Source organism: Diabrotica undecimpunctata, chromosome 3 (assembly GCF_040954645.1).
Source record: "Diabrotica undecimpunctata isolate CICGRU chromosome 3, icDiaUnde3, whole genome shotgun sequence".
In the NCBI taxonomy this organism is placed as follows: Eukaryota; Metazoa; Arthropoda; class Insecta; order Coleoptera; family Chrysomelidae; genus Diabrotica; species Diabrotica undecimpunctata.
This window is the reverse complement of record NC_092805.1, coordinates 79211020-79499377: the sequence shown is the minus strand read 5'-3', so window position 1 is coordinate 79499377 and position 288358 is coordinate 79211020. Positions and strand designations below refer to the sequence as shown.

General features: G+C 32.2%; 2 protein-coding genes across 5 annotated transcripts; both read right to left on the bottom strand.

Moving 5' to 3' along the window:
* Positions 1-29424: 29424 nt before the first annotated feature.
* Positions 29425-126044, bottom strand: LOC140435662 (lysosomal acid phosphatase-like). Of its 2 annotated transcripts, none has more exons than XM_072524383.1 (5): positions 125912-126044; positions 45750-45848; positions 42525-42806; positions 30449-30653; positions 29425-29953 (listed from the first exon to the last, which is right to left on the bottom strand). In XM_072524383.1, exons 1-5 carry the CDS (start codon positions 125912-125914, stop codon positions 29511-29513), a joined length of 1032 nt encoding a protein of 343 aa, XP_072380484.1. In that variant the 5' UTR covers positions 125915-126044; the 3' UTR covers positions 29425-29510. The 2 variants fall into 2 exon arrangements, with proteins under 2 accessions (XP_072380484.1, XP_072380483.1); XM_072524382.1 differs by lacking the exon at positions 125912-126044 and adding an exon at positions 117962-118325.
* Positions 126045-134752: 8708 nt separating this feature from the next.
* On the bottom strand, positions 134753-259541 carry LOC140436944 (prostatic acid phosphatase-like). 3 transcript variants are annotated; one of them, XM_072526124.1, is made up of 5 exons: positions 259279-259541; positions 213063-213161; positions 200948-201213; positions 149378-149520; positions 134753-135405 (listed from the first exon to the last, which is right to left on the bottom strand). In XM_072526124.1, exons 1-5 carry the CDS (start codon positions 259399-259401, stop codon positions 134999-135001), a joined length of 1038 nt encoding a protein of 345 aa, XP_072382225.1. In that variant the 5' UTR covers positions 259402-259541; the 3' UTR covers positions 134753-134998. The 3 variants fall into 3 exon arrangements, with proteins under 3 accessions (XP_072382225.1, XP_072382226.1, XP_072382224.1); XM_072526123.1 differs by having other exon boundaries at positions 134776-135405; positions 149378-149610; XM_072526125.1 differs by lacking the exon at positions 213063-213161 and having other exon boundaries at positions 134757-135405; positions 149378-149610.
* Positions 259542-288358: the final 28817 nt, after the last annotated feature.

Genomic DNA, 288358 nt, shown 5'->3' with positions numbered 1-288358 from the left:
GTATATCTTTTCTTTCAGAGCCTTCCCCGAGCCTTTATCCTATAGGCAATTTCTCGATTCTACTACTCTTCCTAGCATTTCTCCAAGCCATTCTACGTCTCCAACCATTCCGCCCCCTCCCAACCCCATATACTCTGTTTTCGGTTTTCGACCAGCTAATTAAGTACTTCCTCTTTAATAACCCTTCTCCAATACTCCAACTTCTCCTCCAACATTTTTTTGTTCTCCTCTACTAGTAGGATATCATCAGCAAAAAACATGGTCAAAGGAGTCCCTTTCCTTACTTTCTCTGTCAGTACATCCATAACAAGATTAAACAGGTAAGGACTCAGTGAAGATCCTTAATACAAACCAACCGTCACTGGAAAACTTTCGGTCAATCCAAGAGCAGTTCTTACTTTGGTGTACGCTCCCTTATATATATATATATATATATATATATATATATATATATATATATATATATATATATATATATATATATATATATATATATATATATATATATCCTTCACAAGCCATAAGAACGATGTTCAAACTACTTAAGACTATTTCTTTCTAGCCCATCAGTTAACGTGTTTGTAGCATTTAATCTCTTTCTAATGTCGTCGTTTTTTTGTTTGTTAATGTTTTGTTTCTGTCGCGCGTTAATATTCTGGCACTCCTTTGAATCTAACTTTCTCTTTGCTTCAGCATATAAGGTCCACATTTCACTACCTTTAGTCCTAATCTTTTTTCTCTTATATTTTGGTCACATCATATTAGATTACGACGTCGAATTACTTTCTTTCTCTGTTCTATTCGCTGTCTATTTTCCTCTTACCCTAGCCGTTTGTGGTCAAAATTGCTATATACATTTAAATAATTTGATTTGTATAGTGTTATTATCTTCACGTCATTGTCAATGAAAAACTCAACATTAGCCTTAGAAGTAAATACTAAATAATCTGTTTTTGTTAACTTATATTGTGTCCCCTTAAAACCCGTAGAGTTAAAGAAATGAAAAACAGTGCGTGTGAAAGCACAGCATAATGCCGCTTAATGAAGACCATAGAAAGTGTATGTGTGTAATATCCGTAAGTATTATATCCTCTATATAAATGGTAAAGAATGGAATTATAGTTTACAAGACTACCTTTTAATAATTTAAGTTGGAAAGAAACTGCAATTAGTCTATCTGAAGAGAGTATTGTAATCAGAATATTTTTTAAAATTTTTAAAATTTTAAAAATAATAAACATTTGAAAGAAACTCTGAAACTCATTCCAGATTTACACAAGGAAATCATGTAATTTTAATAAGGAATTAAATTTGTAATAAATATATGACCATTACTAATCAAATGTAATCATTGCCGACAAAGGCAGATTTGTTTTTGGATGCTAATTATCTAATCTATAACGTTTCAAAAACATTTTATAAAATTCTCTGCTATGTGATATATTCAACAAGATATACCAATAAAAAAGAAAAAAATAAGTAAACAGTTCAAAACTGCAATGTATAAAATAATTATTCGATTATTTTTTTCGTATAGTATGATGAAATTCAAAGATGACTATACAATTTCTATTATATAATTAATTGAGATAACAAACTTTTAAGATTTAAAAACTACTTTCTTGTGGCATGTTTAATTTAAATATTATTCATATACGAGATTAAGCCACAATTATTGATTGAAATAAAAATTACATTTTTAACTAACTAATGTTTGACGTCTCGATTTCCACTCCGAAAATCGTTTTCAAAAAAGATTATTTTAAAAATTCTGCGAAAATGTATAATCAAGTTCTTATATCTTTTTAAAATTGATCGATTGACCTACTTGGCCTCAATCTTAAAAGCAAGAGCATACTTTTGATTAAAAAGAATCTGACAAAACAAGAATATCAGCAATATATATATATATATATATATATATATATATATATATATATATATATATATATATATATATATATATATACATGTCCAAAAGTTTGGAACACATACAAATAATATATCTACGCCTATGGTGGTTTTAAAACTGTTGTTGATTATCATTCTAGATCGTTTTTAAATGAAAATGATAAAAAATTTGAATCGTTTTTGTATAATTTTGGTCACATTCAACTGATTAGCGTATTTACAGTTTATTTCAGTCTTTGTTTAAATTTTAATTAAGCCGTTTAAAATGCCTAGAAACGTGATATCTCATTCTGACAGATCTAGAGTAATTGCTTTGTTACAACAGGGCTTTAGTCAAAGTTATATTGCGAATATTGTTGATGTTACTCAAAGTGCTGTATCGAAAATAAAAAAAAAAATAAAAAATCCAAGATACAAATGACGTCAAGGATCGTCCCAGAAGTGGTAGATGTCGATGTACAACAGCAGCACAAGACCGGTAAAATTGATAACTCATAGAAATCGTCTGAAATCTACAATTGGTATATCCACAGGAATTTCTAAGCTTCAAGGACTGAATACTTCACGGCAAACAATAACAAGCATACTAAATGTTGTAAATTTGTTTCGTAGAAGACCGCTACATATTCCTAAATTAACCTACCAATACAAAATAGTAAGGTTGCAATGAGCTAGAGAAATGGAGCATCACGGTCCTAACTGGAATAACGTGATGTCCTCTGATGAGTAAAAAATTGGCTTGGTATCTGATTCGCGAAGAACACTGGTTTGAAGGGCCCCAGGACAACAAGCCCGCCTAGAAACAGCCCAACTGCGTGTCCCATTTGAAGGTGGCAGTATTATGGTTTGGGGTGGTATTATGCGTGTGTAGTACGCCACTGCTGGTTCTGGAGAGAAGAGTCACTGGTGCTGTGTACATAGAGGAAGTTTTAAATCCTGTCGTCCGTCTATTCCGTGAGGCAGTAGGTAATGAATTTTTGTTTATGCATGACAACGCACCTCTTCATCGAACAGCAGCAGTACAAAATTTTCTGGAAGAAGAAGGAATATCCACATTACAGTGGCTCTCAAGTTCCCCTGACATGAACGTTATTGAACATGCTTGGGACATTTTCAAAACACGCATCAAGAAGCGAAACAATCGCCCTATTACATTTCGAGATTCTTTTCTATACTAATTTATTTTTAAATGTATGTTGTGCATTGTAAGTTTTTCGGTCCAAGAGAATAAATAATTTTTTTTACATATCTTTTACCTGGTTTTGACATTTATTTAGTATTGTCGAGAATTGAAACAAAATGATGTTTAACTGTTCACAAGGGTTTATATATAAAAATCAATAAATGATAAAATATTCCAATATTCCAAACTTTTGGACATATATATATATATATATATATATATATATAAATATATATATATATATATATATATATATATATATATATATATATATATATATATATATATATATATATATATATTGTTATGATTCAGTTTATCAATCAAAGATAGAATAAAAATTTGATTTTGTTATAGAACGCGGGCACATAAATTTCCAACGCTCTGTACATCGATTTGTAAATATTTGTTATAAGTAGTTTTAAGCATTGGGTTTATTCATAATGAGTTTTACCCTGAAGGACTGAAAAACATTAGTAAATACTTTAAAGTGAATAGACAATTGCTTCTCGGTATTTGTAGATATATTATTTTAAAAGCCTTTGTTTTTGTTCTCGCTGGGAAGGCCAAAAGCCGCCAGGTACCTAGTTATTATATTTAGAAAGTAAGTCACAAAAAAAACCGTTATTTTTTCAAAGAAAGTTGTTTACAAGCGATGCTTGGGTTTTTCTGATATCAATTAAGAGGTGGAATATAGAAATTTTCTGATTGGTTAGCGAGTTTCGAATGGGAAAAGAGAGGGAATGTTTTGAAAGTTTGAAGTAAAAAAGATGTATTATGTGATGGTCACCGGAGAAAAGCAGTTGCAGTTTTGTGTAGTCAATTTGGAAGCAAGTGCCAGTAGTTTAATAATTAGAAGTGATTGGCTGAAAGGTGGAACAAGAGATAGATCCAAGCTGAGAAGTCGAATACCTCCTGGATTCTATAAAGCCCAAGTGAAAGATTGTTAGTATATGAAAGAGAGGAGAGAATTTTGGAGTTTGATGAACAAGTACTGGTAAAAGAGGCCTGCTCGTGTTTTTGGAGAAAGAGTTTGCTGGTATGCTGACAGGTGAACACTTAGAACGGAGAAGGCGTTGATTGGTAGACTAACATAATTAACAAGGGGGAGCTGTTCTGGTCGAAAGAAGACATCGTCGTGTGTGATTTAAAAGTTCAGTCAATAATTTTTATGACATAATTTTTTTCAATGTTTCAAATAAAAGACTCTATACTATCGGAAGAACAAAAATTATCGCTATTTAAGATACCATCAAGTTTATTTTTTTTTACTTCAAAGGATAATTATAAATATTGCGTAATTAATTTAAAAGGTTTCTTTTTATAATATTTAGAATTGTTTGTACAAAAACGTATGAACAAAAATTGCAATATTTAAAAATTTTCATATTATTTCTTTTGATAATAAAAGATATTTGTATTTGTATATCTATGTTATTTCTATTTATTTCCTTTCCTTATTTTATCCCGAGAAGGAACGATTAAGAGATACTTGAAGCCACGAGAAAATATAAGTATAACCTAAGCTGATTTATTATTTTTATAAAATGGCACCCTGAGATTGTTTTTTATATGATTCGCGACACTTAGATAATTAATTAAATAATTAATTAAAGTAATTAAATAAATAAAGAGTTAAATAAAAAGCAAGAAAAGGCAGATCATAATAATATATATATATATATATATATATATATATATATATATATATATATATATATATATATATATATATATATATATGTATATATATATATATATATATATATATATATATATATATGTATATATATATATATATATATATATATATATATATATATATATATATATATGTATATAATTATGATCTGCCTTTTATATATATAAGAAAAAGAAAATCTGTCTATTGTACACGTATAATTTGTCATTTTGTAATACGTTAAAGTAGTTTTTTAAAAAATATTGGTTTCTTGCATTTAAAATGTAAAATACCTATTTGTCTGTCTATTGTTAAAATAGGTATTGGTTTTACCTAGTACAAAGTTGTCTTTGTTAACATATTTGTAATCTAATCGTTAAAATTAATGTAATTATTTATTGGCCCTAAAGTGCATTTAAGAACAATTTGTGTTTGAACGTAAGATTAACGAAAAAGGTTGTTTGAAAGAAGTCGGGAATTTAGAGTTCCGAGAAAATGTTAAAGTACTTATGACTGGAAACTTTGAAGACTTTGAAATGAAAAAAGAGGCATAGCTATTTTGACCAATGAAAAGAAAGGAAAGTTATTGATGGAAGGGGGTATTAAGCCAAGAGAGTTTTTGGAATGAAATAAAACGACAGTGAGTGTAGAGACAGTGTGCAGAGATGATTCTCGATAGCTGAAAGGAGCAGTTTGTGTTTAAGAAAAAAAAGTAAAAAAGTATCGATCTTCGTTAACCATAAGACATCCGTAAAAGTAACAAGTACAAAGTAATATTTTTTGAAAAGTTAAAATTAAATTCAGTGATAAGTGTTGATAGCAGTTGTTAAATACTTACATGCTAGTATCCGACATCGTAAATAAAAATTGTTCCAAGGTATTCAAATGTACCTCTATATTTCTTTCTAAAAATATTCTCCGTTGCGAGTACTTCTGTTTCATCGACGCATAAAGACACCAGTGTATTTTGATAGGAACTTTTACATAAACAAATTCGTCATATTTTAAAATTAATTCTAGTAACCATAATGTATTATTGTATCTATTCTGGGTAACTTTCTCTTTTAAAATAACTTGCGGTTTTTTTATATGCTTTTTTATATTAAATTACTTACGCTTTTCATAAATTGTTTGTTTTTTTTGCAATTTATGCTGTCATTAAAATTTGTCTTTATTTCTTTGGTAGAAACATTTTTTTTAATATACGGTTATATTTTATTTTTGAATTTTATTTATCCATGAGCATCCTCATCCTGAGTATTGGTTTTGCATTTATGTGATTGAAAGACGTAAAACCCTGAGATTATTTACCAATTTGAGCTAGGATAAAACAATTTTTGTTTCATTAATTATTAACAATTCAAAAAAAATATAAGTATAATTTTTATAAACAAATGCATATAGAAAGAAGTAGAAACAAAACAATAAGTTTTGTAGGTAGTAAGATTATCATCGATAAAGAATGGCCAAATTAAATGTTTATTTATTATTCCAGCCCAAAAGTTTAATTTTTGTGGAATTATCTATTAATTTACTATTACATCGGCTTTTATTTTGTCCAGTTATTGTGTAAGCAATTTAAAAGCATCTGGGGCGTACGTTCGATGTGCAGATCCGTAAACAGTTATTCCTTTGTCGTTTGCTAGGTCGTCGTAAATTAAACAGTCCGGTTGTCCTTTTTTTGTTTTCATTGGAATAAGTTTTTTTTTAAGGGAATAACTCATTAACCTTTTGCTTAACTTCCTAATCTTGGAAGTATCATTTTCTCTTGGCTTGTTTGTCCTGACTTTGGTTTCGACGGGGGTTGGTTACAACAATATTCCACAGAGTTGCTCAGGTTACCGGGATTCACTACGTGAACGTGAAAGTCTGAATTGAGTATGAAAAACTAGTGACACTAATAGGATCTGTCAGCGCCATCTATCCACAATTAAAAAAAAATGTTTAAAATATTAGTTATTTATTTTTTATGAGAAATCCAAATCTGCAATAAAAAAATTTAGTTTTCAATTTAAGATTTCAAAGACAACATAAGTTTCAAAACGGTATTAGTTGTGTGGATCCGGAGGCACGTCCTTGGCCCTACACTGTGGCCTTGGCTGTATTTGGGAGGGTAATACCTAACATCATCCTCCTCAAATCCAAAAGGAAGAGGAGCGAGAAGAAGAGGAAGAAGGAGGAGGGAGGTTGTACTTGCAAAAAATTCAGGGCATCCAGAGAGAAAATGCGAGAAGTGTGGAGAGACCCAGATCAATTGCAATGTGTAGACTGGGAAGGAATGAAAGATGTAGTGCAGGGACGAACTCGTTATTTATTATCCAACCTGCGAAGATGGCTGAAATGTGGACATCGGCACCCGGATTAAAATTTGACGCAGGTGTTCATAGGTCATGGATGTTTCCGCAAATATCGACACCGGTTTAAAAAATCAAATAACAATAAATATCTGTATTGCAGGGACGACGAGGATATTGTGTTACATACAATGTTGGTGTGGGGCATATGGGCAAGAGAGCAAAGTGTGTCAGAGAGAATGCTTGGGTTTAGGTGCGAATCGGTAAGAGGTATGATGGAAATTACAATTGCTAATGAGAGATGGTGGACAACAATTCAAAAATTTGTGAAAACGGTGTTGTCCACGAAGGAGCTAAAGGAGAGAGAGAGTTAGCTCAGGTGCTAGATGTGATTGCGGAACAGGAATAAATGAGTGGAATTGGATGTAAGGTTTGGTCAAAAGAAGTGTGTTCATATGAAGAGGTGTGCGGGTGTTAATCGAGATCAGTGTATGTGGGATAGCTAATCGCATCCCTGCCTCTATTGGGGCAGACGCAATGGCGGAGATTGATGGGAGGTGATGTAAAACACAAGAATCGGTGCAGACTATAACTTGATCATAGCGGTTATTGTAGTGATGGCCTCACTGAAAGTAAGGGATAAATTTTAGTTGGCTCTGGCTGCATGGGAGCTATGGAGAGCAGGAAGGTTCACTTTAAGGCCAAGCTGCCGACCATGATTATTGTGATGTAGCTTTTTAGGAACCCAGCACTACCAGGATGTTTACTCTAGTGTCTGATCGCATATTTGCTACCTAGTGACTAAAAAAAGTATTAAAAGATAAACACGAATTTATAAGTTACTAATTTAGCTCTATATATAAAAATTTCGTGGCACGAAGATTGTACAAGCTAACATTCAACAACCACTGAGCCGATTGTAATACAATTGTGTGAAAGAGTGTGTTGGTTCAACTTAAAAGATATTTAATTATTTTATCTCAATGAATGACCCTTAGTGTTTGTAATTGTAAATTCAAAATCTTTTATACGACTTCACCTCTACAGTTTTAGTTCATTTGATCCGTTTGTTAAACGTCATTTTATGATATTTTGTAACTACATATAAAATATCATAAAATGCCGTTTAATAAACGTCATTTTATTTTTTTTATAACTATTTATAATAAATCGAGGACGATTCAATCGATTTGGCTTATTTTGGATTTGAAATATTTATTTTAAGTCCTAGGAAATATTATAGGTGAGAAAATATGATGAAATTATAAATAACGAGAGTAGTAGAAGCAACGGTTTTATTTTCTTATATAAACAGTTACATTATACCCTTATACAAAGTGTTTTAGACGACCATACCTCTACTACAGCGGTAGTCCATTTAAACATTAAGTGACATTTAACACATACTTCATGTCTATTTACTTTTTTCGTTTCAATTAAACTTAGTAAATATGATGAAATTGTAAGATAAATAGTAGACACAGTTTTATTTTCCCATATAAACAGTTATATATACTGATCTATCGAGAGTAAAAGGTTTTTATTTTTGACAGAATTATTTATGTTTAAAGTTAAAAATAATTTTAAAATGTTTGATGTTGTTTATTTACAATAAAAAAAAAACTATTTTTTAACATTTTCGCTTGGATACAGTTAAAAATTAAAGTTTGTGCTATAATTTAATATTAAAATTGAATATTAAAAGTATTAAAATCTACTGAGATGATAATTTATTTACAGTCGTTGAGTTGCGCCAAATGTAGGCGACCTACAGTTATTTAAAAGAAGACTGAGAAATCATTTTACTTAGTATTTCTCTTCCGTAACCAATAAATAGTAATTTTATTCGTTAATATCTTAAATTCAAAGTAATGATTCGAAATGAATTTTATTATTTATTGAAAAACAAGCAACACTGTTTTGTGATTTTATTATTTTTGTTCATTTGATCAATACAATATAGTTAAATGTAAATGAAAAGATTTTTATTGGCGGTAATTAGTCTTACTATACACAAAACAAATGGTGATGCCCAAAAGCCATTTTGTAAATAGTAATCTTTCTATTTATAAATACAAATCTATACACGATTATACAATTTTAAAAATATAAACATTAAACCTTTCATTTATTATTTCACGCTGTTTTATTTTGCGTGTGTTAGTAGTGAATAATTTTAGTTTACAAACACTTCCTGTCTGTCAAAATGTAACTAGCTTTACAAATAAAAAAAATTGCTTAATTTACAAGAGTTAGACTGGGATTAGTGAACCGAGTATACATAATATTTTGATTTTATTATCATTTTGCCGTTTGTTACTACTTAATATATTATTAATAAGTGTACGCAAATTTAAATTAAACTTTTTGTATTATTTACACTGTTACTTCAATTTAATTTTAGTGGTAATTTTTAGGATATATTTGTTATCATAAAATTCTATAAAATATTAGATATATTCTATAAAATATAGAATGAAATTAAAAAACCGGCGGGTTTTACTTAGTTTATTTTTACATTTATCTTGATTTTATTCAAATATTTTTTAAGTTATTTTACACCAGTGCAAAATCTATTGCTAGCAGATTTACCAATAATATCTAAGGTGTAAGCATTTTACACCAGTACAAAATCTATTGCTAGCAGATTTACCAATAATATCTAAAACAGGCAAAATCTTGATTACTGCTTCGTCGATAGAATATGATTTACAGAGGTAGCTACATTTACACGCCGTGGGGTTTTTAATTTAAGAAACAATCATTTCTGGAACACTGAAAATTCCCATGTTAAGAGAAAAAGGCATTTCCAACATGAATTTCAAATAGACGTATGATGTGAAAACATTGGTTATCATTTGTTAGGGGCATGCGAGTTACTTTGTAATTTTAATGGTGAGATCTATTTACTTTTTTATTTTTTACAAAAAGATTTTATTGATTTGTTAGAATCACTGAGATGGTGTACACTCATATTATACGAGGGCAGTAATAACATACTTAAATAACAACTTTCCTGAACGCTGGATTGTTGTATTTTCATTGTCATTTTCCTTGGCCACCACATATCCCAAAATTGAATACGCTCGATTTTGGTGTACCGGGTGATCCAATAAGCCGATCTCTCGGCTATATATCAGAAACTATTCATGTTATAACTTAGGAGAAAAAATTACTTTGTAAAAGTGGTCAATAGAAATCGCTGGAAATAACTTTCAAGTTTCTGGGTTAACGCTAGGGGGCGTAACCTGTGAAGAAAACTTTGAAAACCAGTTGTTTGTGAAATATGCCCAATTATACCAAGTGTTAAATAAGTAAACTAGAAAGAGACCTAAATTCCGCACAAAGTTGTTCAAGTACTTTTTTTATTTTTTCAAATAAAGGGTGGGGGAGAGGGGTTTTCGCTAATAGACACACCGTGCATGTCAAAAGAATTTTCAACTCGCGCATTCTTGGATCATATTCAAAAGTATTTAAGAGCATTAAAAAATCTTGGTGAACCCATCGACTCGTGGAATTCGTTTCTCGTCATTTTATTCAAAGACAAATTCACCAATAGTCTTCGCGAACGATGGGAGGATAGTACTAACGATTCGCGTAATCCAACAATGAAACGAATGATGTCGTTTTTAAATAAAAAAGCTCAACTCGAAAACACGCGATCTCAGCAAGCTACTATCAAAAATCCTTCAGCAAATAAATCAAAATCGTCGAACATGACTCTGCATTCGCGAAATCATCAAACGTATACTGCAAGTACTTCACAAAATAGTTGTATTTTTTGTGAAGGTGAGCATTATGTAAGTTTCTGCCGTGAATTCACATCGTTATCGCCTGTTGAACGTTACGAAGTTGCTAAAAAAGGTGGATGGTGTATTAATTGCTTACGCAAAAATCATCGCGTCTTACAATGCACCGCTTCCAACTGTCGCATTTGTCATCAAAAACACAATAGTTTGTTACATTTCGATAAACCAAAAAAGCTCCAACAATAGAAATACAAACACGGATACACCTAGTACTAGCGTAAACTTGCACGCTTATGTATCCACGGAAGTACTATTAGCTACCGCAGTTTTAGATATCGTAAAACGGTCGCGGAAAAGCCAAAACTTGTCGAGTGTTTTTGGACGCTGGTTCTCAAGCACATTTTATTACCGAATCCGTGGCTCAATTTTTGAATCTAGATCAAAAACCCGTTAATATCACAGTTTCCGGGGTAGCTGATTTATCGACTAAAATAACAAATTCTGCTTATGCTACAATCAAACTTTGAATTCTTGATTTTACCACAAACCAGCAAAATAATGCCGTCGATTCAAATAAATCCTACTCAACTCGAAATACCAAAAAATATAATGATAGCTGATCCTGAATTTTGCAAACCTGCAAAAGTAGCTAGATGCTCTTTTAAGAGTCAAATTATTTTACAAACTGCTCAGTGTATTGGATTTTGGATTTTATCTTTTTCATCACACGGCATTAAAACAAGATAATCTCACAACTAAAACTCACGTAGTTTTTGACCGCTCGGCAAAAACGTCAACGGGAATATCGCTCAATGATACCTTTATGGTCGGTCCCAACTGATGACGTAGTTTATCAAAAAATTTTATTTTGGAAAAATCCACAAGAGCCAATCAAAACGTACATTCTTAATACTGTCACGTACGGTATTGCTCAAGCATCATATTTATCAACTCGGGTTTTTAAGCAATTAGCTCCAGATGAGAGTTTTGCGCATCCTCTCGCAGCTATCGCATTAAACAGAGACTTTTACGTCGATGATCTTCTCACTGGTGCAAACCCTCGCGCAGAAGCGTCTGCTTTGCGAGAAGATCTTATCGCATTGTTAAAAAAAGGCGGTTTTCTTCTTCGAAAATGAGTACCAAATGATTTAATAGTTGATCAAAATAAACACGATGAGAGTACTCACATGTATCTAGATACTGATGCCACCATAAAGGCATTAGGAATTCAATGGAATTCTCGCGAAAATACTCAATGTTATAAGTCGGACATTTCAAGTATCGCAACTGTAACGAAACGCTCTATTTTGTCGCATATCGCAAAATTGTTTGATCCGCTGGGATTGTGGGCCCAGTTATCGTATACACAAAAATAATTATGCAAATGCGCTGGAAATCGGGAGTAACCTGGGATGAATCACTTCCGCTCGAAATTCATGATTTATTATGGTCATTTCAGGCTCAATTAAAACTTATCGAACATTTAAATTTTTCTCGTTGTATTACAATACCAAATCCCGTCGATATCCAAATTCATGGATTTTGCGATGCCAGCGAAAAAGCTTACGCTTACGGCGCTTGTCTTTATTGTCGTTCTGTTGATGCTAAGGGAAATAATTTTGTGCGATTGATTTGTGCAAAATCTCGCGTGGTCCCCCTCAGCTCAATATCGTTACCGCAATTGGAGTCATGTGGCGCTTTACTTCTAGCTCGGCTCTATGCAACGCTTTAGCATTCTCTTTTACTGTAACTCAGCGGTACTTACTTTTGGTCGGACTCGACAATCACTCTTCACTGGATAAATACCCATCCGTATCTTCTCCGCAGATTTGTCGCCAACCGGGTTGCGGAAATACAAAGATTAACTAGTCGGTGTCATTGGCAGCACGTTTCCTCGTTAGACAACCCGGCAGATTTTTTACCGCGCGGACAACTTCCCTCCGAATTTTTAGAAAATAGTATTTGGCAAATCGGTCCGTCTTGGTTATCGCGAACCCAGTCTTCACGGCCGAGTGTTGGATTCAATCGAAATTCCCGAATTAAAAATGGTAAGGCCCCAATCAATAAAGTGTATGCCGGTTTTGTTGAATAATAATAATATTTTAGAAAAATACAACTCGATGCATAAATTAATTCGCGTGATTGCCTATGTTCGTCGATTTATTTTCAACGCAAAGTTGAAGGAAAAAGATAAGCGCAATTTAAACGAGCTAAATGCTCAAGAGTTGGTCGATTCGCAATCTTTAATAATTAAGATGACGCAATTCTCGGAACTTTCAAAAGAAAATAATTCTTTAAAAAACAAGGATTTCGTTATTGGTAAAGGTAAATTGGTGCCTTTGAATCCATTCCTAGATAACAACAGAATCTTAAGGGTTGGTGGCAGACTTAATCGATACTCGTTATCTGAGTGTCAAAAACATCCAATCTTTCTGCCAGCTAATCATTACATTACTCGATTAATTATACGTGAAACACACGTAAAATTAAAATATGCTGGTCCCCAAACGACCTTATACTCCGTGCGCCAAATTTATTGGCCTTTAGACGGACGTAATGTAACTCGAAAAATTTTACATCGATGCATCGTTTCCGCGTAAAACCTCGTCCGGCTAATCATACAATGGGTATCCTTCTCAAATACCGAGTAACTCCTTCTCGACATTTTCTTAAAACTGGTGTCGATTATTGCGGTCCTTTGTTTATCAAGAGGAAAAAGTTCCGCAATCGTAGACGATTAAAGGTATACGTCGCAGTGTATGTATGCATGTCTACACGAGCAGTTCATTTAGAACTAGTAAGCGACTTAACCACCGAAGCATTTTTAGCTAGCTTTCGCCGTTTTTGTGCTAGACGAGGAAAATGTGCAGAAGTATATTCGGATAATGCTACCAATTTCGTGGGAGCAAGTCGCGAGCTGTATGAATTATTTAACTCGTCAAAATCCCATTAGAAAATATTCGGATGTTGAAAGGTTTACTTGGCATTTTATACCGTTAAAATCTCCCGACTTTGGAGGAATTTGGAAAGCCGCGGTTAAGTCCTTTAAGAATCATTTAATTCGCACTGTAGGTGATACTTTGTTAACATATGAACAATTAGAAACCTATCTTATCGGAATAGAAGCCATATTAAATTCTCGTCCTATTTCTCCTATGTCGTCTAACCCAAATGACCTTCTTCCCCTTACCCCCGAACATTTTTTAAATGGTGGTCCGATGACAAGCTATCGCGAGATTGACTTTTTGGATATGTCAGCCAACAAATTATCAGCTTGGCAGCACGGCAAGCAGTTGACGCAGCACTTGTGAAAACTATGGTATAAGGAATATCTTCATCAATTGATCAGCAGCAATATTGTTAATGCTACTGATAATGGTATAGTAGTCGACGCTTTGGTATTAATTCTTGAGGACAATTTGCCACCGTTAAAATGGGCAGTTGACGCATCACGTTGGTGCACCCTGGGAAGGACGGCGTTGCCAGAGTAGCAACTTTGAAAACCAAAACTGGAGAGTACAGACGCTGCGTAAAGAAGTTGTGTCTACTTCCGATCAGCTAGATTATCGACGTCAACCGACAACTTCATTTTGAACTTCAGTAGTTCAAGGCGGGCGACATGTTCCATCTCATTATAATTTACTTCATGTTGTTTGTCGATTTTACTTTATTATTTTAGATTGATATTGGTAATTCTTAAAGTTTGGGTAAATTAGCTTCCAGAAATATATTAAAAGATTAAAATGTTTATCAGTTTTACATATTTCTGGGAAAAATTTATAGATAATAATACCTGTCTTTAGAAATTAGGTAGTTTTAACATTTGCAGTTAGTCGAATTTAATATATACTTGCTTTCCCAAGATACAATTTTATAGTTTTTAGAAACGACCTCCCCTCCACTAGGGGCTTCTGTTAGACGTTTGTCATGTATTTTTAAGAGTATCATTCGAAACTCAGTTCTGTACACACGCTTAGCTTAGTCAATAAAATTTCTATCAAAATTGTCGTCGTATATTATTTTAATTTGATAAAATAGTATTTTATAGCAAATATATCTCAGGTTAAACTAATCGTGAGCCGAACAGAATGAATAACTAAGTGAGCTGCTGCTAAATGTAAAACCAGATATCGTTTAAAAAGGTTTCGAAACTGATTTCTGGTAGCATATTTACCTTAAATATTATGTTACATGGAACTAAACCACAAAAAGACTTTTTAGAACTCTTTTTCAAAAAATTTAAAAAAAATATGATTACGGAAGAGTGATTATGCAAGAAGCATAATTTTTATATTTTGCTTATTTATTCAAAAAACAGCGATTTTGCATATTTTTGGGAAAACTGTCGTATAGTGCATATTTTGCACACAAATATACATAAAGGTTTAAGCCAAATTACCGAACAATCGTTTGATAATTTCGTAGAATTGTACTTTTTATTAATATTACTTTATTACCTGGAGATTTCCCAACTAGTTGGCCATCACGCCTCATCTGCCACATCTTTAGTTCCTTGTTTTCTGTTTGAATTAAACCTTACAATAAATTAAATTTGTACAATGATAGAGTATACTGCGCAGTTTGCAAGAAAATAATGTATTGGAATCATCTTTTATTCGATGAACTGATGGGATAAAACAAATCACAAAAAAATTAACTGTTTATCTGTTATTAGCTATTAACTATTTATCCTACATCGGAACACTTAAGAACGGGGAAAAAGTTAAAAGTGATTGGCTTACACTATAACCAGCAACTTATTGTACTGTTACGTTTGTTCATATTTTTTCTAAGCAAACAACGTTAAATGACAAAAGGGACGAATGATTGGAAAAATATACATAAAAACTTGCGAGAGCATGAAAACCACAGTAACCACATAAATAAATTTTATTTTTCATAACAAGATCTAAAATTACCGGACCCATTGACACCACACTGAAAAAACAAATGATAAATGAAAAAATATTGGACGAAAGTATTTAAACGTGTAGTAGCGACAATCAAATTTATTTCAATAAATTTTGGTGGAACACATTAAAGAATATGCAAACTGCGGACCCGGTACTATAAACTACACACATGTCCAAAAGTTTAGAATATGTAAAAATAATATATCTAAGCCTATGGTGGTTTTAAAACTGTTGTTGATATTCATTTTAGAGCGTTTTTAAATAAAAATGATAAAAAATTTAAATCGTTTTTGTATCTTTTTGGTCACATTCAAGTAATTTACACACCGTACTGGCTTAAGAGAGCCAGTTGGTCTGTGTCGTTTTAACTGACAAGAACCACGTGTTCGTGCCAGGAAGTCGAGCAAGGAAGCATGTTGCTCTTTAAGTATAAACATTTACAACCATTGTCATCGACCTAGGGTCGCATTATAATTTAAATTTCAATATATAAACCATATATTGATGTCTACACTGCAATTTTAGTGTTAGCTACAAGTACCAAAAGAAGGCACTGAGGATGATCTGAGCTAGATCGAAAACGTTATGTACCTATAAATTTTGGACGACACTTTTAACAAGTTTTAATTAAATGTTTTTATACCAAAATACAAATTTTGAGGTTTTTTACTTCTGTATAAGTTTTTTAACTATGGTATACAGACAACTACTGGGATTTTCCCGTTAATTGTCAATTTATAAATCGACAGAGTGAAATATTTGCGCATGAGTAGAAACAGTGGCTAGATTTGGTGACCAGGATATTATTTCATAAAGTAATAACTTACCGTCCACTGTAACAAATAATCAACAAAATTCGAATATGTTGATTGATCACTTTACAAAGTGGAGGGCGGGCCGGACAGTTCACTTTAGTTGACAGCACAAAATTCTTCCTTTTGATGGGCCAGACGCAAGTAATACACTGTAAAAGATAAAAGTTAGCCAACTCTTCCGTTGGTTTCGCTAACGTTCCGTCACGCGTTTACGTTCATTTATAAATAAGGTCCATTTGCTTAGCTCGGGCATATTTTGACAGATTCATAGTCGGAAACCTACAATACAAAACTTCCTACCTCTCAGTATTAATAGCTTAAAAATACTTACTATTTCAGACTTACTTATTTTACTTATAGGTAGTATAGTTTTATTGTTCTAATATTTTTGTTTAATTCTTTGTTAGTTCTATTTTGAATTTTATTATTATGGATACTTAAAGTTTTCCACTTGTTTCATCAGCTAATGCGTTGGTAAGTTTTTCTTAAATAAATATGATAAATGATAAATGTTCTTTAAAAGTTAATATTTTTAGATGAGTAAGGATGCTGTTAAAATACAAGGTAATTAAACTGCACAAAGGTTTATTCAAAATATCTACCATCTTTTTTTAATTATTTACCGAATGAAAGTTAATAACAAAAATATTTCAGTTAACATCCAGTTCAATTTGACATAGCGTCAAAAATCAAATTCGCTTAGAGTAAGTTTCTATTACATATAAAAAAAATATATTTTAAAAAAGAGTTAGGCTAATTAATTTAGTTTATATCGTTTAGTTGCGCCAAATGCAGGCAACCTTTAGTTGCGCCAAATGTAGGCAACCAACTTAAAGATTTTGGTAGCATGTAGCTTGGATTGGATTTGCTGATCCAAAACAATCGGAAAGATTAGTGTGGTTTGACCTTCGAAAGAGCTTAAACCAACATTCAAATGAAGCCATCGGTTAAAATTAAATGAACTAATGATCTTACAGTTTTACTTGTATTTTTTTGTTTCGTTTCTCTCGTTTAGTTTTTAATCTTTAATGTTAAGTTATCGTAAAGTTTTTATAACATCTATAAAAAAAAACCCTACAAATTGTTTTTGTAAGTATGAACCCTGTTGGTTTGTTTACTTATATTCTAAAATCTTTTTTATTTGTAGTGAACTGATGATGCTTTTAAAAATAAAAGCGAAACGTATTCGAATAAATCAATAAAATAGTTGAGTTGACGACTTTTATTTGCCAATTATTGACCGATAAAACCTCTGCTATTCAAACATTGAATATATTCCATATATATATATATATATATATATATATATATATATATATATATATATATATATATATATATATATATATATATTCCATATATATATATATATATATATATATATATATATATATATATATATATATAGGTATATATACATATATATATATATATATATATATATATATATATATATATATATATATATATATATATATATATTTTCAAATTATTTTCCGACCGTACTGTTTTTAATATTGATTTATAGTATCAGCAATTGGTCTGTAGGAAATAAAACTCTATTTATACTGTCTCAATATTTCGTCACGATTTTGTGACTTCTTCAGGAGAAAACTGTAAATTTATTAGAACAATTAATTATTATATGTAAACAAAATGAATATTTCAATACTTACAACTATAAGAATAAAAATTTAAACTTTTTTAACATCTAAATAAATGACATTTTTGTTTGATTTTTATTTAGGAGTTATGGTAACCGCAACATTTTATAGAGTGAATTCCCATTGTACAATTTTTAGTGAATAAGTTAAAATAAACAATTATTATGACAGTATTATCCATATTATAAAGTGGAAAGATGGAATTAATAGTAGAAAATTGAGAAAGAATCAGGAACATGGTAAATTGATCTCTAAACTGTAATTGATGGTATGTAGTCATTTATTGTAATACCGATATTTAGGAATGGAATAAAATTATAGGTACAGTTACTAGAAAATTACTAAGTTTGTTTTTAAAGGTTAAGATCTATCATATTATATATTGTTTAATATGTTGCAGTAGATATTACTTAAATGATTGGTGTCTGTCTTATAATTGATAGATTCAGGAGTTTTATTAATGTGTGCCATTTCAAGGTAAAGCTAATTTTTATAATTATCAACTTGTTCCAAGATTTTTACATTATTAAAGTCAAAGTTATCTCCTGTCTTCAAGTGGTGGTCCACTAAGGCACAAGAGTTTTTTCGTATGTTACAGTCACTTTTGTGTTGAGTGACACGTTGTTTAAGTCACTGTTGACTTTGACCAATATAACAACTTTGACATTGACTGCAATTTATTATGTAAATGATATTACTCATTAATGAATTTGGAGTTTTAACTTTTATTTTTGAGAATAACCTTGAATTTAGAAGTGGATTGTATTTAATTAATTTAATGTTCGGAAATGATTTGAAAAGTGGGACAATTTGGTCTGTTAAATTTTTTTGAAAGGTATTTTTTTATATGAAACTGGTTGTGGATTATTTATTAAAGCTCTATTGTAAAAGTTAGTGTTATAAATAAGTTTTTTTAATATATGTTTTGGGTAGCCATTGTTTAAAAACATTTCAAAAAGTTCTTTAAATTGACGTCTAGGAAACTCCGATCACAGATTGTCGTTACACGATTTTTCATAGATACAATTGTGTTAAATTTTTGATTTCCAGGATGATTAGAATAATAATTTATAAATCTGCTGGATGCAGTTTTTTTTTGATACCAATCTAATATGATTTTGTTGTCATTAGTTCTTATGACTTTGGTATCTAAAAAAGGTATACTATTTTTATTTTCATATTCGACAGTGAATTGAATATTTTGATGGAATGAATTAAAGATCATTTGTACTGTCTGAATATGGTTGAATGGGACACTGCATATTATGTCATCAACAAATTTATAAATAAATGCTAGTGAAAACGGCAATTTTGAGATTGCAAGGTCTAATAAATGGTCTAGGATAATTGTTGCTAAAATAGGGCTAATAGGACTGCCCATTGGTGTTCCAAATATTTGTTTATAGCATTTATCACAAAAACAAAAATATGTGCTGTCAAATAAGAATGTTATTAATGACAGGAAGTCGTTACTTGATAATGATGTGAATTGTTCTATTTTAGACCATTTTTCTTGTATGATTTCAATGATTAACTTTATTGGGATGTTAGTAAACAATGACACTACATCTAATGATATCAAAACATAGTTATCTGGTAGCTGAATCCCATTTACAGCATTGACAAAAGAAAATGTATCTTTTGTATTGAAACTTGGCTCATTTTCAAATGTCTGTGTAAGTATATTTCCTAATAATTTGGATAGGTTGTAAGTTGTGGAGTTTATAGTACTTACAATTGGACGTAATGGTATATTCGCTTTATGTATTTTTGGTAGGCCATATAATTTGGGTATGTCAGAATTGTAAATTTTTAGTTCTTTAGCTTGTTGTTCTGTAAGCTTATTTTCGTTCTTTGAAGTTTTTATTAATTTATTATATGTAGTTTGGATGGAGGTAGTCGGATCATTGCTAATTTGATTGTATGTTGTATTATCTTGTAGAAGAGTATCTACTTTTTGAATATAGTCTAATTTGTCCATTGCGACGGTACATCCTCCTTTGTCTGCTGGTATAATGTATAAGTCAGGATGATCCTTAAGAAATTTTTTTGTTTTATAAAATGTTGTTTTAAGATGAGAGAATTTTAAGGTGTTAGGATTTTGAATAACATTCGTTGTTATATTGGTTACCTTTGCTCTTAGTAAATCTTTAGATGTGCTGGGTATATCTTCGATAATGTTCTCGATGTCAGCTAAAAAATGTTGTATATTTATATCATTGTTATTACATGATCATAAAATACATAAAATCAAACAAAAATGTCATTTATTTAGATATGTTAAATAAATTTAAATTTTTATTCTTATAGTTGTAAATATTGAAATATTCATTTTGTTTACATATAATAATTATTTATTCTAATAAATTTACAGTTTTCTCCTGAAGAAGTCACAAAATCCTGACGAAATATTGAGACAGAACAAATAGAGTTTTATTTCCTACAGACCGATTGCTGATACTATAAATCAATATATATATATATATATATATATATATATATATATATATATATATATATATATATATATATATATATATATATATATATATATATATATATATATTGTAACGTTATAAACGTCACATCTCTTAATTTATATTTTAATAATTATTTCATTTTAATTTCTTTATTAATTTATTAATTTCTTTATCTTCAGTTTAATTTTTACTATTTTTTTGTTTATAAAAATAGTTGGCGCCCCTGTTTTTCTCTTCTTCCTCTGTCTTTATTTTCTCTCTTTCTGTCCCATAGAATAAATATTTGCCCTCTCACTTTTGTTCAGCAGACTATTCTGTTCTGTGTTGACTGACAAGCTAGTTTCATGATATCTATACCAACATTCTATGACATCTGTGCTAACTTCATTCAGTCTCCCACTTTCTGTCAAAACAACTTTTCTGTAGTGGGATTATTTTTTGCCTCTTTTTGAAATTTATAAAAGAAGGCAAAAATTATTATAAGACTTATTTTTATGGTCTACAACTTCTCTTGGGGTAAGTACTTTCATTGTGATATTTATTCTATAATCCTGACCGCATTTCCAATGTAACCTTACTTTCTTTCGAAAGCACATTTTTTTTTCTGATATATGCATTAGGACTCTTTAACAGAATTTAACTAAGTAGTAACATTCATATTTCATTTTATCCTTGCAATACGCTATTTGTTTAAGTGTAATTTTGTAAGATGGCAAGGAAGTTAAACCTTTCTTTTTGATGTGTTTCTAATGCATGTTGTTTCTTATCCTTTTAGTTTATTGGACATATCAAAACCTTATTGGTTTACTGGACAGTTTATTTTTATTGGACATTTCATTGGATTTATTGAATTTATTGGTTTATTGGACACCAAAACTTAGTCAGGACATACAGCCACGTGTGACTGCAGCTCTCCAGAAGCCACAACTTCTAATTGGAGGATCCAACAGCTAGAACACACAAGCCGCCCATCGAAGCAATAAGTAACACTTATAACTGTTAAGCTTTGGCAGGGTTAATTATTGTTTTTTTTTATTGATTTAAATAAATATGATTGGTTAAAATTTGTCTTATTTGCTATCAACTGAGAACTCAGGTTCAGTCTCTAGTTTAAGACAAGACGAACTCACCCTTGAGATACTGAGCTAGGCCAAGTATAGACGATAAGCTCCCATGGTTGATTGAGGTATTATTTTCACAATAGTACTTCAATTCTCTTTGGTAGTCTTATCGTTACAATATATATATATATATATATATATATATATATATATATATATATATATATATATATATATATATATATATATATATATATATATATATATATATATATATATATGTATATATTTATATATATATATATATATATATATATATATATATATATATATATATATATATATATATTATGATATGTAAAATCAAGAAAAATATTGGTTTGTTTAAAAATATTTCAAAGTTCAAAAACATTAAAATAATTCAGATAAGTAGGATAATATCCAACAAACATTTCGGAGAAGGAAAGTTATTAAATCCTTGGATTTCCTGTACTAAACAAAGTGTAAGCTTTGCATTTATTTCTTTGTTATACTTGAGTGACCCGCATAAGTTTAAGTGAAAGCCACAGACAATTGAACGGGGTTTTTTCAAAATACATTAATGCAGTGATTAAAGACAATAAAAGGGATTATAGAAAGTGGTTTTTGTTAGTTTTTAAGAATTATAGAAAAATATTATTTGTAAATAAGTTTTAGGAAATTTATAAGTATAGGTAAAAATTTGTTTGTTATCGAAATGAAAAAATGGGGGAATTGTGACGAGTTGTGATTGGCGGAGATTGAAAAAGGCGGGATGAAGTATGTAGGAAAAAGTTTAGCGAGATTGAGCAGAGAGAAGAGGGCGGCAGTTGGTTTCCAAGTCTGTAAGAGGAACAGTGATTGTTCTCTGGTCGGTTCCTGAAATGTAGCAAGCAGTAGTGTTGAATGTTAGTGAGTTTTTGTGGAGTTAGTGTATCTGACAGAAGCTGAAGCAGCAAAATATTGTAAGTCATATTTTCCTACTTATATTTCAAGAGTCACTGTTCAGGCCAACGAGAGATTCAGTTTATCGTAAAGAGAAGATATTCCAAGAGTCATTTTTCACTCGGGCTAACGAGAGATTCAGTTTATCGAGAGGAGAAAGGCTATCATAATTTGAATGATTTGTGCTTTTGAAGGAGATCATTAAGGACGATATACTTGCAACAATCTGTGTAAGATTGCTGATTACATAGGGAGCGGTTGAGAGGAGATAATATAGTCTACAAGGAATAAGGATTTGGACCACTCATCATCAGAGAGAGATATTTTGTTTTCTGCAGTTTTTTCTTTTATTGATAACACAATTTTTACACTTAATTTAGAAAGGATATAAATATTTTGATTAGGAGAGTTAGAATAGTTCGGAATTTTGAGATTTCAATTAATATTGTTTGTACCATAAATTTTGATTGTTCACGTACGGAGAACAAAATTTTGAGAATCCTTATATGAGATTTGTTTATTGAAAACCTTTGAGTGTGAATTATTTCATTATTTTTATTTCAATATATAGTGTTAGATCATATGTGTTTTTTATTATTCCGGTATTCTCTGGACCTTACCTTTCACATGTAATAGCATAGATATTGAAGCACGAATTTAACCCTGAGATAAAAGAATTAAAAATTGTGATAGAGTCATAATCATATCATTTAAATAATTTTAATTAATCAAAAAAATTAATTAGCTAATTATTGCTTGGCGCACCAAGACTTTAAATATCACAATAACTGGCTTCCAAAACGTGGGGCTTGAAAATATCGCAGCTTTACATTTGAAGGGAGGGAAAGAGATCTGGAATAAGTACAGGTGATCCAGAGATAAAAACATATAACATTGAGGGAATTTGAAAGTATTTTGACAATTTTTCCAGAGAATATAAATTTGATTTATTGATTGATCGTAGTTAGTGGATATTTACTGCTATTGAATTATTTGATTTTATTTTCTTTACCAATCGTACATTTGATATTTATTTTGAATTATTTGAATTTTACTGATTGCATATTTGATATTTGTCGTGAAAATTTAATACATTTGGGAAGAAATATTGTCGTGTTCTGAAACATATAGAGTGTTGTAAAATTTCACATTTGGCGGGGACAAAAACAGTAACGAAAAGAAACAACATGTCGACCACAAAGAGTCAAAGCAAAATGCAAGAAAGGAAGGAGGATAACAGAGAAGAGGAAACAATTGTTGAAGAAGGATCGGATAATGAAGGAAATGTTACAATAGTTGAGGAAAAAAAAAATTATCAGGAATAGAGAAATTATTAGCAATGATGCAAATACAGACACAAACAATGAATGAAACATCACTAAAAATGGATAGAAATCAACAAGAAACAAAACAAACAATGGCAGAAACAAAACAAACAATGGAAGAAAACCAACGGGAAACAAGGCAAGCAATAGAACTAAATAACAGAAATATAGAGCAGCGTCTGGAAAACTATGAACAGGAAATTAAAGGATGTGTTGAGGGGATAAAGAAAGAACTGATACAACAGATAGAAGAAATAACCATAAAGAATGCAAAACAAGATACAGAGATTAAAGATATCCAAAATACAATGAAGGAGATACAAAATTGCCAGAGAAAGGAACTAGAGATGCAGAGAGAAGAAATAGAAACTAAAATGAAGGATATTAAGACTATCCAGAAAAAGGAATTAGAAAAATTAGAAACAAAATTTGAAAACGTTTTACAAGAAGACATGCGAGAAATAGAAAGAAAAATGGAGAAAATCAAAAAGGAACAAAATTCAGGGAAAAGAAGGGAAATGGTCATCCATGGAACAAGCGAGGCGAAAATACAATTTGGCGGGGATATTCGGAAAACACACCCAGTACCGTTTGTTAAAAATTTGAAAACCAAATTACAACATATTAGATATTTTGACGATTGCAAAGAAACAATTAGAAACCATTTGAAAGAAGGAGCAGCGTTATGGTATGAAAGCAAGGAAGATGAGTTTGAAAATTGGACAGATTTTGAAAATAAATTTCTCAACTATTTCTGGGGGAAAAATAAACAGAGAGAAATCAACCAAGAGCTACAGAATGGAAAATATCACGAAAAAATGGGAATATCTGAAGAAAGATATGCTTTGCAGATATATAACAATTCAAAATATCTAGAATACAAATATTCTACCGAACAGCTGGTAGAAATGATCAGCAGACATTTTGAGGAAACGTTGGAAGATCACGTGATTTTGAGAAACTATCAAGATATTGATAGTTTGTGCCAATTCCTTCAATTAAAAGAAGCGAAAAGAAAAGAAATGAGAAATAGAAGACAACATGACCAATATAATGGAGCGGAAAGAAGGTATTCATCAAATTATGACCAGAGAAACCGACATCCCAGATCAACAAACGAATATAGGCCGAGAAATTACAATAATTACAATAGACAACAAAATTACGATAACAGGAATGACACACAACAGAGAACATATGAAAATCACAACAGGAATAGAGATGCACAAAATCCTCCGAATAGGAATACTAACGAACAAAGGGACGATAGAAATAACCAGAGCTTCCAACAACAAAATAGAAGGGAGATGAATCATGTAGCAATAGGAAACGACAGACAAATTTCTAATTCTAATCTAATATTTTTAGATGCATTTATAAAACATAAAGCGATTAAAATTGTGATTGATTCTGGATCGGAGATATCGCTAATCAATAAAAAACTAGTAAAAGAATTAAATTTGGACAGATTTGTGTATAAGATTCCTAGGGTTGATTTAGTGGGTGCAAACAATAAAAATTTGACGACAGTAAACGAAGGCTTGGGAGTACAGATAAGAGTGGGAAACAAATTCCATATTATGAAATGTGTGGTGATTGAAGATTTAAATCATGATATGATAGCGGGAATTGATGAATTGGAAATAGGAAAACAAATTCTGGAAGGATCAATGCACAGGAAAAACGCAAAGAAATCGATATGACTGTAGAGGATAAACCGAAAATACAAGAACAAGATCTAACAGAAAAGAAAAAGAGAAGGAAGAAAAAGAAGAAGAGTTCGAAAAGAAAGCAGGAAAATAAGATGGAGACCAGAGAAAAACAGGAAATAGAAGGTACAGAAGAATTGTTGGCAACCGACGATAAAACAGAATGGAAGCAGGAAGAAAAAGAAGGTATCATCAGAGAAATGAAAGGAATAGAAACATGGTGCTCGGAATACCAAAGGGAATTAGAGGATAAAAATAAAACAGAAGAAAAAATGGCACTGATGGACGAGAATCCAGAATTTTGTGAAGAAGTATTATGGACAGTGAACACATGTGAACAAAAGGTGGATGAAAGAAAAATAAATTGTAGAAAAAACATGGAGAAGGAAATAGAGAAGATTTTAGGAAACCATGGAGATTTTGTTAATAAAGTAAATCAAGTGGTTAAAAATTATGAACTTTCTTCTAAGGGAAAATACTTGGAAAAATTTAAAACGAAAATATATCCAATCCCGTATAAAGACAGGCAATATACGGGGTATTTTAACATTCACGACATTTGTCAGTATCATAAGTAGATTTTAATAACATAGTGAAATAATTTGATCCTAGAAAACTTTTGTCATTTTTAAAATTTAACAAAGAGTTTTCGGCAGATCAAATGGCGGGGATTTGTTATGATATGTAAAATCAAGAAAAATATTGGTTTGTTTAAAAATATTTCAAAGTTCAAAAACATTAAAATAATTCAGATAAGTAGGATAATATCCAACAAACATTTCGGAGAAGGAAAGTTATTAAATCCTTGGATTTCCTGTACTAAACAAAGTGTAAGCTTTGCATTTATTTCTTTGTTATACTTGAGTGACCCGCATAAGTTTAAGTGAAAGCCACAGACAATTGAACGGGGTTTTTTCAAAATACATTAATGCAGTGATTAAAGACAATAGAAGGGATTATAGAAAGTGGTTTTTGTTAGTTTTTAAGAATTATAGAAAAATATTATTTGTAAATAAGTTTTAGGAAATTTATAAGTATAGGTAAAAATTTGTTTGTTATCGAAATGAAAAAATGGGGGAATTGTGACGAGTTGTGATTGGCGGAGATTGAAAAAGGCGGGATGAAGTATGTAGGAAAAAGTTTAGCGAGATAGAGCAGAGAGAAGAGGGCGGCAGTTGGTTTCCAAGTCTGTAAGAGGAACAGTGATTGTTCTCTGGTCGGTTCCTGAAATGTAGCAAGCAGTAGTGTTGAATGTTAGTGAGTTTTTGTGGAGTTAGTGTATCTGACAGAAGCTGAAGCAGCAAAATATTGTAAGTCATATTTCTCTACTTATATTCCAAGAATCACTGTTCAGGCCAACGAGAGATTCAGTTTATCGTAAAGAGAAGATATTCCAAGAGTCATTTTTCACTCGGGCCAACGAGAGATTCAGTTTATCGAGAGGAGAAAGGCTATCATAATTTGAATGATTTGTGCTTTTGAAGGAGATCTTTAAGGACGATATACTTGCAACAATCTGTGTAAGATTGCTGATTACATAGGGAGCGGTTGAGAGGAGATAATATAGTCTACAAGGAACAAGGATTTGGACCACTCATCATCAGAGAGAGATATTTTGTTTTCTGCAGTTTTTTCTTTTATTGATAACACAATTTTTACACTTAATTTAGAAAGGATATAAATATTTTGATTAGGAGAGTTAGAATAGTTCGGAATTTTGAGATTTCAATTAATATTGTTTGTACCATAAATTTTGATTGTTCACGTACGGAGAACAAAATTTTGAGAATCCTTATATGAGATTTGTTTATTGAAAACCTTTGAGTGTGAATTATTTCATTATTTTTATTTCAATATATAGTGTTAGATCATATGTGTTTTTTATTATTCCGGTATTCTCTGGACCTTACCTTTCACATGTAATAGCATAGATATTGAAGCACGAATTTAACCCTGAGATAAAAGAATTAAAAATTGTGATAGAGTCATAATCATATCATTTAAATAATTTTAATTAATCAAAAAAATTAATTAGCTAATTATTGCTTGGCGCACCAAGACTTTAAATATCTCAATAATATATATATATATATATATATATATATATATATATATATATATATATATATATATATATATATATATATATATATATATATATATATGTATATATATATATATGTATATATATACATATATATATATATATATATATATATATATATATATATATATATATATATATGTATATATATATATACAGGGTGTCTTGGAAAACAGTGCATTCCTTAATGATATGGGCTGATTGCAGCATTTAAAGTCTTATATTATTTTTTTATAAAGTTAACAGTTTTCCAAAAAAATTATTAATTTTTATTAATTTTAATCCATTTGATTATTGTTCACAAAAAAGCAAATTAAGCCGGCAACGTTGCGTTCCTTGTTATTCTTCGTTAATTACTGTAAATCAGTTATCATGAAACATCGATCTTTAGGTATAATGTGTATTGATACTGATAAGAGTGATACTGAGAGAAAAAGCATATTTGTTTTTATTAAATATTTAATAATTAAGATTTGAATACTGTTTTTACTTACATGAAAAATTATTATTACAATAAATGTTTGAAGTGGCCACCATTTGCACAGATACGTGCATTTTTTCTACGAATCCAATTATTCTAATATGTATTATAAGTATGTAAATTATGTCGGATTATTTCAGCAGCATCAAAAATTCGTTGCCGCAATTGAGCTTCTGTTTTAATTTCATCCTGGTTGTCGTATACTAATGATTTTAGATGTCCCCAAAAATAAAAGTCCATATAATTGCATTCTGGCTGGGTGGCCATAGAACGTGTCCATTTCTACCGATCCAACGACGAGGATAAGTGATGTCGAGAAAATTTTTAATATGTCTCGTAAAATGTGCTGGAGCTCTGTCATGAAGAAACCACATTTAAGAGCGTATTTGTAATGGAACGTCTTCAAGAAGTATCGGTAGAACATGCTGTAAAAAATTTAAATTTTAGATTTCTCCATTCAATCTTCTAGGAAGTTCGTACGGTCCAATCAGATGATTACCAATAATTCCAGCCCATAAATTTATACTAAATCGTTTTTAAAAATTTGTCCTACGTATAGCATACGAGTTTTCATCAGTCTACAGGTGACAATTGTGAAAATTATACACACCATTTTTCGTAAAACAAGCTTCATCTGCACACAACACTTTGCATGGAAATTCGGGTTTTCTGGCGATTTTGTTTGGAAACCATCTACAAAATCTTCGAGGTAAGTTGCCTTGGTGTAAATCGTACACTCGTTTTTTAAATGGATTAAAATTAATATATATATATATATATATATATATATATATATATATATATATATATATATATATTTAACGGTTGAATTTATAAAACAATGTTATAAGACTTTTTAAATACTGCCCTCAGAACATAACTTTAAGGAACGCACTATTTTCCGGGACACCCTGTATATATGTATATATGCATATAATACATTATATATATATATATATATATATATATATATATACATATAATGTTCCGAAAGATTTCCGCGGTTAGTACAATTAAACCTAGAGATAAGATTAATACTATTAATAGTATGAATCTTAGCTCTAGGTTTAAAAATAAAAAATTACTCAAAATTAAATAAATAATTTATTGTCAAGCTAAAGAGTAAATAGTTGTAAAATTGCATATTTAAAGCTTTTGTTGTTTAGGTCAATCGGTTTCAAGCTAAACACTCTTTGTGCCATAGTTGTTTAGTTATAGTCACATCAGCCAAGCTCTTTTTAGCTTGCTCTAAATTACAGTTATAATCACATTTTAAAATCTTCACCGGACTCAGCTCAGATTTGGTTTTAAACAAAACATTCAAATAATGAACACCGTCCTTCCTTTTCTTTAATTCCCACAACACAGTATCAGCGTACTCAATATGTTTCATGTTGTATGCTCCTATAGTGTTCAAAATGGCGCTAAGAGTACTCTCATGAGCCATTACAAGTACGAATTTTGATTTCTGATTTAGAGCTGTTGGATCACTTCCGATTCCGACATTCAGCGATGTTGGATCGACGAACTTGTTGAAAAAATTGAACAAGTAGTCGTAGAAAGTTCCTATTTTGAGTCTTGCCAGAGGTACTGTGTGAGTTTGGATTTCGTATACAATAGCTGCAAAAGAAAATAAAATAAAAATTAAATTTTGTTAATATAAAACAAGGTAAATAAAAAAAGTTGTTCGCATTATTATCTATAGCACGTCCATCGGATATTATGCAAATCTATGACAATATCCACGATTTATACTTTATATTCTACTTACATAATCTAAAAAGAAGAAACTACGTCATTCGTTTCTATGTAACAGAATTTATAAAAAAATACAGCAATATGACAAAGGACAATGACTGATTCACATGGTAAGAATTTTGAGTTTTTTATCAACAGTGACACCGAGTTTTTAGTGTGTTTACTCGTATATCTTAATTTTTAATCCATGTCGAACCTTCAAATTATAAATTTTTTAAAACTGAGTTATTATAACGACTAACTATTACCTTAATGTTTAATTTATTGGGCTAAACTTAACCATAAAGGCTTATGTCTAAATAACCAATATCTATTATGCTCTGTGAAAACTCAAAGACAAACAAAGATATAACTTACCCGAAAGATGTTTAGTTATATTATGATCCATAGCTTTACTCCAGTCTGGAACGAAGGTTAAGTCATGCTCCTCATACGTAAAAAGGAGATCCATAAGTTCGTCCACCATTTCTATAGAAACTTTTGGCCATCCAGTTTTGTTGGCAATGTACTGCAAAATTTCGGAATGTTTTTCTTCGTAAATAGGAAAAACAGTTTGCTTTACCTAAAAGAAAATATTTATGATTTTAAAGTTTCAGACTTCCTCAGCACTGTAATTTGCTTAATGCAATATAAAAAATCGTAAATGGATTACAATACCTATACCTTCTACCAATAGAAGAAAAATAAAGAAAAAAAAACCTTCTGATGGGTATCGTCATACGCAGAATAGACGGAAATGCAAAAACTGATATTTAACATCAAGGAGTACATCGTAAAAGAGCATTCTTTTTTCAACTAAATACCCAGAGATGATCACAAAAATTCCATCAAGAAATAAGTTCCTTCTTTATGACAAATACCATAAAAAAAGTAAATGTCTCAGTTATGACACAACACCCGCAGTAAACATTCTGCTGAAATGCGAGTGTTACACAAAGCAGAGGTAGGCGAATCAACTTAAAGAAGGTACTTACCTCAGATATAATCAAAATAATAAATTACCCAAGATATTTCATGAATAATATTGTTAATTTCAATTACTAAACAACTACAGGTTAAAAATTTCTCCTTTTGTAATAATCTGTTTTAAAAACGATTTTCCAATTGGAAATCAAAACGTCAAAAAACAAAAGTAAAATGTAATTTTTATTACAATCAATTGTGGTTTAATCCCATATAAATACAATATTTAACATGCTGCAAGAAAACGGTTTCAGAACCACTTTACATAACTGGAATGCTGCTCATAAATATAAAGAGTTATACTATGATAAAGAAAAGACTAGAAAATAAATTGGAATTTTATCAGCCCATAGAACAGGCGGGTTTTAGAAAAGGCTATGGAACAAACGATCATCTACTGGTAATAAAAAATCTTATAGAAAAATGCGCTGAATATAATAAACCACTAGCTTTAATATTTGTCGACTATGAAAACGCATTCGACACCGTAAATCAACAAAAAATGTTGGAAGCCTAGACAGAATGCCGAATTAACTATCGGTATATAAATATAATTAAACACATATACCAAAACGCAACAGCCAGTGTTAGAGTGGGTGATCGTCAAACCTAGAAATTCCCGATACAACGTGGAGTACGCCAGGGGGACACCATATCGCCGAAACTGTTCACTACGCTTTTGGAATATATATGTAAAAGGGCAAAACCAGATGATATTGTACTAATAGCTGATAGGATAGATGAGGCCAAAGAACTTTTAAATCAGCTCTACCTTTCCATGCTAGAACGGGGATTGAAAATAAATATATCTAAAACCCAGATGATGACAAATCTTGTAGTCAGCGAAGATATATGCGTAGGAACAAGATCCATAGACCAGATAATGGCCTATAAATACCTAGTTCATGAGATTCGCATAGGAAAGGATAACCAATGGTACAGAGACATGGAGACTAACAGAAAGCAATAAAAGAAAACTCGAAGCAACAGAAATGGATGTATTTAGACGATCACTTCGAATATCTAGAGCAGACAGAATTAGAAACGATGAAATAAGAAATCGGATGGGGGTAGATGGATCACTGGCAACAGACATAGAAAGGAAACAACTTATATGGTATGGCCATGTTCAAAGAATGCCAGAAACAAGACTACCAAAAATCGCCATGAAATGGATACCACCAAATCGTAAGAAACGAGGAAGACCAAAAAGAACATGGAAGGAGGGAATAACAAAGGCAATGAGCTCCCGAGACCTGACCGAAGAACAATGGAATGATAGAAATTCGTGGAAATTAGGCATCGGACAACGACGCAAGACGTTTTGAAACCGATATATATATATATATATATATATATATATATATATATATATATATATATATATATATATATATATATATAAAGATAACCAAAACGTTGAGCTTCTCCGACGTATAAGACTGACTTGGGCAGCCTTCGGCAAGCTGAACCATATTTTCAAATCGTCTGATATACCAATATGCCTTAAAAGAAAAACGTTTAATCAGTGTGTTTTGCCAGTGTTAACTTACGGTGCGGAAACGTTGACCATGACAAGGAGAACAGTTCAAAAGATCCGTGTGTGTCAAAGTGCTATGTTGGGCGTTTCACTACGAGACAAGATCCCAAATCGCCAGCTACGACAAAGAACAGGAGTGGCTGATGCAGTAGAGAGAGTAGCAACACTGAAATGGAACTGGGCAGGTCACGTGGCTCGAATGACAGATAATAGATGGACCAAGCGAATACTGGAATGAAGACCAAGAGATGATGCCTACCGAAGCAGAGGTCGTCCACCAACACGTTGGACTGACGATCTAAAACGTTGTCAGAGGAATTGGATGCAAGAGGCGCAAGATCGAAATAGATAGAAAATTATGAGGGAGATCTATGTCCAGCAGTGGATAAGCGAAGATTGAATGATGATGATGATGACTATGATAAAATAATTATTCTGTTAGAGGTATATGGGTAGATTGTATGCAAAGTCTTTTGCTTTCATTTATTCCATTACAGAAAACTTTGATTTGCAACAATTACCAATTAATGTGTTTAATATTCATGATATAAAAACTGAAAAATCATTCTTGTAAGTATATCCTAAGGGTAGCGGGTAAATACTCTTTTACGTTTTTGGTAGAAAATAGATCTACTTTAGGGATGCGACCCTGCCCAAGTGAGCCATAATTATCTCCCAATCTCCTGACACCTAGGAGAAATTATGTCCTATACCCATTCTCCTATCTAATTACCAAAGTTTCTCTTTGCATATTTTACTCCAATGTCCGGCAGCGGCATCATCAGTACCAAGATCGAGCGTAAATAAAATGATCCTGGATGGGTCTAATATTGGATACAACAAGTTTTAAATTAACCGAACGATTACAGGTATAAGTAATCCCCACTTGTTGGTCAACAGCTATGGGTGAAAGAACCGGTACGTGGTAGGGCACTTCATTGGCCTGGAGCTGAGAAATTAACTCCGAAGGCAGTTGAGCTAAATTAGTCAACGGCGTTGAAATCTGAAACCACATTAAAGATGCGCATGGATATCCTTAGTAAAAATCATCATGGGGTCGATAATTTACTTAATGATCAGGAAGCTCGTAATCCAAGATCCGGCAGGGGATGACAATCAGATTTAGACACAGGGCCTTCCAGGTCGTCATCAAGGTAAATCCATGTCAAACAAATAAGAATAACTCTATAGCCTTGAACATTGAAACATGGAACGTGAGAAGTTTATACCAATCTGGCAAACTAGATAAAGTGTGTCGAAAATGTACAGAATGAAGATTAACTTTCTGGGACTTTGCGATATACAATGGCCTGAATCAGGAAAATGTAACATTAAAAATGGAATAATGTATTATTCCGGTAACAACAACTCCAATTACAGGCAGGGGGTTGGCGTTATAACAATTCTCAAAAAGCTGTTTTTTGCTTTAAACGCTAGAGTGGACCAAGGAAAGGTGGAGCGATATGGACTCGGGAACAGGAATGAACGTGGCGATCGGCTGAGTTTATTTCTGTATTAATGAGGAATTCATAATTGGAAATACCTTGTTCAAACTTCTTAAACGTAGATTGTACTCATGGAGGTCGCCAGCTGACAATAACAACAAAATAGTCAGAAATAAAACCGGTTGTTTTGTCGATAAGAGTGAAAATAAAGAATGTAAAGCATCCTAGTTCCACGAAAATCATAGATACAAGGCGGCTTAAACAAGACAACACATATGCGGAAACGAAACTTAAACTAAACGAAAACTTAAGGAAAGTAAGGACAATGCAGAAATTCAAACTATTAACCAAAAATGGGAAAAAATTCAACATGTCCTTGTGTCAGTTGGAAAAGAAACCCTCAAACCTCTTGGGGAAAAAACAAAACTTTGGATGACAGTAGAAATTCTTGAACTTATGGAACAATAAAGAAAACATAAAACAAAAGACCTAAATAAATACAAAGAAACTCAAAAAAAATATCAGAAAGAAAATTCGAGAGAAAAAAGAGAGGTGGCTTTCCGGCAGATGCAAGGAAATAGAAGATCTGGATTAAAAGAATGATAGCTTTAATTTACACAAAAAAAATCAAAGAAGTGACAGGTTCCAGAAAGAGCACAAGAACAAATATCCTTAAAAATGATAAAGGATATATTATTACGGATTTAAAGGAAAGATTGTGTCCTTCATATTATGTCACTGGACCAATTAGATTCAAAAGCTATTTAATGATGAAAGAGAAGAACTATCATTAGAAACCACCGACGATACCGGACCAAGAATATTACGGGAAGAAGTCATCTATGCAATAAAAAAAAAACAAAAGATGGCAAAGCTACCGGACCAGATGATGTGCCCATCGAATTATTAAAACTCATTGATGAATATGTTATTAATGTAATGGTTAAACTCTTTAATCTAATATATCAGACTGCCACAATCCCCAGACAATAGCTGCAATCGACCTTTGTGGCAATACACAAAAAGTCAAGTGCAATGTCCTGCTTAGATCACAGAACAATAGCTTTAATGAGTCACACACTTAAAACATTTTTAAAAATAATACACAGCAGAATTGTTAAAACTCTTGAATATGAAATTAGTGACACATAATTTGGCTTTAGAAATGGTATGGGCACAAGAGATGCTTTATTCGGCTTGAATGTGCTAGACCAGAGATGCATGGACATGAATCAGGACATATACTTGGAGTTTTTGGAGATGTTCTGGAGATTTTGAAAAGGCATTTGATAGGGTTCAATATAAAAAGCTTGTAGAAATATTAAAAACAAAAATATTGACAGTCGTGATATGAAAATTATATCTAATATATGTTGGAATTAACTGTCAAGGTAATAGTTGACAACCAGAACACCCGAGATAACAAACTACAGAGATCAGTCCGCCAGGGTTGCGTGCTGTCACCATTACTCTTCAATGTGTACAGTGAAACGGTATTTAAAGAAGTGCTCTTAGATTCAATAGAAGGTATATCTATCAATGGAGAAGTTTTGAATACCTTACGCTTAGCAGACGATACAGTAATAATGACAGATAACAACAATGATTTACAGAACGTGATGAAACGACGTAATAAATGCTATCATGAATACGGACTAAGGACGAATTTGAAAAAAAAAAACTAAAAGCATGATTATGACTAAATTAGCAGATCCAGCAGAACATCCAATTGAATGTTAGGGATACTGTAATAAATTGAGAGTGTAGATATCTATAAATGCTTAAAAACATGGATAACATCAAATGTAGACACAACCAAAGAAATTAAGACACGTATTGAAATAGCACGTGCATCATTCATTAAACTTAAAAGGTTTCTTTGTTGTCAGGATATAAAGTTCAGTATGACGTTTTCACTACTCTTCTTTATATGGCTTGGAAGCACGGACATTAAAACAAGCGCATCTAAATAAGTTGGCCACCTTTGAATTTTGGTATTACAAAAGAATCCTACGAATATCATGGACTTAAAGAATGTAAAACTATATGACTATCAAAATGAGATAATGTTGACTATCACAAGAAGAAAACTTGAGTACTTGGGCCATGTTATGAGAGGGCAAATATACTCATTGTTGCAGATTATTATGCCAGGTAAAATTCTAAAAAAGCGAAATGTGAAAAGACGAAGAATGTCATGGCTTAAGAAGTTGAGATAATGGTTTGACTGCAGTAGTGCAGAACTATTTAGAGCGGCAGTCAACAGAGTCCGCACAGTCATGATGATTTCCAAACTTCGATAGAAGATGGAAGTTAAGGAAGAAGAAGTATATCCTGAAGGGATAGTAAGGAAATGTCACAGTCATGATGATTTCCAAACTTCGATAGAAGATGGAAGTTAAGGAAGAAGAAGTATATCCTCAAGGGATAGTAAGGAAATGTTCTAATGAAGTATCTTCCATTATTGTTGATTTTATTATGGAAGAGAAAGTTCTAACTGCACAGCTAAAATACCTCATACTTTCATGCACGTATGTCTATGTCAAAACAAAAATCACACACCAGGAAGAATGTGTTCTGTTTTTGTTTAACTTAATAGTATTTAAACCGTGGTACAGTATTTTCATGTTCATGAACATTCATATATGCCACGTGATCTTGATTTTATAGTTCTTACCCGTTCATTAAAAAAATTTGATCAAAGGCTATAGCGTTATAAGATAGTAAAATCTGCAACTATGCTTAGGGTTAGGCAATTAAAAGTGCATATTTTGAAACCCCTTTAGCAAAAATTGTAGCTCCCTAGGTGGCCCCTGGGGTCCCCTATCGCAAAAAATGTGGTTTAAAAAAATGCTTAAAATATCACAAACCCTCTGTTTTTATATTTTTTCTCATGTTTTGAGCACATAACCTTAAGTAAATATACGGCTAAATCAGTTTATCATAAAAAATTTCTTAATCTTACGTCTGTCTTCCGATTTATCAGTTGTAAGTATCATTTTTATGTAACTTTTTTCATATTTATTAATTAAGTTAAGGTTATTGAAAATTACCTTAAAAGTATATTTTAAATAATATTTTTAAAATTAAATAAAGTAATTTTATTATTTTTTTGATTAAATTTAAAAAGTTTCACTCAAAATAACAAACAATTATTATAAACTGTTTTGAGAATTTTGTTATTAGTATTATTGAAAATATTCAAAGACTCCTTACATTTTAGACTCATGTTTATTTGACTCACCTATCGATTTACCTCATGCTTTTCCAGCCCTATCATCACTACTGTATTTAACTTTCATAGGTTATGTCGACACGACTATACACAGTTTATCATCCCATCGTACATAACATAAATTGGCACACTACCATAGCATGTTACATAAATTAATAGAAATTCCCATGTCAAAAAATAACTTCGTGGTAGAATTGAATAAATATGTATTCAGGAAGTCTACAGTATTTACTACCTTCCCTCGCTCAACCGTTTCCATCTCTCTCTGTTGTCCCATTCTCCATCGTTTAGGCCTGTCTTACTCATGGCGTCGTCTACTTCGTTCCTCCAGGATTTTCGGGGTCGTCCTCTTTTCCTCCTTCTTATGGGGCTCCATTCGGTTATTCTCTTTATCCATCTGCTGTCGCTAGTTCTTCTTACATGTCCATACCACTTTAGTTTTTTTTGTTATATAAGAATTAAATATCATTAGGCAAATAGCAGTAAACAATGAATACAACGAACAATCAATAAACTAGGGCGACACTTTCCTATTCGAATCAAATAATATAATTCCTATCAATAATATTAAAATAGAAAATACGAGATTTATAATATTTATATCTACAGTTAAGTGGTCGAGGGCTAATGCTAACTGGGAGCAATTCAGGCTTACCATAGAGGAAGCGTTCACTTTAAGGCCAGTTATTAATAATACTAACGAGATGATTTTATTCTGATTAAATTATATTGCAAACAAATCTTGCAAACCAATTAAACAGTCAACTAAACCTGTAAAAGTTTCTCCGTGGTGGGATGAGGAGTAAAATTATTTTAAAAAGTATAAATCTTTTCTAACTCTTTTAAATTTAAATGAATATAAAAGAAACAACGCCATGTTTAAAAGTACTTTTCGCTTAAAAGCTAAATCTAGCTGGATACAGTATTGCTCTTCTTTTAATAGGCAAACTCCTTCATCAGACATTTGGAAAAGGGTAAATAAAATTCAGTCTCAGAAAAAAATTACCATTAATGATGAATCAGCAGTTAAACAACTTTTATCTAAAGTTGCTTCTGACTCTGTTCATCTGCCAAAAAATATACTAGATAACCATATCGATGTCCACTTTTTACTAGCTCCTATTACTCGGAGGGAACCTACAGCAAACATTAAAATTTCAAAAAATACATCTCCAGGTATGGACGGTACAAACTACCTCATATTAACAAATCTTCCGGAAATTGCTATAGACTATCTATGTAAGATATTTAACAACAACATTTAAGCAATGTCTGGTCATTTTAATACCTAAAATAAACGATCGCATTTCTTTAAAACCTATTTCTCTGATGCCATGTCTACTAAAAACACTTGAAAGGCATATTCCCGGTAGCTCAGTTAGGCTTTCGGAGAAATAAAGGAACCATCGACTGTTTGTCACAATTAACTACTGATATCTAATTGTCCTACTCAAATAATAATTATTTAGCAGCACTTTTTCTAGATATTTCGGGAGCATGTGATAATGTTATTTTAAACTTACTTTTCGAGAAATTAATACATATACGAGTCCCAACTAGATATGCACAGGTATTGGTTAATAGAAAAGTATTCATTTAGTGCAATAATAAATTGATTGGTCCAAGGTTAGTTTATCAAAGTTTGCCGCAGGGATCTCTGCTTAGCTCTCTCTTGTTTAATCTATATACTATGGCTTTACATGGTATGGGTATTAACTGTAATATTTTACAATATGCCGATGATTTCTGTTTTTACACTTCTAAAAATTCTTATCAGGAATGTATTGATTCAATAAAACGAATTTTGTACAGTGGTTGGAACTTACTTCGAATAAATTAGCTATGGTGTTTTTACCCGTCATTGCTTACCAAATATATTCAGTATTAAAATAATAATCTAAGTATACCTGTCCAAAAGCACTATACTTATCTCGGCGTCACACTTGATACTAAATTAACATGGGAAGAACATATTAACATATTAATAACTGTTGCGAAAAAAGCCTAAATGTTTTAAAGTTAGTTAACCGTCACCAATGGGGCGCTGGCTGATCCTATTATTAATCTAATGTTTTATAAGGCATATACCAGGTCAATTCTTAACTATAGTTGCTTTTTATATGAGTCTGCTACAAATACTAGACTTAAAAAATTATACTGAATTAATTAAAATTAAATACTAAAAATCTATTAGCCGAGTGTATGGAACCTCCATTACATTTAAGACGTCTTTTTTTAGCTAAAAAGTTTATCCTTAAATGTCCTGGTAATGTGGTAATAACCAAACCTACCTATAGCAAAAAATATCCGACATATTATCTGTGTCTAACTTAGTTGACAAATGGTGGCATAACAAAAATTCTCCAACTTTAGCTATAGCATTTTCTAATCTTTCATCCTATTTAGAAACCCTAGCTGAAACTAATTTCTTCCAATCTAATTTCAATATTGTGTATTCTCAAACCAAAGTTTATTTTCTTACTTTTGATGATAAAAACGCCATTCAACTTTAAAAATAACTTGACAAATTTGATAAGCCTATATATGGCGTTTATGGGATTTTAACAGATTGGTCAAAATTTATTTTGGGAGTTGATTGTGCGGTATATATCAAAAACAATCAAGCACACATTATGTTTAAATTAAACCAACAATGTTCCATTTATTCCGCAGAACCTTTTGCAATATATCAAGCTCTGAAATGGACTATTGAGAAAAAAATGTCTGATCAACAAATAGTAATCCTGTCGGATTCAAAATCTGCGTTGTCTGATTTGGATAATTCGCATAAGCATTTATACAAAAGTAGTATCACTGTCAAAATTTTAGAAAATCAACTAAAGCAACTTAAAAGAAATAATTCAGTCTCTTTCATTTGGTTAAAGGGACTTGCTGGTATCTCAGGTAACACCAAAGCAGATTATTTTGTTAAAAAAGCGGCTTCAAAATGATTAGAAATTAGTTGGCTTAATAGAAGTGACTTAGTCTCGCTGCGTAAACAAGAGTTAAAAGAAAACTGGGAAATTGAACGGAATGCTTTCTGTAACATAAGTAACGACCCTTATACAAACATTCACCCTGTTTTACCTGTTGCACCTTTTGCTGCAAGAAGTCATCCGAATAGAAGAGTATATTCAATGTTTGTTAGATGACTTATTAATCATGCGGCTATAAACGCCTATCTTCATAGATTTAATTTAAGTGAAACAGAACTTTGCGATTGTAATGGTAACACTGACGATATCAATCATTGGATGTTTGGGTACATATATAATGATGTATCTTAAGTATCTATTGGAAAATTCGATAACAGAACAAATACTTCTTCCTCAGTGTCAATCATCTACTTTATATATCTCTCGTCATAATATTAGGCTCAATCAAATTTTTTGGGAATACCTCAAAAGGACTAAAAGAAAAAATTAGAATGGAATGTGTAATGTGAATGTATAAATCTAGCTTTGTTCCCTTTGTCGATCCTTATTTTATATATTTACCTCCTAGTCGTTGCCTGTTTTGTGTTATAATAAAGTCGCTATGAAAGGCACCTTAGCGTGAAAAGTATTCCTATATTATGTAATCCCTTGTTGGTTTTAAATATTCACTTTAAGTTGGTTAGGGCCTTGAATGTAAAGAACGAAAGTATGGTTTCCTGTCAATCTACTAATTCTTGTGACACTAATGTTTACAATATATTTTTAATTTACCTCTAGGTGAAGTACTATTTTGTTAACAGATGCAATAACTTGCCAAATTTGATAAGCCTATATGGCTTTTATGAGATGTTCACAGATGGGTGAAAATTTATTTTGGGAGTTTTTTTTTGCGGTAATATCCAAAACAATCAAGCACACATTATATTTAAATTAAACCAACCATTCCGTTCCATTTATTCCGCAGAACCTTTTGCAATATATCAAGCTCTGAAATGGACTATTGAGAAAAAATGTCTGATCAACAAATAGTAATCCTGTCGGATTCAAAATCTGCGTTGCCTGATTTGGATAATTCGCATAAGCATTTATACAAAAACAATATTATCGTTAAAATTTTAAAAAATCAACTAAAGCTACTTAAAAGAAATAATTCAGTCTCCTTCATTTGGTTAAATCATTGGTTTATCATTGGTAAATCATGGTTCATCATTTACAAATTCAAGTAGTCAAATACATTATCATGGCTTAATAGATCAAGTTATCCAAAGCCTTTAATTAATAAAAAAAAATCAAAAAAAACAAACAATAAATAAAATTTTAAATAAAAAACTACATAAGAAAGCTCTGAAAAAAGTATTTTCACCAACAGAGAAAAACCCAGTACCTTTTGCTTGATTACATATACATATATACATATAACAAATACATAAAAAAGAAAGAAATAACACCAGCTATCAGAACAAACAAACAACTGAAGAGAAAATATTAAGAAAAACAAGAGCCAAAAGAAAAAGCACTTACATAGTAGTGTATACAAACTTAAATGGTGGCGACTGCTCAAAAACTTACATCGGTTAAACTGGTAGCACTTTTAACAAACATATAGCAGAATACAAAAGGGCTTTAAATAATAGAAAAACATAAGGCCTATCTATATATTTTTAAAAGGCCTATCTATCTAAGCCAAGCTATCTTTGGAATCTATAGAAAGTAACAAATTATAAAAAACAGACAATTCTGAATAACCAACTTGACACAAACATTTCTACCCTCCTCAATTTATTCAGTTGAAGACCATAAAGTGTAAACGTATACCAAAAATAGATCACTTGATAAAGGCACTCTGCCGAAATTGCAGTAGTGGTAATAAATTATAATAAATATTGTAAAAGTATTGGAAACAAAAGTTTTCAGTGTTTTATTGTTAGATATTTAATGTGATTTATGTTGCTTTCGTTGAGCTACTTCCAAAAGATAGTTTTGAAATATGATTTTTATGTACACATTGAATAAAGTGTGGTGAAAATATGCATTCTTCGAACTTTTTATGTATATTTATTGCTCTTTTTGTACCCCTTTAACTCTAACTTGCTGGTCTTAGAAAGTTTGGTCTTAAATCTCTAATTATTATGGTTAATAAAGTCTTATGTTTTTTTTTTCATAAATCAAAGAGCCAGTCTATTACTAAAAATTTATCAAATATTTAAACAAAAAAAAAGAGGTTACAATGGAATTCTGTCGCTAAAATAAAATTTATATTTAAATAAAAAAAGAAATAGTTCACCGAAATATGCAGTAACTTCTTGTGACTCACCTTTTGTAACATCGAAAAAAACTTTGGACATCCTAAATTCTCGATGAGCGAGAGAAAAGGTGCTATATGGACCGGTATAGGTTGCCAAGAAATATGCTCGTTCCACAGTTGGTAGCCTTTAGGTGGATATAAACCAGCTAAGTTTGCATATGCAGACATTAAAGTTCGATCAATGTCAGTAGACCAAGCGTATATTTCTTTGGAATGATAGAATTCGCTGAGGAAGGAGCTGTAACGATGGCGAAGCCACTGACCTAACTTGTAGTGGCGATCAATACCTTTCTGAAACATAAAAACGTATTAATAAAATTAAATACAGATTTTTTTATAGCCATTAGTATTATCAATTATTTATTTTAATTGGACAGTGATCATTCAGTAGTAATTATTGTAGCACTCAGAATCGAAAAAGATTGAAAGATGATCTAAATACAAATATTATGTTCATTGTACCTAAATTGGTACAATGCTAAATTGGAATTTTTGAAATAGAGCACAAAGCATCTATCTACCGATCTACTTTTCTAATTAGCCAAGAACATTCCGATTTAGATATATGCATCTCTCTCTATCATTGTCTAACTTCGGCCAAATTCATCCACCTCGATCCCGAATATTATCCTACATCATCAGACCATCGTACTTATGGTAACCTTCTCAGTTGTTAGTAATTTGATGGTCTGCAATATATAATAAGTGTGTTCTATTGGTCATCCTTCTGCCTCGGGATATGTTCAGAAAATTTTTGGTTTATGTTTTTGCTAAGCAGACTACAATTAGAAATAGACATACTAGGATTAATACCAGAAGCTTAATTTGCTTTCAGAGCAGAACACTCCAGCAAACTACAAGTACTTAGTCTAACAGAATACATAATAGCTGAATTCATCATTAGATAATACAGAGCAGCAGCCTTCCTAGATGTGAGCAAAGCCTTTGACAGAGTAAAGGGCAGACTACAATTAGAAACAGATAGGCTAGAATTAATACCAGAAGCTTAATTTTGTTTCAGAGCAGAACAATCTAGCGAACTACAAGTACTTAGTCTAACAGAATAAATAACAGCTGAATTCAGCGATAGACAATACACAGCAGATTTCTTAGATGTAAGCAAAGCCTTCGACAAAGTATAGCTTAAAAGATTGACGTATATAATGTGAGACTTTGGATACAGTGGTGTGACGAGGACCATCTCCCCGTATTTCGGCAACCTGAGGTTTAGAGTTCACTTAGAACAAGTCATGTCTGTGCTCGGTGCCCTGTACACAATATATACGGCCGATGTATCAAGAATAACAGGGAGAATGCTTAGTCTTTATGCAGATGATATAGCGATTGCCGCAAAGCCACAGAAGAGTATCCAACGGAAAATAGCTATCCAGAGAAGAAACAAGCCGTTATCGTTAAAAAAAGAGATAACTCAAAAGAACAGCTTAAGGGAAGAAAAATATACCAATCCAGTTAAAAAGAGAAGCGAAATACCCAGAAATCACATGGACCATTGACTAAAGTTTAAACCACATGCAGAACATCGATGCCATTTCGTTAAAATTGAGAACTTTGGCAGGGGGACCCCTTGTCACCGTTGCTGTTTAATTTTACTTTAAAATATGGAATAAGTAAAATATAGTCTGAGCTGACAGGAGGATTTGCTGATCAAGGATCAAAACTGTTGCTGGCCTTTGTTGATGATATAATTGCAGTTGATGATATGTTGATGATATAGACGCAATCACGCATTCTACAAGAGACGGGAGAGAGGTGTTTTCAGAGCTCGAGGAGGAAACAGGTAGTCTGGGTCTCCGAATAAATGAAGAAAAGACGAAATAGGCGAATAGACGAAAAAAAGCAAGAGTTAGGCAGAACATCAGTATTAATGAGCACAACTTCGAAGTAATAAAGGAGTTTAAATACCTGGGGCGATAATTACAGCGGACAACCACATAGAAAAAGAGGTCTCAGCAAGGATAGCTGCAGGAAATAGAGCATTATACTCTCTTTCAATATTATTAAAATCGAAGCTGCTAGAAAGAAAATCTAAATTAACACTGTACAAGTCGATTATTCGCTCAATTATTACATATAGCAGTAAAACATTGACTCTCAACCGGTAGGAAATCAATAAGCTTCTAGTATTTGAAAGAAAGATTCAATATTTGTCCCTCAAAGAAATGAATTCACAGGGGATTGGAGAAGGCACCGCAATGCTGAATTGGTGACTCTGTATGAAACTAAAAAAATAGTTAGACATATAAAAGCAAACCGAATAAGATGGGCTGGTCACTTGGTACGATCAGAGGATGAAATATTGTTAAAGACAGTGTTTTTTGAAAGAACAGATGGTAGAGGATCAGTAGGCCGACCGAGAAAAAGATGAAAGCCGATTTATCTAGAATTGGGGTACAACAATGGTAAATAGAAGCGGAAGATCATAGAGGATGGAGGGCGATAATGGATGCGGCGAAGACTCACCCCGAGTTGCTAAGAAGAAAGTGTTGTGAAGAAAAAAAAAAGAAGAAGAAGTAATTGCAACAGTCAAAAAAAAAACAACAATTTCCAAGGCTTTAATAAGAGGTCTCACAGGTAGAAGAAGCCAACTTTGCATGTAAACAAAACTATGACTGATAAACAGTATTATTTTACCTACAATTCGCATACGCATCTCTTACATGGAGTCACATAAGTGAAAGCCACAAAAAAAAAAGATACAAGAAGCACACATCAACTACCACAGAGAAGCTGCAAATTTGCCCAGGTACGTCGCTGAACGACTCCTGTTCAGAGAACTAAAATAAATAAAGGTACTAGACACGATGGAAACAAAGTAAAAATAAAATTCGCTGAGCTAGAAGACAATGCAAGTCCGATACTACGAGAGGTATTAAGGTATCATGTGTACCATCGATGGAAGCATAGAAGACCAAAATAGCAAAAATACTGGCATAAATATAAAAAAGTCCAAAAAATCGTAGCTTTATTAACAGAAGTGAATCCGGCATTTTGGCAATGGTTATCGTATCTATTAAAAGATATTTTTGTTTCCTAAAATATTATAAAGTCATTTTGATACTTCATCTCACTTCATTTGTTCCGATTATCAGCATTTTTTTGTGCATATTTTTTTAAATATTTTGTTTTTCGATGACAAGGACTAAAATTCTTTATTATGGAGTATTTCGTGGAAAAAGTAATTTATGTTTTTATAAACAGTAATATAATTATTACCTTTGTAATTTGTCCAAATCCCATAGGCCAATAGGTCAGGTTATAATACCTATCTGTAGGAAACGAAGTAAATGGTGCTCTATCTCCATGTCTAGATACCTAAAAGTGTAAACTATAAAGTTAAATATAAGTAAATATTTAAAATTTAGATTAAGGTACTACTTGACTAATACTGATAACCTATAACCGAAGAAACGCAATGTGTAAACTACAATCCACATTGGGTTAAAATAGCGTTCACAACAAAATTTATCTTGACTTTTACTAGCTTTAGGTTGTTTTTAAACCGAGAGGTAGACTCGTCCTTTACGAAAAATAGAGTATGTACTAAATTAAAACAAAGTAAGAATTTCAAATTGAATAAAATACAACAAATGCTTAACAACAAAAGTAATAATCAATATTATTCTAATTAATAATAAAGTAAAGTTCTTGTATATGTAGTCTATACTGGAGTATTTCCGTAATCAGGGGATTCTTATCTCTATTATTACTCTCTTAGATCCACAGGTAATAATGAATATACTAAAATTTTGGGAACCTTTTGTGACCTCACGCATTTACGTGTTCTCGGGTCTAGAAAAGATCAGAAATTTATGCCACATATGTAGCATATGTGGCGCCCTCTATCAGCTACATTGAAGTATGTACCAGAAAAAATGATACTGAAAACATTTGCCAACGATACTGCATTCCTAGCCTCACATGCTGACCCTATTTATGCCTCGCATCTCCTTCAAGAGTATCTAAACAGAATAAAAGATTTGTTGGAATGAAAAATTAAAGTCAACGAAGCAAAATCGATTTGTTATGTTACATTTACAACACGAAGAGGAACATGCCGACGATACTACAATTCTAGCTTTACATGCTGACCCTATTTATGCTTCCTATCTTATTCAAGCGTATCTAAACATAGAACAAGATTTGATCTTGGAATGGAAAATCAACGGAAATGGTATGGGATGGAATGGAAAGGATATGTTAACGAAGGAAAATCTATTAATGTTACATTTACAACACAAAGAGGAACGTGCCCCTCTGTAACTTTAAATAATTATCAATTACCTTCAGTCAATAAGGTTAAATATCTTGGTATTTATTTGGACAATAGTCTTACATGAAAGAAACATATTTGGATTAAGAGAAAGCAACTAGGTCGCCAATTAAGAAATATGTATTATTGAATGGGTCGTTCATCAAGGTTATCCCTGGATAACAAATTGCTGCTCTATAAGGTAATATTTACGCCCATCTGAACATATGGGTTGGAAATATGGGGAACAACCAGCCACTCCAACATCGAAATCATTCAAAGCTTTCAATCAAAAATCTCGAATGTGCTGTGGTACATCAACAACAAAATTAGTCACTGTGACCTTAAAATAGATATGGTACAGGAAGTCATTAAAAAGCGCAGCACTGCATACGTTACTAATCTGGAATATCATGAAAACCAGTTTGCACATAACCTTTTTGGCAATTCCCAGAAATAACGTGTCTTAAAGTGATTCAAACAACTGGACTTACCATTTGGAGTAAACTTGTAAACTAAGTATTTAGTAGTTATAACATGTATATCTATTTCCTATATAACTTATAATAATTGTACTTTGATTTTACGTGTGGGTAAAATCCATCTTGTCTTTAGTCAATGTCATTACTTTTGTTTATTGTTGACACTCAATAGATTGCAAATACTTCTGTATTAAATCAAAATTAAATGCAAAAAAATATATCTGTATTATATATACATATATATATATATATATATATATATATATATATATATATATATATATATATATATATATATATATATATATATATATATATATATGTATATTTTGCGTTTTGTAGTCAAATACTGGCTAAGTAAAACTCTTTAAGGTTTGTTAAGCTTTCGAGTTCATTTAACTCTTTCTCAAAACATACTAAAAATTAAAACAAAAAATTAGACAATGAAGTTGTTGCTTCTTCAACAGGCTCAACCTTGTGATGATTGTACTATAAAATTAGCAGAATTACTTAACATTTAACATTACTTGAATTTAACCGAGGAAGTGTCTATGTTTATGCAAACCTTCATTGCAAATTTTGACAAGATATGTAAAAATGTTTCCTTTGCACTTATTAAACAAGCAACAGAGTTTATGTTACTAAGACACTTCCTCTGTCAAACTAACCTAAAATGAATATAACAAATAGAAGAGACATGGAAACCATAGAAATAAGTTATGACTGAAAGAAAAAAAATCAAATAATGTATTGTCAAATGTTAAGTAATTCTGCTATAATATAGTACAATCCTCACAAGAATAAGCCTGTTGAAGTACAACAACTTCATTGCCTAATGTAGATTTTTGTTATAATTTTTAGTCTAGTTTTATTATAAAGCCCTTTCGAAGAATATATATGTATATATATATATATATATATATATATATATATATATATATATAAATAATATGAATCTAGTTTTTCTTTGGTTTAGGTTTAATAAATTATATTACATGTGGAACTAGATTTCATTTTCCATAGAAATCAACGTTTCGGCAACCCTTGCCTTTGTCAAGATTCTAAAATGTACAAGATTAAGAACAAACAGTTATTGTAAAATATGTATATATATATATATATATATATATATATATATATATATATATATATATATATATATATATATATATATATATATATATCTACGGCATAAAGTGGACTCCGCCCATGTTAAAATTCAGGTTCAAGTGAGCTCCGTGGTCAACTGGACACCGATATACGGAGCTCACTTGACCATTCCATAATATTGGCTCTGTCGATTCGTCAACATGTATAGTTTCATAATTTTTAAAAATTTTGTGGAGCCCTTAAGTACCCCTGTATCATGAATGTATATTGCATAGTTCACGTGTATATCTTATAGGGGTCGTTCAGATCTTTTTCACTGTATATTGGAACCATAGGTATATCGGTTTAAGTAAGCTCTGATAGTTTGGCAACTCTGCCATTAAGCTGTATACTTCTCGCGTATAGTCTGAACGGTTGATATGGACTCCTTATTTTTGTTATCGTTCATACGCATTACAGTGTGTAACAGATATGTATACTATTAACTACCTGTTTTTGGTAGGTACGTGCTTTTCTAAAAATAGCTTTATAGATACAAAAGGATTTCGTTACCAAATTGGATTTTTTTCATATGCGGAAATTTCCTAATGTATTTTGTTTTTTTTTATTTCTTCCAATGTTTTATGATATCTTGTATACAGATTTTTATTATTTTATTTCTGGTTTTATCTGTGTACTACATATAATTCTGGATAGAAGGTTATCTCAAAATAAATATTTATTTGCTTAAATAGATATTTTTGTGTAAAAATGGATAGTAGTGCACAAAAAAGGGAAGAATGCTTAATTTATCTAACAAGAATTATACCACTTCACCCATATTAGATACTTCTGAATGTTTTATCTCCTATTTAGGGGTAATATGTAGTCAATATAAGTGAAGCTAGTGTTAAATTTGCAATGATCTTTATAAGTAATAGCTTACTGACTGTACTTTACATGTTGAGTTTAAATAAATAAACCTTGTCCCTTCAGAAAAGAGCGATTTGAATGGCAAAGTCAACGAAGAAAGTGTAATGAATCTTTTATCACCCCAGATTCACACAGGTTAACCGCTGTTTGCAGGCAAGAGTCTTCCTGGCAGATTTAAGGAAGATAACTACCATAAGGAAGTTCCTTTTGAGGGTTCAGATGGTGAGAAGCAGCTTATTTTTTTTTGTATATCTTGCAGATGTGTTGATCTAGCCAGTTTTTCCTCGATTCTAGTCATAAAATGGGTTGTTATTCGTGGAGTGAATGTTACGAATCTAGACTTTGTTTCTTTTGTTCTCTAGCTACTTATCTTCGGATATTAGGTGGATTGATAACTACGATATTGTAGAGCTTATGTATGGATGAGAGTCTTAATATCCGCTTAATTTGGCTGACTAATTTATAGCTAAATCTACGTGTCAAGTATGTATTGATGTCACCCATACAAGCTAGGTATATTTGGCAGCAGAAGCATAGAGTTTAAGCGTCTACGTTTTAAGAGAGTAAGGATGTGCTTCCCGTTTTTAGCTGACAAGTTCGCGGAGAATACTATTTTTCTGGTTCTAGTTTGCCATTTAGTTTTAAACAAAGTTCTGTAAATTACAAAGTGTGTTTAATGATTTCATGACACTATTGGTTCAGGTATATGTTCAAATTTGTGAAAGCGTCTCTGTTAGGGACATTGAAGGAGCACACCTGACTTTTTCCAGGGTTTGGCTTAAAATTAATTTATAATCTATTTTTATTGTGTTTAAGATATAATTTAGATCTTTCTCCACTTCAGCAACAAAAGTTTGTGGTTCTGCAACAATAGATGTATCGTCTACATAATAAAAGTCCTAGTATTTACTGGAATGGGTTGTGTAAATGTTATACAGTGTAGGTGCCATTACGGTACCCCAAAGGAGACCGTTCTTCTACGTTTTCAATCTTCATCTTTTCTTACCATTGAGTGATACGAAAAATCTTCTGTTGTTCTATTACCTAAGGGGATATCACATAGATTTTGGAGAAATGTCCTTTAATTTAAGGTGTCGTAAGCAGAATTCAGATTGACAAATACCACTCCTCATGTCTGATATTTTTTATATCCGTCTTCGTTGTGTTGGGCAAGATTTAGTATGTGTGACGAACATGATCTACCCTGTCATATATAGCCACTTTTATCTTTAAATTTAAGTTTTCCTTCTATTATCGGTTTATATTAAGGATCATATGCAGAAGTATTGTGTATAGGTGAAAAAATAAATAGATATATTGGCCGATAGCTTTTGTGGTCGTTGGGGTTTTTGTCAGGTTTAAGCAAGGCAACAACTTTGTCTTTACTTTGCTTGTCTACAGACTTTGGATATTAGCCACTGTTATATTTTTTTGTCCAAATTTTATAATTAGTTTTGTGTTTAGATCCTCAGTCAGGAGCCGTAATATTGTTCATAATATACGTGGATAGTGGATACAAACTCAACATCGTTGAAAGGTTTCCTCAGCTGACTGATTTTGTCCTCTCTTATTTTAAGTTTTTCTTTGCTTCTTTGCCGGCATTTATTATGTTTATTTCGTTATTTTCAGCGATTAGCTTAATAACAAATACCCTAGGTTTGGCCCACTATTTGCTTCCTGCAGTAGAAATACGTCACATTTGTGTTAAGCGTATATGTCTGATAAGCTTAAGTAAAGTAGAGTGTGTGTATCTGTAGATATGTCCTTACTATTTATAGACATAAGTAGAATAGTTGGTCCTAAAAAGGACCGATTTGACAAACATCATATTGAACGGGTGATTGAAGAATTAACCGATTAAATAATTATTCATTATCCAGAGTAAGAGTACGCTCGATTGCGGTGGTCTTATTGTAACTTCAAATTTCGTGAAGGCTTTTACTTTGAACTCCATAAAAATTTAAATTTTGCATACTGTTACTTATAGACGATATTTCGAGTCAGATTTGTTTAGTAATAACTGTACTTATATAGTCTCTTTGTGAAAAGTAAATGAGCTTGTAATATCGGTTTACAACTCATATATGGATAATAAGGAAATAAACAGGTTAAAATGTGACAACAAATTGCTATATAACAGTACGAGACAATATTCATATGCTGTGGCAAAATCATCATATTTGGATTTCATATTTCAATTATCATATTTACATTGATATTTATGTGGCAATCAGCTGTAAAAGTCATTGCCTTTTTTCTGTCATATCATATTTTAGCATATCATATTTTGAGTGAAATTGATCCTAAATTCGTCTAATAATATTAAGTTTTTAAAACAGCTGTGTTTTTATGCTCATTCGGTTACCTTTTGTAAACCAGTCTGTGTAAATATAAGGGATTTATATAATCTTTTCATTTCGTAATCTTGTCGTTTCATAATTATAGTTCTCTTGCTTTTATTTTCTATATTTTCTATATAAAGATCATCGTCATCGTATAGTCAGAACGCAACAAGATTCTATTGCCTTTTTGAAAATACAGCCACGTAAATGGCGTTTTTAAAATTTATGTCAATATTTCTGAAGTGCCTTTTCTATGATAATTTTTTTAAGCCTAGTTCGTTTGATTATATGTAATTGATTTGATAGTCCACAACAGATAAGTATTGATTGTAGGTAGGATAGCAGGTGTTGATAAATATGATGGGTCGGTAGATAGTCTCATTATTCCTAAATCTGACCATATGTTACCTCCCCTTTCATTTGTGGAAGTCCTAAGGACATTTTTTCTCTTGGGGCATCCTCCCAATTTAACTTGGAAATGCAGTTATTATAGTCTTTGGATAAAGCCAGCGCAACTTTAGCATTGAGATTTAGTTTCTTGTACGACGTTGCTATCTTTATATATGTGTTTGATCTTGGAATTAGTTCTGTTCGGTATTGGTTAGTACTCGGACCTCTGTAAGTCGGAAAATACCTCGGATGGCTTTTCTAGCAATCCTGGTCTAATTAATACGTTCTCGTCACGTCTCCACATATTAGCACTGGTTTGCTCACTATTTTATATACCCTAATTTTATGGATTCGAATTAGACTTCTGGATTTAAAAGAGGGTTATATATACATATACATCAGTTAGCTACCTGAATATTTCCTTTTATTTCTTATGTAACAACGTTACCTACGATATCTAAGACGCTGCAATCTTTCAAAATTATATGGCTTTATTGTTCCGTTATGCCCTAATCTAGATCCTCTCTTTTGTATGTTAAAGAACATTTATTTGATTTTCTCATTAGTGACTATTAGACCGCTTTTTTTGCTGCTACTAGCATTATTTTATAGCATTTTATTATTTAATTTATGGATTAAATCCGGATAGCAAATAGATATTCTTTACTTTCTCAGATATTCTAACATACAAAATCCTATTAAATTGTCAAAACCTTCCTTGCATATTCTATTCACTTATGAGGAGCAGCAGCAATATCAGTACCATAATAATGCGTATAGTTCTGGACTGGCTAATTGTTGGATAATGAGAAGCATGAGTGTAGCAGTTTTAATGTTTTCGGGACTGCTACCTGGTATCGGGGAGCAGAATTATCATTACCGAGTTATATACCGAGAATATAGGAATTATTGCCTGAACTTTATTATTATTGAATAACAATATATTCCCTAGTAAAATAATCATGAATTTACAGTAAGAAAAATTTTTGAACGTTGGTTATGAAAACATCATGTACATACCACCGGGTTCACTATGTCGATATCCAGCAAAATCCCTGTAATAATGATACGGGAAACCAAAGATGAAAATATGCTCCAAGAAACTCTGTGTTATAAAACAGTCGAATAAAATACAGATTCTCAATTCAAATAGTCAAAAAATTAATGAACAGCTTACTTAAATAGAAATAACGCCTATTTAAGAAGAACTCCATTAACGGCCCAAGGGACAAAGCACTCCTAGCATATGCTAATGATATATATCTCATAACTCTAATAAGAAACTCTCCCGTCCAAAAACTTCAATAAAGTGAAGACAGCACGAAAAATGTTTCACTTAAAATCAACGAAATGAAAACCAAATACAAGCGAATCAACAAAAGAGACCAATTCACGGCAGTGGGACTGCCGGTAGAAGTTATACTTCTATACACGCGTTCGCCGTTACAAATTTATATGGGAGTCAATCTGCACAATCATTACATATTTAATGCTATAGGTAAGAGAGAGCAGAAAGAGAAAAATAATTGGGTATATAGGTATATGGTGCATCGTTTGCTGTATATAAACATTTGACCTGTAATAGGAGTATAGTAAATGAAGGATTGTATTAATATTTTAATGAAAATATATATTTTTATTTTCATATATGTATAAAAGGAGTTGAATGCAAAAAAATTTTTTTACGCATACTCTGCAGTAAAATGCATTGTTTATTTTGTTGTTAATATAAAAATTACAATACAATACACTGCAACATAATTCAATATAATAATACAATACAAATTAAAATGCAATATTCATAAGTATTTAAAACTGCCAATATACATAACTTACTTTACGAAGATAAAAATAAAAAACCAACAACTCGGATTATGTTGTAAATTTTCATTTAATTTTAAAATTTAGCATTTTTGCGTATATTACATATATTTAATAACATTAACGTGAGGTTTTTAAATATTTCAAAAATAAAAAAGGAAATTCATATTGGGATTCGAACTCACGTACACCAGCGTATGAACCAAACACCTAAAAGATTTGCCAATTAGACATGATACTAACGGATTTCAAAATTGACAGTTGTCTGTCATACAGTGATTATTTTGAAATGCAAAAGCCTAAAATAATTATGAACATTTAATAAATAATACAAAACATATCACATAAATAATAATATTAATATATATTATATTATATAAGTATATAACATTATATAATATAATATAATATATTTATAATATTAAATATATATACAAAAGGAACATTTTTATTCCCGAGGTAGGAAGAGAGAGAAAATATATCTTATATCTCTCTCTTACTCATTATCTTACATATGTAATGGTTTCACAGATTCACTCCCGTGCAAATTTCCAACGCCGACCGTGCCTATAGAAATATAACTTCAATAATGCCACTAAAGAATCACAGAGCATAATTCAAACTTTAGACCTATTTTAATACATGGATGCAAACCATGGACAAAATAGAAAAGAACTACGAATATATGAAAGAAAAATAATAAAAAAAATGTTTTAACCTCATTATCATATCGCTTACCAATCCGTATAGAATAAGAACATATACTGAATGAAGAAAGCTCTTATACCGATATTGTTCAGGAAAATAAATCGCTTAAGGTAGATCGGACACATGCATAGACGTCAAGATGTCAAACTTGTAAAACTGGTATGGAAGGAAGTTAGCACAAAAGAATGCCACTTGGGCGTCTCAGTATGCAATGGAGAGAAAACTTCCAATCATATCTCAAAAAATTAACATTTCGTTTGATTACAGATTCGTGGAAAATCGATTAACTTGGAGAAAAGTTAGCGAAGACTCACCCAATGTTATAGCGCTACGTAACAATGATGATAAAGAGAAAGGAGAAACAGTGACAAAAAGCAACAAAAATGGACTAATGGAGCAAAGCTGCTTCAAAATCTTGATTGGAAGGGATTGAAATGAAAGTATAAGAAATACAATGGATGAGGGGGATTCACTTATGAGGGGCAGAAGCAATATCAGTACTATAATAAGGCGTATAGTCCTGGACTGGCTAATCGTTGGATAATAGGAAACATGAGTGTAGCAGTTTTAATGTTTTCTTGACTGCTACCTGGGATCGGGGAGCAGAGATATCAGTACCAAGTTAAGGCATATAGGAATTGTTGCTTGAACTTTAATATTATTAAATAGCACTATATTTCCTAGTAAAATCGTCATGACTTTACAGTAAGACAAATATTCGAACGTTGGTTATGGAAACGTTAAGGACATACCATCGAGTTCCCTATGTCGATATCCCGAAAAATCTTTGTAATAATGATAACCGAACCAAAAAAACAGAGATTAAAATAGGCGCCAAGAAACTGTGTTATAAAACAGTCGAATAAATACAGATTCTCGATTTAAATATTCAAAAAATTTATGAACAGCTTACTAAAATAGAAATAACGCATATTTAAGATGCAATCCATTAATGGACCAAGGTACAAAGCACTCCTAGCATATGCTAATGATATTGATTTCATAAGAAACTCTCTCCCGTCCGCAAACGACATTAACAAAGTGAAGAGAGTACGAAAAATGTTTCACTTAAAATCAACAAAATGAAAACCAAATACAAGCGAATCAAAAGAAGAGAGCAATTCAATACATCTAGATAAAATAATAAAGTCAACAACTTCAATTTCGAAAGTATGGAATACTTTAAATATCTTAGATCAATAATCACGATTAATAATAATGTCACTAAAGAAATACAGAGCATAATTCTTCTAAAAATTTTTAACCTCATTATTATATCACTACAAATCCGTATAGAATAAGAACATATACTGAATAAAGAAAGCTCTTATAACGATATTGTTCAGGAAAATAAATCGCTTAAGGTAGATCGGACACATGCATAGACGCCAAGATGTCAAACTTGTAAAACTGGTATGGAAGAAACTTAGTACAGAAGAATGCCACTTGGGTGTCTCAGTATACAATGGGGAGAAAACATCCAATCATATCTTAGAAAATTAACATTTCATTGAAGATTCGTGGAAAATCGATCAACTTGGAAAAAAGTTGTAGTTAGCGAAGACCCACTCAGTGTTGTAGCGCTACGTAATGATGACAATAAAGAAAAAAAAAGAAACAGTGACAAAAAGCAACAAAAATGGACTAATGGAGTACAGCTGCTTCAAAATCTTGATAAGAAATACAATAGATGATTGATGGATTCGAGAAACTTGAGACTTGAGAAAGGCACTCTGCCGAAACAGCTGTAGTGATAAGATACAATTAATTTGGTGAAAGTTTTAAAAACAAAGTTTTTAGTATTGTGTTGTTAAATAAAATGGAATTAACATACGACATTATATACGCTATAATAACTAGACAACTTGTATGATACGGACATATAAGGAGAAAGTTTCATGAAACAATAAACTACCCAATATTCGTTATGAGTGAAATCGATATGAATAAAGAAAATGAGGAAAACTATAGCAAAAAGGTAAAAAAAAGTAGTAATTAAAAAATGAGAGAGGTACCTTGTGGACAACATGTGCTTAATTAGGAACGAATTGAGATAAATAATCAAGACGACAAAGAACATTTTAAATTGATAAATCTATACGATTTTTAACAATGCATATTTATAGGTCATTTTCAGAGCCAACGTGCTAATTGTATGTAAAATGAAACTTTTTAAGGTTTTTAATGCTTGTAATGAAAGATAAAACCGTATGAAACATGACCGTGAAATTTATATACCAATCTATAAATCTCTTTTAAAAGAATACTGACACCTATACATTATCACAATACTACATATCATAATACTAAGAAGTCTGTTATTTTAATCTAAGAATAGGCTTTATAATTTACGAGAGATTTAATTTAATGCATTTAAAATTTTCCAGGATCAGGTATTGTAATAAGAAACAAAATTTCACTACAAGGCTTCAAATCGTGTTAAATTTGACTTTAGATATTCTTTTTGAGATTTAAAGATTTTGTCTTTCTTCCCAAGACTTTTCTTCCCTCTACTCTTCCTTGCATGATGACGCGTAGAAGAGAGTATTTATCGTTTGGAATTATGTGGCCCAGATACGATGTCCAGATAGACAATTCGTTTGAGACTTTTACAGTCCAAGGAATTTTAAGAATACGCCTATATAGCCACATTTCGAATGCCTTTAATTTGTTTACAGATTTGGCTTTCAGGGTCCAAGCTTCTACCCCATAGAGCAGTTGCAACCATACATAACATTCGACGATCTCAATCTAATAACCATACTCAATTTCTTATTTGTAAACATTGACTTTTATCTGTTTAGTTTAGTCCTATCTTTTTGCTTTATCTGTTAATGATTTATATAAGAATTTGTAAATCATCTATATTTTCTGTCATAATTGGGCTTTAGTATGCAAATTTTTTGTTATTAATGATGCTCACTCCATTCCTTACTTCTTTCCCATAGTGTCTCCTAAAATAGTAGTTGGGAGTACACATTAAATAATTGTGGTGACATTTCACATCACAACAAACATCTCTGGCTGACTCCTTTTTGAATTTCTGCTTGATTTGTCTCATCTTTCACCCGCATGACCGCTGTTTGATTTTAGTAGATTTTTTATTAAATTAATATCTTGGTATCTAGGTTTATGTGTTTTAATGCATGTATGGGCTTACCAGGTTGAACTGTGTCAAATACTTTTGAAAATCTATATTAGATAAGAATACGCTTTCATTATAATCTCTTCATTTTTGTAATAGTACCACCATTGCGCACAATTCCTCTTTTGTTCCCAATCCACCTCTAAATCCAAACTATGTGTTGTCCAATTGTTCTTCACATTTTTTATTGACAGACGATTTAATGTTGTTATTAACCGGATGACATTTATGACTTTTATTAAATTTTGATAATCGTTACAAATCAAGTCTTTTAGTGACATATTATTCTTTTAATTTTTACTTCTCATTTAATGTCTATATTTTGTTAGTTATTTTTAGAGTAAATATATGATGACTAAAAACGAATTGATCAAGAGTAGTGAATCGATGCCAAGAGTCGCTATTCTATGAAGCTACCCTTCACGACGCCATCTTGTGGCGCTAGTTCCGTGACGCTCACCTCAGCATTTTACTGTAGAGAGAAAAAGTCATACAATGCCAGTATAGAAGCTTTGTTTTAAAAATATGCCATAAGGAAAGATATAAAAGTATTCTTGTCATTATATTATATTGCATACTGTATTATTAACAAAATTTTTCATAATACATTCTGATATACGCTTTCTCTTGCCGCTAACGAACAGAAGTTTTTATTAACTTTTCGGTAATATACTTATGTAGGTATTTATATTTTTAACTTCTTACCATAATGCTAGAGTACAAAAGTAGTTATACTCTACTGTATTTTTTTCGTGGGGGTTCTATTTTTTAACTGTGTGATGAATTCTTGTATTTCAGTTCATACGATTTGCGTTAATTAATTTAATGATATTTCTGGAGTTACAAGTGTATACTCAGTTTCTGTTGTTCCGTTTATTTATCTGAGATATGTTATTCATTCTTCTCTAGGGATGTACTTAATCTCAATCAATTCTTTGATTTGGTTTTTGACCTCTTTCACATCTGTTTCAAACCCTCCGGCGTACTTTTAGGTCTTCATTTTATATAAGCATTTTTTTTCTTAGCATTTTACTTTTACCTCTTTATAAAAGTGTGTCTATTTTTCTTTCTCAAAGAGCCTCTTTTATTTTTGTTTTTATGTTGGTATTATAATTTTTCAAATTAATTCGACATTATTTCCAATTAATTCTTTTGTTTCAGTTATTGCTCTAACCTAATTTGACATTTTTTTTCCTTCAAATCATCAAATTTTCATAAATTGTTTATATTTCGTTGTAGTAAAATTCATATTTTCCGATAAGCCTAACATATACAGCAGCGGTGTCATGAAACCGAAATAATCCAGTTCTGCATAACGTTTTTGCTGATCGATTTACAAATAAATTTTCAAACACATCAAATTGATCATCCTTTTTACTTTCGTATACGCTCATACTTATCCAAATTAAATTTTCAATTTCCAAAAACTTATGATACCTCCTCAATCCGCAACCCTGCGCCACGGACAATATCTATTCCGGCTATCGACATCAGTCTAACAAACCTATCTCAGTTAGTTTCAAATTGTCGTCAATTACAACCATCTTTTCGGCTGAATTATTCGCAATTCTAAAAAGACAACCCCTTCTACTTCTTATTAAAAAAGAACTTAAAAACATTTCAAATAAGAACATCCAAGTTCATTTTTTATGGGTGCCTTCTCATGTCAGAATTGAAGGTAACGAAGTTGTAGACAAACTAGCTAAAAACGCACCAACTAACCTGATGTCCGAAGAAAGTAACATAATGGTACAAAACGATTTAAAACCATACTTAAAACAAAAAATAATTCAAAAATGGCAACAAACTTGGAACAACACTCCATTAAGGCTATACGAAGTTAACAAACATCCATATCTTTGGAAACCAAAAGTAAAAGACAGAAGAGAGCATGTGATCGTGTCGTCTCCGGTGTAATTAATAAACGTATGAAAAGTCGATAGCATCTTGGTGCAAGTTTCCATGTTTATTAATGTCTCAAACTATTGCGCAATATGTTGCAATATTGCGTAGTTAGCCGGTACGCCCTTATTGTGGCATTGTCTTGAAAAAGACAATGCCTTTATGGTTTATTTACTTTTGTAGAAATAAAACACAGGTTTTCTAAGAAGAAAAAAACTCAGCTTCAGAGTCTTAGAAAATTCGCAGAGCCCTTCGAGCAAAGTGCTCTAGGGAGCTACCCTAGACGGGTAAAACCATACTGACTTGAGATCCGAAAATGTCCCATATTTAAAGATAAATTAACTTTTATATGAAACTTTTTCATTTCTCAACCAATTAAATTTAATTATAAGTTCCAGAAGGAAGGGCGATGCACATCGAGGTGCGTGATTGGTGGCACCTGATGACACCCGTCTCCATATCGGCCAGACACGACTTACTCATGGCTATTTACTACAGCGCAAAAATAAACCAGTTTGTGAAGTGTGCCACCATGTTCTAACGGTAAAACATTTTTTAATACAGTGTCCTAAATATAACAGTGAACGACTCAAATATAGCATACCCAACTGCCCTAGAAGAAAATACAGATACCCAAAGAATAATTTCTTATCTTAAAGACTGTCAACTTCTTCATAAGATTTAAAACATACATTGTAATACACATTCATATTATTATTATTAATTGTAAACTAATATATATACACTATTTGTATCAAGTGTAACATTAAATACGCTAATGCCTCTGCGTGGTAGATGCGTTTAAAAAAAAAGGTATTTTTATTTGATTATAGATTATATTAGATTTATATTAGATTAGATATTCAGTTTTGTGGAAGCGCCTGTCTTAGACAAATTAAAGGAGCGCTCCTAAGATTTTTCGGGGTTTGGCTTAAAATTAATTCGTAGTTTATTTTTATTATATTTAAGGCATCATTTAGATTTTTTTTCACTTCAGCAACAAAAGTTTTGGTTGTGCAATGTATCGTCTACATGAAAGTCCTAGTATCTACTGGTATCGGTTAATCATTTGTGTAAATGTAATACAGTGTAGGTGCCATTACGCTACCCCAAGCGAGACCATTCATCTGCGTTCTTCATCTTACCATTGAATGATACGAAAAATTTTCTGTTCTGTAGATATACGCGAATAAAACACGTGATGTTTTTATCTAAGGCGATGTCATACAGTTTTGGAGAAATGTCCTCTAATTTAATATGTCGTAAGTGGCATTTAGATTGACAAATACCACCCCTGATACCCGATATCTTTTGTACCCGTTGTTGCTTTTTGCAAAAACGGGTACGTTATTAAGTACGTTAATAAGTATTACGAATAAAAATAAATAAGCAAAAAGAATATAAGTGATCTATATTTAAACCAAATGACAAAAAAAAGAATATTATATATACATTTACTTCTAAATTAAATATTAAATTTTGATATGCCTGACAGTGAAAGATACAAAAACACAATTATTTAAAGTTGAAATAATGATAGCTTGTACAATCACAAAGCATTTAAAACAATAAGACCGAACATATTATATGTAATTGTAATAGATATGTTGCCGAGAATCAAGTTACACTAAGGTACCGAAATATTTCTTCTTTTAGTATCTGCCATAAGTGTATCTATGTGTTTATGTGTATCTAAAATATAGTATATAGGATATTGAATTCCCTACATTTAAAAATCGAAATACTGAAATTAGACAGTAAAAAATTGGAATTTTAAGAATGATTTATAAATTGTTATAATTCAAATTTTACTACTTCATGAAACAAATATTTTATTCGTCATAAACTGTAGCAATCGAAACATCGGAACGTACATTTATAATATAATAAATGTTTCAGTGCCAATGCATTAAAAAACATACTAGTACATAAAAATGGACCCTTGCCTTTTCAAAGTTTATAATAGACACTAATTTAAGTTTATCTATAATTAAAGCAAGTAATATAAATTACCACCATAAAATATTTAACTACAATAACCAAGTACGTATTTGTGAAATTTCTCGATGACTAAATTAATTGATATTTAAATAAATTTGAAGATCCAAAACGTACCTGCTGTAAAATTTAAAAATCTACGACTAATCAAATTATTGGCAACATCGGAGGAGTTTAGTTGGGTACGCAAAGAAACGTACACGGATCCCAAAAGTGTTTTAACCTATTACGGAGTCCACTTAATCCGACGTGTTGGTCGGAGTCCACATAAAGCGCTACCCAGATAATAATATACACGGTGTATATTCGCCTGGAGTTAGTATAATACCGTTTTAGAACGGAGCTTACATTAACCGCTAGATGTATATATATATATATATATATATATATATATATATATATATATATATATATATATAATATATATATATATATAATATATATATATATATATATATATATATATATATATATATAATATATATATATATATAGATCTAGCGGTTAATGAGAGCTCCGTACTAAAACGGTATTATACTAACTCCAGGCGAATATACACCGTGTATATTATTATCTGGGTAGCGCTTTATGTGGACTCCGACCAACACGTCGGATTAAGTGGACTCTGTAATACGTTAAAACACTTTTGGGATCCGTATACATTTCTTTGCGTACCCAACTAAACTCCTCCGATGTTGCCAATAATTTGATTAGTCGTAGATTTTTAAATTTTACAGCAGGTACGTTTTGGAACTTCAAATTTATTTAAATATCAATCAATTTAGTCATCGAGTAATTTCACAAATACGTACTTGGTTAATGTAGTTAAATATTTTAATAATTATAATTTATATTACTTGCTTTAATTATAGATAAACTGAAATTAGTGTCTATTATAAACTTTGAATAGGCAAGTGTCCATGTTTATGTACTAGAATTTTTTTTAATACATTGGCACTGAAATATTTATTATATTATAAATGTACTTTCCGATGTTTCGATTGCTATAGTGTATGACTTACAATATTTGTTTCATCAAGCAGTAAAATTTAAATTATAATAATTTATAAATCAATCTTAAAATTATAATTTTTTACTGTCTAATTTAAATATTTCGATTTTTTAATGTAGGGAATTCAATATACTACTATACTTTAGATACACATAAACACATAGATATAATATTTCGGTGTCTTATGGTATAATTTTAGCCAACATATCTATTACAATTACATATAATATGTTCGGCCTTATCGTTTTAAATACTTTGTCGCTTGTGCAAGCTATCATTGTTTTCAATGTTAAATCATTGTTTTTTGTATCTTGCGTTGTCAGGCATATAATTTTTAATTTAGAAGTACATGTATGTATAATATTCTTTTTTCTGTCACTTGGTTTAAATATAGTACACTTACATTCTTCTTGCTTATTTATTTTTATTCGTAATACTTATAAAGTATGTAATAACGTACCCGTTGGTGCAAAAATCAACAACGGGTACGAAAGATATCAGGTATTAGGGGTAGTATTTGTCAATCGAAATGCCGCTTACGACATATTAAATTAGATAAAATTTCTCCAAAAATTCTATGACGTCCCCTTAGATAAAAACATCACTTGTTTTATTCACAATCTAGATTGAATTGCTCTCTTCTGTTGATTCGCTTGTATTTGTTTTTCATTTTGTTGATTTTAAGTAAAACATTTTTCGTGTTCTCTTCACTTTGTTGAAGATGTCGCAGACGGGAGAGAGTTTCTTATGAGATCAATATCATTACCATATGCTACAAGTGCTTGGTACTTTGGGCCATTAATGGATTGCATTTTAAATAGGCGATTTCTATTTTAGTAAGCTGTTCTTTAATTTTTTGAATATTTGAATTGAGAATCTGTATATTATTCGACTGTTTTATAACAGTGTTTCTTGTGTTATAGAATATAGTGCTGTTTATATAGTGCTGTTTAATAATAATAAAGTTCAAGCAACAATTCATATATGCAATAACTTGGTACTGATATCTCTGCTCCCCCATACCAGGTAGCAGTCCCGAAAACATTAAAACTGCTACACTCATGCTTCCTATTATCCAACGATTAGCCAGTCCAGGACTATACCCTTATTATGGTACTAATATTGCTGCTGTCCCTTATAAGTGAATAAAATATGCAAGGAAGGTTTTGGCAATTTAATAGGATTTTTTATGTTAGAATATTATTACTCCGAGAAAGTGAAAAATATCTATTTGTTATACGGATTTAATCTATAGATGAAATATTAGAATGCTATTAGCAGCAAATAATATGGCAGATAATATGCTGGAATTAGCAGTAGCATGTACTAACAGTGGCCATACCTAGTCCACTGTTAGTACATGCTTTTAGAAAAGAGAAAGCCAACTTATCCAATTTAAAAGCAGACAAAATCAATTCCAAATATGGATCGTAAGCCAATCCCTTATGTAAAGACTCTAAAGTAATAATTAGTGAAACTGTAAGCCAACTGCATAAAGTGCTGGTACTAGATATACAAGTAAAATATGAAATAAAACCAAAATATCGAGAAGAGTCACAAAAACAATTAATTGACGTTAACAAGCGACAAAGTAGTTCAATTTAGAACAGAAATAAAAAAGAATGTGTTGGAATATGGAAAAATGTCATAATGAAATTTGGAGAAATGTGTCAAAAATTATTAAAGAGGGTGTAACTAAAATACTTGAAAAAATCTCAGAAAATTGACTTAAAAATTGGTAAATATAGATAGTCAGACGATGTTTAAGACAATATAAAAGACAAGAGAAGATTATATAAGGAGGGACAAGAAAAAATATCAGAATAAGATTATCAAAAGTATCAAATAGATAAAGAGGAAGCAAATGTGCGGTAGCACAATCTAAGGTAGCAGCGCATGAAAAGCTGTACAATGAACTGAGTACTAAGAAAAAAACATATACAAAATTGCTAAAAGTGGAGCAAAGAAAACCAAAGATTTTAATCAGATTAAATGTATACGAAATAAATACATTAAACTATTTATGCAAGGAAAGGATGTAAAAAATAGCTACAAGGAGTTCTTTAACGACCAATTAAACTAAGAGTTTGAGAAAGCATCTATAGAGGCAACAGAGACAGTAATAGCAATGGTGCCGAAAATGACGACCGCGGAAGTAATTTAAGAGCTACATAAGATGAAAAAAGAAAAGGCATAGGTCCTGATGGCATCCCTGGATATATATGATCAGCATTAGGAAAATCAGGAACAAGTTGGCTAACAGGACTATTTAATAGAATTTTGAAAGTAAGGCGAATACCGGATGAATGGAGAAGTAGCATTTTAGTACCTGTATACAAAAACAAAGGATGGTAAACTCTGTACAAACTATAGAGCCCTAAAACTACTCTGTAACACCATGAAACTATGGGAGAGAATAATTGATAGTAGGATACAGGAAGAAACAGAAATATTCAGTTTAAATTCATGCAAGGCAAATCAACAACGGATGCAATTTTTATCATAAGGCAAGTAATGGAAAACTAATGTTAGACCAAGTGAGGGTAAGACTGATAAATTTCATTTGAGAATAGTATTGCATCAGTGGTCAGTGCTAATCCCTTATCTCTTCTAATTAGTGTTGGAAAAATTAACGAAAACATGTCAAGGAGATATTCCTTGGTGCCTGATGTATGCTAACGATGTGGTGTTAGTAAGAGATAAGGAGAGATAATTGAATTAATGATTGAGACAATGGAGATGGGCGCTTGAGCAAAAGGTCTAAAAATAAGGCAAACAAAAACAGAGTATTATAGTGTGCATTTAAAAACCAACTTCAGCTTTACTTTAAATCAGGTTATATTTATTTATATAAGTTAATGAAACCAATAATAAAAAAAGGAGCTGATTCCAAACCGATAATTTTTATTCAAAGATAAAAAGTATCTCATGATTAATTGAATATACAGAATTATCGATATAACTAAGTGAGAAACTTGTTGAGAAATACGTTTTAGAAAAAAAAATTGTGCTAGTCTTTTTTGACATTGCTTAGGCCTTTGCTAAAGTATAGCATGGGAGTTTAACCTACAAATAGTATACCTATTAGAGCCTAAACTAAACGAGTCCAAATTAATTCACGGCAAGTTTATACATCTGAAAATCTAAAACATTCAATTTACAAAAAACGATGTCTAAATACCTTATGCATCTTTCACAATTACCTGTACCAATGAGACCTGTACTTGAGACTTCTATAGTATATTTAAAAAAAAAGGGAGGAACTAAATTATCAGAAAATGTATCCGCAACTCCTATAGTCATTAACTTGGTACTGATATCTCTGCTCCCCGATTTCAGTAAGCAGTCACCAAACCATTAAAACTGCTACATCCATGTTTCCTATTATCCAACGATTAGCCAGTCCAGGACTATATGCATTATTATGGTAGGTACTGATATTGCTGCTGCCCCTCATAAATAAATAGAATATGCAAGGAAGTTTTTGGCAATTTAATACGGTTTTTGTGTGTTACACTATAAATTCTCCGAGAAAGTAAAGAATATCACTATCCGCTATCCGAATTTAATCCATAGATTAAATATTAAAATACTATAGAATAATGCTATTACCAGCAAAAAAAAACGGTATAATAGTAACGATAAAACCAAATAAATATTTATTAACAGACAAAAGAGATGATGTAGAATAGAGCATATAACGCAACAATAGACCCATAAAATTTTGAAAAATTGGGGCGTTTTAGATATCGCAGATAACGTTGTCACATAAGAGATAAAAGGGAAAATTCAGGTAGCAAACTGATATATGTATCACCTCATAACACTTTTAAATCCAGAAGTGTAATGCGAACTACTAAAATCAGGATATATAAAATAATGTAAGTAAAACTCAGGTATTGCTGACATCAGGATTGCTAGAAAAGCCCTCAGAAGTGTTTTACGACTGGGAACTAATGCTAAGGTCAAACAGGTATATAAAAATTGCACCGTCGTACAAGAAATTAAATCTCAACGCTAAAGTTATTGTTTTGCACTTTGTCTTGATTTGTGATCTTATTCATAACATAATTATCTATTTCTTTCTACGACGCTCAATCGGCTCTTATTTTATTTTTTCATTGTTTGTGTTTTACTTACGTACGTAGATTCTTATTTTTTTTTACTGCGGGATGTATTTTTGGATTTAATTTTTTTGCTTAAAACGTAGCAATTGCCAGCTTGTATTCTGTTGTTATTCTCTTTTGTAGTGTTTTTGTTAAAAGTGCTTTTAAATTCCAAATATTTAGACCGATGAAACATTTCAAAGTGATAGCCATATATTTTTTTATTATCGTTGATTTGGAGGACCCTTTTTTGCGCTTTTTTCTATTTAATGTATTAATGTTTTTTGCTTACCAATAATTATTTTCGCTACTATATTAAACTTATCGTCGAAGGTCCGTATAATATGAGGACCTTAATTATTAAACTGTGAGATTTTCTGTATTTGCTTTCCGGGAGATGCTCTCCAAAACGATGGTAAACACGATTGGAGACAGGGCATCTTCCTGTTTGAGGTCACTGGACATTTGAAAGTAAGTTGGCAGTTACTTTTCTTATGTATGCCTAGTTCTTCCATAGCATTTTAGTTACAATCTTATAATTATATCATATGTTTGTTGAAAATCTATAAATAACTAGCTTAATGTTTTTTTTTATTCCCAACATTTTTCATTAAGTATATAATAGTGAATATTTGATCAACGGTTCATTGAATTTTCCTAATTTCGCATTAATCTTTCCTAATTTCACATTTGTGGTTGCTGGATGTCAAAGAAGACACCATTTTCCATAGCGGGTACTATGATTCCAATGGGGTAAAGTACAACCTACATATTTGTTGCCAAAATTACTTTGCTGCTGTATCGAGTACCGTTTACTGGTATATGAATTTTGTTACGAATTTATACTGTGTGCTGAACTTTAATAAATCTTTTACCGCGAATTGAAAAGCATATTTTAACCTTTATTTGTAACATTTTTCGTTACCGTTTAGTGAAACATTATACGTTTATCTAAATAAGTATTTTTGCTTTACATTGATATTTATGTGGCAATTAGCTGTAAAGTCATTAGTCTTTCCTGTCGTGTCATATTTTCTTGATTTTTTTGTAGACAAGCGGTTTAGTTTGTGTAATATAATATCCCCAATTCGTTTCATAATATATTGTTTTCAAAACAGCTGTTAGGCGAGTTCATTCACTTTTTAAAGCACTTTGATTTTTAATATTTTGACCACGCATATTTAGGTTTTCCAATATTTGCGATTTGTATAATCTTTATGTATATAATTATCTGTTTATTGATTTTACTTTTTAAATAGAGTTTGGAATGGAATCTTCCTGTTTGAAATCAATGTACATTTGAAAATAAGTCGACAGTATTCTTTTCTGTAATGGTATTTCATAGTTTTATTCTTATGATTATATCAGTCTTTGTTTAAAATCTATAAATAACTAGTTTAATGATTTTTTTTGTATGTATTCCCAACATTTCTCATTAACTGCCTAATAGTGAATAATTGATCAACGATTTATTAAGTTTTTCTAATTCCACACTAATATTCACCTACTTTATAGTTCACCTATTTACTCAATCGTTCCAGGTGTATTAGAAAAAATACTGTATATCCTAATTATTAATAGAGATATAGCTTATATATAGCTTATAGCGCTATAGTTTGTGCAGTACATTTTATTATTCCTTTTGTGTATGGGTATACTTTTCAGCAAGTTGGTACTTGCTCTTACTTCTAAATTGACAGATCAGCTGTTTAACTGCCTGTACTAAACTTTCTTTTTCATTTTGCAAATATATATAAAATTCATAAAAATCACTCTGACATACCGATGATTGAAATATTGGATACCCTATACTATTTAATCAACGGAAATACTAAGATCACACGGAAAGAATATTATGGGTTATTTCTGGTTTCGTCAAAATTTAAACTGAAATTACTAACAAGAAAGTGCTCTCACTTCCACATGTTGAAATTGATATATAGTACCAACAGATGCTAGTCATATACCATCAACACTAATAAAATGGAAACTATCAAATTAATGTCAATTTCATTTAATCAAATGTACTAACCTTAAAAATGATCATTTAACTAAACACACCTCAAAAATATTTACAATAAATTAAAAATAGCTTAAGCGTTATAAAAGTAACAGAGCAGCAAAGCTCACAGCATAAGAATAATAGTGCCTCGTACTTTTATATAAATTTATATAAATTTTATATAAATTTTAAATTTGTTGACAGACAAATATTTATTTTTTTATATACTAGGTTTTAAAAAAAAATGTACTCAAAACAAATAAATATTATCTAACAAGTGTTTTATTCCAGTTTCATATGAAAGCACCAGATCTTAGATATTATAAATTTCGTCATAGGTGCAAATTTGAATTGAAAACCAACTCATAGAGCATATAGTGAAATATAAATATCTTGGCCCTCTATTGCCCCTACTTTTTTGTAAACTTGTTTGTTTATAAAATGTTTTAATTTGTATATGTGCTCAAATATCCATTTACAGCAACTAGTAATTTTTTTAGATTTTTTAAATTTCGTTTGGGAAGTGTTTTGGGAGTGTTTAGCAAAAACTAACGAAACAAGTTATATACTTATTTATTATGCCATTCAAAAAAACAAATATTTGTAGTTGTAAAACATAAAGCAACTTTACATTTATCGCACATTACTTTAGAAGTATTACAGCATCCTGGTTTTTTGCATCTTCCCTTTTTTTCAGAAATTACTGGCCTTTGGTCAAGCCTAACTTCCTTTGGTAGTACAATAGCAGTAGATCCTCTCCTCTGTTTTTTTACAATTTCGTTCTCAATTTCACTGAGCCTGGGACGTCCTTTGTTTTTGATCTGGTCAGTTCTTACTAACAGTACGCTACATAAGTGGGACTTAAACTGTAACAAAGGCAACTGGTTTTTCTTTTTAATTTCAAAGTAATCGCAATCACGAGGATGCAACAACCAGCTGTTAACAACAGCTAAATCCAGAAGGTGAAAAAATATTTTTAGATACCACTTTTTAGATCTTATGTCTGTTCGGTAAAGAGCAATTAGTGAATCCATAAGATCGACACCTCCAATAAATGTATTATAAAATTGCACTGAATTTGGACAGCATACAATAATTCTTGATTTTTGTTTTTTATCCCACCTCTTGACTAACGAAGTAGGCTCAGAACCAACAAATGTACTAAGCAAATTAACCGGTTTATTATCGTACCACTTTAACGCTGTTTGTCTTATGCCATTTACTGTAGCGTGCTTTTCTTCTACAGTACCTCTGCCCTGTTTCTTCATATTCTTGTCATCAGAAAAATGGCAATAAGGCAATCTGTTTGGAAGAACAGTTCCCAAACATTGCAGTCCACGTTTTTCCATTTCAATCTGCAACTGAATGCTATTGAACCAGTTGTCAAAATATACTTTATAGTATTTGTTTGGTTTGACTATCTCACACATTCTTATTACTACATTACCGCTGGTGTCTACATTAGGTAAATGAAGAGGATGTTTAACAGTTCCTGTATATAATTCCCAGTTATAAACAATACCATTGCTATCACACAAAACAAATGCCTTGTATCCCCATTTTTTGGGTTTGTTCTTCATATATTGTTTTAAAGAATGTGCCTCTTTGAATGGTATCATTGGTTCATCAATACACAATTTTTCACTCATTGGAATACTTTGAAAATTTTAAACTAAACCGTTGATGAACGATTTAATTTTGTATAACTTATCATTATTGTTGACCATATTTTCGTTATTACTGAAATGCATTTTAGTTTTTATTTCTTCCCAGCGATTCCTAGATATAGTATCGACTATTTGAGCAACACGTGTTTCCTTCTGCCAAAATGATCTTGTCCTTGGCATGCCATATATTGACATCAGTAGAACAGATCCAATAAATTGGTTTAATTCTGTTACTGTCATATTCAATGGTTTATTTATATTCTTTTGCAGTGCATACAAATTACTTTGTTCTATTATGTTTTCCAGCATATTGGTAGATATCATCTTTTTAAAATAATGTAGAGGGGATTCCGGTTCTAATAATTTGCATGTTGGTAAATTACCTTTCCATTCTGGAATTGGAAATACTGTTCGGGAACCACTCTTCCACTGAATGTTTTTTACGATCATTTTTGACCTTTTGAGCACATTTTGTTCAGTGTGTTTTTCTGTTTTATCGGTATCGCCCTCATCTTCATCTTGGTCTAAATCTAAATGGGTATCCTGGTCTAAATTTGCTTCGTACAAATCGTCTTCATTTTCCATTTTATTTGATCCTGGATCGATTGATATCTGAGTACCTGGAAAATTCATTATTACTTTCTTATTATCACTATCAAAGCCAGAGTCTTTGTATTCCTCGGATATTTACTGCTTTTCCCGTAGAACGTCTTTGTATCCATCTTAAAGAAATAATTTAAAATAATATGGTCCAGCGTGGATTCAAAGCAACATACCTGTTTTTATCACAGTACTGAAACAACACAATAAAATAAACAAATGTCAACGGTAATCAATATCTAAATGCTGATATAATGCCTCTGTATGTATTTTTATATAAATTGTACACAATTTATAACAATAAATCACGATCGAAAATACAAACTAATAAGGCAGTCATGTCCATTTGACATATTGTTAAACATTTCCATATAGGTTTCATCATAGGTTCACAAAGTGTATTAAAATTTATAACCAAATGTTATCTGAAATTAACAGAGGGCATACTAGAGTCGGAAATTGTTTTAAAAAAGTTTTCTGCATCAAAAACTCTTTTGTTGCCTTAAGTACACACGGGGCTATAGAGGGTAAAAATAGCTGTATCGAGCGAGGATAAGGTTATTGATGAGGAAAAAAAGACCTATCGCTGAGGAAGTGAGAAATTAATTGGCAAACGCAAAGAGCACTTTAATTACATTAAATGAAATATGCATTACAATCTATTATGACACACATATCTTGATACACATATAACAAGACAATTAATAAACACGTTAAGAGAATATTAAGAAATAATAACCAAAATTTAATTTTTAATACACAAGAGAAATAATGATATACAGAAGATACACAAATTAAAAAAACGTTATCCCCTTATTGTACGCAAGAGAGATACCTCTAGGAAAAATCAAAACGATCGAAAATATATACCAAAACAACACAATAAAAGTAAAAGTAGAAGAAGAACTAACCGACCCTATTGAAGGTGACAATGAAATAAAATAGGGATATTACCTGAGTCCTCTATTATTCAACCTGATTATGGATGAAATAATAAAAAATAAGAACTAAAAATAATCTGCTGTACAGACGACGCAATACTACTCTTTCAAAGTGAAAATGATTTACAACGTATGCTGCACCAATTTCATATAATCGCCAGAAAATTTAACATGTTAATTTCCCCAAAAGAGACAAAATGCATGGTTACAACAGCAAATTTACTAAGATGTTAATTGGAGCTGGAAGGTCATTATAATAGAAGAAGTGTTAGAGCTTAAATATCTAGGCATCACATTATCTAGCTACGGAAAGCTCGAAACTAAAATGCAAGACCCAGTAAATAGAGCAAGCAGAGCCACAGGCTGCCTAAATGAAACATTATGAGGAACTAAAAATATCGGAAAAGAAACGAAAGGCAGAATTTACAAAACAGTCATCAGACGAATAATGGCATACGCGGCAGGAACAAGATCTGACACAGAGAGGACAAAAAGGATATGACACAGCAGAGATGAAAACACTTGGAAAAATTGATGGTAAGACACTATGGGATAGAGCTAGAAGTACAGATATACGACGTAGATGCAAGGTGAAGAACATCAAGAACTGGTTAAGAAATAGAAGAGTAGAATGAAACGATCGTATATGCCGAATGACAACAAATAAAACAATAAAGACGGCAAGAGACGGTTAACCCATAGGAAGACGATCAGTAGGACGACCACGAAAACGATGGAAAGGCAACTTACTGGAGGCACATTGAAAAACAGACAGAGTTATGTCTATATAAAAAGAAATAGTAGAAGAAGAAGAAGATACACAGGATAAACATTAAAATAGTTGCAAGAAAGATAAAATAAATCAGTCATATTAATGTAGAATAGCAGAGGACAGAGTGTTTAGAGAAAATAATGAATGTCATATTAATGTAAAATAGCAGAGGAGTATTTGTCATAGCTTTGGACAAGTGCCCAATTGAAAAAAGAACACAGGTCGTTCAAAAAAGACGGAACTCTAGAAAGAAAATAGAATAGATTAAAAAAAATAAAAGCATAAACATGTGTTTTTCTACTTTTTTAATATTGAAGATACGTAAATAGAACATTGAATTAAAATGTAACCTTTGATATCTGTGATAAACCCTCACCTGAACAGTGGCGACGATGTATGTAGTTAAGATTGTTTACACTTATTTTAACTGTTTTTTTTTATTATCTATATATGAGTTGTGACAGATATCACAAACTTATTTATTTTCCACAAAGAGGCTCTTTAGAACCTAAAATTATTACTATACAAATCTGATTTGACATATCTTCAAAAAGTAATACACGGCATGTAAAATTTAAATTTTTAATAAAAAGTAAAAGATTACGCATTACTTATGGGGTTTAAAAAGCGAGCCTTTAGGAAGATTGAAGTACTAATAAGACCACCGCAATCGGGCATACCCCGGGTAATGATTAATTAATTAATCGGCTAATTCTTCAGTCACCCCTTTAATATGATTTTGTCAAATTGGTCCTTTTTAGGACCAACTATTCTAATAACATATGTCTATAACTGTTAAGGGTATATCTAAAAATCAAGAAACTTTACTTTACTTAAACTTATCAGACATATGAGCTAAACACGAATCTAACTAATTTCTAGTATAGGAAACACATATAGGGCCTAACCTAGAATATTTGGTATATAGCTGATCGCTGAAAACCACATTATAGATATAGACATACTATTTCTATCGGAAAAAGCTTTGAGCTTGGATCTACCATCTACATATTTAATGAAAAATAATACAAATACCGACATTGAGCATCTGAGCACAAAGCTTATTACGAAATCTGGACCAAAAACACTACAATGGCTTATCCAGATGATGAACAACTGTATTCAAATTAGGAGATACCCAAAGTCTAGAGACAAGCCAAAGTTGTTACCTTGCTTAAACCTGGCAAAAACTCCAACGACCACAAAAACTATTGGCCAATATCTTTATTTTGTCAGCTATTCAAAGTGATGTACATCACAAATACTAAATCAAAGATGGGTACGAATAATATCGGGTATCAGTGGTGGTATTTTTCAATCTAAATGCCGCTTACAACACCTTAACTTACAGAATATTTTTTCAAAAACTATATGGTATCCCCTTAGATAACAAACTCACTTATATTGTCTGCGTATGCCTACACAAGAGAATATTTTTTGTATCACTCAATGGTAAGAATAGCAGATGAAGAACGGTCTCGCTTGGGGTAGCATAAAGACACCTACACTGTATAACATTTACACAAACGAACGATCCATACCGGTAGATACTAGGACTTCTATTATATAGACGATACAGCTATTATTGCACAATACAAATAAACTATGAATCAATTTTCAGCCAAAACCCCTGAAAAGCTCGTGTGTGCTCCTTCAGTTTCCCTAACATAAACGCTTTCACAAAATTGAACATCCAATAATGTCATGAATTTGTTGAACGTAGACTCCCTATAAATTCCTTGAAAATAGTTTGTATCGCACGGGGTCAGTCACAGATTATTGTTTAAAACTAAAAGGTAAATTGAGGACCAGAAATAATATTGTTCGCAAGCTTGTTAGCTAAAAATGAGGTGCACATCCTTCCGCCCTTAAAACATAGACGCTTGCACTATATGCATCTGCTGCCGAATATACCACTTTAGACAAATTAACTATTCTTTCTTTTTGTGCACACTACTACCAATTTTAACACAAAAATATCTATTGTAGCTCTTAACCATATTTATTTTGAGATAACCTTTTATCGAGATATCATATGTAGTACACAAATAAGACCAGAACTAAAATAATAAAAAAGCTTTATACAAGATATCGCAGAAGATTGGATGAAATGAAATTACTTTTTATTAATCGGATGCTTACATAAAACGTACATAGACATACTCACGTAAACAAAATATATTAGGAAATTTCTGTAATTAAAAAAAAAAAACATCGAGTTCGGCATTGAACTAATAAAATTATATTAAATAAAAGAACAACATTTTTAAAAATGCAGAAAAATAAAATTTCCTATGCAAGCGAATATTTCATTAAATAATAAGCCCAAATCCTTTTGTATCTATATACCTGTTTTTAAAGAACCAGTTCCCTTTTAGTACGTAGTTATACCAGGTAAAAAGATATCCTCTGTTACTCAGTGTAATGCGTATTAGATTGCACTGTCTACGAACAGTAGATAAAAATAAAGAGCCCATATGAACCGTTCAGGGTATGTGTTGAAAATATACGGTTTAATCACACAGTTGCCAAACTCTTAGAGCTTACTTAAACCGATAAACGTATGGTTCAAGTATACATTGAAGAAGATCTGTACGACCCCTATAATATATACACGTGAACTAAACGATATACATTTATGATACAGGGGTATTTACGGGCTCCAAAAAATTTTTATAAATTATTAAACTATACATGTTGATGAATCGACAGAACCAATATTATGGAATGGTCAAGTGAGCTCCGTATATCGGTATCCACTTGACCACGGAGCTCAATTGAACCTGAATTTTAACATGGGCGGAGTCCACTTTATGCCGTAGATATATATATATATATATATATATATATATATATATATATATATATATATATATATATATATATATATATATAGATCTAGCGGTTAATGTGGGCCCCGTACTAAAACGGTATTATACTAACTCCAGGAGAATATACACCGTGTATATTATTATCTGGGTAGCGCTTTATGTAGACTCCGACCATCACGTTGGATTAAATGAACTCCGTAATAGGGTAAAACACTTTTGAGATCCGTATGTATTCTTCCCCGTACACAACTAAACTCCGATGTTGCCAATAATTTGATTAGTCGTAGATTTTTAAATTTTACAGCAGGTACGTTTTGGAACTTGAAATTTATTTAAATATCAATCAATTTAGTCATCCCGAAATTTCACAAATACTTGGTTAATGTAGTTAAATATTTTATGGTGGTAATTTATATTACTTGCTTTAATTATTTTTAAACTTAAGTTAGTGTCTGTTATAAGCTTGGAAAAGGCAATTTTTATGTATTAGTATTTTTTTAATGCATTGACACTGAAAAATTTATTATATAAATGTACGTTCCAATGTTTCGATTGCTACGTTTTATGATGTACAATATTTGTTTCATAAAGTAGTAAAATTTAAATTATAATAATTTGTAAATCAATCTTAAAATTATAATTTTTTACTGTCTAATTTCAATATTTCAATTTTTAAATGTAGGGAATTCAATATCTTACCATAATACTTTAGTATGTAACTTGTAACAGATACTAAAATAATAAGGAGGCATAACACCTAATTTCGCTTTTAACTATAAATGTATCGTATAACGTAACGTAGCAATCAGTAGTGAGTCATTACTCAGATAAAATATTTCGGTGACTTTATGGTAATTTGATTATAGCCAACATATCTATTACAATTATTATATATATGTTCGGTTGTTTTAAAAAATACTTTGTCGCTTGTAAATTTTGTATCTTTCGTTATCAGGCATACGAGTATTTTATTTTTAATTTAGAAGTAAATGTATATATAATATTCTTTTTTCTGTCACTTATTTTAAATATGGTTCACTTATATTCTTCTTGCTTATTTATTTTTATTCGTAATACTTATAACGTACGTAATAACGTACCCGTTGTTGCAAAAAGCAACAACGGGTACGAAAGATATCAGGTATCAGGGGTGGTATTTGTCAATCTAAATGCCGCCTACGACACATTAAATTAGAGGACATTTCTCCAAAAACTGTATGACAAACTGTAAACATCGTTTTATCCGCGTATATCTACAGAACAGAAGATTTTTCGTATCATTCAATGGTAATATGGAGAACGCAGACAAACGGTCTCGCTTGGGGTAGCGTAATGGCACCTACACTGTATTACATTTACACAAATGATCAACAGATACCAGTAGATACTAGGATTTTCATGTAGACCATACATTGCACAACCAAAAACTTTTGTTGCTGGAGTGGAAAAAAATCTAGTAGATGCCTTACATATAATAAAAATGAACTACGATTTAATTTTAAGCCAAACCCCGAAAATCTTAGGAACGCTCCTTCAATTTTCCCAACACAGGCGCTTTCACAAAACTGAACATCCAATAGTGTGATGAAATCCTTGAACTCTGAATTTCCTATAAATACCTTGTAGATAGTTTATATCGCACGTTGTCAATCACAGAATCTTGTTTAAAACTAAAAGGCAAACTAAGGACCAGAAATTGTATGCTCCGCAAGCTTGTCAGCTAAAAATGGGGCGCACATCCTTTCACCCTTAAAACGTAAATGCTTGCACTTTTCTTCTTGCTTAACTGTCTTTTTCCTTGTATTCCGATATACTCTGTACGAGTACTAGAAACCAATTCGTTAAGGATTTTTGCTTAGTTGAGAAGATATGTTGTGGAATGCAATTTTTAGATTCCCCATGTCTCTAATAACAAACAGTTTTATCAACGTCTGTTTTTCCTTGCAATTCTTAGAAGGCACAGATTAAAGCAAAATACTGAATTTGGTTTCAAAAATTAGTTTACGTTTTTTAACCAAGTTTGACATCTTGGCGTCTATGCATGTGTCTGATCTACCTTAAGCGATTTATTTTCCTAAACAATATATTTATAAGAGCTTTCTTTATTTAGTATGTGTTCTTATTCTATACGGATTAGTAGCAATATGATAATGAGGTTAAAAAAGTTTTCTTATTATTTTTCTTTCAAATATTCTGAGTTCTTCCTTATTTGTTTTAGTCATTGTCCATGATTCGCATTCATGTATTAAAATAGGTCTTAAGTGAATTATGCTCTGTATTGAATTGCTTTCTTCTGTTGATTCGCTTGTATTTGGTTTTTATTGTGTTGATTTTAAGTAAAACATTTTTCGTGCTCTCTTCACTTTGTTAAAGATGTCGGTTGCGGAGAGAGTTTCTTATCAAGGAAAGATTCCATAGAATCTAAATATATCTTAAGGCCTTTATTTTAAATATACTTTTTTAGTAATGAAAATACGTAGATAGAACCTGGAATATACATTTAACCTTTAATCTCTGGGATAAATCCATCTCCTAAACAATGGCGCCGATATATTTAGTTAAAATTCTGTGCACTTATTTTAACCGTTTATGTCCTTATCATTCATATATGAGTTGTGACCGATATTACAAACTCATTTACTTTTCACAAAGAGACTCCATATTAACTATACTTATTACTATACAAATCTGATTCGAAATATCGTCTAAAAGTAACAGTGTGTAAAACTATTTTTAATAAAAAGTTAATTAGCCATTTCTTATGGGGTTCAAAAGAAAAGCCTTTACGAAAATTTGAGTACAAATAAGACCACCGTAATCAGTTGTACCCTGGGTAATGAATAATTAATTAATCGGCTAATCAGAATCACCCGGTCAATATGATTTTTGTCAAATCGGTCCTTTTTAGGATCAATTATTCTAATAATGTCTATAAATATTAAGGGCATATCTAGAGATAAAGACACTTTACTTTACTTAACCTTATCAGACATATGCGCTTAGCACAAATGTGACGTATTTCTAGTGCAGAAAATACATAGAGGGCAAAAAATAGTGTATTTGGTATTAAGCTGATCGCTGAAAATTACATAATAAATGTAAAAGTGCTATCTCTGCCGGCAAAGAAGCAAAGAAAAACTTAAAATGAGAGAGGACAAAACCAGTCAGCTGAAGGAACCGTTTAACGATGTTGAGCTTGGATCCACTATCTACGTATTTAATGAAGAATAGTACGGCACTGACTGAAGATCTGAGCACAAAGCTTATTATAAAATTTGGACCAAAAATACAACAGTTACTGATATCCAAAGTCTTCAGACAAACAAAGCAAAGACAAAGTTGTTGCCTTGCTTAAACCTGGCAAAAACTCCAACTACCACAAAAGCTATCGGTCAATATATTTATTTTGTCAGCTTTACAAAATACTGCTCAAGAGGTAAAACAGAAGAAAAACTCAAATTAAAAGACAAAAGTTGCTATAGACAGGAAAGATCATGTACGTCACCAATACTAAATCTTGCCCAACACAGCAAAGATGGGTACAAAAGATATTAGGTATGAGGAGTGGTATTTATCAATCTAAGCAGCAATTTGCAGTTTTCATTCAACATCTAAGTTACGTTATGCCCTACTCTACGTCCTCTCTCTTGTATGTTAAAGAAATTTATTTAGTCATCTGGGAAAAATTTCTCAAACGATATTAATATTAAAAGGGACTTTAAAGAGCCAAAGCACGCTAAACCGTAAGGCGACTAAACCACACAAAATGGTTATTTGAGAAAAATTATAGCTCGTTCCAGAAAGAATTGTAAATATAACATTAATGTAGATTAAGAAGAAACGCTGAAGAAAAAAACAGTAGCGGTTAGCCTAAATAAAGAAAGACAAAAAGGAGTAATTTAATGTTTTGAAAAAATCTGATCCGAAGACTATATGAAAAACATTTCATAGTATAGACATCGAGCACGGCGATGCCTTTGCCGTCTGGCGGCCTATATCGGAAACTTTTACTACCATTTGACTATTTGTGTACGATTTTGTGTATGGTTAAGTGGCACACCACAAAAAGTGATTTTATTTTCTCTTTTGTTCAACAATTAAAATGTATTACTATACTTCTAGATGTTCCAATACAATAAAGGATAATAAACATAAAGCACAGGCTACAAAATTTTATTATTTTCTATGTGCTAGTTATTATAAACACATAAGCTATACTACAATTAAAAACTATAACTACTAGGAAAAAATACGGTAGACTATAAATTCATTTGTGCTTTAGCACTATAGTAAGAACAAGATAAAAATCTAAATTCCTACATAATTATATTAACGAGAAGTTAAAAAAACTTTTGTTCGTTATCAGTAATAGAAAGCGCATTTCAGAATATATTATGAAAAATGTTGTTGATATTACAATATCAGATGATAGGAATACAAAAATAAAAAACAACTTACCTTTTCAAAACAACAATCAATCACTTCATTTTATCACGAAAAGTTTAAAAATTGCAATGTAATTGAACCCATTTTGTGAGCTATAGTTACATTGATACTTATGTGGCAATTAGCTGTAAAGTCATAAGTCGTTTTCGTCGTATCATATTTTCCTGATATTTTTTGTAGGCAAGCGGTTTAGTTTGTGTAATATAATATCCCCAATTCGTCTCATAATATTTAGTTTTCAAAACAGATGTTACGCTAATTCGTTTAAATTTTTTAAAGCACTTTGCAGTACATTTGAAAATAAGTCGACAGTTTTCCTTGAAGTCTTTACTTGGAGATTACTCCTTGTTAAATTAATTAGTTTCTTAGGTAAGCCTAGTTCTGCAATGGTATTTCATAGTTTTATTCTTATGATTATATCATGTGTTTGTTTAAAATCTATAAATAACTAGTTTAATGTTTTTTAACTGCCTAATAGTAAATAATTGATCAACGATTTATTAGTTTTTCTAATTCTACACTAATAGCCTCCTATTTGATAGTTCACCTATTCACTCAATCGTTCCAGGTGTATTAGAAAAAATACTGTATATCCTAATAATTAACAGATATATAGCTTATATATATATATATATATATATATATATATATATATATATATATATATATATATATATATATCTTATATCGCAATAGTTTGTGCAGTACATTTTATTATCCCTTTTGTGTTTGGTATGCTTTTCAGGCCAAAAGGTAAATCTACCTAGGCCAAATCCTGAGACTTGACAAAGAGAACCAAAGTGCGGAAATTACTAGAAGAGCAAGACTAGCATGGGCAGGATTTGGAAAACTTAGTTGGATGCTTAAGAACCGCAAAATACCCCAATACTTGAGGAGCAAAGTGCTCAACCAATACATCCTTCCTATCATGACATATGGAATGCAAACCTAGACCCTAACCAAGGCAAACATGAATAAACTAGCCACAACAGAAAGAACAATGGAAAGAGCAATGTTAGTTATACGACTGTCAGATAAAAAGAGGAGCGACTGGGTAAGATCAAAAACAAAAGTTGAGAACATAGCAACAAAAATTGCCAAACTTAAATGGAGCTTCGCGGGCCAGACTGCTAGACAAAAAGAACAACGTTGGAATACTACAATACAGCATTGGAGACCTTACGAAAGTAAACGACCAAGAGGAAGACCACAGATGAGATGGGTTGATGATATTAAAAGAATAGCCGGAACAAATTGGAAATATGTTGCTCAGGATAGAGACCGATGGAAGGAGTTGGGAGAGGCCTATGTCCAAACGTGGACGACACAAGGCTAAGTAGAAGAAGATGCTTTTCAGCAAGTTGGTACTTGCTCTTACTTCTAAATTGACAGAGCAGCTGTTTAACTGCCTGTACTGAACTTTCTTCTTCATTTTGCAAATATATATATGAAAACTAATAAAACTCTGGCTTACCGTTGATTAAAATATTGGATATCCTATACTATTGAATCAACGGAAATACTAAGATCACACGGGGAGAATATTATGGGTTATTTCTGATTTCGTAATAATTTACACTGAAATTACTAACAAGAGAGTGCTCTCACTTCCATATGTTCAAATTGATATATAGTACCAACATATGCTAGTTATATACCATCAGTACTAATAAAATAGAAACTATCAAATTAATGTCAATTTTATTGAATAATCAAAACAATCGAAAATATATACCAAAACAACACAATAAAAGTAAAAGAAGAAGAAGAACTAACCGACCCTATTGAAGCTGGCAATGAGATAAGACAGGGAGATTCCCTGAGTCCGCTATTGTTCAACCAAATTATGGATGAAATAATAAAAAAGTAAGAAATAAAAGAGGATACCAAATGGGAGAAAAACAAATTAAAATAATCTGCTATGCAGACGACGCAATACTATTCTTTCAAAGTGAAAATGATTTACAACGTATGCTACACCAATTTCATATAATCGCCAGAAAATTTAACATGTTAATTTCTCCAAAAGAGACAACATGCATGGTTATAACAGCAAGTTTACTAAGATCTTAATTGGAGCTGAAAGGTCAGCTAATAGAACAAGTGATGGAGTTTAAATATCTAGGTATCACATTATCTAGCTACGGAAAGCTCGAAACTGATGTGGAAGATCCACTGAATAGAGCAAACAGAGACGCGGGCTGCCTAAATGAAAAATATGAAGAAATAAAAATATCGGGAAAGAAACCAAAGGCAGAATTTACAAAACAGTTATCAGACCAATAATGACATACGCAGCAGAAACAAGACCTGACACAGGTCATAGAACACATAGAAGCAGCAGAGATAAAACACTTAGAAAAATTGATGGTAAGACACCATGGGACAGAGCTAGAAGTACAGATATACGACGTAGATGCAAGGTGGAGAACATCAAGAACTGGTTAAGAAATAGAAGAGTAGAATGAAACGATCATATAAGTCGAATGACAACAAATAGAGTATTAGAGACGGCAAGAGAAGGTTACCCAATAGGAAGACGATCAGTAGGAAGACCACGAAAACCATGGAACGGCAACTTACTGGAGGCACATTGAAAAACAGATAGAGTCATGTCTATATAAAAAGAAGAAGAAGAAGAAGAAAAAGATACACAGGATAAACATTAAAATAGCTGCAAGAAAGAGAAAATGAATCAGTCATATTATTGTAGAATAGCAGAGGACAGAGTGTTTAGAGAAAATAATGAATCAGTCATATTAATGTAGAATAGCAGAGGAGAGAGTATTTGTCATAGCCTTGGACAAGTGCCCAATTGAAAAAAGAACACAGGTCGTTCACAAAAAAAAGGAACTCTAGAAAGGAAATAGAATAGATTTAAAAAAATAATAAAAGCATAAACATGTCTTTTCCTACTCTTTTAATATTGAAAATACGCAAATAGAACCTTGAATTAAAATGTAACCTTTGATATCTGTGATAAACCCATCACCTGAACAATGGCGCCGATGTATAGAGTTGAAATTTTTTACACTTATTTTAACTGTTTATTTTTTTATTATCTATATACCTATGAGTTGCGAACCATATCACAAACTTATTTATTTTCCACAAAGAGGCTCTTTAATACCTTAAATTATTACTATACAAATCTAATTCGAAATATCGTCAAAAAGTAATACACGGCATGTAAAATTTAAATTTTGAATAAAAAGTAAAACATTAGGCATTACTTATGGGGTTGAAAGAACGAGCCTTTACGAAAATTTAAGTACTAAGAAGACCACCACAATCGGGCATATCCAGGGTAATGATTAATTAATTAATCGGCTAATTCTTCAGTCACCCCTTTAATATGATTTTTGTCAAATTGGTCCTTTAATTTAAATTGCTAGTTGAAGCTAAATATTGCCAGCTTCAATAGGGTCGGTTAGTTCTTCTTCTACTTTTACTTTTATTGTGTTGTTTTGGTATATATTTTCGATTGTTTTGATTATTCAAAGAAATTGACATTAATTTGATAGTTTCCATTTTAATATTACTGATGGTATATAACTAGCATCTGTTGGTACTATATAACAATTTGGACATGTGGAAGTGAGAGCACTCTCTTGTTAGTAATTTCAGTGTAAATTATGACGAAACCAGAAATAACCCATAATATTCTCCCCGTGTGATCTTAGTATTTCCGTTGATTCAATAGTATAGGGTATCCAATATTTTAATCAACGGCATGCCAGAGTTTTATTAGTTTTCATATATATATTTGCAAAATAAAGAAGAAAGTTCAGTACAGGCAGTTAAACAGCTGATCTGTCAATTTAGAAATAAGAGCAAGTACCAACTTGCTAAAAAGCATTTTCTTCTTCTTCTTAGCCTTGTGTCGTTCACGTTTGGACATAGGCCTCTCTTAACTCCTTTCATCGGTCTCTATCCTGAGCAACATATTTCCAATTTGTTCCAGCTATTCTTTTAATATCATCAACCCATCTCATCTGTGGTCTTCCTCTTGGTCGTTTACGTTCGTAAGGTCTCCAATGTTGTATTGTAGTATTCCAACGTTGGTCTTTTTGTCTAGCAGTCTGACCCCGCGAAGTTCCATTTAAGTTTGGCAATTTAAATCCAGAAGTGTAATTCGAATCTCTAAAATCAGGATATTTTATATAAAATAGTGATCAAGCCAGTGCTAATGTGTGGATACGTGACGAGAACGTATTACTTAGACCAGGATTGCTGGAAAAGCCAGCAGAGGTATTTTCCGACTTACAAGGTCAAACACATATATAAAGATAGCAACGTCGTAAAAGAAACTAAATCTCAATGCTAAAGTTGCGCTGGCTTTATCCAAAGACTCTATAATTACTGCATTGCCAAGTTAAATTGGGAGGATGCCTCAAGAGAAAAAATGCCCTTAGCATTCAAAGAATATCAAATCAATTGCATGTAATCAAACGAACTAGGCTTAAATAATTATCCTAGGAAAGGCACTTCAGAAATATTGACATAACTTTTATAAACGGAATTTACGTGGCTTTATTTTCAATAGGAATGAGGAGAAAAAAAAACAAGAAAAGGCAATAGAATCTTGTTGCGTTCGGACTATACGATGACGATGATCTTTATATAAGGTATAGGGAGAAAGAGAGAATAATGTTTATGTTCAATTTAGAACTCGCTGATTTTTACCCTTTTGAATTGGGTATGTATATGTATTACCATAGAAAATAAAAGCAAGAAAACTATAATTATGAAACGAAAAGAGTACGAAATGAAAAGATTATATAAATCCCTTATATTTACACAGACTGCTTTACAAAAGGTGAATGAATGAGCATAAAAACACAGCTGTTTTAAAAACTTAATATTATTAGACGAATTTAGGATCAATTTCACTCTAAATATGATATGCTAAAATATGATACGACAGGAAAAAAGGCAATGACTTTTACAGCTGATAGCTTATGAATATTGTCTCGTACTGTTATATAGCAGTTTGTTGTCACATTTTAACCTGTTTATTTTCTTATTATCCATATATGTGTTGTAAACCGATATTACAAGCTCATTTCACAAAGATACTATATATTAAGTACAGTTATTACTAAACAAATCTGACTCGAAATATCGTCTAAAAGTAACAGTATGTAAAATTTAAATTTTTATTGAAAAGTAAAAGATTAGTCATTTTATGAAGTTCATCGTGGAAGCCTTCACAAAATTTGAAGTAACAATAAGACCACCGCAATTGAGCGTACTCTGGGTAATGAATAATTGTTAAATCGGTTAATTCTTCAATCACCCGTTCAATATGATTTTTATCAATTCGGTCCTTTTTAGGACCAACTATTCTAATTATGTCTATAAATATTAAGGACATATCTACAGATAAAGACACTCTACTTTACTTAAGCTTATGAGACATATGTGCTTAACACAAATGTGACGTATTTCTACTGCAGGAAGCAAATAGAGGGCTAAACCTAGGGTATTTGGTATTAAGCTGATCGCTGAAAATAACGAAATAAACATAATAAATGCCGGCAAAGAAAAACATAAAATGAGAGAGGACAAACAAGTCAGCTGAGGAAACCTTTCAACGATGTTGAATTTGGATCCACTATCCACGTATATTATGAACAATGTTACGGCTCCTGACTGAGGATCTAAGCACAAAACTAATTATAAAATTTGGACAAAAAAATACAACAATGGCTAATATACAAAGTGTGTAGACAAGCAAAGCAAAGACAAAGTTGTGGCCTTGCTTAAACCTGACAAAAACCCCAACGACCACAAAAGCTATCGGCCAATATATCTATTTATTTTTTCAGCTATACAAAATACTTCTGCATATGATCCTTAATATAAACCGATATTAGAAGAAAAACTTCAATTAAAAGATAAAAGTGGCTATATATGACAGGATAGATCATGTTCGTTACACATACTAAATCTTGCCCAACACAGCAAAGTCGTATATGAAAAATATCAGACATGAGGAGTGGTATTTGTCAATCTAAATTCTGCTTACGACACCTTAAATTAAAGCACATTTCTCCAAAATCTATGTGATATCCCCTTAGGTAATAAACTCACTTGTATTATCCGCGTATGCCTACACAACAGAAGATTTTCCGTATCACTCAATGATAAGAATAGAAGATGAAGATGGAGAACGTAGTAGAACGGTCTCCTTTGGGGTACCGTAATGGCACCTACACTGTATAATATTTACACAACCCATACCAGTAAATACTAGGACTTTTATTTTGTAGACGATACATCTATTGTTGCACAACGAAAAAATTTTGTTGCTGAAGTGGAGAAAAATCTAAATATCATATCTTAAACACAATAAAAATAGATTATAAATTAATTTTAAGCCAAACCCTGGAAAAAGTCAGGCGGGCTCCTTCAATGTCCCTAACAGAGACGCTTTCACAAATTTGAACATATACCTGAACCAATAGTGTCATGAAATCCTTAAACACACTTTGTAATTCACAGAACTTTGTTTAAAACTAAATGGAAAACTAGAACCAGAAAAATAATATTCTTCGCGAACTTGTCAGCTAAAAATGGGAAGCACATCCTTCCACTCTTAAAACGTAGACGCTTGAACTCTATGCTTCTGCTGCTGAATATACCTTGCTTGTATGGGTGATATCAATACATACTTAACACGTAGATTTAGCTATAAATTAGTCAGCCAAATTCAGCGGATATTAAGACTCACATCCATACATAAGCTCTACAATATCGTAGTTATCAATCCACATAATATCCGAAGATAAGTAGCTAGAGAACAAATGAAACAAAGTCTAGATTCGTAACATCCACTCCACGAATAACAACCCATTTTATGACTAGAATCGAGGAATAACTAGCTAGACCAACATATCTGCAAGACATACAAAAAAAATAAGCTGCTTCTCGCCATCTGAACTCTCGAAAGGAACTTCCTTATGGTAGTTATCTTCCTTAAATCTGCAATGAGGACTCTTGCCTTCAAACACCGGTTAACCTGTGTGAATCTGGGGTGATACAAGATTCATTACACTTTCTTAGTTGACTTTGCCATTCCAATCGCTCTTTTCTGAAGGGACAAGGTTTATTTATTTGAACTAAACATGTAAAGTACAGTCAGTAAGCTATTACTTATATTGATCATTGCAAATTTGACACTAACTACACTTATATTGACTACATATTACCCCTAAATAGGAGATAAAACATTCAGTATGTAATATGGGTGTAAGTATGTAATATGGGTGAAGTGGTATAATTGTTGTTAGATAAATTAAGCATTCTTCTTTTTTTGTGCACTACTATCTGTAGTACACAGATAAAACAAGAAATAAAATAATAAAAAAACTGTATAAAAGATATCATAAAACAATGGATAAAATAAAAGAAGTTCTTATCTATCGAATTCTTAAATAAAACTTATGTAGACATACTCACGTTAACAAAATACATTAGGAAATTTCCGCATGTGAAAAAAATCCAATTTGGTAACAAAATCCTTGTTTTGTGTGGATAGCCGTAGTTGGGTATGATAAATCCGTACGACTTAAGTGGACTGTATAATTTGGTTTTTATTATTTTAAAAATACATATTACAACTTAAAACTTATAATGTAAAACTAAAAAACGTAAAGTCTGTCAGTTCTTGTTCGCCATCTTGATTCTGTCCCCCTGCGTTGTTATGACACCTTGCCACGAGTCGGCGCGTAGATGCCGCGTACAGAGTCGGCTTAACTACACTGTTCATGCCGCCCCCCTTGAAAGGCTGAAGTAACACATGCCTTTCAACAGACCGAAATAGTCAACAACTATATAACCGGGCGAGCTAATTGTCACTAATCGGTAAAACACATAGTTTCGCGCATGCTCTTTTGAATGTACCGTGAGCAGTACGAACACACACAACGCGCACTATCCCATCGCTGCCCGGATACACATCGACTACTCTTCCTAGTGCCCATTTCATTGGAGGAAGTTTGTCATCTTTGAGAATAACCATCGAGCCCCTTTGGATATTAGGACTTGCTGCTTTCCATTTTGTACGTTGCTGAAGAGATGACAAATATTCTCGAGTCCATCTAGCCCAAAAATGTTGAATAACTTGCGTAAGATGATAATATCGCTTGAGTTTGTTTGTATGGACATCTGTGAGATCCTCTTGTGGTACAGCCATTAAGGAATCTCCAATTAAAAAATGTCCTGGCGTGAGTACACCAAGGTCAAGTGGATCATTGGATAATGGTAAGAGAGGTCGTGAGTTTAAACATGATTCAACCTGTGTCAGGAGAGTATACATCTCATCATATGTGTATTTGTTTTCCCCCAATACCCTTTTTAAATGATATTTTACAGACTTAATAGTTGACTCCCATACCCCGCCAAAATGAGGAGAGTGGGGAGGTATGAATTTCCAATTGATTTGGTGATCAGCAAAATGCTGGAGAAACTTTGACTTGATATTTGTATCACTTATAAATGAGTACAGTTCCTTCAAATGATTGTTTGCCCCCACAAAATTTGTAGCATTGTCAGAGTACAAGTTTTGACAGAGACCCCTTCTAGCAACAAAACGTTTAAAACAGTTTAAGAATGACTCGGTAGTTAACTCATAAACCAATTCAATATGAGTTGCCCTAGTAGTAAAGCAAGTGAATATACAAATGTAACTCTTAACAATTTTACAGTTTCTTAGGTTGCTTGTTTTTAACTGAAAGGGACCACCATAATCAATACCGCAATTAAGGAAAGGTATGGATGCTACTACTCGTGATCTAGGTAATTGACCCATTAGATTATTTATCGTAACTGGCCTTGCCCTAAAACATGTTATGCACTTGTGCAGAATATGTCTGATTGTATTACGCCCTGAAAGAATCCAAAATTTTAGCCGTAAAATAGATAATAAAGTTTGTTGTCCCATATGTAAATGTTTAAGATGATATGAAGTAACGATAAGCCGTGTGAGCACATGATTTTTTGGTAAGATAATTGGATGTTTTTGTGAAAATGGTAAATCTGAATTTTGTAAACGTCCACCAACTCTTAAAATACCTTCTGAATCTAAAAAAGGGTTTAATGAGATGAGACTGCTTGTCTTACATAGTGAGCCCAATCTTTTTATTGACAAAATGTCTGACCCAAATATTTCCAATTGAGCCATTTTGATTAGAATTCTTAGTGCGCCCTCCCTTTCATCAACAGTAAGTATACCCCATTTACGTTCACCTATCGGCAATCTACAATTATTTATAAATCGCAGAATATAAGCTGTGGTTTTTTGTAACTTGTTAAGACTTGAAAATCTATCCCAAATTGTATGCAATGTTGTAACAATCAATGAAAATTTAACTGGCCTTTTATCTGGCACTTCCAAAGTACTTAAGTCATTTATATTAAAATAAGGCCATTTCTCCTTATCTTCCATTAGCCATTTTGGACCATTCCACCAAAGTGAAGAATCTTTAAGTAATTTTGGTTCCATCCCCCTGGATATGATGTCGGCTGGATTTTCTTTGGAGTGGATGTGATGCCACTCATATGTTTTAGTCAAATTTTGAATCTCCGAAACCCGATGTGACACAAATGTTTTCCATTTTGAAGCCTCGCCCTTTATCCAATGTAATGTAATTGTCGAATCTGTCCAAAAATGCACTTTATTAAATCTTATGTCCATTGTATGTATAACTTCCCTGGCAAGTTTTGCGCTGAGTAACGCCCCACATAACTCTAACCTTGGTAATGAGATTGTCTTTAACGGAGCTACTCTTGATTTAGCACATAGTAGATGCACATGATATAACCCATCATGACTTATTGACCGTACATAAATTGCTACCCCATATGCAATTTCCGATGCATCACTGAAGCAGTGAAGTTCAATGTCCTTTGGTTGTAAGCATAACACGTGTCTTGGAATTTGTGTTTGGTGTAAATCTGAAATTGTTTCCTTAAATTTGTTCCAAGCGGTGTGAAGATCCTGAGGTAATGACTCATTCCAATCCAATTTGAGGTTCCATAATGATTGCATAATTACCTTAGCCGTGATTATGACTGGTCCCACAAGACCCAGAGGGTCAAATATTTGAGAAATCATTGATAATACTGACCTTTTGGTTGTCTGAGATTGTATATTAAAATTAATATTGTACTGCAAGATGTCCAATTGAGTATTCCAGTACAACCCCAAAGTTTTACTAGTGATGTCTTCAGACAAATAATGCTCAACTTGTTGATTATTTTGTAAATCCCCTTCAAATACTTCTGGTTTATTTGAGACCCATTTTCTGAGCTGAAATCCTGCTGAGCTCAAAATGAAACTGATGTCCTGTTTTAACTTCCTAACCTCTTCAATTGTGTCCCCTCCTGATAATAGATCATCTGCATAAAAATCCCTCAAAATAGTTTGACAAGCTTCTTGTAAATTTGACATATGTTCATATGCTGCTTGTTGTATACATCTTATTGCGAGAAAGGCTGATGATGCTAAACCATAAGTTATTGTGTTTAATTTGTATGTGCTTATAGGTTGGTCCGATGAAAATCTCCAAAAAATTCTTTGTAAATCCCTTTGTTTTGAAGAAATAAGAACTTGCCGATACATCTTTTCAATATCAGAAGCAATGACAACTTTATGTTTTCTAAACCGTAGCAAGATGTGTAATAAATCTTCCTGAAGCCTTGGTCCCACCATTAATACATCATTCAATGACAAATTATTGTCTGTTTTAGCAGACCCATCGAAGACTACCCTAAGCTTGGTAGTAGTAGATGATGTCTTTAGTATCCCATGATGTGGTATATAATATTTTGGTATATCTCCTTGTATCTGTAGCTCCCAGTCATCTATTTTTGTCATGTGTCCTAATGCCAAAATATTCTTCCATGAATTTGTGATACTGCTCTCGCAAACTCAAATTGTTGCTCAGTTTCTTCTCCAAGTTTTGAAATCTCTTCATTGCTGTGCTGTAAGAATCCCCCAGTTTTGTAATATCTTCTCTAAGTGGTAATTGTACTATATAACGTCCATGTAAATCCTTAGTTGTGGTTGAGTTGAACAGTTCCTGACAATATTTATCCTCTACTGATAAGGATTTTTTATGTATATCCAATTCTTCAATTTTCCAAAATTGTTCCATCTGTTCATTCAAGCTGAGTGCAGAAAAGTCACATGAAACCATACCCGAAAAATGTACCCCTTTGTCAATTGTTCTCACAGGCCCTGATACCACCCATCCCAATTTGGTTTTCTGAAGTATAGGTTTGTCTTTTCCCAGTCTTATTTGCCCTACACATAGTAATTGCCAAAATATAGATGAACCTAACAATAATTCAACAGGTTTTGAAACTCCAAAAGAGCTATCAGCTAACATAATGTTTTTTGGTATGTCAATCATTTCTAAATTAAGATTAAAAGCTGGTAAATTGTCAGATATCTTATCTATAACTAACATAAATGCACTTACTTTATAACTACATGTTTTAGATTGTATTATACCTTTCATGGCCCGTGTAATTTTTGTAATACCTTGATTGATACCTGCCACTGGAATGTCTACCTTTTCCGTTGGGATATTGAGTTTTTCTAACAATGATTTGCAAATAAAGTTTGATTGAGACCCACAATCTAACAAGGCTCTGCATTCATGAAAGTTTCCAAAATTGTCTTGCATGTAAACTAATGCTGTTGAAAGCAGAATCTCTGTTTTTGTATGAATTGAGTTGGTATGATTGCATTTGCTAACTTGTACCCTATCTTCTATAGTGCTATAGTCCTTAGTCTTAACCTGTCCCAAATACACTGAGTGAGGTACCCCATCACCTAAATCATGTTGCCCCTTAAAATTTGTGTTTTGTCCCTGTAAGTGTACCTCATGTGCCTGAATATGTGTAACTTGCCCTTGCTTATTTGGCTCTAGTGTTCGAGAATGTGTAAATTGTCCCTGTGAATGTATACCCTGAGTTTGATTAGGTGTCCATGGTATTAGTGGTTGTGAACCTTGAAGTTGAACTGAATTTTGACCATGTGGATGTGTTCTATCTTTACCTTGTGTATTTCGTTCCCAATTGTGTTCATTGTGCCCTGATGAATGTGATGAATGTTGACCCTGTGGATGTATTCTATCTTTGCCTTGTGTATTTAGTTCCCAGTTGTGTTCATTGTGCCCTGATGAATGTGATGAATTTTGACCCTGTGGATGTATTCTATCTTTGCCATGTGTATTTCGTTCCCAGTTGTGTTCATTGTACCCTGATGAATGTGAATCTAAATGTAGAAGTGTACTATGTTTTCTACCACAAATTTTGCAACCCCGCATTGTACAATTTTGAGCTGTATGACCTTCCCGTAAACAATTCCAACAACCCTTGACTTTGTCAACTTCCGCTCGTCTTAATGAGATAGATAATTTGTGAAATGATTTGCACCCATAAAGATAATGTGACTGTCCACAAAGATGACACTGTTTGTGTGATGCTAAAAATGTTTTTGAAAAAGGAGCCCTTTCATACTTACGTTTGGTCTCAGAGGATGACTTGGGTTTATCTTTATCATCTTCTGAGTTTTCTAGGCTGTGTATTTTTTGATCTAAGAATGATAAAAAATCTGTGATTGTCAGAAACTCATTAAGGGGCCCTATTTTTTGCCACTCCCTTTTTGTGTTTTTATCCAATTTTTTTTCTAATATACAAATTAAAATAACATCCCATTGTTCTACTGAATAACCCAATGTCTTTAATGCCTTTAAGTCTTTTTTAATTGAAGTAGAGAATTTTTTTAATTCGAATGAGGTTTCATTATTTATATGTGGATATTCATTTAACTTATCAATGTGACTGCGTGCTATTAACTTTTTGCGTTCATATGTTTCACCTAATAAATGCCATGCAAAATGAAAATTTGTGTTTGTAGTTGGTAACTCATCCAATGCCCCAACTGCCCTATCAACTAATGATTTTTTCAAATAGTGTAGTTTGTCTACATCAGTTAATTCTGAATTATTGATTATTAAACTTGTAAACCCATCCCTAAACTCTAACCAACTATGAAATGAACCGTTAAATGTTGGTACCTCTAAAGGAGGTAGTTTTACATTTTTTGATGAGGCTTTCATTGTATCAGATTGTGTATCTGATTGGTTTGAAACAGAGTCAGTTTTATTCAAAAACCCTTCTGCTATGCCAATTAATTCAAAATATAAATCCTGAAAATCTAATCTTTCATTTACCTGTGAATCAAAATCTGAGTCAATATCAATGCCCTCACCAGATGCAAATTTTTCAATGTTTTCTTGTACAATATCAAAATCTCTCCACCACTCTCTACATTTTTCAATTCTACTTGGTAGCTGTGATGCACTAGCATCTGAATAATTATTTAAAAATGTTTGAAATCGTGTCATTTGAGCTTTAATTGTGCTCCTCTTTTTTTTTAAATTTGTGAGTTCTGCCATGGTTGTTATTGAATTTATTACCTTTTTATACTATCTATTACAAGTAGTATATGACCCAGAGATGTTTTAATAACTTAATAATAAAGGAATAAGAAACTGACACAGACTGATCATGTAAATTTGTTTTAATAATAGGTATGGATACGATTTGTTTAAAAAAGGATACTGTGTACTCACGTGGTGTTTTTATGTATGTATGTTGGTTTCTGGTTACCTTTGCCCTAAATCATGAATTTTGCTTTTACTTCTATAATTGTGTATGTGTGAATATCGACTTCCTTCGATTCCCAATGTGTGATAATATATTTCCTTTATAACTTCTACAATGTGTTTTTGCCGGAAAATGGCGCCAATTGTGTGTAAAAATCCATTTAATTCGTCTCGAAGACCATGTTTTGTGTGGATAGCCGTAGTTGGGTATGATAAATCCGTACGACTTAAGTGGACTGTATAATTTGGTTTTTATTATTTTAAAAATACATATTACAACTTAAAACTTATAATGTAAAACTAAAAAACGTAAAGTCTGTCAGTTCTTGTTCGCCATCTTGATTCTGTCCCCCTGCGTTGACATGACACCTTGCCACGAGTCGGCGCGTAGATGCCGCGTACAGAGTCGGCTTAACTACACTGTTCAATCCTTTTGTATCTATAAAGCTATTTTTAGAAAAGCACGTACCTACCAAAAACAGGTAGTTAATAGTATTCATATCTGTTACACAATGTAATGCGTTTGAATGATAACAAAAATAAGGAGTCCATATAAACCGTTCAGACTATACGCGAGAAGTATACAGCTTAATGGCAGAGTTGCCAAACTATCAGAGCTTACTTAAACCGATATACCTATGGTTCCAATATACAATGAAAAAGATCTGAACGACCCCTATAAGATATACACGTGAACTAAGCTATATACATTCATGATACAGGGGTACTTAAGGGCTCCACAAAATTTTTAAAAATTATGAAACTATACATTTTGACGAATCGACAGAGCCAATATTATGGAATGGTCAAGTGAGCTCCGTATATCGGTGTCGACTTGACCACGGAGCTCACTTGAACCTGAATTTTAACATGGGCGGAGTCCACTTTATGCCGTAGATATATATATATATATATATATATATATATATATATATATATATATATATATATATATATATATATATATATATATATATATATATATATATATATATATATATATATATATATATATATATTGATATGATTGGTGTTTATAGAAAATAATTTATAAGTTACACTACTAGATAATATTAGATATAAAGAGTATTTGGCTATATATACTAGAGAATAAGTTATATACTAGAGAATTTTATCAAAATATATTTATGTGAGGGCATTTTTAAAAAATTAGGATATAATAATTGTAAAAAGTTGTATTTTAGTAATTATAATGTGGTAGATATATTTAAGGGAGCCATGTGACTAGGCAACCAACTATACATGTAAATGACAGACAGATATACATACTCTCCAAGTGACATTTAAAATAATTAGGAATATAAAGTGGGGTTATAATAATAATGTTAGTTTAAAATGTTTAATTTATATATATTTACTGATTTAAGTGTTTATTCTGATCTGAAAACCCTAAATGTCAACAAAATTATTAATAGAAAAGTATGGAATTCTCTAGATCACCGGAGATGGCCTTGTTTGCGAAATGGTTTGTTCCAGAAAATTCAGACATGTATTTAATAGAACAAATGGAACATGATTTCTTACCAGATGATTCTGGAACATCCAAAAAGATATAAATACCCGTGATTTGGATTCAAGATGGCAGTTTAGTAAGAAAGTCCATTCAGTCCATTCAGTTAGTTATCAGTTATGAGTTACAGTTACTATGATGGCCAGTTTTAGTAAGAAAGGCATTCAGTTAGTCAATCAGTTATGAGTTAAATCAAGATTAAGAAACAGTATAAAGAAAATATTATTGAAGATTAAGAATTATGTTATGTATAAATGGTAATGGATAATGCAAGAAGTATTATTTGAAAATTAAATTTATATAATATATTTGGTAATTGGATATTGGTATACTGAACAGAAGAAGAAATATAAATGCTGTTTGCTGGTTTGCTTGGTGGTTTATAAATGCTGGTGAAGAAAAATATCTTAAATTGGTGGAAGCTGATAATTGGAAAAAGTAATTTCACAAAAACAAGGATAACCGAAGCTGCGAAGAAGACATTGAGTGGTGATTATAATTTATACAGTGGAAAACAGTTCATTTAGGCATTCAGTGACAGAAAGGTACAAAAATTTGTTAATATAATTTAGTTAGTGTCATAACAATTTCAATTTTGAAGATAGTTAGTTTAAATTTTACATTGTCTATAGAATTTAATTAGTTTCATAAGAATTTCAATTTAAAGATAGTTTATTTTAAATTTACATTGGCTAGGTTAGATATATATGTGTGTTTCATAATAGATATAATAAAGATAATTTAAAAAAGTACTTACAAACTAATTCTTTGAGAACCGTGACAAAAACCCTATATATTATTATTAAAAATACTCATTGCTCATCATTCACAAACAATACATCATAACAATATATATATATATATATATATATATATATATATATATATATATATATATATATATATATATATATATATATATATATATATATATATATATATATATATATATATATATATATAGGTATATATATTATATTATATATATAAATAATATGAAATTAGTTTTTCTTTGGTTTAGGTTTAATAAATTATATTACATGTGGAACTAGATTTTATTTTCCATAGAAATCAACGTTTCGGCAACCCTTGCCTTTGTCAAGATTCTAAAATGTACAAGATTAAGAACAAACAGTTATTGTAATATATATATATATATATATATATATATATATATATATATATATATATATATATACTATATATAAATATAAATATATATATATATATATTTATATTTATATATAGTATATATATATATATATATATATACTATATATAAATATAAATATATATATATATATATTGTTATGTGTTGTTTTTTGTTTGAATGATGAGCAATGAGTATTTTAATAATAATATAGGGTTTTTATCGCGGTTCTCAAAGAATTAGTTTGTAAGTACTTTTTTAAATTATCTTTATTATAACTATTATGAAACACACATATATATCTAACCTAGCCAATGTAAATTTAAAATAAACTATCTTTAAATTGATACTCTTATAAAACTAATTAAATTCTATAGACAATGTAAAATTTAAACAAACTATCTTCAAAATTGAAATTGTTATGACATTAACTAAATTATATTAACAAAATTTTGTACCTTTCTTTCACTGAATGCCTAAATGAACTGTTTTCCACTATATAGATTCTAATCACCACTGAATGTCTTCGTACTTCGGTTATCTTTGTTTTTGTGAAATTACTTTTTCCAATTATCAGCTTCTACCAATTTAAGATATAGTTTTCTTCACCAGCATTTATACACCACCAGCAAACACCATTTATATTTATTCTTCCTTTCAATATACCAATATCCAATTATTATAAGTTGATTTATACTAATCTCCAATCATAATATAATTTTAATTCCTTCCAATGTCCATCCAATATTCTTCTAATATACTTTTATAATCTTCAATAATTATTTGTGTATAATTATAAATGTGCATTAAATATATGCATAATTTTTAATCTTCATTTAACTCACTATATTAAACAATTGGACTATCTCCAACTAACTTTCATATTTCTTATTAAACTGCTTGACTGACTTACTAAAACTGTGAACAATTGACTTCACTAACTAATCTACTAACTTTAATAATAAACTGCTTGACTTCTGACTAAAAACTCCCATCTTGAATCCAAATCACGGGTATTTATATCCTTTTGGATATTCCAGAACCATCTGGTAAGAGATCATGTTCCAATTTGTTCTATTTCTTCGATATCGATGTTCTCGAAAAAAATATCTATTCTATCCACCGACATAATCATTATTCCAGAATGTTCGACCGTAAACAATGGTCACACTCTTGACTCTGGAGAATTCGTTAATGTTCCATTGATAATTTTGTTGTAATTTAGGCTTTTCAGATCAGAATAAACATTCAAATTAGTAACTAACACTCTAATTTAATAAAATACACATTTCAAACAATATATTATTATAACCCCACTTTATATTCGTAAATATTCTTAAACGTCACTTCAGAGTATAAATATCTGTCTATCACTCACTGTATAGTTGGTTGCCTAGTCACATGGCTCACTTACATATATCTACCACATTATAATTACTAAAATACAACTTTTTACAATTATTATATGCTAATTTCTTAAAATTGCCCTCACATAAATATATTTTTATTAAATTCTCTAGTATATAACTTATTTAAAATAATCAAATACTTTTTTATATCTAATATTATGTAGTATATAACTTATAAATTATTTTATATAAACCCCAATTGTTACAATACCCCAAAAATAATATTTAAAATAAATAATTTACTTATTATTTTTATAAATATTAATTTTCTCATACCTTATTAAATTTAATAAATCAAAAATTTTTTTTTTTTTAAATGTGTTAAATACATCCCTGTTCGCTGTCTATATCAAAGCAGAGAACAACGGATCACAGTTCGGCTATTCTATGGTCAAACTGTCATGTCAAATAGAGAGAATAAAATATAACCTTAATTAAAATATAATGGATATTGTGTTCTGTTTATTTATAAACAAAATCTAGGAATTATTTCCATTCAAAATAACTTTCATCAATATGAATTGGTAAGTTTTTCCACTTTATCATATTAGAAAGACATTTACACAATCAATTCTGTATCTAACCCCAAAATTATGATTTTTAGGGCACAAACAATTTCCATATGTATAAAATTCAACAAGTATGATGTCAAATTGATTCAAAATAATGAAATCTACCATCTATTTAACAAATCAAGTCTATTGAATAAAATGGATATATCAGTAAGATGTTAGTGTTAAGTTTATAACCTAGATATATCATTACTTTTTGAAAAATTGTACATTTTTCTTGATTTATTTTTAGTCCAACTTTGTCTAATCTATTTATTATAATTTTTAGGTGTTTCTCATGATCTTCAGCAGTTTTAGAAACAATTAATATATCACCAATGTAGTGAATTACAAAATGTTCATATTGATCCAAAATATCATGAAGACATTTACATAGAGCACTGCAAGATGATTGAAGTCCAAATGGTACTACTTTGAATTGATATACTACTCCATCTATCTGAAATCCTGTATACTGTCTACTTTTTTTTTCTAGAGGTATTAACCAGAAACTATGCTGTAAATCGATTTTAGTGAAAAATGACATTCCTGTAATTCTTCCTAATATTCCATCTATACTCATTGGTGCTTCAAATTGCTTTTCAGTAATCTTGTTAATATTCCTTGCATCCAAACATAACCTGATTTCACCTGATCTTTTTCGTACTACTACTATGGGGTTAATAAAACATGTATCTGCTTTCTCAATGATTCCATCTTCTAACATATTATTAATTGTTTTGTTTACTTCTTCTCTGTATTTATATGGTATTGGGTATGATTTTGTTTTAAAATCTTTTTCTTCTTTAACTTTTATACTATGGATAAAATTTTGTGCAATTCTGTTTTCTTTATTGACAAGTCCCTTGTGTTGCTGCAATATGGAAATGACTATTGATTTATATTCTTCAGGGCAATTTAAAACTTTCATCATATCTTCTTCTTTAAAAATAAAATTATTCTTCATTATGTACTCATTATTCCTTGCTTCCAATTTTACGCACTCCGCCTCGTAGGCATCCATCTGCTTAAAATTTCCATTCCTTAAATATTCACTACAATAATTATTCTTTACATTCTTTTGGGACATTTCCCTATCATCAAAATACATTTCTTCTTCATAAACATCATTATTTTCTTTTAATAATATCCTATCAACTTTTATTCCTTCTTCCACCTCATCTTTCTGCATAAATTTAATTATTTGCCCTTCCAAAGTTACCATTTTTTCTTCAAAATCTATCTTTACTTTCTTCTTTTCCAATTCATCATTTCCCATTAATATATCAACACATAAATCCTTGACAATAAATCCTTGCATATTAATTTCTTTCTTAAGAATATTAATTTTAAAATTGGCTAGTTTATCAATTTCACCCAACTTCTTATTATTTGCACCAATAATTTTAATTTTTGGAATCTTTATTATATCTGATAGTTTTAATGTATTAAAAATAAAATTCTCCGAGACTAAAGTACTTTCTGAACCAGTATCTATCATAATTTTAATCATTTTATTTTTGGCCAAAGCATTTATATAAATTAAATTAATAGATTCAATAATTTTCTCTTCATCTAAAGAAATAAATTCAGAAGGTTTTTCATAATAGCAATGGCCTAACTTGTAATTCAGAAAGTTTACTGCACAAAATTTTGATTATTAGAATTGTCAGATTGTATCTGACCACTTGGATCTGATGTCCTATGTCTTTCCCTACTATGACTTCTACTCACATTTTCTTGCCTTGTACTATTTCGTTCCCTGTCTTCGCAGCTTCTATTCCTTTGAACACAATTTACCTGTCTGTTATAGCTAGGTCGCTCTGTATTTCTTCTATTGTTAAAATCTTTTCTATTATTATTAGTATTGTTATTAAAATGTTGTCTATTATAACTAGTATTGTTATTACAATTTTGTCTAATTTGATTACTGTTATTATTATTAAAATTTTGTAAATTATTACCATACCTAGTATTATTGTTATATGATTGTCTATATTGTTGATTATCATTTTTATTATATTGAAAGTTATTATTGTTTTTTCTGTTGTTAGTATTACTTGTCATATTGCCTCTTTGTATTCTTTGAATAAAATTAATAAAACTATCTATTGTTTGAATATTTTGTACAGTTACGGTTTGCACAACATCAGCATCAAAATGTCTAGATACATTTAAGACTGTTTCATCCTCTCTAAGTGGTGGTTCTAAATATTTTGCAACTGTTATCAATTTCAATGCATAATCTACCATATTTGATTTTAAATTTTGATTATACTTTCCAAAATATAGAATTTCTCTAAACTTTGCTTGCTCTAATTCACCCCAATAATAATTTAAAAATTTATTTTCAAATGTTTGAAAGTTATCTAAATCATTTTCAATACTAGCAAACCAAGTTGCTGCATTGTCATTTAATGTCATTCTAATATAATCTTTAATATCATTAATATTATTCACAAATCTTAATTTATGTTTTAAACTATTTATGTATACTCTAGGATGCAAATTTTTTATATTACCAGAGAATTTAATCCCAGTCTCATTTGTTAAATTTAAGTAAGGTCTCCCTATGTCTCTCATTTGTGAAATATCATCTATTCTCTGTTCCACATTTCTTATTTGATTACTATTTATTTGGATATTTTGTTGTATATCGTCTAATTTTTCTTCTGTGTTTCTCCTGTCTTCGTTAATTTTTACTTCTAAGTTACATTTCTGTAACTCTATTTTCTGTTCTATATCTATTTTATTATCTTGAATAATCCTCTTTACTTCTGTCCTCTCATTGTCTATCCTTTTCTTGTAGTCATTCCGTATACTTTTTATTTCATTTGCAACTTTTTTCTCTGCAGCTTCAAGTTTTTTATCCATTTGTTTTTCCATTTGTTTTACAATTTTATTATTATTATCTTCTATTTTCTTTTCTAATTTTCTATAATTCTCTTCCAATTTCTGTTCCATTTTTTTCATGTCTTCTTTGACTTCTTTTGAATTCTCTTCCAATTTTTTTATGTCTTCTTTGATTTCTTTTGAATTCTCTTCTATTGTCTTGTTCATCTGCATCATTAATGACATCAAAGCTGCCATATTGACATTTTCCTCTCTTTCTGGATTGATTTCTGCAGTATCTTGTGGAACTTGAACTAAACTCTCCTCTTGTATAGGTTGTGTTTCTACTTCCACATCTTCTTCATTCTTTTTGCTTCTTGTACCTTTCTTTCCTTGAGACATTTTGAGACTTTACTTGTTCAAATATAATTAAAATTAAAATCTATACTTTTTCTTTCTACTGATAATTAATTTAATTATATGAGAGCACTTATCTTCCCAAACTAATTCTTTTAAATAGAGAGCCACCGCGTTGGGTGCCAAATTGTTATGATGTGTTGTTTTTTGTTTGAATGATGAGCAATGAGTATTTTAATAATAATATAGGGTTTTTATCGCGGTTCTCAAAGAATTAGTTTGTAAGTACTTTTTTAAATTATCTTTATTATAACTATTATGAAACACACATATATATCTAACCTAGCCAATGTAAATTTAAAATAAACTATCTTTAAATTGATACTCTTATAAAACTAATTAAATTCTATAGACAATGTAAAATTTAAACAAACTATCTTCAAAATTGAAATTGTTATGACATTAACTAAATTATATTAACAAAATTTTGTACCTTTCTTTCACTGAATGCCTAAATGAACTGTTTTCCACTATATAGATTCTAATCACCACTGAATGTCTTCGTACTTCGGTTATCCTTGTTTTTGTGAAATTACTTTTTCCAATTATCAGCTTCTACCAATTTAAGATATAGTTTTCTTCACCAGCATTTATACACCACCAGCAAACACCATTTATATTTATTCTTCCTTTCAATATACCAATATCCAATTATTATAAGTTGATTTATACTAATCTCCAATCATAATATAATTTTAATTCCTTCCAATGTCCATCCAATATTCTTCTAATATACTTTTATAATCTTCAATAATTATTTGTGTATAATTATAAATGTGCATTAAATATATGCATAATTTTTAATCTTCATTTAACTCACTATATTAAACAATTGGACTATCTCCAACTAACTTTCATATTTCTTATTAAACTGCTTGACTGACTTACTAAAACTGTGAACAATTGACTTCACTAACTAATCTACTAACTTTAATAATAAACTGCTTGACTTCTGACTAAAAACTCCCATCTTGAATCCAAATCACGGGTATTTATATCCTTTTGGATATTCCAGAACCATCTGGTAAGAGATCATGTTCCAATTTGTTCTATTTCTTCGATATCGATGTTCTCGAAAAAAATATCTGTTCTATCCACCGACATAATCATTATTCCAGAATGTTCGACCGTAAACAATGGTCACACTCTTGACTGACTCTGGAGAATTCGTTAATGTTCCATTGATAATTTTGTTGACATTTAGGCTTTTCAGATCAGAATAAACATTCAAATTAGTAACTAACACTCTAATTTAATAAAGTACACATTTCAAACAATATATTATTATAACCCCACTTTATATTCGTAAATATTCTTAAACGTCACTTCAGAGTATAAATATCTGTCTATCACTCACTGTATAGTTGGTTGCCTAGTCACATGGCTCACTTACATATATCTACCACATTATAATTACTAAAATACAACTTTTTACAATTATTATATGCTAATTTCTTAAAATTGCCCTCACATAAATATATTTTTATTAAATTCTCTAGTATATAACTTATTTAAAATAATCAAATACTTTTTTATATCTAATATTATGTAGTATATAACTTATAAATTATTTTCTATAAACCCCAATTGTCACAATATATATATATATATATATATATATATATATATATATATATATATATATATATATATATATATATATATATATATATATATATATATTTAAAAGTTACCTTCGACATAGAAACCTCTTATAAAAAAGTATCGTCCGGTCCACCTTCCAATCAAAATCTGGACATCAAAAATCTTCGCACCAACCCCTATCAAAACTACTTCATCGACGCTATAAAGGATCTGTCCAAATACCCGCTGAGCTCTTTACTTTCAAACAAGTTCTCATCAAAAATGATTAACTTAAAAATTACATTAATAAGAGTATCTACAGGCATCAATTTCCAATTCAATATAAATGAAGAGACTCAACTCCTAATCATACAAAAGCTTTTCTTTCTTACATCAAAGGTGTCACTGACAAAATCGACAAGATCCTTACATTAAGACGAATAAAGAAAACATTTATACCACAAAAAAGCTTTTATCTATTGCCCGGTCAATAAAAAAAATCCCAAATGAACAACACGGAGTTTATAAAATTCGTTGTGCCGTCTGCCCCTGATCTTATGCAGGCCAAACAAATGGTACAATTCAAAGCATTTATGTACATTCCGATTTAATTTTAGCTCTAGGTCAACATCATGTTCATATAGGTCACAAAATTAATTTTGCAAACTTCAGAATTATAGCCTTCATCCACCTATATAAACCAAGAATTATTCAAGAAACTATGAAGATGGAAAAAAATGCCAAAGGCCAAACGTTCCTTGCGCTGTCCTCAGTAGAAGGACAAGGCAAAGCTTACGCAGTAATAACTGACGCAGGTCAACCCTGAAGCCTGGTGAGTTTAGAATTAATTTTTATAATTATACCGATCTTACTTTTAGGTTTAATTGTACTAACCGCGAAAACCTTTACCAGCTTACTAAACCATATAGCAAACTACTGCTAACTAAGAATCGTCTTCTTTGTAAACATTCCTTAAAGCCTACCGTGACAATAAAGTCATTCCGAAATTTCTAAATCCCAAACACCATACTTCTCTTTTTCTATCTTACAAATTCTTGAAAAAACCAGTTGCGCTTCTCCGTTAAGCTGTTCATTTCACTAGACGAAAACTAGATTTCACAAATACTAATATTCTTAATATCTGGTCTCCTATTTATTATTTAAATATACATTCTATAATATGGGATATTTTCGACCGTAAAAACACACACACACCTAAAAAACTAAGAATCTAAGACTAAAACTCAGAAGTGCAAATTAACGCATATAGTTGCCGAAAAAATTCCAAAACCTACATTCTTGAAAAACACCACAGTGGTTTACAACTGTTATAATACCCCTATTTCCACACCACTTCCACTCAAGCTTTAGCAAAAGGCTCAACTAAAGTGTTACCGAAAGTCACATTCCAATTGAGACAATCATCTGTCAAACTTAAGAAATCATCTCCAATTTACTATCCAAAGATTTAGAAATAGCTAGAAAAGACATCGCTAGAGTTCTTAGAAACCCAAAGCTTTGTACTCTAAAATTAACCTAATTTTAGGTTAAAAAAATTTATTGTAAATTCTAAGGTAAGGCATCTTTGTTTTCATCCCATATATTCATAATCATCCCAACAAAAAGGATGTTAGAAACAGCAGAGATGAAAACACTTAGAAAAATTGATGGTAAGACACTATGGGACAGAGCTAGAAGTACATATATACGACATAGGTGCAAGGTGGAGAACATCAAAAACTGGGTGAGAAATAGAGAGTAGAATGGAACGATCACATAAGCCGAATGACCACAAATAGAGTAGTAAAGACGGCAAGAGACGGCTCCCCAATAGGAAGACAATCAGTACGAAGACCACGCAAACGATGGAATGACAACTTACGGGAGGCACATTGAAAAACAGACGGAGCCATGTCTTTCCGCGGTCCTTTTGTGCGTATCAATCGCTTATACTGACCCATAAGCGTATTTAGTGTCTCTGTCGATCTCAAATCTCAACTAATGTTAACATAAAAAATATCAATGAAAGAAAAAAAATAAATAAAGAAAAAAAAAGTAAACCGAGCATAAACAAAATATAGAAAATACAAAAATAAAAAAAATAAATAAAAAAAATAACAAAAAAAAAAACTGAAAGATAAATGAATAAGGAAATAAAAGTAAAAAAATACATAATGACATTTAGTATTAAAATGACCGATGTAATATGGCGCCGAGATAATAATTTTAATAAATAATTTTAATTATTTATGTTTTATATATTATATATATATATATATATATATATATATATATATATATATATATATATATATATATATATATATATATATATATATATTGTATATATTTATGTTTATTTATTAATTTTATTTATGTGTATAATCTTTCACTTTCTGTAAGTATTGTAAATCTAAGTGTACGTCAGTGTTTTGAAATGTTTGTTTTTACAGTTACTCCCGATGAAGCCATCAAATAAATGGCGAAATATTGAGATTTAGAAAAAACAAAGATTTTTTATTTAATAGACCACATACCCGATATTTCCAACATATTTATAAATTGTTTTTTGGTCGAAATAATCACGTTAAATATATATATATATATATATATATATATATATATATATATATACATATAAGTAAAAAGTAATGGCATGTCTCGCAAAACAGAAAACCAAAAATGGCATATCGATGGAAGGCAACCGTATATACGTATTTCTGACTGTTGGTCTTCTTCAGTACGGTGCAGCCAAGTTAGAAAAGGAGCATATTAACTTGCTTTTCAGATCAGAATATAAACTTATATTTAATTAAAACAACCTAAATTAATAAACTACACTACCTCAAATCCGTAACTATATGTAAACTAAACATTTTAAATAACAAATAACCCCACTTTATATTCGTAATTATTATTTAAATGTCTGTCACTTTCAGAGTATGTATATCTGGTTGCCTATCCACATGGCTCACTTAAATACATTTACAATATTATAATTATTAAAAAAAAACCTTTACACTTATTACATGCTAATTTCTTAAAAATGCCCTCACATAAATGATTTTTATAATATTCCCTAGTATATAACTTATTAAAATAACCAAATACTTTTTATATATAACATTATCTAGTGTGTAACTTATAAATTATTTTTAATCACTATTTTTCTTTCTCCTATATTCTATATCATTTCAATAGCCCAAAAATTAATTTTAAAATAAATAATTTACTTATTATTTTTTTCAATATTAACTTTCTTATCCACATACCTTAGTAAATATAATAAATTAACTAATTTAATTTCTTATTTTTTTTTAATTGTTCTATTAAATACATCCCTGTTGTCTGTCTATGTCAAACTGTCATGTCAAATGGAAGTTTTTGTGTTTACATTTTACAATGAATAAAGATAATCTAAGTGTATATATTGTGTTATGTTTATTTATAGACAAAATCTAGGAATTATTTCCATTTAAAAGGCTTTCATTCATATGAATTGGTAAGTTTTACACTTTATCATATTAGAAAGACATTTATAGAATCAATTTTGTCTCTAACCCCAAATTATGATTTTTAGGGTACCAACAATTTCCATATGGATAAGACAATAAATATGATTTTGAAAATTGATTCACAACAATGAAATCTACCATCTATTTAACAAATCAAGTCTATTGAATAAAATGGATATATCAGTGAACTGTTAGTGTTTTTATATTAGTGTTAAAGGTATAGAAAACATTATTCAATCTCTTCATAATATTTAAAAATGTCATTGATATGAAAAATTCCTCTAGGTCTATTATCTGCATCTATTAACACATAACTATTTAGTCCATTCTGATTTTCAATTCTGTATGGACCTTCAAACATTGGTTGTAATTTCTTACAACGGTTTTCTCTAACATTACTCTTTCTAAGTGAACGAATTAACACTTTTTAAAATGTTTGTGGTAATAATAAAAATAATAAAATACTTGTGGTATATGTTGCTGCCATATTTCATGTTGATCCTGACATACTATCCTTAAATATTTTATAACTTCCTTAATATATCTTTCTGTAGGATTTGTCTGAGGATGTCTGATACTTGTAAAATGAATGTTGATTTCCTTTTTCTTACAAAATGCCCGAAATTTTTGGTTGTTAAAATATGTAGCGTTATCTATTATGCAATTTCTAAATGGTCCTATTTTTTCGAAAAATTGATTAATATATAATTTCAATGTTTTAACATTTGTTCTGGAGCAGGGATATAGTTTAATAAATTTTGTAGATAAATCAACTATCACTAGTATATACTTTTTTCCTGTTGGACTTGGAACTAAATTTGAAATGAAATCCATGGAAACTGTACTTAGTTTTTCATATACAACATTAGATCTATATGTGTTCTGGTTTTTTAAATTCTTTTCTTTGTTTATTTGACATATTTGGCATTGGGTAGTAATTCCTTTTGCTATAATTATGTTATTCTTTGCAAAATAATTGTCCATAAATAGCATCCATAGCTTCCTTGAACCAATATGCATGTAATTGTTATGTAAATTTTTCAATAATTTCCTTGCCAAAATTCTACTTATTACATATACTTCTATGCCATTTATTATTTTATAATAAACCTCATCTTTCCTAAGGACTTTTTGTTTTTCACTCAAATTGATCTAATCTCTTATAATTTCTTCTTTAGAATATAATCCAGTGCTTTCTACTAACTGATTTAATCCAATAATTATTGTTCGCTGCCCTTTTTGTGATGTATTTTCTAACCTTGATAAAGCATCTGCCACTATGTTGGATTTTCCAGAAATGTATTTGATTTCAAAGCTATATTCACTCAGTATTAGACTCCACCGATGTATTCTACTGTTTCCATATTTGTTATTTAATATAGATGTTAAAGCTTGGTGATCTGTTTCTATAGTAAATTCATTACCCAACAAATAAAATCTTAATTTTGTGACACAGTGTATGATACTTGCTAGTTCTAATTCTGAAACTGAGTAACCCTTTTCATGTGGCTTTGTAATTCTTGAAATGAATTGTATTGGGTATTCGACCTCATCATGTATTTGTAATAATACCCCTGAAAATCTCTCTATTGATGCATCTGTTCTTAATATGAATGGCTTTGTGTAGCCAGGGTGATATATTTTTAAATTTGACAGAAAAATGTTTTTGATATCTTGGAATGCTAGTTCTCTTCTCTGATCCCATCTCCATTTTACACCTTTCCTCAGCAGTTCAAGTAATGGAATTTCTTTTATATTAGATCTGGTATCATCCTTTTATAATAATTAATTATTCCAATAAATCCTCTTAAAGTTCTTAAATTGTGGTGATTAAATGTGGTGTAAATCAATGACAAAAAGGCTTATTTGTAAAATTGGTTGCTATTTTAACTTATTTATAAATTCAATTATTTTTGTATTAAAAAAATGTTTTTAAAATTATAAAAATTTTCAGAGAAACATTTGTTAGATTAAAGCATTTTTATATTAATTATTTTGAAAATTTATTAGCAGTAATTTTTACTTACTAAACTAATTTTTATTTGGTAAGTTAACAAAAAATTGTTTTTTCTTTTTAGTTCAACCTTGTAAGATATTTTGTCTTTTTTAGCTCTTGATAATAATTGTAAACATAGTTGAAAGCTCGAGATTAAAAAAATAGTTAACCAATAGCCCTTTTATTGACTCCAACCCATTCAAAACAGTTATATATTTGTTCCAAACGAGTCACAAGTACTTCTTTTTTCTTATATATATATATATATATATATATATATATATATATATATATATATATATATATATATATATATATATATATATATATATATATATAGGGTTTTTATCGCGGTTCTCAAAGAATTAGTTTGTAAGCACTATCTTTAAATTATCTTTATTATATCTATTATGAAACACACATACATATTTAACATAGCCAATGTAAATTTAAAATAAACTATCTTTAAATTGAAATTCCTATGAAACTAATTAAATTATATAGACAATGTAAATTTTAAACAAACTATCTTTAAAATTGAAATTGTTATGACACTAACTAAATTATATTAACAAAATTTTGTACCTTTCTGTCACTGAATGCCTAAATGAAACTGTTCTCCAAAATAAAGATTTTAATTACCACTCAATGTCTTCGTTCTCAGCCTCGGTTATCCTTGTTTTTGTGAAATTACTTTTTCCAATTATCAGCTTCTACCAATTTAAGATATTTTTCTTCTTAATAGCATTTATATTTATTTTTCTTTTTAATACACCAATATCCAATCACCATATAATTCTTATAAGTTGATTTATACTAATCTCCAATCATAATATAATTTTTAATTTCTTCCAATATCCAACCAATATTCTTCTAATATACTTTCCAATACTATCAAATTTTAATACTAAATCACTGATTATTGCATACTTTATACTTTCTTTCTAATTCTGACTAACTAATCTTGAACTTACTGAACAATTGACTTCACTAGCTGTAACTAACTGTCTGTCTTCTTAATAACTAATTGTCTGACCATCTTTATACTGACTTCATCTTAACTCACTGACTGACTGGACCGGCTGACTGAACTGAATCCAAATCACCGAGTATTTATATCTTTTCATTGTTCCAGAATCATCTGACAAGAAATCATATTCGAATTGTTCTATTTAGTAAATATCTGAATTTTCTGAAATAGTCTATCTCGCAAACAGGGTTAACTCTCGTGTTCTAGAGAATTCTTTTCTTTTCTATCGAGAATTTTGTTGACATTTAGGCTTTTCAGATCAGAATATAAACTTATATTTAATTAAAACAACCTAAATTAATAAACTACACTACCTCAAATCCGTAACTATATGTAAACTAAACATTTTAAATAACAAATAACCCCACTTTATATTCGTAATTATTATTTAAATGTCTGTCACTTTCAGAGTATGTATATCTGGTTGCCTATGCACATGGCTCACTTAAATACATTTACAATATTATAATTATTAAAAAAAAAACCATTTACACTTATTACATGCTAATTTCTTAAAAATGCCCTCACATAAATAATTTTTATAATATTCCCTAGTATATAACTTATTAAAATAACCAAATACTTTTTATATATAACATTATCTAGTGTGTAACTTATAAATTATTTTTAATCACTATTTTTCCTTCTCCTATATTCTATATCATTTCAATATATATGTATATATATATATATATATATATATATATATATATATATATATATATATATATATATATATATATATGTTTCATCTATATTGCAGTGTACTGAAAAGTGAATAAAACAATTCCGAAAGCTAGACAAAAAGTCAAAGTCTCTAACATCTAGGCCAACCTTCTGACTGCAGCCCTAATAAACTGGTTGTTTGTTTATATCGACAGTCACTAATATTCTGTATTTCTTGTATATATATATATATATATATATATATATATATATATATATATATATATATGAATATATATATATATATATATATATATATATGAATATATATATATATATATATTATATAGATATATATATATATTATATAAATAATATATATATATAAATATATACAGGGTGAGTCATCAGGAACTTTACATACTTCTACCATATGTAGAGTCCCTCAGGGAGCATATCATGTGGCCACTAAAAAATGTCAACTCCTCTTCTTTATTAATTAACAGGGTGATTTGTGTAATTGACCATTTATTTCATTTTACTGTAGTGTTTATACAGCTCATTTGATTTTTTTAATTTTTGTATGATACAGTACACTACTATCAAGCATTCGACTGGTATTAGCTAAACTAAAAAATTCCAGGACTGGCTTTGGAAAAATTAATTTAGGGATTCGTATTAAATATTACACCCTGTATAATTTTTTTTTAAAATGCAATAAGTGATTTTCAAACTACATAAATAGCCAATGAAAACGACATATGCGACAATGTTGTCGCACTTTTATTAAATTTTTAGTGAACGATCAAATCTTACCAAAAATAGAACAACCATAATGAAATATCAATTTATAAGGTAATAATTTAAACAAATGTTATAAATTTCAAACATTTTAATTAAAATGAGTTCCTACAACATAATCTAATACGTAGAAAATTAACATCTTTACTGTCACTTTGTATTATCTCTACGATAGAATCAATTGTTTTTCAATTTTAAATTTTTACTCATAGATCGTATTGGGGCATTATTTTCGATAAATAATAAATTAAATTAATTGATTAAAAAGTCAAACCTGTTGTATGTGTTAGTTTTTGTTGATTGTAAATGATTAAAATTTTATGTCAAATAATAATACATTGCATCAACTGTACTAAATAAAAATAAATCTAAAAAAGTTTAAAATGAAGGTTTGCGTTGACCGTTTGACGTTTCTTGATATTTTATACCCATTGTCATTATTGTCATTATCAATTGTTATTTATGTGAACAAGAATACATATTTCTTCTGTCATATCTACGTTAAGTACATTGTGTTAGTTTTGGTAGAGCTTTTGTTACTTTCGTTCAAAATGCGACATCAGTTTTCGACCACAGAATATGCAGACATAATATTTGTTTATGGATTCTGTAATGGGAATGGTAGGGCTGCTAGTAGAGAATATCGCAGGAGATTTCCTAATCGTCGAGCTCCCAGTCATCCAACATTTGGGTCAGTTTTTAATTATTTGCGAGAAAATGGCACTTTTCCTAGTGGAACAACAGAGCGACATGTAGATGAAGCGCAGGAAGATGACATTATGGACGCCGTTACTATGAACTCTACAATAAGCACTAGACAAGTAAGTCGAGAACTCAATGTTACTCAATCAAAAGTAAGTAGAGTCTTACAAAAAAATAATCTATACCCATATCACATTTAAATGGTTCAGCGACTACATGCTGGAGATGAGATCGATAGGTTGGAATTTTGTAGATGGATTAACAATAATCGACCAACGCTATACAGGACACTATTTACAGATGAAGCCCAATTTACCAAAGACGGGATAAATAATTCACGAAATTCACATGTGTGGGCAGAAGGAAATCCCCATGCTATTCGAGAACGTCGTTCTCAGTTAAGGTTTTCGGTTAACGTGTGGATTGGTGTCATAAATAACCAATTAGTATGTCCTCACTTTTTTGATGGTCCTTTAACAGGGCAGGTCTATTTGAACTTTCTACAAAATATTTTGCCGAATTTGCTTGCCAACGCGAACGTTGCTATCCGAGGGATGTATTTTCAGCATGATGGGGCACCCCCACACTTTTTACTGGCAGTGAGACAACATCTCAATAATGTTTATGGCAACAGGTGGATAGGACGTGCAGGTCCTATTTCGTGGCCTTCAAGATCCCCTGATTTCAATCCCGTTGATTACCATATTTGGGGACGATTGAAGCAACTAGTTTACGCAGTGAATATTAATAACCGACAACAATTAATTGATAGAATTATACATTGTTGTAATACTATTAGAAACGATCCCCAGAGTATCCGTAATTCAATACGTCAATTAACAATTCGGCAACAAAAATGTGTACAGGCTGCAGAGTTCCATTTCGAAAATCTATTTTGAATTATTTTTATTTTGTTACCATTATTGTATCTTTCCAGTTCTAATTTATGGGTTTATCATAACTAAGTACATATTTTTAGTTTTTTTTTTTTTAAATTGTTCTTCGTTATTGTTAGTAGTTACTGTTTTTTGTTGTGCAGTGACTCAGTTTATCATTTCAATTAAAATGTTTGAAATTTATAACATTTGTTTAAATTAATTACCTTATAATTTGATACTTCATTATGGTTGTTCTATTTTTGGTAAGATTTGATCGTTCACTAAAAATTTATTAAAAGCGCGACAACATTGTCGCATATGTCGTTTTTCATTGGCTATTTATGTAGTCTGAAAATCACTTATTGCATTTAAAAAATATATATATATATATATATATATATATATATACAGGGTGTAATATTTAATACGAATCCCTAAATTAATTTTTCCAAAGCCAGTCCTGGAATTTTTTAGTTTAGCTAATACCAGTCGAATGCTTGATAGTAGATGCTGTATCATGCAAAAATTAAAAAAATCAAATAAGCCGTATAAACACTACAGTAAAATGAAATAAATGATCAATTACACAAATCACCCTGTTAATAATTAATAAAGAAGAGGAGTTGACATTTTTTAGTGGCCACATGATATGCTCCCTGAGGGACTCTACATATGGTAGAAGTATGTAAAGTTCCTCATGACTCACCCTGTATATATATATATATATATATATATATATATATATATATATATATATATATATATATATATATCAAAATGTCAAGAGGTCGCGGTCGTCGGCAATTTTGTCATTTAAGCGACTTCAGAAAAGGACGCATTGCAGGCAAGAGGTTTTGGTTAACGAGAAATTTCACGAAGAGTTGAAGCTAATCCATCAATGATGTTAAAAGTTTTTAAGCAGGAGGTCCAATGATAAGAATTATCGGGGTCGTCGGTGGTCTGGATTCTTAGAATATTGCAAGGCCGTGATTTACACTATCTTTGACTTCTTGCTCTAAAAAATGGACGGGACAGTATACATCAAGTAAGAGATGATTTAGTTGTAGCTACAGGAAGGTTAGCCTCAAGACGAACAGTTAATCAAATATTGCTATTGTAATGGGACTGAGTGCTTACCGTCCGCTTTTGTTGTTACCTTTTCCACCACAGCATAAGGCTCAACGTTTAAAATATTACAGAGCTCGGTAAAACTGGAATGGCCAATGGAATTGTGTCTGCTTCAGTGGTGAATCTAGGTTTTGTTTGGGTGGCTCTAATGGACGTATGAGAATAAGACATTTTCAAAGTAAGAGATGAGATATATACTTGGCTCTTAAACGTCGTACAGCCAGACAACCAAACATTATGGTATGGGGTGCTATATGTTTGGGAAGCAGATTACCTCTGATTCTTATTAACGGCACTCTGACAGCTCAACGATATATTGGTTAAGTACTGAAGCCGGTTTTACATCCCTACTTAGAACTCTTTCCAAATGAGTTTTTAACAGGATAACGCAAGACCTTATATTGCCCTTGAAGCCATACAGTTCATACAAAAATCTGCTATAGAGACTTGAAATGGCCATCAAGATCAGCTGATTTGTCACCCATCGAACATGTGTGGAATAGAATAGGTCGAAATTAGATCGATTGCCATGTCCTCCAGCAAACTTAGAAGACCTGTGGAATGCCATAAGAAGAATCTAAATGAGTATTCCGTAAAATGATATAGACCACTTAATTTGATCAATGTCCCATAGAGTAACTTAGTGTATAGAAAATGAAGAAAGAGACACTCATTATTAATTTTTTGATTAAAAAAATTTGTTTATAATGTTATCAAATAATAAGAATATTATAATATATATTTCCATAAATAATATTAACTTGCACATTAGTGTAGTAGTATAAAATTAGTTAAACCAATTAAAATGCTACCCTATGTAGTCCTAAGCTTAAAAATAAAAAAAACTAGATGTTCAGGAAACTCCTTGACTTAGCTAACAGCAAAAAAACTTAATTAACTTTCTTTGTTTAAAACTTAATTAACTTAATTTAACTTAACTTCTTAACTTCTTGGTCTTTAGATTTTTTACAAATATGTAAGGGGTCAATGCAAAATGTGAATAAGTCACTTTTTTACGGAATTGGGTTAGTGCCACCATCTAGTGGCATTTTTTATAAGCTTTTAGATAGTAGTTTCAGAGTTGTAGAAATCCGTACCTAAGTACCTTATTTTACATTTTCTCTGATAGGAGTCTCCCTTGTTTTCAATGCAAAATGTACCTAAGCCACTAACTTGACAAATATGCAGTGCAAATTGTGCCTTAGTCACGTAATTACAAGGTTATGTACCGTGTGTTTATTACGTCTCTGTGAATCCTGTGTGTATTTATCATTAAAAAATTAACATGGCAGGTAAGGAAAATGGAGTAAATATCTTTTGTTAATGCAGGTACGATCGGGTGAATACTGATCGTTTTCACAAGGGATATAAGATTTTTTTTTTGTAGTTATGCATTATTTTAACTACATTCTAACCTCGCATATTTTAACAACTATTATTTTACTTCAGATGATGGTGAATGGCCAGATTATTTGGCATCATGCAGTGATAATGAACCAAATAGCGAAAACGAAGATAGTTCCGAAGTCGATGACCCTGCTTCAAGCACATGCAACCTGAGAACCAATAAATCCCCAAAGGAGGGTAAAACCTCTAGTTCCTGTGCTACGATGGGATATGGTCTAGAAAATAAGGACATCCTTGGATCCGTCACACAAAGCAGTACACATATTATTACCCAAAACGTGGTATATGAAGTTAATTAATTCCAGCATCCAGAAGTGAAGAAGGGCAAGTAGAGAAAGATTGATAAGGATGCATGGAAAAGAACCATCAAAAGTAAGGAGTCGTTTTCTCAAAAATAACAAATAAGACAAATAACAAACTGTCGCTGTTAATGAAATGCTCCTTAAAATTAAGCGAAGCACAACACAACCAAATTTTCAAGGCCTATCACAGTTTATCACCATCTACACAACAAAATTTAAATCTTGAAGGTTGTGTACGTCCTACGGATATCAAACGGCACAGATCAAGAAAATCTATCGATCCATGACATAGGGGTCGAAGCTTTGTATATAAAATAAAGATTGACGGAAAACTATATCAGTCGGCATTTTTAGTAGTACATGCAATAAAACGCTCTAAACTGAGCAAAAAGATTTAAATAAATAATGCAGATCCTAAGGATTCTAAAGGTCTTCATTACAGTAGGGGAAATAGAACAAAAATTGATACTTTAGCCGCAGTTAGAAAATTTATAGAAGAACTGCCAGCTCGAGAGTCTCATTACAGCAGATTTAATAATAAACTTCGTAAGTATTTGGATTCCTATTTATCTTGTGTTAAACTTCTCCGAAACTTCTTGAAAAGAATCAAGATAAAAAAGCGTCATATGAGATGTTCAGAAAAATTTTTACAGAAGAATATAATATATAATTTGGATTCACAAGAAAAGACATCTGTAAAGAATGCGCTCTATTTCTGACACGTTTACAACAAGCTAAAGTGACACATGATAAGACATCGACACAAACCCTCAAGCTAACAGGGAGCTGCACCTAAGAAAAGCTGAAGTGTTTCAAAAGAAAATTTCGGAAGAAGCAAAAGCTAATGATCCCTCGGTTTTATCAATTTGCTTAGATTATCAAAAAAATTTGCCTGTTCTTGTAACGAATATTACGGACGAATACTACTGGCGGTTGTGGATTCATAATTTGGGAATACGTTGCTTAACGACAGGAAAAGCCAATATGTATATGTATTCCGAACACTACGCTCAAAAAGGACCAAACATGGTTATGACAATATTACGCAAAATCAGAAGCCAGAACAACGTTATTTTTTGCGACATCTGCTTCAGCCAAAATAAAAATAGATATTTGTTTTTTTGAATGAGTTTTGTTCCAATAATATAAGTTATAGAAATCTGGTATCCAATACCCGGTCACAGTATGATGCCAGTCGATCGAGATTTTGCTGTGATTGAAAAACAAAAATTGAAGTACGACAAAGTTGACAACCCTGAAGTTTATGTTTGTTAATCTGATAAAAGTCTGCAGAAAGAAAAACACATTTGATGTCGTATTTGTACAGCATTCGTTGAGGTGAAATGGAAGTCTGGAAGAAGGCGATCGTAGTATAAAAGTCAAACACTATAAATTATGGTTAGACTCCCATATAAAAAAAACTGTGCCGGGAATTTCGAAAGCTAGACGAATCAAATTTTTGCTCGCGTAATGAGCAACCACAGCTCAATGCAACCTATTCTGGGCCAATGGAACCAATTAAACTTTACAAAGTAGGTCATAACCGTAAACTTTGTGACCAACCCACGCTGGCCTATGCGAATGAATACCTTCAAATTAAAGAGTTGAAATTTGACAACGTAAAACAGCCTGTCAAACACATAATCACTGGACACTGAATTCTTTACTCGAAGAATGTCTGAAAATGGGAGTATAATCCAACAAAATAACCTTGTGAGTGAAGAACTTTATCAGGTGCAAGAGGCTGATGCAGTTTATGAATAGCTTTCTTGCCTATTATGTTCTAATCTTTTCTGGAAGCATTATTTGTAATTCATACAATGTTTATGTTCTTACATTTTTACTTACATTTTGTATGTTCTTACGGCGTTACACAAATAATATTATTTTAGTATAAACGCTAATTTTTTCTATGATATATCTTTAATATTCGACGAAATATCAAATTGCCAAACAAAATGTGCCTAAGTCACAAAATATTTAATTTTTTTTAGAAAATAGCAAAGCTTTTATGTTTTGTTTATTCATGAAAATTGAAAAATCTTTACAAAAATAATAAATATCAACACACGTTTTGATTATAACATCTTCAGTAATATTTCAAAATCAAAAATAAACTTTCAAACCTTAATATCTCACAATTACCTATTTGTGACTAAGTCACTTTTTGCATTGACCCCTTTGTATTATACATTATATATTATTTGTGGTCAAACATCACTACTGAATTGTTAATGGTAACTTGTGAGGTAAAACAGCGTGTGCTTAACATTTAAGGAGGTATGTCTAGAAAGTATCTAGGAGTTTAGATATAACAGTGGTGTGTGAGTGTGTGTGTGTGTGTGTGTGTGTGTGTGTGTGTAAACCATTAAACCATTGAAGAAATGAATATATTGTTTACTTACTGCGACCACAGCTACTAGTTCGTCGTCGCTATTTTCGATAGGAACACTGTATCCCAAATGTACCAATAATAATACTAATACATTTATTTTACTAAATAATATGTAAACCATATTGCGTATGCAATGAAACAATAATACCTTATTTAACTTATTTGTATTGATAATAACAATCTGGTCTCTTTCACTAATAATTATTAAATACCCACTGTACTATAATGTGTCACATTCTTTTAAAAACACCACGTTTTTGTTCTGATTAGGTTTATTTCATTACTTAAAGAAAAATGGACTGATAAAACCAAGTTATTATTATGTTTTTGAATAACGAGTGATAATCTTTGACTGGCAGTACTGGCTAATTTTTAATATTTTGGTCTCTGCGTATTTGCTGACCTTAAATCCGAGTTTGTGTTAAACTTTATCGTATATTTATCAGCTTTTGTGACTTTTTTGTTTTTGTTTAAAAAATATATTAAAATGACATTAGGTTTATAAATGTCTGCACAATTATTGTTAGTATAAGTTATTTCATTGTATTGATACAGAATTCTAAAGAGTACAACTGTAAAAGTAAAAAAAATCATTGGAGTTCTATATTTCCTAGGCATTTGTAAAATGTATGTATAGAAACTTTTACAGTGAATATAAATATCCCTTATAAAAGGATATGAAAAATTATACAGTGATGAGTGCCTTAAGAACCGGCAAAATAACGCAAAAGATAGAAAACATAACACTGTGAAATAAAAAGAGATGAAACTAGTAGAGGTGGGAAATTATCGATAGAAACCTCTAATTTACATTAAATTACATCAGGACTATCGATAGTTTCCCACCTTTAGACGTTAGCTTATGAGCTAGTTGACTTCAGTCATAATATTACAAGTATGACGTCGAATATTTACATTTTTTAAATTTCGCATAAAGTAAAAACTGATTGAAGGCAATAAAGCAAATGTAAATAAACAGTTTAATTAGTAGTAATTTGATAATTAATTGTGTGTTGACGAATACAGAATAACAAGCTTTGATAATTCTGTATTGAGAAGAGTGTATGCGACGTCTCAAATCATAGTTTATTATTGATCAATACTTTAATTTTGGATAAAAAAATACTCCTACTTAAACTGTTTTTACTTACATTACGTGATACGTTTTACTATGACTGAAGTCAACCAGCTCATAAGCTAACGTCTAAAGGTGGTAAATTTTCGATAATTCTAATGTGATGTAAAGTAAATTATAGGTTAATATCGATAATTTCTCACCTCTACTACTTGCATCTCTTTTTATTTCACAACGTATTATGTTTTCTATCTTTTGCGTTATTTTGCCGGTTCTTAAGGCACTCATCCCTGTACATACGAGACGGACCAAGCGTGGTAGAAATCACATTAGTTACACTTAAATTCACATTGAAAGGTATAGCCGATATTCTTATACATATTTTTTGTTCAAAAAACTAGTAGGAATTAACACTATTTTCTAAAATTTACCTGCAGTATTCTGAAACGTTTGTTCAGATCAAAACAATATCAGACTAACTTGCTCAATCACTGATACTTTTTTATCTCCCCGCTGTCCACAAGATAATTCAAACAAAGTTACTCACACAACTATTTATAATGTTTCCAAAAATGGTTCTTTTCTCGACAAATTCACTTTCAGCTCAGTTATAGCTCCTTGGAAAGCTCAAAGCGCTTACATATCAAACAAAACCACATCTCTCTCTGCTCTTTCAGTAAAAACTTGTACTTAAAACTTCCCTAACTACAGTTTATTCCAAATATAGCTTTCCAAATATCTCTTTTTTTTCTTAGCGTTTCCCTTTTCAGAGGCTGCTGGTCCTTATTCTCTTCGCCACTTGTTTCTGCCTATCGTGTCTTTATTTAAACATTTCTTTTCCATTTCCCAAGTTTTCTGTCACACAGTCCTTCTATCTTCTTCTTGGTTTTCGTCTACCTCTCTCTTCCTCAACTTCTAACAGCTCTATCCTTCGTCCCACATAGTTCTCATTTCTACGTCTCACTTGACCAAACTATAGTAGTCTTTGTTCTTGAACCTTTTTGGAGACTGTAGTTTTAAGATTTACGACCTTTCTCCGAACCGATTTTGGACCCGTTCTCTATCGGCTACTGTGCGAAATAATTCTTCTCTTGTGGTACCACAACATTGTCTAATATTACGCATCCATGAAAGTTTTTTTCGACCATAATGTAAACTAAATATAGGTAAATTGGTAAAATCACTATTGGGTGTAGCTCCTACTGTGTAACTTTTTCTTTCTTTTAAACATAATATGTATAATATTATTGATATTATAATTGATATAATATTATAAAAACAATAGTATTATTAATACATATTATTATAACAAGTAATGAAGTTTATATATCTAGACATCACACTATCTAACTACGGAAAGCTCGAAACAGAAGTGGAAGATCAAGTCAATGGAGTAAAGCAGGTTTCCCGAATAAAACAATATGAAGAAATACAAATATCAGAAAAGCAATGAAATGCAGAATTTACAAAACAGTCATTAGAAATAATGAGATACACGGCTTAAACACGACGTGACCCAGAGAAGACAAAAATAATGCTAGAAACAGCAGAGATGAAAAACCTTTAAAAAAATCGATGGTAAGACACTATGGGACAGAGATAGAAGTACATGTACACGACGGAGATGTAAAGTGAAGAAGGTCAAGGACTGAGTAAGAAAGAGAAGAGTAGAATGAAACGATCATATAATCAGAATGACAATAAATAGAGCTGTAAAGACGTAAAGACGTTCAGTAAGAAGACCACAAAAACGATGGAACGACAACTTACTGAAGTAACATTGAAAAACAGAAAGTCAGCGTCATGTTTACACAAAAAGAAGAAAAAAAAAACCTTGTCATTTATTTACTTTCAAATAACTTAAACTAAACTATAACATATCAACCAATATAGCAATAATTTATCTAATCGGATGGAATTTTTATCCCAATTTAATCAGGAATTTTAATCCCAATTTAATATCCATTAAGATATATGCAGAATTTCATCAACGCACTTAAGCAAAGTTTTTGTAAACCGTTTTAGTTTTATCTACTTTAGTTTTTACTTTATTAAAATTGGCGTATTAAACGTTTAGGGGAGAAGAATAAAATTGCTTTTAATAACTGAGCTAGTAGAAGAGATTACATAACGTTGCACATTTTTGTAATTCAATGTAAATAACGTATTTGACAAATATTCTATAATTCTCCAAAGATATGTCATGAGTCTTATTTTATATTTGATTTATTTACAATCATTTAGCACAGCCGCAAAAATAATAATGCATTTATAAAAATATTGTCTCTGGGCTATTTTTACGAATTTTACAATCTTTTGTACGATGTATCATTATGATAAGGCATATTTTAAATATTAAATCTTATTTTTAACAAAAAATTAATATGTATAATAATAAATTACAATATTAAAATTTACAACCTCCAAGCAATTGCATAAAATTTAAAAGATCTTATGAGTTACTTTTCTGGAAGACTCTATTTTGCACGTGACAGATCATATATTATCCGGTTAAAAAGTAAATTTTCAGAAATTAGTCTGGGTACAATAAAACTTACTGTGACTACAAATTAATTATCAGGACGAAATTATATGCCTATTAGTTCTATAGCTTAGTGGCATGAACAGAGGCGGCGTAAGGCGTGGGCGACGTGGCCACAGCCCACGGCCTCGCACCATGTAGATTCATTAGCCCAGTCTGGGTAAAAAAAAGGTGGAAAAATGTTTCGCAGATATCTGAAGCTTTTAAGACATAGGTGGGGGATACTAGATGATGAATAGATAGAAAAAGATACTCCTAGTTTTACCTTGCGTTTTTTTTAAGCAATAATTTATGGTCACAATTTGATTTTTTGTCTATAAATTTTTTCCCTTATATTTTAAATAAACAATATTTATGTCATTTTTTTTATGTCAAGAATATCTTTATTTTCCCGTTTTTTTAATTAAAATTGATAAATAATTTACAGAGATATTTGCAAAAAAGCAGTTTTTTTGCACTAATTTATAAATTTTATTAATTTTTTTATTAACAAAATAAAATGGTAATAATACATTTAAACATCAAGGAATTACCATCTTTTAGATTTGTGCGAAATTTCCCCCCGATCAGTCAAATATTTTATAAGTAATTTAATTTGTTTATCCCTGAGGCTAATTATTTAAACTATTTAGCTTGCCCTATGCATGATGCTAGACACATTCAGCAAATTTCATAGCATTCTTTAAGACTATCTCAGAAGTTAAATGCATATTGAGTTTTCATCGAAATTATTTACAAAATAAACGTTTGAAAAAGGGGTATGTTTTTCACTTATAAACAATTGTAATAACTTCTATATTTTTCAAGCTACAGACTTGTACGTACAACCATTGGATAGCTGGTAAAAAAGCTCACATTAAAAAATAAAAAACCTTCTATGACCAAAAGGAACGAAGTTAGTGACTATTTAAAAAAAAATCATATCTCCATTGTTTATAAACATTAAGAAGTAAAATTTGCACAAATTTTGAATGAAAATCTAAACTTTATATTGAAACTTATAGCTATAAGATTTATCTAATTTTTCGAAACGACGGTACTTTCGAAAGATCGACATAGGAAAGTGGAGAGGAAATCTGTTTCAGCTCCATTTTTTTTTCGGCATCGGAACTTCAAATTGCAACACGTAGGAAAAATTTACATTATCTCGGCTTCCTTTGCAGCTGCAAGCCTCTTGTTTTATTCTGGGGTAGCTCGTCGAAATATGAATAACTACATAGTTTTCACTGGCCGGAAAATATGGGAAAACTCGAAAAAATTGAGTCCATTTGAAATTCACCCTAAATACTTACTTTTTTTTTAATTTGCTCGAATAGTCTGTCGCAGTATTAATAATTATGACATAATTTTCACCCCCCATAAATCTCGGAAAATCCCAGAAAATCAGCATATGTTTTTTCATTTTATATCAATGATGTAATAATACTTATATATTTTATAAATTAAATTTCAGATAATTTTTTACACATTATATTATTATATTCCTTATATTAATTATAATTGTTTGTATTTTTATAATTAACAATATTGATTTTATTCTATTTTTCTTACAAATATGATATACAATATTAATCTAATCTACCTTACTGCTTTGATAAAATAAGTCGATTTTTTCATCACTTGCGTTATTAAATTTTGTAATGTTTATTGAACGTTTTTTTGATATACATTGGTTTAAAAGTTAAAATTTGGTTCATTTATTCGACTTCACTGTCAGGTGAAGGCTTTTTGTTGCAGGTTGTTTGTCTTCACTTATTAAGTTAGTCTTTCCATACATTAACATATTAATGGGCGATCTTAATGCCAAGGTGGGTCAAGGTAAGGTAGGAGAACAAGTAGGAAAATATGGGCTTGGAAACAGAAATGACAGAGGAGATCGATTGATTCAATTTTGTCAAAGTGAGGACTTCGTAATAACAAATACCTTTTTTAAATTACCTCATCGACGGTTATATACATGGACATCTCCACAACATACCAAAGCAAAAATAGTGAGAAATCAAATAGACTACATTATGATAGCAAGGAGGTACCATAATGCTGTTAAATGTACTAAGACGTACCCAGGAGCTGATATAGGCTCAGATCATAACTCGGTAGTTACTGAGATAAAGGCGAGACCAAAAAAGATTAGAAGACCACACAGAAAGGCACTATATTTAAATAAACTTAGAAACAAAAATATACGACAAGAAACAGGAGAAGAAATAAATGAAAGCCTCCGTTCAGTGCAGCAACAAATTAACGATACAAACAACGTTAACCAAAAATTAAAGTACATAAATACAGCTATACAAACAGCAGGAAAGAAACATCTTACAAAAACAACAACAAAGAATAAGGGGTGGATGACACAAGATATACTAGACTTGACGGAACAAAGAAGAAAGATGAATAATTATCCAGACAAATACAAAGAAATAAATAAACACATAAAAAAAGAGAATAAAAGAAGCCAAAGAAGAGTGGATTAAAGAACAATGTAAAGAAATGGAAACCTATGAGAAAAAGTACGATGCGTTCAATGTGTACAAAAAAGTAAAAGAGATAACAGGAAGCATAAAGAAATGCCAAATAGGTAAACTTAAAGACAAAGATGGAAATCTTATTGTAGACCTAGAGAATAAAATAAAAAGATGGACAGAATACCTGAATGAATTATTTGAAGACGATAGAAACAACTTAACTTAGATAATCAATGCAACTGGGCCAGACATATTGAAAGAAGAAGTAGAATACGCAATAAAAAACGCTAAAAATTGAAAAGCAAATGGACCTGATTAAATTCCTACAGAACTGTTGAAGCTTTTGAATGATAAATCCGTAACCATAATATTAAATTTTGCAGCGAGGAGCTAAAACAGTTTCCCCTCCACATTCCTATGTCGATCTTTCGAATGTAACTTCGTTTCGAAAGGTTTAAAGTTTCGAAAAATTGGATGAATTTTATAGCCATAAAATTTAATATAAAGTTTAGATTTTTATTAAAAATTTGTGCAAATTTTACTTCTTAATGTTTATAAACAATGAAGATATAATTAACAAAAAAATTGACGCTAACTTCGTTCCTATTGTTCATAGAAGGTTTATTTTTTTGTTAAATGTGAGTTCTTTTACCAGCTATTTAATGGTTGTACGTACAAGTCTGTAGCTTGAAAAATATAGAAGTTATTACAATTGTTTATAAGTAAAAAACATACCCCTTTTTCAAACGTTTATTTTGTAAATAATTTCGATGAAAACTCAATATTTATTTAACTTCTGAGAGAGTATAAGCCTTAAAAAATTCTATGAAATTTGTTAAATGTGTCTAGCATCATTCATAGGGCAAGTTCAATGGTTTAAATAATTAGTCCCAGGGATAAACAAATTTAATAACTTTTAAACTATTTGAGCGATCACGGGGAAATTGCGCACAAATTTAAAGGACGGTAATTCCTCATTGTTGAAATGTATTAATAACATTTTATTTTGTTAATAAAAAAATTAATTAAATTTATAAATTAGGGCAAAAAAACTGCTTTTTTGCAAATATCTCCGTAAATTATTTATCAATTTGAATTGAAAAAACGGGAAAATAAAGATATTCTTGATATAAAAAAATGGTATAAATATTGTTTATTTAAATTATAAGGGAAAAAACTTATAGATAAAAAATCAAATTCTGACCATAAATTATTGTTTAAAAAAAACGCAAGGTAAAAAGAGGAGTATCTTTTTATCTATTCGTCATCTAGTAACCTCCACCTATGTCTTAAAAGCTTCAGATATCTGCGAAACATTTTGCCGTGAAATCGATGATTTTTGTATAACCAGACTGGGCTACATGTATTACTTAAACCTAAGCCATACACGCTCCGAAAAAAGTGCTTGTGTCGCTATCGCTCGTGAGAAATCCCCGCTGCAATGCACGTCACCGCTGGACTAAAAAAGGGTATTTCCCTGAAATTGCGTTCCTATCGCTAGCGAAGAATTTCGGCTGCACGGCGCCGCCCAAAACAAAATAAGGTATTCCCTATTCGTCAAACAACAGCCTCCCTTCGTACACCGCAACTTTTTCACGATTTTGTTTTCATGCTGTTTGTCGTCAAAGCAAAGCGTATAGTCTTGGATTGAAATATGGTAGGCATAAATAGTGGAGTCAAAACTCGAATATTAAATATAAATCCTAGGGTATTTTTCACACCTTGCGGTTGTCATAGCTGTTGGTATCTGCTATTGGTATACGCCGCTAATTCTTCGGTGACAACAAAAACATTTTTTGGTTTTATTAAAAAAATTTATTTGTTGTTTTCAGATTCCAGCAAACGCTGGGAATTGGTCAAAGATAAATTAAAACTTACCATAAAGCCTTTATCTTACACGAGATGGGAAAGCAGAATCGAGGCTGCTGTGTCCATACTATTTCAATTTGATGATGCTGAAGGAAGCATAAGTTTGAAAAATCAAGCGAATCAATTAGACGCTTTCACTGATTGTGATTCAGTATTTGCCTTTAAACATTTGCATACATTTTGTGGACCAAAGAATATCGGCAAACTGGATTTGAAAAATGATTGTCTAATGCGTAAATTTTTATAACACTATGCGTGATTCAATTATTACCAATATGGATTTGAGATTTATGGCTTTAAATCAACATCTGAAAATTTGAGTTTTCTGTATGATGATATAAGTAAATTAAAAAATATTCCACACGAACAAATACTAAAAAATTGTCAAGATTTACGAGTCCTACGAGTGGGGGAGAGCAGTGACTTTCAACCTTATGAATTATATGAAGAATTACAAATAATGATCCCTAATTTACCTAACTTTATAACAGACGTGACACAGTTGCTTCAATACATTACAGATAATAACTTAAAAGAAATATATCCAAACATTTACATCGTTATTAGAATATTATTAACAATACAACTTAGTACAGCCTCCGCTGAAGTGAGATTCTCAGGATTAAAACTCATTAAGAATTATGCATAATGTATCTAATTCAGCAGTGTAAAAAATAGAAAATTTCTGTTCCTGTAATATTTAAATTAAATTATTTTTTAACGTTGGTAGATCTTAATATCTTACAATATTTTAGGTTAATTGTAAGTTTGACTAGATTTTGCACTTACTTGATAACTTGTGGGTAGATGTCAATGAGAGAGAGGGTTCAAAGTGTCGGTTTTTAGTTCTTTGAATATTCGATATTTGTAAATTATACCGAGTTTTAGTAAACGTGCACCTAACTTCAGGGGGTGATTCTGCATAAAAAATAATGACAGTTTGCTATATAAACGAACACCCGCAAATTCATTCTTTTCCGAGATACGTATTGATCATTGGCGCGAATACGGGTAATGGTTTCAATTTCTTTATAGAAAAAAATGGTAACACTGTGGACAATTTCGAATGTAATTATAAGTTCGAATTGTTTCTAAATTCCCTTTGTTCGATTCTTCTCGATCGACGATAATAAAATAAAATGTTGAAGTCGTGGAGTAAAATATAGTTTTATTGACAGCTACTGAATTATTACACTATAGTTGTTGTTGAGGTAAAAATTTATAATAGATTGCATCCCAAACTAGTCTCGAAGATATATTTGTAATCTCACTAAAATGCTACGATTCATGAAGTAAGGGTATTACCTTCTGCATAGAACAAAACTTTTGACTTTTGAGAGCTAGCAAATATAATTTAAACCGAGGAAATGATTACAGGCATTTCCTCAATAAAATATTTGGCAATGGTTTGCAGGAAATTTGGCAATGGTTTACAAACTGTAATTAAGCAACTAATCGATATGTTTCACAATTTTACACGGTAAAATTATACAAATTGAGAAATTAGGATTAGTGTGAGATTACAATTTAATGGACTAATTTTGACTGAATATACTGATATTTTTCAAATTATAAATCATTTTTGAATTTAATTAATTTTTGTCAACAAATTGGTCTTCCTTTTTTCGTTTTTATGCAAAAGAAATAAAATATCTTAACGCGTACTATTTATTCCTTTAATATATTCTCAAGAACTATCTGGTACAATAACACTTATCCAGAACAATAACAGAAAGTACCACTAATATAGATTTAAACAGGCACAGTTACTTGGATCTAGGACAATTGCCCGAAAACAGTTTCCCGAAAGACAAATCCCCGAAAGCAATTCCGCAAATGGACAATTACACGAATGTACAATTCCCCGAAACACGAATGGTCCGAATGGACATTGGCAGAAAAACAATTGCCCAAAAACAGAATTGACCGAAAAATATATTTAAATAGTTATTGATTTACATTTAAATAGTTATTACTGCTTAGATTTTGTTTGACCTAGCTATCTCGTTAATTAATTTATTATTATAATACCCATTTGATCTTTATATGTATTTCCTAGATACTAATACTAATAGGATAAATTAGGTCCTCTTCCCAGCAAGAATCGAGGACCATAATCTCTTGCTAATTGCATTTTAATGTTTTCTTTATTAAAGTGATTAAACTGCTAACTAGCTTTCTAAATATTCTAGTATTTATTTCCTGTTCTTTTTGATAATATCTTAAAATAAATTATATTTTACCTGTTTACATAAAGATAAAAAATCCCACTATTAAATTCTTTATAAGTACACCTAATTATCAGAGATTACAATATGTGCCATTAGTCTTAATACTAACCAAAACAACTAAATTTCATATAAATATTTGAACTAAAGTTTTCTATTGCGTTATTGTTAAAACTCTGAGCTAGAGTCACGACGCAAAATGGCTTAGGAGTGTGTACTTAGTAAAAAGAGTAAGAGTAAATTATTGATCGACGGTTATCTTTACCAGAAAGATAAAGAAAAGCAAAACATTTATTGGAAATGTGATTACTACAAGATATTCAAGTGTGAAGCTCATGTTATAACCTTAGAAGATGCAGTAGTAAAAAGAAATGGAACACGCAACCATATGGCGGATGCAAGACAAGTAAAAAAAACAAAAATTTTTTTACTATTTGATTCAGGCCCACACGATGATTTGTTGTTAATTTTTTTAATAAGACAAAATCTGCTTCTTCTAGCAAGGTCACAACATTGGTTTGCCGACGGAACTTTCAAAACCGTACCTCACTTTTTTATCAACTATATACAATCCACGGATTAGAGAAGAATACTGCGATTCCTTTGGTATACACTTTACTACCTAACAACACAGAAGAAACTTATGTTTGGCTAGTTTCAAAATTAAAAGAACTTTTGCCTGGAGCCTCGCCTGCAACCATATTAACAGATTTTGAAAGCGGTATGATAAGTGCTATAAGACAAGAATATCCCGACTCAAGACTTCGTGGGTGCTTTTTTCATTTCACTCAATGTCTCTTTAGAAGAATCCAGTCACACAGTTTAAAAAGAAGATTCGTTCCTACTGCAGACGTAGTAGAGGCATTTGAAACAATTTGCTAACAAGATGTATTGCCAGCAAAAGCCCAGTCAGTAATTGATTATTTTGAAGATACCTGGATTGGGCGTCCACAACTTTGATTTTTCGCCCTTATTTTCAGATGATCTGTGAAATTGTTATGATGGGATTCCATAGAAGGATAGCATCGAGGGTTTGAACAACAGTTTTTTGCAGATCATTCAAACATTTGGAGATTTATTAGAGGCATTTAGCTGGAGCAGAGCTTACATGGACTATAAATTGAACAGTATATAGGAGGCTTGTAAGGCCCTCCTCACGTAAAAAATACAGAGATTGTGCGGAGCGGATTGCAAGTCTGGTAAATAATTACGACCCTGCGAACACTTCTTGCGGGGAATAGCTTATAATTTATTGTATTAGTATATAGGAAATACATATAAAGATCATATGCATACATAAATTTAAAAAAATAATAAAAACTAAAATAAACTGTAAAAAAAAAAAATAAAAAAAAATTTAAAATTTAATAAAATTAATAAAAACTGAAATAAACTAAAAACATTCAAAAAAATAAAAAATCTCAAAAAAATAACAAATTGGATGTTTATTCCAAGTTCTAAACATGCCTGCGATACGCTGCAAGTCCTAAGTCTGTATAAAGTGTGAAAGGAACATATAATAAAAAATATATATAATAATAATAAATTAATTAACGAGATAGCTAGGTCGAACACAATCTAATACTCCAGTCACTGTGGAGGAAAAGAGGTCAATACCTCTAAATTTTTTATAACTGAATCGATTTTGCTAATAATTTGGAATTAGGTTTATCTTACCTCCCTCTTTAAAAGTTATATATGCGATAGGTGAGCTTTTTATTTTTAAGGGGTGAAATCACCACTTATTGAAAATAATGAAAAAAATTTATATTAAAGCATTTTATGGATTTAAATCGTATTAAATTAGGTAATTGAAATATTGTCAATTATATTAATGGATATTGTGTACATTCTCAACCCTTAAATAATCTTAAAAACCACCCCTTTTAATAAAAATAATTGTAAAAAATCGTTTAACAGGTTCAAACGCTTTTGTAGTGTATTTATATCATCTACAATGTAATTCTCTGCTTATATAAAATAATTTTGGTTGATTGCAACACTTCAACCCTTAAAAACTACCCCTATGTCAAAGTATATAAAAAAATCTTTTTAAACAACTTCAAACGTTTTTAATGTACATTTATATTCAAAAATTCCTTTCTTATCAATAAAATATTTTTTGATTGGTTGCTTATTTTCAACCCTTAAAAACCACCTCTATGCTCACGAAACAAATTCCCCTTTGGTAAATGTCTAAATAAAAAAATTAAGTATACTGATGATGTTTTTATTGTAAAAAATTATGCATGAAAATACTTTACATTAGAAAGTATACAAAATATATTTACAAAAATAAAAATTATTTATAATATATCAAATTATTCATTGTCTGAAGCGTCATTCTCGTCGTTTATAACTCCACCTCTTCGTCTATTGCAGGACAGTTTTGACAATTGTCGCCAGAGCATGTTCCACACGTAGCATTGCAAAACAGACCTAGTCTACGACAGCCACACGCTGAGCCGCAACCCTTTTTGCAATTGCAAAAAATCGGTTTCAATAGTTCTTCTGGTGCAGCTGAACTTTTCATTTTTATTGGTTGTAAAATATCATCACTCTTGAACCATCCCCAATCCGTTATATCAATCTCTTTGTTTCCAAGCCATATCTGAGTTTGTAAATAAACTCTTTTGATATGCTCATTCAGGGCACTTACCTACAGTTGGTACAAGAGATGATAATTGAACTGCACTATTTTTAGTTGTGGCTTTAATAAATGATTCGTATCGCATTTGTTCAAGTAATGATGAATAATCTTCGACCTTATTCATTTTGTTCATGTGGGTGTCTTTGGCAAGGCCATACAGCAAAATTGTACAGTATCTCCCAGCTTCTAAAATGTCTTCGAGATCTGAAGTACTCCTGTCATTGGCACTCATTGGCGGCTTGCCCACGCAACTTCAAAGGAGTGTCGCTTCTCTGTGTTCGTTAGTTCTCTGAAGCAAATGTTCAGTTTAGAGGTGCCTATATTATATACATAACATATATATATATATATATATATATATATATATATATATATATATATATATATATATATATATATATATATATATGTATTATATACATATTTGTGTGAGTGTTAGTGTGTCTGTTACCAGTTTTTCAAATATACTTGAATAAAGCATTTATATATACAGAAAATAAGTTGAGGCTCCAAAATATAAATAACATGCTCCAAATTCTTTTTAGAATAACTCCGTTAATCCGTTAATTTTTAAGCTACAGTGTCCATTAAAAAAATATTTTGAAGGTAATTTCAAAAGCTACAAGACTAAGTAGATTAAAATATGTTAAAATTCTTTATTTTTAGATAGTAAATGGCCAAAGTGCTGATTACAGGTGTGTCAGCCGCTGTATCTCAAACTTCAATTGGCTATATCTCTATTATTTTTCGAGCTACAACAAAAATAAAAAAATTAAAATTTTTGCTAAGAAAAAAACTACATTTTGGTATAGTACCATTTTTCACGTATCTCTTATAGTTTTAGATTTATTTTAAAAAAATATAAATTTTTGGATAATTAAAAAAAAAAGATTTTTTAATTTAAACATGATTTTTTCAAAAAATACGCATTTTAAACACGCTAAACTTTTAAAACTTATAAATAACACTAATATTAAATAAATTGTAGAAGATATACGTTTAATTTCAATTCTGATAGAAATAGTGTTACTTATACTGCTCGTTTTTTTTTTAAAGGCTAGAGTAATTCAAATTCTTTCCTTCGTATTTCACTTTGTTTTAATCGAAATAGCTTTTAACATAGCTCATTTTTAAGGTCTTTTCTAGCTCTTTAAAAAGTAATGTATGAGTTTTTATCAAAACAGATGTCCATTTTCCGATATTTGATGTTAAATGCATCGAGTATAGTATCCCAAAAATAAAAAGTCATCTTCAAACAATTATAAATCGCTTAGTATTGTACTTATAAAACTTAATAAAAAAACAATCTCTTTGTTTTTTTATAAGCTTTATTTTTTCTCATTATAGATTTTTCAATAAAACGCTTTGTTTTTGAGTTATTCGTACAAAATCATTGGAAAACATGTTCTTTTTTGCGAAAAGTTTACTTTTTCAAGTGCGTATAACTCAAAAAGTATTAATTTAGCGAAAAAAATTTATATGACATTTTTTGTTTAAAATTTAATTCTATATCAATTCCCGGGGTTATTTTGAGTGTAAAAAGTTCAACCTCCTAGATGGGGTGCCAACCACCCCAGGGGTAGAAGCACACATCGGCACCATATAACTTATGTTTTTTGAGTAATTTACTACCCACTGTAAAAATTTCAGATAAATCGGCGCAGTTATAAAAAATTTAAAGGGAAAATGCCACAGTAACTGGACTATAAGCAGTAACAACTGTTTAAATAGCATGTAAGTTACTAGTACATATAAAATACATATAAAGCAATAACTATTTAAATATATTTTTTAGTCAATTCTCGTTTCGAGTAATTCTATTCGGGCAATTGTCTATTAGGTGAATTGTTCATTTGGGGAATTGTCCATTCGGGGAATTGTCCATTCTGGGAATTGCTTTCGGGAAACTGTTTTCAGGCAATTTTCCGGGACCCAATTACTTCCCTAAAACGTCACACAAGTTGCAGCTCTTAGCCTAATTGGTGTTTCCTTATTTACTTATATTAAAATGTTACAGTTAAATTGGCTGAAAATTTGCAAACAGGTAGTTTTAGTCATGAGGATCAAAAGTTTCTTGCTCCCTAACACTCAGAAATTAATTGTTTCTGAGTTACATAGCTTTAAAATATCAGTCTTTAGTCTATTATTCAAAAGTATGAATTTGGAAACGTACCGTCTCACACATCAATATACGGCATCTGAATCTCAATTAACACTCATATTATATCAAAATAAGTTTTCTTATTGTTTTCCTGTCAAAAAAAGGTTTAATGTCCTGGGTAGGAATCTGCGTAGATATCCCGGTACTTAGGTGATCAAATTCATTATTTTGGAAAATGGACAAAAACCGATATTTTGAAGCTCTATAACTCAAAAACAATTGATTTTTAAGAACTTTTGATTAGCATGACTGAAGCTACCACTCTGCAAAGTTTCAGTCAATTTAGCTAAAACTACTTTTATATAAGTAAATAAGTATACCAGGAATATTTGCACGACTACGACAAACCAATAAGGCTAAGAGTTGCATCCTGTGTGACGTTTTAGAAAGATCTTTTTGAACATTTTTGGAGCTTTTCGCCTATTTAAAATTTTATTAGTCGTACTGTCTATTATTGTTCTGATTTAATGTTATTATATTAGATGATTTTTGAGAATGTATTTAAGCATATAAAATATGCTTGAAGATGTTTTATTTTATTTTTTTTTTATAAAAATGGAGCCTCATATTAAAAAAAAATATTTTTTATCTTAAATTAAACGAAAAATTTTAAAATGATTTTTAATTTGAAAAATCATTTTTTTCTTAAAAATAATTGAGACCCTTACCCGTATGCTCGCTATTGATAAATATAAAATGTATAATTTTATGTCAAAAATGCACAATAACCAATTCTTAAAAACCACCAAATTTAATTTGCCTAGCTCATCCCGTTTTAGGGTAATAAATAAATCGTTAATTTGTTTAAAATTTAAGCACCCAGTATTTCGAAAAAGAAAGCTTTTGCGGGCATACGCTTAAGCTTATATAGCAAACTGCCATTATTTTTATGCATAGTCATTCCCTTATGTTAGTTGCACGTATTTACCAAAACTCGGTATATTTTATTATTTAAATATCTATTATTCAGAAGGACTAAAAACCTACAATTTGAAGCTCTGTAACTCAGAAGTAATTGATTTCTGAGTCTTGGCGCTACGACAACTTTTGATAAGTATGCCAACGGCTACCTATCTGCAAAGTTTTAGCCAGTTGAACTGAAAAACCACTTTTACAATAAGAAAATTGCTTTTTTAATTCTCTGCTGAAATTTTCATAATTAATTTTGCTTAAAATATTTTTTGTCATGAAATTTTTGGTTTTCAGAATCTAGTAACACTTTAACTTTAAAGGGATTTCACAAATATAAAATTAAAATTCTACTATTAGTGCGTAATAGAACATAAGAATTTGTTAAAAAGCTGTTTATACCGTTAAGAAAAAAGTCATGTTGTGCTCAATATCCGAATTTGGCTTCTGACCGAAATTTATACCCACAACGAGTTGTCAATTTCTCAATATGTCTCACATCGCGTTTCGGGTATTTTTGACGTGCATAGAACGTGTTGTGGATAAATTACAATGACCCACAAAGGTTTTTTCAGGTGCAACTGTAAAAGGTTTTGTGGCGACAATAAATGTTTCTGTAAACAAAGGAACAAACAATTTTATTCAAAGTGTCATGGATCGCTGATATGCAAAAATAAATGAAGAAATTTTGTTCGAAAAATTTTTGTGTTTAAAACTTATTTTTATATGCATTTTTTAAATAAAATTAGAAGTTTTGTTATGTTGGTATTTGTATTTTTATTTACATCATTTAGCATCATTTACATCTTTTATAGCCATCATTTTTATTAACGTATTTTTATTGACTTTTTGTAAGTATTTCTATTGTCCATAACACGAAAAATCGTCGTGTGTATCCGACGGTCTTCGTAGTTTCGCGTTGTGGGTCTTTACATTTTATTTACAACGCGTTCTGTGCACGTCAAAAGTACCCGAAACACGATGTGAGAAATAAACGCAATTAACAACGTCTTTTGGGTATAAATTTCGGTCAATGGCCAAATTTGGTGATTGAGTACAACACATACATCAAAATTAAATTATTAAATAAATAAATTTTTAACTGACAAAATGTTTTTTATTACATCAATAGACACTATGTCATATTGCTAACTATTACATTCAATTTCCCAATCCATAGGATCTAGAGAAAATTTTTCAAATGTTCTCCTGTATTCAGAATAATTGCAATTAAAGCCACACTCTAAAATATCCAACTGCTGTAAATCATCTTGTTTTCTATAAAATACGTTAATAAATAAGCTGCCATCAGTTTGTTGCCTAAGTTCCCAAATAATAGCTTCTCCAAACTTGACCAGTTTCGTAAACGCATCCATTGATTTTAGCAGCGGTAAGACCGTTAGGTCATGTGCGCCTATCAAAAGAAATTTAGGTCTACGTGTTAATGATAAATCTGAGAAACTGTCAAAGTACTGGAAGAGGTAATGGTAGAGGCAACCAATACGTAACCTTATTATGTCTTGGGTACCACCAATAGAACCGCCATACAGCAAAACTGAAAATATAGAATATTTTATTCAATTATTTAAATCATTTTGATCAGTGGATGTTTAGATAAATTAGTAAAATTTTTGGTTTTTTTTTAGATCAAAACTAAGTTAACAAAGCCTTAAATACTTTTTTGTCAGAAAAATTATCGCCTAATTGTCAATTGATCAGTATATTAAATTTGTGAATTATGTATAATACGGCAAACATCTTATTCGGCAAAAGGTTCTCGATACCTGTCTTATTATTTATCATACCAATTATATCGAAACAAATTTTCAAAGTAAGGGTGCTAATATCGTTCAATAAGAGCCAAATCACAAATTTATCCAAAGTCCACAAATTCGTTTGAAATACCTTCTGTAATTATTACACCAGCTTCTTCTTCTTTAAGTTCCATCTTCTATTGAAGGTTGGAAATCATCATGGTTATGCGGACTCTGTTGACTGCCGCTCTAAAAAGTTCTGCACTACTGCATTCAAACCATTCTATTAAGTTCTTAAGCCAGGATATTCTTCGTCTTCCCACATTTCGCTTTCCTCGGATTTTGCCTTGCATAATAGGTTGTAATAATGCATATTTTTGTCCTCCCGTCACATGTCCGAAGTACTCAAGTTTTCTTCTTTTGATAGTTAATATTATTTCCTCCTCATTTCCTATTCTTCTAGTTACTTCCACGTTTGACATTCTTTGAATCCATGATATTCGTAGGATTCTTCTGTAACACCAAAATTCAAAGGCTACGCTTCCAAACCATAAAGAAGCATACAGATAACACGTAACATCGAAGCATTCTCAGGCGTAGTTTTAACCTTATATCCCGACAACAAAGAAACTTTTTAAGTTTAATGAATGACGCACGTGCTATTTCAATGCGTGGCCTAACTTCTTTGGTTTAGTCTACATCTGATGTTATCCATGTTCCTAAGTATTTACAGTTATTAACACTCTCAATTGCAGTATTTTCAATAGTCAATTGGATATTTGCATGGGAAGATTTAGTCATGATCATGCATTTAGTTTTCTTTCCACCACCAGCATCCAGTTCTAATAACTATAATGTGGCTCCAATTTTTAATGTTAATAAAGATCTTTTTATCATACTAGAGTAATCCAAATGAACTTCACAATTTTATTGATGTTATTTCCATGCTTCTAAACCATTTCTGGAAATATATTAATCCCAAAAATTTTCAAAATCATATGCTTGCCCGAGGAATTATAAACAAAACTAAAGGAAGAACCAGAGAAATCATTTCTGTATACAACTATAAAGACTAGCCGTCAACAAAATCAGTTGTTCTCCAAAACAAACCAACATAACGAAAACACATTAACTAGAGATTTAGTCAATCATGTCTAAGACCACCCCCAGGATAAACAATTCGATTCATGAGACCACCGAATCTCGCTCTTGGTACTTAATATATTCAGGAAGAAAATAATATTAGATATTTTTAAAAATCTCATAAATATTCCCTTATCATCTAATTTCTAACAAACCATCTGCCACTTCACAAACGCAGAGACACAATTTAACTTATTTACCCGCTCCTACACGATGACAGCCTGAGGTGCCCAAGCCTCAACGGCCACAGCCATTCTTTAGGCCAAATCAAATGCCAACAATAGTCCAAGAGGAATATTTTAACCTCCTAGATTCCAAAAAATCAACAAATCACTCCATATGTACAAAATTCTAGGGCAATCAACCCAATTTTTATGAACCAGTTCTATCTCAATAATATAAGCCAACACCTATGAGCGTATCCACACGCCAAACCGGCTTTATTAGATCGCAATCTCAAACAAACTTTCGCTTTCAACAAGTAACCAGACCCCGATTCACCATAGAAGAGCCCTTTAAAAGGAAATCAATTACGATGAAGGTATATACAATGACACATACCCAGATTACCCTTACTATCAACAAGAAAGCCAAGAATAAGGGGAAGAAGATGTAAATTATCAAAAAATTTAAGAAGAAAAATAAGCAACGTAGTAAAATTGCATTCCTATACAGACAAAAGAAAAGAGCTTCTTTGCATTAAAATTAAAAATTAAAATTAAAATTCAGAATTTCCCTCTTAAACTTCTTATTGATACAGGAGCCACTAAATCTTTCCTTAATCTTGATACAGCCAATAAATTCTACAATGAAATATTAAGTACGAACCATTTATCGTTACAACAATTTTTCAGAATAATTCACAAGATTATTGTGTAGAAATTCCAATTTTTACCGAATTTAACTCAGATATTAGCTTAAAATTTTATCTTTTTAAATTTCACAAGACATTTGATGGTCTTATATGCCTTGATAATCTTAAACTTCTGAAAGCAAATGTAGATTTTACTTAAGCTACTCTTACTATAGAGCATTTTATTCTTCATATTATTTACTATATCACAAACAAAGCCCAATTTTATACAGTCCAGCTAGAGCCTCAAACAATTACACCAGTCAGATTGTCAGTAAAAAAAATGTCAGGTACAATCGTCATTCCAAGACAAGACGTAAAAGGTGTCATCCTAAGAAAAACTACTACTACTACTATCCAAGTAGCAGTACCTGATTGCGTCAAAAGTCAACCAATAAATATCGAATATCATATATATATATATATATATATATATATATATATATATATATATATATATATATATATATATATATATATATATATATATATATATATATATATATATATATATATCGAAAAAGATCGGACAATTTTATATAAAGATTTAATGCTCCTTCTTTTAAGTTTAAGAACAGACTGAATTATATCTATATAAAAATGCAGTGGTAAATGACAATATAAAAATGCAAAGTAATCTTTATTACAAAGTTCATTAAACACAAATCCTAGATCATCACTCTTAGGTGAATGGCTAGAACAGGGCCGGCTCCCATAACTCCTCCCTTGCGAGTTCTTGGCATATTTCATGGAGTGAAAAATGCTCTTGGATTTGGTACAGGAACTGTGGTATCATCTTCTTCCGTAGGTTGTTCATCGTATGTTGGATGTGGATTTTCTTTTGTTCCTAACTTCTTAATATAGTGAATGGCTATGAAGATGACAATAATTACTATTAATATATATACTATGGTAGTCCAATGGTTTGTGGGACGTTCCTTTAGATGCTGGAGTACCACAGGTCGAATTTGATTTTGATTCCTTTGGATTGTGTGAATTTTGTCGAGAGGGATATCCTTTAGAACAATTTCTGGAACTTATTCTTCTTCTTGAGTATTAAAAACTTTTAACTCGGGTAAGAGTAGTGGTTGGCCTTGGACAACTGTCTTCTGATTAATAAACGTTTTCTTATCTACTTTGAATTGGCATTGATAAGGAATAGAAACTATAAAATTTCCTTTTAATGTGGTAAAATCTGTTTTCTGACATATCATCTCCATTTTAGTTTGGTTTACGAAGATGGCAATGTAATGTGACTCATCAATTTGTTGTATTACATTCTCAGATATTCGGACGGGAGTTCTGCGGCAAGTTGTGGAACTGGTCTTCAGTTGCAATAATTGAAAGACACAATCTTCTTTCTCTATTTCAGCAGAGAAATCGCCATCAGTACAATAGAAATTGGGCTTCAGGTCCAGACAGGGCAGTGAGTGATATTGGTAATAATTTTCATTCATAGTCAGAAAGGTATTTTGAGGTACGATGGTAGTGTGATTTGACGTAGAAATTGAATAAAGATGATAATAGGAAAAGATTTCTGGGTAAACAATAGGAAAGTGAACAGCGAAAACAATTTTTGTCACAGAGTAATAGGCTTCTGTTTTTAAAATATCATAATATTTATAAGTATCATTAAAATTTTGAAAAAGTATTTCATGTTTTGTATGGTATTTTAAAATGATTTCTATGATAGAATTTAACTCATTTTTATCGATAATGCTATTATGTAAAATTCCAAGTCGAGCAAAAGTAATGGCATTTTCTATTTCATCTAAAAGCTGTAAGATAATGTTTAAGCTTAAATTTAACTGATCTAATATATTTCTAGTCTGCAAATAGTCATTGAAATCAAATATAAATTTATTTAAAGATGTGCGTATCTTATCTATGCCCATAAAAATAGTTTCTTGATTGTTCTTTATTAGAGTTACTGTTTCGATAAAATTTGCTATTATGTCTTTGGTCAGAGAAATTTGTTGATTAACTTTTTTTACTAGTATTTGATTATTATTTTGGAGATCAGAGATGGCTTGGTCATAAAACAAGGCGTCACTGGAATCAAGATTACCAGAGATACTTTTAATTATAGATCCTAAACCGTCTATAAGACTTCTTTTTGATCTAAAAGGTGGCAATAAAGAATTGAATTTTTGTTCAGCGGATTTAAGTTGGAAGAGTAGAACGTGGTCAAAGTTATAAAGTTCTTGAAAATAAGGATGACTAAGGCCATCTTGAATTGCAAGTGTTACATTATCATATGCATATCTTATAGATTCTATTTCGGTACCTATAGGGGAAAGATCGTAGTAATAAAGAAATGTATGTATTTGGGATTTTACCTTTGCTGTTCCTAAATTATATGGAAGGATTCCGGGATTATTTTGGAAGTTAGTTATTTGAACTTCCTGTGTCCTTACGGGAGGAAGGGCCAGGGTCGATAGGATTAGTAGCGTCCTGTAACAAGGTTGCTCGGTTAGTTTTTGGTCTTTTAAGGTTTTGTTTGTGTAATAATTTATTGCTGTGTACCTTTACTTTTATGTGTTCGTCTGCGATAGCTTTTTCTTTGTAAAATTTGGGATTAAGTTTGTTTCTGGTTAATGTTGTGTTTTTCTTGTATACATCAGTGTCGGGTAAATAGTTTAATGGTTCATGTCGGTCTTTGTTGTGACGTTCTATTGTAGATTCCTTTTGAGATATTAGCTTTTCGTTTAAAGATCTATAAATTTTTGCAGTAGCTTCTCTGTGATTTTGGATATAATTATTAATTACAGTTTGGTCCAAATTTATGTCAAATATTTCTTTTGTATTTAAATGTCCATTCAGTATATCAATTGGTTTCTGTTTCGTAACAGAATGGATCGAATTATTGTATCCTAATACTGCATAAACCATATCATTTAGGATATAAAGATGTTCAATAATAGTGGAATGAAATCTTTCGATAGCACCTTTCGACTGGGTACTGTTTGCGTGACGTAATGTGTTTCGACTTTGTGAACATCGAAAAATTCCTGAACAACCAAATTTTTTAGTTCCGTTCCTCTGTCCATTACAACTAAAGAGGGAACACCGTGATGAGACATAAATATTAGTAATGCTCTTGTTATTTTGATACCAGTTAATGCTGTAAGTGGGTAGGCTTATCCGTATTTTGAGAAAGTGTCAATAATTGTCAAAAATTTATGTCCTTGTGCAGATAAAGTGTCACAAAATATAATTTCCATTGGTTTTGACGGTGTTGGTGTAATAGATAATTTCTGGCGTGGAGGGTTTCGGTCATATTTATTGGTTTGACAAATCTCACACTTATTTATGAAGTTCGTTATATCGGTTTTCATGGTAGGCCAATAGTAGAGTTGTCTAAGTTTGGTTTCTGTTTCAAGTATGCCACGATGGTTTGTTTTTCCTTCATGATATTGTCTGATAGTTTGGTGTTGTTCGTCTTTGTCAGTAATGTCTCTTAGAATTGTATTACACTGAATTAATTTGTAAGCAGAATTTTTGAATACATTTCGTAATACTTCGAGAATTTGGGAAATGCAATTCTGGTCCTGGTTTTTGAAATACACACCATATATATTTTGGATGAATATAGTTCTTAAAGACGTTTATGGTGTTATTCTCTAGGTCATTAGTAGAAATTTGTATATGAAGACGTTTTTTGTTAGGAAATATCTGTTCGGTCTTTGGTTTAACTGATGAATGTAAAACGAAGTCAATAATAATTTGGTGGTCAAAGGAATTTATGCTTTTTTCCGTAATTTGCATTCCTAGAACAGGATCTTCTGCACTTGTATGTACGGTATTGTTGTCATCATCTTCTTTGTCTCCGTCTGGGTTTGATTGGTCTATTTCGTTTTTCCTTTCTAAATTTTCTTCTGTGTCTTCATTCTCTTGATTTTCTTCATCTATTGTTTGCAAATCGCCTGCATTTGCAAGTATTGATTCATTGTCCATATTTTGGTCGTTATTAAGATTTTCCATGTATTTTATAAATTCATTAGTATTTATTTCAACTATAGCATTACCAGTTTGAGCTTCAGAAAGTATAGAAGGGATTTCGCAATTTTTTATGAATTGTCTGGCAATTAAGATATCACCGGATTTTTGACAGACGGGAATATTGGTTATAATACGACTATGAGGATCGATTTTCCTTTTAAAGATAGCTGGATTACTTCCCAAATAATGTATTGGCAAAGTTGTCTCAGGTGTAATTAATTTAGAATTTTTAAGATCCAAATGAGCTTGTAACATTTTTAAGGTATCTATTCCTAAAAGGCCATCAAAGATATCATGGAAAGCAAAAAGGTGGAATTTAAAATTACCAGATTTATTAAATTCATCAAATATGGGGATCATTACACAATTTTGTTGAGTTGATGTCTGAAATGCTGCCGATACAGTAAAAGGTTCCCTAAATATTTTATTTTTATAGAATTTTTGGGCAATTTCGGGCTTTAAAAAGGACTTAGTCGCTCCAGTATCAATCAATAAAATAATGGGTGGATTAGAAATTTTGAGATAGGGTAATTCTTTTTTATCAGACGAAATGTTAAGTTCTATCAAGGAGTGTCGTTGGTCAGGTCGGTTTCGTGAAAATTTTGGGAATCGTCATCATTTACATATTGATAGTTGTTACAATATTCATCTGAATTATAAAAATTTTGATTATCTTCTTCCTCAGGTATTACCTCTGTGTTAAATAACTCTTCATGATAGAAATTTGGATTTTGGCCTGTGCTTTTAAAATGATTATAATTTTGTCGGAAGTGTGGTGCTGTATTTCGTGTAGAAACCGGTTTACCGAAAACTTGAGAATTTGTAAAATATTTGGTTTGAGGTGGATTTGGGTGTCTTGGAAGTTGTACAGGACCTCTGGAAAATTGAGGTCGGTAGTCAACTGTCTGAGTTATATCTGGTTGAAAGTTAGATGTAGAAGGTTGGCTCATTCTTGGCTGAGAATATTGTATATTTGGCTGTCGAATTGATTGAAAATGATTGACATTTGGATTAGTTGGTTTTCGAATAAAATTATTATTATTATTATTAGAATTATTGTGAGTAAAAGTTTGATTTTTCTGATAATACTTAATATTATCCTCCTCTCTAATAAACTGAATCGCTTGCTCTAACGAAGCAGGTCGCATTGCACGAATCTTCTTCTTCAAGTGCCATCTTCGTTCCGAAGGTTGGCGATCATCAGGGCTATACGTATTTTCGAAACTGCTGACCGAAACCATTCGTTGCTGCTGCACGAATAATGGGCCCTAAAGGCTCCCTAAGACCAGCTAAAAATGATTTTAATGTCTGCTTCATAAAGAAAGCTCTTTTGGATTCACGTTCCTGATTAATATAGTGCAAATCTATGTAACTACAACTAGCATTTAATAAAGTTAAAAGTCTTTCATGAAATGAATATGGAGATTTATTAGGTTTCTGTTTGATATTTACTAAATCTTTATTCAAGCAATTTTCATCACGATGATCACCAAAATTGAGAATCAAAGTATTTTTTATATCTGGCCAAGTTTTAGCGCCGCTAATGGCTACTATTTCTTCTGCTTTGCCTTCTAATTTATTAAGAATACCATTTAACAATAAAACATTTTGAAAACTAGCTAGATTATTCTTATCAAAATAATAATTTAAAATGGATTCAGATGCATTTACAAATCTGTGAATTTTATTAATATTTCCATCAAAATTTGGAATAATTGAGAAAGTTTTCATATCTAGAATAGGTGTTGCCATTTTATCTTTTAATTCTAATTTACAAAAATTATTAATTAAGCCTAACTCTTCGTTAATATCGATTTCGCTAAAGGATTCGTTTTCAGAAGAGGAGTCTGACATAAACAAAAATTACTTACCACATCCGTGCTGTACACTGTCTTCCTCGATGGAGTTCACTGGCAAAACTGGGATACTGGTTCTCGATTTTCGTGAAAGGTTGAAACCCAAAGAACTTTCCGCGGTGGATTTTCCCGAAAATCTGTACTTACTGCGCCACTTATAGTTTTCCCGAAGGCAAAACTATTTTTAAAAAACAAATACTTTATTAATTAATTACAAAAATACGAAAAAGATCGGACAATTTTATATAAAGATTTAATGCTCCTTCTTTTAAGTTTAAGAACAGACTGAATTATATCTATATAAAAATGCAGTGTTAAATCACAATATAAAAATGCAAAGTAATATTTATTACAAAGTTCATTAAACACAAATCCTAGATCATCACTAGACTTCGGCAAATATGCATATTGCATATTTTGCATATTGTGCATATTTTATGCAAATATTTCATATTTTGGCATATTTGTATAAAAGTTTGCATAAAGTGCATAAAAGTTCAGATTTTTATACTGTATTTGAAAATTTTTAAACATACCAATTTATTTCAATTCTTGTATAAAATTTTGTAGTCATTTTAATCAAGAAATGATCTAAGTACGTAATCTCTACAGGTACAAAACATTTACAATTTCAAGGAAGATCAATTTAAGTAGCCCTCAACATTCTTAGAAAGTCTCCGTCACTGAGGCATTCAGTTATTGGATAATCGCTAAGGGTTCGCTCATTTGCATTTTTTGATCTAATCCCCAAATCTATCTACAATTTATTGTATCTTAACAGCAGGTAAACGGCTAATAGTTTTGTTCCTAATTTAGGGATTTTCCAAAATCTCCCAGTTTATTGAATTAGGTACCTAAACATTTCTAATTTAATGTTCAGATTTGTAAATCATTTTTGTTTTGATATTCAAAGCGTAAACACTCGTTGTGCGTAACAAAAAGGAAGATTGTGATTTTATAATGCCTAAAACAACCAGTGCTTCAACTTGGATTAAACCTTATAAAGAGCTGTCTATGGATATGGGAAAAATCTACTGTTTAGTCTGTGGCAAAATTGTAAGTATCTAATATTTTCTATTAAATATCTAATATTTCATACATACAGGGTGTTTCCAAATGACACTTACAACGTTTGACTGTAGATACTTCTCGAAAAATTGAACAAAACGATATAGTTAATGAGGGGTCAAACTTATTTACTTTTCGAGATACAGGGTGTTAAAATTAAAAAAAATTAAATTCTTTTAGTTAATAACAACAATAACTTTAAAACCAATAAACGTATTTACTTGAAATTTAGTACTCGTAGGTTGTTTTTAAATGAAAAATAGCTTCCTTTAGTGAGAAAAAATTGTCCATGGTACAATACAATGGTGTGTATTTAGAAAAATTTTTCACCTTTACTTTTTTTTATGAAGTCAGCTATTCTAAAACACAATTATTTTTATTGTAATTGAATTAACAAAAAAAAAACTTTTGTTGAATTTTAAAATAAGTTAATGATGTACTAATGGTTAGTAACAAAAACTAATTTGTGGATTAATACTGCATTTAAAACACTTAGCGAGTGTTTTTTTTTTCAAACCAGTTATTTGATTAACCAAAAACACCTTGTATATTTTTATATTTTAAAGGTTGGGTTAAAATAAAGGTTTTTATTTTTATTTATAGATAGCATGTGAGAAGAAATTTCAGATAGACCAACATGTGAGAACTGCTTCACACATTGCAAAAAAAGGAAAAATAGGAGGAAAACATCAAACTTCAATGGCTAAATGTTTCCAATCTACTTCAAAAAAATTAGATGAGCAAGAAACTTTTAATGAAGACTTGTGTCGCGCATTAGTGTCTGCAAACATACCGCTTTCAAAATTAGCAAATGTAAATTTTAGTTCGTTTCTAAAAAAATATTGCAAACTTAATGTTCCAAGTGATCGGTCTCTAAAAAGAAATAATGTGAACGGGCTATACTCGTCGGTGTTAATTAATATTAAGGAAGAAATTGCAGATAATTATTTTTACATATCTGTAGACGAAACCACTGATTCCTCAGGAAAGTATATTGCTCATTTATTGATTGGTGTTCTTAAAGAAGATACCTTACCAAAATCTCATCTTATTTCATGTCAGCAACTTGAGAAAACAAATGCTTTAACAATTTCGCGTTTTATAGAAGAAACATTAGCAACTTTTTTTCTTCCGACAACTATTCCTTCTAATAAATTACTGCTTATTTTATCGGATGCTGCTCCTTATATGGTGAAAGCAGGACAAAATTTAAAAATATTTTTCCCAGATTTAATACATGTTACTTGTGTAGCGCATGGATTAAACAGAGTTGCAGAGGAAATACGAAAAAAGTTTCCTCTTGTAAATACCATGATATCCAGTGTCAAAAAAGTATTTCTTAAATCTCCTATAAGAATTCAACTTTATAAAGAAATGCTACCTAACATTCCTCTTCCACCACAACCTATTTTAACGCGATGGGGAACATGGTTAGAAGCAGCTAATTTTTATGCAGATCATTTTGTTAAAATAAAGAACATAATTAATACGTTAACAGATGAAAGTTCCCAATCTCTTTTGGATTCTAAACAAACTTTTCAGAGTAACTTGCTTCAACAAGAACTTTCATTTATAAAATCAAATTTTAGTTTTGTTCAAAAAACAATTACTCAGTTAGAATCACCAAGACTGTCATTGTTCGAAAGTACAGCATTAATAAAAGAATTTGCGTCATGTTGTCGGAACGTTAGAGGTAATATTGGAAAAGATATTTTAAAAAAATTTGAAGCTACTATGGAAAAAAATAAAGGTTACCATATTCTTTCTGAAGTAGTCAGTGTTCTAGCTGGAAATATTTCGGAAACAATTAATTTAGAACCAAATGTTTTGGTTAGTTTGAAAAATGCTCCCGTTACATCAGTTGATGTTGAACGAAGTTTTTCCATATATAAATATATGTACTCAGACAGAAGCCACAAGTTTTTGTTAGAAAATTTTGACCACCACTTGGTCATTTATTGTTACCATAATTCTAAATAAGTTTATTCATACTTAAAAATGATGTAGTTACTTAAAATAAATGTAAATCTTAATGAATAGTAGGAAATATTTAGTTATGTACACTTTTTTTTTTTAAATAAAATTGTTACTATTTTACGATTTTTTTATTTATTTGTATGCATATTTTGTAAAATATTTGCATATTTTCGGGTAAACACGTGCATATTTATGCGCATATTTTCTACATTTTTATTTGCATATTTGCCGAAGTCTAATCATCACTCTTAGGTGAATGGCTAGAACAGGGCCGGCTCCCATAACTCACGTCAGATATTATACCTAGCGAAGACAATAATCTAAGAGATGTCGATTCTCTCCTTAGAATCGACATCTTTTAGATTATTGTCACCCCAGTCACTTATCCGATCTAGAAGAATTTTCAACCGACCGAGCCGTAGAGTCTCAACAAATTTCGAATCCGTCAACCCCTTTATAGCTTTAGGTGACTTAAACAAAATCATCCAAAAAAATCAAACTGCAACGTTAACTCCCAAAGAAATGAAGAAAATAGACGAAATCCAACATGAAGACAGCAAACAGCAAAAATACAAAGCTCAGCCATCAAACTCCCAATACTTACAAGCAGATAACGATACAGGTGTAACCAAACATTCTACGGCAGAAAATCCAATAAGAAGAATTACAATTAGCCAACCACTAATTTGTTAAAATAATCGAATAATTTTCAAGACAGTAAATTACAACCCATCAAAACCACTCACAGAGCAGTGTTTTGTAACAAACAAAAGAATGTATATCCAATTGGGAAAAAACGATCTTCACAAGGACATTTTCCAGTTTTTTTTTAAAGTATATAGATCCAAAAATTAAATATGTCATTCTGTTTTAAAATAAATAATAAACTCTAAAAATCCCTATGTAATATTACAAAAATACAAAAATCGCTAGACAAAAAGAAATTATAGAGAACTACCATCAAGGCAAGACTAACAACAGAGGAATTAACGAAACCAAAGCTCAAGTAAGAAAACGATACTACTTGCCTACGCTAAAGAAAGATATCGAAGAAATTATCAACATTTGTGATACGTACCAAGCTAACAAGGATTAGATAAAGACAAAAGTCAAACAGAAAAATATCGAAAAAATAAATGAAAAAATACAAACACCAATTACTTATAAACCCAGCACAAAAGTTTACACTAGAAAAACTTTTCCGAGATTTTCTTCCCTCATTGTGAAAAATAACAATTCGGTAATAATAGACACTCAAGATACGTCGATACACAAGAAGAATATCAAACACCAGCCAAAGACTAACGCTAAAACTGCTTTACAGATCTACCTTAGTAGCAGCCCAACAAGTTTAAATTCAAAACCTGAAGGACAATCCAGGAATCCTCCCACTTAAACTTGGACAAGCGAGGATACAGACCAGCACTTATGACTTCATCCACTATTTTCATCTAGAACTCATCGCATAAGATATTAAAGACATAGAATTTCAGTACATTACTAATCATAGAGCAATAGAAAATGGACTCAGTCAACCATGTTTTGACAGCCTACAAAACCTTTGATAAAACCGTACAGTACCTTCTCCAAACAGCAAAATAGAAAATAAACCCAATATATCCAATATCAAGAAGAAAAAGAAGATTTGTAAACGTATTGGGAAGTGTAATAAAATATATTTCTGGTAATCTAGATCAAGAAGATGCTGAAAAATACAACGCTGCAATTAAATCAATTGAAAATAACCAACAAAATATGATTACCAACATTAATAGCCAACTGAGTCTCAATAAGAAAATAATAAACAATTTTAACTAAAATTTCATGACTTACACACAATCAAGAAATCATATCTGAAGAGACAAATAAAATTAACTTAGAGATAAACCAATTCGTTTTTGATTTTAATCATTATATGCAAGTCCGAAATATATTTGACCGGATAAATCTAAATTTACAAACAATTGTACAAATACTGGATGATCTACAAATAACAATTACATTGATGTACAACAGGCAAGAGATGCTTGAACATCACCCTGCATCACAGATTCCCTATATTCAAGAAGATGACTTAACCAAATAATATGAAATCATAAACCTTGCGTTATTTAGATGCACACTACAGTGCACGACAAAGCCTGCGAAAGTATCTACCTATTCCACCACCAGTAAAATAGAAGTAGTCGAAGGGACCTATCCAATTGAGTTACCGCCAGATATGAACTACGAACCAATAATCAAGTTTACACTAATTTCAAAACAAAAATTCAAAACTACACAAGTTAACACAGGAAAAAGAAAGATTTCAGTCCATCCTCCCAACACAAATGGACCACACAGCTACATATGGACACTACCGATATATTATCCTGGAAGCAATCCTTTAAATTTTTGGTTCTCTCAAGCTACGCAAACTGAAAAAAAAATATGAGCAGAGTTCAACCAAAGCAGAAGACATTCCTGACCAAAGCCAACAGTACTTAGAAACAGTACACATAGTTTTGTTCATTCCTCACAAAACTTTCTCAGGGGATGCAGAAATTACGATACATTAACCCCGATTATTAGCGGTATTGCAGTCCAATAGTCCAGCCGATCAGCAGTTTCGACACAAATTGTAGACAGGTCGTCATCAAATAATTTCTTATAAATACTGTAAATTTATGTTTTAAAGTCAGTTGTAATTTAATTAAATAAAGTTCTGTTACTCTATTGATTGTACCTTTAAAAGGACCTTTTTAAAAAGTACCTTCAGGAATGACAACAATTAAGTAGCGTTTGTTTCTAATAAATTCCTCAAAGTGTAACTTTATATCATTCAAATCGTATGTTTATTCTTATTTAGGAGTTTAGGGTTTCTAAATGCCTTACCTGAAATATATTCCATGGCGTTCATGTCGAGTTCACTTAACCAATCTGGCAAAACCGACGGATTAAAAGATTTATAAGTAGATAAAACTTCATTATACAGTGTGGCTACTTCAGCAAAAGTTGTTGTGGACCATCCCGTTTTTCTGGAAATCAATTCGAGAAGTTCTGTATAATTTTTTTCAAGGGGTAATATCTCTGTTTGTTGATATTCAGCTGAAAGTTGATCAAATTTCCTAAAAGCAATGTTATGTTATGTATTTAGATAAAAAGCTATACCTTAGTGCTAGAAACAACAACTAATTACTCGAGATAGCCAGAGTGTTACTTTTTGCTCGTAATTAAGTCATAGTTGTCAGCATAAAATTCCAAACGAATGGCGTACGAACAAGACCATTCTTATATTTTAAAAGGGAGATAAATAAGTAAATATCTTCGAATTACAGAGACCCTATAATTATAATGAGTACCGTTAATACGCGTTAATACCGTTAATACTAACAACGCATTAAATAAACTAGAACAATATTGTTACTTCCATAGAAATCGACCAACAGGGGTTTAGGTCAGGCAGATCCTATATCATGTCAAATTTCTACTTAGATAAATGACTGAAAACCAATAGTTTTTTATGAACCTCGATATATTTTATATGGACTTTATAAAAACTTTAATCATGGCCAATTGAAAGCATATAAGATTTAACGCTAAACGCACCATATTTGCTGCCATAATAATAATACTAATAACGCAGTAAAAATAAACCGCAAAAGCTATAATCCAAAACAGTAAAATCTTTGAACATCATTTTTGCCTCTAAAACAAAATGCAAGATTAAAACACATCGAAACAACATTAAAAATAAAGATTTTAAAGTTTGCATAATCTCTGTTTGTAACTTTGTAACTAAATTATATTGTTATTATATATGTCATTGTCATGTCGGGTTGATTAATTAATCTAAATCCCACATTTAATTTTTCACAAGCTTAAATAAAAAATGTATAAATAGAAAATCAGATATTGACAAATTAAGTAACATTTGTTGTTATAATATATATTAACATATCAACAAACAATACTGGCATAACAGCATAATCTCATTTTCTATCGACATCTCAACATCAGAAAAATTATAATATGCTTAAGGTAAACTGACTGGACCAATTTATTTTTATATTTATTTGTTATCTTGAAACAGAATTAAAAATAAATTTGAAAGCTTGACAGTAAGTCAAAGAGTTTTCTTTGACTTACCGTGACCACTCGTGACGTACCAGTATCTCTCGATCTCTCGATACTGGCACGTCACGAGTGAGGGAAGTAGGTAGATTGAGACCCCGAACTCGAACGGAACCGTATCACACTTGATAATGGCTCCAAAATGGGTGCCGAAACGTCGAGTTTTCAATTCTCAACGCGGTTCTTCCCGAGAACTTAGAATGTATATAAATATATATATATATATATATATATATATATATATATTGAGATGATTGGTGTTTAAAAAATTAATTTATAAGTTATATACTAGATAATATTAGATATTAAAAGTATTTGGTTATTTTATAAGTTATATACTAGAACATTTTAAAAAATTATTTATGTGAGGGCATTTTTAAGAAATTAGCATGTAATAAGTGTAAAAAAAAGTTTTATTTTAGTAATTATAATGTTGTAGATATATTTAAGTGAGCCATGTGACTAGGCAACCAAAAATACTCTTTAAAGTGACATTTAAATAATAATTACGAATATAAGTGGGGTTATAATAATATGTTGTTTAAAATGTGTAGTTTATTAAATTTGAGTGTTAAATTACTGATTTAAGTGTATATTCTGATCTGAAAAGCCTAAATGTCAACAAAATTCTCGATAGAAAAGAAAGGAATTCTCTAGAATACAGAATTTAACCTTTGTTTACGGAAGAACTTTCTCGAATATGATTATGTCTGTGGATCGAATATATACTTTTTCCAGAACATTCATATAGGTAGGGAATAGAACAAATCGAACAGAATTTCTTACCAGATGGTTCTGGAGGATTGAAAAGGTATAAATACTCGGTGATTTGGATTCAAGATGGCCAGTTTTAGTATGAAAGTTAGTTAGAGTAAGTCAATCAGTTACAGTTCAAGATAGTCAGAAGGTCCAATTGTTCAATATAGTGAGTTAAATGAAGATTAAGAAGCAGTATAAAGAAAATATTATTGAAGATTAAAAATTATGTTATGTATAAATGGTGATTGGATAATGGAAGAAGTATTAATTGAATATTAAAATTATATAATATATTTGGTGATTGGATATTGGTATATTGAAAAGAAGAATAAATATAAATATATAATATATTTGGTGATTGGATATTGGCATATTGAAAAGAAGAATAAATATAAATGCTGTTTGTTGGTTTGCTTGGTGGTTTATAAATGCTTAAGAAGAAATATATTTTAAATTGGTGGAAGCTGATAATTGGAAAAAGTAATTTCACAAAAACAAGGATAACCGAAGCACGAAGACATTGAGTGGTGATTAGAATCTATATAGTGGAAAACAGTTCATTTAGTCATTCAGTGACAGAAAGGTACAAAATTTTGTTAATATAATTTAGTTAGTGTCATAACAATTTCAATTTTGAAGATAGTTTGTTTAAATTTTACATTGTCTATAGAATTTAATTAGTTTCATAAGAATTTCAATTTAAAGATAGTTTATTTTAAATTTACATTGGCTAGGTTAGATATATATGTGTGTTTCATAATAGATATAATAAAGATAATTTAAAAAAGTACTTACAAACTAATTCTTTGAGAACCGTGATAAAAACCCTATATATTATATTATTAAAAATACTCATTGCTCATCATTCACAAATAATACATCATAACAATATATATATATATATATATATATATATATATATATATATATATATATATATATATATATATATATATATCTACGGCATTAAGTGAACTCCGCCCATGTTAAAATTCAGGTTCAATTGAGCTCCGTGGTCAAGTGGATACCGATATACGGAGCTCACTTGACAATTCCGTAATATTGGTTCAGTCGATTCATCAACATGTAGAGTTTAATAATTTATAAAAATTTTTTGGAGCCCGTAAATACCCCTGTATCATAAATGTATATCGCTTAGTTCACGTGTATATATTATAGGGGTCGTTCAGATCTTCTTCATTGTATATTTGAACCATACCTTTATCGGTTTAAGTAAGCTCAGCTATCAGCTTAAGAAGGCTATCTCAAAATAAATATGGTTAAGTGCTACAATAGATATTTTTGTGTTAAAATGGGTAGTAGTGTGCACAAAAAGAAAGAATGGTTAATTTGTCTAACAAGGTATATTCGGCAGCAGAAGCATATAGTACAAGCGTCTATGTTTTAAGGGCGGAAGGACGTGCGCCTCATTTTTAGCTGACAAGCTTGCGAAGAATATTATTTCTGGTCCTCAATTTACCTTTTAGTTTTAAACAATAATTTGTGACTGACCCGGTGTGATACAAACTATTTTCAAGGAATTTATAGGAAGTCTACAGTTCAATGATTTTATGACAAGATTGGATGTTCAGTTTTGTGAAAACGTCTATGTTGAGGAAATTGAAGGAACACTTTGTGCTACCCCAAGCGAGACCGTTCTTCATCTGCTATTCTTACCAGTGAGTGATACAAAAAATATTCTCTTATGTTGGCATACGCAGACAATGTAAGTGAGCTTGTTATCTAAGGGGATATCATATAGTTTTTGGAGAAATATTCTGTAATTTAAGGTGTCGTAAGCGGCATTTAGATTGAAAAATACCACCCCTGATACCGGATATTTTTCGTACCCGGTCTTTTTTTTGCCAGGTTTAAGCAAGGTAACAACTTTGGCTTGTCTCTAAATTTTGGGTATCTCCATAATTTGAATACAGTTGTTCATCATCCGGATAAGCCATTGTAGAGTGTTTTTGGTCCAGGTTTCGTAATAAGCTTTGTGCTCAAATTCTCAATGTCGGTAGTTGTATTATTTTTCATTAAATATGTAGATGGTGGATCCAAGCTCAACATCGTTAAAAGGTTCTCTCGGCTGACTGGTTTTGTCCTTTCTTACTTTAAGTTATTCTTTGCTTCTTTTCCGACAGAAATAGCATGTCTATATCTATGATGTGGTTTTCAGCGATCAGCTATATACCAAATATCCTAGGTTAGGCCCTATATGTGTTTCCTGCACTAGAAGTAAGTGACATTCGTGTTTAGCTCATATGTCTGATAAGTTTAAGTAAAGTAAAGTTTCTTGATCTCTAGATATACCCTTAACAGTTATAGACATATGTTATTAGAATAGTTGGTCCTAAAAAGGACCAATTTGACAAAATCATATTAAAGGGGTGACTGAAGAATTAGCCAATTAATTAATTCATCATTTCCCGGGGTATGCCCGATTGCGGTGATCTTATTAGTACTTCAATCTTCTTTAACGCTCGTTCTTTGAATCCCATAAGTAATGCCTAATCTTTTACTTTTTATTAAAAATTTAAATTTTACATGCCTATTATTATTACTTTTTGACGATATTTCGAATCAGATTTGTATAGTAATAATTTTAGGTATTAAAGAGCCTCTTTATGAAAATTAAATAAGTTTGTGATATCGGTCGCAACTCATATCTAGATAATAACAAAATAAACAGTTAAAATAAGTGTAAACAATTTCAACTACATATATCGGCGCCACTGTTCAGGTGATTGGTTTATCACAGATTATCAAAGATTACATTTTAATTCAATGTTCTATTTACGTATTTTCAATATTAAAAAAGTAGGAAAAGACATGTTTATGCTTTTATTTTTTTAAATCTAATCTATTTTCTTTTTAGAGTTCCATCTTTTTTGGACGACCTGTGTTCTTTTTTTAATTGGGCACTTGTCCAAAGCTGTGACAAATACTCTGTCCTCTACTATTCTACATTAATATGACTGATTCATTATTTTCTCTAAACACTCTGTCCTCTGCTATTCTACATTAATATGACTGATTTATTTTATCTTTCTTGCAGCAATTTTAATGTTTATCCTGTGTCTTCTTCTTCTTCTTCTTTTTATATAGACATGACTGTCATTTTTCAATGTGCCTCCAGTAAGTTGCCGTTCCATCGTTTTCGTGATCTTCCTACCGATCGTCTTCCTACGGGTTAACTGTCTCTTGCCGTCTTTACTACTCTATTTGTTGTCATTCGGCTTATATGATCGTTCCATTCTACTCTTCTATTTCTTAACCAGTTCTTGATGTTCTCCACCTTGCATCTATGTCGTATATCTGTACTTCTAGCTCTGTCCCATAGTGTCTTACCATCAATTTTTCTAAGTGTTTTCATCTCTGATGTTTCTAATATCCTTTTTGTCAGGTCTTGTTTCTGCCGCGTATGTCATTGGTCTGATGACTGTTTTGTAAATTTTGCCTTTCGTTTCTTTCCCGATAGTTTTATTGCTTCATATTGTTTCATTTAGGCAGCCTGCGGCTCTGTTTGCTCTATTCACTGGATCTTCCACTTCAGTTTCGAGCTTTCCGTAGCTAGATAATGTGATGGCTAGATATTTAAACTCCATCACTTGTTCTATTATCTGACCTTTCAGCTCCAATTAACATCTTAGTAAATTTGCTGTTGTAACCATGAATTTTGTCTCTTTTAGGAAAATTAACATGTTAAATTTTCTGGCAGTTATATCAAATTGGTGCAGCATACGTTGTAAATCATCTTCATTTTGAAAGAGTAGTATTGCGTCGTTTGCACAGCAGATTATTTTAATTTGTTTTTCTTCCATTTGGTATCTTTTTTTAGCTCTTACTTTTTTATTATTTCATCCATAATCAGGTTGAACAATAGAGGACTCAGGAAATATCCCTGTCTTATCCCATTATCAGCTTTATTAGGGTCGGTTGGTTCTTCTTCTACTTTTACTTTTATTGTGTTATTTTTGTATATATTTTCGGTCGTTTTGATTTTTCCTAGAGGTATCTCTCTTGCGTACACTAAGTGGATAACGTTTTTTAATTTGTGTTTCTTCTGCATATAATTATTTCTTCTGTGTATTAAAAGTTAAATTTTTGGAGCTTTTGGAAGTTTTTGATTTTATTATTGAATGCGACGATTTTCAAAGTGATGATATCTCGATCCGTGAAGCAATCGGTTTGAAAACTTTATTAAATGATTATTCTTTTAACATACTTTTAAATATTTTTAAGAAAGTGTTTACCCAAACCGATTTGATATTCAATGTTGTTCAAAATCAGTTAACTGACATTATTCATTCCAAAAATAGAATAACAAGACTGGTGCAAAATCTCAGAGATTTTCGTAATGATAGTAATTTCCAGTATATACGCAGTGAAGTTTTGGACTCGCTTGATATTTCCGAACCCCCAAAAAAAAGACAAAGGCATGACACAGAAACAGATATCGAAAAACGACTATATTTTGAAATTTTGGATACTATTATTATGCAAATAGATACTTGTTTTTCGAATTTTGAAGATTTGCAAATTTTTGACCTCTTTGACGATTCAAAATTTAAAAGTTACGCCAAAGAATTTCCAAGATATTTATTAGACAGGTTAATTAAAAATTATCCATCATTTTTTAATAAAATAAAATTAGAAAATGAATTAAAAGTTTTATATGCTGATATTTTAGGAAGATGGGATAAGTTACAAGATATGTATAATTTTATATACTGCAATTCATTACAACAAACTGTTACCGAAATTAATAAATTATTGTCATTAATTCTCTCATTACCACCAACGTCTGCCTCAAATGAACGAGATTTCTCTTGCCTCAAAAGAATCAAAACTTATTGTCGAAATACCATGAAACAAGAGAGAATGTCAAACTTGTCTCAAATGTCAATAGAAAAAAAACTTTTAAAATCTCTCCAAAACTCTAATAAATTTTACGATGACGTTATAACCTATTTTGCTACTTCCAAACAACGTAGACTTGAGTTAATTTATAAACATGTTTAGGTTCTAAATTTATAGGAAAAAAAACAAAAAACAAGAAAACAAAAAATCTCCTATGATGATTTACTTAAGTCTTTATTAGACGGTATACCCATCTGAGGAGACAAAAAATACCTTGCCGACCTTGTCTCTCAAGCCACGAGCCGCCACTGAATAGGAGGCATGAATGTAGCAGTTTTAATAGTTTGGTGACTGCTTGCTGAAATCGGGGAGTAGAGATATCAGTACCAAGTTAATGACTATAGGAAGGGTTGCTTGATCGGCAAAATATTAAATACCAGAAGGTATAATGGTAGCAGTCTCACTGCGACCTCGATGGAGAAAGCAAAGTGAAACAACTTTATTATTATTAAACAACATTATATTTTCTAGTAAAATAATCATGATTTTACAGCAGGACAAATTTTCTACTGTTGGTAATCAAAACATCATCTACGTACCACCAGGTTCCCTATGTCGGTATCCAGCAAAATCCTTGTAGTAACGATACAGGAAACAAAACATCAGACATATAAAATAAATAAACCAGAGATCTAATAAAATACAAATTCTCGATTCAAATAGTTAAAAAATTAACGAACAGCTTACCAAAATAGATATAACGTCCATTTAACATGTAATCCGTTAACGGTCCAATGTTCAAAGCAGCTCCTAACATAATGCTGATGATATCGATTTCATAAGAAACTAAAACATCAACGAAGTGAAAACCAAATACAAGCAAATACACAGAAGACACCAATTAAATAAATCTAGATAAAACAAAAAAGTCTACAACTGCAATTTCGAAAGTATGGAACACTTAAATATTATTGGATCAATAATCACAGTTAACAATACCGTCACTAAAGGAATAAAGAGCATAATACAAACTTCAGACCTATTTTAATATATTGATGCAAATTAGGAAGAATGAATAAAACAAATAAGGCCTTATTAGTATAATGCTACAAATCCGTATAGATTAAGAACAGATACTGAATGAAGAAAGCTCTTATAATGATATTCGGATATCTCAAAAAGTTAATATTTCATTTGATTGCAGATATGTAGAAGACCGATCAACGTGGAGAAAAGTTGTAGTTAAAAGAAAGGAGAAACAGTAACAAAAGCAACAAAAATGGGCCAGTGGTTCAGAGCTGCTCGAAAATCTTGATTGGAAAGAATTAATATTGAAAATATAAGAAATACAATGGAATTAACATACACTATATACGCTATAATAACTAGAAAACTTATATGATACGGATATAAACAGAAAAAGTTTAATGAAACAATAAACTACCCAATATGTGTTATGAGTGAGAACGATATGAATAAATATAATGAAGAAAGCCATAGCAAAAAGAGTAGTGAATAAAAAATGAAGAAGTACCTTGTGGATAACATGTGCTTAGATAGGAACGAATGGAAATGAAGATTCAGAAGACGACAAAGAAATAGGTAAAGAAAAAGTACTTTTACTTGCTGTTGAATTATTTCATATTATGTCGCGATTTGAACCTTTGAATTGAACGTTATTTTACTGTCGTTTTGAAATTATAAACTTTCTAGTGGGTATCTTTATGTCTTTATTACCAATTGTTATTAACATGCGTTTATGAATCATCATATATATCATTATTATATTATATGTATATCTTTTTATAGTTTCACCTTTATAACGTTGTGTATTATAAAAGTATTCTATTTCTTTTTATCATAGTAAGTCATTACTCAGACAAAATATTTTGGTGTCATATGGTAACTTGATTCTGTAATAAAATTCATGGCAGACGACAAGCGGTTTCATAACCACTAAACATATCTATTTCTTTATTGTTTCCGTATATATTATGTTTTACAGTTATGATATTATGTTCGGTCTAATTGTTTTAAAAATTTTGTCGCTTGTATAAGCTTTAACTGTAATAATAATTTTATAGACCTTAATCATTTAGAAGTAAATGTATATATAATTTTTTTTCTGTCACTTGGTTTAAATATAGTTCTTATTATATATATATATTATATATATATATATATATATATATATATATATATATATATATATATATATATATATATATATATATATGTATGTGCAGAAAATAACACTTATTTCAGTTCGTACGATTTGCGGTAATTTATTTAATGTTAATTCTGGAATTTCACGTTTATACTCAGTTTCTGTTGTTCCGCTTATTTATCTGAGAGATGTTACTTTTTTTTCTTGTTATTATTTCTCTTTATAAGCAATTTTACTTGTTCATTGGCGGAATAATATCTCTATGGAAGGTTATCACTTCATCTTTTGCGCGATCGTCCGATACTTCTTCTGCCGATTCGTGACTTATCTCTTGCAATTTTGACGTCACGGGTCTCCTCCATTCTGCTTATGTGATTATTCCATTCTTTTTTTCTATTTTGTGTCAATTCATTTATACACTTTACGTTACATTTTCTTCCAATGTTTTCACTTCTCTTTTGATTTCTCAGCATATTTCCTATAATTGTTCTCAGTACTCTCATCTCTGCCTTTTCCATTATTCTTTGCGTTGTGGCTGTGTCGGGTCTTGTTTCTGAGGCATATGTCATTATATGTCTTACACTGGCTTTATAAATTGATATCATCTCAGTGTTAATGTGTCTGTTTAGCTATATAGTGTTATTAAGGCATCCTGCCAGTCTATTTGCTTTTAGTACTTGATCTCTCACTTCTTTGTCCAGGTCTCCGTAGCTAGACAGTGTAATTCCCAGGTATTTTATTTCCATTATTTGTTCAATACTGATGCCATCAATTTCTATTTTACATCTAGTTGGTTCTTTGCTGACTACTACTGTTTTAGTTTTCTGAGATAAAATTGTCATAATAAATTCATAATGCCAGGTATTTTATTTCCATTACCTATGTGGTTATTCCATTCTTTTTTTCTACTTTGTATCCATTCATTTATACACTATACGTTACATTTTCTTTTCGATTTTTCAGAGTATTTCCTGTAATTCTTCTCAGTACTCTCATCTCTGCCGCGTCCATTATTCTTTGCGTTGTGGCTGTGTCGGGTCTTGTTTCTGCTAATGCCATCAATTTCTATTTTACATCTGTGGTCCTTTGCTGACTAATATTGTTTTAGTTTTCTGAGATGAGATTGTCATATTAAATTCTTTTGCTCTTATTTTAAATTTGTGGACCAGTCTTTGCAAACTATCTTCATCTTGGGCTATTAATATTGCGTCATCTGCGTAACAAAGTATTTTAATTTGTTTGTTTCCCATTCTGTATCCTCTTCGTTTGTTAACGCTTTTGATGATTTGATCCATGATCAAATTGAAGAGCATGGGGCTCAATCTCAATAAATCCCCTTGTCTTATTCTGCTGCCTATTTCTATAGATTCTGTAAGTTGTCCCTCTATTCTGACTTCAATTTTGTTGTTTTGGTCGATGTTTTCGATAGTTTTTATAATATTTAGGGGAGCTTCTATATTATACAGAAGATGGATTACATCTTTCAGTCTTACTCTGTAAAACGCTTTCTTTAGGTCAATCAGACACAGGAATGCTGGTCTATTATACTTCAGTGATTTCTCAATAATTTGCTTTATCAAGAATTTTGCATCTGTACACGATCTACCACTAAAAAAACCCGGTTGTTCATCTGCTAAACTTATATTGTGATTAATTAGCACTTGTAAAATTTTAGTTGTAAGTTTTAGCGTAGTATTTAACAAGTTTATACCTCTGTAGTTTTTTGTCTGTTTTTATCTCCTTTTTTAAATAGTAGAGTTAGTTCGCTCCTTCTCCATTCTTCCGGCATTTTATTGTGTTTTATAATTTTATTAATTAATGTTGTTAATTTTTCTGTCATTGCTCCTCCACAATATTTCAGTATTCGTTTGGTATCCCGTCTTTACCTGCTGCTTTCCTCTTCCTCAGGTTTTCAAGTATTTTCCGAACTTCCTGTACATTTATATTAAGTTCTTTATATGTTGTAATTTCTGATGTTTCCGGTTCTAGCGTCGTTTGTTTTTCTCCTGTATATAGCTTTTTTAGGTAGTCAATCCACGTATCATTTTTTATGTATTTTAGTTCTATTAGTTACTTTACCTCCGTTCTTTGACGTCTGATAAAGCGCTATATTTCCTTTTGCAGACGAGAAAAATTATGTTCCATTTCTTTCGAAAAACGTTCCCAGTGACCATTTTTTATTTTTCTTATAAGTGCATGTGTTTCGTATCTAATTGTCTTGTAATTATGTTATGCCTCTTGTGTTTTGGTTGACATGTATTTCAGGTAAGCTTTTTTGTTTTCTTTACATTTTTCCTTCACTTTATTTATATTTCTTTTACCAAGAACTTTCTTGGCCGAGGCTAAGATATTAGACTTAACTTTTGCCCAGCTTTCTTCGACTCCATCACTTTCTGTGATATATGTTTTTCTGTTTTTTTCGGTTCTTCTTTTCTGGAATAGGTATCTTGTGGAGTCATCCTGTAAGCTTTCGACTTTTATCTTTGTGGTGTATTTCGGTGTTTTGTTATCACATATATGTGTTTTCATTCGGCACAATACCAATTTGTGATCGCTTTCTATTTCTGCTGATGTTAGTGCTATATTCAACAGAATATAGTCTATAATAGATCTTTGTCCTCTACTGTTTTCAAAAATGTATTTGTATTGTTCTTTGTGAGGGAAAAATGTATTATTATTACGTATCTGGTTTTTGCTGCAGAGGTCCGTTGGAAGGTTTCCGTTTTCATTTCTGATATTTTCGTTATATCGCTGTTTTATCCCTGGAACTAAATCATTGCCAACACGGCCGTTAAAATCACCCATAATGATTATATATTTATCATTTGGGGTCTCGTTTATTACAGTTTGAAGGTGTTCGTAGAAGTTTTCCCTTGTGGTGGTATCTTTGTTGTTCTCTGGTGCATGAAGTGCTATCACATTCAGAGGTTTGACATCTAGTTCAATTTTTACACTTACTATTTTTATACTTGGTGTAAAAAATTTTTGTGTACGAACAGAGCGACTCCTTCTATGGCTCTGGTTTCTTTGGCAACACCACTGTAAATCATGAGATGGTCATCTATAATAATTTGACCCTTTTCCTTTTTTTGTATCTTTTAGCGCACACATGTCTATATTTTTTTTCTACAAGCTCTTTTGTAATTTTCTGCTCTCTTGTAGAGACTTTACGTTCAAAGCACCGATGCGAAGTGTATTTCTCGTTTACCACAAATTGGTTGTCCTCTTTCTCCCGTTAGTCGTCGTAATGAAATCATTCCTGTCCCGAGGCATAATTCTGTTTCTATGAGCTGTATGGTTTTAAAGTCTATCAGTAGAGTGCTAAACGGACTGTAGAGCCCCTCCTCCTTTATTCGGCCTTGGGACCGGCCACAGTTCTGTCGAGCTACTTGATCTACCCAACAAAACTGCAGGCGCATTTGAGATATGTTACTTAAGGATGTACTTAATCTGTATTAATTCTTTGATCTGTTTTTTGTTCTCTTTCAGATCTGTTTTATATTAGGTAAATTCTTATTTCATTCCTTAGGTAAATTCTTATTTCAAACCCTCCGGCGCACTTTCAGGTCTACATATTATATAAGTGTTTTATTTTTCTTTTCATTTTACTTTTACCTCTTTTTATACTTACTTGCTAGTAGATTTTTTGTGGTAACAAACTTTATAATCTTACCGAAGGGGGAAATGAAAGTAAAGCAATTTTTACTTTCACTTAAACGTCTTTCTCTACGTAAAGAGCGAAAAAGATAGTAATTTTCAAAGGTGAATCGTAGATGCATGTTGAAGTAAAAGGACTTCTAGCATCGTTAAATTTCTCTAGTAAGAGGCTTTAAATTTGCGGTTCACCTAATTTACTATCAGAGAGTGGTCTCTGGACTTCTTGTTACTTTGTATAGATGTCGCTGCTAGCGTACCTGGCTGTTATTTTGGTTATAATAACCAAATACTAGACTGCATTTCATTTCAGTTGAACTTCCACAAGTGCTCCTGATGATGAGTTGAATAACTCGAAACGCGTGTAGAGCAATGGTGGAGTTCCGATTGAAATGAAATGCAATCTTTTACTTTCATATATATATATATATATATATATATATATATATATATATATATATATATATATATATAAATATATATATATATATATATATATATATATATATATATATATATATATTTATATATATTGTTGTGATCTGCTTTATGATGTTTTATTATTAATTAACACTAATTTCATTAATCCAATTATTTAATTAATTAATTCACTAATTTATGCAGTCATACAAATCAATTACTATTAAAATTTCTCAGGGTGCCTTTTTAATTTTACTTTAATCAGTTTACTTTATATATCTCTTCTAGTGGGTTCAGTATCTCCTAGTTGCTCATAATCGGGATAGAACAGGAAACGGAACTAACATTAAAACAACATAAATATGCACACAAATTATTATTTATTTTCAATAAGCAATACGATGAATATTAATAAATACCTTTTGTGGGCAATTATCTTTCCCAACAAACTCCTATACTCTAAATTTAATTTTAATTACAAACTATCTATTGATCTGTTTTATAATAATATCTACTAAAAAAAATGACCATATAAAAATATAATTTATTCACAAAAAAAATAACTCTTTGAAACTTTTATCTTTAGAATATCTTAGATTTTTCTTTCATTCAAATTATTTGACTGACCTTTATTTTTTTACACCGATGATGTCTCCTCTCGATCAAACCACAGTTCTTTCCTTGATTGATTATGTCCGGCTACCATCAAATCTTTCCCGTTCTCAGCATCGATCCAAACCGCATACCAGCAAACTACTCCTCCGAAAAAACACAAGCTCAATCCTCTTTTGACCGGTACTCTTTACTCACAAATTCTCCTTTCTTTCTCAATTATATCTCGTGGACTATGCAGACTCAAAAGAGGTATTAATCTTCTCGATTTTGATCTGCTCTCAGCTTCCACCTTTTTCACTAACAAACGAAAACACTGGCACTCAGATTGACTACACGAAAACAAGTTTTCTCTTCTGGTCTGCCGGTAACATCATCAATCTTTCAATCTCCCCAGACAACCTTCTCAACTCTTTCATTCCCACCATTCCTTTTTAACCAATCATAAGCATTCATCTTTCCCACTTATTTTCGATTTAGAAAATTTCCAACATGATATTTAAAACAAATAAACTACTTTCACTCAAATTACTTTTCAGAAACCATTAACAATTTTACCTTTTTCAACAGAAATAAGTTTCCAAATTTTTGTTATCTCATATCTAAATCTAATTCTTATTTACTTTCGAAAAATGCCCAACGCAAAATACAATTAAAAAGTTTATTCCTTAAATCTATAATTATACTGGTTCCATTGTTCTTTCACTATTCACTCAGTCTTTCACGGAACAATGTTTTCTCTTATGGTCTATTACAAATAAGTACAGGGTTGTATTTTAACTTATATGCCCGCGGTATATTAAAATAATAAAAAAACTCTTTATTCTATTTCTGATCGATAAACTAATCCATAACAATATATATATATATATATATATATATATATATATATATATATATATATATATATATATATATATATATATTATATATATATATATATATATATATATATATATATATATATACATCTAGCGGTTAATGTAAGCTCCGTTCTAAAACGGTATTATACTAACTCCAGTAGAATATACACCGTGTATATTATTATCTGCGTAGCGCTTTATGTAGACTCCGAGCAACACGTAGGATTAAGTGAACTCTGTAATAGGTTAAAACACTTTTGGGATCCGTATGTATACCTTCGCGTACACAACTAAACTCTTGCGATGCTGCCAATAATTTGATTAGTCGTAGACTTTCAAATTTTACAGCAGGTACATTTTGGTACTTCAAATTTATTTAAATATCAATTTAGTCATCGAGAAATTTCACAAATACTTGGTTAATGCAGTTAAATATTTTAGAGTGGTAATTTATATTACTTGCTTTAATTATTTTTAAACTTAAGTAGTGTCTATTATAAACTTGGAAAAGCCAAGAGTTCATTTTTATTTATTAGTATTTTTTTTAAATGCGTTGGCACTGAAATATTTATTATATAAATGAACGTGCCGATGTTTCGATTGCTACAGTTTATGACGTATAAAATATGTTTATGGAGTATATAATGTTTCATGGAGTAGTAAAATCTAAATTATAACAATTTATAAATCATTCTTAAAATTCCAATTTTTTAGAGTCTTATTCCAATATTTCGATTTTTAAATGTAGGGAATTCAATATCCTATATACTATATTTTAGATACACATAAACACATCGATACACTTATAGCAGATACTAAAAGAAGAAATATTTGGGTTCCTTAGGGTATCTTGATTCTCGGCAACATATCTATTACAATTACATATAATATGTTCGGTCTTATTGTTTTAAATGCTTTGTCGCTTGTACAAGCTATTATTATTTTCAACTTTATATAATTGTGTTTTTGTATCTTTCGTTGTCAGGCATATCAAAATTTAATTTCTAATTTAGAAGTAAATGTATATATAATATTCTTTTTTCTGTCACTTAGTTTAAATATAGATCACTTATATTCGTCTTGCTTATTTATTTTTATTCGTAATACTTATTAACGTACGTACTAACGTACCTTTTTTTGCAAAAAGCAACAACGAGTACGAAAGATATCGGGTATCAGGGGTGGTATTTGTCAATATAAATGCCACTTACGACATATTAAATAAGAGAACATTTCTCCAAAGCTGCATGACATCGCCTTGGATAAAAACATTACTTGTTTTATCCGCGTATATCTACAGAATAGAAGATTTTTCGTATCATTCAATGGTAAGATGAAGAACGCAGATGAATGGTCTCGCTTGGGGTAGCGTAATGGCACCTACACTGTATTACATTTACACAAATGATTAACCGATAACAGTAGATACTAGGACTTTCATGTAGACGATACATTGCACAACCAAAACTTTTGTTGCTGAAGTGAAAAAAAATCTAAATGATTGCCTTAAATATAATAAAATAAACTACGAATTAATTTTAAGCCAAACCCCGAAAAATCTTAGGAGCGCTCCTTCAATTTGTCTAAGACAGGCGCTTTCACAAAACTGAATATCTAATCTAATATAAATCTAATATAATCTATAGTCTAATATAAATACCTATTTTTTAAACGCATCTACCACGCAGAGGCATTAGCGTATTTAGATTAATGTTACAGTTGATACAAATAGTGTATATACATTGGTTCCTATTTAATAATAATAATGTGTGTATTACAATGTATGTTTTAAATTATATGAAGAAGTTGACAGTCTTTAAAATAAGAAATTATTCTTTTAGTATCTGTATTTTCTTCTAGGGCAGTCTTCTGTCTTTTATTTTTGGTTTCCAAAGATGCGGATGTTTGTTGACTTCATATAGCCTTGATGGAGTGTTGTTCCAAGTTTGTTGCCATTTTTGAATTATTTTTTGTAGTATAAGTTTATAGTTTAAATCGTTTTGTACCAATATGTTACTTTCTTCGGACATTAGGTTATTTGGTGCGTTTTTAGCTAGTTTATCTACAACTTCGTTACCTTCAATTCTGACATGAGAAGGTACCCATAAAAAATGAACTTGGATTTTCTTATTTGAAATGTTTTTATGTTCTTTTTTACTAAGAAGTAGAAGGGGGTTGTCACAGTATAATTGAGTCAGTGAGGAAAATGAATTTAGAGAATCTGTGATTATTATACATATTTCTTGGTTTTTGTTTTGTATTAACGATAGTGCTTTTAGAATTGCAAATAATTCAGCCGAAAAGATGGTTGTAATTGACGACAATTGGAAACTAACTGAGATGTCTTCCGAATAAATTGCTGCTCCAACTCTGTCTTCATTTTTTGATGCATCGGTGTATACGCTGTAGGTATTGCCATATCTGTTTAATAGTGTACGAAACTTTTGTTTAATGACGGTTGACGATATCTCTGATTTCTTAGGTTTTTTTGATGTCGATAGCCGGAACAGATATTGTCCATGGCGCAGGGTTATGGATTGAGGAGGTATCATAAGTTTTTGAAAATTGAAAATTCAATTTGGAGAAGTATGATCGTATACGAAAGTAAAAAGGATGATCAATTTGATGTGTTTGTTAAAATTTACTTGTAAATCGATCAGCAAAAACGTAATGCACAACTGGATTATTTTGGTTTGATGACACTGCTGCTTCTTATGTTAGGCTTAGTGGAAAATATGAATTTTACTATAACGAAATATAAACAAACCATGAAAATTTGATGATTTGAAGAAAGAAAATGTCAAATTAGGCTAGAGCAATAACTGAAACAAAAGAATCAAGTGGGAATAATGTCAGTCATCATATATTTACTCTAAAAATAACTAACAAAAGATAGACATTAAATGAGAACTAAAAATTAAAAGAATAATATGTCACTAAAAGATTTGATTTGTCGACGATTATCAAAATTTAATAAAAGTCACAAATGTCATCCGATTAATAACAACATTAAATCGCCTGTCAATAAAAAATGTGACGAACAATTGGACAACACATAGTTTGGATTTAGAAGTGGATTGGGAACAAAAGAGGAATTGTGCGCAATGGTGGTACTATTACAAAAATGCAGAGATTATAATGAAAACGTATTCATATCTAATATAGATTTTCAAAAGTATTTGACATAGTTCAACCTGGTAAGCCCATACATGCATTAAAATACATACACCTAGATACCAAGATATTAATTTACTAAAAAATCTACAAAAATCAAACAGCGGTCATGCGGGTGAAAGATAGAGAGACAAATCAAGCAGAAATTCAAAAAGGAGTCAGCCAGAGATGTGTGTTGTCAACTAATATTTTAGGAGACACTATGGGAAAGAAGTAAGGAATGGAGTGAGCATCATTAATAACATAAAATTTGCAGACTAAACCCCAATTATGACAGAAAATATAGAGGATTTACAAATTCTTATAGAAATCATTAACAGATAAAGCAAAATGATAGGACTAAACTAAACAGATAAAAGTCAATGTTTACAAATAAGAAATTGAGTGTGGTTATTAGACTGAGATCGTCGAATGTTATGTATGGTCGCAACTGCTATATGGGGTAGAAGCTTGGACCCTGACAGCCAAATCTGTAAAAAAATTAAAGGCATTCGAAATGTGGCTATATAGGCGTATTCTTAAAATTCCTTGGACTGTAAAAGTCTCAAACGAAGAAGCGTTAAGACGAATTGTCTATCTGGACATCGTATCTGGGCTACAGTTCGAAACGATAAATACTCTATTCTATGCGTCATCATGCAAGGAAGAGTAGAGGGAAGAAAAGTCTTGGGAAGAAAGACAAAATCTGGCAGAGAAATATCAGAGATTGGACTAACTTCAGTGTTGAAGAAATAATATATCTAAAAAATCTAAAAGAATATCTAATATATCTATACCGGATCCTGTAAAATTTTAAATACATTAAATTAAATCTCTCGTAAATTATAAAGCCTATTCCTAGATTAAAATAACAAATTTCTTAGTATTATGATATGTAGTATTGTGATAATGTGTAGGTGTCAGTATTCTTTTAAAAGAGATTTATAGGTTGGTATATAAATTTCACGGTTATGTGTCATACGGTTTCATCTTTCATACAAACATTAAAAACCTTAAAAAGTTTCATTTTACATACAATTAGCACGTTGGCTCTGGAAATGCGCTATAAATATGCATTGTTAAAAATGGTATACATTTATATAGATTATTATATATTATATAGATTTTCCTTTGTCGTCTTCTGATTATGTATCTCAATTCGTTCCTAATTAAGCACATGTTGTCTACAAGGTACCTCTTGTATGTATGTAAAACATACATCAACAGTATGTAAAATTTAAATTTTTAATGAAAAGTTAAAGAATAGCCATTTATTATGGAGTTCAAAAGAGAAGCCTTTACGAAAATTTAAGTACTAATAAGACCACCGCAATCGGACGTACCCTGGGTAATGAACAATTAATTAATCGGCTAATCACCCGTTCAATATGAGTTTTGTCAAATCGGCCTTTTTAGGACCAACTATTCTAATTAGGTCTATAAATATTAAGGGTGCTTAGCACAAATGTGACGTATTTCTAGTGCAGGAAACATATAGAGCGCCAAACCTAGGGTATTTGGTATTAATATGATTCCTGAAAAACACATAATAAATGTAAAAGTGCTATCTCTGCTGGCAAATAAGTAAAGAAAAACTTAAATGAGAGAGGACAAAACCAGCCAGCTGAGGGAACCTTTCAACTATGTTGAGCTTGGATCCACTATCTACCTATATAATGAACAATATTACGGTTACTGACTGAAGATCTGAGCACAAAGCTTATAAAATTTGTACCAAAAACACAACAATTACTGATATCCAAAGTCTGCAGACAAGCAAAGCAAAGACAAAGTTGTTACCTTGCTTAAACCTTCAAAAACTCCAACGACCACAAAAGCTATCGGTCAATATATTTATTTTGTCAGCTATATAAAATACTTCTGCACATAATCCTTAATATAAGTTTACCGATAATAAAACATTAACACACCCCGTACCAGTAAATACTAGGACTTTTATTACGTAGACAATACATCTCCTGTTGCACAACCAAAAACTTTTGTTGCTGAAGTGGAAAAAAATCTAAATCATATCTTAAACACAATAAAAAAAATAGATACAAGGTTGAATGCTCGAATAAATGAACTTTGATAAAATAAAGGCAGATATCGAGCACAGTTTTATTAATTAAATCTTGCCCAAGTACTTTCGCTCCCTAGAGCATCTTCAGGGGTATCTGAAATAAGCCAAAAAACGTTTTTTTAAAGGAAGAAATTGATTAACCGCGATAAAGACTCGAAGTTATTGGATAATAAAAGTTTTTTGTGATTCACGTTTTAGACTTACTTCGTCAATTTTGGGCTATCCAACAATAATTGCAGAATGTCATAAGTGAAGAATATCAATTTGCTATCCGGATTTAATCCATAAATTAAATAATGGGATGCTATAAAATAATGATATTAGCTAAAAAAAAACGGTCTAATAGTCAGTAATAAAGCATATAAATGTTCTTTAACATACAAAAGAGATGACGTAGAGAAGGGCATAACGTAACAATAAACCCATATAATTTTAAAGAATTGAAACGTTTTAGATATCGTAGATAACTTTGTAACATAAGAAATAAAAGGGAATATTCAGGTAGCTAACTGATGTATACATAACTCTTATAATACTTTTAAATTCAGAAGTCTAATACGACTCTCTTAAATCAGGATATATAAAACAGTGATTAAACCAGTGCTAATGTGTGGATATGTGACGAGAACGCTGACAAAACAATGTACGTGAAACTCAGGTATTAATTAGATCAGGATTGCTAGAAAAGCCATCAGAAGTAGTTTCCGACTTACAAAGGTCCGCGTACTAACCATTAACGAACGGAAATAATGCCAAGGTCAAACACGTATGTAAAGACAGCAACATCGTACAAGAAGCTAAATCTCAATGCTAAAGTTGCGCTGGCTATATCCAAAGGCTTTATAATAACTGCATTGCCAAGTTAAATTGGGAGGATGCCCCAAGAGAAAAAATGTCCTTAGGACTTCCACAAATGAAGGGGGAAGGTAACATGAGGTCAGATTTAGGAATCATGAGACTATCTACCGACCCATCATATTTATCAACATATGCCTGTTCAACTACCTGCTATCCTACCTATAGTCAATACTCATCTGTTGGGGACTATCAAATCAATTACATGTAATTAAACAAACCAGAATAAAAAAAGTTATCCCAGGAAAGGCACTTCAGAAATATTGACATAAATTTTTAAAACGGTATTTACGTGGCTTATTAAAATTTAAATTTTTAATGAAAAGTAAAAGATTAGCCATTTGTTATGGGGTTCAAAGAAGAACCTTCACGATGTTAATTTTTTGAGATATGATTGGATGTTTTCTCTTCATTGCATACTGAGACGCCCAAGTGGCATTCTTCTGTGCTAACTTCCTTCCATACCAGTTTTACAAGTTTGACATCTTGGCGTCTATGCATGTGTCCGATCTACGTTAAACAATTTATTTTCCTAAACAATATCAACAAGAATGAAAAATGGTAAAGCCCCAGGTCCAGATGAAATACCAACGGAAATCCTTAAACTAATAGAAAAAGACTCGATTCACATTTTAGTTAATCTTTTCAATAGCATTTATACATCAGGAAAAATACCACAAGAATGGCTTTTATCCACCTTTGTTACTATACCAAAAAAGATAAATGCCAAACAATGCAGTGATTACCGTACAATCAGTCTGATGAGCCATGTACTGAAAATATTTCTGAAAATTATACACTCTAGAGTACACAGAAAACTGGAAATGGACATCAATAATACCCAGTTTGGATTCCGAAATGGACTTGGAACAATGGAGGCGTTGTTTGCACTGAACGTTATGTCTCAAAGATGTCTTGACATAAATCAAGATGTATTCATGTGTTTCATAGATTACAACAAGGCCTTTGATAAAGTGCGGCATGATCACCTAATCAGACTCCTGACAGAAAAGAATTTAGATAAACGAGACATCCGACTAATAGCAAATATGTACTACAATCAGAAAGCAGTAGTGAGAGTAGAGAATAATACCACTGAAGAAATCGAAATAAAGCGAGGTGTGAGACAAGGGTGTATACTGTCACCAACCCTGTTTAATCTCTATTCCGAAGACGTAATGAATAGAACACTCTCTGAGCAATCCGTAGGTATTAAAATAAATGGTGTTTTTATTAATGTTTTTATTAGACATGTTTCATAAATGAAGACAACGATAGCTCAGCAGAAATCAAAATAAGAATAGAAAAAGCCAGATCCATATTCACTAAAATGAAGAGAGTGTTCTGCGGAAGAGATTTGAGCCTTGAAATGAAACTTCGCCTGATGAGATGTTACGTACTTTCTGTGCTGTTCTACGGAATGGAGTCATGGACGTTGAAAAAGATTGATACCAAAAAATTAGAGGCATTTGAACTGTGGATGTATCGCAGAGTCCTGAGAATATCATGGACCGAGAGAGTCACAAATGTCGAGGTCTTGAGAAGAATGAATAAAGAAAAGGAAGTCATATTTACGATCAAAAAACGAAAACTGCAATACTTGGGACACATTACAAGAGGCGAAAGATATGACCTGCTTCGAATAATTATGCAAAGGAAAATAGCAGGAAAAAGGTCCATAGGAAGAAGACGAAACTCCTGGCTAAAGAATCTACGGGAATGGTATAGCTGTAGCAGCAACGAATTGTTTCGGTCAACAGTTTCGAAAATACGTATAGCCCTGATGATCGCCAACCTTCGGAACGAAGATGGCACTTGAAGAAGAAGAAACAATATCGTTATAAGAGCTTTCTTTATTCAGTATGTGTTCTTGTTCTATACCGATTTGTAGCGATATGATAATGAGGTTAAAACAATTTTCCTATTATTTTCCTTTCAAATATTCGTAGTTCTTCTTTATCTGTTTTAGTCATTGTCCATGATTCGCATCTATGTATTAAAATAGGTAAAAAGTTTAAATTATGATCTGTATTTCTTTAGTGGCATTATTATTAACCGTGATTATTTATCTAAAATATTTAAAGTGTTCCATATTAATGAAATTGTAGTTGTTAACTTTAATATTTTATCAAGATTTATTAAATTGGTCTCTTCTGCTTATTCGCTTGTATTTGGTTTTCATTTCGTTGATTTTAAGTAAAACGTTTTTCGTGCTCTCTTCACTTTATTGAAGATTTTTGCGGACGGGAGAGTTTCTTATGAGATCTATATCATTAGCACATGCTAGGAGTGCTTTGTACGTTGGCCCGTTAATGGATTACATCTTAAATAGGCCTCATTTCTATTTTAGTAAGATGTTCATTAATTTTTTGAATATTTGAATCGAGAATTTATATTTTATTCGACTGTTTTATAACTCAGTGTTTCTTGGTGCATATTTTCATCTTTGGTTTTTTGTTTCCCGTATCATGAGTATAAGGATTTTGCTGGATATCCACATAGGGAACCCGGTGTTATGTACATGATATTTCCATAACCAACAATCGAAAATTTGTCTTATTGTAAAGTCATGATGATTTTACTAGGAAATATAGTGTTATTTAATAATGTGTTTAATTAAACACATATACCAAAACGCAATAGCCAGTGTTAGAGTGGGTGATCGTCAAACCCAGAAATTCCCGATACAACGAGGAGTACGCCAGAGGGACACCATATCACCGAAACTGTTCACTACGCTTTTGGAATATATATGTAAAAGGGCAAAACTGACCGACAAGGGCATAAATATAAACGGAGAAAAGCTTAGCCATCTAAGGTTTGCAGATGATATTGTACTAATAGCTGATAGGATAGATGAGGCCAAAGAACTTTTAAATCAGCTCTACCTTTCCTCGCTAGAAGGGGGATTGAAAATAAATATATCTAAAACCCAGATGATGACAAATCTTGTAGTCAGCGAAGATATATGCGTAGGAACAAGATCCATAGACCAGGTAATCGCCCATAAATACCTAGGTCATGAGATTCGCATAGGAAAAGATAACCAAACCGTTGAGATTCTCCGTCATATAAGACTGACTTGGGCAGCCTTCGGCAAGCTGAACCATATTTTCAAATCGTCTGATATACCAATATACCTTAAAAGAAAAACGTTTAATCAGTGTGTTTTGCCAGTGTTAACTTACGGTGCGGAAACGTTGACCATGACAAGGAGAACAGTTCAAAAGATCAGTGTGTGTCAAAGGGCGATGGAGCGTGCTATGTTGGGCATTTCACTACGAGACAAGATCCCAAATCGCCAGCTACGACAAAGAACTGGAGTGGCTGATGCAGTTTATGAGAGCAGCAACACTGAAATGGAACTGGGCAGGTCACGTGGCTCGAATGACAGATAATAGATGGACAAGCGGATACTAAAATGGAGACCAAGAGATGATCCCTACCGAAGCAGAGGTCGTCCACCAACACGTTGGACTGACGATCTAAAACGTTATCATAGGAATTGGATGCAAAAGGCACAAGATCGAAATAGATGGAAAATTATGAGGGAGATCTATGCCCAGCAGTGGATAAGCGAAGATTAAATGATGTTAATATTAATAAAGTTCGAGCAACAATTCCTATATGCAATAACTTGGTAATGATATTTCTGCTCCCCGATACCTGGTGCAGTCCCGAAAGCAATAAAACTGCTAGACTCATGCTTCCTATTATCCAACAATTAGCCAGTCCAGAACTATACGCCTTATTTTGGTACTGATATTGCTGCCCCTCATAAGTGAACAGAATATGCAAGGAAGGTTTTGGCAATTTATTAATTTTGTGTGTTAGAATAATATTTCTTCGAGAAAGTGAAGAATATCTATTTGCTATCTGGATTTAATCCATAAATTAAATATTAGAATGCTATAAAATAATGCTATTAGCAGCAAAAAATGGTCTAATAGTCACTAATAAAAAAATCAAATAAATGTTCTTTAACATACAAAAGAGAGGATGTAGAGTGGGACATAACGTAACGCCATACGATAAAGCCATATCATTTTGAAACATTGCAGCGTTTTAGATATCGTAGATAACGTTGTCACATAAGAAATAAAAGGGAATATTCAGGTAGCTAATTGATGTATATATATATAACCCTTATAACACTTTTAAATCCAGAAGTCTAATACGAATCTCTAAAAGCAGGATATATAAAACAGTGATTAAACCAGTGCTAATGTGTGGATATGTGACAAGAACGTATTAATTAGATCAGGAATCAGGATTGCTAGAAAAGCCATCAGAGGTATTTTCCGACTTACAAAGGTCCGAGTACTAACCAATACGAACGGAACTAATGCCAATGTCAAACACATATATAAAGATAGCAATGTCGTACAAGAAACTCAATCTCAACTCCAACGTTCAGCTAGCTATATCCAAAGGCTCTCTCAATAACTGCATTACCAAGTTAAATTGGGAGAATGCCACTAGACGATGATTACAAATGAAGGGTGGAGGTAACATATGATCAGATTTAGGAATAATGAGACTACCTACCGACCCATCATATTTATCAACACTTGCTATTCTACCTACAATCAATACTTCTCTGTTGGAAGCTATCAAATCAATTACTTGCAATCAAACGAACTAGGCTTAAAAAAATTATCCCAGGAGAGGCACTTCAGAAATATGGACATAAATTTTTAAAATGTCATTTACGTGGCTTAGTTTACAATAGAAATGAGGAGACAAAAAAGAAGAAAAGGCAATAGAATCTTGCTGTGTTTTGACTATGCGATGACGATGATCTTTATATAACATAGAGGGAGATAGAGAGAAGAATGTCTATGTTTAATCTAAAAACCGCTGGTTTTCTCCCTTTCGAATTGGGTATGTATATGTATTACCATAGATAATAAAAGCAAGAGGACTATAATTATGAAACTTTATCTAAAAAGTAAAATCAATAAACAAATTATATATACAAAAAGATTATATAAGTAAATCCCTAATATTTACACAGACTGCTTTACAAAAAGTGAACGGATGAGCATAAAAACACAACTGTTTTAAAAACATAATATTATTAGACGAATTGTGGATTCATTTCACGCAAACTAAACCGGTTTAGTTAACATACTACAAAATAAATCAAAAGACTAAAAGCTTAAAATTTTATGCTAAAATATGATACGGCAAAAAAAAGGCAATGACTTTTACAGCTGATTGTCGTATACATATCAATATAACGCAAATATGACGATTTGTCCACAGCATATGAATATTGTCTCGTAATTTTATATGGACGGCGTAATTCATCACTTGACCAAGCGCCAAAATATGATTTTGAGATATTTGACTTTAAAGTTTTCACTCTATTAAAATTCACTATATGTTACAATTGTCGTAATTTTTTGTTTTCGAATACAGTTTTTTATGTTTCTTATAAGTGCGAATTAGTAACTTGTCCAATATTAAAGAAAAACAAAAAAAAAGTCTTTTGGTCGACTTACGATTTTCGCCACATTGTGTAATTGTGTTATACATCAGTAGACCAAGCGACATGGAGGTCGTTTGGTCTAGTGATGAGTAACTAAAATATCACTTTTAGTGAATTATTGGTAGGCCACAAGATATTATTTCTTTTTGGGTATGACAAAAATAGTCGTTGTTTTTGAATATTTTATATTACTTAAGAAATTAATAAAAATATAAAATCTTTTAATGTCGTCTTCTATTGTATTGTTTCTGAAAAGAGAGCAATACAAAGGTTTTGCATCATTTGGTATTAGGTGCGTTAAAGATTGTCGTTAAGCTTAGGCACAAAAAGTGGCTTGCCTGTGGGCCAAAGAGGAATCAAGTGGTTACTTACGGATTGCATTGCAACAGGCCGTCCTTTTTAAAAATCCTTGTAAAGATTTACTTCAACTTCACTAGTGTTAAGTTTTTATAAAAATAATGAGTGGTATATCCTTTCTTATTTAAATTTCTCTTGTTTTAAACCAGCCTTACTCTTTTCTATGTCTGACTTACGGTTTGTAATCATCGTTTCTATCTTCTTTGTTCCAACGAATTCTTTTTTTTTCATTCCGTGAACTACTAGTGGTTTCTTTTTACGGGATTTTTTCATCACGTTTATTTAATCATCAACGATATATAAACGTTGTTGAAATTTTAGGGCATTTTCAAAATCTCCAAAATCACTACCATTGGGTAAAAGCTATGACTAGGAAGGAAATAGCGTAATGTAATTTTTCAATGGTAGGATGAGTTTCCAAAATCGTTTTCAGAATCAAAACTATTTTGTTGTTGCGGTTTTGGCCGCCACAAGAGTCTGACCAAAAAATTACATGTCTTGCAGAAGTAACATTTTCTTCAATATGTTTCTTAAGACAAATGCCTACGTCCTGGGCTCCCCGACCAGCTTCACCTTTTATCCAAATATAACAATGACCTTTGTTATCCTTGGCGCTATGGATACCAAGATTGTAAATACATAATTGACGCTTATAATATACAATATTTATTAGAATTCTCGGAAGGGGAAGAGTTTTTCTTTAAATCAAATCAAAAGGTTTCCACTTCTGGTTAATAGTTGCTTATCTTCATGTCTAGTTTTCTTCTAGATTGTGCATTTTCAGCTTCTTCTAATTGCACATTTTTTCTTTTTTTAACTTGTTTAATTTTTCGTTATCTGCGCAATTTTTAATTTCTAATTCAAAACAATCACATCTACTACAAGTAACTTTTTTCAACTTTTTTCTTTGAAGATTAAATCGTGTTAAAAACATTTTTTTGTAAAACGAAAATTTAACAAGGTCATTATCTGCTTCTTTATTATACAATTCATACATTTTACTTAGTGTTATGTCTTTTGTTAGGTATTCTCTTTCTGTGTTAGCTCTTCTGTAATGTGACTATTATAGAAAAATTTAAGCAATAACTGCCACTACTTCTTAATCTAAACGCCTCAACAAGTTGCCAACGTCACCATTGTTAACAACGTTTATGTACATAATATGTTGCCAAATATTCGATTTACAATCATTAAAACGCTCGCAAGAGGCGCTTGGTCTACTGATGCAAAACTAATACACAAAAATTAGTCGCTTGCTCTAGTTATGCAAAATTCAAAATCCAAAATAAAAAGAAAGGCACTTAATCTTTTTAAATATATCTGGTTATCCATTACTAACAGGTTAATGGGATTTATTACGTAGATAGTTTATGCTATTTTCCACCTTCTTCTTTAAGTTCCATCTTCTATCGAAGGTTGGAAATCACCATGGCTATACGGACTCTGTTGACTGCCGCTCTAAAAAGTTCTGCACTACTGCTTTCAAACCATTCCCTTAGGTTTTTAAGCCAGGATATTTTTGGTCTATAAATATTCTAATTATGTGTAATAATATTAAGAGTATATCTAGAGATAAAGACACTCCACTTTACATATGCACTTAACAAAATGCAGGAAGCACATAGATGGCCAATCCTATGGTATTTGGTATTAAGCTGATCGCTGAAAATTACATATTAAATGCAGGCAAAGAAGCAAAGAAACACTTATAATGAAAGAAAACAAAACCAGTCAGCTGAGAGAACCTTTCAACGATGTTGAGCTTGGATCCGCTATCCACGTATATAATGAACAATATTACGGCTCCTGGCTGAGGATCTGAGCACAAAACTAACTCTAAAATTTGAACCAAAAATACAACAATGGCTAATATCCAAAGTCTTTAGACAAGCAAAGCAAAGACAAAGTTGTTGCCTTGCTTAAACCTGGCAAAAACTACAACGACCACAAAAGCTATCGGCCAATATATCTATTTATTTTGTCAGCTATACAAAATACTTCTGCACATGATCCTTAATATAAATCGATAATAGAAGAAAAACTCAAATTAAAAAAAAAAGTAGCTATATATGACAGGTTAAATCATATACGTCACAAATACTAAATCTTGCCCAACACAGCAAAGAGAAGTACGAAAAATATCAGGTATGAGGAGTGGTATTTGTTAATCTTAATGCCGCTTACGACACCTTAAATTATAGGGTATTTCTCCAGAATTTATGTAATATCCCCTGAGGTAATAAACTCACTTGTATTATCCGCGTATGCCTACACAACAGAAAATTTTTCGTATCACTCAATGGTAAGAATAGCAGATGGAGAACGTAGAATAACTGTCTCTTTGGGGTCCTGTAATGGCACCTACTCTGTATAACATTTACACAACTCATACCAGTAAATACTAGGACTCTTATTATGTAGACGATACATTATCTATTGTTGCACAGCCAAAAACTTTTGTTGGTGAAGTGGAGAAAAATCTAAATCATACCTAAAAATAGATTATAACTCAATTTTAAGCCAAACCCCGAAAAAAGTCAGGTGTGCTCCTTCAATGTCCCTAACACTTTCACAAATCTGAATATATACCTGAACCAATAGTGTCATGAAATCCTTAAACTCTGGACTTGCTATAAATAGCTTGAAGATAGTTTTTTATTACACTTTGTCATTCACAGTACTTTTTTTAAAATCAAATGCCAAACTAGAACCAGAAAATAATATTCTCTGCAAACTTGTCAGCTAAAAATGTGAAGCACATCCTTCCACCCTTAAAACGTAGACGCTTGAACTCTATGCTTCTGCTGCCTAATATACCTTGATAGTATAAGTGACACCAACACATATTTAACACGTAGATTTAGTTATAAATGTCAGCCAAATTCAGCAAATATTAAGACTCACATACATACATAAGCTCTATAATATCGTAGCTATCAATCCACCTAATATCCGAAGATAATTAACTAGAGAGCAAAAGAAACAAAGTCCAGATTCGTAACATCCACTCCACGAATATCAGCCCATTTTATGACTAAAATCAAGAAAAAAATGGCTATATCAACAAATCTGCAAGATATACAAACCAAAATAAGCTGCTCCTCGCCATCTGATCCCTCGAAAGGAACTTCCTTATGGTAGTTATCTTTCTTAAATCTGCCAGGAGGACTCTGGCCTGCAAACACCGGTTAACTTGTGTGCATGTGGGGTGGTACAAGACTTATTACACTTTCTTAGTAAACTTTACCATTCGAATCGCTCTTTTCTGAAGGGACAAGGTTTATTTATGTGAACTGAACATGTAAAGTACAGTCAGTAAGCTATTACTTATAAAGATCATTGCAAATTTGACACTAACTCCACTTATATTAATTACATATTACCTCTAAATAGGAGATAAAACATTCAGAAATATGTACTATTGGTGAAGTTGTATAATTCGTGTTAGATAAATTAATCAGTCTTCGTAATCGTATGTTTAATACACAGAAGAAATAATTATATGCAAAAGAAACACAAATTAAAAAACGTTATCCACTTATTGTACGCAAGAGAGATACCTCTAGGAAAAATCAAAACGACCGAAAATATATACCAAAATAACACAATAAAAGTAAAAGTAGAAGAAGAACCAACCGACCCTAATAAAGCTGATAATGGGATAAGACAGGGATATTTCCTGAGTCCTCTATTGTTCAACCTGATTATGGATGAAATAATAAAAAAGTAAGAACTAAAAAAAGATACCAAATGGAAGAAAAACAAATTAAAATAATCTGCTGTGCAAACGACGCAATTCTACTCTTTCAAAATGAAGATGATTTACAACGTATGCTGCACCAATTTCATATAACTGCCAGAAAATTTAACATCTTAATTTCTCCAAAAGAGACAAAATTCATGGTTACAACAGCAAATTTACTAAGATGTTAATTGGAGCTGAAAGGTCAGATAATAGAAAAAGTGATGGAGTTTAAATATCTAGCCATAACATTATCTAGCTACGGAAAGCTCGAAACTGAAGTGGAAGATCCAGTGAATAGAGCAAACAGAGCCGCAGGCTGCCTAAATGAAACAATATGAAGCAATAAAACTATCGGGAAAGAAACGAAAGGCAGAATTTACAAAACAGTCATCAGACCAATGACATACGAGGCAGAAACAAGACCTGACACAGAGAGGACAAAAAGGCTATTAGAAACATCAGAGATGAAAACACTTAGAAAAATTGATGGTAAGACACTATGGGACAGAGCTAGAAGTACAGATATACGACGTAGATGCAAGGTGGAGAACATCAAGAACTGGTTAAGAAATAGAAGAGTAGAATGGAACGATCATATAAGCCGAATGACAACAAATAGTGTAGTAAAGACGGCAAGAGACGGTTAACCCGTAGGAAGACGATCAGTAGGAAGATCACGAAAACGATGGAACGGCAACTTACTGGAGGCACATTGAAAAATGACAGTCATGTCTATATAAAAAGAAGAAGAAGAAAAAGACACAGGATAAACATTAAAATTGCTGCAAGAAAGATAAAATAAATCAGTCATATTAATGTAGAATAGCAGAGGACAGAGTGTTTAGAGAAAATAATGAATCAGTCATATTAATGTAGAATAGTAGAGGACAGAGTATTTGTCATAGCTTTGGACAAGTGCCCAATTAAAAAAAGAACACAGGTCGTTCAAAAAAGATGGAACTCTAAAAAGAAAATAGAATAGATTTAAAAAAATAAAAGCATTAACATGTCTTTTCCTACTTTTTTAATATTGAAAATACGTAAATAGAACATTGAATTAAAATGTAATCTTTGATAATCTGTGATAAACCCATCACCTGAACAGTGTCGCCGATATATGTAGTTGAAATTGTTTACACTTATTTTAACTGTTTATTTTGTTATTATCTAGATATGAGTTGCGACCGATATCACAAACTTATTTAATTTTCATAAAGAGACTCTTTAATACCTAAAATTATTACTATACAAATCTGATTCGAAATATCGTCAAAAAATAATACACGGCATGTAAAATTTAAATTTTTAATAAAAAGTAAAAGATTAGGCATTACTTATGGGATTCAAAGAACGAGCGTTAAGGAAGATTGAAGTACTAATAAGATCACCGCAATCGGGCATACCCCGGGTAATGATGAATTAATTAATCGGCTAATTCTTCAGTCACCCCTTTAATATGATTTTGTCAAATTGGTCCTTTTTAGGACCAACTATTCTAATAACATATGTCTATAACTGTTAAGGGTATATCTAGAGATCAAGAAACTTTACTTTACTTAAACTTATCAGACATATGAGCTAAACACGAATGTAACTTACTTCTAGTGCAGGAAACACATATAGGGCCTAACCTAGGGTATTTGGTATATAGCTGATCGCTGAAAACCACATCATAGATATAGACATGCTATTTCTATCGGAAAAGAAGCAAAGAATAACTTAAAATAAGAAAGGACAAAATTAGTCAGCCGAGAGAACCTTTTAACGATGTTGAGCTTGGATCCACCATCTACATATTTAATGAAAAATAATACAACTACCGACATTGAGGATTTGAGCACAAAGCTTATTACGAAACCTGGACCAAAAACACTCTACAATGGCTTATCCGGATGATGAACAACTGTATTCAAATTATGGAGATACCCAAAATTTAGAGACAAGCCAAAGTTGTTACCTTGCTTAAACCTGGCAAAAAAAAGACCGGGTACGAAAAATATCCGGTATCAGGGGTGGTATTTTTCAATCTAAATGGCGCATACGACACCTTAAATTACAGAATATTTCTCCAAAAACTATATGATATCCCCTTAGATAACAAACTCACTTACATTGTCTGCGTATGCCAAAATAAGAGAATATTTTTTGTATCACTCACTGGTAAGAATAGCAGATGAAGAACGGTCTCGCTTGGGGTAGCATAAAGGCACCTACACTCTATAACATTTACACAAACAAACGATCCATACCGGTAGATACTAGGACTTCTATTATATAGACGAGACACCTAATATTGCACAATAAAAATAAACTATGAATCAATTTTCAGCCAAAACCCCTGAAAAACTCGTGGGTGTTCCTTCAATTTCCTCAACATAGACGTTTTTACAAAACTGAACATCCAATCTTGTCATAAAATCATTGAACTGTAGACTTCCTATAAATTCCTTGAAAATAGTTTGTATCACACCGGGTCAGTCACCGATTATTGTTTAAAACTAAAAGGTAAATTGAGGACCAGAAATAATATTCTTCGCAAGCTTGTCAGCTAAAAATGAGGCGCACGTCCTTCCGCCCTTAAAACATAGACGCTTGTACTATATGCTTCTGCTGCCGAATATACCTTGTTAGACAAATTAACCATTTTTTCTTTTTGTGCACACTACTACCCATTTTAACACAAAAATATCTATCGTAGCACTTAACCATATTTATTTTGAGATAGCCTTTTATCGAGATATCATATGTAGTACACAAATAAGACCAGAACTAAAATATTAAAAAAGCTTTATACAATATATCGCAGAAGATTGGATAAAATAAAAGTAGTTTTTAATAATCAGATGCTTACATAAAATGTACAAAGACATACTCACGTAAACAAAATATATTACGAAATTTCTGTAACTAAAAAAAACATCAAGTTCGGCATTGAACTAATAAAATTATATTAAATAAAAAAACAACATCTTTAAAAATACAGAAAAAATAAAATTTTCTATGCAAGCGAACATTCCATTCAATAATAAGCTCAAAATCCTTTTGTATCTACATACCTGCTTTTTAAAGAACCAGTTACATTTTAGTACTTAGTTATACCAGGTAATATGATATCCTCTGTTACACAGTGTAATGCGTATGACATTCCACTGTCTACAAACAGTAGATAAAAATAAGGAGCCCATATAAACCGTTCAGGGTATATGTTGAAAATATACGGTATAATCGCACAGTTGCCAAACTCTCAGAGCTTACTTAAACCGATAAACGTATGGTTCAAATATACAATGAAGAAGATCTGAACGACCCCTATAATACATACACGTGAACTAAGCGATATACATTTATGATACAGGGGTATTTACGGGCTCCAAAAAATTTTTATAAATTATTAAACTCTACATGTTGATGAATCGACTGAACCAATATTACGGAATTGTCAAGTGAGCTCCGTATATCGGTATCCACTTGACCACGGAGCTCAATTGAACCTGAATTTTAACATGGGCGGAGTTCACTTAATGCCGTAGATATATATATATATATATATATATATTATATATATATATATATATATATATATATATATATATATATATATATATATATATATATATATATACATCCTACTATCATTTTCGCATCGATACATTATGCTTTTACCATCAATTTAGCATCGTCTTGCAAAGTAGCATCTGTATATCGACGCTACTTTACAAGACCTTAATAACTTTTTTCCTGTACCTGTTACAAGAATTTTAACCATCTCATTGATTAGAGTTTTGATACCGTGTTGGTATTTTAAAATATCTGCTTTCTCTCTTTATCCCTTACTGAGTTATATAAGTTTATTCCAGAAAATGTTTGAGTCTAAAATGATGGTACAGTGAAAATATTATATATATTTAGTTCAGGGTTTTACCGTTTACTCGCTGCCATTATATACATGAAAATGTATATCCCACTTTCATTATCAATCATTTTAGCATCAGAAATTTGGCATCGCTGTTGAATATAATATTACCCACAACGAAATAGTAAATTTAAGAATATATATATATTTTTTTCACCCACAAATCATTCTGGCATCATGTTTAGTTAAAAGTAACGGGTTATTATATATTGCAACTACCTATTGTATCTTCGCTCCAATTCGTCCAGTCGCGACGTACAGCCCCTCAAATGATAGGATTTAACCAATAAAATACAATAAGACAGAAAAATCAAATATAGCAGCCTGTCAAAAAGGCTTTAATTATATATCTTCGTTTTTATAAGTCCAATCGTGACGTACAGTATCTCAAATGACAGGATTTAACCAACTGAAAACAATGAAATAAAAAAATTAAATACAGCAACATGTCAAAAGGGCCGTAGTCACGTATCTTCGGTTCTATTAGTCCAATCGTGACGTATAGTACCTCTAATGATAGGATTTAACATAAAGAATACAATGGGATAGAAATATCAAATGCAGAGCAATGTCAAAATGGGCCTTAGTTGTGTATCTTTAGTTCTATTAGTCCAATCATGACGTGCAGTACCTCAAATGAAAGGATTTAACAAATAAAATACAATGAGGTACAGGAATTAAATGGAGTAGCATGTCAAAATGGCCGTAGTTATGTATCTTCGGTCCTACTAGTCCAATCGTGACGTACGATACCTCAAATGATACCACTTAACCAATAGAATACAGTGACATAGAAATCAAATACAGCATCACGTCAAAAGGGCCTTAGTTACGTATCTTCGTTTTTAGTGGCCCAATCATAACGTACAGTACCGCAAATGACAGGATTTAACCAATCGAATACAATAAGATAGAAATGTAAAATACATCAGCTTGTCAAAAGGGCCTTAGTTATGTATCTGCGGTCTTATTAGTAAAATCGTGACGTTTCGTACCTCAAATAATAGAATTTAACTAATAGAATACTATGAGATATAAAACTTAAATAGAGTAGCCTGGCAAAAGGCTTTTGACAAAATCTGACATAACAAAATGCTAGAAATATTGGAAATAGCGGGATTGATCGATAAAGATCTACGAATAATTACAAATCTATACTGGCATCAAGTGGCAATAATAAAGGTTGAACAAGAACTGTCGGATGAAATAAATATAAAAAGAATAGTGAGACAATGCTGTATATTGTCGATTTTATTTTTTAACTTATATTCGGAGGAAATATTTAAGGAAGCCTTAATGGAGACAACCGAAGACAAACATAATTATATACAGGATTACGGAATAAAAATTGGAGATGCCACACTAGACAGAGTAGAGAAACTCGTGTATCTCGGCAGTAATATCAATGAGAGCTGGGATCCAACCGCAGAAATTAAAAGCCGACTAGACAAGCCCGAGCTGCCTTTGTAAAAATGAGAAACGTACTTTGCAGTCACGATCTTAGTATTGCTGTGTGGAGTGGAAGCGTGGACTCTAACTGAGGCTATACAGTTATATTATATTATAGGGCTGTGAGTATACAGACGACTACTGAAAATAAGCTGGGTCGACAGAGTTAGAAATGAGGAGGTCCTTAGACGGCTGAACCAAACTACACAACTGGTTAATATAATAAAGAAACGCAAGCTGGAATACTTAGGTCATATTATGAGACACCCTGAAAAATATAATCTTTTACATCTGATTATTCAGGGAAAGATCCAAGGTAATCGTGGTCCTGGTAGAAGAAGAACACCATGGCTGAAAAATCTAAGGCAATGGTATGAAAAATCAACTACATCGTTATTTAGAGCTGCTGTCAATAAAGTCACGATGGCAAATATGGTAGCCAACATGATATCCAACGATCGATAACGGTCATGGAACTAGAAGACGAAGAAGTCTGGCAAAAGGGCTTTAGTTATGTATCTTCGATCCTATTTGTCCAATTGTGACGTACAGTACCTCAAATGGTACCATTTAACCAATAGAGTACTACGACGTAGAAATCAAATACATCAACACGTCAAAACGACCTTAGGTATATATCTTTGCTCCTATATATGTTATGTCAAAAGAGCCTTAGTTGCGTATCGCCGGTCCTATAGGTCTAATCATGACATGAAGCCTAAAATGATAGGATTTAACCGAGATAATACGATGGTAGAGAGAAATTAAACATGGCGGCATCTAATAACACCTTAAACTGGCAGCAATAAAACGAATTACCGCACAGAGATGTGTGGCATATTACGTGACAGGATTTAGCGAATACCATACAATTACGTCATACATCTCTTTGCATACGTCCACTTTTAGTTAACTACTTAGTATCTATTCAGTACTTTGCTTTACGGTGTTGAGGCATGGACTCTTAAACAGAAGAATGTTAAAAATCCTGAAAGCTTTGAGATGTGGTGCTACCGCCGTATACTAAAAATAAGTTGGGTGGATATAATTACAAATGAAGAGGTATTAGAAGTTATTCACCGGTCACCGCCTTTTCTGTAAATGGAGTGAATATTGTTTTCCATTTAATATTTTTTCTCAGTTGAATAATTCCTGCTGGTATTTGGTCTAAGCTTACTTCTTCTCCCCATTCGAGCTGTTTCATAGCTAATTCTACTTCCTCTTTATAGTGCCCTGTTCACCTGTTTTGGTAATTTCGGACTATTTCATCTCTTATAACATAAAACAGTTGTTTCAGATATCTTTATCGCGTTTCCTTTTTTTATGGATGAATATTCTGCCGTTTTCATCTTCTACTATTTCATATGGAGCTACACGATTAACAATTCCAAATCAAGAAAACATAAATAACACTTCGAATTATATTATACAACTAATAGTCCAAAAATGAAGAGCAAGAGGTAGATGGCCAAGAAGCCGAAATCTTAATGACGAACACAAATATAATCGACTAATCAGACAATTAAGATCAGCGCTACATGATGAAGGCAATGCCACATTTGAACACTACATTAGTACATTGTCTAAAGAAGATCATTAAGTATGAATAGCAACAAAAACACTTAAAGAGACCTGAACAACACAACTCACCATTTAAGAAAGATGACGTTAGTTGAGGAAGATCAGACCAGGAAAAAATGTCAACATTTTCAGAATACCACATAATAATAGTCAAGCAATAGAACACTGAAAACTTTTATTTTTAACTGTACGCCCATGAATGACTTACCATTTTTTAAGTAACACTTAATATTGCACTTGTTTATTGTATTTTTTTCATCTTTCAAGATAATTCTTATAGGGATATATGTATTTATAACATACGGTCTTATGGTCTTATTACGGCTTTAAGATTATTCGACCCAAATGTATCTTGTACCGCACTGCTAATTGAGAATTATGTTTGTAATGCGATAAGAGGTCCGGATATACGAGACACCAGTGACTCATGCCGCACTGATAAAAATCCGACAGGAATCTGTATTTCTATAAAAAAAGAATATGTAGATTAATTTGTTTTGTGTATTAATTTAGTTTAGTTTGAACAAGACTTGCAGTAAAAGATTTTTCTAAATATAGAATGTAAACCATATTCCCAATGCTTTGTGAAAGAGAACCAGTTTATAATATACCGGACGACGAAGGACTTCAACATCTAATTAATAGGATTACCACAATGTGTGATGAATATGGCCTTAAGCTAAACACCGCAAAGACAAAGGTGATGGTCGTCAGTAAAACGCCAACACAACCGGAAGTGGTAACAGCTTATGGTGAACAACTGGAGAGAACTAACAGTATCACTTACCTTGGTTGTAATCTAAATGAGAACTGGGATATGAGCAAAGAAATTAGAATACGGATAGAGAAGGCCAGAGCTGCATTCTTTAAGATGAAGAATCTGTTATGTGGAAACAATATTACTTTAAGTCTGAAAATTTGATTAGTGAGATGTTATGTGTTCCCTACTCTTTTGTATGGTGTCGAAGGTTGGACTTTGATGGATACACTTCTCAAGAAACTGGAAGCCTTTGAAATCTGGGTGTATCGGAGAACCCTACGAATAAGTTGGGTGGATAGAGTTCGTAACGAAGTTGTTTTGCATCGGATGGGAAAAGTTACGGAAGTCGTCAAAACAGTTAAAAATCGCAAACTTGAATATTTTGGCCATGTTATGCGCCACCCAGAGAGATATAATATACTCCATTTAATAATACAAGGCAAGGTAGACGGAAGAAGAGGGCCAGGTCGAAGAAGAACGTCATGGCTTAGAAACCTGAGAGATTGGCTTAACAGATCCTCTGCATCTCTTTTCCGAGCTGCCGTCAACAAAATTACTATAGCCAATTTGATAGCCAACGCTCGATAATCGAGCTCGGCACATGTAGAAGAAAAAAAGGACGACCTTATTTTAGAATATTGGTCGATGAATTGAAATCATTGTTCAAGAAACGAATTATTCATGTGCAGATGTTTTACTATAAAAACATGTAGAACCAAAATCTCGATTAAAAAAGTTGCAACCAGTTACTCAGGATGGAACTTAACCCCATTATTGATTTTACAAGTGATAAAATGAGTCGACAAAAAACCAGTTTTATTCCTTACATCATTTAAACATAATAGTTGTATCTTGGTTTAATCAAATGAAAAGAAAAATTATACACAAGTACTAAAACCACAAACTATTCTCGATTATAACTTGGTGAAAAAGAGTGTTGATTTTAGTGATCAAGTGGCTTCTTACCAAAGCCCAATACGCAAAATTCTGAAGTGGTACCGAAAAGTGGCAGTGAAATTAATATTTAGAAGAAATGTTGTAACCTTCACGACAAGTTACATCCAAAAATACCATCTCAGGCAAAGCGATGTAGATAATACAAAGAGAAGAAAGTGTACAAGATGTTACAGATTTTTAAGAAGAAGCATGATTAGTAGAAAGGCCGATAGAAAAGTTAAAAAAGTTAAAACATACTCTGAAGAATGTGATGGCAAAACTGCAATATGTCTAGTGTGCTTTATTGAATCACATTAAAAAACAATTTTACTTATACAGGAACTATTATTGAGTAAAAACGTATTGTGCCTCAAGTGGCCTTATAATATTGGATAAGTTGATAGTTTCTAGTAGAACGTTTTTATTGTTAATTACCTCCGTAAAAGTGAGTTATAGTATTTATAAAAAAATGGATGTAAATAATATACCTTCGACATCTAAAAAAGCTAGATTTGAACATAAACGTAGATTGACCACTGCTGAATTACAATCATTGTTAGAAGCATCTCGCGAAGACAATGTAGATTAAACGAATGGTGGAAGTGACCCTGATTGACTCTGATGAAATATTTGCACAAAGTCGTTCAGAAAAATCGAGGATTGCGTTTTGGAAAGAGACAACACAAACAGAATTTAAGACTTTTCTCGGGCTTATGTTCCATATGGGTACAATTAAGATGAACCGTCTGAATGACTACTGAAAAAGTATGGGTAACTTCTATAATAGTGTTGACTTGACTAGACAATTGATCATAGCCCATATTAAGAAATAACCGAATAGACAATCCTCACTTGTCAAAGAAACTAAAAAAACGTGAAGTGGTCTAAAAACTAAAAAGTCCCCTATTCAAACTGGTTTTTAATAAAAAATTTAATAATATGGTAAAGTTTTTTTAATATACCCTAAAACTGAAAGCGCAAAGAATCGATTGCAAGTTACAAAATACTTGTAGTCATACTGTTTGGACAAGTACAGTTGTTTAAATAATCGGTTTCTGTGATAAACAAATTGAATAAATTGTAAAATATTTTTTGATCTGCTTGATATTTAGCACACTTTAATAACTCATCAATTGCCATAATTTCAAGTAGCTATATTACCTGTCGTTAGGCAAAAAACAAAGTTATTAACATTTATAAATTACTACAAACATAATATCTTACAGTTTACGGTTTTTTCGTTTTTTCTTATCTCAATTATTTATGTATTTAAATTTGGTATTTGTCTACATAAAAAACTTTTTATGGTCTACAACATTTATTTGAATTGTTTTTCTTTAGAATGTATACAAAACGTTTTATAAGCAAACAATTATTTTCTTTTTGCCTTTTAAGATTGTTTAAAAAAACAAAGCAAAATCAACTTTAGTCAACTCAGTCTTTACGAATTTTTCGTCGGCTACCCCTCATACTATTTAGAATTTATATTTCTGTATAAGATTTTTTTAAACTATTTAGCGAGGTTCCGTGAACTACTTTCTTATGGCAAAGTCAAATATTATTTTTCTATGTGATTAAGCCACAATTATTGGTCGATATTGAGATGAAAATTACATTTTTAATTAACTAATATTTAACGATATGTTTTCCAATATTTAACCTTGTTTATTGTACAAATTATGTAAAAATGTGTATACACATTTTGTACAAAAAACGTTTTTTGAGAACGATTTCCTGAATGGAAATCAAAATGTCAAACATTAAATAATTAAAAATGTAATTCTCATCACAATCACAACCAATATTTTTGACTTAATCCCATAAAAACCTAATATTTATCTTAAACTATTCACTGATAGCTTCGATAAAACAGGTTGGAAATTAAAATATGTAAAATATTCCCCGACACAACTCTCTGGGAAAAAATATCTAAATAAATAGATAAAACAACTGAACATTGATATAAAAAAACCTGTTAGTTGACCCCAGCCGGCTGAAATCAGCCGGCTGGCAGGTAGATTCAATGTCTTTATTATTTGAACTTGACCGACCGACCAAACCGATCGATATTTTTATGTTTTCAAATATAATTTTAAGTATTAATACTGGCAACATCTATTGGCTTTAAAATGATACCAAATACAATAATTTTACCTTCCGAGGTTACAATGATGGTTTGATGTAAAAAATTTAATATATAAAAAAATCGGATTATTGAAAAACCGACAACGGTGCCAAGCCTACAAAGGTGCTCTAAACGAACATACACGACTTATAAATAGGAAATGATAGCATTTCTTGGTGATGCTAAACTACTGCAACGTGAAAAGAGCTCTAAATGATAGCGGGATGTATATATATATATATATATATATATATATATATATATATATATATATATATATATATATATATATAATATAGAAAAATCACCTGTCTTTTAAAATAGCTTTAACACTACGATTCCGTATATAATTTATTGTCCTAGTAAAGATTTTATGCGCAGCATCCAGCAGCAAAAACTTTTCTAATTGGAGCCAGAGTAATATTTTTGGCGAAGAAGGCATGTTCGTTCAATTTCTTTAATTAAACAGCTCTATTTTTGAAATGTTCTTTAGCACCGAGTGTATATAATATAAGAAAGATTTGGAAGTCGAGATTACGAGAGAAATAAGCATATCAAGGAAACTTATCGTAACCATCGTAAATCTCATTAGAAAGCATATCAAGCAGAACTGAAATATTGTCTAGGCATTGTTAATAGGCATACACTGGACGTAAATGTCACTGCAGAATAACTTTAAGAGGTTGTTATATCGATATTTAAGATAATTTTTAGAAGATAGGTAATAAGGAGTTCCAAAAGGGAAGTATTCTGATGAAATAACTTCATTTCAAATCAAACGACATGAGTCAGACGAAAATTTAATATCACTACAAGATCAGGATAATGGTGAGATTATCGTGAAGTTCTGACTAAATATAATAAGGAACTGAGAAGGGCAAATAGAAATGCGTGAAGTATGCATAACGAGGAGATATAACAGATGAAAGATTATAAGGCTCCATAAAGGACTCAAAGAAAAGTTTTCCTTACCCTAAAAGCAGTCATAAATCTCGAAGAGACTCGAAAGAACTGTTCAGAGTGTATTTCCCTTAGTCTAAAACTAATCGGATACCATTGGACCAATGGCAGCAGACTGGTTATCATAACTTATGTTTCTAGGGAAAACTAGGGTAGGGCAAAGGAAGAAGTGGTAACTCTAAACAAAATCAAATGGACAATAATAATAATTAATAATTTGAGCCATATAAACAACCGGGTCCGGATGGGATTTGTCCAATACTTCTACAAAAGAGAAATGATCTTCTTTACAAAAAATAATGAATGACACCACAGGCCAGTTTGGGACTCGGGTATTGGTTGACAGGACAGTATGAGTATTGAGCAGCACTCTCTATAATAACAGCTCTACACTATCTGGTAAATAAGGGGGAATTCATCCTGGAAAATCAAAAGCAGATACAGAGGAGAGAAGAGAGCAATAACCACGGTAATGGTATCCAGACGTACCCATGGAAAGGGTTTTAAAACTAGATAATATATTAAATTGGAATTTTATTTTGGTGTTAAAACTAGTAATTATATGTAACATTGATGTAATGGCCAAATATGAACCAAAAAGAGTGCCACCTTCAAACTTAGCAAAGTGGAAAAACTTGCTTGTTTTAAATCACAAGAGCTATGAGAGGCACACCAATAGCAGTTTGTTATGAAAGCTCTACTGAATCTACCTCCTCTACGCATTTTTATAAAAAGGAAGGCGAAAATGGAATAATATAAACTGCGAGACAACCTGCGCAACTTAACATGACATAGTAACGTACTAATGAAAATCAGGGATATCAAATTGATAATGATTTCTGATCATATGGTACCCAGATACAGACTTAAAGTACCTTTCCAAGTCGACATTTAACCTTGTAGAGGATGGGGCAGAAGAAACACTCAACTCAGACTTCAGAGTTATAGTTGACACACAGGCGGGTCTTAAATTTCAGAAGGCTTGGGTGTAGGAATATTGGTGGCGGAAATTTAAACATTTCTATCCCGCCAGGAGAATATATCTTTTTATTTTTGATAGAGAAAAAAAATTTTGAACTAAAGCAGCTCATTTAATGCACAGAGAGCCAAGCAGCCATGGCGGCTTTTAAAAGCCCTAAGGTGGACTTTAGGCTAAAGTAGGAACGCCGAGAGAAACTCGATTGACTGGCGGTACATAACAGTTTCATACTGATATAGATTTTACATTTGGAAGAGCAGCTACAAAATACTTAGTCCAGAGCTGGCCTTGAGAGTACCAAAAAGTCTCGTACGCGACTTAACAAAACCTAAATCCGAAGGCAACATTACTTTCACTGGGAAAATATACCCTACGTGGCAAAATGTATATTAAATGGACAGTACTGCGGAAGTACTGCGGAAAGAAAGCAGGAATTAGGTTAGAGTTATAACAGGCTTCCTCACTGGATATGCGTCAGTCAAGGGACATCTGTATACAATAGAACTATTTTATGAAGATTTAAACTGCACACTCTCTAGCATAAAACCTTAAGCAATCAACCATATCTTGAGTGTCTCTGAGGTCTTAGATTGCAGGAGGTAAACATTATTTGAAGACTATCGAATGTCTCCAAAACTATACGGTATCTATTTTTAAGACCAGAAAAAGCCTATTTTGAACATTTTAATCATTCTTGAAAACTTTACATCTCTGCGAAATTTATGTGGTTGTTAAACGGTCCTATAAAAATAATTATCGTCTTTATGACGATGTTATCTCAATCATAACAATCATTTCAAATACAATTTATCATAAACTACCAAAATTGGACTGCACAAAAGTGTCTATATAGAATTTCAAAAGACAGCGCATTCTAAATACCTGCCTTATTTTTTCTTGCTTATATACTCTTGTATATTCAGTAGTGCCCTTGTAACCGTTTCAAAAGATTTAAAAGAAAATCATTATAAATTTCAATAATTTTTTTTTAAATAAAACTTCTAACCCCATCTATCTGTCAAGTACCTACCTGTAGCCGACTCAAGGATTCTTCTGTAATTCCCAAATATATCCGGTAGATGAGCATATTTTTCAACTTGTCACTCACGCCCAATTTCCAGAATCAGGCGCCATGATAGCGCTTCGCTCTTTTCTGTTAAGACCGTCCAACCGTTAAGACGTGTTTCCAAAGTGGGTCTCAATTTCAGAGACCCTTATTGGAGAGGCTATAATGCTGATATTATATTTCTAATACTCGTCGCAAGATAGTATTGCTATGGAATTATTCCAGATCATGGCCCAGTAGCAGTATCTTTTTATGGAATACCTAACCCCTCTTATCTAGGATGGTGGTGATTTGATATAGTACGTAGCTGAATCAATGGTTTATTTGGTGACTGATTAAATAAGAAGAGAAACAGAGCAGATTAAGGTTGTGCCAATTTTTATTATATCTACTTTCAAGACAACAGAAATGATTATGAACTCAAAAAAAAATGAAAATATAGTGAAGTGTTCTAATTTAATGTAAAGGTTTATCTTCTTCATTGTTCCTAGTTGATAAATAACTATATTATTTTCAATGTAAACAAATTTCGAAATTTGGGGTTAATATATATATATATACATTCATTTTCTTTATAACCAATTCTTAATTTAATACGATACAAAGATTTTTTGTTTATGATAATGTTAACATAAAATAATATTTTGGAATCCCTTTGGGATGACGTAACTTTTAATGTTTTCTTTTTGTTCATTACTAAGAAATAATAAAGAATAGTTTTCTTGTAAACTTTCAATAAATCTTAATTTTTTTTTTGCTCTTCCCCTTCGAGGATAAACCAGGGGTGGCGTCCAATAATAAATTATAATTTCATATTATCTAATTGTGCCTGAATTTAAGATACGATATAGTTTCTATATGTTTAAGAAAACCCCGCCCAATTCTCTTCGACAGTGAGCGATTCAGGCTTTGTATATACTATTGTAGCACGGAAGTGTTACAAAATGGCGCCCAACGTGGGGCTTTTGAATATTCCTGTATCTTCAGTTTTTTCAATATTATTGGTTGATTTGTACCCCCCTGTATATGTGGTTAATTAAGTCTGTATGTTTTGAACAATTTTTTTTGGTTAAATTGTGTATTTGTTTTATCCAATTTTTCATTAAATCAACACTGCTACTATTTTAGAATTTTTTGCAAAGTATTTATATATATATTCGTTTTTAATCTTTGTAAAATTACGTAGAAATGTTCTCGTCTGTTGTTTTGTGAGATCCTGATACGTATTTAGGATGATATAATCATTCGCCAATGCTTGCCATGCATTTTCTTTTTGTCGGTATTCTTAATGTGAACGACATTAGTTGTTTATTTTCCAGACTCGTCTATCTAAAATAAACATTCCATATTAGAAATTTTGTTTACGTTCATGAAGTAAGTAATATAATTTCGTCGTTCTTTTTTTTAGTGTTTAGATTGATTGAAACCTTGAATTTATTCCGGCTAATATGTTCAAGCATTTTATATTATAGTCCTCAATTCTTTCTCATATATTCCTTAATGTGTTTATTTTAAATAAACGAAATGGCTCTTAGCGTTTGTTGTTTGAAAAATCAATTAAGTGAATTTTATTTCTTGACCTTGATTCATGGTTTTTATTTGCGGCAAACAGCCAGGAACTATATCTATATACAGGCTGTCCCGACCTACCTAATTTTAAAATGTGTTATCTGGATTCGTGTAGAATACTTACGCGAAATATTTTTTTGCGAGGATTTGAAGTTGAGTTCTTTGATCTTGGATGTTTGTAATATGTTTAGTCTGTTATGTTAAATTTTCTTTTTAATTTGTCTTTCGTTTATTTTAAAAATTTATTTTTTCATAGTTTAACTTTTTCGTACTTTGAAAAGAAAATTTTATTTCCTGAAAAGGAAAATGCTTTCTATATTTTACAGTCCATGGTTCTTTTGTTTTGCAAGTATAAGGAAGTAATGATATGACTTCGTTTCTCTCTGCCTAAGGCGTCGTTGTTGAGAATATAGAGCGGAAATATTGTTATTCTCCTTCTGTTATGTTAATTTTATGTCTTTGTGTGGTCAGATGTAGTAGAAGTATGTTTTTGGTACTGGAATTTATTGTTATTTGTGGTTTTACCTTTTTCTTTTCTCGAGATGTCCTGTAGGACGTACAGGCACGTGACCTGTATTATTGTATCTTGAGTTATTTGCGTTGATGTCAGACTACTGGTATATCCAGCAGCTTTCTTTTTTTTGTCGTTGACATTTTTGCGGTCTTCTAATAGTTTATTAGACCACATATACCTTTTTGCTTTGATATTAGACTTTTTTGGCTAAGGCTAAAAAGCTTTCATTTATTATCTTGTGTTCTCGATATGGTACAAGTGAAGGTTGGAGTAGTTTACTGTTGTCTATTGTGACTCTTTGTATATACAGAGGTGAAACAACCCGCTGCCGCCTATTGTGAATTTATCTTTTATCTTTATGTCGACGTTAAGCCAACGTTTGTTTAACAATTGAAATAGTTCTGGTACTACCGTTAAATGACCCACTGAGAATTAAAAGTTTATATTATTTTGACTCTGTTGGAGTTCTGCTAAAGAATGGTAAACATTTCTTTGTGATTTGTATGACGACCATATTGGATTCAATTAGGTGTCAAAAATGTTTTACTGTTCAACTTTTTTTTATTGTTGTGGTGTGTTACATAAAACATCACGATTTTTTTTATTATTGACGATGGACTGTAATATTTTTCTATTTCTTTGGAAGATTGTAATGATTCTTCCGTTCCTTTTAAGTCGTATCGTAAGTTTTTGTTTCGTGGAAGACTCTTACGATTCTTTTTTTTTGTTTCTTTTGGAAACAACAGTTTGAAACTGAACTATTTGTGGATCGATTATGGCTTGTATGCCATATACCCCCTTTCTTTCTTCTTCTCCAAGATTATGTATTAACGGTTTGGATTTATTTTCTTCTTTTGTCCTTTTGGAAGTTTCCTTGCTTGGAAATTTTCTTCTGTGATCAATCCCAGAGATATTCTTATGGAACTATTGGCCATCCTGTCTTTCTTTTTTTGCGTTAGTTTAATATTCAACCAGTGGTTGGAAATTCATTCATTGCTTGACTGTCATAGTCAACTTTATTATTGTTTGATTCTATTTAGGTTGTCTACCTAGTGGATAACCATAACGAAGTTTGTTAAAGCTACTTAGTTGGCCACCCGCTTTTGTTGAGCTGGAAGCATCCCTCTTTTCGCTCCCAGAAACTTTAACACTGGTCTGTTCCACACTTTTGGTTAGGTTAGAGCCATATTTATGGAAATCTGCCATTGGTCGTTGTGCCTAATAGCCAACGAACTGTACCTGATGTCGATTCATCAAATCGAGCATCCAGTTTAATTTTGTATGTATATATGTCGTGATTTTTGTTTATTTTTTTTTGTTTTATTTAGACCTAAAACTTATCAACCTGTCAGTGTTTCGTCGGATAATTCAGATTTGTCTAAAACCGAATAAATCAGTTTTCTTAAATTTTTAATACCTTTCTTCTAAAATGTTCAGTCCATTCTTAATTTTTAATTTTTTTAGTTGATTCCCTTTACGCCTTTGCGTACTTAATCTTTGCTACCTTCTCCAGTGACTATTCAATCCCTCCGTGGCCCATGTACAGGAAGAGTTGCGCTAACGCGAACTTTATCCTGGAGAGGATTCGTTTCCTTTCCAATTTTTTTTGGCGTGGGGTCAGTACAGCACTGATACCCTAGTACTTAGTACATTGAATACCACGTTGCTTCGGCAAATCTGTCCCCTAGTGCTTCTTTCCCTTCAGGAAGTTGACACGTTTCAATTTTTTTTGAGCTGTCTCAACAACCCTTGTTTTATGTCGGTGGTGTTGACTATTAGTCAGGGAGCATCCTGCTATAGTCAAGTGGATTAGTGGACCTATCCCTATTCCAATTAATAATTTTGTGTATCTTAGATGTTGTCGCAAAGAGACGAGCCTCTGGAAGTAGTGTAGGAGACTCCGCACGTCGATCTCCCGAGCAACTCAGTTTGGCTCGCACCCCAGTTCGTTGAACTGTTTTACTTTTTATTATTATAATATTGATCATTTATTGTGTTCAATATGTCTATATATATGTATATATGTCGTATTTCTTTTCGACATAAATTTTATTTTTATCTTATCTTATTCTACTTCGGTATTATTCTCTCTCTAGTTTGTATTGATCGAGATCTTGAGTTTGTGCTACCCCGACCAAGAACCTATATTGATTTTAAGGGTGTTTGCAAAATTTAATTTCATTTTATTTTTAGAATGCCTTGGTAGAATGTGATATTTTTATGCTTATGTTAGTTTATATTACAATAAATTGTACATACCTTTAGTTGTCTTCAAGTGGATACAAAATTCAATTTATCTTATTTTACGGATTTATAAATCCAAGTAATTTTTTTGGTATCTATACCAAAGATATCAAGATTCCTCTGTCTAGTTACCAATGATAGTTCATTATAGTATCTGTTCATTTGCCTAAGTTTTACTCTTAGTGTGAAGACCTTCGAATTTCGACTCTCTATTCGAAACGTAAAGATTATTGCTGTCTAACATCCTTTATTCTGAATGGCCAGACACTGAGGAAGGCTAGGGATGAAGTAAGCGGATTCCCGCTAGTTGACTCGTCGGAACGATAAGCCATTCATAATTGTATTTCAGTAATAAATCTAGAATAACAACCTCCCGCGTCAGGAAACTTTTTTAGTTCTCCAATACTTGTTTAGTTATGTAATCTAGAATTATTTAGACCCTACCCGAAGTTAACCCTACCCGAATTTGACCTACCGATGTTGTCCCTATTATAGGCGGATGATACACGTTAGTTATCACAAATTCTAGTTGTCATACTAATAACTAAACATCAGTTTTTTTTGTTTCTAAATATAGATGTGTCTTACAGAAATTCTGATGTGTACCTTTCCCAGTAAACTTATTAAGGCTTGTCTTTGTAGAACTTTAATGTACCCAATTTTGAAGTATTAGTAACTCTTTCCTTTTCTTTGCGTATTTCTAAATGTGTCTATAATGACGCGCTGCGTTATTACCTTATGTTATTCGTGGATTAAGTCATAGATGAAAGACTCTATGCTTCCGAACAAACGATGACACATTTGTATTTTGTATTTTATGGCATTAATGATACGATTGTTTTATTATTCTTATGTTATTCGTGGATTAAGTCATAGATGAAAGACTCTACGCTTCCGAACAAACGATAACATTATTTTTTTTGTGTTTTATTGTGTTAGGTCTCATAACGACTACGCAGTAAATTATCTGTTTTGTGTCTTGGTGACAACACTAGTATGTTTTGCTTTATATTACTTATGAAATTTCAAATGGTAATATCTTAATTATATTATTTCGATTAAATGCGAGCATTTGGTCTCAAATAATGATTTGTAGATATGTTTTGTTTTATTCCGCTTTGTTCATGATATTGGTTATAGGTGAAATACTCTATCCAATTTGAGAGTGATAATGCAATTTTTTTTTGTTTACATTTTTATAGTTGAGTCATAAATATTCTATGTGTTCTGTTTCGCTTTGTTCTGAAATCTTTGAGTTGTTCCCACGTGAGTTGTGAAAGAAGGATTCTGTGAGTCCAGATTGTAGCTACATTTGTCCATTGTGTTTGTCTTACCTCTCTGTATATCTATTTCCACTTTTGAAAAGGTTAGTATGGTGTGCCACCATGCCTAGTCCGATTTCACGCTGGATAGCGCTTCGCTCTTTTCTGTTAAGACCGTCCAACCGTTAAGACGTGTTTCCAAAGTGGGTCTCAATTTCAGAGACCCTTATTGGAGAGGCTATAATGCTGATATTATATTTCTAATACTCGTCGCAAGATAGTATTGCTATGGAGTTATTCCAGATCATGGCCCAGTAGCAGTATCTTTTTATGGAATACCCAACCCCTCTTATCTAGGATGGTGGTGATTTGATATAGTACGTAGCTAAATCAATGGTTTATTTGGTGACTAATTAAATAAGAAGAGAAACAGAGCAGATTAAGGTTGTACCAATTTTTATTATACCTACTTTCAAGACAACAGAAATGATTATGAACTCAAAAAAAAATGAAAATATAGTGAAGTGTTCTAATTTAATTTAAAGGTTTATCTTCTTCATTGTTCCTAGTTGATAAATAACTATATTATTTTCAATGTAAACAAATTTCGAAATTTGGGGTTAATATATATATATATATACATTAATTTTCTTACTATACTACTATATCTACGATATAGTTTCTATATGTTTAAGAAAACCCCGCCCAATTCTCTTCGACAGTGAGCGATTCAGGCCTTGTAGGTATATATTATTGTAGCACGGAAGTGTTACACCCTTATAGGTATTTCTCCGTCTCTCTGCCTTGATATCTGACCTAAAACTAGACATTTTTTTTTAAAACCCTTGACCTATGTAATATTTTGAATATAGGCCTCTCGTATTTCCTTGTATGTCTTTTCTGTGCAACACTTTTAATATTATTGTATTACCACATTCGAGAATATAATAGTTAATAAGTCTTTTGGTTTAAAGTTTCTGAGGTATTTTTTATTTTTCAGTACATAAGACATCTTTTCAAAGGCAACACATCCCATTTTTACTCCCCTACCAATTTCCGTTGTCTGGTTTTCTTTATTTAGTTTTACATTTTAAGCCATGTAGACGTATTTATCCACATGTTCCACGACGGTTCCCTGCACTGTTATTACCGGTTTGTTATCTTGCTTCGACATGAGTTTCGTTTTGGTGAGGTTATTTTTAAGTATTTTTTGTTGGGTTTTATATGTAACTCTTTCATCATCCTCTCCAATTTGTAACAATCGGTCGCTATTTTAACTGCATCATCGGCGTATCTAAGATGACTTAAATACTTTCCATTGACAGAAATTTCTTGCCTTCTCGATTCCAACGACTTGAATTTATCATCCTGTGCTGCAGTAAATAGTGTTGTATATCGCCTTACCATATTTTTATTGTATCGTCTTTTGATCGCTATTGATTGATGCCAGTATTTTAGCTTGTTCATAGTACTAATATATTGTACCTTGATATTAATAATCTTTTTGATATTTATAAACGTCTTCTTTTATCTGCTTGCGTATCAATTTGTTAAATTCATCGAATGCCCTGGTTCCTTTTTTATTTGCTTTTTGGAGGTTTTTCTGTCCTTTTAACACGTACTGAGATTATACACTTAAAACTAGACATAACTTTTTCTAGAAAGGTGCCGACAGACGGAGAGTAATCGGAATATTATTACTATTAATTCGGATACGCAACCAAATGAACATTGACAATATAGCACTTATAATTATTTTATAATGATTTGTGTTAGATGATGGATCGACAAATAGAAATAAAGGTAAGTATAAAAATACTTACTTATGATAGATTTGGCGATATTCATCGCACGATATGCATACCTACCTTGGCCTGTAAATTTTTATATCATTTACATTAATTTAGAAAGCAAATATGAGTAAATCACACGATAAATAAATACTAACTTGCATTCTCTATTTTCGGTAATGATCTGGTCAACGTATATACTTTCAGTGTGGACGGGAATAGGTTGCCATTCTAGTTGTTCATTCCACAACTGATATCCTTTGGGAGGATAAAGACCGGCTAGAAGTGTGGTTATTGACATTAAACAGCGATCAATATTGGAAGAATGGATGTAAATCTCATCTTTGGAATAGGTTTCACTAAGGAAATTTTTGTATCTTTGACGGTACCATTGGCCAAGTCCGTACATCCGTTTTATTCCCTTCTGCATAATAAGAAATTAGTTATTAGTAAAAACAGATACTAGTAGTTTTCAGTAAGAAAATTTAACATTAATTATTATTTGGTACCTTTCGTCTTATTTGTTATTATTATATACTGTCGAACTTTTAGTTGATGAACAGATTATTTAAATATTTTTAAACAAATTTCAATGAAAATTGTACAAGTTCAAACATAGACGTTTAATACAAGATAGACTGACCGCTGCAATACAGTTGCGTTCCTCCAGTGCAACAGAGAAAACTTACGCAAAGCAGTCCCTGCATCTCTGTCTAATGGGCCGTGTTTATCGACCACGTGACCTTCTTATTGGTCAATGTTTAAATTTAAATATGGTTGTATAAATTAATCAATACATTTGTCCTCCCTGTATTCCTACGATCCCTATAAGTACCGCCATCGGGCTCGTGGAATGCGTCCCTTTAAGAGAGAAGAGCACCAGTCGTTGAAAAGAAAAGACGCAACCCGGCACGTGAACCCATGCACGCATATTGAATTGATTTCGTTCGTTGTTTTGTAGTGCAAACCCTGGTAATTAGACCCAGCGGTAAGTTTTTACCTAGTTTTACCTAAACCTATAAATTGTTTTTGATTGTTTATTGCAACCATTTAAATTTTAATAATTATTTGCACCAATGAGGAAAAGTCCATTTTTCTCGCCAGAGTTATCGAAGGAATAGTTCTGTTAATTAAGTACTATTAATTTGTAATAGTACATTTGTTTGTTAATACCCCACATTGGCCTATCTAGCCGGATTTGAACTCATTTATTGAAAAAATATTTTTTGTTATATTTAAATTTGAATGGTTGGTTTCGTCTCGTCGTATTTTTTATCGTTTTGAGGGTTCTTATCTTAAGTTTGCGTCTCTTGTCGTGGCTCGAGAATAATTTATGACCTTTTTGTAAAGTCGACCATATGGGACTTTTTAGAAGGGAATTATCGTCGTTTTAATAAAGTATCGAATTACAAATCGGTAATTTCGGGGTTTTAGACCACATTTTGTACATTTTCGTTTGTATAAATATTATTGGAACTTGTTAAAAATTTAAAATGGAAAAACTTGAAGAAAAGAATAGGAAGCTCAAATTTTTAAGAAAAACTGCTTTAAATGATATTCAGTTAATTTTCGATTTAGGTTTTAAGGCCCGTTCAGACGTTTCTATTCGCCCTTTATTTAAAATTAGACTGGAAGAATTAGATTCGATTCGCGAAGAGTTCTTAAAACATCACACTAATATTATTAGTAATATTCTTTCTGTACCAGACGCGGATACGAGGGTTGAAGAAAATGTTCGGGAATTATTTTTGGAACAATTTTATAAAATAAAACTATTTAGTGCGGAATTATTTGAGCCACAATTTGAAACTCCAGAACCATTTAGATCCGTAGTAGTTCCACAATCAAATATTCGCTTGCCTAAAATAGAGCTGCCTAAATTTAAGGGTGATTTTAAGGAGTTTAGTTCATTTTTAGATTTATATAATTCGGTTGTACATAATAACGCAGGCCTAGCAGACGTAGAAAAGTTTAAGTATTTGAAAGGATGTTTAGAAGGGACTCCACTTAGTTTGATTCGTAATTTGTCAATAAATAGCGATAATTATCAAATTGCTTACGATCTAATTGTTAAACGCTACACAAATGTTCGTCGTTGTGCGACCGCGCATTGGGATGCGATCTTGGGCGTACAGAAAATATCGGTAGTTAATTCGAAAAATCTGGCTAAATTAGTAGATACGTTTTTAGAAAATTTAGCCGCATTGAAAACATTAGGTCTTCCGACAGAACATTGGGATTTTATTATGTTTAATTTACTTTTGTCGAAATTAGACGCGGATTCAGTAAAGTTATTTGAGTTAGAAAATAAATCGAATAAAATCCCGTCATTTCAAAAATTGGTAGAGTTTATTGAAACTCAGTACATTGCTTACGATAATTTGAATAGTAGCGTAAGTGAATCTAAGAAAACATCGCAGGCCCCAACTTATACGGAGCCAAAGTGTAATTATAAACATTCTAATGTGTCAAGGCATAATAGTAGTTCATCCTTTGTTACAAATTCGTCGTCAATATGTTGTGCTTTATGTAAACAAAGTCATTTTCTTAACCATTGCTCGTTGTTTTTGAAAAAATCTCCAAAAGAAAGATACCAATTTTGTAAAGAATCTTCCTCGTGTTTTAGGTGTCTTAATCAGGCTAATCATTCTGTCAAGTCGTGTCCAAAGGCCTTTAAATGTAGTAAATGTAATAGTCACCTTCATAATAGTTTGTTGCATTTTGATAGAAATCGTTCCAATAGTCAGTCGTCCATAGAAAATACTAATAATCCAGGGGCATCGGGAGTCGAACAAAATTCGCCTGAAATATCACATTGTGCTGCTAGTTTTATAGGGAAGAAAAACGAGACAAAAAAGGAAATTTTGCTCGGTACCGTTTTAGTTCACGCGATTGATAGTAAGGGGTGTAAACAGCCCTTGAGATGTCTGCTAGATTCAGGTTCAATGAGTTCGTTCATTAGTCGTAAAGCTGCCAGTAGATTAGGTTGGCCTAAAACTCCTTGTTCATTTGAAGTTAACGGACTCAATTCGATGCAAACGAAACTGAATCAAGGTCAAATAAGTTTTTCTATCCAACCTCGTCATCAGGAGTCACCGGTGTTTCACTTGAAGGCTATTATTACAGATCGGGTTTGCTCGGATTTGCCGAGCACCAAAATTGACATATCGACGTGGAATTATATTAAAAATTTGAAGTTAGCCGATCCCGAATTTAACTGTAGTCAATCTATAGATTTGTTAATTGGTTGTAGCATATTTTCGAAGGTGTTGTTAGAAGGTAAAATTGAAGGTAAAGCGGGACAACCAGATGCCCTAAATACCGTTTTCGGTTATATTTTGTTAGGACCTACTAGCACACCTAACCTTTCGTCGACTTCGCTTGTTTGTCTTTCAAATATTGAAGACCCACTAAATTCTTCGTTAACGAAATTTTGGGAACTGGAAAACGTACCGGAAAAGCCAGTTTCAGAACCAGAAGACGTTGTGTGTGAGAACATTTATCTGGAAACGCATAATCGGGACGTCTCGGGTAAATATGTTGTATCTTTGCCTTTTCGTGAATCGCCGCCTTGTTTGCAAGATAGCTATGATATTGCTTTAAATAGATTGCTATCATTAGAACGACGCTTATCTCGTCAACCAAGTTTGAAAAAAGAATATTCTTTTCATATGCAGGAGTATCTTGATTTAGGTCATATGCAGTTAGTCTCTAATGCCGAAAAGAAAAGGGGAAAGTATTATATTCCACATCATTGCGTTGTGAAACCAGATAGTGTTTCAAGTAAAATTCGAGTTGTATATAATGCGTCTCAGAAAAGTCCCAGTCGCGGTAAATCTTTAAACGACTATTTACTGGTCGGTCCTAAGCTGCAACAGAACATAGTCTCGCTGTTGTTGAATTTTAGACTTAATCGTTTTGCGCTGTGTGCGGACATTCGTCAGATGTATCGTAATATTTTAGTCGCTCCTGAACACACGGATTATCAACGCGTGTTATGGAGATTTTCTAGCGCTGAGGAAATTCAGGAATATCGTTTATTAACTGTTACTTTTGGAATAGTATCCTCGCCGTATCTCGCTTTAAGAACTCTCCAACAATTAGCATTAGACGAAGGCTCTCGTTTTTCTAACGCCGTCTCGCTTATTCGTCACGCTTCGTATATTGATGATTTTGTTTTTGGTGCTCCGACTCTCGAAGAAGCACAAACTTTAGTTGACGAATTAGTCGCTTTGTTAAAGTTAGGAGGCTTTGAATTACGGAAATGGTGTTCGAATGAATCCAAATTGTTGTCGCAATTTCCTGAATCCCATATTAATCCTCACTCCATTAATTTTGATCCAGAAGCAAATGGTCCTTCATTAAAAATCCTTGGTTTGAAGTGGATTGCACAGTCCGACGTCTTTCAATTTTCAGTCAAATTGCAAGACGTCCCTTGTACTAAAAGATCGTTTTTGTCCGAATTAGCTCGAATTTATGATCCTTGTGGTTACTTAACACCTATTACCTTTTTTATTAAACATTTAATCCAACAACTTTGGGCAACCGGTCTTAAATGGGATGATCGTCCTCCTTCGGAAATAATTCGGGTATGGGAACAATATAAGAGCGAACTATCCTTTATTTCACAGTTCAAAATTCCTCGTTTTTTGAATATTTCCTCATGTCCCATCTTAGAGCTCCATGGATTTGCCGATGCTAGTGAAAAGGGATATGCTTGTGTCGTTTATATTCGTAGTATTGATACTCGTAACCTAGTTCAAGTTAATTTACTGTGTGCCAAATCGAAAGTAGCTCCTATAAAACAGATTACTATACCTCGATTAGAATTGTTAGCTGCTGTTCATTTGGTAAAACTTATGTCGTTTGTGTTAGAGTCGTGGAAGCATATAATATTTCAAAATGTGTATGCTTGGTTAGATTCTCAAATCGTATTGCACTGGATTAAAAGCTCCCACTCGAGATTCAAAACTTTCGTCGCAAATCGCATTTCGTATATCCAGTCCCATAGTCAAAATTATTCTTGGCATAATATCGAATCTCGAAATAATGCAGCCGATGCGCCTTCGCGAGGCATGCTACCGGCCGCTTTTCTATCAAAATTAGACTGGTTAACAGGTCCTTCGTTTTTGTATAATATTCCATTAATTTTTCCAGAGGTTCCTCCCTCATTGCAGGAAAAATCCTCTTTGGAAGAGATAAAGAAAGCTTTAGTGTTTGTGTCCACTCGTGAGGAACATTTTCTGTCTTGTTTGCTGAAAAATAAATCGTCTTTTACCTCGATCCAAAGAATTTTGGCTTTTATGTTGCGATTCGCGCACAACTCTCGTTATAAAAGGTCGAAACGGTCAGGACCCTTGACTTTCGTAGAATTAGAAGACTCGTTGATTATTCTTGTCAGATTTACACAAGAAAAGTATTTTGAAGAACATCTTCAATCAAATTCTTTTCCAAAACCATTTCGTAAGTTGGGAGTATTTTTAGATGATAGTACTCAGTGTTTAAGAGTAGGTGGTCGTCTATCTCAGTCTTCGTTATCGTATGAAGCAAAACACCCGTTTTTGTTACCAAAAAAATCTCGTCTTACTACTCTTCTAGTTCGTCATTATCATGAGAAGTATTTACATGCTTAATTTAAGAGTACTCAGTTTTTGGTTAGTCAAAGGTTTTGGATAATGTCTTCTAAACAAGCCGTTAATTCGGTATTGTCCAAATGTATTAGATGTTGGAAACAATCTCCTAAAAACTTACAACCCCCTATGGGTAATTTGCCTAAATTTCGTCTCGGTGCCATTAAACCCTTTTCGATTTGTGGGTTAGATTATGGTGGACCGTTTTCGATAACCATGTCTCGTTACAGGGGAGTTAGAACTCAAAAGGCCTATTTGTGTCTATTTGTATGTTGCGGTACTAAGGCTTTAAATCTTGAATTAGCTAGTGATTTGACCGCGGAAGCTTTTTTGGCCGCTTTACAACGTTTTTATTAATTTTGTTTTGTTCGACTTTTGTCAATATAACCGCGACGAAACCACCATTTTAATTTTAATTTTTTTATTGTAGTTTAAGTTTTGAATATTTTTTGTAAGATTTGTATAGGAATTGTTTGTATTAATTATCGTTTTAGTTGTTTAAGTAATTATAGTATTTGGAATTCGTTTTGTTTTTTAAAGACCTTATGGCCTTTAAAGGGGGGAGAATGTTTAAATTTAAATATGGTTGTATAAATTAATCAATACATTTGTCCTCCCTGTATTCCTACGATCCCTATAAGTACCGCCATCGGGCTCGTGGAATGCGTCCCTTTAAGAGAGAAGAGCACCAGTCGTTGAAAAGAAAAGACGCAACCCGGCACGTGAACCCATGCACGCATATTGAATTGATTTCGTTCGTTGTTTTGTAGTGCAAACCCTGGTAATTAGACCCAGCGGTAAGTTTTTACCTAGTTTTACCTAAACCTATAAATTGTTTTTGATTGTTTATTGCAACCATTTAAATTTTAATAATTATTTGCACCAATGAGGAAAAGTCCATTTTTCTCGCCAGAGTTATCGAAGGAATAGTTCTGTTAATTAAGTACTATTAATTTGTAATAGTACATTTGTTTGTTAATACCCCACAGTCAACACTTTGCATAATTGAAAAGGGTTACAAAAGTTACCTATTATAGCCATAGTTTTATAATAGTAAAAATTATAAAAATGATTAATTTGAATACCATCCGTTAAATCGAATACAGGGTAAGTCAAAACGCAAGAACATTATTTTCTTGGAAATTTAAAATAGATTACCCTATATTTTATATCACTATCTAAAATTAGTATAAACATACTTTAATTTTTAAAAAGCATTGCCTATGCCTAAAGGTATTAGTTTTTTAGATATTTTTATTTTTATACGCATGAAGTGTTAAGTAAGTAGGTATTCACACTTTTAGCAAATTTGAGTTGACCATAATTAGTTATGACAGTTTCTATTATTGTTTATTAATTTGGTATTCTGGTAAACTCCAAATTAGCTACCGTTTGTTTGATAATTCAGTAATAAATTTGCCCAATTATAATTCATTTTGCTACTGATGAAAAGGTAGATATGATCTGGATCTTAGAGAATGCAATAAAAAATATATTTAATAATCAAGAATGGTATTCTGAAAAATCGAAAGATCGGTTTAACCGCAGTGGTTCAGTGACTGTCAAAACCATAAACGAACAGAAACTACTTTGACAGAGGAAAACGAAATGAATGTTTTCTTCTATTACCATATCCAAATGTACCAAGAACTAAACAATTATGACGTAAATAATTATTTTATTACAAATTATTTTGATTTTATTCATTGGTTTACTTTCTGTTTTGTTTTACTATTTTTCTCAAAAAAATAGTTGGGAACCAATTCTCTTATCAACTAAATATTATTATTTAGTTACTAACAATCACTAAGTAAAAAACCGCAAATTAAAAAACACCCTTTATTTTTTAACACATAGGACGCGTTTTGATATCTCTGTCAACATCAGCTATAAATGTAAGAGAGGCTATATCTGACATTCACAAGAATACACAACTTTAAGAAATAACTTACTATGCAGAAAATTATTTAATGTAAAAAAATTTGCTACTTACGGCGTATAATTAAACCTTTTATTTAATTTAATCATTGTATTTTAATAATATTTATACTTATTTAATTATCCTTGCCATCTGCCATTATCTTTTCTCTTATCTCTAAAAAGTTATTTTTTTATAATATCATGGCAAAGCAATATTTTAAATTTATGCTGTCGCTAACACAAGGTCTCTTGTTTTAATTTGAATCCATCTTGTCCCTGTTTTTGGTAAAACACTCAAAACCACGTAGTGCACCACATGCAGCAGACCAAAATAAGCTGGTTACTATCATAACGAAACATACATTAAGAAACATACAACATACATGTTGAAACCTGCAACTTCACCTTATCTCCGGATGTGACAGAAACATATTTGGCCACAAGTGTACGATTTTTCATCTTTATTTGTAAAGCTTAAGGCAAAAGTTGCTTTCTATTAATATTTTGTTTATGTATAACAAATATGATTAGGTAATATAATCTTTTTTTTGTCCCTTAAAAATTTCTCATTGTCCAGCTTTGCATTTTTTAAGATAAAATAAGGCGTAGCTACACCTGGGTGACAGAGCAGTGTTATAGGTAGTAACTTCACTCCTATATATTGGTAGTTCTATTATTACACTCATTTTGTGAAACGAATAGTACTTATCGAATGGGCCTTAATCAGCATATGGGTGTTTAAAACCATATCCTATTTGCAGATGAAGTCCAATTTCACGGTAACGGTTCTGTTATTAGGCAAACCTTTTATTACTATTTAACAAAAAATTCTTTCCGCCTAGTAACATATAGTCAAAAAAAAATGGTCTAAATGTGTGCGGAGGTATCGTCCGTAACCATGTATAGGATTTGTTTAATATAACATATTTGTCTAATATAACTTAAATAATGGGATGTATTTAGATTTTATTGCGAATCATGTACCATAAAGAATGATTACCATATAACGAATAGGTAAATATGCGGTGAATTTAATAAATAGTTTCGTGAAAGATGGAATGGAAAAGATGGACTGGTAAGGACCTAGGTCACAAAATTTCAATAAAATGAACCGATTTCTTTGGAGTTATGTTAAGAATAAAGTCAGATTATATCTTTCATATCATTCCTACAACAAGGGATAATATGAAAGATATAATACGAAATGTTTTTCAAAATATTTCAAACAAGTATTTCTTTACATCAAATAAATTTTCTACAGCAAACGTCTCTAAAGTTTGAATAGCCATGATGATAGCCATGAGTCAGATAATCTCAGGATCTCCTGACCAGAAACACATTTCAAACAATGCCATTAAACGTTATCAGAAGGCAAATTAACAATAATACAAATGGCCCTTCTCAGGACCTAACGACTAGAAAACTCGGACGTATGATCCGAATTTGTCACTTAAATGTAGAAAGCATATGCTATTCAAAGAGCCAGTACTTATCAAAATTTTTAAAAGATAACGACATCGACCTGGTTGCTTTACAGGAAACACACTGCGAAACGGAAGAACAACTGCGAAAAAGGGAAAAAATACCACGGCAGCATACATTAAACAAAACATAGAAAACGCCGTCCTTGTTCCCACGTGTACTGATGATGAAATTCACAATATTGTTGTAAAAATTGGAAGCATCACCGTTACTAACACCTACAAACCACCGGCTATATCCTGGCCAGCTCAAGTCATCGACACACATCCGCACCCGTCAATATACGTGAAGGACTACAATAGTCACCATGAGCAGTGGAAATATAAACAATGCAACAGAAATGGGAATGCACTAGTAAAATGGGCGAAGGACGAACACCTATCACTAAAGTTTGACGCTAAAGACCGACCTACATTCATATCAGCAGCATGGAAGAAGGAGTACAATCCTGATCTATGCTTTGTTTCTACTAATAAAAATTGGCAACCTCTAGCAGTCTCTTGAAAAGTAATGGACGACTTCCCACACAGCCAACACCGCCTAGTGGTCTTAGAGGCAAGAACCCAGATTCCTATAATTACATCAATCCCTCGCCCACGTTGGAATCTAAAGAAAGCCATTTGGGGTAGCTTTTCTGCAGAACTGGACAAGACTCTAGGCTGGATACCCCCTACCATCAGAAATTACAGATTCGTTGGAGCCGTAATAAGCACGGCCAAGAATCATATACCAAGAGGCTACCGAAAAGAATACATTCCTGGTTGGTCCCATATCAGCGAAGAACTGTACCAAAATTTCCTTGAAAGCGGCGATCAAGAATTAGCCGAGTAACTGCTCCATAGCCTAGATGCAGCGAAACAACATAAATGGACGGAAACTGTAGAAAGTCTTAATTTTCAAACGTCAAGTACGCAAGCATGGACACTACTAAGAAAATTAGAAAGCGGAACTCCCATAACAAGGGACAAAACAACAAATAACCCAAACACTATTGCCTCACATCTGGTATCAACATCTAGGGCCCCGAAAGACAAGCCACACACAATCAAGGTAAAACGAGAGCTCAAAACTTTAAAATTCCAATCTGCAGAAACCGAATACTCTCGCCCTTTCACTTGCGAAGAAGTCACTATAGCTCTCAAGAATGTAAAGCCAGGTAAAGCCCCAGGTTTTGACAATATTCATCCCGAATTCTTAATTAACAGCGGCAAATATGCGAGAGAATGGATGGCCCACTTTTTCACTTCTTCACAAGTTCTTTCACTTACCACATTTATTGAGGCAGGGTTCCAGAGAAAACTTAAAACTGCAGCCGCATTCATAGAACTAACAGCGGCCTACGATACAGTCTGGAGAGAAGGCATAATATACAAGCTCCTCCGTACAATCTCGTGTAAATCCACCGCTCGAATAATCAACAGCAAGCTAGCCGACAGAACGATTCAAGTAGTCATGGGAACCGACATCAGCACTCCAAGAAAACTGAAGACTGGACTGCGTCAGGGAACTGTCCTAGCTAATCTTCTCTTTAGCCTGTACATCGCTGATATATCAGAAACCAGATCAAGGAAGTTTGGTTATGCTGACGACTGGGTACTTGCAACAAGGTGTAAGTCATTTGAACAAACAGAAGAAATCCTTACGGCAGACTTACGGGAAAGTATTTCCGTAAATGGAGGCTTCAACCGAACGCTACCAAAACAGAGGTTTCCAGTTTTCATCTAAATAACAAGCTTGCAGGAAGAACACTGAACATCCAATTCGAAAACACCACACTCGCTTACAATAAAACACCAAAGTACCTTGGGGTGACTCTTGACAGAACCCTATCTTTCAAGGAACATTAAAAACAGCGGAAAAACTGAAATCCAGAAACAACATCATCCAGAAGCTGTGCGGCCCAACATGGGGAGCATCAGCTTCCACCTTGCGATCATCTGCCCTGGGCCCTTGTTTTCTCAACCGCAGAATACTGCTCTTCAGCCTGGCTTAACAGCCCACATATACACGAAGTAGATGCCCAATTGAACAGTACAATGAGAATTATTGCTGGTGTTATCAAATCCACCCCTACACAATGGCTCCCAGTACTGAGCCACATTCTAGCACCCAAACTACGACGCATACACTCCCTCACTAGTGAGTACAAAAAGATACTTAGTAACGAGATCCTGCCAATTCATCAAGATATAGATGCTACTAAAATTGAGATGGGCAGGACACATAGCCAGAATGATAGATGGGCGATGGACAAAGAGGTTATTGGAATGGAGGCCAAGCGAAGACAAGAGAAGCGTCGGTCGACCAGCTACAAGATGGACTGACGATTTAAGAAGACTCAATAAAAACTGGATGAGAGCGGCGCAAGATAGACGGGGTTGAAAACATGAGGAAGAGGGCTATGTTCAGCAGTGCTGATAGATGCTGCTAACGGTAACCGTTTACGCTCCAGACGACCGCCAATAAAAACAGCACAGCTTGCTGTGGAAAATGAGTTCAACTTAACGACCACTTACCCTGCATCACACAAAAACCACCAGGTTTGACTTACCACGCAAAACATGGACTATGCTGAACCGAATCAGAACCCAACACGGCAGATGCGGTTACATGATGCACAAATGGGGTAAACGACCATCCCCACTCTGTGACTGCTGACAACCCCAAACCATCTGTCACGTTACAGAACAGTGTCCTACAAGATCCTATTAAGGCAGGTCAGAGGATTTCCTAATGGCGACTCCAGAGTCGATAGAATATATAAATAAGTTAGATGTTCGTTTGTAAACATATATGGAATGTTTTATACAAAATATATGTAAATTTAAATGTAAATGTGTCAAGTGCCATACGATAAATAAAATAAATAAATAAAATAAGCCATGACGATAAGAAAAAGATACCCATTCTAGGAATCTGTGTCAACATAAATGAATTTTAACGAGGAGCCCTTCCCTGCCCCTAAATGTTTTCACGCCTAAATGCTGACAACCCAGCAAGACCAAATTTGGGTAGAGAAGGGCGCATATGAGTTTTGTCAAACGCCCAGAGGAGAGCTATCCTATTCTGGCAGAACCAATGCCTCTAAGAGTCCGTCGCCAGATCAGGTATGCTTGCTGTCTTAATTGACTGCGGTCCTGTGCCATATAGACGGCTTCATGCAGGGATTTTCCCAGACCCATTTGAACATTCACATGTGTTAAAATCTGCTACAAATATGTTATTGTTACTATGTTACTACCTTTGTTAGTTGTCCAAAACCCATATGCCAGAAATTCGTATTAAAGTTTTCATCCAGTGGATATGATATTGAAGGTGCTCTATCTCCATGGCGCTGTACCTATGAAAAGGATGTTTATGATTATAAAAATAACTTATAAAGTATATAAATATTAACTAGAAGCCAAATCATACACAATCAACAATAAGATGGGACTGAAAGAAAATTTGGCCAATTCGATATGACATAATGACAAACCGAATTAAAATATTCGAGTTAAAATATTAGGAATCACTAAATATATAACCAATTAAATTGGAAAATATGTACAATAGGTACTCAAATTATATGTCAAAATCAACCAAGACGATTAAAGAGTCTAAATGATACAATCAAATATATGAGCAAACGAAAAATAAAGAATGAGACTGAATGATCTGGAAATTATAGAAATCGATCAAGAGATCAAATTTGCTGTAAAACCGATTTGTGTGTACATTTTGTAATTTAAGATCTAAAATATATTTGCATTGTACCAAATACGATATTTATATTTTACCGTAACCTCAAACACGATTAAAATATCTTACGATATTGCCCAGAGTAGGACTAACTTTTAGATTTGTTGTCTATAATTCTATATTTAAGAATACACCATTTTCTATTCTTCCAAGCTTTATTCGTTTAATTAAAAAATACAATGTTGAATACCTCTTTACCTCGTGTTCTACATTCTACTTAACCTATATCTATCTAAAAACTCAATCTTCTTCTTTTTATATTATTAGTGTCCTTATAATATAGGCCTACTCTCTAATAAAGATTTTATCGTAGAGTCGATATATTATATTTTAACATAACCTCACCTACCTCAACCTAATTTTATGAATAAAAGATATTCGACATGTAATCTATATGTTAAACTACGCCATGAGAAACTAATGATGGCGATCAAAAACTTCAATAATATTAGAGATTTATGAAGACACAATGATAAGCAAAAATACTAAAATCCTATCTGCAACTAGATATTTAATTAAATAAGTTTTAAATATATGTAATGTTTTTATGGCTCTTTATGTAAAACTTTTATTAGATGGTCACTAATTCAGTAAAACTAAAAAAACGTTGCATAAATCAGTTAGTGAGTGTTTATACTTAGATGAACAAAATGTTCAACTATTTTTGTAGTAGTAAAAAAAGTGACTAACTTCGTTCCTAATTATTGTCGTTCGCTAACAACATTTTTTTTTACTTATATACTTTAGCAGGGGTAAGAAATTTTTTTTTAATTGAAATTTCTTGGCTAACCTCCTCCTTCCAAGGCTTCATCATAACGGGTGTTTCTTCTTCCACAATTCCCTTTAGCCACGCTTTTATGACTGTTTCACTTCTCGCAGGTATACCCGTATCTTCTTTAACGGTTATTGCGCAGTGCTGTCATTATTTGTATAAAGAAATACCTCCTTGTTACTAACTTTGATTACTCTATTCTTAAAATTCAATTGAAATCCATGCAACGTCATAACATTCATTCCTAATAAAACATCCTCTTCGATGTCAGTAACTATGATACTATGGACCAACTTTTTTACCGCAATTCCTAATTGGATCCGAATTTCTCCATGGATTAAAAAAAAGGTAAAAGTGTTTTACGGCTGTTTATAATTGTCGGGCGTATAATGGTTTAGAAGCACCCTAAAATTTGACACAGTTTATAATTTTTGATACGACATACCAGTTATTCTTTATTAGTTCATTTTTATTTACTTATTATGCACTATTTAGTTGTTACCTAATATCCTATGATTTCAAACATGTAACTTTGGATAGCACTGATGATGGAATAGTTATTCCGAAAACATTTTGTAATGTAACCCGATAGGGTTTTTATATTGTTATACTTTTTATAAAGGCATTTTTGTGATACATGGTATACAGCCAAAACTACAGAAATTTAGTTTTTTTCGAAACCTAAGTTGAACCTAATATCCTGTTTACCTAATAAACTGAGTCCTTATTTAGCAGATAGTAGTGACTTTTAATGTTGATGCTTTTTAAATTTTTTTGGATTTTTAAATAGTAAAAAGTATTGCTAATAGCACACTGACAATACCAGTCAGTTTTTCCATAAGTCTCTGTTTTAAATGATCGTTTTTAATGCCGACTTTTGCATTTTGTTACATTTGTAATTAATAAATTTGGTTTAGGATGACCGACATTTACAATTTTTCTTCTACAGATAGTAAAGAAAATTTAATTGATTTTAAATATTCCACGCTTACATTCACAAATCCCTCCATCTTAAATTGTATTGAACTCTATAAGCAATACAGCAAAATTTAAATATACATGTACTTTACAGATTACAATCTTAATAGGATCAAATTTAATTTGTACACACCCATGGTACAATGAATACAATGTATGATATTGCGCATGACATTTGACAGCTGGCCCAGGAGTGTGACGTAGTTAAGACCGCTCGAACCCATTATTACAGCTTAACGTACACATTAATTTTGAAATTATGGTCAAAAAATGATCGAATTTTTTTTTAAATGTTTTGTTTTGGTTATAATTGAATAAAAAATATATTTTCATTAGCGTAAAATCTTTACTTTTCCTGGAGGTTCAGGCGAAATATTTATTTTTGTTTTCACACAAAATACATATTATATACTAATAATATACGCACTCTTTTTGTATAGGTAAATAGTAGTAGATTTGCGTATTTTGATTCACTGTCACTCATTTCCAAGCAGTTTTACTGAAATAAAAACAAAATGGATTACAATAAAGAAAAATCTGATTTATAATTCAATATGGTATTTTAGATTTATTTATTTTTAAATTTAGTAAAATAAAAAATATACACATTACTATAACCCACCGATTATTATATGCAAAATTTACTTACCAAACAATATATTAATATGAAAATTAGGCACAAATTAGTTCAAACGCAAAACACAATAAATATCGACTTCAGACGACTTTACACCGGCAAGACAGAAGGCTTGTATAAAAACAAAAGTTCGACAATAATATCGGTTATACTGACTGAGTCATCTATTTTATAATAGAAAAATAATTTAGATATATGCTTACATATATCTCCTTATACAAATATCCACTTCCCAAGGGCTTAAAAAATTTGATGGGTAAAATGTTGAATACTTTGCTTCACCACTGGCATTCTTTGTAAGTAAAAAAGCCAGTTTAGTCTTTGTGACTTTACAAATCTAACGATATCTTCGCTCTGCAGTAATTCATCCAGCTCTGCATTAATTCATTTTTATTCTTCATAAACCATCGCTATTTTTGAATGTTTGTTATGTGTTAAAAATAGATGCTTTTAAAAACATTTGGATAAACTGAGTGATGTGCATAGTTGTGCAACTAGAAAAAACTCCATTATAATATCTTTCATTTTGTAGATTAACGAAGACCCAGAATTCATATGAATAAATCAGTTTAAAGCTTTTTAACATGTTACTGTAAAAATGTTATTTTTTTAGACAGCAACCTTAAATGGTTCTTTCATATCGATTTGTTAAGTAAGAAACTAACCTCAGCCTGCTATGCAATTTACAATAAGATCTGTTTCGGAGGAAATCAATTTAGCATCTTCCAAAATAACATATTTTTCTTTGTTAAATCATGTTATCATTATTAAAATATATAATGTTATCATTATTAAACAATACCAAGATAATTTTATGTGTGAAAATTACAAAAGATGTCATTTAAAATATTGTGCAATATTGTGTGGCCTTACTACTACACTCATATTCGATGGCCAGCTAGCTCATCCGATCTAAATAAAGTTGACTTTATCATTATTTTGATTTTGTTTTTAGTTCAGTATATACGTACAAATTTTGTGTACCTCCATTACCACTTTTTTGTATCTTTTTAAACATCTGAAATATCAAACTTTGGAGTATAAGTTGATTAACCTGTACCTACGTGTAATAAAAGATAATTAAAACTTGTGTTATACAGGATATCTATGTTAACAAAATAACGGTACCAAAAATTAATAAATTTAAATTAACTTCAAAATTTTATTTATCATTAAATATTATAATAACATAATTTTATCATCTCTTTATAATTACTATAATTAAATTAGCCAAATTATATAAAAACACTTAAAATTAAAAGTCTTTCCTATACAACTACATTCAAATGTTGCGTGAAGAAGCGGTCTTAACTACTTCATGCGCGACCCGAACCGATTTTGGAACACATCATACCTTGTGTTCATTGTACCATCATGGTATATACACACCAGTCAATCTAAATCGCCTGGCGATCGCGGAGACGTCGGAAGTGTCATGTCTCGAACCAGTGAAGTTTCCGGATCTCGAAATACACACACTCAAAAATGTTTTGCATATTATCTGTAACGCCACTGAACGTTTCTCATTTGAAATTTTTTGCACTGACTTTGTGTTGTCTACTAAATTAATGTATTTTATTGCTTGTTTTTTGTTTCTTAATCGTCGTAAAGATTCTCAGTATTCATATTGCGTTTATCAGTTTTCGAAAACCGATATTTGTAAAAATTGGTTTGCGTTTTATTCACTTTGTAGTGAACAATATGAATAGACAAGTGATATCTGAGTTCAACAGAGCTAGAATCGTTACTTTGATTGAGGAAGGCCACATACAAGTCGACGTTGCTGTCCGGGTTGGAGTTAATCAGAGTGATGTGTCTCGGATTGTGAAAAAATATCGAGAGACGAATTCTGTTAGCGATCGTCCAAAAAGCGGAAGAGCCAGAATTGCTACCAATGTCCAAGAACTTTATTTAACATTAACTGCCCAGAGAAACGCCTCTATGACTGCCCCAGCTATTAGAAGAGAGCTCCAGCGAGCTCATAATATTGTAATTTGCGATCAGACTATTAGAAACAGGTTACATTCAGTGAATTTATTTACAAGAAGACCATTGTTTGTACCAAAGCTTACGTTAGAGCAGAAAAGGAATCAACTAGAATGGGCCAATGAACATTTTCAACGGCATGACAACAGATGGGGAAACGTATTATTTTCTGATGAAAACAAAATAAGCCTTTTGTCGGATAATCGCCGAATTAGGATTTGGAGGAACCCAAATCGACAGGATAGACTTAACCAAGCTGTCCAAAGAGTCCCATATCAAGGTGGCTCCATATTGTTTTGGGGCGGCATCATGCTAAATAATAAAACTCCTTTAATTCCTATTGTTGGTAACATGAATGGACAAATTTATATTGATACCATTCTTAGGCCTGTTGTACGCTTGTGGCGAGGAGCTGTTGGTCCAGAATTTATTTTTATGGACGACAATGCGCCTCCCCATCGTACGAGACATGTGGCAGATTTTTTAGAGACAAAAGATATCGTCAAATTACAATGGCCACCTTGCTCACCTGACCTCAATCCCATTGAGCACGGATGGGATATGCTCAAAAGAAAAATTCAGTCCCGGCAGCCACCCTCAAGGACACTACTAGACCTTAGAATAGCAGCGATTGAAGAATGGGGCACCATGGACCAGAACTATATGAATACACTTATAAGAAGCATGGGACATCGCATTCCGTCTTGCATTGATGCAAAAGGTGGAAATACGGCATATTAAGTATTAGTTCCTATATCTGTACAAATTAAAAAAAATATATTTATAATACATATTATAAATAATAATAATAAATTGTTAATCCTTTAAATTTTGTTTATTGTTTTTTTATACATACAATTTTATACATATAATAAAATATTTTATTTAAAAAAAAAATAGAGGGCACTAGATTTGGTGGATAATTTTGAAAATATTACATTGTGCAAAACATTTTTGAGTGTGTGTACATAGAATAAAATAATTAAATATTACCTATTACTTATAAACTGTTTGTATCTGTGATTTCTGATCTCAATTACTATATAGTTAGATGAAAATATTTTATAGAATGAGAAATTTTACATATAAATTTGTTTGTATGAAAATAATTGAATCGTTTATTTCTAAAACCCGTCAAGTGCAGTTTTTCATATTTTCGTCAAATGAGGGAAAACTGTTTTTCTCTCACAAAACTAAAAATTGGTTCTTTAAATTTATACGAATAATACTTAATACATTCGTAAAACAAATGTCATAGTCTATTATATTTTAATAATTTTCAATTAAATAAAAAAAATTGATAATTTTCGGGTTTCTGAAATAAAACTGGAAAAAAATTTTTTGAGTAAATTTCTTTCAATTTTAGAACAGGACGTGCTTTTAAGTAAAATAAATAACAGTTTAATAAACTTGTTTTATTATTATTATCAAGAAGCAATAATATAAATGGAATAGATTATACAATAACACATCTGTGAACAGTAAACGTAGTTAAAAAAAAGAAAGGCTTAATCAACATATTCCCTGTCAACATTACACTCTGCTTCTGTTGTGGGCCACTGTATGATGTTGTTATAGAAACTCTCATGTCCAGATGTGTATTTTGTTAACTTTTTTATGTCGTTAATTTTTTTAATGTTAGTAGGAACTTTTCCAAACGGATGTGCAAGGTCTGTTAGAAATTCAGGAACATTAGGGTAGTTGTTTAAGGTAAATGTTGAAGAAATAAAGCCCCCAAAAAATATCCGTAACCACAACTTTTCCTGGACTAGTGTTTTTATAACAAAATTCCTTATAGGCAAAAACTTTAAACGGTATTCTTTGTTCCTTTGGAAAACCTCTCCCACATGTTTCATCAGAGTTCACAGTCTTTTTGTAATATTGGGTTCACCAAATACTAAAAGAAAATATTATTTCACTGTTTACCTTATGGACAGTAAAGGGACAAGTTTTACTAGCTTTGAGGATCATTTCGACATGATGCTCTGGTGTGTATACTCTATCAGCACGTCGCACAACATGTTTTATATTCCATAAGTCACGATCGCATGGTAAATATGAGTGTCCCCTGACCGGAAGATAATGGGTTACAGTATCAAACAAATTCTTATCACACAGATTTATAAGAAACCTCACAACACAGGTATTTTGATGTCCAAAATGCTTCATTCCATTTGGAAAAACTTTTGTTTGTAGATAATGCAAGAACATAGAACAAACCTCATTAGAAGATTTATTCGCTTCGCCTTCATGATATATATATATATATATATATATATATATATATATATATATATATATATATATATATATATATATATATATATATATATGGACTCCGCCCATGTTAAAATTCAGCTTCAATCGAGCTCCGTGGTCAAGTGGGTACCGATATACGGAGCTCACTTGACCATTCCATAATATTGGTTCTGTCGATTCATCAACATGTAGAGTTTAATAATTTATAAAAAATTTTTGGAGCCCGTAAATACCCCTGTATCATAAATGTATATCGGTTAGTTCACGTGTATATATTATAGGGGTCGTTGAGATCTTCTTCAATGTATAATTGAACCATAGGTTTATCGGTTTAAGTAAGCTCTGAGAGTTTGGCAACTGTGCGATTATACCTTATATTTTCAACATATATCCCGAGCGGTTTATATGGGCTCCTTATTTTTATCTACTGTTCGTAGACAGTGTAATGTCATACGCATTACACTGAGTAACAAAGGATATCTTATTACATGGTATAACTACGTACTAAGAGGTAACTGGTTCTTTAAAAACAGGTATATAGATACAAAAGGATTTGGGCTTATTATTTAATGGAATGTTCGCTTGCATAGGAAATTTTATTTTTTCTGCATTTTTAAAAATGTTGTTTTTTTATTTAATATAATTTTATTAGTTAAATGCCGAACTCAATGTTTTTTTTTTAATTACAGAAATTTCGTAATATATTTTGTTTACGTGAGTATGTCTTTGTACGTTTTATGTAAGCATCCGATTAATAAAAACTACTTTTATTTCATCCAATCTTCTGCGATATCTTGTATAAAGCTTTTTTATTATTTTAGTTCTGGTCTTATTTGTGTACTATATATGATATCTCAATAAAAGGTTATCTCAAAATAAATATGGTTAAGAGCTACAATAGATATTTTTGTGTTAAAATGGGTAGTACTACACAAAACTGCACAAAAAGAAAGAATTTGTCTAACAAGGTATATTCGGCAGCAGATGCATATAGTGCAAGCGTCTATGTTTTAAGGGCGGAAGGACGCGCACCTCATTTTTAGCTGACAAGCATGCGAAAAATATTATTTCTGGTCCTCAATTTACCTTTTTGTTTTAAACAATGATCTGTGACTGACCCCGTGCGATACAAATTATTTTCAAGGAATTTATATGAAGTCTACGTTCAACAATTTCATGACATTATTGGATGTTCAGTTTTGTGAAAGCGTCTATGTTAGGGAGATTAATGGAGCACACATGAGTTGTTCAGGGATTTTGGCTGAAAATTGATTCATTGTTTATTTTTATTGTGTAATAATAGGTGTATCGTCTATATAATAGAAGTTCTAGTATCTACCGGTATGGATCGTTCGTTTGTGTAAATGTTATACAGTGTAGGGGCCTTTATGCTACCCCAAGCGAGACCGTTCTTCATCTGCTATTCTTATCATTGAGTGATACAAAAAATATTCTATTGTGGAGGCATACGCAGACAATATAAGTGAGTTTGTTATCTAAGGGGATATCATATAGTTTTTGGAGAAATATTCTGTAATTTAAGGTGTCGTAAGCGGCATTTAGATTGAAAAATACCACCCCTGATATCCGATATTTTTCGTACCCGTCTTTGATTTAGTATTTGTGATGTACGTGATCTTCCCTGTCTACAGCCACTTTTGTCTTTTAATTTAAGTTTTTCTTCTAATATCGGTGATATCATATTAACGATATTGTGCAAAAGTATTTTGAATAGCTGACAAAATAAAGATATTAGCCGATAGTTTTTGTGGTCGTTGGAGTGTTTGCCAGGCTTAAGTAAGGTAACAACTTTGGCTTGTCTCTATTTTTTGGGTATCTCCTAATTTGAATACAGTTGTTCATCATCTGGATAAGTCATTGTAGTGTTTTTGGTCCAGATTGCGTAATAAGCTTTGTGCTCAGATCCTCAAGGTCGGTAGTTGTGTTATTTTTCATTAAATATGTAGATGGTGGATCCAAGCTCCACATCATTAAAAGGTTCTCTCAGCTGACTGGTTTTGTCCTTTCTTACTTTCCGACAGAAATAGTATGTCTATATCTATAATGTGGTTTTCAGCGATCAGCTATATACCAAATACCCTAGGTTAGTCCCTATATGTGTTTCCTGTACTAGAAATTAGTCAGATTCGTGTTAACTCATATGTCTGATAAATTTAAGTAAAGTAAAGTTTATTGATTTTTAGATATACCCTTAACAGTTATAGACATATGTTATTAGAATAGTTGGTCCTAAAAAGGACCAATTTGACAAAATCATATTAAAGGGGTGACTGAAGAATTAGCCAATTAATTAATTAATCATTACCCGGGGTATGACCGATTGCGGTGGTCTTATTAGTACTCCAATCTTCCTAAAGGCTCGTTCTTTAAACCCCATAAGTAATGCGTAATCTTTTTATTAAAAATTTAAATTTTACATGCCGTGTATTACTTTTTGACGATATGTCGAATCAGATTTGTATAGTAATAATTTTAGGTTCTAAAGAGCCTCTTTGTGGAAAATAAATAAGTTTGTTGGCGCCACTGTTCAGATGATGGGTTTATCACAGATGTCAAAGTTTACATTTTAATTCAATGTTCTATTTACGTATCTTCAATATTAAAAAAGTAGGAAAAGACATGTTTATGCTTTTATTTTTTTAAATCTATTCTGTTTTCTTTCTAGAGTTCCGTCTTTTTTGAACGACCTGTGTTCTTTTTTCAATTGGGCACTTGTCGAAAGCTATGACAAGTACTCTGTCCTCTGCTATTCTACATTAATATGACATTCATTATTTTCTCTAAACACTTTGTCCTCTGCTGTTCTACATTAATATGGCTGACTTATTTTATCTTTCTTGCAGCTATTTTAATGTTTATCCTGTGTATCTTCTTCTTCTTCTTCTTCTTTTTCTTTTTATATAGACATAACTCTGTCTGTTTTTCATTGTGCTTCCAGTAAGTTGCCTTTCCATCGTTTTCGTGGTCTTCCTACTGATCGTCTTCCTATGGGTTAACCGTCTCTTGCCGTCTTTATTGTTTTATTTGTTGTCATTCGGCTTATATGATCGTTTCGTTCTACTCTTCTATTTCTTAACCAGTTCTTGATGTTCTTCACCTTGCATCTACGTCGTATATCTGTACTTCTAGCTCAGTCTCATAGTGTCTTACCATCAATTTTTCTAAGTGTTTTCATCTCTGCTGTTTCACATCGTTTTTATCCTCTCTGTATCAGGTCTTGTTTCTGCCGCGTATGTCATTATTGGTCTGATGACTGTTTTGTAAATTATGCCTTTCGTTTCTTTTCCGATATTTTTATTTCTTCATGTTTCATTTAGGCAGCCTGTGGCTCTGTTTGCTCTATTCACTGGATCTTTCACTTCAGTTTCGAGCTTTCCCTAGCTAGATAATGTGATGCCTAGATATTTAAGCTCCAACCCTTGTTCTATTATCTGACCTTTTAGCTCCAATTAACATCTTAGTAAATTTGCGGTAGTAACCATGCATTTTGTCTCTTTTGGGGAAATTAACATGTTAAATTTTCTGGCGGTTGTATGAAATTGAAGCAGCGTACGTTGTAAATCATCTTCACTTTGAAAGAGTAGTATTGCGTCGTCTGCACAGCAGATTAATATTATATTATATATTATTTGTTTTTCTTCCATTTGGTATCCTTTTTTAGTTCTTACTTTTTTATTATTTTATCCATAATCAGGTTGAATAATAGAGGACTCAGGGAATATTCCTGTCTCAACCCATTGTCAGCTTCAATAGGGTCGGTTAGTTCTTCTTTTACTTTTACTTTGATTGTGTTTTTTTGGTATAAATTCTCGATCGTTTTGATTTTTCCTAGAGGTATCTCTCTTGCGTACAATAAGTGGATAACGTTTTTTAATTTGTGTATCTTCTGTATATTAGTATTTCTTCTGCGTATTAAAAGTTAAATTTTGGTTATTATTTCTTAAGATTCTATTAACGTGTTTATTAATTGTCTTGTTTCATGTGTATCAAGATATGTGTATCATGATAGATTGTAATGCATATTTCATTTAATGTAATTATAGTGCTCTTTGCGTTTGCCAATTACTATCTCACTTCCTCAGTGATAGGTCTTTTTTTTCCTCATCAATAACCTTATCCTCGCGCGATATAGCTATATAGCCCCTCTATAGCCCCGTGTGTACTCAAGGCAACAAAGGAGTTTTTGATGCAGAAAACTTTTTTAAAACAATTTCCGACTCTAAGATGCCCTCTGTTAATTTCAGGCAACATTTGGTTATACATTTTAATACACTCTATGAACCTATGACGAAACCTATATGGAAATGTTTAACAGTATGTCAAATGGACATGGCTGCCTTATTAGTTTGAATTTTCGATAGTGATTTATTGTTATAAATTGTGTACAATTTATATAAAAATATATACCGAGGCATTATATCAGCATTTATATATTGATTACCGTTGAAATTTGTTTATTTTATTGTGTTGTTTCAGTACTGTGATAAAAAACAGGTATGTTATTTTGAATCCACACTGGACCATATTATTTTAAATTATTTTTTAGGATGGATACAAAAACGTTCTACGGAAAAGCAGTAAATATCCGAGGAATCCAAAGACTCTGACTTTGACAGTGATAATAAGAGAGTGATAATGAATTTTCCATAGGTACTCAGATATCAATCGATCCAGGATCAAATAAAATGGAAAATGAAGATGATTTGTACGAAGCAAATTTAGACCAGCTCAAATAGTTGACACTATATCTAGGAATCGCTGGGAAGAAATAGAAACTAAAATTCATTTCAATAATAACGAAAATATGCTCAACAATAATGATAAGTTATACAAAATTAGACCATTCATCAACGGTCCATTTCAAAATTTTCAGAGTATTCCTAGGAGTGAAAAATTGTGTATTGATGAACAAATGATACCATTCAAAGGGGCACATTCTTTAAAACAATATATGAAGAATAAACCCAAAAAATGGGGATACAAGGCATTTGTTTTGCGTGATAGCAATGGTATTGTTTATAACTGGGAATTATATACAGGAACTGTTGAACATTCTCTTCATTAACTAATGTAGACACCAGCGGTAATGTAGTAATAAGATTGTGTGAGATAGTCGAACCAAACAAATACTATAAAGTATATTTTGACAACTGGTTTAATAGCATTCAGTTGCAGAATGAAATGGAAAAACGTGGACTGCAATGTTTGGGAAATGTTCGTCCAAACAGACTGCCTAATTGCCATTTTTCTGATGACAAGAATATGAAGAAACAGGGTAGAGGTACTGTAGAAGAAAAGCACGCTACAGCAGATGGCATAAGACAACAGCATTAAAGTGGTACGATAATAAACCGGTTCATTTGCTTAGTACATTTGTTGGTTCTGAGCCTACTTCGTTAGTCAAGAGGTGGGATAAGAAACAAAAATCAAGAATTATTGTATGCTGTCCAAATTCAGTGCAATTTTATAATAAATTTATGAGAGGTGTCGATCTTATGGATTCACTAATTGCTCTTTACCGAACAGACATAAAATCTAAAAAGTGGTATCTAAAAATATTTTTTCACCTTCTGGATTTAGCTGTTGTTAACAGCTGGTTGTTGTATTGTCGTGGTTGCGATTACTTTGAAAGAAAAATCAGTTGCCTTTGTTACAGTTTAAGTCCCACTTATGTAGCGTACTGTTAGCAAGAACTGACCAGATCAAAAACAAAGGACGTCCCAGGCTCAGTGAAATTGAGAACGAAATTGTAAAAAAACGGAAGAGAGGACCTACTGCTATTGTACCACCGAAGGAAGTTAGGCTTGACCAAACCTTCGACTGGCCCGTATTTTCAAGAAAAGGGAAGATGCAAAAAACCAGGATGCTGTAATACTTCCAAAGTAATGTGCGATAAATGTAAAGTTGCTTTATCTTTTACAACTACAAATATTTGTTTTTTTGATTGGCATAATAAATAAGTATATAACTTAATTCGTTAGTTTTTGCTACCCACAGTTGCCTGAAGGCAATACTCCCAAAACTCTCCCCAAACAAAATTTAAAAAATCTAAAAAAAATACTAGTTGTAAATGGATGGATATTTGAGCACATATACAAATTAAAACATTTTCTCTTAAGTTTACAAAAAAAGTCGGGCAATAGAGGGCTAAGATATTTATATTTCACTATATGCTCTATCATTTGGTTTTCATTTCAAATTAGCACCTATGACGAAATTTATAATATCTAAGATCTAGTGCTTTCATATGAAACTGGAATAAAACACTTGGTAGATAATATTTATTCGTTTTGAGTACACTTTTTTTAGAACCTAGTATATAAAAGAATAAATATTTGTCTGTTCAGTGTTGTCCAAGTCTGTAAAACATAAACAGGCTTAAATATTAGATTATACATTTATTAAGAATGTTCAATTTCTAAATTGAAGATTTTATATTTAAAAATATGAATAGGTTTTTACATGTTATTTGACGTTTTAATCTTTTAATCGGAGTTCATTTTTCGAAAAACTATAAAATTGTGAGAACAAATTGCTATGTAAAAGTACAAGGCACTATTCTCATGCTGTGAGCTTTGCTGCTCTGTTACTTTTATAACGCTTAAACTATTTTTAATTTATTGTCAATGTTTTTGAGGCGGGTTTCCTTAAATGACCATTTTTAAGGTTAGTACGTTTGATTAAATGAAATTGACATTAATTTGATAGTTTCCATTTTATTAGTACTGATGGTATATGACTATCATCTGTTGGTTCTATATATCAATTTGAACGTGGAAGTAAGAGCACTCTCTTGTTAGTAATTTCAGTGTAAATTGTGACGAAACCAGAAATAACCCATAATATTCTTCCCGTGTGATCTTAGTATTTCCGTTGATTGAATAGTATAGGGTATCCAATATTTTAATCAACGGTATGTCAGAGTTTTATTAATTTTTATATATATTGGCAAAATAAGAAAGAAAGTTCAGTACAGGCAGTTAAACAGCTGATCTGTCAATTTAGAAGTAAGAGCAAGTAACAAAACTGTCGACTTATTTTCAAATGTACTGCAAAGTTATTTAAAAAATGTGACCGAATTAGCGTAACACCTGTTTTGAAAACTAAATATTATGAGACGAATTGGGGATATTATATTACACAAACTAAACCGCTTGCCTACAAAAAATATCATGAAAATACGATACGGTGAGAAAGACAGCTAATTGCCACATAAGTATCAATGTAACTATAGCTCACAAAATGGGTTCAATTACATTGCAATTTTTAAATTTTTCATGATAAAATAAAGTGATTGATTGTTGTTTTGAAAAGGTAAGTTGTTTTTTTATTTTTGTATTCGTATCATCTGATATTGTAATATCAACAACATTTTTCATAATATATTCTAAAATAACGAAATTACTAATAACGAACAAAAGTTTTATTAATTTCTTGTTAATATAATTATGTAGAAATTTAGAGTTTTATCTTGTTCTTACTATAGTGCTAAAGCACAAATGTAGTCATAGTCTACCGTATTTTTTTCATAGTGGTCATAGTTTTTAATTGTAATATAGCTTATGTGTTTATAATAACTAGCGCATAGAAAATAATAAAATTTTGTACCCTGTGCTTTATGTTTATTATCCTTTATTGTATTGGAACATCTAGAAGTATAGCAATACATTTTAATTGTTGAACAAAAGAGAAAATAAAAACACTTTTTGTGGTGTGCCACTTAACCATACACAAAATCGTACACAAATAGTCAAATGGTAGTAAAAGTCGATAAAGGCCGCCAGACGGCAGAGGCATCGCCGCGCTCGATGTCTATAAGTACTATGAAATGTTTTTCATACAGTTTTCGGATCAGATTTTTCAAAACATCAAATTGCATCTTCTTTTTGCCTTTCTTTATTTAGGCTAACCGCTACTGTTTTTTTCTTCAGCGTTTCTTCTTAATCTACATTAATGTTATATTACAATTCTTTCTGGAACGAGCTATAATTTTTCTCAAATAACCATTTTGTGTGGTTTAGTCGCCTTAAGGTTTAGCATGCTTTGTCAGATGCTCTTTAAAGTCCCTTTTAATATTAATATCGTTTGAGAAATTTTTCCCAGATACTTATATTTCGTTTTGATTTTCAATCTTCTTTTAATGTTAGTTTAAATGGTCTAGTAGTGTGTTCGTACAGTTCAGTTATAAGCAAAATTAGGTGTTGTACACCTAATTCTTTTAGTATCAGTCATAAGTGTATTCATTTGACTCTGTGGAACGCTTTACGATAGTCTATAAAACAAATCCATAGTGGGATATTGAATTCCCTAGACTTTATACTTTTCTTGGACTTTTATTATAATAATTTTAAAATTAAATGTTTAATGAAAATCTCTACGCGACTTTAATGCATTAAATATTTTAATTAAAAATCGACATATCTATTGAAATTAGACAGTAAAAAAGTATGTTATTAAAGATTGATTTATAAATTATTGTAGTTTAAATTCAACTACGCTATGAAACAAATATTGCATGTCATAAACTGCAGTAATCCAAAAATTATAAAGATCTCCCTGTTGTTTGAGTTTTCTTTAATTAGTAGGGTAACAAACATTATAATCCTACCGAAGGAGCCTCTAATTTCATAAACTCTTACACGATTACTCTATCCGATCTACGTACATTTATGAACTAAATGTTTTAGTGACAATGCCTTTTAATAAAAAATACTAATTAATAAAAATGGAAACTTAACTTTTCCAAGTTTATAATAGACACTTTCTTATGTTTAAAAATATATAAAATAAGTAATATAAATTACCGCCTTGTTTATTAAAACTAAAAAGTAAAATAAAGTTATGTGTCGGTTAACAATTTATATTTAACTACATTAGCGAAATAATCCTGAAATTCCTTCACGACTAAATTAAATAAATTTCCTGCTGCCTTAAGTGTTAAAATGTACCTGCTGTAAAATTTAAAAATCTACTACTAATACAATTATTGGCAACATCTCAGGAGTTTAGAAATGTATGCTACATGGTAAATACGGATCCCAAAAATGGTTTATCCTATTGTGGAGTCCACTTAATGCTACATGTTGGTCGGAGTCTACATAAAGCGCTACTTAGATAATAATATACACGGTGTATATTCTACTGGAGTTAGTATAATACCGTTTTAGAACGGAGCTTACATTAACCGCTAGATGTATATATATATATATATATATATATATATATATATATATGAAAATTACTGAGTTCTCGGGAAGAACCGCGTTGAGAATTTAAAACTCGACGTTTCGGCACCCATTTTGGAGCCATTATCAAGAGGGATACGGTTCGGTTCGAGTTCGGGGTCTCAATCTGCCTACTCCCCTCACTCGAGACGTACCAGTATCGTGTTCTATATTGCAAGAACTGTCTCTCGGCACTAAGGTCTCAATCTGCCTACTCCCCAGTGTCGAGTGACAACCGGTCTTACCCTGTGTGGCTGCTTTTATACTCGCTGTATGCGCGGGAACGGTATGCGCTGACGTGGTCTGAACTGACGTGGCCTGAGCGGTGTGGGCGGGAGGTCGCTGAAGAAGGGCTCGCCATGTTGCCGGCAATCGTTTCGCGTCATCGCGCGTGTTCAAGCTGTGAGGTCGTTTTTCGATTTCGATAGCTTCACGAATGATTCTCGCTTTTAATGAGCGGATGGGAGCGATGGTTTTTGCTTTTTCGAAATCTGTTTTGTGGCCTGTCTGAATATAATGTTGGGCTAGGGCTGAAGTGGTATCGAAATGTTTGACTGATAGAGAATGTTCGTAAATACGGTTATGTATTCGTCGGTTTGTCTGTCCTACGTATGTACGTGGGCAACTGGAACAAAGTATCTCGTAGACACCATGGTCTTCATTGGGGATTTGGTCTTTTACGGATCTAACGAGATTGGACAATTTGGAGTGAGTGGTGAAGATGGTTTTGATATTAAGAGGGATAAGAGTTCTACTGATCTTGTCAGTGACACCTTTAATAAAAGGTAGAAAGATTTTGGGTTGATCCGGCGGCAAGGTTTCTTTTTTGGATGGAATGGGGTTTAGAAGTTTTTGAATGCTTCTATTGATTTGGGTTTTGTGGTAGCCGTTTTGTAGAAGTGTTTATCTTATTGAATTGATTTCGGATGACCTGTGATTGTTGTCGCTAAGTCTTATGGAACGGGATCAACCCAACCGGGATCAAACCGCCGGATCAACCCAAAATCTTTCTACCTTTTATTAAAGGTGTCACTGACAAGATCAGTAGAACTCTTATCCCTCTTAATATCAAAACCATCTTCACCACTCACTCCAAATTGTCCAATCTCGTTAGATCCGTAAAAGACCAAATCCCCAATGAAGACCATGGTGTCTACGAGATACATTGTTCCAGTTGCCCACGTACATACGTAGGACAGACAAACTGAAGAATACATAACCGTATTTACGAACATTCTCTATCAGTCAAACATTCCGATACCACTTCAGCCCTAGCCCAACATCATATTCAGACAGGCCACAAAATAGATTTCGAAAAAGCAAAAACCATCGCTCCCATCCGCTCATTAAAAGCGAGAATCATTCGTGAAGCTATCGAAATCGAAAAACGACCTCACAGCTTGAACACGCGCGATGACGCGAAACGATTGCCGGCAACATGGCGACCCCTTCTTCAGCGACCTCCCGCCCACACCGGTCAGGCCACGTCAGTTCAGACCACGTCAGCGCATACCGTTCCCGCGCATACAGCGAGTATAAAAGCAGCCACACAGGGTAAGACCGGTTGTCACTCGACACTGGGGAGTAGGCAGATTGAGACCTCAGTGCCGAGAGACAGTTCTTGCAATATAGAACACGATACTGGTACATCTCGAGTGAGGGGAGTAGGCAGATTGAGACCCCGAACTCGAACCGAACCGTATCCCTCTTGATAATGGCTCCAAAATGGGTGCCGAAACGTCGAGTTTTAAATTCTCAACGCGGTTCTTCCCGAGAACTCAGTAATTTTCATTTATCTGACCGCGGAAACTTATCCGAACATATATATATATATATATATATATATATATATATATATATATATATATATATATATATATATATAGATCTAGCGGTTAATGTGGGCTCCGTACTAAAACGGTGTTATACGAACTCTAGGAGAATATACACCGAGTATATTATTATCTAAGTAGCGCTTTATGTAGACTCCGACCAACGCATAGGATCAAGTAGGCTCCGTAATACGTTAAAACATTTTTGGGATCCGTATACACCTTGTCTGGTACAAAACTAAGCTCCTGCAATGTTGCCAATAATTTTATTAGTCGTAGATTTTGAAATTTTACAGCAGGTATATTGTGGGACTTGAAATTTATATTAATATTCATCAATTTAGGCATCGAGGAATTTCATAGATACTTGGCTAACGTAGTTAAAATTTTTATAATATAAATTGTTAACCGACATATGAATTTATATTACTTTTATGTTTAATAGGCGAGGTAGTAATTTATATTACTTGCTTTAATTATTTTTAAACTTAAGTAAGCGTCTATTATAAACTTGAAAAGATTCCATTTTTATGCATTAGTATTTTCTTTTAATGCACCGGACTGAAACATTTATCATATAAATGTACGTATATCGAGTGGAGTTTTCGTGTAACAGTTTAAAAAAGTAGTAGTACCCTAATAGTTGTTACCACATAAAATTATAGAAAACTCTGTACAGCAGGGAGATCTAAGTAACTTTCTGATTGCTACAGTTTATGACGTGCAATATTTGTTTCATAAATTAATAAAATTTAAATTACAATAATTTATAAATCACTTTTTAAATTGGCCACTTATGTTAATAGAGGTCATCGTGAGTGCAAAAAGTAACAACGAGTACGAAAGATATCAGGCATCGGGGGTGGTATTTGTAAATCTAAATACCGCTTACGACACCTTAAATTAAAGGGAATTTCTTTAAAAACTATATGACATCCCCTTAGATAATAAACTCACTCATTTTAATATATTAAAACTGCTGTATATAGAGATTCGCGGATAGCGGATAGGAACTCCTTTTTGAACAGTCCTATCAGGAAAAGTGAATCAATCCCTGCCTTTCGCAGATTCCAGGTGTTTCCTGGCCCGGGTAGCTGGTCTTTCAGTATTTGTATTAAGCGGAAGTTATGTAGGCCAGAACGGTCCCGGTGCGGTGGTAACCACTTAAACAGCATGTACACAGCGGTTTAGAAATCCAAGGGAATGACTACTACACTATTTTTCCCAGGTTTATCAATATAGCTGAGGAATTAAACGATGGCCCCGAGTACGGGCGCCTCTTAAATAAGGCAGGGGTGCGAATAATGGGTTCGGCTTGGCCAAATTTGATATCGAAAAAAGCTGTAGAATAGGCACATGGAATGTGCGGAGTTTATATGAACCCGGAAAAACACAGAATGCCATAAATGAGATGAGAAGACTGCAAATATCAATTCTGGGTATTAGTGAAATGCGATGGCCCCAATCTGGTCAATGCCATGTGGATGATCATGAAGTGTATTATGCAGGAGAAGACAGTAATTATCATCGTAATGGTGTAGGATTCATAGTCTCAAAGGAGATTAGCAAATGTGACAGGGCGATATGCCAGGTATCTGAACGGGTCATAATGATTCAGTTGAACGCGAAACCCAGAAATATAAATTTAATACAAGTGTATGCACCGACAGCGGAAAGTGAACTGGAAGAACTTGAAAAGTTCTACGCCGATGTAAAGACTGTCACTGACCAATTCAAAACTAGAGATCTTACTATTCTGATGGGTGACCTTAATGCTAAGATAGGAAAAGGCAGACAAAGTAACATTATTGGATGTTATAGACTGGGCGATAGAAATGAAAGAGTAGATTATTTCTCAGATTTTTGCAAAGAACATCATCATCATCATCAATCAGCCCTGAGTTGTCCATTGTTGAACATAGGCTTCCTCTAGACTTTTCCATCTGCTTCTGTTCTGCACCTCTGCTATCCAATTGGTCACGATTCTTTTGAGGTCGTCGTTCCATCGCGTTGGGGGTCTTCCTCGGCTTCGCTTGTCAGTCCGTGGTCTCCACTCAAGCAATTTTTTTGTCCAACTGTCGTCTTTCATTCTTGCAACATGTCCTGCCCATCTCCATTTTTGCCTTGTAATATGTTCGATAATGTCTACCACTCCGGTTCGTCTACGAACTTCCTCGTTTCTTTTTCTATTTCTTAAGCTTATTCCAAGCATTGATCTCTTCATCTTTCGTTGTGTCCTTCTCAATTTTTCGGCTGATGTTTTTGTGAGAGTTAAGGTTTCTGCTCCGTATGTGAGGACTGATAGAACGCACTGGTTAAAAGCTTTTCTTTTTAAATGGATCGGTATATTTGTTTTAAATACGTCTCTCATTTTTCCGAATGCAGCCCAACCCATACTTATTCTTCTGAGTAGCTCGCATGTTTGGTTATCTCGCGTTAACCTTATTTCGTGACCCAAATACACATATTTTTCCACAAGTTCTATCGGCGACTTTTCGATTTCTATTAGCTCATTGGGGACGAGATTGGTCATCATTTTTGTTTTTCCATAGTTTATTTTTAAACCGACTTTCTGGGTTACTTGCTGTAGTTGTAGCATAACTCTGGCTTCTCCTAAGTTGTCTGTTATGAGAACAATATCATCGGCATATCCAAGATGATTGAATATCTTTCCATCGATGCTAATACCCTTTTATTCCCACTCTAGCCTTTTAAATGCGTACTCCATAACTGTTATAAATAGTTTTGGCGACAAGGTATCTCCCTGCCGTACCCCTCTGCCAATTTTTATCTTCTCAGTCATGCAATGGAGGTTAACGGTTGTTGTCGCATTTTCGTATATATTTCGAATAATATTTGCATACCTGTGATCTATTCTGCATTCTGATAGTGCTTTTAAGATAGCAACTGTTTCGACTGTGTCAAATCCTTTGTGGAAGTCGACAAAGATAAGAGCAAGGGGTCTGTTATATTCGATAGACTTTTCAACTAGAGTTTTAAGGCATTGCAAATGGTCGTTTGTTCCGTGTCCCGCTCGAAATCCTGCCTGTTCTTCTGATTGATAGAAATCGAGTGTTGCTTCTAATCTGTTTGTCAGTATTCGAGCAAAGAGCTTGTATAGGTGGTTAAGCAAACTAATTGGCCCATAGTTTTTGAGATCTGATTTATCCCCTTTTTTGTGGAGGAGGATTGTAACCAAATTCTTCCATTTACTTGGAATGTTTTCACTATGGAGACAGATTAAAAAGTGTTTGGATTCGGGACATCAAAAGTGGACCTCCTAGTTTAATTGTCTCATTGACTACACCATCTTCCCCCGGAGCTCTATTATTTTTCATATTTTTGAGGGCATGTTGAATTTTCTCTCGTGATATATCTGGTGTATCCTCCGATCCTACATTATGTACCTTTTGTATTGGTTGTTCGATGAGCTCTGGAATAACTTGACTTTTATATAATGTTTCATACAAACTTTCCACTATATGTAATATGCTTGGTCTATCTGAGATAATATTTTCATTTTTGTCTTTAAGTTGGAAGATTTCTTTTTTGCCATTTTCCATTTTTCTCCTCAATGCTTCCATGCTTTTGTTGTCTTCTATAGTTTTTTTAATTTTCTTGTTGTTGTATTTTCCAATATTCCGTCTGATGGCTTTAGAGATTTCTTTATTGATGCTGTTTATATCTTGTGAGTCATCATTTCCTTGACTTCTCAGCATTCTACGGTCTTCCATTTTTTGTTTCGTTTCTTTACTTATTTTTTGTTCTCTTCCATGTTTAGGGCCAGATTTTTCCTGAGCTTGTGTTAATGTATCTACTATTTCTTCGTTTAGGTTATTTACGTCTTCTCTTGTTGTATTGAGAAATCTCTAAATTGATTTAAGACTGTAACATCTTTGACTATATATTTTTTGTCAGTGATGATGAAGTCGATCTCATTTTTTGTCTCACCATCGGGGCTCTTCCAAGTCCATCTTCTATGGATCTTCTTATAGAGCAAGCTATTCAATAAATATAGATTGTTTTCGCCCCTTTCGTTTCTACCTGGTGTGCCAAAATTTCCGAGGGCATTTTCAGCTGGGTCAGTGCTTATTCCTATTTTGGCATTAAAGTCGCCACATATTACCGTAAAATGTTCTTGGTCTTCTGAAACAGCTGTGTACAAGTCATCATAGAACTGTTCTATTTCTTCGTCAGCGTGACTCGATGTTGGTGCATAGACTTGAATGATCTTTATGGAGTAACGGGTGTTTAGTTGTAATTTTGCAAGTATAACTCTTGTGGAAACTGCTTTTACTGATATGATATTCTCAGCTAGTTTTTTATTAATAAAGAGCCCAATACCTCCATTCCCATCGTTTTCTCCGACATGATAGAAAATGTGACCGGATTTTAAAGTGGTTAGGCTTTCTCCTTTCCTTCTGACCTCAGCGACTCCAACAATGTCCCAATTGATTTTATTAAGTTCAGATTCCATTTCTATGAATTTTTCTTCTGATAGCAGGGTTCTTGCATTGAAAGTTGCAATTTTTAGAGATATATATCTGTTAGATGGTTTTCTAAAATATGTCAGAATTTTGTCCCCCCCAGAGTCCGTGGGACTGACTGATAGTCTATCAGTGTGAGATTCTGAATTTTTCTTTCTACTCACCTGGGGTAAATCCGTTTTTGTATTTGTATCTGACATAATAAAGGAGTAATAGCAATTAAAACGTCACGCTTGCTTTGCGTGTTGACGAGTTTTTAGTTCAGCCGCCCATTATGGGTACAGACGCTGTTGACAACCGCCCAATATGGGTCAGACGCTATCGGTTTGATTGTATACCATCCCTAAAATCCAGGGATGCCACTTTCGCCATCCACGTCGTACCGAAGATCTTCTTCTCCGCCTTGCCTACCGTTGTGGTCTTTACCTGTATCCCTAGGTAGGGGTCCGTGTTATACCCCACAGAACTGGGTCCCGATCTGGACTTGGCCATCTTGGAGAGCAGTCAAAAAAAGCAACAGTGGATGAACGATGATATTTTGAATTTGATCGAAAAAAGACGCAATTTTAAGAACCAAAACGTAGAAATGTATAAAGTAATTAATAAAGAGATAAGGACTAAAATAAAATCTGCAAAACAAACATACTTCGAAAACAAATGTTTAGAAATTGAAGAATTACAGGGAAAACATGATTCATTTAATATGTATAAAAAAATAAAAGAACTGACAGGTCAGAACAAAAAACAGGCAAATAACATCGTTGATAGAGACGGAAAACTGACTATCACTAATTCGCATAAAATAGACAGATGGAAAGAGTATATTGAGGAACTGTTTAGTGATGAAAGGCCCGAGCTTGAAATTAACGAAGTAGTTACAGGACCTGACATAACTATGGACGAAATTGAACAAGCAATACGATTAGCAAAGACCCGAAAAACGACGGAACCAGATGAAATACCGAGTGAAATAATAAAGTGCTTCCAATGTTCAGGTAAAATATCTCTCCTTCATCTGTTTAATAAAATTTGTAAAACTGGCTATATACCAACGGATTGGCGGCTGTCGATTTTTGTGACGATACCTAAAAAAGCAAATGCAAAAAGATGTAGTGACTACCGAACCATCAGTTTGATGAGTCTCAAATCTCAAAAATCCCTCTTTTATACCACTTAAATAACATAGTGAAGAATGACGGTACGCTGATCTATATCAGGTGCTGAATCAATAATTAGAGAGTAAAATTTCGCTTTCTGTAATTTGTTCACTCTTATGAGTTGCAAATATTTCAATACAATAGAAATAAATTCATCACATATTGTAGGGATAAATAATTTATTATACCAATCTTGCAGTTAAATTGAACTCGATAAATATTCCAAAGCACGTATTTAATTACCATTATTTTCACACAAAATCATTTTTACCACGAAACGTTAAAGTGTAAAAAATAAATTTGATTGTCGCTACCATAGGTAGAAGTACTTCCCTTCAATATATTTTTTTCAAATATTATTTTTAAACACGTGCATAGTACATAGGAATGGGAACAATATACCCTCGCTCAACAGTATTAATACAGCATATTGGCACGTATGTAATATAATCCAGAATATATTACATACTAAAAAATACTATGTCTAAGTAGCCATTGTCAAGATCAATAGCGCCGATATAGGTAGTTAAAATGTTGAACACTTATTTTAACTGTTTATTATCCATATAAACGACTTGTGACTGAAATTACAAACTTATTTACTCTGCATAAAGAGACTCTTTATTACCTACAGTTATTAGTACACAAATCTGATTCGAAATATCGTCGAATAGTAATAGTCTGTATATAAAAATTAAATTTTTCATAAAAAGTAAATGATAAGCCATTACTTAAGGGGTTAAAAAAAGGAGGCTTCACGAAGATTAAAGTACTAATGAGACCATTGTAATCGGACGTACACTGGGGAATGATTAACTAATTAATCGGCTAATTATTCAATCACCCGTTCAATATAATTTTGTCAAATCGAACCTTTTAGGATAACCTATTCTAATTATGTTTATAAAAATTGAGGGCATATCTAGAGATAAAGAAACTTTACTTCACTAAAACTCATAGGTAAGACATGTGTCTAACACAAATGTGACGTATTTCTAGTGCAGATAAACCATGTGATAAATAGAAAAGTGTTATCTTTGCCGGCAAAGAAGCAAAGAAAAACTCAGAGTGAGAGTTTCAACGATGTTGAGCTTGGATCTACCATCTACATCTCTCTCTCTCTCCAATGGCGCTGCAGCCCAAATCGGGCCTTGGTCTCCTCCAAACTATGCCTCCAACCTTGTCGGTCTCGCGCCGATCTTCTCCAGGTTCTCACGTCTAGCAAATTTTGCGCGTCTGCTGCCACTTCATCCTCCCATCTTTTCCGTGGCCTTCCTTTTGGTCTTGCGCCCTGCATTTTACTATCAAGGGCTCTTTTCGGCAATCTTTCTGTCTCCATTTTTACTAGATGACCAGCCCAGCGAAGTCTCTGAAGTTTACCGAATTCTGATATCGGTGTCTCTTTGAACAGTTGGTAGAGTTCATGGGTATACCTGGATCTTCATATTCCGTTTTCGTTAATAAGTCCAAATATCTTTCTTAGGACTTTTCTTTCGAAGACTTCCAGTTTTCTTTTTGTCTCTTCTGTCATCACCCATGTTTCGCATCCATAACATACTATTGGTCTGATAATAGTTTTGTAGACCCTGATTTTCGATCTCCAGTGTGTGTTGTTGGAGCGAAACACATGATCAAGTAAAAAATAAGCTTTGTTTCCCTTTACTATTCTTCTTTGGATTTCTGGTTCTTCTGTTCCATCAATGTTTATTGTAACTCCTAAATATATGAAACTTTCTACCGTTTCAATATCGTCCTCTAATTCAACTGTGCGTCTGTTTCCCCTAGCTCTTGCCTGTGTTAACTTTTTTGTCTTTTAAATATTTATTTCTAGTCCGGTCTCTTTTGCCTTTAATTTTAATTGTGAATATATTTCTGCCGCCTCTTCTGTTCTGCGAGACATGATGCTGATTACCTCTTCCAATAATCAGCTGTCTTATCACATATTCCAAGGTAAGGTTGAATAGTGTCGGTGCCAGCCCGTCTCCTTGCTTTAATTCTTGGGCTATCGTAAAATGTTCAGTGAGCTCATTTTGGACTCTGACAGTTGCTATTGACGAATCCGTTGTTGTTTTTACCAGTCGGATGTATTTTTGGGGGATATTAAAGCTCTGCAATATCTGATATAACTTGTTCCTATTAATTAAGTAGTAAGCTTGTTTGAAATCTATGAATATGTTGTGGACGTCAATGTCGTATTCCCACGATTTGTTTAATATTTGTTTCACTCTGAATAGTTGGTCAGTTGTAGATCTTCCTTCTCGGAAACCGGTCGTTTGTTTAGTATGTAAGTAAAAATTTTGTACGCTGTGCACAAGAGGGTTATGCCGCGATAATTTTCGCATTTCAGTTTATCCCCTTTTTTATAAATTGGGCATATACTCCCGGTTTTCCAATCATTAGGGATCTTTTCATCATTCCAAATCTTGTTCATGAGCACATGCATTTGTCCTACTAGGTGATCGCCACCTAATTTATATAGCTCAGGGGGGACGTTGTCAATACCTGGAGCCTTATTGTTCTTTTGTGCTCGTATTGCCTGTTTTACCTATTCCATCGTTGGGGGTTCTATATTTTCAGTGTCTCCCTCATTGTGATGCATGTCAATATGATCTTCATTTTCTTGTGTCCATAAAAGGTGTTTGGAAATAGGTTTTCCAGACTGATTTTAGTTCTTTTGGATCACTGGTTATTTGCCCTTCTTGATTTCTGCATAGATTTGTTCGGGGTTTATATCCTTCTCTTAAATTGCGTAGATATCTGTACGCCTGTCTTATATTGTTGCTTTGAACACTTTCTTCCATTTTCTGTATATTCCGTTTTCGTATTTTCTTTTCTCTGTTCGGAATATTTTATCTGCCCTCCGTCTTGAATCTTGGTAACTTGCCCTTCTTTCTCTGGTTCTTCTTTCCATATATTTCTTGTGTTCTTCATTTCTTTTCTGTATGGCCTTATTACACTCGTCATTGAACCATTCCCTTTTTTTATTTTTCTTTTTCTTGCCTATGATTTTTCTTGCTGCGTCAATAACTTTTGTTTTGATTTCTTCCCAATGTTCTTCGGTGCTTAGTGCTGTCAGTGTTTGTGTTATTTCTCTTTCATAGTTTTGTTTGACATCTTGTTGTTTCATTTTTTGTATATCTAGCTGTTCTGTTCTTTGTTCCTGTATTTCCCTTCTGTTTCTCTGAATTCTGCATCTGTATTTTATCTGTACTAGCAGATGGTCAGATCCGCAGCATGCTCCTCTTCGGCTTTTCACATCTTGTATGCTTGTTGCGGCCCGTTTGTCTATCAAGACATGATCAATTTGGTTAGCGGTTGTTCCTCCAGGCATAATCCATGTCGCTATGTGTAAGTGATAATAAAAGAAAAGCTTTCTCTGATCAGTTAGGTGGTAGACTTAGAAATATTCCAACTAAGAAATGACTCATAATAGAAGGTAACTTCAACGCTAATATAGGCTAAATAGACAGAGGAAATGAACATATAGATGGAGGATACGGCATTGGAACTAGAAATAACGCAGCAGATAATATACTGGAATTAGCAGTAGCACTAGGTGTGGCCACTGTTAGTACATGCTTTTAGAAGAGAGAAAGCCAACTTACCAACCAATAGAAATATTAGAAAATCCGTTTAAATTCATGCAAGGCAAATCAACAACGAATGCAATTTTTATCATAAGGCAAGTAATAGAAAATTAATGTTAGAACAGATGAGGGTAAGACTGATAAATTTCATTTAAGAATAGTATTGCATCAGGGGTCAGTGCTTAGTGCTAATCCCTTATCTCTTCTAATTAGTGTTGGAAAAATTAACGAAAACATGTCAAGGAGATATCCCATGGTGCCTGATGTATGCTAACGATGTGGTGTTAGTAAGAGATAAGGAGAGAGAATTCAATTAATGATTGAGACAATGAAGATGGGCGCTTGAGCAAAAAGGTACTAAGGAAGACAAAAACAGAGTATGTAAAGTGTGCATTTAAAAATTAACTTCAACTTTACTTTAAATCAGGTTGTAATGTTGACTGGTGAAATTATTGAAAAAAAAATCGTTTTAGGTAGAAATCTAGATTTGATGTTACAAAGCAATGGGGAAATAGATGGAGATATAGTAGACTCAAATAAGGATGGATAAAATGGAAAGAAGCAAGTGATGTCTTGTGTGATAGAAAGGTTCTTACGAAACTGAAAGGCAAATTCCATAATACGGATATAAAACCGTAATTGGACAGTTAAAAAAATAAGAACAATGAATGCATTTAAACGAAATGACAATGCTTAGATTGATGGGTAGCTTAAAAGGAAAATATTAAATTAAAAATTAAAATATTAGGAGAAGTCTAGGCGCAGCACCTCATCTATGCAAAAATGGGGAAGCATAGGTTACGATAATTAGGGCATGTTGATCGTTGACACGAGAGTCATGCAATACATAGGATTTTGGTTTTCCAGGTCCCAGAAAGTAGTAGGAGAGAAAGACCGAAAAAGAGATGACGGGAAACGATCAGGAGAAATATGTGTATAAAAGAAATTCATCTTGATATGGCGAACGATAGAAAGATATCCCTGTATATAAGGATAAGGCGTAAAGGAATAAAGGCAAAGAGAATGATGATGAAGAATCAGTAAATAGGGTGATACTTGCATATATACATAATTTTTCAAAATAAATGAATCGCTTATTTTTATTAATTATTCGCTACTCGATTTATTCAAAATATTATATAACAAATTGTTCATATTTGTTAAATCAGTAATGTTAAAACTGTTTGAGAAACACCGAGTTAAGAACCACCTTAAGTTAATGAAACCAATAATAAAAGAAAAGAGCTGATTCCAAACCGATCATTTTTATTCAGAGATAAAAAATATCCTATGATTAATTGAATATACAGAATTATCGATATAGGTAACTAAGTGAGAAACTTGTTGAGAAATACGTTTTAGAAAAAAAATTATGCTAGCTTAGGCCTTTGCTAAAGTATAGCATGGGAGTTTAACCTGCAAATAGTATACCTACATGGTCATAGTTGGAAATGACACTATCATACTCACAGTATTTGACAACAGCAAAGTAGCAGCAAAAAAATTATAACTGTTATTAAATAAAATTCATATGTACTTAAAATTGGAAACCTAAACTAAATGAGTCCAAATTAATGAACGTCAAGTTTATACATCTGAAAATCTAAAACATTAATTTTACAAAAAACGATGTCTAAATACCTTATATAAATACCAAAATACATGGGAACTGTACTTGAGACTTCTATGGTATATGTTAAAAAAAGGGAGGAACTCAGAAAAGTTATCAGAAAATGTATCCGCAACTCCTATAGTCATTAACTTGGTACTGATATCTCTGCTCACCGATTCTAGCAAGCAGTCACCAAACCATTAAAACTGCTACATTCATGCTTCCTATTATCCAACGATTAGCCAGTCCAGGAATATATGCATTATTATGGTACTGATATTGCTGCTGCCCCTCATAAGTAAGTAGAATATGCAAGGAAGTTTTTGGCAATTTAATAGGGTTTTTGTGTGTTACAATATAATTTCTCCGAGAAAGTAAAGAATATTTATCCGCTATCCTGATTTATTCCATAGATTAAATATTAGAATACTATACAATAATGCTATTACCAGCAAAATAACGGTATAATAGTAACGAGACAACCAAATAAATGTTCATTAACAGACAAAAAAGAGGATGTAAAATAGGGCATATAACGTAACAATAGACCCATATAATTTTGAAAAATTTGAGCGTTTTAGATATCGCAGATAACGTTGTCACATAAGAGACAAAAGGGAAAATTTAGGTAGCAAACTGATATATGTATAACCTCATAACACTTTTAAATCCAGAAGTGTAATACATACTACTAAAATCAGGATATATAAAACAATGTAAGTAAAACTCAGGTATTAATTACATCAGGATTGTTAGAAAGATTGCCCTTAGTGAGAAGTGTTTTACGACCGGGAACTAATGCTAAGGTCAAACAGGTATATAAAAATTGCACCGTCGTACAAGAAACTAAATCTCAACGATAAAGTTATTGTTTTGCACTTTGTATTGATTTGTGATCTGATTCATAATAGAATTATATATTTCTCTAAGAATTCTTCTTTCTGCGATGCTCAATCGGCTCTTATTTTATTTTTTCATTGTTCGTGTTTTACTTACATACGTAGATTATTATTTTTCTTACTGCGGGATGTATTTTTGGATTTAATTTTTTGCTTAAAACGTAGCAATTTCCAGCTTGTATTCTGTTGTTATTCTCTTTTGTAGTGTTTTTGATAAAAGTGCTCTTAAATCCCAAATATTTAGACCGATGAAACATTTAAAAGTTATACTGGTCTATTGAAATATTATGTCCTATTCTGTTTCTTATGATAGCCATATATTTTTTTATTATCGTTGATTTGGAGGACCCTTTTTTGCAATTTTTTCTATTGAATGTATTAATGTTTTTTTCTCACTAATAATTATACTCGCTACTATGTTAAAGTCATCGTCAAAAGTCCCTATAATATGAGGACCTTAATTATTAAACTGTGAGATTTTTTGTATTTGCTTTCCGGGCGATGCTCTCCAAAACGATGGTAAACACGATTGGAGACACTATGTTTAAAATCTATAAATAACTAGCTTAATGTTTTTCTTATTCCCAACATTCTTAATTAAGTATATAATAGTGAATATTTGATCAACGGTTCATTGAATTTTTCTAATTGCACATTAATCTTTCCTAATTTCACATTTGTGGTTGCTGGATGTCAAAGAAAACACCATTTTCCATAGCGGGTGCTATGATTCCAATGGGGTAAAGTACAACCTACATATTTGTTGCCAAAATTACTTTGCTGCTGTCTCGAGTACCGTTTACTGGTATATGAATTTTGTTACGAATTTATCTTGTGTGCTGAACTCTATTAAATCTTTTACCGCGAATTGAAAAGCATGTTTTAACCTTTATTTGTAACATTTATCGTTATTTGTCTTATATGTACACAAAATCGTCCTAATATTTGCGTTATACATTGATATCTATGTGGCAATTAGCTGTAAAGTCATTAGTCTTTCTTGTCGTATCATATTTTCTTGATTTTTTTTGTAGACAAGCGGTTTAGTTTGTGTAATATAATATCCCCAATTCGTTTCATAATATTTAGTTTTCAAAACAGCTGTTCGCTAATTCGTTCACCTTTTTTAAAGCACTTTGGGTTATGACTATTGGATTTTACTTTTTAAATAGAGTTTGGAATGGAATCTTCCTGTTTGAAATCAATGTACATTTGAAAATAAGTCGACAGTTTTGCTTGAAGTCTTACTTTACTTGTAGATTATTCCTTATTAAATTAATTAGTTTATTAGGTAAGCCTAGTTCTGCCATGGTATTTCATAGTTTTATTCTTATGATTATATCAGTGGTTGTTTAAAATTTATAAATAACTAGGGTATGCTTTTCAGCAAGTTGGTACTTGCTCTTACTTCTAAATTGACGGATCAGCCGTTTAACTGCCTGTACTGAACTTTCTTCTTCATTTTTCAAATATATATAAAAATTAATAAAAACCACTCTGACATACCGCTGATTGAAATGTTGGATACCCTGGCTTATACTATTCAATCAACGAAAATACTAAGATTACACGGGGGGAATATTATGGGGTTATTTCTGGTTTCGTCATAATTTACACTGAAATTACTAACAAGAGAGTGCTCTCACTTCCACGTGTTGAAATTGATATATAGTACCAACAGATGCCATATTATACCATCAGTACTAATAAAATAGAAACTATCAAATTAATGTCAATTTCATTTAATCAAACGTACTAACCTTAGACATGGTCATTTAAGGAAACACACCTCAAAAATGTTGACAATAAATTAAAAATATCTAAAGCGTTATAAAAGTACCAGAGCAGCAAAGCTCACAGCATTTTTCGAAAAATAAACTCCGATTCGAAGATTAAAACGTCAAACAAAATGTAAAAACCTATTCATATCTTGAGATATAAAATCTTCAATTTAGATATTGAACATTCTTAATAAATGTATAATCTAATATTTAAGCTTGTTTATGTTTTACAGACTTGGAAAACACTAAACAGACAAATATTTATTCTTTAATGTACTAGGTTCTAAAAAAAGTGTACTCAAAACGAATAAATATTATCTACCAAGTGTTTTATTCCAGTTTCATATGAAAGCACCAGATATTAGATATTATAAATTGCATAGGTACAAATTTGAGATAAAAACCAAATGATAGAGCATATAGTGAAATATAAATATCTTATAATAGATGTATCGAGCGAGGATAAGGTTATTGATGAGAAAAAAAAGACCTATCGCTGAGGAAGTGAGAAAGTAATTGGCAAACGCAAACAGCACTTTAATTACATTAAATGAAATATGCATTACAATCTATTATGATACACATATATTCGTACCGCAGAAACAAGACAATTAATAAACACGTTAAGAGAATCTTAATAATAACCAAAATTTAACTTTTAATACACAGAAGAAATAATGATATACAGAAGATATATAAATTAAAAAACTTTATCCACTTATTGTACGCAAAAGAAATACCTCTAGAAAAACTCAAAACGATCGAAAATATATACCAAAACAACACAATAAAAGTAAAAGTAGACGAAGAACTAACCGACCCTATTGAAACTGACAATGAGATAAGACAGGGATATTCCCTGAGTCCTTTATAGTTCATCCTGATTATGGATGAAATAATAAAAAAGTAATAACTAAAAAGGATACCAAATGGAAGAAAAACAAATTAAAATAATCTGCAATACTACTCTTTCAAAGTGAAGATGATTTACAACGTATCCTGCACCAATTTCATATAAAATTTAACATGTTAATTTCCCCAAAAGAGACAAAATGCATGATTACAACAGCAAATTTACTAAGATGTTAATTGGAGCTAAAAGGTCAGATAATAGAACAAGTGATGGAGTTTAAATATCTAGGCATCACATTATCTAGCTACGGAAAGCTCGAAACTGAAGTGGAAGATCCAGTGAATAGAGCAAACAGAGCCCCAGGCTGCCTAAATGAAACAATACGAAGAAATAAAAATATCGGGAAAGAAACGAAAGGCAGAATTTACAAAACAGTCATCAGACCAATAATGGCATACGCGGCAGAAACGAGACCTGACACAGAGAGGACAGAAAGGGTGTTAGAAACAGCAGAGATGAAAACACTTATAAAAATTGATGGTAAGACACTATGGGACAGAGCTAGAAGTACAGATATACGACGTAGATGCAAGGTGGAGAACATCAAGAACTGGTTAAGAAATAGAAGAGTAGAATGGAACAATCATATAAGCCGAATGACAACAAATAGAGTAGTAAAGACGGCAACAGACGGTTAACCCATAGGAAAATGATCAGTAGGAAGACCACGAAAACGATGGAACGGCAACTTACTGGAGGCACATTAAAAAACAGACAGAGTCATGTCTATATAAAAAGAAGAAGAAGAAGATACACAGGATAATCATTAAAATAGCTGCAAGAAAGATAAAATAAATCAGTCATATTAATGTAGAATAGCAGAGGACAGAGTGTTTAGAGAAAATAATGAATCAGTCATATTAATGTAGAATAGCAGAGGACAGAGTATTTGTCATAGCTTTGGACTAGTGCCCAATTGAAAAAATAACACAGGTCGTTAAAACAAGACGGAACTTTAGAAAGAAAATAGAATAGATTTAAAAAAAATAAAAGCATAAACATGTCTTTTCCTACTTTTTTAATATTGAAAATACGTAAATAGAACATTGAATTAAAATGTTACCTTTGATATCTGTGATAAACCTATCACCTGAACAGTAGCCCCGATGTATGTAGTTGAAATTGTTTACACTTATTTTAACTGTTTATTTTTTTATTATCTATAGATGAGTTGCGACCGATATCACAAACTTATTTATTTTCCACAAAGAGGCCCTTTAATACCTAAAATTATTACTATACAAATCTGATTCGAAATATCGTCAAAAAGTACTACACGGCATGTAAAATTTAAATTTTTAATAAAAAGTAAAAGATTAGGCATTACTTCTGTGGTTCAAAGAACGAGCCTTTACGAAGATTGAAGTCAAATTGGTCCTTTTTAGGACCAACTATTCTAATAACATATGTCTATAACTGTTAAGGGTATCTCTAAAGATCAAGAAACTTTACTTTACTTAAACTTATCAGACATATGAGCTAAACACGAATCTGACTTATTTCTAGTGCAGGAAACACATATAGGGCCTAACCTAGGGTATTTGGTATACAGCTGATCGTTAAAACCACATTATAGATATAGACATGCTATTTCTGTCGAAAAAGAAGCAAAGAATAACTCTAAGAAGAGAGTTATTCTTATATTGTAGAGTAAGAAAGGACAAAACCAGTCAGCTGAGAGAACCTTTTAACGATGTTGAGCTTAAATCCGCCATCTACATATTTAATGAAAAATAATACAACTACCGACATTGAGGGAGAATATGGAGAAATTATGGAGATACCCAAAGTCTAGAGACAAGCCAAAGTTGTTAACTTGCTTAAACCTGGCAAAAACTCCAACGACCACAAAAACTATCGGCCAATATCTTTATTTTGTCAGCTATTCAAAATACTTTTGCACAAGATCGTTAATATGATATCACCGATATTAGAAGAAAAACTTAAATTAAAAGGCAAAAGTGGCTATAGATAGGAAAGATTATGTACATCACAAATACTAAATCAAAGACCAGTACGACAAATATCGGGTATCAGGGGTGGTATTTTTCACTCTAAATGCCGCTTAGGACACCTTAAATTACAGAATATTTCTTTAAAAACTATATGATATCCCCTTACATAACAAACTCACTTATGTTGTCTCCGTATACCTACACAAAAGAATATTTTTTGTATCACACAATGGTAAGAATACCAGTTGAAGAACAGTCTCGCTTGGGGTAGCATAAAGGCACCTACACTGTATAACATTTACACAAACGAACGATCCATACCGGTAGATACTAGGACTTCTATTAAATAGACGATACACCTATTATATATATAAATAAACTATGATTCAATTTTTAGCCAAAACCCCTGAAAAACTCGTGTGTGCTCCTTTAATTTCCCTAACATAGTAACTTTCACAAAACTGAACATCCAATAATGTCATGAATTTGTTGAACGGTAGACTTCCTATAAATTCCTTGAAAATAGTTTGTATCGCACGGGGTCAGTCACAGATCATTGTTTAAAACTAAAAGGTAAATTGATGACCAGAAATAATATACTTTGCAAGTTTGTCAGCTAAAAATGAGGCGCACGTCCTTCCGCCCTTAAAACATAGAAGCTTGCACTATATGCTTCTGCTGCCGAATATACCTTGTTAGACAAATTAACCATTCTTTCTTTTTGTGCACACTAGTACCTATTTTAACACAAAAATATCCACTGAAGCACTTAATGAGTAATGAGAAATCAAGAACGTTACGGCCTTCTCCAGCTGATTCTCCAAGGGAAAGTAAATGGTAAGAAAGGACCGGGAAGAAGACGCATTTCCTGGCTTCAAAATTTACGAAAGTGGTATAACACGACTACCACTGAACTGTTCCGCGCTGCAGTAAACAAAGTAAAGATAGCCGTGATGATCGCCAACATCCGGAACGGATAGGCACTTTAAGAAGAAGAAGAAGCACTTAACCATATTTATTTTGAGATAACCTTCTATCGAGATATCATATTTAGGACACAAATAAGACCAGAACTAAAATAATAAAAAAGCTTTATACAAGATATTGCAGAAGATTGGATAAAATAAAAGTAGTTTTTATTAATCGGATGCTTACATAAAACGTACAAAGACATACTCACGTAAACAAAATATATTACGAAATTTCTGTAATTACTAAACTAATAAAATAACTAATAAAATTATATTAAATAAAAAAACAACATTATTTTTAAAAATGCAGAAAAAATAAAATTTTCTATGCAAGCGAACATTCAATAATAAGCCCAAATCCTTTTGTATCTACATACCTGTTTTTTAAAGAACCAGTTACATTTTAGTACTTAGTTATACCAGGTAATATGATATCCTCTGTTACACAGTGTAATGCGTATGACATTCCACTGTCTACAAACAGTAGATAAAAATAAGGAGCCCATATAAACCGTTCAGGGTATATGTTGAAAATATACGGTATAATCGCACAGTTGCCAAACTCTCAGAGCTTACTTAAACCGATAAACGTATGGTTCAAATATACAATGAAGAAGATCTGAACGACCCCTATAATATATACACGTGAACTAAGCGATATACATTTATGATACAGGGGTATTTACGGGCTCCAAAAAATTTTTATAAATTATTAAACTCTACATGTTGATGAATCGACTGAACCAATATTACGGAATTGTCAAGTGAGCTCCGTATATCGGTATCCACTTGACCACGGAGCTCAATTGAACCTGAATTTTAACATGGGCGGAGTCCACTTTATGCCGTAGATATATATATATATATATATATATATATATATATATATATATATAAATATATATATAAATATATATATATATATATATATATATATATATATATATATATATATATATATATATATATATATATATATATATATTTATATATATCATGAATGCAAAATATATTTAACCAAATCTGGCGCATGTAAAAAACTTCTTGAACAGGTATGTGTGGTAACGGTAAGTTCTGTATATAAACAATAAACAGAACTACCGTATCATTGTCCTTTGTCCAAATAGATCTGGATCTTTAAGTTTTAATTTAAAGTTTTTACACTGCTACATACGTCTACTTGTCGTCATCCAAATGATAAGTTAAAATTTTCAACGGGTGTTGTGTTTTTAGCTAATAGGTTGGTTAATCTTACAACTCGATCACGAGAGACACCGTAAATTTGTATAAAAACATTTTTGCAAATTGGTATAATAACACCACTTATTTTTGTTATATGCTATATACAAAAGACTTATTTTTTATTCGTGAGGTTGGAGTTTTATCTACGCCCAAGTTAGGCCTATTATCTTGATTTGGATTTTTGTTCACTCTACGCTTTATTTCAGTAGTTTCTAGTGAGGTATGTAAATATAACTCTTGCTGGTTCTTGATATTCATAGAATAAAAAACTTTTCAGATCTGATTTTTAATCTCAATATTAATAGATAAATAACATTTCCGTAGACGTTTGCATATTAGGTTATCGGAAACAGATTTACGTGGAACAACATAACCTTTATAGTTTATGTATTCCTCACCTCTTACTTTTGATTTTCGTATTACATTACGTTTATATTTCACTTTATTAGAAATACTATGTTTTCTTTTTACTTCAGGTTCATCTTCAGAACTTTCACTATGCATTTTTTATATAACACAAGATATAAAGTAAGAATGCAAAATACCAACTCTAGCCTCAATTTAAAAAACTAAATGGGTTGTAAAACAACTGACTGTTGCTGTATGTCTAAATAAAAATAAACTCAATCCTGTTGCCTGTGGAAATAGATTTCTACAAAATAGTGCTGTCAAAGTAGCAAACTGAAATTTACTTCAGAAACCCGTTAAGTGAGGTTGCTTGTCAGGTTTCTGCACTAAACTCAATATTGGTGTTGACATGTGAACCACTTAGAGTCAGGCCTTTTGACGGGTTTCTGCACTGAAATATGTATTTATGTTTAAAGAATCAGAATCTGTATTAAACTAATTTTTGATAAAAATGTCAGTTGTCGGGTTTCTAAAAAAAACGATTAAATTGTAAGAGTGCACTTGCACATAACGTGCACTTATTAACGAACCGTCACTGCAAGGAATATCTTAAATAAGTATTGGTGCCAAAATACACAACAATGATCACGTTCAGTGCCAAGTGCCAGCTGCTGAACAGTACAGACTGAGTCAAAGCCGGACGTTTTAGTCTGAGCCGTGAATGTAAGCACTGCTATAGCGGAGACATAGCGTGTGCAGTGGCCAAGGCCAAATAAGAGGCAAAAGCCTAAGCCGAGAGGGAGCTAAACCGAGGAGACTTGTTTTTTAATCGAGTTTTCAAGGAGGCCAAAATCGAGGCATAGGAAAGCGAAGAAGCATACGGGCTATTTAGCCCGTCGGGATACTCCCCGTGCCACTGTTTGGGATGACACTATAGGATATAATTTTTTAGAAATTTATATCTGGCGGACACGGCCCCAAGGTCAGGGAGGTGAGAAACGCTTAGTTCTGCCTAGAGTGTGAACAACCGCGTGTGAGGTCACTGGGTGGCACCCAGAAGCCCTGCTGACAATAGTCAGACGGTCGACAAAACACGCTTTCTCTTAAAAGTTTAGGATTCCGTCCCCAAACAATGAATCGATCCCGATCCCTGTCTGTCCGAAAGACAACCCAGTCCCTATAGTTTCAGCGAGAGGAAACTCCACTGCAATATCTACGATGCGCTACCATCCGAAGATGACGGCAAAACAAACTACGAGATCTTTAAAGAATTGCCAACTAAAGATAACGTTGCAGAAACGGACCTCAAACGTCCCAAAAACAAGAAAAAGAGGACAAAAGATCGGCGGAGGGAAACCGCGGAACAGAAATCAATACAACGGATGACGACATACCGACAGATAAACGGCCAGCTACAAAAAGATTATTAAGACAGAGGAGTAGTGAGGACGAAAAGTCTTAACTAAATTTACTAAAAGCCGTATTAAAGGAGAAGGATGCCGAAATTACGGCCCTAAAGAAGAAAATAGAGGAACTGCAAGAAATAATGGTTGCCTCAAAAAAGTCAATCATTGACCATATGGATTCCAAATTCAAAGAATTGAATAAAGGAAAGAACAGCAATAAAGAGGATAGCTTGGAAACCCAGGTCAAAAAGAAAAAAGAATATAATCTGAAAAACCAGGCCAAAAAGGCAACAAGCACCAAACCAGAGAAGACAAAATTTACGGGAGCAATCCCAAAAAACAAACAGGTAGCTGAAAACCCTAAAAGAATAAAAAAGAAGAGCCGAAAAAAGGCAACAAGAAAGAAGATTTCCCCCGCTAACGACTTCAAAGTCAACAGCAGAAGAAAATGCACAAGACAGTAGTGCGCAAGTCGCTCAACATCCTTCGTCTCCGTGTCAAATAGAAACAGACGGAAAAACTCCAAAAGCAAAACCGGCGTGGACACCAAAACCGCCTGTAATTAAATTACAGAGCGTGAACAGAACTGGCGCAATTCTCAATATTGCCCAGAAGCAGAACGTAATTACAGCAAAGAAGCTGTCAAGAAGTGGAATAAAGACAATTATTTAGGCAAACAGTCCTAAAGACTACAGGAAAATGATTCAAATAATTAAGAATTTCAATGAAACCACACCGATCCAGAGGATAGCCTTCCCGTTAGAGAAAGACATTAAACCACGTATGGTAATAAGAGGACTACGTCCTACCACAAATACGACGGAGATGTTCGAAGCACTAACAAACGAACACAACATCGAATGTTTCTTAATAAAAAATATGATCTCTAAGACGCACAAAGACCTTGCTTTAAAACACCCCGTTGTGTAAAGTGCGACAAAAGCCACCATAGTGGAGACTGCCAGATGCCTAAAGAGTAAAAGGCAAAATGTGCAAATTGCCAGGGACAGCACCCGGCAAACTTTAGAGGGTATCCCAGATGCCCAACTGCAACCTCAAAAAGAAAGACCAAAAGCCTCACAACGAAGGCCACAATCTACATCCAGCCACAATACATACGCTCAGGCAGCCAAGGCGCAAAACACTGAGAATACGATTCTTATCTCGAAATAACAAGATGGCCTAGTAAACTCAGTAAAAAAACTAGTTACTAGGATAGTCCGCGAGGCGATCAACGACATAAAGCTAGCACTGAATTGGTTCAAGCAAATAGGAGATACTTAAGGATAGGCTTCTGGCATCCAGTAGGCATAGGGACCAACCAGAATATACTGGGCGAACTGGTCAACAGATACGAAATGGATGTCGTGGCAATACAGGAATCAAAGCTGACGAACGACATCAATATCAAGTTTCTGGGTTACGACATACATGGGAACGATAACACAGGAAGATCAGGTGGCACAGCAATATTAGTGAAAAAAGGCATAAGACACATTCGAATTCTAATACGACAACTGAATACTATGCAAGCAAGAGACAGTAAGAATACAAATAAGGCAAGGAGAAGTTAAAATTACCTCCGCCCACGTAAGACCTCAAGATCCACTGATCGAAGATGACTTAAAAATGTTCCTAAATGACGAACCCTCAATTATAATAGGAAACCTAAACGCAAGATCTTCAAACTGAAACAACAGAGCTACGAACAGAAAAGACTACTAAATACATATTTAGAAAACAACGACGACGTTATGGCAATGGTCCTCACAAACCTCACACACTACCCAGGACACGAACTTCCTATACACATAGATATTGTAGCTGCAAGAAACCTAGGACTACAAACAGAATTACAAACAATAAAGATGGCAAAACGCACCATAACCCCATCTTTTTAGAACTACGAAAGTGGGAAGAAGAGAGCATAACCAAAGAGTAAAAAAGAAAACAAAGTGGACGAACTTCAAAAGACTCGTGAGAACTGGATTAAACACAGTTCCAGTGATAGACAACCCACAAGAAATAGAAGACAGAGTCCTAGAGTTGAAAAACATAATCCAAAAAGCACTCAGAAACAGCACTAGGGGAAGAGGAAGTAGAAATCCACACGAGTAGATTTAAAGATATACCACCAAGTAATAAAAGACTTGATAAGGGAAAAGAGCAGAGCAAAGCAGACAGCAAGAAGGACAAGAAACCAGGCAGATAAAAATAGAGCAAATAGGTTAAAGAGAGAGGTCAAAACAGCACTACAACAACACAGTAGTGAAAGCTGAGAAAACCACATAAGGGACATGGAGGAACAAGGACCAAATAAGCAAAATATTTGGAGGCTTTAGAGAATACTGAGAAACGACAGAAAACCAATCCCTTCATTACATGGAGAAAACGGAATAGTTTACACTACTGTGGAAAAAGCATAGTTAATAAGGAGTAATCTCGAGAGAGAGAGAGAGAGAGAGAGAGTGTGTGTGTACATTAAATTACCACCCAGACGAGGACATCGACTTCATAGAAGAAGTCGAAAGACAAAGAAAAAGACCTGAAAACCTCAACAAGATCATTCCTCCTACATCACCGGAGGAAATAAACGAGCTAATTAAAAATAGTTCCCCAAAAAAAGCGCCTGGTCCACACCAAATAACTAACAGGGCCCTAAAGTAGGGGTTCGGTATTATAAGGTAGAACTAAACGAACATGCCTATTACCACCTTAAAGTGAAGCAAACAAGAAACCATTAAGATTCAACAAGAAATGTTTTAGTTATCGCTGGTCATTTGAAGTAAGTGCATCGTAGTAAATATACCGTATCCACGTGGTCGCTGTTTTCACGAAAATTGAAGTTTCTTAGACAAGGTAGGTTATTCTAACTACAAAGTAAACCATTTTACGAAACAATTAAATTGAAACAAACGATTTTTGTACATATTTTATTAGTTTTTTTCACATATTTTTATTAACGATTTTTTAAGGAACAGTGAGACAACACAGCAGATGGAACAGTGAGACGCGTCTCACTGTTCCTTTACTGTCTCACTGTTCCGTTATAGTTGTATAAGCCAGGTCATTTGCAAAATAATTTCTCTTACAGAACGAAGATGCCAAGAAAAAATAAAACAGATCGGAAAATAGGAAGATTCTCTGAAGATATGATGAGACAGGCTGTTGAATTAGTACAAGGTGGCACTTCTATACGGCAAGCAGCACGAATAAAAGGAGTATCTTTCCAAACAGTCCACAGATATGTTAAAAAATATCAACAAGATGAGAACTTCCGTTTATGTCCTAATTACAAAGTAAAACAAATTTTTACTATCGAACAGGAGAACGACTTGTGCGAATATATAATTAAATGTTCTCTAAAATGTTTTATGGCCTATCAAGAGAAGATACCCGAAAACTGTCATATGAAGCCGCAGTTTACAATAACATAGTGGTTCCAGAAAACTGGCATACCTCAAAAATCGCTTCACTTGCCTGGATGAAAGGATTTCAGAAACGTCATTCCAATAATTTATCCCTCCGGACCCCAGAAGGTTGTAGTCTTGCAAGGGCAACCGGTTTCAATAAATTTAATGTTGAAATGTTTTTCAGTAAACTTGAAACCGTTTTACAGCGTTTCCCTGTGTTTGGAGATGGTAGTCGCATCTTTAATTTAGATGAGACAGGAACCGTTACCGTTCAAAAGTCCCAAAAAGTGTTTGCAAAAAGAGGTATACGACAGGTTAGTAAAGCCACAAGTGGCGAACGTGGAACACTCGTTACAACATGGTGTATTGTTGGAGCATCTGGAGTAGCTATTCCTCCTGCTCTGGTATTCCCAAGAGTACACTTTAAAGATTTTATGATAAATGGGTCGCCTCCTGGAACTTTAGGACTAGCTTCAAAAACAGGTTGGATGAATACAGAGTGCTTTGTGCAAGTTGTTAGGCATTTTATTAAGCACACTGATAGTACTAGAGAAAACCCTTCTTTATTGCTAATGGATAATCATCAAAGTCATTTATCGATTGAGGCAATCGATTTATGTAAAAATAATGGCGTTACAATTCTGACTATACCACCACACTGCACGAACAGATTACAGCCGTTGGACGTAGGTTTATTTAAGCCATTTCAGACTTTCTACAATGCTGCAGTAGATGCATGGATGATGAACCATCCCGGTCAGACATTTACAATTTACAACGTAGCAGCCTGTGTGGGCACAGCATATCCACGAGCAATGACGCCAGTTAACATCGCAAGCGCTCTTCGAAAATCTGGAATATTTCCATTCGATCGGCATGTCTTCGCTGAAGAAGATTTTTTGTCAAGTTTTGTGACAGATAGGCCGCTTGTTGCAGTTAAAGCTGCTGCTGAAAAGATAAGTGAATCTCCAGATGTAGAAAATCCAGGTCCAAGTCATACTCCTACTACTACTAAAAACCTTTGTTAGTCCAACAGTTTTTAAGGGTTATCCTAAAGCTCCGACAAGAAAATCTGTAGAGGGCAACAAAAGACGCAAAGGAAGGACGATGATAGCTACGGATACCCCGGAAAAAATGGAGCTGATTAAATCTAAAGAAAAAACACCAAAACAGAAAAAAGTAGCACGGCGCGTATTAGATAGTGATTCTGACGAGCAAGACGAAAATGAGATGGAACTACAAGATTTCAGCGGAGGGGAGGATTTTATTGGTGAAGATCCAGAACTAATTATTTTCGAAGATCTTGATCGCTGTCCAAATGATGGGAATTATGTGCTCGTTGAATTCAACTTTAAGCAAAAGACATATTATGTAGGCAAAGTCTTGTCTCAAATAAAAAAAAATGATTTTAAAATATCGTTTTTGCGAAAAAGCGCTAAATGTGAAAATAGGTTCTTCTTTCCAGTTGTCCCATATGTCTCACATGTATTAAAAAGAGACATTAAAATGATTTTGCCGCCCCCTTTAATGCAAGGGTTAACCAAGCGCCAAAGTTCGCTTTTAAAATTTGAATTAAACTTTGATAGTCTTAACGTCAAATAATGTTAATTGTTACGTCTCAGTGTTCCCACATTGAAAGGAACAGTGAGACATTTACTAATTTTTAATTTTTATATTTTTGAGGTTTTAACATTAACTTTTATGAGAAAACGACATGATTTTTCAGTTCTTATTTATATACCAAATATCATTGTACAATATAAGTTTAAAGTAGCATTTAATAAAAAAGTTATTGGCATTGAAATTTTTTCATCTCAGTGTTCCTACCACTCCCCTATCTACCAGTGAGAGCCATAGTGTATTTAACAAATATTATAAACGCGATGCTAAGATTTAAGAAATTCCCAAACAGTTGGAAAGAGGCCCATGTCATAATGTTACCAAAGCCAGGAAAAGACAGCACATTCCCGCAAAATTATAGGCCAATAAGCTTACTGCCTGCAATCAGCAAGATTGTAGAGAGAGTAATACTCAGCAGACTCCAAGCTGAAACAGATAGACTAGATATCATACCCGAAGCACAATTCGGCTTCAGATCAGAGCATTCCAGTGAGCTACAAGTACACAGATTAACAGAGTACAAAGCAGCTGGATTTAACGACAAGAAATACACAGAAGTTGCCTTCTTAGACGTAAAAAAGCTTTCGACAGAGTCTGGCATAAAGAACTGATTTATAAAATAAGAGGCTACGGTTACAATGGAGCAATGATAAGACTAATCTCTTCGTACTTGAGCAACCGAAGTTTCAGAGTGCGAATAGGATAAGTTCTGTCCAAACTCGGAAACCCGGTGGCTCAAGTACCACAGGGAGCGGTACTGTTACCTCTACTCCTCACAATATATACAGCAAACATACCTAGAACACCAGGTACATTACTAAGTCTATATGCCGACGACACAGCGACAGCGGCCAAACATAGAAACATAGACATAGCGGTAAATAATCTACAAACAGCATTAGACGACATGGAAGAATGGAGTTTAAAATGGAAAATAGCTTTAAACTCCGAAAAGACGCAGGCTGTACTTTTCAAAAAAAGACACCAACAAACAGAAGAACAAGTGACTGCAAAACAACCTCATCTGTGAAAAAGCGAAGCGAAATACCTCGGACAAAAGCTTAACGTTCAGTAAACACGTTGACGCCACAGTACAAAAAGCAAACATGGCCAAAGCATCAATAAGAAGCCTAATAGGAAGGAAAAGTAAACTAAGAATTACAACTAAGTTAAGACTAATAAATAGTATAATTCTTTATATACTAACATATGCATCTCTCGCATGAGGACACATAGGCAATACAAATAAAAATAAAATACAAGCGGCACACAACAGCGGCCTAAGAGAAGCAGCCAACGTACCGAGATACGTCGCAAAAAGATTCCTCTTCAGATAATTTCAGCAAATCAGAGTGACTGAAACCATGAAAAATAAAGCAAGAACAAAGTTCGCAGAAAAAGAGAACCATCTTAGTCGCATAATGCGAGAGATGATGAGGTATGACGCTTTCCACAGATGGAAGCACAAAAGACCGAAACAACAAATAATCGAATAACACCAAACATATATTAGAGAGAAAATAACAAAACACCAGAGAGAAAACATACAAAAATAACATAACAGCACACTAAGAAGACAGTTCGTAGCTCGAAAAAACTCGTGGACAACCGAAACGAATAGCATGGGCCCAGTTGCCTTAAGTGGATAAACTCTGTATTGTCATATTGTTAAATATTTGCATATATTTTTCAATATTATAGTATAGACATTGTACTAATTAAGATTTTTATGTTTCAGGCAACCTACAAAAAAAAATCAAAAAAACACAAAAAAAGGCCTCGGCTACCAAAAAAATTAAAAAATACTCACAAAAACCGGCGCAAGCCAACAAAAAAAAATTAACAAAAACCTTAAAAACCCGAGTACGTAGGCTACGTACGGTAGGGTACGTAGCACCAAGTTTCCGAACTGAGCCTAGCTCAGAGCGGAGACTTGAGGCCCAAGTAAGCAATTTTTAGTTCGCAGATAAGCCACATTAAGATAACAGGATCATAGCGACAATGCGCTGTCCTGAGTTTGATTTCGGGTAGGAAACCATGTTGGAGTTCTATTACCTAGGACTCCCACATGAAGAGCATTTGGCTGATAGTTGTGCCTCTATCGCGCATCAGAGTGCTATAGGGGGGAAAGGGATGGTCTCGAGCATTGGAGCGCGGTGGAGTGACTCCTGTTTTTACTCGAGTTAATACACCTCGCTCCGTTAAAGGTTAATTTTGTCAAAAATACGATAATTTCTTCTCTATTTAAATTCAAAAATTTAAAACAAAATTTTACTATAGTTAGAGGTAATTTATTTACCCGAATTTTTATTTTTTTTTGAAAATGTTTAAGTAATGCACTAGTTTAAAGTTTTATGTATTTGTTTTTAACTTTAGCAAACAAGAATTAAATTTATAAATTTAATCTTGTAATAGAGATTTGTTTATAAACAGATAATAAAAACAAAAATATGCGAAAAAGTTGAAAAACAATTGCAATTAACTTCAAAAAAAAATTTTATGAAATTAAAATTCATAATTTTAATGACTTTATTAATGTTTTTGGGTAACTTATAAACCCTATTGATTATGATTGATTCATTGTAAAAGAGGTCGAGAATATTAATCGATACATACCACAGCAACTGCTATTAAATTCGTATTATCCACTTGCAGATCGGTCGATTTAAAGGAATGAAAAACAGTGAAAAAAAGTACCAACGAAGCTAAAAATAGAAATGTTTTGATACTCTCGCACATTTTCGAGGAATTCTTATATTATAAATTGTTAAATCCCATACAATTTTGTACCAGCGTGTTTTTATATATTTTTTGGAAAATAGCGTTGCACAATCATGTTTTATCTCTTATCAGACTAGAACAGACTTAGGTACCGTCAATGTGTGTAATATGTACTAATAATGTTTTACTATAATTACTTTATTATTAGTTTAAAATTAGATAATTTTAATAAGATAAGTTTCTAATCATAAAATTTAGAACATAAATCCTCACAACTAAAAGTTGTTTATATAGGTGTCTTTTCATTTATACAGTTTATTTTGAAATGTTTGGTCTAGGAAAATAGGAAAGTTACTTCTATTTTGTTATATTTTGTTTTATTTTGTATTATTACCCAAAATTTTCCAACGAATTTCTCATAAGCATAAGTTGAATATTTATACATTTATTAGTCAGAAGATGTTAAATTGAAATGACTGCTGATGACATGCCATTTAGATAACACCCTAGAATAATTAAGCGTTAATTATGCTTCTATATAACTACATTCCTTGCATCGGCATGTAAGTACAATAAATTTATATACTATTTAAAACTACGCATACATACTATCGGCATAATTAACGCAATAAACTGATTGTGAGTAAATCTTATATTTATTTTATTAACCTTTCTTTTTCTGATGTTCACGTTGTAGTTTGAGTGATAATTTAAATATCTAATGAAAAGACTGATATGTTTTTAAACACACTTATGACAAATAAAAAAATGGGAACGAAAAGTATTTTTGAAATGTGGGAACAATTTAATTCCTGCGAATTAATATAATATACAAATAAGATACAATTTTTAATACACTTAAGTATCATACTTAGAAACATTACAAGCTAGTTTCTTCTTTATATTAAATAATTTGTTTTGGTGATAACTAGACTTCGGCAAATATGCAAATAAAAATGTAGAAAATATGCGCATATATATGCACGTGTTTACCCGAAAATATGCAAATATTTTACAAAATATGCATACAAATAAATAAAAAAATCGTACAATAGTAACAATTTTATTAAAAAAAAAGTGTACATAACTAAATACTTCCTACTATTCATTAAGATTTACATTTATTTTAAGTAACTACATCATTTTTAAGTGTGAATAAACTTAATTAGAATTATGGTAACAATAAATGACCAAGTGGTGTTCAAAATTTTCTAACAAAAACTTGTGGCTTCTGTCTGAGTATATATATTTATATATAGAAAAACTTCGTTCAACATCAACTGATGTAACGGGAGCATTTTTCAAACTAACCAAAACATTTGGTTCTAAATTAATTGTTTCCGAAATATTTCCAGCTAGAACACTGACTACTTCAGAAAGAATATGGTAACCTTTATTTTTTTCCATAGTAGCTTCAAATTTTTTTAAAATATCTTTTCCAATATTACCTCTAACGTTCCGACAACATAACGCAAATTCTTTTATTAATGCTGTACTTTCGAACAATGACAGTTTTGGTGATTCTAACTGAGTAATTGTTTTTTGAACAAAACTACAATTTGATTTTATAAATAAAAGTTCTTGTTGAAGCAAGTTACTCTGAAAAGTTTGTTTAGAATCCAAAAGAGATTGGGAACTTTCATCTGTTAACGTATCAATTATGTTCTTTATTTTAACAAAATGATCTGCATAAAAATTAGCTGCTTCTAACCATGTTCCCCATCGCGTTAAAATAGGTTGTGGTGGAAGAGTAATGTTAGGTAGTATTTCTTTATAAAGTTGAATTCTTATAGGAGATTTAAGAAATACTTTTTTGGCACTGGATATCATGGTATTTACAAGAGGAAACTTTTTTCGTATTTCTTTTGCAACTCTGTTTAATCCATGCGCTACACAAGTAACATGTATTAAATCTGGGAAAAATATTTTTAAATTTTGTCCTGCTTTCACCATATAAGGAGCAGCATCCGATAAAATAAGCAGTAATTTATTAGAAGGAATAGTTGTCGGAAGAAAAAAAGTTGCTAATGTTTCTTGTATAAAACGCGAAATTGTTAAAGCATTTGTTTTCTCAAGTTGCTGGCATGAAATAAGATGAGATTTTGGTAAGGTATCTTCTTTAAGAACACCAATCAATAAATGAGCAATATACTTTCCTGAGGAATCAGTGGTTTCGTCTACAGATATGTAAAAATAATTATCTGCAATTTCTTCCTTAATATTAATTAACACCGACGAGTATACCCCGTTCACATTATTTCTTCTTACTTCGAGACCGATCACTTGGAACATTAAGTTTGCAATATTTTTTTAGAAACGAACTAAAATTTACATTTGCTAATTTTGAAAGCGGTATGTTTGCAGACACTAATGCGCAACACAAGTCTTCATTAAAAGTTTCTTGCTCATCTAATTTTTTTGAAGTAGATTGGAAACATTTAGCCATTGAAGTTTGATGTTTTCCTCCTATTTTTCCTTTTTTTGCAATGTGTGAAGCAGTTCTCACATGTTGGTCTATCTGAAATTTCTTCTCACATGCTATCTAATAAAAACCTTTATTTTAACCCAACCTTTAAAATATAAAAATATACAAGGTGTTTTTGGTTAATCAAATAACTGGTTTGAAAAAAAAAACACTCGCTAAATGTTTTAAATGCAGTATTAATCCACAAATTAGTTTTTGTTACTAACCATTAGTACATCATATAACTTATTTTAAAATTCAACAACAGTTTTTTTTTGTTAATTCAATTACAATAAAAATAATTGTGTTTTAGAATAGCTGACTTCATAAAAAAAGTAAAGGTGAAAAATTTTTCTAAATACACACCATTGTATTGTACCATGGACAATTTTTTCTCACTAAAGGAAGCTATTTTTCATTTAAAAACAACCTACGAGTACTAAATTTCAAGTAAATACGTTTATTGGTTTTAAAGTTATTGTTGTTATTAACTAAAAGAATTTAATTTTTTTTAATTTTAACACCCTGTATCTCGAAAAGTAAATAAGTTTGACCCCTCATTAACTATATCGTTTTGTTCAATTTTTCGAGAAGTATCTACAGTCAAACGTTGTAAGTGTCATTTGGAAACACCCTGTATGTATGAAATATTAGATATTTAATAGAAAATATTAGATACTTACAATTTTGCCACAGACTGAACAGTAGATTTTTCCCATATCCATAGACAGCTCTTTATAAGGTTTAATCCAAGTTGAAGCACTGGTTGTTTTAGGCATTATAAAATCACAATCTTCCTTTTTGTTACGCACAACGAGTGTTTACGCTTTGAATATCAAAACAAAAATGATTAACAAATCTGAGCATCAAATTAGAAATGTTTAGGTACCTAATTCAATAAACTGGGAGATTTTGGAAAATCCCTAAATTAGGAACAAAACTATTAGCCGTTTACCTGCTGTTAAGATACAATTAATTGTAGATAGATTTGGAGATTAGATCATAAAATGCAAATGAGCGAACCCTTAGCGATTATAAAATAACTGAATGCCTCAGTGACCGAGACTTTCTAAGAATGTTGAGGGCTACTTAAATTGATCTTCTTTGAAATTGTAAATGTTTTGTACCTGTAGAGATTACGTACTTAGATCATTTCTTGATTAAAATGACTACAAAATTTTATACAAGAATTGAAATAAATTGGTATGTTTAAAAATTTTCAAATACAGTATAAAAATCTGAACTTTTATGCACTTTATGCAAACTTTTATACAAATATGCCAAAATATGAAATATTTGCATAAAATATGCACAATATGCAAAATATGCAATATGCATATTTGCCGAAGTCTAGTGATAACTTGTCGATTTAACCTACTTTGACGTTCAGTCAATTTCAACATATTATTCATTATGATTATATGTATACCAAGATTTAAAAAATTTACTTTTAGAGGGTCTTATAAGGGTCGATAAATTACTTCTTTCAATATGAATTTTAATTTAGGAATTTTTCGAATATTAAAAAAAAATAATTTTCTAATGACATGTTAATCAATGGTCATTAAAATGCTGGCATTCTAGTTTTCTTATTTTATTTGCTGCTTTAACCCCAATAAATGGTCGGGTTCTGACACCTGTACCACAACCAAATTTGTAGTACACAAAAACTAGTGTTCAGCCTGTTTTGTGTTTTTCAATGAAAGATAAATAGAACTAGCTTAATAAGGAAAAAATTGTTGTTAATTTGTTACCAAATGATTTCTCCTGGTAGTGAGACTTAAATACTTGAGGTAAGTAAAACATTGTAAACTTAAAATTAATTATTTATATCACTGTTCTATTATAACATAGCTATAATGATGGCTTTGTAATTCGAAAACACTCAGCTAGGAGTTAAAGTGTTTACACACTTCAAAAATACTCTCCTTTCAATTTTTTTAATATCTATTGGTGTGAGTTGGTTTCCTGTAAACTTTGCTTGCATATCCTGTGTCTTCTTTTAAGATTATCACATTCAAAAAAGGTAGTGAATTGTTGTTTTCTTTTTCCATGGCGAATTTAATGAATTTGATTGATTCGTCTTTATTGTCGATTTCCATCAGAAATTTATCCAATACTTCTGGACCATGAGGTAAAATGGAGAACACATCTTCTATGTATCAACAATGATTTGTACATCCCCCTGAATATAGTTGCTAATAATGGAGATGAGATAAGAGTGATGCCATAGCAGCAGATTCGAAATTATCTTCGTATTACTTTTAAAGTGTTCTCCAATGGTATATTGGTGAAAAGACTAGTGATATTAAAACTAACTACCGTACTATTGGAATTGTAATCTATTTCTAATAGATTTGCAAAAATTGCTGTAATTTTTGGCTAAAAGATATTGTTTGTATGCTAAAGGCTGTATTATGTATAGGAGAAACTTGGACAGTCTGCTGCAAGAAAAAACCTTGCTGTTGCAAATTTGTCTGGGAGCCATATTCTCCTTGTGAATGTTTGGAACTCCGTATAAGTGTGGTGTCCTGCTGTAGTATGGTGTTAGTATTTTTTTTTGGTAGTCTGTTCTTTTTGCTATTGGTGTTCTTTTAGTATTCTTTAAATTTGTTAAGTGTTTTATATATTTTGTTTTCCAGTGATTTGAATTGGTTCTTTTATTGTTTATATAAATAATAATAATAATATTAGTATGAAGTCATCTGCTTTTACAGCATTGATTTTCACTTTATTGAGATTTTTTACTTGCATAGTACTCTATATTCTTTCTGTTCGTATGCTGGTAATAATTGGCAGACATTATTAAAGGTACTCAGTATGCCAAGTTTAGAAATTGTTGGAAAACAGGTATATGACAACAATTATTTAGAACTTTTGAGACAATCAGGTTCTATGTTGCGTTCAACTGACTTTTTGATTGGTTAAGAACTGTTGTTTGCATCATGCCCTGTTAGTTTACTGTATTTTTGTTAATGAGGTTTTCCAAGAAGTTGTTGAATTTGTTAATGTTTATGGTTGTTTGTCTCTGCATAAGCCAATTTCTATAGTGAGTCTAACTTTCTAAAATATATATTATCAATAGGTTCATACCTATTGCTTAAAAATGTTCTAAAACTGTCCTTTGTGGCATGTCTAAAGTAAAGATTATGTTTGTAGGGGGATAGAGATTCAAAGATGACAACAATACCATATGTAAAAAGCTTGTCAGAAAAATTTAAAAGGTTAGGAAATAAGTACAACAGCACAATAATATTTAAAACAACCAATACACTGAGATTTACTTTATTTAAAACCAAACCCAACAATACACAAGAAAAATCAAAGAACTGCATCTATAAAATATCCTGTAAATGCAACAATTTCTTTGTGAGAAAAACCGTACGACCACTAAATGTCAGGACAAATAAGCATAATACCTATATCAAAAACAGAGAGTAGATAGGCTATGTATGTCCTGGCGCATCCAATAAATTGCAACCCCTAAAACCGCAACCCCCGGTCGTAAGTTCCAAACGGCTTAACGTAGGATGACGTACGAGGGCTCGTTGGAAAGGGGATGAAAAATGGGGTTGAACGCAGTATGTGCCGTGCGCATCGGAGCATGCCAAAAGGTCATTACGTCATATCTTTGTTTCTATTGGTCCGATCGGGGCGTACGAGGGCTCGTTGGAACGGGGAGAAGGCAGGGAGACAAAAAACAAAGATGGCAGCAGTGCCAAATGGGCGCTAGAACGTATCTTCGTTGCTATTGGCATGATTTTGACGTATGAGGTGTCAAATGAAAGCGTAGGTGACACACAGAAGCCATGTCAACGATCAGTATGAACATTCTTCTTCTTCTTCTTCTTTTCCGTACAGTGCCTAAGAGAACGTGACATTCGACGTAGAACGTGACATTCGAGACAGGACGTGACATTTGACGTAGAACGTGAAATGTCACGTGACATTCGACGCAGGACGTGACATTCGACGTAGAACGTGACAGTTATATGACATTCAACGCAGGACGTGACATTCGACGCAGAACGTGAAATGTCACGTGACATTCGACGCAGGACGTGTCATTCGACGCAGGACGTGACATTCGACATAGAACGTGAAATGACGTGACATTTGATACAGAATGTAACAGGGTATCAAAGAGATCTTATACATAGAATTTTATTAAATTAGACATCACAATGTAATTCATCATTCAAAATCCTTTAATTTGATGGGTCATACGTCGATTTCCGCTTATCCGTTCAAAAGATATATGGTAAGGTGTCATAACAGCCGTTGTAATAACTTGGTCGAACTATAAATGCTTATTTATTGTTATTGACGGTAAAACAAAACCAGTGGCATAGAAAAATCTCTTATCGCAGTTGGATCTCTAGCAAACCCTAACTCGCTCAATTTTGCACCAAGTGCTCCGTGCAGTATACCATTAGAAAGGTATTTTCATGTATATTACGAAAATTACCGACCAAGTGCGATACGATCATTATTTATGGCTAAAAACATAAAACAAACCAACGTCAAATTCCCAATTCTCTTGTACTAATACAAATTATATCTTTATAAAAATTTATCTAGAAACTTGCCATATAAAACGTGACATTCTACGTAGAACATATTCAGTAGTAATGCGTAGGAGAAATATACATATCTTTCATTAAAATATCTTTTATTATTGAGTTACATATAGCTACAAGTTATATATACAACACTGAAACTTTTATATTAAAAAAAAGACATAGACATGTACAAGTATTGTTTATTTACATTACATTAGTACCAAAAAAGCACTTCTTTATAATCTTCCTCCATCTTTAGTAAGCGATTAGGATATGCCAGCCAAAATCGTCCCTTTTTCACAAAACCTAGTAGTTCAAGTAGCGTTTTACTCAGGTAACCTCTATTCAAATATCGGATAAGGGTATTTCGTCGATCAGTATTTTTAATTATGTGATGTAATTTAATTTGAACGTCGTCTGTTAATGCCTCAATTTGCGTTTTTATATGTAAAAGTCGTTCTTCTCTAAGTATTCGTTCTGCTTCCAATCTCCTTTGATCTTCAATTCGCAGGTTTGTCAATTGTTCTTTACATGATTCACATAATATGTACTCAGTCCTAGTATCAATCCAATCGTTCATTTCGAATATTTCTATACAACCGCAAGGTTTTATAGTTTCACTTATTGTCTCATAAGGCATTGTGTATCCTAACCAGAGGAATAAATGTAAGAGACTTCTGAAGAGGTATCCGAAACGTTGAAGAAAAGAACTAGCATACTCCAGAGTGCTATTCTCTGCACACACACACACACACAGATACAGAGAGCAACAATAAGGCATGTAAACAGACAAGCACCTTGATTTATACTAATTTCCAAAAATTGTTAATACAGTTATTTATACAAAAATCCAAACACACACATCTTCTGACTGAAGAAGTTTTTGTGTAATATTACCCGTATTTTTATAAAGCATATATTATATGGATAAAATTAGGTAGTATTAATCAAAGAATTGAAATTATATACAGAAATATATTAAATATGTTAAAAGATAGTGCATTTGTTAGCAAAACCGGATGAAGCCTCGTGATAACGCGGTACCGCATAATTCAAAACACGTAAACAAGTGTGATAACAAATTTTATTTTAATCATTGGAAAAACAAGTACACCGGAAAGAAAACCGCAGTTGCTACATTTTGTAAAATGTATGATGATATCAGCAACCACATCAACAAAATTCTTAATTGATAACAACGATTCGCTTACCGCAATATCTATTTATTGTATACCATAAAAATTAGTTGAAGAAATAAAAATAAATATATTATAAATATGAGCATTTCTAGAACACAAGGTGTTGCTTATCAATGAAACGAATCAGTTGATGGTACCGTAGGCGCATTAGGTTGACGCAACTTGGGCTCGCGTGGGGCGATATGCTGCTCTGTTCTTTAAAAGACCGAGGAGCGCATACGATGTCACAGTTCGCATCACAAACATACAACAACAAGTTCGCAGTAGTCAATACGGTGTGCAGTGACTTACATATATCTGATAAAGGTAAGCGGTTTTTGTCTTTTGTATATTTCTATGTATTTATTATGTCCTTTTTATCATTGTATTTTATGAGAATTGTACATCTCTCTGTTCGTATTTCATGCAGTATTTATTATGTCCTTTTTATCTATTTGGGTGTTGTAAAACATTTCACGTCTGCTATTTTTTATAAGAAGTATTCTCCGCTGTTCGTATTTCGATTTCTTGTAGTATATGGTTCTTCTCTATTGCCGAGTATGTAATGCATCTCTCCATTCACGTTAAGCGGAAAAACTATAGTTTGTTCTATTGTTGTTGTAGATGGATCTATCAAAACTAAATAATTCATCCTTGGTTGCAGAACGTAAGCCAATAAAAAAACTTAAAGATCTGCAAATTGGAGAAAAATTTACCATTCGCAGTGCAAAGGTGGTAACAACACAATTTGGGGATACAGTTCTGCTGGATTTGGGCGCTGAAGTTGTTTTCTTACCACAGCGGGTAACCAAAGCCTACCAAGCAGCAATAACGGACCTCAACAGGGGAAACTATTCGCTGATATACGAAGGGGAAGTTGATATTGGAAAAAGCAGACTCCTAGCATCCTTTAAGATAGGTGAATAAGGTAAGTGATTTTTTCTTATTGTTTGCCTGTGTGAGTAGCCATGCATATAAAACAAGTGATTAAACAGTCTGATGATTTGATGCACATTATTAAAAAGCTTAGTAAAAAAATTTTCGATAAATTCACTGAAAGAGATCGTAAAGTTTGGACAAGACGGTTAAATAGTCAAATTTTTAGATGTAGTAAAGTAATTAAAAACAATAGACTATCCGTAGGAACAGTTAGAAAATTGCAAACTTACATAGGACATTTTAAGCATTTTAGGCAAATTATTTTAAATTTCAATAATAAGTACGTTGGGTTGGGGCTTAATTCAAAATTACGCAATAGAGTTAAATGGGAAAATGTCATTTCGTGTTTCGCTAGTCGAATTAAAACTGGAGTTATAGTTAATTTAGTGCATAAGGACTTAACACAGTTCCTAAATGATTGTTATATTATTTTTAGTAGAAAAATTAAAATTATTTTAAAAACAAATAGAATTCTTAAAGTTAATACTACATTTTGCGGCGAATTCATTAAAAAATCAAGTGATACCGAAAGTTTAGATTTAAAATATTTTAACACTAAAAATGCTATTATAGATACATCGACCGATTTACATCTTTGGTTTAGTGAAAATGTTAAGGATAAAATTTTTACAAAGCTGTCTGAATTTGCAGAAAAAGATTCGGGTGCTGCTCTGTCTAAAGTAATCTCATTAGAAGTCAATATTAATAAAGTAGAAATAGGAAACGGTTCATCGTTCATTGACTTGCCAAAAGAGATTAGCAATAAAAAGGCTTGTATTAATGTGCATAACGTTGATCAGGCATGCTTTTATTGGTCAATAGTTAGCGCTCTGTATCCTGTTACTAAGGATCCACAACGAGTTTCGAAATATCCACATTATTCTACTGTTTTGCAAACAGACAAATTAGAAAGCCCAATGCCATTAAACCAAATTTCAAAATTCGAAAAATCAAACGCCATATCTGTCAATGTGTTAGCATTAGAATTAAACGTAGTGAAGGATAAACAATTTTATGAAGTAGTACCTGCCAGACTGACACCGCAAAAGATGGAAAAGCATGTTAATTTGCTCCTAATACAGGATAAATATTTTCCAAAGTTAAACGATTACGATGCTCCTCCAGAAGATGATGACGATCAGACTGAAATACGCCTTTATTATTGTTGGATTAAAGATTTGGGATAATTAGTAAAATCACAATTGAACAAAAACACACGTAAAAAATATATTTGCGATCGTTGTTTAAACTATTTTCACAGCGAAAGCAAACTAGCAGAGCACGAAGAAATGTGTTCAGATATGAATAAATGCAAAATGACTGTTCCTAAATACGATCATGTGGCTCTTCGCAATTTTACATACAAACAAACAACTCCGTTTATAGTTTATGCTGATTTTGAATGCCAATTACATAATTTTACAGATTCAAATGTCTCATTGAGTAAAACAGCAAAATATCAGAAACATGTACCTTTTAGTGCAGGTTATTATTTGAAATGTGCTTACGATGATAGTTTATCTTATTTTAATAGCTATAGAGGTGAAAATTGCATGGAGTGGTTCGCAAAAGAAATGGCCGAAATTTCCAAATTTGTAAATTCCAAAATAAAGACAATTGTACCTATGGTCGAAAAGCCCAACACAAATAAAGCAACTTTATGCCATATTTGCGAGAAACGCTTTTTGGCTACAGATACAATTGTTGTAGATCACGATCATTTTACGGGACAAGTACGGGGATTTGCGCACCAAGCATGTAATTTGAACTTTAAAAAATTGTTTGTCGTCCCAATCGTATTTCATAATTTTAGTGGCTACGACTCGCATTTTATGATTATAGATCTTTGCAAGCATGGGCACTTGAGCTTACTTCCCATTAATAAAGAAAAATATATTTCATTTACATTACAATTTGACGAACATCAAATTAAATTACGATTTATTGATTCACTTAGATTTATGGGAGCTTCACTCGATGAATTGGCATCTCTTTTAGATATATCAGAAAAGAAGATTTTAAAACGAGAATTTAGTCAATTAGATAATGATACATTTAATTTGTTAACTTGTAAAGGAGTATTTTGTTACGATTATATTGATAGTTTGGAAAAATTGGATGAAACTTCTTTACCCACAATTAACCATTTTTATAGTAAGTTAAATAATGAATACATTAGTGAAGAGAAGTATGCTCATGCGCAAAATGTTTGGCAGAAATTTAATTGTAAAAATTTGGGGGAATACAGCGATTTGTATTTAAAAACAGATATTCTGCTGTTGGCTGATGTGTTTGAGCAGTTTCGACAAAAATGTCGAGACACATATAAATTAGATCCAGCATGGTATTATACTATGCCAGGATACACTTGGGATTGTATGTTGAGATACACACAATGTAAATTAGAATTGCTAAAAGATGTGGATATGATCTTGTTTATGGAAAAAGCCATAAGAGGTGGGATATCTGTTTGTAGCAACAGATATTCGGAGGCCAACAACAAATACATTTCGTCGTATGATCCCACACGGCCCTCTAAGTACATCCTCTATTTAGATGTAAACAATCTGTATGGCTGGGCCATGAGTGAAGCTTTACCAATAGGAGGATTCAAGTGGATTGAAGACGTAACCAAATTTGGTGTTGGTAATCTTCCCGAAGGCCATATAGATATTATGTCAATACAGGATGATGCAAAGGAGGGCTATTTTTTCCAAGTTGACTTGGAGTATCCACGCGAATTACACGACAAACATAAAGATTTTCCATTTGCTGCCGAACACCGCATTCCGCCCGGTTCAAAATTGCCAAAGTTAATACCAACCTTATATCACAAAACCAAATATATTATGCATTATAGAAATCTTAAACAGGCATTAGCCAACGGGTTAATTTTAACAAAGATACATAAAGTTTTGAAATTTAATCAATCTGCGTGGCTGCGACCGTATATCGAGTTAAATACAAATTTACGGGCGGCAGCCACCAACAGTTTTGAGAAAAATTTGTTCAAATTGATGAATAATGCTGTGTTCGGCAAGACCATGGAGAACATAAGACGTCATCGTATTGTAAAATTATGTAAAAAGTGGCATGGAAGGTACGGAGCCAGAAATCTGATTGCAAGTAGTCGATTTCACAGTCGTACGATCTTTAGCGAAAATTTGGTTGCCATTGAACTAAAGAAAGCAGAGGTATGTTTTAATAAACCCCTGTATATAGGCGCAGCAATCCTCGATATATCCAAATTATGTATGTATGATTTTCACTACAACTTTATGCTTCCAACGATGGGAGAGAAAAACTGTTCATTGCTGTACATGGATACAGATAGCTTTATTTATGAATTGCAATGTTCAGATGCATATAGAGAGGTTTTAAAGGCGCATCCAAGTAAATTCGATACCTCAGACTATGCCGAAAACAACCCATACGAAATAGAAAGGTTAAATAAAAAAATGCCCGGATTAATGAAGGATGAGGCAAATGGGAAAATAATTACACATTTTATTGGATTACGATCAAAAATGTACACATTTAAACTGCAAATAACTGACGAGGAGAGGGAAAAAGAGAGACAGCGTCTAGAAAGAAAACAACTAAACAAAGAGAGAATTGAATGTGACATAGGAAATTTGGGAATAACGAAAAAAGCAAAAGGAGTGAAATATAACGTCGTTCGAAATAAAATTACGTACGAAGACTATGAAAAATGTCTTAAAGAATTCAAAATTCAAACCGCGAGCCAAAGATGTATTCGGTCGTACCAACACTCAGTATTCAGCATCGAGCAATCCAAAACGGCTCTAAGTCCTTATGACGATAAGAGGTACTTAATACCAAAATCATTTAATACGCTTCCGTGGGGACATTATCTTGTTGAATAACATGTATTTGTTGTTGCAGAAAAACAGATAATTGGTGTCAAAATTCGTTTGATCATGTCTTGTTTGATACTATTTGGTTCTTTCAATGTAGATGCACTATGCATAAATAATTATCTTCTTTTAGTATATGGCTACTCATAAGATCAAAAAAAAAGAAAAGATCACTTATCGCAAAGTTTTTGTAAATTGTAGTTTTGTAAATATAAAAAAATAGTATTAATTTTATAATGTAAGTTTTAATAATAAATTTGTGTAATCTTACATTTTTTTGGTTTTATTTATGTTAGATTACAAATAAAAGACAACATATTTATATTAATATTATTTATTCAGTTAAACCATTTACAACTTTAATTTTATAATAATATACAAATTCCTTTAAAGCTAAACTTAACAAAGTGTTTGGACAAATATTGCAATATGCTGCGAAGGCTTCAACTGGTCCATGTAAAGAGTCTATAGCACCAAAATTGTTCTTGATGAAAGTTGAAATGTTTATATAGTATTCGTGAAATTGTAAACTCTTTAACAGCACCACTCTATGCGACATCATGCTCTGGTCTGCTTCTATAATTTGGTTGACGTCATCTTCCCACAAATAAAATGCGACCCCAAATTTCTCGATTGTCAGCAACTTTACATTTTCCATCACCAATTGTCTTAGTTTGCAAAAATCACCACACATAAATTCGATGGGATCATACTCATCCGCATAAGTCGGTAGATCTGCTTGGAAAAAATCACTCATTTTTTCTTTAAACCACTCAATTATGGCTTCCCACTCGAATGTGCTTAAACCGATTCTGTTAAAATTACCATGTTTACACAGAATGATGGATGGTGAAAAATCTCGAGCTGGAGATAGACCAATTTTTATATGGATAGAGCTCATTGGATACGTAGTTTCCAATAAACAATATACTTCATTTGTGGCTGCTGCTTCAAATTTTGCCAATACTCGATCTAATTCGGCGCCAGGACTAGGTGGTTGACCATCTTCATCGTAGTCAAATTCTATACTAAATTCACTGCTATCATCATCGAAATTAACAGGCTGACTGTCATAACCACTATCTTGAGAGCTCATCATCATCTTCTTGTTTCGAATACCGTTGACGAAATGGGTGTAAACTGAACATCGTAGTTTGTCTTAAATTTATACTTTTGTCATTCCCCACTCCTTGTGATTAATTGTAAGCCTTTTTTAGAAAAGTGTATGTCTACGCGGCGAATCGAAATATAGATCCTCAAACTATATTCGATTTATTTATCCAGCTGTTGTGTTTGCTATCCATTCCTAACCATTTCACATACATCTTATTGCCTTTTCGTCTGAGTACTTTTTCGACCAGGTATATGTCAGGGCTTGATGTTTTCTGCAATTCTTCTTCGTAAAAAGCGCCACTAATCGGCGCACCTTGCATGTCTTCGAGCAAATACGTTATAGGATTTGTTATCTTAACTTGTACAATTTTAAATAATTCAGTAGTCCAATTGGGCGTGTATGCCTTTTCGAAGAAATGTTTTGCCTTTGATACGCGTACAATGTCGCCAACTTTAAACTTTCGTGGACCGGCAATCTTTAAATGAGTATAACTTTTGTTTAAAATGGCTTTTTCGTTGGATTTGTTAACCTGAGACGGTTTGTATCCTGTTTTACTGTGTTTTGTGTTGTTGTATTCCTCGGTGATTATGGGTAGAGCATCTAACCATTTGTACGATCCATGTAAACTGAAATACTTGTACAACTTTGCTTTCAACGTTCTAATAACTCTTTCGCAAATAGCAGCTTTTTTGATCGTGTAGGTGCTGTAATGATTAATTTCATGTATTTTCATTAAATTTTGAAATTTTCTGTTGTAAAATTCGGTTCCCTGATCAGATTGTAAGTTTTTTGGGACTCGTCGAGTATGAGCGAGAATATCCGAAAATGCCCGAGTAATTTCCTCACCAGTCTTCGTTTTTAGAGGACGTGTCCACACAAATTTTGAAAAACAATAAATTACAACTAGTATTAGTTTGTAATTTTTATTTTGGTGTGCATAAGGACGCATTTCAGCCAAATCCATTTGCCACAAGTCATCGATTCCTTTGATTATTGTTCGACGACGAGGATAGTTTTTTCGTGCTGGTTTATGCAATTCGTTCACCACCTCTTTCTTTTCTTTAGACATTATTTTTTTATCACACCTTCCACTACCTTAAGACGTTTGTCTATATCCCATGAATGAACGCTATCTACTATGCTTTTTAATGATTGTTCCACTTGTTTTATCCTCTGTTCCAGCTTTATATCGTACATCGTATGCTTTGCAACTGTTTCTGCAGCCGATTTTAGATTGTTCTCCATATCCTTTTTCAGTGTATTCAAATCATCTTGGATTATTTTTTTCAACATATTTATACTGTTCTTCGCATCATTTTTTAGTGTATTCTGACCATCTTTGATTATTTTTTGTAACTTTTGCTCAAGAGAATCCTCTATATCCTTTTTCGTATTCAAATCATCTTGGATTATTTTTTTTTTCAACATATTTATACTGTTGTCCGTATCATTTTTTAGTGTATTCAGACCATCTTTGATTATTTTTTGTACCTTTTGCTCGAGAGCAGATTTTAGATTGTTCTCCGTATCCTTCTTCAGTGTATTCAAATCATTTTGGATTAGTTTGTTCAACATATTTATATTGTTCTCCGTATCCTTTTTTAGAGTATTCAAATCATTTTTCATTATTTCCTGCCACTTTTGTTCGAGAAGGGGAAGTGCGGTGTTATGTATATCATCCAGTTCTTTTCCTAAATCACGTATATCATCTGCAAATAATTTTGTAGCAGTGTCTAGAGTTTCCTCCATTTCCCTTTTAAATGTATTCAGGTCATCTTTGATTCTGGTCTCACACTCGAGAAGTGGAAGTGTGGTTTTACGCAACTCATTGATTTGTTTATCAACGTATTTTTTCGTTGCAGCATCGTCATTGTCTGATGGATCCTTGACATTGCAAATTTTCACATTTTCGGCATTAATATTTCCGTCAGACGTATGTGGAAATATAACTCGTGCCACCTTTTGGGCATTACTACTACTACTGTTACGAGAGTGATGACCGAATTTGTCGACACTCATAGTGGAAATGATACTGACATTCCCAGTTACTCTATTATATTAGCTTCTTTTAGTTCATTGATGATTGCTACGATTTCGTTGTCGAGAGATGTGTTGCCGGCGTCTTTCAAAGCCACCAATAGTTTAAGACGTTCAACTAACTCATTTGGATCATCCCAATAAATATACTCCATGGGAGCAGTGTTGTATGTTAAACGAGAGTCATCCAATCCCGTTCCTTTGGCCGTAGATGAAGATGATCGTGTTGTTGTTTTCGTTCTGTGTTCGAGTTCTTTTTTGGATCGAGTTGCATGCTTTTTCATTGCTGCATCAGATGGTTTGAATAGAGGTTTAATAATAGAATGGTATTTTTCTCCACTAGAACCTTTAAGACGTCCTAAAGTATCCAGATGAATCTCTGTGTTTTTCAACAGTGTTTTATACTTTTGTAAATCCTCATCATTATACTGTTCAGGGTTGGCATAAAATAAAAGTTGATATAGACCTGGCGTACCACCTAACCTACGTTCTTCTAAATCACGTTCTCGAATTATTATTATGTCTCCATGGCGTTTGTCAAAGTTTATTCGACGTTTTCCCATTATCCAGCCACTAATAGAATCGTAAAATGGTCCATAGTTTTTATCAATTTTATCGTCTTTTATTAAATATTCTTTTATGTACTTGTGACTTATTGAAGGATATTGATCAATATATTCGTCTGTGGCATCCATCGGAATCTCGATTGGTTCTTGAATAATGTTTTTATTAGGTACCGCTAGATCAGGTGCATCAAGAAATACATCATCATCATCACCATTCTCCTCCTCTTCCTCTTCCTTTTTCACTTCTTCTTCTTTTTTAACTTGTTCAAACTTGTTAGTGATAGTATGATGTAACGTTTTTGATGATTGTGCAATATCTTTGAGAGGTTTCGAGAGTGGTTTAAACAGTTTATTTAGGGACTCATCTTGTTCTGTTCGACCTAATTTTAATGCCAAATATTTTTTGCGAATTGATCTAGCCAATTCGGCGACTTTCTTCTTGCGAAGCGCAATGGCAACCGTATCATCTGACATTGTGTTGACAACTAAACAATTATCTTACAATTTTATATATTTATCAAATCCTTTGCGATATCGGCCATTATTGAGAGCAAAATCTTTTATAATTACCAGAGTACCATACCTATCACACCAACATTCAGAAAAATTTTTTTAAATTCATCAAATGACATGTCTGGTGATACATGCTCATCAAATACATGCTTTAAATTTATCTCATCTTGCTTGAATAGTACAATCATGTTACAGTTGTCTCTAATTAACTGCTTCGGTATTTTTGAATATGTTTGGCATAAATAAGCGGCATCGATATCTTTATGCCTACCCATGGAATAATACTCGCGAATCTTTTGCTGACCATCGCATGCAACATCGTCAAATAAAAACACAGAGTGAGGTTTAGCTTCGCTGGGACTAATAATTTCTTCGTTGTCTTTAAATGGGTAATATCCTACATCTTTAACTTGCGCTATTACATCTTGCAGTAGTTGGTATTTCGGTTGAAAGAGGGATTTCGAATAAACATAGACATTTTTAAACTTGACGCCATTCGGATTGAATAGAAGAGATAGCATAACATTCGTTTTGCCGCACCCACTTGGACCGCAAATAATCGCTCTGAATGAATTCGGTGGCAATTTACCATGTTTACTGTTGGTTATTTTTTGGACAATGTCCAAATTATCAATTGGTAGCGTCTGCTCTTGCTGAACGACCTTCATCATGTGGCAAGTGTAGTACATAAGTACGGTAATATATATTATAGATGTCACCACTTGCATGACATCAGTCCAATGTTGGTTGTTGAAGGAGGAGGTCTCGTGAACTCTCTAATTAATAAACTTCCAGTTGAACTACATATTCCTGGTTATCAGTATTGTGGACCCGGAACAAAACTAAAAAAACGTCTTGCACGTGGAGATCCAGGAATTAATCCATTAGACGCAGCTTGCAAACGACACGATATCGCTTATTCGCAGCATTCATCTCTCGAAGAACGTCACAAGGCCGATAAAGAATTGGAAGATAGAGCTTGGGAGCGCTTCAAGTCGAAAGACGCTAGCATTGGTGAAAAAAGTGCTGCTTTAATTGTAACTGGCGGAATGAAAACGAAAAGAAAGTTGGGGATGGGATGCTCTCGTCGTCGTGGAAGACGGGGACGTTACTCTTTCAATCGAGATGTTGTCTCAAAAATTGCAAAGTCCATGAAAAGAGGAGCATCGTTAACAGATACTGCTTTGACTGCTGTACGAATAGCAAAATCCATAATCAAAAGACTTGGCGGTCGTAAAGAAGTTGATGTTCCACGAGTGCTACCACTCTAATCCGGAGGTTTTCTACCCCTCATACTTCTATTTGCGGGCCTTTCCGCTTTGGGGGCTTTAGCGGGGGGTGCAGCTGGGGTGGCGAAGACAGTAGTCGACGCTAAGAATGCTCAAAAGAAATTGGAGGAGGATATTCGCCATAACAGGGCAATGGAACACATCGGTTCGGGTCTGTACCTACGTAAGAAACCGAGCGGTGGATTCGGCTTATATTTGAAAAAAAACTTCCAATAAAGCTACCCAATCGTCCGCTATATGATGTGGAGATTGCACATTATGCGAAGATCCTTAAAATACCACATTTTCGAGGTGTTTTCATGAATGACGCTCTGCCTAGAGACGGTCCTCGACAACGAGAATGTGCAATAGTAAACTTGGATGTGTCCACACATAACGGAACACATTGGGTAGCATACAGAAAGATAAACAACAACGTAGAGTATTTCGATTCATTTGGTAATTTGAAGCCGACCAAAGAACTTGTTAAGTATCTGGGTGGTGTACGTGCCAACATTTCCTATAATAACCATCAGTATCAAACATACAATCAAATTATTTGTGGACATTTATGCTTAAAGTTTTTATATAATGGAGCCTACTAAAAGTACAGAACTGCTTATGGACCATATGTTTTACAAAAAATGTTTTACAGAATTCAGTGAAGAAGAACTAAAATACATACCGCTAGATTATATTACACGAACTGTACGACCTTACGAATTGTTAAAAATATGGCATAAATTGCCTGAAGAATATCGACGAGAATTTAATCTAAAGATACTACTTCCCTGCTTCGTACATTATAACAGACCGGATTGGAGGACTCACTGGGATGGCCCACCTAATTCTCAAGCTTCATGTTATTTTTGTAAACTTGCTTTGGAACAAATAAAACTATTAAAGTAAATATTGTTGTTTTTTTTTTCTAATATAATAACCTATTAATACATTGACGTGAGTCAGTCATCATGTCGCAGTTGTTGAGAGTAGACAGCACCAATTACATATTCTCATTTCAACCTCCCACACCGATCGTGTTGGATCCGAACAAAGATTATGAGATAGCTCTTCGATTTTTCCATTCCTACAACAGTATACCAAACATTGAAAATACCAAGTTTTATTACTACAATGACAAAAACAAATTGCAACAATTTGATATCCCCGATGGATGTTATGAAATTGCCGATATTGAAGAATACATACAACAGAAATTGGGTGCCGATAATGTGCTTAAACCCGAAACGATATTTAGTCTAAAACCTAACCATAACACGTTGCAGTGTCAAATTTTCAGCAAATATAAGATTTCGTTTAAGCAACCTGACAGTCTTGGTATAGTACATCCACTAATAATTTTCCAACATAAACATGTCTTATTCTGGTATCAAAGAGACCGCCTTTCAAATCAAGGTTGTCAGACATATTTCCTAAAATTCCTAAGGTTATATTTAAAAAATATTCTCTATTTTCTATTCGTTATTATTCAATTGCTAGTCAACGAACGACACTCTTAAAAAATAATGTGAACTTATTCTCAAAAATATATATATAAATTAATTAACTAGGTACTAATATTTCCATGGACTCTTCACTAATGAATTAAAGCAACCGTGAACTTTGTATATATTACTTATATTCTAAGTAATTTTCGAATATTGGCAACATTGTAGTCTGGAGAGAATTTGAACGTTCGACGTTGCCCTGTTGGTGAATTTAGCGGTAATACTTTTATAGATATAATGATCGACTTTTAAGAAATCAGACAACTTTTAAGAATCCAAGTTCTCAAAAACGGTTTCAAGAATTGTATTATTTTTTTCCAAATTTCATTGATTTTATACCTTACCTGGAAACATGAAAAATTGCAGATATATTAATAATGGTATTAAGGTTATATTCACTAATTTTAAACTCATGCATTATGGCAACAGCGCGAAGCGCAAACCAATAAATTCTAATGAACACCTGTTGTCTGCTATGCGATACCCTAAAATATTTCCTATTGCAGAGGCGGGGGCTTATAAGGTATAGGTAATATAAGTTATAAGTAATATTATATTTTTCTAGGATGGCATTTTTTAAGATGCATCAACTTCTGTGTTATCAATAAATAATGACAATTATGTTAATGACAGCTCTGAATTAAAAAATAAAGATTTGCACGTACAATCCCAAAGAATAGTTTTAAATATGTATGAGTGTTTGAAAAAAGAAAATATTGGGATGGCTGATAATGCAATTGTTTCGAGAATTCATGTATTAAAAAAATCGGGTATAAGACGATATATACAATTATTAAATTAGGCACAGTTACAGATCATTCCTTAAAACGAAAGCGACCAAATAAAAAATTGGGTAGGATTGACACTGCTGCAAAAGACGTTATTCAGCGAACAGTTTACAATTTTACAGGCACACTGACGATTCTTTTCAGTCCTTCTAATTAATTTCTTTACAGCTATCGCGATGCATCTTGAACACTAGTATTCATTATTATACAGTGTGTCGCATTTAAGATGAAGACAACTCTATATATCAGCTACTAAAATACATACAGATTTGACATTTTGCACAGTCATACATGTTGTTAGTGCACATTTTTTTAAGATAGTCATCTGAAATTTAAATTTTAAACGCGGCTTACTGCGAATCCACAAACAGGGTAAATTTTCGATATTTTGCTTCGCGTTAGAGAAATCGGAAAAACTTATTTGGAAAAGTTGTTCCACTTATTGTAAACGCACATACCAAATTTCATGACAAAATTCGCAATTTTAGTTTTTCAGTATTATTTGTAATCTCGATCCTAAATCTACAATTGGCTGTCTAAAGATGCATCTCGGGACAGCCAACTGTCCGTTTTAGAATCCTGACTACAATTGAAGAGCTTATTTCCAAAGTGTCTTACATCCATATAATGAAATCCATGAAATTACAGATTTTCATACAAATTTAACATACAAATTATACAATTTTACAATTTTCATATGCACTTTTAAATGGTAAATAAGAAGTTGTTTTGGTACATATAACTTTATTCTAGACTTGAAGAAATCTATAAAGTTTAAAAAAAGAAAATTTAAAAAATCGAAATTTTGGATTTAAGACAAGAAATAAGCTCTTCAATTAATGAAAAAAGTAAAAGTGCGAATTTTGACATAAAACTTTGTTATGTGGGGTTAAAATAATATTTGGAACATCTTTTCCAAATAACTTTTTCAGATATCTCTAACTCGAAGCAAAATATTGAAGATTCACCCTGTTTGTGCATTAACAGTAGGCCGTGTTTAAAAATTAAATTTCAGTTGACTATCTTAATTGCTGGATAGACAATGTTTTAAAATTTTCTGACAGAATGAGCCATTATTTACAGATAATTGTAAAAAAATATTATGGTTTATGTAAAAACTAAATAATAAGTCCAATATTCTTATAAATCACTAAAATTAACAAGCTTTAATTTGAAAGAATTAATTTGTTATTTATTCGGTGTTGTGAGCCCGCTCCCATTTGAAAAAAAAACTGATTCTGTCCTTTGAAGAGTCCTATTCAAAAATGCCCCGTTTAAACAAATCGAAGGTTGAAGGGTGCCGGACATTTTTGCCGGAAACAATTCAAATTCAAAAGATCACCTTTTTCTGCTACGGAAAATATTGCTCCGATTTCTCACCAAAATCAATGTTGATACTTTAGTTTAGATACTCTTGAATCTCAAAAATACTCATTTACATATTTTTCAAGCCTCGAAAATGCATATTAGGTATCGCATTTTTCGGATTTTAAATCGCTTAACCTCCAAAACTATTAACTTTTGAGAAAAATGACATAGATCTTATTTAGAGTCACCCAAAAACCTAAAAAATATTTTTTGGAGCACAAAAGGTGATATTTTGAATTTGTTTAAAAAATTGTTTAAACAATTTCTGCCCAAAAATTGAGAAATTTTCCTGAATATAATTATGTAAAAATTAATAAAAATTATATGTTTTTTCTTGAAATATGCGTTTGATAACTGATCCCTTTTCTTAATTTCCACGCCAATGGTCGGCATCGACATCAAAGAACCTCAAAAGCCGACGCTTGGCAAATTGACAATGGAAAAAGTATACAGTATTGGGATTTTCTCCTGCACTACTAAATCCAGGACAGACGCATTCTTCAGATCGACCTGTTAGGATTATTAAAGTATCTAGCATACGCTTTGAATGCAACATTAGTACCGGAGCCTTCGATGGTAACAGACCTGCTCACACGATCTACGAATTTGTCATACAATCAAATCCTGGGTACGCAATTGACGAAACTCCACACAATTTGTTGTATTTACCTGTTGTACCGCAACGAGAAATTACCAATTACCAAGATCACAGTGTTGGCTGTCGATCAAGAAGGACGACCTGTAAACTTTAGAGGAGAACAGAGCACATTGGTGCTGGAACTTAGATCAAGAGGGAAATGGGATTATTAATAAGGCAATCTACTGCCCATAGTACACCATTAGTTGAGCAACCGTCTAAGCGGCAACATCTTACGTCCTCATCTAAGCGGCCACATCTTACGTTTGCAAACAAATTATTTTTGCAATCACTTGGTTTTAAACTGAAAAGATGACAACTATGTATGGAAAACGATCACGTTCAAACAGCATAATGCCTCCAATATTTGATATTTATCGTAAGCCGATGTTTGACGAATCGATTCGAAAAGCCGAATATCGAACATATGCACCATTCATCAAATCATTCAATTGCAATGACATTGTGGAATTTAGCATCAATCAAGTCGACTCGTTCTTTGCAATGAGCGAAACCTTGTTATGCATTAAAGGATCGCTCGCAATTAACGGAACTGGTGACGTTAAACTAGCAAATAATGTTGGTGCTTTTCTTTTCGATTCGTGTACGTACAGCGAAAGCGCAAGGGAGATGGAAACAGTGCGGGATCCTGGTATCGTAAGCGCTGTACGTGCTATGACATGTTATACTCAAGAAGATTCCGGTCATATGGCAATGGCAGGTTGGAATTACCCTAGGGATCCAATTCTACACGCTGCTGATCATTCATTCAACATACAGATGCCTCTTAAGCACGTGTTCAACATTTTCAATGATTATCCTTTGATTACGTGTGGTCGTCAAACAATAAGACTAGTTCGAGCTCGAAACGACGATTGCATAATTGTCAAAGAAAAAACTCAAGGCCAAGTTACAACTGTTAAGATTAACATTACCAATATTGAGCTCAGAGTCAAGCACATATTTCCCAATGATGATATTAAATTGGAACTTATGAAATCCATTCAACAAGATCAACCTATAGTTATTCCGTTTAGAAAGTGGGAATTGCATGAATTACCAGCACTTATCAAAGGCGCTAGACGTGAAGTTTGGGCTGTTTGGGATTGTTTTCTTTCAAACCAACAAACGTGACAAGAATTCAGCTGATCCCACCTTATTTGACAATGTCGATATTCAAAGTATCAGATTATCTTTAAATGGTGAATATTGGCCAAACGAGAGAATGCAGTTGGATTTTAGCAAAACTGACTACAATGAGGCCTATTTCAACTATACCGAATTTTATCCTAGCTACATACATTCCCAACAAAAGCGACCTCTACTCGATTTCTCAGCTTTCAAGAATCACGCATTGTTTGTCATCGATTGTTCGAAACAAGAAGAAAGCATGAAAGCATCCACTGTTGACGTAAAACTCGATATTGAAGCGAATAATGGTTTTCCCGAAAATACCAAGGCTTATTGCATTATAATTCATGATTGTGTAATGGAGTACTTCCCTCTCACCGAAATTGTAAAAAGTCTAAATTAGATGCATAAATTGTCAGTAGTGAACGAGCAGTCATCATGAGAGTAGCATTCGTAGACATTCAGGGATTCGATGTGGACGGATGGTTTGTTCCCAAAGAACTTACCATTGAAATAGGTTTTAAACGAAGTCATTACATCTTTTTGCCTCAGAAACCATTTAATGCGCTAACTAGTGGAGATAGGAAGACTGCCTCATACGTGGAGAAAAAACTGCTTGGAATTCGATACTCTGATGGGCAAGTAGAATTGTCCAAAATCAATGAAATACTAAAAACCAAGTTGTTGTATGCAGCAGATTACATCTACGTTCGAGGAGAACAAAAAGCAGAATATTTGGATAAGAAACGTCACGTTTTTGGAGTTTTTCCCATTATTATTGATGTTTGCAAGTTTGATGGTACGCCTCGTGCTACTGGAAATGTTGGCCCTACTGCAAACCCATGTCATGCCGCTGGATTATTTTCATGTACCGAAAGAAATGTGGATCGTCTACGTCACTGGTTTGCCAATAACATAATACCATTGTAATTTTTGTATATGTATAAATAAATATATTAGAAATTAAACGCTTTTTTTATTTAAAACATCTTTATTGATTGAGTCTTATATTACATGAAGATTCAAATTTTCTTCTTACAATTTCAAAAATAATTTTTAAAATTAAGATAAATACAGATGCTAATATTACACAGGACATTGTAAAGACATTATCTATTTCACTTTTCATATACTCGCTGGTTGTGTTGTTGTTGTTGTTGTTGCTGCTGACACCCGTGGTGTTGTTGTTGTTGTTGCTGACAAACATGGTATTGGTTGAATACGTCTTAATGGATATGTAGCTGGTGGCAGTTTTCTACAGGCCCAGGTGTCTTGCTGCTGCTGCTGCTGTTGCTGTAGATTCAACTCGTTGGGTTTCCACGTTTTGTTGTTGTTGTTGTCAAAATGCAGGTTATCTAATTGTCTTGTAATATGTTTAAAATCCTCATATGATTTAATGTCTTTCTTTAACCAATCAAGTTTTCTTTGAAATTCTATTACTCTATGTATGTACTCGATGGGATTCATATTACTACTAACTATGTCCTATGTAGAATGTCACATTTTATGTCAAGCAACATCTTGACTAACACATGACTGCCACGTTCTGCGTCGAATGTCACGTCCTGCGTTGAATGTCACATAACTGCCACGTTCTACGTCGAATGTCACGTGACATTTCACGTTCTGCGTCGAATGTCACGTCCTGCGTTGAATGTCACATAACTGTCACGTCTACGTCGAATGTCACGTGACATTTCACGTTCTGCGTCGAATGTCACGTCCTGCGTTGAATGTCACGTCCTGCGTCGAATGTCATGTCCTGCGTTGAATGACACATAACTGTCACGTCCTACGTCGAATGTCACGTCCTGCGTTGAATGTCACGTGACATTTCACGTTCTACGTCGAATGTCACGTCATTTCACGCGACATTTCACGTTCTGTCTCGAATGTCACGTTCTACGTCGAATGTCACGTTCTATTAGGCACTGTACGGAAAAGAAAAAGAAGAAGAATAATGTTCATACTGATCGTTGACATGGCTTCTGTGTGTGTGTGTGTGTGTGTTACCAACGCTTTCATTTGACACCTCATACGTCAACATCAGGCCAATAGCAACGAAGATACGTTTTATCGCCCATTTGGCAACGTCGCCATCTTTGTTTTTTGTCTCCCTGCCTTCTCCCCGTTCCAACGAGCCCTCGTACGCCCCGATCGGACCAATAGAAACAAAGATATGACGTAATGACCTTTTGGCATGCTCCGATGCGCACGGCACATACTGCGTTCAACCCCATTTTTTATCCCCTTTCCAACGAGCCCTCGTACGTCATCCTACGTTAAGCCGTTTGGAACTTACGACCGGGGGTTGCGATTTTAGGGGTTGCAATTTAGGGGATGCGCCAGGACATACATAGCCTATCTACTACAGAGACTTCGACAAACGACAGATATGCCAACATGCCTGTGACAACAAGCTCCGACTACTATGTAAAGAGACATCAATAATTATGAAAGAAACAGACATAAAGAAAGAAAAATTAAAGAAACAGCTCTTATCCTTATTAATAAAGAAAAATGTGTATCAAATCTATCAGCAGAATGTAGCAAGGTTTGATTGCCAATAATTAAAGAAGAAGTCAACAACAAAAAATACCAACAACAGCGGGTTAAAGGAAGTTGTAGACATCATCTACAATTATACAAAATACATATGCAACATATAATATACAAAAATATAATCTACGTTAAAAATACATTATATAAGCAAATAATACAATAAAACACACGAAACAGTCATAATTTGATATTCCGAGCCCTCAAATTTTTGTCAACTAAAAGAAGGACTAGTTTGCTGCGGGTAGCTAGTGCCTACAGGACTGTGTCTGCTGCTGCCCTGTGGGTAATTACAGGCTGTATCTTCTTACATATATGTTGATGAGAGAGAGAGAAAGGCTATTTCAATGGAAAAATAAAGAGATGCAAGGAGAGAAAGATAGTTTAGACTACTATCTGCGCAAGTGTTCTTAGGACACAGAAGCTTCCATAGCTACTTACAAAGGTTTAAAAAAGCCGAATTGGACAATTGTCTATATTGTTAGGCTTCGAACACTACGTCACATACCCTTTTAGAGTGTGTCAGATCGGTAAAGAAAATAAATAAGCTAGAGAGAATGTTTAAAGTCGGTGAGTGAGATGATAGAAAAGATGGTGATGAATGAGCGCTGGTGGAACAAAATCCACAAGTATGCCACAAAGGTGCTGTCGATAAAGAAGAAGGACGATCGGAGCTAAATGCAGTTCTAGCAGATATCGATAAGGCAGAACTGGGCCCGCAGAGGTAAAAACAAGGACGAGTTAAAAGAGAGAGAGGCGGAAATGGCGGCAGATACGATAGAGTGACAGTGCAACTGGAATAAGGTGTGTCGACTGCGGAGCAGACGGACCGCGACAAATAGAGAGGCGGAGGTGGTGTGCGGTCGCATAGGTGTGAGGGACAAAAGGTGATGTGTGTTGCTGATCGGGTAAAAGAAAGACATCCGAACCACTACAGATAGATATCCGAACACTAAACGAAGGATCAGCAGACCACAGCCCCATATTACTAGAAATAGGAACGTGCGAAGAAAGCAGCACAGCAACAAGAAAGAAAAAGAAAACAAAGTGATCAAACTACAAAAGTCTGACAATTTTAATGATTACTTTTATTTTCAGACAGTCCTCAAAAAGAAATTATAAAAACCTATAAAACGACTTTGGCCAAACAAATTACAAAAATGACTAACAAAAGGGCACCTTACGTTAGCCTGCTTTGATCCGGTTAGGATATCGTATTGGAGTTTTTGTACCCAGGACTTCCACACGACAAGTACTTTACTGACACAGAGAGTCCCTATCGCGCATCAGAGTGCTATAAGTGGGAAAGGAATGGTCTTAAGCATTAGGCGCGGTGAAGTGATTCCTGTTTACACGAATTAATCCTTCTTGCTTCAATGAATTGTAACAACCGAGTGTCATTCATAAGAGGTGTACAAGTTTCTCATGCTGGGTTCAATTAAATTTCTTGCATGTCGACACCCATTCTATGTACGTTTCTCTCACATTTTATTGGACGCTGTAACGTAGATTTAAAAACCGGTTGGGAAGACACATCATCACTGTTAACAGTATCTTTATTATTATAAAGTTCTTTTATTTCTGTATTTATTTACTTAATATTCTATACTGTGTCATAGTGTGGTGAGGTCCGAAAATTTTTCTAAATCGATTTTATAAACCTATCCAACACGTACAGACAGCAGTTTCTAGCCTGGATACTGCATTGCATGTCTAAAGTGATATTATTATCAGTCGTAACTATTGCTCAAAGGTATTTTAAATAAACAGATCATTCGAAATTACAATTTTTGACTGTAACATTTTGTACAAATCTGTCCCTTCGTCCTGTTCTATTAATGTAAATATATTAAATTTTCTCTTTATTGTGTGTGTGGTTGGGATATTAACTGCGAAACATATGATTTCATTTTCCTAATTATGTTTGACTTTGATTCTTGACAATGATTAAAATAAAATCTATTAATATTTGGAATTTACATTATTAATATTTTAAAAACAATATAACTACGCTAAAATTTCTACATTATACAATTGGTGGACTTACAATAATCATATATTTTTTATACAATATTATATAATTTTGTATACAATTTTCTAGTAGTAGGTACCCAGTTTTGTATCCATGCATCCAGTGTCCAGTGGTTATATTTTTCCAGTATTGTCCAGTTCCGCAAGCAGTGTTTTTTTTATTTATTTTTTATTTATTTTTATTTTTTTTGGTGTTTTCTTTTTTTCAATATTTTCAATATTTTACGAACTATTTATGTTGTATCCTTGACCTTAATTAAAATGTTTTAGGTGGATTTTCCCATCAGATTGATGTCATCTGAGTATGTAAACCGCAGTTTGAAACTCTGAGTCATCATTAGTTCTGAACGGGTTTTTTTATATTGGCAGCATTGACATCTTATGCTTTATTTCTCATTTTGCTCCCATATGCCTGTCGAAATTCTGTAAACAGG

Coding starts and splice junctions, on each gene's coding strand:
- LOC140435662 (XM_072524382.1), bottom strand. CDS start 118,072: ATGGTTTACATATTATTTAGTAAAATAAATGTATTAGTATTATTATTG. Junction 42,807..45,749: donor GATTTGGACAAATTACAAAG/GTAATAATTATA, acceptor TTTATGTTTCAG/AAAGGTATTGATCGCCACTA. Junction 29,954..30,448: donor TATAACTAAACATCTTTCGG/GTAAGTTATATC, acceptor TTTCTTTTGCAG/CTATTGTATACGAAATCCAA.
- LOC140436944 (XM_072526123.1), bottom strand. CDS start 259,401: ATGTGCGAGAGTATCAAAACATTTCTATTTTTAGCTTCGTTGGTACTT. Junction 149,611..200,947: donor ACCGAAAATAGAGAATGCAA/GTTAGTATTTAT, acceptor CATTGCTTTTAG/GAAATTTGATCAACTTTCAG. Junction 135,406..149,377: donor CGCCATGGAATATATTTCAG/GTAAGGCATTTA, acceptor CTATATTTTCAG/TTTTGCTGTATGGCGGTTCT.